The 258,644-nt window shown below is 41.9% G+C and overlaps 1 protein-coding gene and 1 long non-coding RNA gene across 3 annotated transcripts; both read right to left on the bottom strand.

Annotated features, from left to right (window-relative positions):
* Positions 1-59,321: 59,321 nt before the first annotated feature.
* RSU1 (Ras suppressor protein 1) lies at positions 59,322-258,419 on the bottom strand. 2 transcript variants are annotated; one of them, XM_055429353.2, is made up of 9 exons: positions 258,265-258,418; positions 257,912-258,023; positions 234,551-234,601; positions 212,791-212,911; positions 205,247-205,365; positions 203,175-203,257; positions 202,785-202,899; positions 157,804-157,936; positions 59,322-59,894 (listed from the first exon to the last, which is right to left on the bottom strand). In XM_055429353.2, exons 2-9 carry the CDS (start codon positions 258,018-258,020, stop codon positions 59,792-59,794), a joined length of 834 nt encoding a protein of 277 aa, XP_055285328.1. In that variant the 5' UTR covers positions 258,021-258,023; positions 258,265-258,418; the 3' UTR covers positions 59,322-59,791. The 2 variants fall into 2 exon arrangements, with proteins under 2 accessions (XP_055285328.1, XP_055285335.1); XM_055429360.2 differs by lacking the exon at positions 234,551-234,601 and having other exon boundaries at positions 258,265-258,419.
* On the bottom strand, positions 250,568-255,654 carry LOC148775443 (uncharacterized). Its single transcript, XR_016039240.1, has 3 exons — positions 255,487-255,654; positions 254,993-255,071; positions 250,568-254,190 (listed from the first exon to the last, which is right to left on the bottom strand). It is a non-coding gene; the product is annotated as an uncharacterized LOC148775443 (long non-coding RNA).
* Positions 258,420-258,644: the final 225 nt, after the last annotated feature.

Genomic DNA, 258,644 nt, shown 5'->3' with positions numbered 1-258,644 from the left:
CCCCTCGGCCTCTCTTTTTTTTTTTTCCTGCTCTGCACATGGATGAACAGTGAGATCCTGAATACTCCCTTGCTGAACTCTGGCGATGGCAGCACTCTCCCTGGACATATGGGGTGGGGAGGTGGGGGGAGGGAGACAGATGTACAGGAGGAGCGTTCAGAACTCAAGGGTCACACCTAAGTCCTCTATTTCCCCACTGCCTGCAGCCCCAGTTGGAGGGGGCAGTTGAAGGTTGAATGGAGGGTGACGGGGTTGACAGTATTTCTCTAATGGCTCACCCACAATCGGTGCTTCAGGTGTTTTGTTTTTTTTTTTCTCAAAATGCCACTTTTAACATAAGGAGGGCACTTTAGAATTTTCCAGATGGTAGATGTGATTTTTTTTTAACCTTATGATTTTCCTCACCAGCCTTCCAAAGTGAAATAAGATGTTGCCCAAAAAAACAGTAAGGTGTGTTGAAAAGTCAAAGGACCTTTCTCAAGGATTTTAAATGAACATGCCCACCACATAAAAGGGGGGAGGAGGGACTCTTTTGACAAATGCTGCAAATGGTGAGAGTACAGATAGGTACTCTGATTATAGGCTTACAATTCTAGCAACCTTTCAGGAGATTCAGCCATGGACCTAAGTTACATTTACTTAAAGGTAGTACATGCATGAGAAATAATCACTTGTCAGGATACCTTCAGAAGTCTTGAGAGAAAGCAGACAGCGTTCACAAAACTACTGGACAAGATCTTTTCCTAAGACACAGAAAGAGCCCTGCAGGCCTCAAGCACATTTCCTGCATGTGTCTTGGGGGAGGGGAAAAACGGGCAAAATATGAGAAAGAAGAGCTCTCATTTGTGATGGTGAACAGGAGAAGGAACAACCTGAATTTATAATATTAATGGAAAGCCCCTCCGCAGGAGATATTAAGCAAGTTATCCCACCAACAAATACATAAGACACACAAGAACGACTTTAAATAAACAAGTAGAATTGATTCGTAAATCATACTTCTGCATTCGGGAGCAACGGATGTCAATCAAACGCAGGTGACATTTGCTTGTCAATACAGGGATGATGGCTGGGAAGACGGTGACTTATTACATCGGGGCGAGAATTGAAATGAGAAGCAGACACAAGTAAGATTGCACAACCAGCAAACAATAGCATCCCGGGTGCCCAGCAGGGGCCTGTGATCTGGTCTGTGGGTTCCACAGCATGGATGGACATCCTCTCCTCTCTGCTTTCTGCCTACCCCCATCTCACCCCACCAGTTCAGTTCTTTCTCTCCTCCTCCTCTGTTTCAGAACAAAATAAGGTCAAATGAGGAGGCAGAAGGAAACAAAGATTCATTGATTCTTCTAAGAGAAATGTCAGTGGCTCGTCAGGTCTTTCCTGGGAGAATCAACATTGAGGCATTGGGCAGTGGGGGACATCCTAGCCCAGGTCTCCCTACTCCCCAGGATCACTCCCTCTGGCTGCTGACATGGCCCCTGCTCCTGCTGGTGGAACACAGTCCTTCTCACTTCTCAAACCTTTCACTTTTATTTGAAGGGGTTGGTTTTATAAACATCTGTGTTTACCTTGGACATAGTTACACATACATGTCACACTATTTTTGTTCACATGAGCTGCCTTATTTTTGCATGTTTAAGCAATACACACATAGTTCTCTCCAGGCAACAGTATCTATTTTCCTAACATCTCTTCTGGTTGCTTCTCAAAGTTTCCTTTCTTTGTGTGTGGGGTGGGGGGAGCAAGGGACAAAATGTGGTGTCAGCAGTAGCAGGTAATGTATTAATGAAATAAGTTCTTTCCCGACCCACCAAATTATCAGATGTCATCCGAGTTCTTTATTGTGAAGAAGAATTGAGTAGGGGAATAAAAGCAAAGTTTTTTTTTTAAAAAGGGAGAATTGTATAAATAAATTCTCATCAAAAACCTGAAGATTTTGGGTTTGGTCAAAAAGTTCGTGTGGGTTTTTCTGTAACACCTGAATGAACTTTTTGGCCAACCCAATACATGGATGAATACTCATCCCATAGAGGAACCCATCAAGGATGAAACAGTAGAGTTGAAAGTGACCCTGGAAAGCTGTTTTCCACTTGCTCACTTGGCAGATGGTGAGATGACCCATAGAAATCCATCCAGTGTTTGCTGGTACACTTTCCTCTGCACAGTAGTATGGATACATCCTGGCCCAGCCCAAGACCTGTGGTACTGTTCTTAGTAATTCAGGCTTTCCTCCTACTTTCTCGAATGCCAAGGCAGAGATTGATTTTTGCAAATGAGGACTTTAACATCTCAAAGTTCTGCTGAGATGTGGACTGGTGCTCAATTGTCATGTCATCCTTCGTAAGAAGTACACCTTCTCTGAGTTCACACAGCTGACCCTTGTCTTTCCCTTAAGTGCACACACCTGGGCAGTATGGACATTTGCTTTTTAATGAAGGAAATTTAAATGCTCCTTCTCTTTCCTTTCCTTTATAAATCATATATCAATACCTAGCGAAAAGCTTCTTTTCTCAAGATTTTCAGGGATACCTGTGTGGTAGATGAACTCATGGCTGATTTCTGCCACTTACCACTGCTTGAATTTTTCAGAAGGTTCTCTGGAAAGTTACTCATGCTTCAGCCGTTATTCTGACAGTTTGAATAAAGCATCTGATATGGCATATTACTCATCATCTTTATATGTTTATAATAATAGAAAATGTGTCAATTGAAAAAAAAATTTGCTTCTTTTCAGTCCTCGTCAGAGAATCAAACTGTATCTCTTAATCGATACTAATTTTGGAAGCAGGCCCTAGAATCTCATTTTCACAGGACTTCCCAGTGTTTTCTCAAGAAAACACTAGGCTCCATCTTCCCATTCCTGCACCTGGGCCTTTGGAGCCATTAAATAATAAAGTCAAATGCCCATGATCTGGACTGGTGATAATCCTGTGATTTTCATCTTTCCCACATCATTTCTGTCTCTTTCGCAGAACTGAGCAGATCCTCAACCCACGACTCCCACACAGATATGTGTGGCCATCCATTAATCTTTATTGAGCATTCACTGCCAGCATAGCCCTGCACCAGGCTCATCTGAGGTGGATAAATATTTAGTCATGAGAATAATTTTCAAATCCAGCAGCACTTCAGCAGAAATAGCATTTCTTGTAACAGTGGGAAAAAAATAATGAATTCACAAACCCAAGGGCTAGCTAAAGAAATAGACATTAAAAAATGTAAAATAATAATAATAATAATTGGGGCTGGATCAGCTATTGATCTTTAATTTCTGGGTCTTCATATTGTATTTCAGGACACACACTCCTCTGATTGAAGAATTAGAGGTTTCCAGCCAGATAGAGTCTGCTTCAAGTTATACAGGGAAGCTCTGAAAACAGAAGGGTCTTAACTTGACTCTTGTGCTGTGTTCAGTCACTTCAGTCATGTCCTACTCTGCAACCCTGTGGACTGTAGCCCATCAGGCTCCTTTGTCCATGGAATTTTCCAGGTAAGAATACTGGAGCAGGCTGCCATTTCTTACTCTAGGGGATCTTCCCGACCCAGGGATTGAACCCACGTCTTCTGCACTGGCAGGCAGATTCTTTACCACTGAGCCACCTGGGAAGCCCAATTTGAATCTTAGCTTCCTCATTTAGTAGCTAGGGAAGTTACTTGTAATCTTCCTGAGGCTTAATTTCCTTTTCTATGAAATACCTAAATCAGGATTGTGGTGAAGATAGAGTTAATGTATCTAATTACAATGATACTCAATGCCCAGTGAGAAGCCAGTAAATGTCAATTTTTATCTTAGTATTGGATTGGCCAGAAAGTTCATCCGGGTTTTTCTGTTTCCTCTTAGGGAAAAACTCAAATGAACATTTTGGCCAACCCAATATATTGTAGGTCTACTGAGGAGTGTGTGTATGTCTATGAATTGGATGTAGAATCCAAGGCTCTCAAGGGAGTTAAAGCTAAAGAACCAGACTTCAGAGAAATTGTATCCAACGAGCAATGAGTAATACAGACTTAGATAAAATGAGAAAGAATACAGAAGTTGTCCAGGAGAGCAGCCTTCTATAACATAAAACAAAGCAACACAAAACTCAAAACAAGCATCACTTTACTCTTCAAAGGAAGAAAAAAACCTCATAGCAGTTTGAATTCACTGCAGTTTGCCAGGCCAAGTTTTTACATTTAAAACCTAGGACTTCCCAAGGTGGCTCTAGTGGTAAATAACCTGCCTGCCAGTGCAGGAGACCTAAGAGATGCAGGTTCGATCTCTGGGTCAGGAAGATTCCCTGGAGGAGGGCATGGCAATCCATTCCAGTATTCTTGCCTGGAGAATTCCATGGACAGAGGAGCCTGGTGGGTTATGGTCTATAGAGTTTCAAAAGAGTCAGTCCTGACTGAAGGGACTTAGCCCAGCACAACACAGCAAGGAAGCATCAGAATATGCTTTTTTTGTCCCCTGGAACGTTCTCCAAATCTGAAGTAGCAAGTGTATTTAAAAATCACTGAGGTAGTTATTTAGGACCTGAGCCTCTGGATGGTGACTCTCAACAATGCAGACAAACCAGAGAGGGCAGCTCTGAACAGACAGACAGAAGAGCCATTCCTCTGCTGCAGACCTAAATCAGAACCACATGCAGGAGAGGATTTCCAACACTCACCCTCCATAGAAGATAGTGAGCTGAACAGCTAGCTTGGCAGATCTATTGTCCGAAAATGATCGAATAGCCAGATGGAGATCGTAACTAGCACATTATGTAAGACTGTTACAATACATGGTTTCAAGTTGGTCTTGAATTCTTGCTCTGTCCGTCCAGAGAAGGATGAAATCTCTAGTATGGATATGATATTTTCTACTTGCTTGCCATGGGTCAAAGTTTTGGTCCCTATGACTCTGCTGCTGCTGCTGCTGCTAAGTCACTTCAGTCGTGTCCGACCCTGTGTGACCACATAGATGGAAGCCCACCAGGTTCCCCTGTCCCTGGGATTCTCCAGGCAAGAACACTGGAGTGGGTTCCCATTTCCTTCTCCAATGTGTGAAAGTGAAAAGTGAAAGTGAAGTCGCTCAGTTGTGTCCGATCCTTAGCGACCCCACGGACTGCAGCCAACCAGGCTCCTCCATCCATGGGATTTTCTAGGCAAGAGTACCGGAGTGGCTTGCCATTGCCTTCTCCGCCCTATGACTCTACTTAATGTAGAAATGAAGAGAAATATTACAAAGACTGAGATCTAAGAAATTGGAAAGTCCTCCGAAGCTGTGCCCCAGGATAACTCAGTCATACAAGGTAGATGGATGAATTCAAGAAACTAAAGGCACTTATTTACAAAACAGAAACAGACTTACAGACATTGAAAACAAACTTATGGTTACCAAAAGGGAAACATGGTGAGGGGCAAAAATCAGGAACTTGGGATGAACATACACACAGCACTATATATATAAGATAGATAACTAACCAGGACCTACTGTGCAGCACAGAGAACTCTACTTAATATTCTGGGATAACCTATATGAGGAAAGACTCTAGGAAAGAATGAATAGATATATATGTATAACCGAATCACTCTTCTGTATACCTGAAACTAACAAAACACTGTAAATCAACTATATGCTAAAATATTTAAAATAAAGAAAGAAACTAAAAGCGGGAACCTTCTAGCAGAAGATGTATCCTAGGGACACAGTTGAGAAGCTGTGCAAGAGACAGATGAACTGACAGGCAGCAGTAAGAACTGGGGTGGTCTTGATGTTTTGTTATAAAAAATCTAAAGCATTAGGCATTCTGAGAAGCGAGGGTACAGAGAGCTCCCAAGGGAACCAGACCCAGGCAAGAGCAGCCAATATTCTAGAAACTAGCTCAGAGAGTAATTAGGCTGCAGCAGGCATAAGCATCAGGTGAGGTGAACTTGGTCCCACTCCCCACTCCCACTCCTCCCAGAGTAACTGACCTTCGAAAGGGAACAAATGTATGTGCTATGAGGAAACACTGTGTCTCTTGGGTATTTGTACATGAACAGACAGATCAGCTTTTCCCTAATGCAGGCAATCTCCTGGGAATAGTCTTAAACAGTGTAAAAATAGATTTAATTTGAAACCATAATCCCCAAAATAAATTATGAAGGTAGTTTAGATGTGTAATAAGCTCAAAGGAAGAAAATCCAAAATAAACCTATCAGGGGTAGTAGTATATTCAATACAAGTGGCAGTATCTGCCAATACTTCCCATTGAAAGAACTTGTCACGATTCATAATTCAGTGAATTACTTTATCTTTGGCTCTGGAAAGTGGAAAAGGTCAGTCAAAGTTGATCCTACATAGACCAGGGTTTTGTGATTTTCTTTTCCCTAGATAGTTCAAGACAGAAGTCATCATCCTTCCACTTGTCAGTATCCACAAAGGTTCTCGGGTTTCACTCGGGGCCCTTCTGACACACACAAGCAGGCAGGAAGATTCTGAGTGTGATGTTAATCATTCTGGGTGTTTTAGCCTTTTATTGCTGCTGCCTGGTGGGGACCATTCCAGAAAGCCGGCAACTTCACAGAGGCGGGAACAGAGACAAGACTGTTCATTTTATTACCAATGGCTGCTGTTGTGAATTTGCAGTAAATTTTCATGACAGAAAAATTTTTAATTATTGGCTAACTTAGAAGAATTAACTGAACATGTCTATTATCCACTATCTGTCATCATGTATTTGTACTTGTATATATACATATAATCTCAATTATATATATTAAATATGACACATATAGTATGTCATCATAACACATCTATGTATATTATATATGATTGCTATATTGATATGTGTATATCATATATATGATCGCTTTTACATCAGTTCAGTTCAGTCACTCAGTCATGTCCAATTCTTTGCGACCCCATGGACTGCAGCACACCAGGCCTCACTATGCATTACTAACTCCCAGAGTTTACTCAAACTCATGTCCATTGAGTCGGTGATGCCATCCAACCATCTCATCCTCTGTCATGCCCTTCTCCTCCTGCCCTCAATCTTTCCCAGCATCAGGGTCTTTTCCAATGAGTGAGTTCTTCACATCAGGTGGCCAAAGTATGGGAGTTTCAGCTTCAGCATCAGTCCTCCCAATGAATATTCAAGACTGATTTCCTTTAGGATGGACTGGTTGGATCTCTTTGCAGTCCAAGGGACTCTCAACCAACACCACAGTGCAAAAGCATCAATTCTTTGGCGCTCAGCTTTCTTTATAGTCCAACTCTCACATCTATACATGCTGCTGCTGCTAAGTCGCTTCAGTCATGTCACATGACTACTAGAAAAACCATAGCCTTGACTAGACAGACCTTTGTTGGCAAAGTAATATCTCTGCTTTTTAATATGCTGTTTAGGTTGGTTATAACTTTTCTTCTAAGGAGCAAGCATCTTTTAATTTCATGGGTGCAGTCACCATCTGCAGTGACTTTGGAGCCCCCCAAAATAAAGTCTGTCACTTTTTTCACTGTTTCCCCATCTATTTGCATGAAGTGATGGGACCAGATGCCATGATCATAGTTTTCTGAATGTTGAGTTTTAAGCCAACTTTTTCACTCTCCTCTTTCACTTTCATCAAGAGGCTCTTTAGTTCTTCTTCACTTTCTGCCATAAGGGTGGTATCATCTGCATATCTGAGGTTATTGATATTTCTCCTGGCAATCTGGATTCCAGCTTGTGCTTCATCCAGCCCAGCGTTTCTCATGATGTACTCTGCATATAAGTTTAATAAGCAGGGTGACAATATACAGGCTTGATGTACTCCTTTCCCAATTTAGAACGAGTCTTTTGTTCCATGTCCAGTTCTAACTGTTGCTTCCTGACCTGCATACAGATTTCTCAAGAGGCAGGTCAGGTGGTCTGGTATTCCCATCTCTTTCAGAATTTTTCAGTTTGTTGTTCTTTTACATGTATAGACACATAGATTATATATATATGTATGATTATTTATATTTGTATATAATTTCTTTTACATAAACTTGTAAGGATTGTTTTTGTGGGTGGGCAGAGTCTTAATGGTCAGATAGTGAAAGCCAGCTATGGACCACCCATGGTGCTTTCTCTTTCTCAAAAGCTCCAGACCATGACCTTGACACCCCACGACATGTGAGCATTGTCCTTGCATTACACAGACCACTGCTTGGTGCTCTTTGCCCATTTCCCTCAGGCTTGAGGGAGGCCTCCACATGGTCCCTTTTCTATGAAGGCCTTGGACAGAAAAGAGCAGGAAAAAAAAATAGGAGCTAATCAGAAGAAATTTTAAGAGAAGTGTGGTTTTCAGAGGAAAAATCATGCATTAGGCCTAAACTACATAATTAACTTTTTCCTCAGAAATTCAGAACAAGCTCAGAAGGCCCTAATCTAATGTTTTATCTGGTGTTTGACGGCACTAGTTAGAATGAATTCTCTGGATAAGTCGCTTCTATTATCTTCTCATTAATGTGTTCAATTTAATTCAATTTAATTTAATTGAAAACAGGCAAGAAGAGAGCTGGACTTGGCTGTCTTTTCCTCTGCCTCCAGCCTCTCCCATCTGCAAACTGTCTCTCTCACACAGCATTTGCAGGCACCTTCCTTCAGCGCCTGTGGAAACCACCTCTGTCATCCTCTTTCTCAACAGCTCCCGTCCCCTGCCTCCCACCTCACTGCCTCTTGCTTCTCTGGGCCTCCCAAGCTCTGGTGAGTTCCCTTTGTTTTACAGCACTGGAAACCCTGGTGGCTCAGATGGTAAAGAATTTGCCAGCAATGAAGGAGCCTCCGGTTCGATCCCTGGGTCTGGAAGATCCCCTGGAGAAGAGAATGACTACCCACTCCAGTATTCTTGCCTGGAGAATTCCATGGACAGAGGAGCTTGGCAGGTTACAGTCCATGGGGCTGCAGAGTCGGACATGGCTGAGCGAATAACACTTTCACTTTATAGCACTAACCTCATTCTGCTTTCCTAAAGGCTCACATCCTTTCTCCTGTGACAAAGAAAAATCCCAAGTCTTTCATCTTTAGCCCCCCACCTACTCCTTCCCCCACCCACATGCACTAGAGACACATTTACTAGGGACTAAATATGTGTTTGTGGATGTGAATCGCTGAACTGGGAATCAGCAGCAGCATTTTCAAAAGAATCTTAAAAAAAGACTGAAGAAATCCAGATGTACTGAACAAAGCTGGACTGGAATGAGATATTTCCAAGGACTGTTCATTCACTGAGCCATGTCTGACTCTTTGTGACCCCATGGACTGCAGCCCACTAGGCTTCTCTGTCCATGGAATTTTCCAGGCAAGAATACTTAAGTGGGTTGCCATTTCCTACTCCAGGGGATCTTTCCAACCCAGGGATCGAACCCGAATCTTGTGTCTCCTGCATTGGCAGGTGGATTCTTTACCACTGAGCCACCTGGGAAGCCCATTTCCAAGGGCTGAAAACTCTTTAAACTGCCCAGGGACTTCCCTGGTGGTCCAGCGGTTAAGAATCTGCCTGCAAATACAGGGGACATGGGTTACATTCCTGGTCCAGGAAGATCCCACATGTCGTGGAGCAACTAAGCCCGTGTGCCACAACTATTCAGCCTGTGCTCTAGAGCCCAAGAACCACAAATACTGAGCCCGCAGGCCCTAGAGCCCATGCTCTGCAACAAGAGAAGCCACTGCGATGAGAAGACAGTGCACCACAACTAGAGAGTAGCCTCCACTCACCGCAACTAGAGAAAGCCCACAAGCAGCCGTAGAGACCCAGCACAGCCCAAAATAAATAAAACAATAAAATTATCTCAAAAAATTGTTTCTTCAAAATAAAAATATGAGAATTTGAGCTATGTGATTGAAAGAAAGGCTGGATAAGGGAGAAAAATATTGCATCAGAAGTATTATAGCAAACGTGGTAGCTGCTCTATGGAAAATCACATACTTCTGAGCTCCCCAGGAGCCGAGGCAAAAAGGGAAACATCATGAGTGAACTTGTAGCTCATGACTCATTGAAAGAAATATATCCGTCTTTCAGGAGAAAGAGAATTTTTCCTCACACAGAATTGTAAGAAGAGTTTATCAAGTGAGGGGGTATGAACCAATATTATGGATAACAGTCAAAGATGGTTTGCAGGGAATAAAAATATATTGCCCACAGAGAAACTAAAGTAGCCAAGTCTAATTCAGCTTACTAACCCTAGAATGTCTTGAAATTCATTCGAAGAAAGCTAACATATTGAATAACGGGCAACTACAGCCCTCAGAAAATACATAATTAGCAAAAACAGAATGATGGGGGAAAAAAATAAGAGTGGAGTTCAAAGCAAAAGAGGTGATGACTTCTTTTCAAATAAAAATCAAAAGTGCAGTAAATTATATCCCTGGAGTGACAAAACTCAGTGAAAACAAATGCAAATAAATTCCGCATTTCTGTTTCCTTTTCGTGTGTAATTTGAAAAGATCAATCAAATGTGATTAGCTACAAGAAAAAAAAACAGTTAAACCTTTTGGCAGATTTGTTCCCAGGTCATGACTACCACATTTTGACCTGTGAATTACAACTGAGATAAAAACGTTACTTGTATTATAAAAACAACTTTGAGCTGATAGGAAGCTAACTGAATCCCACCTAAATCTCCAAGTTTGTAAACAGGAAACAAGGCATATACTGTTTGACAAGGATATTCATAAACACCAGGAACTACCCATATAAAAAATTAACAATTGTATGTGCCCCTATGAATTACAAGCACTGATCTACTACTGCAAAAAAAAAAAAAATCACTTTTCTCCCTTCACATTCAACTGGTCAGTTTTAAGTAAGTATATTGATTTCAACCCCAACAACTCTTTACTTTAGCCTATAGTAACTCATTGGATATTTACTCGCAATCTCTAAAATATGGACAAGTGTATGCAAACTAAAAGCATCCCAGTACTCCTGAGACAGCCAATGAATTTTCTGAAGATTTTTGAGCATGCAGCATTGTGTGAATTTTAATGATTTTTCAGCTCCTCTTAGATCCACACACAAATATAGAAATATGTATTGGCTAATGCAAATGAAATTGAAATGGGTTCAGTGGATGGTAAAGCCATCTCTGTGCTGAGTGCTTTAATACCTGGGGTTCAGAAACCACTTAGAAGGTAACACTCTCCGCATCAGCAAAAGATAAAAGGCAAACTGCTCTTACAAACCGATAAACAGCGTATAACACAAAGGGGGGAAAATAAATACTCTTTCACAACACAAAAGGGAGTGGAGCCAGGGAGATAAAAATGCAAGAATAAATACAGGTGGTTTAAACTAGTAGGGAGACTCTGAATGAGGGAGAAAAATGACTTGCTGGTTTTCTTTCTTGGAGGGCTTTACAAACCGAGCTTTCTTAGAATAACTCAAGTTTCAAATATGGCTGCACGTTAAGTTCTGCGTTTACCTCTTGTCATGGTCATGGAGAGCTTTGAAGCAGTGTGAGCATTTCTAAAGAATGGAGCCCCTTGGAAATGCAATTACATTATTTATCAGTGAAATTGGAAATAAGGAATAGGAAAGAATCAGAGGGACAGTGAAGATTTGCCACGCAAGTGCTGCCAGTTCCCTGACCAACCCCAAATCTGTTGAAGTGCTTAGCCCTCTGGTCTCATGATAAACTGTGATCCCTCATATTCATCAGGGACTTGATAGCTGGGAGTGGGCAACTCCAAATTAAAATCTCCCCTGTTTTGTTGGCCCGGAGATTCATTTTTGCTGTCACCCACTCCACATACTCCTCCCTTTGTTTGCTGATTATTAATTTTGGACTCATTAGTGATTTAATTTTTCAACTCCAAATGCAATCATTTTTAATGATTCATTCGTGGAACGTTTTTCAATTTAAAGTAGGAGAGAGTTCAATTTCTACTGAGTTCTCGGAAATGAAGTGGCCTCTTGATGGTAGAGAGCATATTTTGAAGGGGTTTGAAGTCTTTGTGTGGAATTTAGCTGCCGTGATAAAGCTCAGCGTTGCAGGATGATTGGGGGCTATATATACGCCGACTTAAATAAAACGTACAGGATTCGAGTCAGAAAACTCTTTTTGAGTGAACTATTCATGAAAATGGAAAATTACAGGATTTTTCTCACTCACATGAAATGCTGGGCTCTGGCAAGATGTCACTACAGCTGATCTTGGCAATAAGAGCTAGTGAAAGTAAACGAGGTGGTTGCTTTGGAAAGGAGGGCCTCTGGTAAGAAGGCTGTTTGTTTTGTGTAATGTTTCATACTGATGAAGCCACAAAAGCATAAAAGTACTTCTTCAGGTTGTTAAAGTAAGGGTCCAAAGAAGCCAGAGAAACCAGCCTCTTTTCAGTTCTTAGATGATTCAGTTTTGTACAGAATGAGTTGTATGAAGGAACTAGATGTATTTTTAACAAAATATATCCTATTCCCTTTTATATCTCCCAGAGCATCCATACCAGCACCTGGGCACCAAGTGAGTCTTCAATAATTGTTTGTCAAAATGGGTAAAAAGAACCATCTTTTTTTTTAAATCAGAGGATAATTGCTTCACAATATTGTGTTGGTTTCTACCAACAACAGCATACGACGTGAATCAGCTATGTGTATACATATATTCCCTCTCCCTTCAACCTCCGTCCCACCCACCCCATATCCTACCCCTCTATGTCCCCACAGAGTACTGAGCGGAGCTCCCTGTGCTATACAGCAGGTTTCTACTATTTTACATACAGTACTATATATGTATTTCAATGCTGCTGTCTCAGTTCATCCCACCCTCTCTTGCCCCAGCTGTGTCCACAAGTTCATAAAGAGAACCATTCTATTTGCTGCTTTTGACTTACAAAAAGAGCAAAACATATACAATGCTAACTAGGCAATGGATGGTTCTAGATCAGCCACTAAAGAGATCCCTTTATGCAGAGCTGCTGCTGCTGCTAAGTCGATTCAGTCGTGTCCAACTCTGTGCGACCCCATAGATGGCAGCCCACCAGGCTCCCCCGTCCCTGGGATTCTCCAGGCAAGAACACTGGAGTGGGTTGCCATTTCCTTCTCCGATGCGTGAAAGTGAAAAGTGAAAGTGAGGTCGCTCAGTCATGTCCAGCTGAGTGACCCCATGGAATGCAGCCTACCAGGCTTCTCCATCCATGGGATTGTCTAGGCAAGAGTACTGGAGTGGCGTGCCATTGCCTTCTCCGTTATGCAGAGCACTGAACCCTAATTGAGGTGGTGGCTCCACTTACAGTGACTCCTGGCTCCCTGAGATAAAGAGGAAGAAATGTGGATGGATATCACATGACCATTTTGTCCTTAAGGGGCCACCTCTTGACCACCCATGTTTGGCTGAGTAGACCCTCATCTCAGGATGGGCCATCCAGATTCTTCTCTTTCCTGATTTTTGAGATATGGAATAGAAAGACATGGACATTGACAGTTCCATGGAAGAAAGTCTCACAAATGCCAATTGCAAAACTTGTTAGGGACTTCCCCGGTGATCCAGTGGCTGAGACTCCCCTCTCCTGATGCATGGGGCTTAAGTTTGATCTCTGGTCAGGGAACTAGACCCAACATGCCACAGCTAACAGCCCGTATGCCATAACAAAGACCAGTAGCAGCCAAATAAATAAATACATAAATATTGAGAACAACGACAAGTTGTTTGAGCTGTCCCTGGCTCTTTTATCTGTTCTTCTAATCCTGTGGGGTATTTTATATCTTCCAAAGAAGCCGACCATCCTTTTTGGGCGGCAGCAAACAATAGACATTTATTGTCTCCCAGTTTTGGAGGCTGGAAGTCCAAGACTGAGGTGTCAGCAGGGTCGGTTTCTTCTGCGGCCTCTCTCCTTGGCTTGTAGATGGCTGTCTTCTCCCTCTGTTTCCATGTGGTCTTCCCTCTGTGTGTGTCTGTGCCCTGATCTCCTCTACAGGACACCAATCCCATTGGACCAGGGCCCAACCACAGCCTTATTTTATCTTTGTGACCCCTTTAAAGGCTTTATCTCCAAATACAGTCATATTCTGAGATATTGGAGGTTAGGACTTAGACATGTGGATTCTGCAGAGGGGATGCAATTCAGTCCATAACTAATGTCTAGTGTGGATATGCCTGAGAGACAAAGCAACATTGAAAATTCCAGTCATTACCATGACTGGGAAACTGGTATCCCTTGAGACTGGAGACCTATTCAGCATTTCCAGTCCAAGTGTGGCTGCATTTTCTGCATTTTAATTGTGGCAACAGATGAATTACAGACATGGGCATCGCTTGACGCTAGGTTACCATTTCCTGGGAGTTTAATGAGTGTGACTTCTTTCAGATAACTATGAGGTTTGAATGTCAATTGTGACTCAGTTGAATCTTCTTTTGAAATCATCTCCAATTTTGAATTTTTCTTCCTCCAACTGCTATCAAAAGCAGATCTTTATGACCAACACCAGGACCCTCATAATAGCTTCCTTTACCACACCTGGCCTCCAGTTTGCTCGGTTCTTGTTTGATGTACATACCAAGCTTAGATTTTTCTTCCCAAGAGACATTGTTCATTGTTCTGTCCATTTCTTCAGTAACCTTCAGAGGAGGCTCTCTCAGCTGAATCATCTCAAGATTAATCCTACATTCCTAATGTCATGCTAAGTGCATGCTTAGGAGTTTAATTTCTATTGCTACCAAAAATACTCCCAAAGCCTCTCTTCTGAATCCCTCTAGATCAAGTTCCTCAACTTTCTTCTCACACATTTCATACACATGTCCAAGTCCAAGTCCTTGCTTATACCACTCCATCTGGAATATCTCAAAAGGTCTCAGCTCTCAGGAGACTTATTCTTTAAAAGAAAACTTGTCAGAGAAAGACAAATATCATAAGATATTGTTTATATGTAATATCTAAAAAATGGTAGAAGTGAACATTTTTTACAAAACAGAAACTGAGTTACAGATATATAAAATAAACTTATGGTTGCCAGTGGGGAATGGGGGAAGGGATAAATTAAGAGATTGGGATTAACATATACACATTACTATATATAAAATAGATAACTAATATGAACCTACTGTATAGCACAGGCAACTCTATTCAATACTCTGTAATGAGCTATACAAGAAAAGAATCTGAAAAACAGAGGATATATGTGTATATAACTGGAGAAGGGCATGGCAACCCACTCCAGTATTCTTGCCTGGAGAATTCCATGGACAGAGGAGACTGGTGGGCTACAGTCCATGGGGTTACGAAGAGCTGGACACAACTAAAGCGACTCAGCACACACACACACATGCATGTGTACATATAACTGATTCACTTTGCTGTATACCTGAAGCTAACACAACACTGTAAATCAAGTACACGCCAATAAAAATTTTAAAAAAAGAAAACTTGTATTCAAATTTTACTTCCTCAGACATGTTTTCCCTGACCATTTTGTCTATGATGGTGCCCCATCCACTGACATCCTATCACCATGCTTTGTTTTTCTTTATGGTGCTATTATTGGTTGAATTATGTTTCCTTCAAAAATTCCTGTGTTGAAGTCTTAACCTCCAGTACCTCCGGATGTAGCTGTATTTGGGGATAGGGACTTTAGAGGAGTGATAAAGTTAAAATGAGGTCACTAGGGTGGGCCCTAATCCAACGTGACTGATGTCCTTGTAAGAGGGAATCAGGACCCAGACATAGAAGGAAGAGCCAATGAAGATACAAGTAGAAGATGGTCATTTATGAGCCAAGGGGAAAAGCCTGGAACAAATTCTCCCTTCGTGGCTCTCAGAAGAAACCACCCTTGCAGACACCTTCATCTCAGACTTCCAGCCTCCACAACTGCGAGAAAATTTGTTTCTACTAGAAAGTCAAGTTCAAAAACAAATTTTCTGAGGAAAACATGTCTGAGGAAGTAAAATTTGAATACAAGTTTTCTTTTTTTTAAATTTTTATTGGAGTGTACTTAAAGTCTGCAATACTTTAAAATGGTGGCACAGTACAGGTGTAAACATTACTGTCTATTGTTCTGAATCTGTTTTCCTCTATTAGGGGCTTTCCAGGTGGTGCTAGAGGTAAAGGTAAAGAACCCACCTGCCAATGCAGGAAACGTTAAGAGATGCAGGTTTGATCCCTGGATCACGAAGATCCCTTGAAGGAGGGCAAGGCAACCCACTTCAGTATTCTTGCCTGGAGAATCCCATGGACAGAGGAGCCTGGCAGGCTATGGTTCACTAGTTTGCAAAGAGTCAGACACAACTGAAGTGACTTAGCATACCCTCTACTAGAAAGTCAAGTTCAAAAGTGCAGAAACTTAATTTTGTTCACTGCTGTATCTTCATTTTCTAGACCTTAGTGCCTGGCAGATAGTAGGTTTTCAAAGAAATGATGTTTGGAGCCCTTTCTATATGCCCAGCTCCAGTCATCTCTGCCTAATTCTGGGGAAGTCCATTGGCCAGCAGATACCAACTACCCCTCCTCAAATCATAGCTTTTATTGGTAATAAAGGTAGTACTTTGGTCTCTATTTCCTTTATATTATTTCTCAATTGGTCTTAAACTTGGGCAGGGAGGACAGGGTGCTAGGTTTCAGTAGCCTTGCTCCCTAACATTCTGTAGCATCTTATAAACGCAGGTACTTCATGAATGTTTATCCCTATGTCCCCTTTACATGGTTCCTGACAACTTCAGTTCAGTTCAGTCGCTCAGTCGTGTTCGACTCTTTGCGACCCCATGAATCACAGCACGCCAGGCCTCCCTTTCCATCACCAACTCCCGGAGTTCACTCAAACTCATGTCCATTGAGTCGGTGATGCCATCCAGCCATCTCATTCTCTGTTGTCCCCGTCTCCTCCCACCCCCAATCCTTCCTAGCATCAGACTCTTTTCCAGTGAGTCAACTCGACACATGAGGTGGCCAAAGTATTGCAGTTTCAACTTTAGCATCAGTCCTTCCAATGAACACCCTGGATTGATCTACTTTAGAATGGACTGGTTGGATCTCCTTGCAGTCCAAGGGACTCTCAAGAGTCTTCTCCAGCACCACAGTTCAAAAGCATCGATTCTTCAGTGATCAGCTTTCTTCACAGTCCAACACTCACATCCATACATGACCATGGGAAAAACCATAGCCTTGACTAGATGGACCTTGGTTGGCAAAGTAATGTCTCTGCTTTTTAATATGCTATCTAGGTTGGTCATAACTTTTCTGCCAAGGAGTAAGCGTCTTTTAATTTCATGGCAGCAATCAGCATCTGCAGTGATTTTGGAGCCCCCAAAAATAAAGTCTGACACTGTTTCCACTGTTTCATCCATGAAGTGATGGGACCAGATGCCATAATCTTCGTTTTCTGAATGTTGAGCTTCAAGCCAAACTTTTCACTCGCCTCTTTCACTTTCATCAAGAGGCTTTTGAGTTCTTCTTCCCTTTCTGCCATAAGGGTGGTGTCATCTGCATATCTGAGGTTATTGATATTTCTCCCAGCAATCTTGATTCCAGCTCGTGCTTCTTCCAGCCCAGTGTTACTCATGATGTACTCTGCATAGAAGTTAAATAAGCAGGGTGACAATATACAACTTTGACGTACTCCTTTTCCTATTTGGAACCAGTCTGTTGTTCCATGTACAGTTCTGACTGTTGCTTCCTGACCTGCATACAGGTTTCTCAAGAGGCAGGTCAGGTGGTCTGGGATTCCCATCTCTTTCAGAATTTTCCACAGTTTATTGTGATCCACACAGTCAAAGGCTTTGGCATAGTCAATGAAGCAGAAATAGATGTTTTTCTGGAACTCTCTTGCTTTCTCCATGATCCAGTGGATGTTGGCAATTTGATCTCTGGTGCCTCTGCCTTTTCTAAAACCTGCTTGAACATCTGGAAGTTCACAGTTCACATATTGCTGAAGCCTGGCTTGGAGAATTTTGAGCATGACTTTACTAGTGTGTGAGATGAGTGCAATTGTGCGGTAGTTTGAGCATTCTTTGGCATTGCCTTTCTTTGGGATTGGAATGAAGACTGACCTTTTCCAGTCCTGTGGCCACTGCTGAGTTTTCCAAATTTGCTGGCATATTGAGTGCAACACTTTCACAGCATCATCTTTCAGGTTTTGAAATAGCTCAATTGGAATTCCATCACCTCCACTAGCTTTGTTCGTAGTGATGCTCTCTAAGGCCCACTTGACTTCACATTCCAAGATTTCTGGCTCTAGGTGAGTGATCACACCATCGTGATTATCTTTGTCGTGAAGATCTTTTTTGTACAGTTCTTCTGTGTATTCTTGCCACCTCTTCTTAATATCTTCTGCTTCTGTTAGGTCCATACCATTTCTGTCCTTTATTGAGCCCATCTTTGCATGAAATGTTCCCTTGATATCTCTAATTTTCTTGAAAAGATATCTTGTTTTTCCTTTTCTGTTGTTTTTCTCTATTTCTTTGCACTGATCGCTGAGGAAGGCTTTCTTATCTCTCCTTGCTATTCTTTGGAACTCTGCATTCAGATGTTTATATCTTTCCTTTTCTCCTTTGCTTTTTGCTTCTCTTCTTTTCACAGCTATTTGTAAGGCCTCCTCAGACAGCCATTTTGCTTTTTTGCATTTCTTTTCCATGGGGATGGTCTTGGTCCCTGTGTCCTGTACAATGTCACGAACCTCCATCCAGAGTTCATCAGGCACTCTATCTATCAGATCTAGTCCCTTAAATCTATTTCTTACTTCCACTGTATAATCATAAGGGATTTGATTTAGGTCATATCTAAATGGTCTAGTGGTTTTCCCTACTTTCTTCAATTTAAGTCTGAATTTGGCAATAAGGAGTTCATGATCTGAGCCACAGTCAGCTCCTGGTCTTGTTTTTGCTAACTGTATAGAGCTTCTCCATCTTTGGCTGCAAAGGATATAATCAATCTGATTTTGGTGTTGACCATCTGGTGATGTCCATGTGTAGAGTCTTCTCTTGTGTTTTTGGAAGAGGGTGTTTGCTATGACCAGTGTGTTCTCCTGGCAAAACTCTATTAGCCTTTGCCCTGCTTCATTTCGTGCTCCAAGGCCAAATTTGCCTGTTACTCCAGGTGTTTCTTGACTTCCTACTTTTGCATTCCAGTCCCCTATAATGAAAAGGACATCTTTTTTGGGTGTTAGTTCTAAAAGGTCTTGTAGGTCTTCATAGAACCGTTCAACTTTGGCTTCTTCAGCATTACTGGTTGGGGCATAGACTTGACTTACTGTAATATTGAATGGTTTGCCTTGGAAACACACAGAGATCATTCTGTCGTTTTTAAGATTGCATCCAAGTACTGCATTTCGGACTCTTTTGTTGACCATGATGGCTACTCCATTTCTTCTAAGGGATTCCTGCCCACAGTAGTAGATATAATGGTCATCTGAGTTAAATTCACCCATTCCAGGCCATTTTAGTTCACTGATTCCTAGAATGTCGACGTTCACTCTTGTCATCTCCTGTTTGACCACTTCCAATTTGCCTTGATTCATGGACCTAACATTCCAGGTTCCTATGTAATATTGCTCTTTACAGCATCGGACCTTGCTTCTATCACCAGTCCCATCCACAACTGTGTATTTGTTTCGCTTTGGCTCCATCCCTTTATTATTTCTGGAGTTATTTCTCCACTGATCTCCAGTAGCATACTGGGCACCTACCGACCTGGGGAATTCCTCATTCAGTATCCTATCATTTTGCCTTTTGATACTGTTCATGGGGTTCTCAAGGCAAGTGTACTGAAGTGGTTTGCCATTCCCTTCTCCAGTGGACCACATTCTGTCAGAGCTCTCCACCATGACCCGACCGTCCTGGGTGGCCCCACACGGCATGGCTTAGTTTCATTGAGTTAGACAGGGCTATGGTCCATATGATCAGATCAACTAGTTTTATGGGGTTATGATTTCAGTGTGTCTGCCCTCAAATGCCCCCTCGCAATACCTACCGTCTTATTTGGGTTTCTCTTACCTTGGTCGTGGAGTATCTCTTCACAGCTGCTCCAGCAAAGCGCAGCCGCTGTACCTTACATTGGACGTGGGGTAGCTCCTCTCGGCCATGCTTCTGCTTGTGGTCGGTTGCACCGAGCCGGAGTCTCTCACGTTTCCAGCTAAATTACCAGCTTCTAGAAGGCAGAGATTGTTCTCAATACCTGCATGTGCCCTCTTATTACAGGAGCAGCTCAGTAAACCGCTAATGACCAGATGATAAAGCACAGGTGTGGAACCCTGGGGGAGTTATTAGTCCAGTCCCAATGACTCTCCTTCTCAGAAGATTTTCTCACTTCTCACCTCTCATCTCTCCTCCACAATCAATGTACACGGCATAGAGATGGACAGAGGTGAGTGTGTACCATGAGTCTCTGTCATGGCCACAGACACTGGACCAGAGACGGATGCTGTCCCACCAGGGTAACTTCTTGGATTGAGACAGAGAGACTCATGCTGGCCTCTCGCAGCTGCCGGACTTATTTTTGTCCATTTAGGTGACAGAAAGAGGGCAACTGAGGCCCACCTTGTGACCCAGAAGGAAAGGTAGTCCACAGAGTAACTGAAGGTGCAGGCAGCCAGGCAGAGAGGAAGGGAGACTGGGAGCCATCTGGAGCCAACTTCCACTTCTGCCCATCATTTCCAGGAGACACCCTTGTGTCTTTGTTACCAACTTCTCCCTCTCTTGTCCCATCTTTACTTAAATTGGTTCGTTTCTGTTGTATGCAGAACAAAGCAAAACACACAAGGATAAAACAAAACCAACCAAAACCATTAACGCATTCACCCCATGATAGTTTTTTGAGGTATAGGTGTAATTCCCTTCAGAGAATGAGGAATAAAAATCCCTGAGCCCCTCCTGAACCTTTCAAATCATCCATTAAAGCCCATTTACTTCCAGGTAATTGAGAAGCCACTGCTATGCATCAGTTATTGTACAGTGTTGGGCAGTATTTCTTTGCAATTCTTTCCAAATAGAAGAAAGTACACCTGTGCTCCGAAGTCTACCAGGAACACTCAATGTTTTTAAATCTATCTTTTGCTAAATTGCCTCATAAATTCTGGCTGGTCTCAGGATCACCTTTCTTAACTCTGCCAGCTGAGATCAACTCAGGTGGTTACCTGAAGAGTTCCAAGATGTTAAATTTGAAATGCTAAACAAAGATCTTTTATGGGAAGAAGGGTGTTCATTTTTTTTCTTCGTGTTTACAGCTATACTGTTCAAGTGAGAAAGGTGGTGGGGGGAATCCTTGTATATGAAATTAAATCCAGATTGGACTGAAAGGACAAAATTGTTGGAATCACCTCCAAGGACTCCCACCCATCTCCATTTGCATCTTATTGATAACCAGTTAGGAGGTTGCTATAATAGGTCAGAGGGAGGCGTGGACCAGGAGGTCTCACTTATCCCAGGAGACGGTGATAAGTGGTCAGTGAGGGCTCAGTGAGAGTAAGAACCCAGGGGCTGAAAAGGAAGAGATCGTTCATAGACCAAGAATATAATGAACCCAGCAAGGATAAATTTTGTAAAGAAAATAAAAGCAGGGTGATGGGACAGTGCCCTGTGGGTTACCTTAGTAGTAGTCACCTAGGACGTCTCTGAGGAATTAATAGGTAAACTGAGCCCTGGAATATATGGGAAGGAAAAAAATAACCCAGGTTAAGGAACCCACTAGCAAAACACCCTCTCTTGTGAACAAGACTGACCGACTTAGAACCACAAGAAAGGTCAGTGTGGCTGCAACAGAGTAAAATGAGGGGAAGGAGAGGCGGGGGGAGAGGACAGCACCTCAAGATCTCTGGTAATTAAAAAAGTCTTTTTGTGTGTGTGTGGTCTATATAGGATTTCTTTTTTAAAAAATTGGTATTTTAAAGAGAAGTGTTAGCTGTGCAGAAAAACAGAGCAGAAAGTACAGGGTTCCTGTATCCCACAGCTGCCCTCCATGCATGGTTTTCCCTCTTGTTACTATCTTTGCATTTGTGTGGTGCATTTGTTATAATTGGTGACCCAGTACTGATACACCATTATTAACAGAAGTCTGAGGTTTATATTAGGATTCACTGTTTCATTAAAGGGGTCTTAGCATAGGCAGGAGGATGGGATTGGCATGGTCTGACTTATTATTTTGAAAGAATCTGGTTCACAAAATTGTTGATACTGGTTGTACTGTTTCTCCCCAAAATTCATATGTTGAAGTCCTAAACCCATCCATCAGAATGTGACTATACTTGGAAATTGGCTCTTCAGAGACAATAAAGGTAAAATGAGGTCACTGGAATGGGTTTCAGTGCAATATAACTAGTGTCCTCGGGCTCTCCGGTGGCTCAGTGGTAAAGAACCTGCCTGCCAGTGCAGGAGCTGCACATTCAATCCCTGTGTTGGGAAGATCCCCGGTGAAGCAAATGGCAAGCTACTCCCATATTCTTGCCAGGAGAATCCCATGGATAGAGGAGCCTGTAGGGCTGTAAGTTGGGCATGACTTAGTGACTAACCAACAACAACTAGGGTCCTTATAAGAAGAGGAGATGATGACACTGATAAAAAGGGAAAACCACGTGAAGACGGGGGAGAAGACGGCCGTCCACAACCAAGGAGAAAGACTGAAGAGCAATAATCCTGTGTAAACCGTGATCTTGGACTTCCAGCCTTCGGACCTGAGAGACCATAAATTTCTGTCATTTAAGCTTCCCAGTCTGTGGAACTTTCCCTAAAAATCAGTATGGCTGTGAGGATCTGCTATAAGAAAATCAACTTAATTTCATTCAACCAAGTATTTTCCAACATTTAAAATCAGAGGACCCCCTTTCCACTATAGACTACTGACACTCCACAGACTAGCAGTTTGTAGAGGATGCCCTGGGATGCCCTGAGCTAGAATATAAGCTCCATGAGGGAGGGGGCTTGGTTCTGGTCACTGCTATGTCCCCAACCCCTGAAATAATGTCTGGAATTCATTAAATATTGGTTGAATAAGTGAACTACGCACATGGCTTTATGCCATTCCATGTACACCAACTTCTTGTCCATCCTGTCCATCTATTCCTAGTCCCGTTACAAATCTCAGTACCGCTTTTCCTCAGGTAAAGGGAAGAATTACCTCACAGACTTCCTTTATTTTCTATGAACAATTCACAGGGAATGGGGGTCAACACCATCCAGAAACAGTCCTATCTACATGCCCGTATCTTCCACAGTTTTGAAAAATGCCACATGCTCCCTGATGTTTCCTTCTCATCGAAATTTTGTAATTTTCCTATTTTTATTTTCTCTGATGTTATTTTTAAAACACTTAGACAAAAGGAACAGCCATAAGAAAACAGATATTCACTTTTTTTCCCTCATCTTTCTAACCAGGGAAGTCTCCAGGAGCAGCTGGTTCACTAGCTAGTGTGAACCAGGAACCTATATTCTCTAGAGAATGTTTAACTGTCTACAGAGGGCTGGTATGCAGTGAGATTCTCCAAATAGTCACTGAGTCTACATGGGACTTCCTTCCCTGGTTGTCTACTGGTTAAGACTGTGATCCCATTGCAGGGGGCCCAGGTTTGACCCCTGGTCAGAGAACTAGATCCCACATGTTGCAACTGAAAGTTCTCATGAAGCACTTAAAGACCTGGTACAGCCAAATAAATAAATAATAAATATTAAAGAAGGAAATCAAGACTACATAGTACCATGTGAAAGTGAAAAGTGGTCATCTTTGTTCTACATAGGTTTAAGAGTACCTTTGTAAGATATTTGAGAATAACAGTAATATCTGTTCTACGAATTAGAACTGATGGTAGTAGACTCACTGACTCATTGGAAAAGACTCTGATGCTGGGAAAGATTGAAGGCAGGAGAAAAAGGGGATGGCAGAGGATGAGATGGTTGGATGGCATCACTGACTCGATGGACATGAGTTTGAGTAAGCTCCAGGAGTTGGTAATGGACAGGGAAGCCTGTTGTGCTGCAGTCCATGGGGTTGCAAAGACTCAGACATGACTCAGTGACTGAACAGATGGTAGCAGTAGGGCTTCTCTGGTAGCTCAACTGGTGAAGAATCCTCCTGCAACGTAGGAGATCTCAGTTTGATCCCTGGGTCGGGAAGATCCCCTGGAAAAGAGACAGGCTACCCATCCCAGTCTTCTTAGGCTTCCCTGGTGACTCGGATGAAAAAGAATCTGCCTACAATGTGGGAGACCTGGGTTTGATCCCTGGGTTGGGAAGATCCCCTGGAAAAGAGACAGGCTACCCATCCCAGTCTTCTTGGGCTTCCCTGGTGACTCAGATGAAAAAGAATCTGCCTACAATGCGGGAGACCTGGGTTTGATCCCTGGGTTGGGAAGATTCCCCTGGAGGAGGGTATGGCAACCCACTCCAGTATTCTTGTCTGGAGAATCCCCATGGACAGAGGAGCCTGATGGGTTACAGTTCATGGGGTCCCAAAGAGTTGGACACAACTGAGCGACTAAGCACACACATGGTAGTAGTACCCACAGTAGTACCTCTGGTACTAGGATTATTCTAAAGAAGGAACAGGGGTTCACTGCAGCGACTGAAGCAAAAGGGTGTGTAACATACAAACATCCATGCAGTAGAGCAAAACCCATCAGAAAATAAGATGTTGTTTATGACGGGCTTCAATTTTCTAGTGTCCACGTTCTCTCCAAGTCTCACTTCTTGTTTTCTTGATTCTGTGCGTGTGGGCTCGGTTCTCCTCTAGGTCCTAACTGATCATTCTTTTGCGTATTCTCAAATTCTGGACGGACCCAGTCTTCTTTCTTTAGTTCATTCCTACAGTAACTTTGGGCAGAGTCCTTTGTATGAAGAAATCACAGGTCATTGGACAGGCTGCCCAGGACCGTTTCACAGGACCCTACAGGTCTCTAACTCTACAGCGGCAGAGACTCTGGGGCTGCCTGCGGGCCACATCACTGGTCCAGTCAGAGTCCAGGCTTCCAGAAGGAGTAACTGGAGGGCCTGTGACCATGACATTCACTTGAATCTCAGTTGCCATCTAAGTTCTGCTTTAAGCTCACAGTCTGAAATGGTATAGTAGAGCTTGGCCCTAAAAGCTTAATATAACAACGATGATCTCTTTATTGGTTATTTTCATACCTACTAATTGTATTTCATTTATTTGCAAATTATATTTTCTTTGCCCATGAGCTAGTATATGTAAAACCCAACCTTGTTAAAAAAAAAACTTCAGATGTACCTTGCGTGCAATTATCTTGATAGCAATTTCTCAATATTTATCTTAACTTGTAAACAGAAAGCCTGATAACAAATATAAAATATGACAGCAAATAGATGGTTATAATTGTCAAGTAAATGAGATTTTAAGAAGCTGCCACTGAAAACTGATGTCTCAGGGTGGGAAGGAGGCACAAGAGGGAGGGAGATATGTATACATGCAGATGATTCACTTTGTTGTACAGCGGAAACTAACACAACACTGTAAAGCAATTATACTCCCATAAACAAACAGAAAGAATTTCGGTCTAGATGAAAATTTCCTATTTCCCTTGCTCCATGGGTGAGACCATGAAATTGGCTCATGTGATCTGAGGAAAATGGAGTTTCCAGCAACGGTAAGTGTAACTCTCTGCCCCTCCCAGCCCTTTTGATTGAAGAAGGACACATTTATTACTACACCTCAGACAAACGTCCTCCTCGCAGCTTCCTGGCTTCATCTGAAGGCAGACAAAGAGTAAAGAGTCTGTCTCCTCAAAAACAAATTTTAAAGGTTCTAATGGTCATCTCAAAGTATTTATTTTCTAGCAACTTCTTAAAAATCCAAGGGCTATGTGGACCTCAGTGGGGGAAAAAAAAAAAAAAAAGATGTACAATCCAAAGCATCGGGATAAAAAATGACAAGAACATTTAGCCATTTAAAAAACCCATACATGATAGTGCTTCTTAGATGTACAAACATCTTATATAAAATCTTCTCCCTTATTGGAAAAGAAAGAGGTGCCAAACCTGAGAAATGGCAGCTTCCCCCAAAATGCGTGAACAGGGAGGAAAGTCAGTTTATTTCTCACTGTCTTTGGGAATCCTGTTTTTACTGGGAAAAGACTACCCCGTTTTTCTTTTCACTATATACTTAGCAGCTCTGCAGCCAGATTTCCTTCTGAGGAAGGAGGAAGGCTGGTGAGAAGCACTATACGAGTTTTCCAGCCACTTGGCTGGCATGATGCATTTTAAAATGGGTCATATCACTTTGTATTTCCCAAGAACCCCAAATCATTCCAGAAGGAAGATCAAGGTAAAGCTAAAGTGTTTTTTTCCCCTCCCCAAAGGATAACAAGTAGTTGTTTTACATTTTAATCCTGATCTTTGACAGCTGAACTTTGATCTTAGATGTCCACCTTAAAATTTTTAAAAAACACATGATATAAACTAGGAGTCATATTTTTGTCTCCTTTTCTGCTGGCAAGCATTTTTCTACTTCCCTTGGCTTGGGTGACAGCATATGCCAACTACCAGGCTTCCTTCCTGTTTCCTGGTTGTCAGAAGCCTTGTTGATGGACTGCACCTTTAAGCTTCAGTTTTGTGTTAAGGGACAGGGTTGTTGACTGGCAAAAAAAAGAGAAGCGCCCTCTGCTGGCTCTGCGCTCTCTCTGCAGAAATAAATATCTCAATATCCATTTAGAGGCTGGATTGATTCTTGCATGTCCCAGCCCTGCCAGGAAAGTCTCTCTTACAATGGAGGTAAGGAGAGTCCATGAACCTGAGACCTCAGACAGCTCAACAGGCAAATGATCGAGCTGATTTCTCTCAGGATGCTCCATGAAGTTTTACATGCAAAACCTAAGATTCTGGACAGAGTTAAATTCCAACATTTATAACTCTGGAAGGGACAGATGGCAGACCTACCCTGAAATAGCTTTTCTGGAAGAGTAACACATGGTAAATTGCATTAATTGTAATAATTGCTTTTTATGCCTTGATAAAAACTGGCAAAGACCTTCAAAGATCTTTTAATCGTGGCAAATTAATACAGCTCCTCTTAGCAGTGACAGGGCTACAGTGCTCTGGCTTTGGCTTCTGCTTAGAGCCTACAGGATTAAAAAGAACATAGGAACGACTGACTCTGGAAAGAGCCACAGCTGAAGTCCTGGATACGCACAAGCTAGAGAAGTGGCTAGTCCCATTGGGAGCCAGACGGTAGCTATTTCTTACAGGTACATATTTGGTTAATTTTATAGTGACGGCACATAAGGATTTAGAAAAGCACCTCCCTCACCATATACTGTGGGTGAAGGTTATGTGTGTATCACAACTTCCTTCCTTTCAAACCCAACAGAACAGAGGAGGGCAAGCTCTCCTACAACATTTCTATATTTTTCTTCTATTAATGAACCATGTAACTCAAGAAGAGCTTCTATTATTTAACAGAAGCTTTGTATTTTTTCCTTTTCTCTTTCTTCTATGAAGGTTTTTATGTCTTTACTTCATGGTCCCTCCTTTAAGTACCCTAAGTCAAACTTTGGCTTTGTGTGTGGAATTTGTCTACAACTGTGGGTATTTTCTCCTAGTTTAAGCCTCTAGGAATATTTATGATTTTTCTCTTCATTCACTCAAATCTTTATGGAAAAAGGACCACATTTCAGACATCTAAAAATGTGGGGCATTTGAATGGCATGTGAGAGACAAAGATGAGTGATTGGTGAATGAGCCCTTTTACAATATCTCATTTAATCCGCATGGCAATCCTGTGAGATTATATTAACAATAACAATAATATAAACAGTATTCTTCCCAAGAGAAACCAGGGAATCTAGACAAATGAAGTAATTTTCTCAAGGTCACACATTTTTTAAGTGGCAGAGCTAAAATGTGAAACTAGGCAGTCAACCTCCAGAGCCCAAAGGACTAAGACAAAGATGATGTAGGAGAGCAAATTGGTTAAAAAAGCAAACAATTTCAGTTCAAGATGGTAAGAGCCCTGCTATATATATGCAGATGTTTTAGGGCAGGGGCTAGCATACTTTTCCTGCCAAGTGCCAGACAGTGAGTATTTAGGCTTTGAGGGTCATACAGTCCCTGTTGCATGCAATGACTCAATTTTACCATCGCAACAAGAAAGCGGCCGCTGACAATATGCAAACAAATGAGGTGGCTGTGTTCTAAAAAAAAACTTTATTTATAAAAAACAGGTGACAGGATGGATTTGACCCTCAAGACTATAGTTTTGCCAATGTCTGTGTTCTGTATGAGGGGATTATGAAAAATCAGGCACCAATTCTGTCTATAAGTAAGAGGTAGACATCTCAAGTAAGTCTTGGCTATTGGGCAACAAAGAATGGCATTTGAAGCAGACAAAAACATGTTTGACAATGAGGAACATCTGATAGAAAATGAATACTTGGGGAAGATATAAAACTGTGTCGAGACATATAAGATGGTGACAGAAAAGAAGCCTGGAAAGAAGGATTTGTATCTATGTTAATGAAGAGTTTATTGTGAAATAACTGCTTTCTAAGTGTGGTTTGTTTATTTCTTGGTGGGTTTTTGCTTTCCTGTGTGAAGAACTTGTTTCTCTTCCCCTGATACAACTTTGATATTTTCCACCTTAATTTGTAGCATGGAACATCTTCATTTGCAATTTTCTCAGCAAAACAGGAAAAAGAAAAATCATAAAGGGTCTACAGTCTACATGGAGATAAACATCGTCAAAGAAACGTGGTGTTCTAGAGATGCTGGGCTTAGACATTCTAGGAGAATACTCAGAAGATGAGGACAAATTTTTGTCTTTTGTAAAACCCCGTGGGTGTAATTTTGCCATTAGTAAAGATGGATGTTTCACTGTTGAGACATGAGAAATCGTTGAAACACCAACGGCATAACAAGAAAGCTGCAGGGAAACGAAGTGGATTCCGTTCCTTTTCTTGGCCTGTAAGTCAACTAAAGTTGCTTATGACAGCTTGCTGATGAAACATGATTTATAATGTTCACAGACACTTGTCCAAGTTATTAAGTTTATTAGAATTACTGCATAGGTCTGAAAGCTGTTGAGGATAAAGTTGGATTCTCAGCCCTAAAAATCAAATGATCTTCCCAGGAATGTATCTGGGATAGTTTCTTATGATAGTTGAGTCCCTCTCTGGGACAGAAAAAGGGGGCTGGAAGATAGATCAGTTTCCCTTGAAACATGGGTATGTCCTATGCAATCAGGGAATTCCCTTGATTTTAAGATTCCCCACCTGGGGGAAAAAAAGAGTTTCAGATGAATCACTGAGTTAATTAGATAATATTCCTAAGTCAGGTGCTTAGTCAAGATGCAAGTTTTCTCAAAAGAGGAAAAGAAAAAGAGTTCCATTTACCTTAAGCTCCTGCCCACATCTAAGGAATAAAAGGGTGCAAAAGAGAGTGATTAGTGTGTTTTTAGCTCCACTTCACCACACTCACCTAAGAGCAGGGTGGCAAGACTGTGCCCTGCACTTCAAGCCTAGAGGTGCTTCCCTGAAACCCCATGGTTAGAATGACATGGTGGGGCCCAGGGGACATGTATCTGGTTCCTACCCCTGAAGGGTGGAAAGCGGGATGGTTAGCTGAAGAAAGGATGGCTGAGCTGGGGATCACCCTGCCGGGAGAATCTGCAAGAGTAAAGGATCCCACCAGGGTCTCCTGGAATTGGAGAAGGATCATGTGGGAGAAAGCCAACAAGAGATGGTCTTAGTCTAGTCTAAGATGGCTACATGGCCAGTGAAGGGACTTCAGCACAGAGAGGCTGGAGGTGAATGCAGACTCACAGAGGAGGAGGACGCTGCCTTAAGGGACCAGCGGGAAGAGAGGTTCATCTTCCCTCATTATGGAAACTGTAGATGGGATTGCTCTGAAGATGTCTCCGTAGAAGCAGCCACAAGAAGGAGAAAGTTTTCGACCCTTGCCAGACCCAGAAAGCCTGAAGCCAACACTGAGAGCCCCAGACATGGAAGGACATCCATGCCCGCCTTCCACTTTCAATCTGTAGGCTTCTTTCTCCTCTGCTCTAGTGGTGGCAGTGTCAGGACCTGCATTTGGCAACGTGTGGAGGAGAAGAAGGCAGAGTAAGGAAACACATGTTTACATACGAAAGTTCTTCAGTCAAAGAATGTGCCAGTGCAGGTCCAGTGGACGACTACTGTTTCCAGAGTGCTTTCACACTGATTAATAAACTTTCAAAAAGAAATACATTTCTGGCACTTAGTAAAATGACATATTGAGAGCTTTCATAGACAGATCTTTATTACAATCGGGATTCCCCAGGCTAGCCTCGCTATCTAATCTGTTATGTCACACATCTTTGGGTGTCCTTACTCTAGGGTCTCCCAGGTGGCTCAGTGGTAAAAGAATCCACCCACCAATGCAGGAGATGCAGGTTTGATCCCTACATATGGAAGATCCCCTGGAGGAGAAAACGGCAACCCACTCTTACCTGGGAAATCCCATGGACAGAGAACCCTGGTGGGCTACAGTCCGTGGGGTCACAAAGAGTTGGACATGGCTGAGTACACACAGCCATGTCTTCTTTACTAGAAGCTAAGTCAGTTAAGAGGACTCTGAAGAAAAATTCTACCTCCTCCTCTTCCTCTATCATCTTCTCATAGCTTCAATATAAGGTTACATCACTGGCCTAAATCCACAAAGCCCAGAATTAGCAAGTGCTGGAAGCAAGGTGTGGTCCCCACGGTGTCCTAGTCATTCAACAATATATTTCATCCGTAATAAATTAAGACATTTCAGAAACCCACTCATTTTTGGTCATGCTCATTTTGGCAAATTCTGCTATAAAGTGTAGATATTCTGCCAAAGAAGTAACTTCCTAGACCGTCAAAAAATTTCAACCCTCTTACTCCTTTTATGGCACACTATTTATGGCTTAAATTCCCCCCACACATAAAAATATTAAGAGGAAGAGACACTCATGTAGAAAACAAACTTATGGTTCAGTTCAGTTCAGTTCAGTCGCTCAGTCGTGTCCGACTCTCCGCGACCCCATGAATCACAGCGCGCCAGGCCTCCCTGTCCATCACCAACTCCCGGAGTTCACTCAAACTCATGTCCATCAAGTCAGTGATGCCATCCAGCCATCTCATTCTCTGTCGTCCCCTTCTCCTCCTGCCCCCAACCTTTCCCAGCATCAGAGTCTTTTCCAGTGAGTCAACTCGTCACATGAGGTGGCCAAAGTATTGCAGTTTCAGCTTTAGCATCAGTCCTTCCAATGAACACCCAGGACTGATCTCCCAAGGGGAAAAGGAGGGGATGGATAAATTGGGAGATTGCAATTGATATATACATACTATTAATACTAGATATAAAATGGATAAATAGTAAGACCCTGCTGGGTAGCACAGGGAGCTCCATTCGATCCTCTGTAATGACCTATACGGGAAAAGAATCTAAAAAAGAGCGGATATGTGTATGTATATAACTGATTCACTTTGCTATAAAGCAGAAATGAATACAACATCATACATCAACTATACTCCAAGAAATTTTTTTTAAAAAAAGAGGAGGAGACACTCAGATGCAGGCTCAATAATCCAACAAAAGTTAAGCTGCTGTACCATCTCTTTATTTAACACCCATGTATATAATAAAGAGCCAGTCAGTGCCTGGACTGTAGATTAGGGCTCCATATGAGTTCTCGATCTTTCATAGAGATAAAGCTATCATGTAAATGCTGACTCAATCGCTGAACTTAACCAGATGCATCATCCACCAGTGGCCAACGTTAGCATTAGGCAGAGAAGGGGAGAACAATTCAATGCGATCTAATTCATAATAGAGGATCAGGACATGCACCTCCTGATATGCAAACTTTATTTGACACTGGCTGGCTACTCAGTGCCGCTATGAAGATTCACTTACCCTGGCGTGTCAGACAGTTCTGTCATTCCCCACCTTCCGCCATTATGGAGATGCCCACAGAGAAGGTGTTTGGTTACATGCCAACAGGCAATGCAGAGCATTTACCTTCCTGATTTGTGAAATTCACAATGATGCTGTGTATGGAAACAACAACAACGGATTCAAAAGTGAGTTGAATGCACCAAATGCTTCTGTTGACTTCTGATGAATTCTGTGTCTGTAGACAAGCTATGGCCACCAATGATAAATGAGCAGAGTTCTGAGGGGAACGCTGGTTGATATTTTTGTTTACGTTAATGAGTAAGAAAAAGGTGAAACAACAAAGAAGACATATATTGGAATTTCACTCATTTGTCAGTGACATGAATGACTTCCTTGCGGAGTCAGGTAATAATTTTTGAATATGAGAATACTGTCTCCACTTTTTGTGGTATTCTTGGTAAAGTAGCTACAAATATAACCAACTTTTAAATTCCATCTGCACGGTTAACATTTTCTCCTTCATTTAATCTTAAGTGTAGAAAACTAAGAGAACAATAAATCAAGCTCAGACTGGCTGTACTCATCAGTTTCTATGGTGCAAACCTTAGCATGTAATCCTCAAATGTTAATCACTAAACTGGGAACTTCCTTGGTGGTCCAGTGCCGAAGACCCTGTGCTTCCAATGAAGAGAGCTTGGGTTCAATCCCTGGTCTCAGGGAATTAGACCTCACATGCCACAACTAAGACCCGGCATAGCCAAATAAATAAACATTAAAAAAAAAATTAACTAAGCTGGAAGCTTGAGGGCAAATCGTATACGTTATGCTAAATGCTGTGCCCCCAGGACTTGTATAGCTCATGGTGCCTGGTAGATGCTCAAGAGATACTGAAAGAAAGAGGAAGTTCTCTCTACCTGATTGTGAAATAAATAGAAACTAAGTCTGTTTACCTTTGGGGAGTTACCTCATACAAATTCCTTGTTTTACAGAGTTTCTTGTTACTGTTTATTCCCAATTTATGGCTGTATATACTATAATACAGTATATTATATATATATTTATGTATGTATTATATATTATAAAATACATGATGCATATTACATATATAAACTATATATACAAATATTATATATCATATATATATTTATATCATATATAGATACATAGTCATATCAATATCATAATTATATCATATAATATAGTTATGCTATATATTATAATTATTAATTATAATATTGTGATATATTACAATTATTAAAGCTATATGTATTTGCACATACATATGTGTATATGAATTATATTTATAATAATATATATTATATACTACACATTATACATATGTACCTATAACAAATAATTTTATATTATAGCATGCCTATTATATACATGTGTGTATATATATGAATATATATAGACATATAAAATATGTATTTGTCTATATGTGTGTATACATATAAACAAGGTTTTAAATAATGTTAAAAGTGAAGGAAGTTCTTTCTTAGTGGTGGGTTTATTTTTTTAAAAATTAGATTTTGAACTTCTCTGTATTGCTTGAGTTAATTTCCATTTTATACACTTTTTTATAGAGAAACATAGTTGTTGTGAAGATGAAGGAAGGTGAGGAAAAGAGTAGGAGGAGGGTCAATTGGAAGGGAGAAAGAAAGTCTGACCCAGGATGGAGTACTCTAGGGAATAGCCTGCAGTACAATGGCAAGCCACTCCAGTACTCTCGCCCAGAAAATCCCATGGATGGAAGAGCCTGGTAGCCTGCAGTCCATGGGATCGCTAAGGGTTGGACACGACTGAGCGACTTCACTTTCACACATTGGAGAAGGAAATGGCAACCCACTCCAGTGTTCCTGCCTGGAGAATCCTAGGGACGGGGAAGCCTGGTGGGCTTCCGTCTATGGTGTCACACAGCGTCGGACACGACGGAGATGACTCAGCAGCAGCAGCAGCAGGAGGGTCTTAGCCCGAAAAGAAAGAAGAAGCAGAAAGAAGGGCACATGAGGGAGTAGCCAGAGATGAGCTGAGGACCAGAGATCCTAATTACATAGGACCAGGGACTGAGCACTTTATCCAAGTTTGAAGCAGAGAAATACAATAGAATTTCTATAATAAAAAGATCACACCTTGAAAAATAAAAAAATAAAAATAAAGGACAGAGTAAAAAGAAAAAAAAAAAAGATCACTTCTTTAAAAATTTACCCAGGTGGCTGCTGTTTTACTGACGCTTAGTGGTAGGAATATAATCACTGTGAGTAAACTTAATTTAAAACACAACAAAAACAAAAAGACTACTCCATATAAAACACATAACTAATTGGAACCTACTGTATAGCCAGGGAACTCTACTCAATACTCTGTAATGACCTCTATGGGAATAGAATCTAAAAAAGGGTAGATATATGCATTTGTATAACTGATTCCCTTTACTATCCGGCAGAAAGTAACGCAACATTATAAATCAACTATATTCCAATTAAAATTATTACTCCAATAAAAATAATAGAAGATTAAAAAAACAAAAACAACCCCTCCGCAAGAACACATCAGAGTTTTCACCTGAAACAAGGTGAATTTCTTCTCTTTTACTCAACTCACCTGTGTAGTCAGCATTTCCACCCCAGCTGGCATCTGGGGCCCCAAAGTGCATTCTGGGTTTTGCTTTTAGCTCTACTCCAATCAGGAGATTTTACAGACATAATCAATTGTACGTTTTCCTGCACAACATGAAAATCGGGCTTTGATTAGTGATAAAAGTTGAGTTTGTCTTTTAAGACAGGCAAAGAGAGAGGTGGGGAAAGAAGGAGGGAGGGAGAGCGGAGTGGAAAGAAGACAGAATTGCAAAACAAAGCAGAGCTGAATGAAGCACTTATGGAGCTGAAGGCAGAAAAAAAGAAAGAAAGGAAAAAAGAAAAGGAAAGAGGGACGGGAAGGAGGGTAGAGGAAGAAAAGAAACAAAGTAAGATTTAAAGAATCAATACCAGCCGAGAAGGGTGGATCCCTTCAGGCCCTTGCCTGCTGTAATTACTTAGCTCAGTGGGCTGGGGCACCAGGCACAGATCCCTGAAGGGCTTGGATTAGACCCAGCACTGTGACCAATTAGCTTCACCCCATTCCCTGCTCTGCCTCAGACACTTCACCACCTCAGGTCTTGTACTTCAGTTTTTCAGCTTTTCACACCTCAGATTATTTCTCCATAAAACGGGAGCAGCAATATTTTTTTGATATATTTTTTTTCTGGCTCACAGATTGCTTTTAAAAATCTACATAACTTACTTGACGGAAGCTACAGTGTCAATATTGAAGACAGAATTCTCAATTCAGAGCTCACGTTTTTGCTATTTCCAGGTTGTCAGTAAACAAAGGTTCCCTAAGGGTCAACTTTTGCTTTCAAAACTCTCTATTCAAAGTAGTGAAGGAGAACAAGCAGGTATTAAAAAGAATCCCTTTTCATCAAAATTCACAACTTCTGGTCTTCGAATGACAGTGTTAAGAAAATGAAAAGGCAAGCCACAGACTGGAGAAAATATCTATATCTAAAAATATAGGGAATAAAAATATAAAATATAAAAAAAAACTTTTACAAGATGAACAACCCCATTTTAAAAAATGAGCTAAAGATATCAACAGACACTTCACAAGCACAGATATATGCATGGCCAGTAAGCATATGAAATGATGCTCAACCTCATTAGTCATCATCCACAATGAGATTTCACTACACACCCATTAGAATGACCAAAATTAAACAGACTTGACAATACCAAGTGTTGGCAAATATACAGAATAACTGGTGGTGGGAGGATAAAACTGTCCAACCCCTTTTGAAAACAGTTTGACAGTTTCTTATAAAGTTAAATATACACCTAACAGGCATTCAATCATACTACTACTGTATATTTACCCAAGATAAATAAAAACATATGTTCACACAAAGACTTACTCATGAACGTATAAAGCAACTTCATTTATCATAGACAAAAAGTGGAAACAAACTGTCCATCATCAAGTGTATGGAGAATGAATACACACATACGCTATCTTCATAGACTAGAATAATAACAAGGCAAAGAAAAGAATGAATTACTGGTATATGCAACAATGTGGATGAATTTCAAAAGCAGTATGTTGAAAGAAGTCAGACTCAGAATACCACACTCTGTAAGATTTGATTTATATAAAATTCTAGAAAAGACAAAACCAATCTATAGTGACAGAAAATAGTTTAGCAGTTGCCTAGGGCAGAGGAGGAGAGACAGTTGTCTAGGAAGAGACAGAAGAGAATTTTTAGGATGATGAAAACGTCTCAAACCTTGAGGAGACTGTATACATTTGTCAGAACTTATTGAAATGTGTTCTTAAAATGGGTGCATCTTACTATATATAAAGTGTACTTCTAAAAATTGATTTACCTTTCTGAAAAATAAAGGAAGAATCTCTACATCAGAGGAATTGCTGTCTAAGAAGCATTGTATCCTTGGGGCACGTTATTCCAGATTATATCAATTTGAGGAGGGGGAGAATTTTATAGGAGGGGGATCTTAAAGCCTGTTCTAATATTAACATACTTTCTATATTAATGTAACCATCAATCATATCTCAATCTATAAAGTGACAAAGATGCTAAGTAAATCAAATAGCATACCAACTCCCTCTACTGACATCTTGACTATCCTTTATAATGTCATCTGCCTTCAAACAAATCAAATTTTGTCCTAAGAGGTACTATTCATAATATTTGTGTCATCAGTTTTACATTTACTGTGCTTACTGGTTAATAGCAAGGTTTTTTAAGCTTCAGAGACTTAAGTGACATTTGAAAAATATCCAAGATGAAAAATATAGTAGATGAATAATTTCCTTAATCAGTATAATCTCCAAGAAATTGATTATCACAGTTTATAACTGGTTCATGGGAATAGCTTTAAAGGCTTAGACTACTGTCAAAATAAATGTGTTACAAATGATCATTTATATTATAAAGAGAGAATTAATAATAAAAAGCTACTTTTTCATCTCCCTTCTACTCAAATTATTTCCAATTACTGTCACTCATTCTTTTGTGGAATTTCTTGCCATTACCTTTCCATGACAAGTTTGAGCTCTGGTGTATCCACAGGGAACAAGAATTGTTTCATGACTGCAGACAGCGCTGGTTACAGTGAAATAACAGACTTCAGTTAGCCAAGAATGACGGCATTCCCAGGCTGCCTTAATCCTTGTGGAATGTTCCTGGTCTGCTTCATCCTAAAGTAGTTGATTATAAATAACACTGTCAACCAACATGGAGTGTAAAGATCCCCTTCAGACCCAAGACACAACAAGCTACAGTCCTGAGACCTTCTTTTCTTTTTCATTTGTAGCTATTAGGGAAATGGATTCACTACAGCAGACACTCCACCTGATGTAGAAAATACAATTTGGGGTCTGGCATTTCTTCTTGGAACATATTCAGTAATAAGCTTCATTCTTGCTTGATCCACATCCATCTGTTCCTTAAAAAAGAACCAACAAGTATAAGGTAAATACTGAAGGCAGATACTTCAGAACACTTCAGTGACAAAAGATTTGGTCTATTAAAGAATCTGCGCAATAGCTAAACACTTCAGACCACCAAGTTAATATAGGTACATACACCTAGTACCAGGCACTGTAGAAAGAGTTTTAATTTAATCCTCTGAATATCTCTACAAAGTAGTCTTTTTTGCTACTTTTACATTTTGCAGAAAAGAAAACTGAGACAGAACAGCTATGTAATTTGCTCAAGGACACACAGTTCATAATCAGAAGAGCTAGGAGTCAAGTGTAATCTATCTGACTCCAAAGTCACCAAGGCATTCAGCTTTTCTTACTGGGAAACTCAGTGCTTACTTACTGAGACATCAAGGATAATCTCACCATATTCAACGGGAGAGAGATTCTGTAGAGAATAAGCAATAGACTCATACTAAATCTAAAAGTCAACCTGAAATATAACTTTGACCTTGCAATACACTGCAAATCTATTAAAATATTGGTATACTTTCACCTTCCCTTAACACTCTACCAATTTTCAACAAGGTCAATCCAAATAAATTCATTTAAAAAGGTAATTAGCAAATGCTTTGGAGGAAAGATTGGCATAAATAAAGTTTAGATTATGCATTGTTTGGACTAAGCATTTCCAATTCCAGGATCTGTCCTGCAGGAAATTTGCACAAGTATCCAAACACATATGTCCAAAAACATTCTTTGCAAACATTCTTACACTGGCAAAAACTGAAACAACCCAAGGAGCATCACTGGAGAATGATTTTTAAAGTTTTGCTACATTAAAAAAATAACATTACTTGTACCATTTATTAAATTAAAAAAAAGAAAAAAAAATAACATTACTATGCAGATTTTAAAGAAAGAGGTAGATTTACATGATATGGGAAGTTATCCAAAATGTATTTGGTGGAAACACAGGTTGCACAACAATATGTGTATTATTTTCGTAAAAATAAAAAGATACATGAAGAGAAAAATCTGAAAGGATATGTGTTAGTTGTTTTTTCTTTTTCTGTTTTTGATGTGGACCATTTTTAAAGTCTTTATTGAATTTGTTACAATATTGCTTCTGTGTTATTGTTTTGGCTTTTTTGGCCACAGGCATGTGGGGTCTTAACTACCCAGCCAGGGATTGAATCCGCAACTCCTGCCTTGGAAGGTGAAGTCTTAACCACGGATGGCCAGGGAAGTCCCTACATTCTGTTAATGGCAGCTATTAAAGTGGTAAAGTATTGTAGTGAAGTATTGATGAGATAAGGAGGGGAAACTTTAGTCATCTTAGGTCCTCATAGACGTCTACAATGAGAATGTGTCTGTGCGTTTAAATAAAAGCAAAGTATTTGAATTTCTATTGCTCTTTACTTTCCACAATATATTCATATATATACATACATACATTGAAATATGAAATATACATGTGAATAGATCAAAATGTAACAATGATTATCTCTGGATGGTGGGACTAAGATTTCCTCTGAATTCTGTGTTGCATAGATCTTTATAACTTTCCTTAATGAATATGCATTACTTTTATAATCATCCTAAATTATGTGAATCCCTGGAGAAACATCCTTCTCTCTGGAATTTGGCTCTCTCAGCCATCCCAAATGGGACAGACTGAAGGAATAGGATGTTCTTTTACCTCATTAGGCAAAACAACACATTCCCAACCTAAAACATTTGGCTTGACCACACACATTGGAGTGTTTGGTTTTGTGAATACACAGAGGCACATTCTTACGTCTCAGATGGCTTCGGCATATTTGTTGGGGAATGTGCTCATCCAATCAAGCAACACAGACTTCTTAGACTTTTGTTTGGCTCAAGAGGTAAGGTGCTGTGGAGGAATACAGGAATGAAACCTGGCCTTGTCCTTCAGGCCTGGGAAGGTCAGGATCTCACTGAGCGGAGGGATATACATATGTGGAATGGGAGACAACACCCAACACAACATCTGAAGAGTCAAAGTGTCTAGTACCCATGCATGAACATTACAGCAGAGTCAGAAGAAGGAAAAAGGTCGGAAAGGGTTCAGGGCATCATGGCGTACTTGCCTCATTTGACACAGGAAATGCCATCAAGCTTTAGGAAGCATTTTGAAATTATTCAGCAGTGCTGTTTCTTGTACCCATTGCTTTTTGTATTGAGTTTGCCATATCAGGTTATGGAAGAATCTGAACGAACTTTTGGGCCAACCCAGTACCTATTCTGCTAGGCTAGATTGGCTTAATCGAGGCATATTTTGTTGTGAAAGGCTGTCCTGCACATGGCAGAATGTCTACCAGCATCCCTGGCCTCTTTACATGCAGACCCAGTTGTAACTATCAAAAATGGCATGTCTGATCCTGGGTGACCACAATGATGGGGTAAAAGTACCAGGAATGGGAATGTCAAGGAAGGAAGCCAAGGGACTTCGCTGGTGGTCCAGTGGTTAAGAATCTGCCTGCCAATGCAGGGGACATGGGTTTGATCCCTAATCTGGGAAGATTCCACATGCCATTGGGCAGCTGAGCCAGTGTACAACTATTGAACTTGTACTCTAGAGCCTGCGAGCCACAACGACTTGTGCTCTAGAGCCCGTGCTCCCCAAAGAGAAGCCACCACAATGAGAAGCCCACACACCACAGTAGAGAATGCATGTGTGCAGCAAGGAAGGCCCAGTGCAGCCAAATATAAGTAAATAAATAAATGAATGAATAAAAATATTTTTAAAAAGGAAGCCGATTTTCACTCATAAATGATTATGAGTTTTTTCATCAACATGTTGAATTTGAGGTCACAATGAGATACCCAAAGAGTAATGACCACCAGGCAATTAGGGCTAAAGACCAGAGTGGTTTAAGATAATCATTCCATATTTACTAGTCCCAGGCGTGGAGATATGACCTCAAAATGGTGAGGCTGAGCTTGTGGTTGGCTGTGCAAAGAACCTGAACTCACAAACTTAAAAACAAAAGCAAAACGTCTATGTGACCCAGACTACACGGTACAAAGTGTCTCCAATCCTATTAGTTTCTTATTTAGCCATTCCCTCCTGAAGAGTATATAAGATAGAGGCTGAGAAGATTATTTCTCTGAGGAGTTCATTTTATGTTTTCAGATATCATCAACATCCAGAGGAATTTATTTATTGCCAAATTAAATTCACACTATATCAGGTACTGCACAAAGATAACAGCACAGATGTGGTCCCTGACTTCTAGACTCTTACTGATACAAATAGGTAAAACACTTACAGATAGAATAAAACATTCTAAACAGTACAGAAATTGGAAGCATGCTCATCACATGTAAGTTGAAAGTTCAGGGGAAGAAAGTCATACTGGGGAGACAATTTCAATAGTCACACAAAATGGCACTGAAGACAAAGCAATGTGAAAATGAGGTGGTCAGGGGAATCTCCCTCCCCTTCATGGAATCACTGAACAGTTTTCAGCAACTTGGTTCAATTCATGGAGTTTAAATCCCTCCAGCTGTTAAATGTCACTGACATTATCTGTTTGAGGATACATTCATCTATCTACTTATTCAACAAATATTGAATTTTACCTCCATATGCTGTTCCTGGGGTAGATCGAGAAATTTAAAACTGAAAGCAACATAACCCTCACCTTTGGATGAAGCTGATGAGAAAACAAACTTCACTGGAGGGAACTGTACCTGTCAGGATGCTCTTGACTATAGGTAACAAAAGATAAAACAGAATGTGGTTTAAATAATAAAAAATAATTTTGATATGAAATTATTATTTCACACCAAAAAGTATCTCAAGACAGAGTTCCAAAGTTGACTAGTTCAGTGTCCCTGTGTCATCACGAAAGACCCAGGTATTTTCTGTCTTTCTACAGACATCCTCAGTGTGTTGGCTTCATGAATCAAGATGGCTGCTATAATTCCAGACATCACATCCTGAAGCCACCACAGGTGAAACTGTGAGGTTTACGAGAAATAATGCATACATAAAGCATAGGTCCTAGCACATAGAAATAGCTCAAGGGATGTTAGCTTTTATTATTTTGTGATATTACGCTAGAACTGCCATAACAAAGTATCACATGCTGAGTGACTTAAACAACAGAAATGTACCGCATCACAGTTGTGATGGCCAGCAGCCCAAAACCAAGGTGTCAGCAGTCCAAAACCAAGGTGTCAGCCCTTCTGAGGGCTGTGAAGGAAGGATCTGTTCTAACTTCTCTTCCCGGCATGTAGATGGCCATCTTCTCTCCCTTTACCCTTTTCTCTTTTTATAAAGTCATCAGCCATGCTGGGTTAGGGGTTCATTCTATTGCAGTATGACCTCTTTTCAACTAATTATATCTGTAATGACCCTATTTCCAAAGAAATTCATATTCTGAGGTGTTCAACCTATGAATGTTGGGGTGGGGACAAAATTCAACCTGTTTTAACACTGGCTTAGCAATGTGCTTCGGTACAAGTATCTTTATTTTTATCAATACTTCCAAAAGGACATTTCTAGAGATATAAAATAGGTGGAAAAGGCTTTGGTCAAGTGTTCAGCACACTAGAATCTCCCTTCCAGGTGACAAGTCCCATTTATCTGACTATGGGTGGATTTGTGATGCATTTGGATGTGAAAGCCATTATGGGGAATTCTTTATACATCTTTTGGTAAAGGATGATGTCTTCTCCTGGTCTTTTTTCCTTTATTCTCTCCCCTCCCATTTCATCACACCTACTTCCTTAAGAAAAGACCAAAAAAACCCTCTTGTATTTGTTTGCATTTCTTCCATATATGGAGGAGAAAAACACTAGTGAAGAATCTGGAGTATATTCTTATTTGCTGCGCTCCTTTTCTCCTGGTAGAGACTGTGCCTGGAACTGGGCCCTGGCTTTTATGTGGCCCACAGAGTTAAACAGGAGCAGGGGGCAACAGAGGATGAGATGGTCGGATGGCATCATTAACTCAATGGACATGAGTCTGAGCAAACTCTGGGGAGATACTGAAGGACAGGGAAGCCTGGCGTGTTGCAGTCCACGGGATTGCAGAGAGTCAGACACGACTGAGTTGCTGAACAACAGAGTAAAACAAAGCATAATACTTTCTACCAAGTTGCGCTGTTCTCCTGGCTGCAGGAAGAATCTGTAAGTTATTAAAAGTGGAGTGAGTGCTCTGGGCTGCTCAAGACAAACACCAAGACCATCTGGACCGTCGGTCCATCTATTACCTGGGGCCACAGTCACACTGTCCTGGGCCTGGAGGGAAGTCGGATGGAAGAGAGGACTAGGTTTCATTTCTGGAAAGAGAGGGAAGTGCAGAGGGGGCTGACAGGGACTCTCCTTCCTGTTCCTCAGCAGGACTGCTGGCATCTTGGTTATTCAAGCTGAGAAGCAGTCTGCTCTCTGCTCCCTCACCTTACCAGCTCCGGTCTCTCCCCACCCTCTTCCCTCAGAATTTCTTTCCAAAGGATCTACAAGTGCTGGGGAACTGGAGCTTTCTAACTTTGTAAACCTGGACCTACCACCCCAGAGCCGCAGCCACTGGTGCACCCTGGCACGCTACCTGTACCCAGTCGGTGAGATGGATAACCCAGCACTGCCCTTCCATTCAATTAAGACAACCAGATTTATGCACTGTGATGACTCGCAGGTTGTATGCACAATTTTTAATTTCAAGCTAAGCTTCTGAAAAAACCAAATTAAAGACTTCTTTTCTCTTTTAATGCTTTACCATTAATATTTTTCTAAGGAGAAATGAAAAAAGTTTCAGCATCTCCAACAGTGTGTTCCATGAGTTTCCTGGTGGGAGGTGATAAAGGCATTTTTTTTAACTGACTAAAAATGGTTAGCCACAACACCATGAAAATATCTCAGAATGTTTTAAAATGAAAAAATTTTTTTCTGTGACATGGAAATAGCCATTTAGAGAGGGGGTCCAGGGGTTGCCAGCAGCTTTGAATGGTTGATTTTAGCCCTCTCTGGACCTCCCTCATGATTTCCACACCAATTTTCATCAACTTCAAAAAAGCAAGCCACCCGAAGTACAGAGAAGGGGAAAAGTATGGGACCATTTGTTATTTTGGACACAGATGATTCCAACTGAGGGAGGACATTAAAATGTTTCAAGAAACAGCCTTTGAAATACAGCAATAGACTCACATCTATAACAGACTCTTCGTAATACAACCCCCCTCCATCGAGCACAGAACCCTTTTGTGACTCTGTAGGCTTCAGATCCGACCCCTGGGAACCTTTTTAAGTAGTGGAATGTAGCCATAGCTTCTACTGATGCTTAACAACTGCTTGCACCATATACAGATCTAAGCATAAAATTATGGTAGACAACACCATCCTAAAACCTTACACCATTTTAAACTTTGCTGTCAAAAAGAGAATAGACATGCATTGCTTTGCTACATATTCCTGGAGAAGAATTAATATCATGAAATAAAGTGCTGTGTGTCCCTTAAGAGGAGGATTTCAGTTGATATGGCTGCAAAACAAAACTAATTTAATCTAATTTGCACGTCTAAGGTGGAGGTGTACTGAAGACCTAATGATTATCCACTGCTACTGCAAATAATATTGAATGAAAATATGAATCCCATCATCCCAGTTGTTAATGACCTCAATTATTTCATTGATATGCAGGCCTTTTCATGACCACCTTTCTGCTAAACTTCCCCACCTTTTCAATCTTATTCTAGTAGTTTTAAGGCTTTTGATGTCCAAGAACTAACCTACTCAAGGGCCCTCATTTAAACATTTTCTAGAAGCTTATTTATTCTGATCACTCCTTATGTTTCATTTACTCAGCCTTCCTCTTACTTAGGGTGAACTGCTTAGGAATTGTAACTCTTAAAGGAAATGGAGGATTCTGAGGTCTGGAAGAGAGAGCAGGGGAGGCAAAGTTATGGTAAGATGATTCTTTGCATTTCAGTCAGGCTTAATACTTAAGCCATCTAGAGACCATAATACTGAGTTAAGTAAGTCAGACAGAAAAAGGCAAATATCAGATGCTATCACTTATACATGGAATCTAAAAACATGGTACGAATGAACTTACAAGTCAGAGTTACAAATGTAGAAAACAACCTTATGGTTACTAGGGAGAGTGGGGGGAGGGATAAATGGGGAGGTTGCGATTGACATATACAGACTACTATGTATAAAATAGGTAACTAACAAGGACCCACTGTATAACACAGGGAAATCAACTGAATACTCTGTAATTACCTATATGGGAAAAGAATCTAAAAAAGAATATATATGCACACACACACACATATATATAGACTTCCCTCAGAGCTTAGTTGGTAAAGAATCTGCTTGCAATTCAGGAGACCCGGGTTCAATTCCTGGGTCAGGAAGATTCCCCTGGAGAAGGAAATGGCAACCCATTCCAGTATTCTTGCCTGGAGAATCCCATGACAGAGGAGCCTAGCAGGCTACAGTCCATGGGATCACAAGAGTCATACATGATTTAGTGACTAAATCACCAACACCATATATATATATATATATATATACACACATATGCATATATATATGTAAATATATTGCAAAAACCATAATGCAAAACCCTCAGTCCCACCACCAAATTTGGAGCCAAACATCCAAATCAAGTTATAGCTGGCTCAAAGACCACATGGCAAAAGCTCCCACCCACATCTGAAATGGGATATAAGAGGATATTTATGTGGATAATCCCAGAGCTTTGTGTGTGACCAGGGGAAACACAACCCCAAACAGCAAAAACAAATACCTTCCACTAGTTATTTGGAAAAAAGAGAGCAAAAATCCTTCCAAAGATGAGCATCGTTGGAAAAACCTAGAGAAAAATCAAGTACGATCAAAGGCTGGTGAAATGGAATTGGTGGTTTCATCTGCATTTTGAAGAACTACATCTGAGTAAAATAAAATCCATCTAACCCCATTTAACAGAGACATAGGTTGTCAGTGGGTCTCTCTGGGCCAATCTGTTTGTGTCAGGACTAGATTCCCCTCCCAAAGTAACAATGAAGTAAAATGTAAAGGAAAGGAACCATCTCTCATTTTAACTGGCCTCAGAAATGTGCCTGGATCTTGGTGTGTGTTTTACCTACATTTAAATAATCCTAGCATAATATGGTAATGCTAAACAATAGGTTTGCATATCTCAGTTCACTGCGCTGCTTCACTGTTCCAAAATGGCCTTTTTAAAAAAATTTTATTGGAGTATAATTGATTTACAATGCTGTGTTAGTATCTGCTGTACAAGAAAGTGAATCAGCTCTGTGTGTGTGTGTGTGTGTGTCTGTTTTGTTTCTTATCTGCTAAATACAGGGGTTGGAAGAGATGGTCTCCAAAAACCTTGCCTGAATGAAAGCTCCAAGGTTCTCTGGCATCTTGTTTTCATACCTCAGCCTTTAAGGGGAGGGGGAATGTGGATAAAATGGCAATATTTTATTTCCCGAAGCTTTGATTACACAAAATTGGCTGAGTAGGGAACTTACATCTCTCTACTCTCGTCTCCATATATAACGGCGTAAGTTGCTAACTATATGCAAGGAAGCGTTCCTTGGGAAAATGTGAAAAATGTAAATGTGGTTAGAACACTTTTATAATGCACACATATGATCGCTACTTTATAAAGTTGGTGGGGGACTTCCCTGGCAGTCCAGGGGTTAAGACTGTGCTAACACTGCAGGGGAAATGAGTTTGATCCCTGGTCAGGGAACTAAGATCCCACAGGCCACACAGTGAGGCCCGAAACAGAAAGAAGTAGGTGACCTCTGTTCTCTTGCGATCAGAAATCATACTGAAAAAAAAAATAAAGAACTGCTGGGAGAGCTGTGTTAGTGGTCTTAAAGAGTAAAACGGTAAATAAAAATTATGACAGAAATATTAATTGATTCAGTGTGACGATTTGGTGCCATCTTATTCTGATGCCCTTACGTGGCAGCCTGAGTTTATGACAATCAGCTGAACGATGGTGCAGTGGGGAGCTTCATTTGTGCTCATTGCTATTCATGTGGAAACGAAACTTATAACTTCTTAAGAAAGTTAGTGGTCAAAGTAAATAACCCAATTAAATACCACCTTCTCGGTTTTTGGTGTCCTTCAAAGACTTTTTCATGCCATTACCATGGAAGTGAATGGCTACCATTTTGCTATCAGAGGTCAGTGAACTAAATATTATTTGGCTAACCTTGGTATCCAAGCAGCCAGGCAGCCTGACAAAGGTCATCATCCAGGTGTCACTGCACCAAGGGAGTCTGACACCTGTGTTCTCCACTTTTCCAAAGTGGTCTTCACGTTAGATGACGTGAATTCTCTTCTTCAAATATTTCAGTGGATTCCCTCTGGGCTCATGAGGAAACACAAACTCCATAGATGGTTGAGAAAGCCCTGTGTTTGCTTACTGCGTGTTTCTACTGCTAGGACAGACCCAGGCCTGAAGTAGGCACTTGAACACTTGCTGAATGAATGAAAACTCTGTGTGATCTGGGTCCCCGCTCACTTTGCCTTCCTCTTCATTTCCCCCAGCCCTTCTGGCCTTTTACAAGTTCAAAAAACATGTCAAGCTTATGCTCTGCCCAATGTTATGCGGCAGCCTGGATGGGAGGGGAGTTTGGGGGAGAATGGATACATCCATGTGTATGGCTGAGTTCCTTTGCTGTTCACCTGAAACTATCACAACATTGTTAATTGGCTATATATCCCAAAACAAAATAAAAAGTTCAAAAGAAAAATAAAAACTATAAAAGAATTATATAAAGCCTGACCTCAGCAACAAAGGAAAAAATAATATAATTTAGCCATCTCAGGAAAACAAACAAACAAAAAATGTTCACATTGCTTCTGTCTCTGTATATGGCTCTGGATCAGAAAATAAGCATGAATACAGAGTGTTACACAGCATCTATAAAGAGACCAGATTTCTTGAATGAGGTCACCAAGAAGGTTTTTTTCCCTTAAGAGAGACCATTCCATTTTTTCCTGCAATGACAGAAGACACCTGATGAAACAGCAATCATTCGGGTTCTTAACTGGAGAATCTGATGCACAGCCAGGAAGGAGAAAAGGCATCTCCCTTAGCCGTTCCTGGGACTCACAGCCCAGGCTGATCCGCCGGCTCCAGCGATGCTGGCCACACAGATTTCTGGGCCCGCCAACAATGGAACAGAAACCACAGAAGGCGCTGCTCTGCCATGGCTCCTCTGTTCTGATCAGCGGGGCAGGCACTGATGGCCGTGCATTATGTTCTGTGGGCCTCGCTGGCCTGTTCCAGGAAGCTGCCGGGGTTTGTTCTGAGCTGATTCCAGAGGCTGTATTCATTTCCCAGGGCTGTTATAACACAGTCCCACCAACTTAAAACCAAGAGAAATATATTTTCTCACAGTTCTGGATGTGAGAAGTTTAAAATCAAGGGGTCAGCTGGGCTCTGCTCTCTCTGAGGGCTCCAGGGAAGGCTCCTTCCTTTACTTTTCCAGCTTTTGATGTTGCCCAGCAATGCTTGGCACCCCTTGGCTTGGAACTGCCTTACTCCAATCTCTGCTTCCATTGTCATGTGGCCTCCCCCTGTGTGTGTCCCTCTGACATCACATGGCTTTCTTATAAGGTCACCAGTCCTTGGATTTCAGTTCAGTCACTCAGTCATGTCCAACTCTTTATGACCCCATGAATCACAGCACGCCAGGCCTCCCTGTCCATCACCAGCTCCCCGAGTCCACCCAAACCCATGTCCGTCGAGTTGATGATGCCATCCAGCCATCTCATCCTCTGTCGTCCCCATCTCCTCCTGCCTTCAATCTTTCCCAGCATCAGGGTCTTTTCCAATGAGTCAGCTCTTCGCATCAGGTGGCCAAAGTATTGGAGTTTCAGCTTCAACATCAGTCCTTCCAATGAATACCCAGGACTGATCTCCTTTAGGATGGACTGGTTGGATCTCCTTGCAGTCCAAGGGACTCTCAAGAGTCTTCTCCAACACCACAGTTCAAAAGCATCAATTCTTTGGCACTCAGCTTTCTTTATAGTCCAACTTTCACATCCATACATGACCACTGGAAAAACCACAGCCTTGACTAGATGGACCTTTGTTGGCAAAGTAATGTCTCTGCTTTTTAATATGCTGTCTAGGTTGGTCATAACTTTCCTTCCAAAGAGTAAGCATCTTTTAATTTCATGGCTGCAATCACCATCTGCAGTGATTTTGGAGCCCAGAAAAATAAAGTCAGCCACTGTTTCCCCATCTATTTGCCATGAAGTGATGGGACCGGATGCCATGATCTTAGTTTTCTGAATGTTGAGCTTTAAGCCAACTTTTTCACTCTCCTCTTCTACTTTCATCAAGAGGCTTTTTAGTTCCTCTTCACTTTCTGCCATGAGGGTGGTGTCATCTGCATATCTGAGGTTATTGATATTTCTCCTGGAAATCTTGATTCCAGCTTGTGCTTCTTCCAGCCCAGCATTCCTCATGATGTACTCTGCATATAAGTTAAATAAGCAGGGTGACAATATACAGCCTTGACATACTCATTTTCCTATTTGGAACCAGTCTGTTGTTCCATGTCGAGTTCTAACATGTCCTTGGATTTAGGGCACACCAAATTGAGATCAAACCAATCAATCCTAAAGTAAATCAATCTTGAATATTCACTGGAAGAATTGATGCTAACACTGAAGCTCCAATACTCTGGCCACCTGATGCAAAGATCCGACTCACTGGAAAAGACTCTGATGCTGGGAAAGACTGAGGGCAGGAGGAGAAGGAGGTGACAGAGGATGAGATGGTTGGATGGCATCATAGACTCAATAGACATGAGTTTGAACAAACCCTGGGAGACAGTGGAGGACAGAGGAATCTGGTGAGCTACAGTCCATGGGGTTGCAGAGTCAGATACGACTTAACAATTAAACAACAACAATGAATCCAATATGACTTAATTTTTCTTTAAATAATCACATCTGCAAAGCCTCTATTTCCAAATAAGGTCACATTCTGAAGTTTCAAGGTGGCCATGAACCTTGTGAAGGACACTGTTCAACCCAGCCTGGTACCCAAGGCGGACAGATGACTGATGTCCAAGAAAGCCAAAGCCTGTGTCCATCTGCCCCTCCATCAATAAGGACAGCTCCCTCTGACTGTGGCTTCTTCCTGTTCTGCAGAACTTGGGCCTCTTCACATGTGTACTCCACGCACCTGCAATTTAGACCATCACTCTCTAGTATCATTTGTTGTTAGATCTGGGGTGATTTTTATTGCCTTCCATTCAAATCCTTTCCAGCGTGCAGATCCTGATAAACCAGCAACAACTAAGCTCCAGCTCACACTGGAGCAGCTCAATGGTGAGACAATCTCAGAGCTTGGATCTCGTGTTCAAACAGGGTCTTCCCTCATGGAGACATCAGTCTCGCAACTGTGTTAAGAAGCAATGCTTTGTTAATATCCTGGTTGCATGGTGAGAAATGCAGCAGCCCACAAGAGCAGCCAGACCGTCCGCCTGGAGCGGCAGGGATATTTTGGGCGGCACATCGGGGGAGTTATGAATGGATCCGCTTCTCTCCCTACTCTCAGCTGTCAAGCCAGCAGTCAGGGCAAGCTGCTTCCTCCTGGGGCAGGAATGAGCTGGTTTTGCTGACAACATCTGTACACAGACAATGCCAATTTCAGAGCAGGCTGGGCAGCAAAAGTATCAAGAGAATGGTGCTTCCAGAGACCAACTTGATCCTGTGAATGTGGAAACTGGAATGCTTTCCAGGGTGTGAGAGCAGGGTTTTTTTTTTTTTTTTGTGTGTGTACCTGATCTTAGTAGCAGCATGAAGGATCCTTACTTGCAGTATGTGGGGTCTTTTAGTTGCACCATGTGGAATATTTAGTTGCAGACATGTGAGATCTAGTTCCCTAATCTGGGCCCTCTGCATTGGGGGCATGGAGTCCTAGCCTCTGGACCACCAGGGAAGTCCCACTGGAACAGAATTCTTGACCTCAGGGAGCTGTGAGTGTACTGTCACCTGTGCGAGAATGGCTCTTTACTTATGTGAGAGGCTGACACATCCCAGAAGTAGCTGGAGATGGCCGATTTTTCCTAATTAGAGGAAACACTAATGTTTCTGATAACATTACCTTCTCACCCAAATTCCCTTTACTTAGTTCACACCCAATTTCCAAACCTGCAAACTTTTAGAAAGTCTCTGTTGCTGCTGCTGCTGCTAAGTCACTTCAGTCGTGTCCGACTCTGTGAGACCGTATAGACGGCAGCCCACCAGGCTCCCCTGTCCCTGGGATTCTCCAGGCAATAACACTGGAGTGGGCTGCCATATCCTTCTCCAATGCAAATACAAGTGAAAATGCAATACAAGTGAAAAGTTAAAGTGAAGTCGCTCAGTTGTATCCGACCCTCAGTGACCCTATGGACTGCAGCCTTCCAGGCTCCTCCATCCATAGGATATTCCAGGCAAGAGTACTGGGGGGGGGGGTGCCATTGCCTTCTCTACAGAAAGTCTCTAAATAACCCATTTGGAGACCTGGCCTCTTCATGAATAAAGTGAGTATAAATGCTTAGGTACAATAGCAACAAGACATTAGAAATATACAGTGGAAAGTATTTATTCATCCAACAAGATTTGAATGTCAATATATTTTAGGTACTCTGCCCAGGAGAAGGAGACCAGGGTGCCAGGGTGAATGAGATGGGCTTTCTCTTTGGTCTGTGATCTATTCAAACCAAAATCGGGTGGTCTGCTCCTGCCTGGCCAAAACTGTTAGAAAATGAAACCCAAAACCAGCTGCTGCCTATTTCACAGGGGACTGCTCTTTGTTGGGTGGGTCATGGGAAAGAATATTCTTTGGAGAAAAATATTCCTTTGATGGGACAGTCAGGAAAGGGGCTGAGTTGTTCTCAGAAGTTGGGTCCACTTGCTTCAGTCTGCCTCACTGGCCATCAGAGAGATGCTGTCACCTTATCTCGCATGGGGAACAGAGACAGTCAACACTGAGGGCCCAGCACGGACAGATGTGGGGTGATGCCTCACTAACCTGGCTGCCATCATGCACCAACCTCAATGCATTAATAAACTGACCATTTCAAGAGATCAAAAACAGAAACTCCAATTTCGGAGATGGAGGGGAGGGAAGGGAAGGCCCTTTTGGAGAGATTAAGCGAGTGATGCTTGTCAGCAAAGTGGCCATGTGGTACTGAGGAAATGGCTTTAGCTCTAGAACCAAAAGAACCTTCTTTACCATCTCTTCTCTGCCACTCAATAGCTCTGGGTCCTTAAGAAATTTCCTTAATCTGAGGTCAAGTTTCCTACAAAATGAAGATAAGCATAGAGTAAGAGTGAAAGAAAACATAACTAAAGGGTCTGAGATATGGAAGTCCCTTGATAAAAGTATTGCTGTTAGTAATATACAGTGTATTCAGGACAAAGTTAGGCAATGTTGAATGACCAAATTCTATGATGTATAAAGCAGCATGTGGTAACAGGTAATATCACAACATATTTACATGCAGTGTTAGAGAATCCTGGGTTATTTCTAAAATGCATAGGGATCTCCTCAGGTTATTGATGGAAGGATCAATTACATATATATATATATGTATATGTAAATATATGCATATAGATATGTGATTATACAATTAATAACATACAGTATATGCAGGATGAGATTACAATCATATTCCAGATGAAGACATATACACAGCAATGATTAATGCCTGATTTGAGATCACAGAGTGTCCAGGTAGAACAGAAACCAATAGTATTAATACTTCAGTTGTTGGTCCTGGTATCTTTATTTTTAAAATATTTATCTATTTGGCTTTGTCAGGTCTCAGTTGCAGCATGTGGAATCTTTGGCTGCAACACGTGAACTCTTAGCTGTGACATTCGGGATTCAGTTCCCCGACCAGGGATTGAAACCAGACTCCTGCACTGGAAGCGCAGAGTCTTAGCCATTGGACCACCAGGGAAGTCCCAGCCCTGCCATCTTTCCACGTCGGTCCTCAGAGAATTATAGTTTGGTAAAGATCCTTTTGAAACTGACTCACACTAACCAGAGCACTTTTGGATCTTTATCTTGGCAGGGGAGAGCCTTCCTATGGAACTCGCAACAGGGAAACTGAGGTGCAGGGCCCTTCAAGTTCAAGCTGCTACAGAAGAAATCCATGCCCCACTCAAAGTCCAGGAGATATAAGAGTTAATGGGAAATAAGCCTAGCCAACTATTTCTCTTAAGGGCCAGACAGTAGCTACGTTCAGCTTTGTGGGCCAAACTACGTGACAGCCTCCGTCACAACTAGCCAGCTTGGCTGTGACAGCACAAAAGCAGCCAGACACGCTCTGTAATTGAGCGGGAGTGGCTGTGTTCCAGTAAGACTTTATTTGCAAAAACAGGCACAGGCCGCGCTTGGCCTGTGGCCCATGCTTTGCTGATTCTAATCTTCATGGACCCTACATTTTGGGGGTAGGACAGAGGCAATAAACAAACTACAATTGAAAACAGATTAATCAAGGTAGGCCTGATTGTGAGAGTGATTTTTTTTTCCTTAACAAAGATTTGAAATTGGTGAGGGAGTTCTATTTGGGAGAACATTCTAGAAAGGAGACAGAAGGCACAAAAGCTCTGAAGTGGGGAGAATCTGAGGGTTGGAGTGGATCAAGTGGGAAAACCTGGAGGAGAAGGAAGGCAGGGGACTTACCTGGTGGTCCAGTGGCTGGGACTCCATGCTCCCCAGGCAGGAGCCCCGGTTCTGATCCCTGGTCAGGGAACTAGATCCCACATACTGCAACTAAGAATTTGCATAACACTGCTAAAGATCCTGCATGCCTTAACTAAGACCCAGCGCAGCCAAATAAATATTTCAAAAATTTATTAAAAAAAGAAAAAAGGCAGGCAGAGTACAGATGACTGTGCAGACCACAGTAACTGGGGCTTTTATCCTGAGCCAAAGGAAACGTCAGTGAAGATGCCAAAGGTAGGTCCTGATGTTGATGTCTGTGTTACAAAGATCATTGTTGGCCACAGATTGTAAGAAAGCTAGAGGGACCACAGGCAAACCAACTGGAAGCTGCTGCAGTACCCAGATGAGAAGCAAGGGTGACTGGAAGACGCTATGAAGTGTGGAATCCTGATTATATTTTGAAGGTAAAGCCTGGAAGATATTCTTAAGGGTCCAGGTGGGATATTATGACCAGGAAGCTTTGTTAGAACGTTAACTTTGTAATGAACACATATTTAATACACAGTGTGTGAGGGTAAATGAAAGCAAAAATGTAGGGTCAACTTTGGATGTATACTTCTGGCAACTGATACTTGACACTATGATTTTCAGTTCCTTCCAGATTCATATGATTTTCGTTCTCTATCTATTCCAGCTTAACACAGTGAGGATTCACCTATACTAAGTGGTTTCTGAGCAGTTTCTATTCTATAGAATGAATCTGATGAGACCCTAGGCTAGCTTCTTGATCCTATGGAGAATGTATCTCCGTGTGTTCTAGACTACGAGTGTGGTGCAGCGTACAGGTAACAGTGGTTAGTGAAAAAGGGATTCTGGGGTCAGATGGCCCTGCATAATATAGTACCTTTTATGAGGTTCCAAATACACATAAAAATGGTAAAGTGTCTGCAGTCTTGAAGAAAAAACAAAAACCTACAAACCCACAAAACAAAACAAAAAAAGTCCAGGGACCTCCCTAGTGGTCCAATGGTTAGGACTCTGCACTTACACTTCAGGAGGCATGAGTTCAATCCCTGATCGGGGAACTAAGATCCTGCAAGCTGCAAGGTGCAGTCACACAAAAAAGTACACAAGTCGTTTGCATTTTAAACAAAACCCAAAAGAACAACTCTTTAACCTGAATCTCTCTCCCCAACCCTAACTTTTACCACTTGCTTCCCTTGCCTGCTTGCTTCTACCTTAACTGAAAAGAAAATCAATACACTCATTAACAGAACACTGAACTTCTAGTAAAGAGAAACACGCTCCTTAGAGATTTGAGAACCATTAGACAATGTATACAATCCTGCCCTGCCAATCTCACAAGGTAGTTGCAACTACGGAATGCATTTATGGACACAAGACTAGATTGCAGCAGTCAGCACATGGGCAAGACCAGTCTCCTACAAAAGGTGAAGTCCAAGGAAACAAGGGAATAAAAGATCATGGCTTCCCACACAGGCTTAGAGCCTTGGAGTACAGGCTCTCTTGAGAGACTGCAAGGCAACCATGGCAACAACCAAACACATCATTGTGCTCAAAGGGTCAGGCTATTTTTGCCATAGAGTTGCGTTTTGGAGACAGTGATGTCACAAGATGGTGACACGGGTCTTTCACAGCTTCATTCCCCTCACAAGAACAACTGAAAGCTCTTCATGGATGAGATGCCGCTGAGAAAAATCAAGAAAACAGGGGTAAGGCTGAAGCACCCTCATCATCACAGAGGCCCTGAAAGACCACATTAGAAGAACAAGAGGGGCAGCTACACGCTGACCACGTGTCCCTCCCCCAGGTCAGCACAGCACCACATTCTGCCCTGAGTCTATGGTTCTCCAGTGGGGAAAGGAGAGCTGGGGGGATGTCCACTCTCCCTGTATTGTAGGTGGTTTCCTGGGGATTCCCACTCTGCTCTAACCTCACAGGTAACCCAGGAATCTGTGGGGCTCAACCACTGGGCATGTAAGATCTAATCAAGGAGTTCTGTAAAGCTGCAGGAAACAAAACTGACATGCAAAAATCAAAAGCATTTCTATATAATAGTAATAATGAATTATCTGAATAACAAATACTGAAGGATCTCTACAACTTAAAAAGACATTGATAAAAAAAAAAAACTGAGGAAGACAAAAATAAATGGAAAGGTATCCCATGTTAATGGACTAGAAGGATTAATATTAGTTAGTGTTGCTCACTCATGCCCGACTCTTTGCGACTCCATGGACTGCAGCCCACCAGGCTCTTCTGTCCATGGGATTTTATTAAAGTGTCCATATTAACGAAAGCCATATATAGACTGAAAGCAATCTATATCAAGATTCCAAAGGCACTTTTTTAAACAGATGTAGAAAAATAATCACAGAGTTGACACAGAACCACAAAAGACTCCAAACTGCCAAAGCAATACTGAGAAAGAAGTACACAGCAGGAGGCATCACATTTTCTGATTTCAACTTTTATTATAAAACGAGAGTAATTAAAGGGCTTCCCTGCTGGCTCAGTGGTATAGAATCTGCCTGCCAATGTAGGAGACGTGGGTTTGACCACTGGGTCAGGAAGCTCCCCTGGAGAAGGAAATGGCAACCCATTGTAATATTCTTGCCTGGGAAATCCCCTGGACAGAGAAGTCTGGTGGTCTACAGTTCATAGGGTCACAAAGAGTTGAACATGACTTAGTGACTAAACAGCAACATAGTAATTAAGAGTACGGTACTAGCATAAAAACAGACACACTGAACAATGGGACTAAATCAAGAGTTCAGAAATAAACCCATGCATACACAGTCAATTAAAGTTTGACAAGAGGGCCAAGAATACTCAGTGAAGAAAAGACAGTCTCTTCAATGAATGGTGCTGGGAAAACTGATATTCACATGTAAATGAAGCTTGATTCCTAACGTATAACACCCACAAAATTTAACTCAAAATGTATAAACTTAAATATGAGAACAGAAACTGTAAAACTTCTAGAAAAAAACCACTGAAAAATAGCTCTATGATAAAGATCGTCACAATAATTTTTAAGATAATAACAACTAAAGCACAAGCAACAAAATAAACAAGTGTCACTACCTCAAACTTAAAAGCTTCTGCACAGCAAAGGAAACCATCAACAAAGTGGAAAGGCAACCAATGGAATGGGGGAAAAATGCAACCCATTTGTATGATAAGGGATTAATATCCAAAAGATATAATCACACAACTCAATAGCAATAAATCATTCAATTAAACAACTGACAAAACACCTGAATAGACATTTTTTCAGAGAAGATAGATGAAGGACCAACAGGTATATGAAAATGTACTCAATATTTTCCTCAGGGAAATGCAAATCAAAATCAAGATCAGCTCACATTGGTGAGAAAGCCTATCATCAAAAAGACAAGGGAAAAAGTGCTGGAGAGGATATGGAGAAAAGGGAACCCTGGTGTACTGTTTGTGGGACTCTTAATTGGTGCAGCTACTATGGATAACACTAAAGAAGTTCCACAAAAATTAAACATAGAACTACCATATGATCCAGCAATTCCACTTCTGGGAATATATCCAAAAGATGAAAATACTATGTCAGAGAGATATCTGCACCCCCACGTCCATAGCTGCATTACTCATAATACCTAAGACACGGAAATGACATCAGTGTCCATCGACGGATGACTGGATAAAGAAATTGTGTGCTATAAATGGAATATGGTTTGCCATAAAAAGAAGGAAATCCTGCCATTTGCGGCAACATGGATGGACCTTGAGGATATTATGCAAAGTGAGTTAAGTCAGACAAATACTGTATGATCTCACTTGTGGATTCTAAAAATTAAAACCAAATCAAAATAAAATGATAGGAAAAGAGATCAGGTTTGCAGTTACCAGAGGTGGGGAGAGAGGGTGGAAGAATTAGATGACAATGGTCAAAAGGTATAAACTGCCAGTTGTAAATAAGTACTATGGATATCACGTAATACTGCTGGATTGTATATTTAAAAGTTGTCAAGAGAGCAGAGTTCTCAATACAAAGAAATAAACTATTTTTCTTTTTGGGGTGTATAGAATGAGATGGCTGGATGGCATCACTGACTCGATGAACATGAGTTTGATTGAACTCCGGGAGTTGGTGATGGACAGGGAGGCCTGGCGTGCTGTGATTCATAGGGTAGCAAAGAGTCAGATACGACTGAGCGACTGAACTGAACTGAATACGAGATGATAGATGTTAACTAAAATTACTGTACTCATCATTACACCATATACATAAGTCAATTCATTTATAATGTGAACCTTAAAGTTACACAGTGTTTGGCAAATGTGTCACAATAAAACTGGGAGAATGAAGTGCAACCTTTGAACTGTATTTCATTAATCCACTTACTGAGTAACCAAAAAAAACTGCAGAAGATGTAAAAATGCACTTTGATGATGAATAAAAAGAAAAAATCAGAAAGCCAACTTGAGATTTTATAGTATGCTTTGTACTTAAACATATGATCACATTTTCTGGGTTACATAATAAACCAATTCTATTTTGAAAAGATACTCATTTAATATTTTCTGATTATAAAAATACACAGGATTATTAGAGAACTTAAAGTACAGAATAAATATAAAAGATAATTTAAAACATTTTAATCTACCATAGAAATAATTTATCAGCCATAAAATTCCAGTCCATTTCCATTTAATTTTTCTGTACATACACATCATAAACACATTTCCTTTTATCCCACAATTGGAACCACACTTCTATAGTTTAAGTCTTTTTTTTTTGTTTCTTACTCAGCTGGATAATATTATTATCTCCCTTTGCCCCTCAATATTGTTCAATGATTTTTAATATCTTCATAAAAGTTCACCATGTAAATACACAATTAACTCTCCTTCCATGGGTGGGCATTTAGCTTTTTACCACATTTCCACTGTGTCTATAAACCTATAGAAGCATTTTTCAAACAGAGCTCTGTGTGTGCAACTCTGACCATTTCCTCAGGATAAGTTCCTAGAAATGAAAGTACTGGGCCAGAGGACACAATTCTTAAGTTTTGCTACTTATTTTCAGATTTCTACCACCTTCTGGAAAGAAATTTATATTCCCAAGAGCAGTGTATAAAGAATGTTTATCTCCTACTACTCCTCCAGCACTTAATATTACCTTAAAAAATATATGTACATTTCTCATTGTTACGCATGTCTTATTTTTGCTTTGGTTTGTATTTTTTGGATTACTAGTGAGTCTAGACGTTTTTCCCCCCATGTTTCTTAAAGATTATTTTCTCTTTGTGAATTTATGTGTATTGCTCATATATCCATCTAGAGTTCATCTTTTTAAAAAAATTATTGAAGACTATACTGTGACAGTTTTTACTAAGGCTTTGTTGCTAATTTTAGATGAAGTCTTTCCAATCAACAATAGTAGAGGTATTGTTTTTTTCCCTGTAATTTCAAGAGCTAAAAAAAAAAAATCAATCAGAAAATTCAGACTGAGGCAAGATGGTACCTAGCAAAATTATATCAACCACATTTCCAAACAGGTGATGGCAGCTGGGGATTCCTCTTCCCACGGCGAATGTTTTCTCAGGAAGTTATCCTGAAGCAAGAAGTATATAGCCCTTCAGCAGTGACCTCTCTGACTCAAATGCAAAGTCCATCTCAGGATTTTTGGTTGGGTTTTTCTGTGTTCCAGGGGTCCTGGTCTCAGGGTTTCAACTGTAAAAGGGAGAGAAGAGGATGCAGGGGCAGATACAGACAATCCACCCGAGAGAATGCTACATCTTCACATGCCTTTGGAGACATTTCAGGGGTGGCAGTCTTTTTAGCACAAACGTTCTCCTTGGATTTGTTTCCATTGACATACGTAGCAACTGTAGGTAAAAACAAAGCTGCCTATCACAGATGTTAAACAATGATTTGTTGAATGATTTTGCCGCTGCAGTTTCTACTCTGGGAGTGGTATTGAGTGTGCACATTTACACGACTTCTTTGGCATCATCAGTCACTTAGAAGGATGCTCTCATATGAGCAGATTTTCTGCAGTGACAAGAAACAGACAAGTATTTTTCTCTCTCCGTTTCACAGCTCTTGTCGACCAGCCACTGGCAGAAGTCACCATTCCTTCAGCTTAGAAATGCTGCTTTCCAAAATCCTTTGGCAAAATTTTCTAGAGATTTGTTTTTCTGCTTCTTCCTAATTTAGAAACAGTCTTCAAAGAGAAAGAAAAAAAAAAACCTGACATATCAATGTGAGAAGAAACCAACTCACTTAATTCTGCATTTCTTTCACAGAAAGTTTCAGAATTTATCATCGATGACCAATAAATTGGACAAGATCATTGTGGGGTAAAAGTCAACAAGAACAGGTACACCCCAAGATTCATTTTTTGTTTTTAATTCAAGAAACAACATGTGACACAAATTTAAGATTTTATTAAAATCACTTGTAACTTGACATAATATCTCAGTGGTGAAGGAAAACTTTGAACAAAGCAAAAATAATGAGTTGTGTGAACTAACAGAAGGGTGAACAGTGTTAAGTGTGACATTTAAATGATTACATGATTTTAATTATTCTTTTCATAATAAGCAGCTCTGTGAACATCTATTCAAGAAGTTGAAAGCTGTGCCTTGTATGGAACTTGCAGCTGAATTAAGGCTTGGTTTCCAGCCTTCGGCAATTTTAAGAAAACAAATGGAAATGGTTAGAAGAACTTATAAAAAATCCACCACCTACCGAAAGAATTTAAGGTAAGGTGGTAAGCATTAGAAAGAGAAAAACAAAACAGACACACACACAGAGAGTATTCATTTGTGAGACAGAAAAGAGAGAACAGAAGTAATGGTGATAGAAGTGACCAGATGTCCAGCTCAGGCCGACCCTTATTTATTCTTGGCTGCCAGGGGTTTCCGGCTGATCTTTTTCGATTTGTCATTATTTTTCTTTGGCGGTTCTGGGTTTGCCTGCATGTGTCTGCCGTAGAGGCTGAAAAGAGAGAGAAGGGAAACTGTGAGATCCACCTTGTGAACACAAGATACGCTTCTACTGGCAGAGTTTGCATCAACAGATTCATCTCCAGGCATACTGAGGGAGGCTATGAACACCACAAGGGCATTTTTGTTTCCTCTGGGTCATATGCTGGATTTACACATGTGCATACGCACACACACACTCTCTCTCTCTTACTCACTCCACCATGCCGTGAAGTCTAATTCTGGACCAGTCTCTTGGAATCATACACTCTCTGGGCTAAGGAAGAGAGACCAGAACTAGGAAAAACGTGAGGCTCAGCTTGGCCGATCCAGACTGAAGCGCCACAGTTCGTGAGTGTTGGAACCGACAGTGACCAAAACTTGGTTGAAATGAAAGGACAGAGTGTCCCCTTAGTGCAAAGTGAGCAGCATGCCGGCCCAAGAGCCCCGGGGCTGGGTGATGCGACAGAGAGCGATGGTGTCCGAGCCTGTGCTAGCTGCTCACCCGTGATGGATGGCACTGGGGTGGCGACCACCCATCAATGTCACATTAATAAGCACCACTGATTAAATGTTGACGAAGTACCCTACAATCACAGCCACGGCATCCATCGCGGAGCAGAGCTGGCTCTGTGGCTGAGGGGACTGAACCTGATAGCAGATAGTAATTAATCAGTAATTTATGAGTCATTCTGATTAAACTAAATTAAAAGCCACCTGAAAGTGAAAACAGCTCAACCTTAACTCCCCTTGTTGCTATAATTGTGTCCCCCGGAGAGGCCAGTGGGTGTATCAGTGCTTCCCTAAGAGAGGCAATACCTGACCCCACACTGAACAGGGTGGACACAAACACTGACCGTCCTGTACAAGGCACCCCATCCTCTAGGATCCATGTGGGTAATCGACACCCTCTCCTGAACTTGGCGTACACTCATGCTCCCGATGACACCGATGCTGAGGTTGATGAGCTGAGGGACAGACCTGGTGCCTGGAGTTGTCCAGTTGACGGGGCGCTTAGGGCAAGTTGGACTTTGGGTTTTGACAGGTCACACTGTAGTCTGCTTCTCCGGAGGCTTCCAAGCATCTCCTCAGAAGCAGGATCTACCAACAGTGGTCATGAACTTGGGTCTCTGTTACCAAAAGTTTAGAATGTGGAGTATGGCAGCAGACAGACTTACAAGCTGAAGAATGTTAAGTCCAGCCAGGTGCTGGGAACATTCTCCAGGTAAAGGGGAGCATCAAGGAGGAACCACATGTCCTCGACACATCACATCAGAGCCTGTAAGCTAGCATTTAACTCCTGGAGAAGTTCCCTTAGAGCAGGGGTGCCCAACCTCTTGGATCTCACATCTGATGATCTGAGATGGAGCGGATATAGTAATAATAATGTGTACCATAAACATAACATGCTTGCATCATCTACCAACCACCATTCCCCTCACCCCACTGTCCGTGCAAAAACTGTCTTCCACGAAACCAACCCCTGGTGCCAGAAAGGTCGGAGACTGCAGATAGAAGACTTCGGAATGGAGTCTAACTGGATGGAGAGGCAGGCCCAGTCCTGCCCAGCGTCCATAGCAGAAACATCCCCAAGAGAACCTTCCATCCAAGAAAATGGATCTTTAAACCTACACATGCCCCCTCCCTACACTGTTTAAGAAAACGGGAGTATCACTGCTTTACATACTGCATTAGTTTTTACTGTGCAGCAAAGTGAATCAGCTCCACATACATACGTCCCCTCTCTTGGATTTCTTTCCGATCTAGGTCGCCACAGCGCACTGAGCAGAGCTCCCTGTGTTATACAGCAGGTTCCCACTAGCCATCTATCTGACACGTGGTAGTGTATGTCAATCCCAATCTCCCAGTTCACCCCACCCTCCCTGCCCCATGTGGTCCGCACGTTTGCTCACTGCGTCTGTGTCTCTATTTCTGCTGTGCAAATAGGCTCATTTGTACTATTTTTTTAGATTCCACATACATGCATTACCCCTACACTTTAAAAGGAGAAGCTGGTTCCCCTCAAAGTCTATGCTGTAGACACCTGGTAGTTCTGGATCCAGGCAAAGAAACATTGGTTCAGGCAGAAAGGAAGGGTCAGCCAATCCGACTTTACCACTGTTACCAGTCCCACTCCCAATGCTGCTGCTGCTGCTGTTGCTGCTGCTAAGTCACTTCAGTCGTGTCCGACTCTGTGCAACCCCACAGACGGCAGCCCACCAGGCTCCCCCGTCCCTGGGATTCTCCAGGCAAGAACACTGGAGTGGGTTGCCATTTCCTTCCCCAGTGCATGAAAGCGAAAAGTGAAAATGAAGTCGCTCAATTGTGTCTGACTCTTAGCGACCCCATAAACTGCAGCCTACCAGGCTCCTCCGTCCATGGGATCTTCCAGGCAAGAGTACTGGAGTGGGTTGCCATTGCCTTCTCTGACTCCCAGTGATGTCCCTGTCCTAATTCCCCAGAACTTGCTGTTGTCACCTTACATGACCAAAGGGACTCTGCAGAGGAAATGAGGTTAAGGACCTTGAGGTGGAAAGATGGTCTTGCATTTTCTAGGGGGTTCCACCTGTGCACCCCTTCCCCCACCCTGCCAGCATCTCTCCTGGATGCACCAGAACAGGGAGAGCAAACTGAGCCATAGGAGAGCTGTGTTACCTTCTTCACCCATATCAGACAAGCTGATCCTCCCATAGTGTCTGCCCCTCTCCTCCTCCTCCCAGGATGCTGCTTTCCTAAAGATCAGCAGCTTAGTGCTACAGCGGGAAGTGCCAAGGGGGCCTGGGGGTGGGGCGGGGCTCTGGTCTCCAAGCTCCTCCCACCCGGCACAGAAGCCAAGGTCTGACTGTTCTGAGCATCCACAAAAGCATCTATGGTCTCAGCATCTTCCACTGTAATCGCTTTCTCACAGCTTCAGGGTCTCTCCTTTACTTTCCAAACTCTTATCCCTATACTCACTCTTGCTCGCAGATAACATCCAACTTTAAGGATCACAAAAATCTGTAGATACACAACTCCCTCGTTCGTGAACTTGGAAACCTGGTACGACTCAGGGGCAGGGAAAGTGGTACCAACAGAAATAAAGAGGTCAGAGGAGGGAGATGAGATCAAAGACTCAATGAGGGCTTGCTATGCACCACATCCTGAACACGCAGGCACGGAAGGCTTCCTGGAAGGAGTGGCAGTGTTGCCAGGCCCTGACAGCGGTCATGAAGCAAAGTCATTTCAGCAGGTGTGCCAAAGCTGCTTGGGGCTCAGCAAGGCTTCTCTATTTAGCAAGGAATTAGAATGTTTCAACCTTTCATCGCCTGCCTTTTTAGACTCAGACCCCACTGCGTGCCTGGCCTTCCTGGGGCTACACAGCAAGCCACTCACTACAAAGGGTCGGAAGGGAGACTGAAAAGTCTCAATTTGCCACTTATGAGCCATCAGTTCTAGGCACATGATTAACAAGCCTCATCCCCACTGTGCCTTCGTTTCTTCATCTGTTAAATAAAAAATGATGTTGTTTTCTCACAGGGTGGCCATAATGCTGAGGTAAGCTGGGCACCAGGGCGTGACATGGGGTTAGGGTGATTAAATAAAGATAATTATATGATTACTTCTCTAGGGTTTTTTTCTCTGAAAAATAACATGGTATTTTCTACCAACACCAAATCTCCAAGCATATATGGAAGAAAGGTTAGGATCCTCTTTGAAGAAAGTGACTCAGGCTAAAGGCACTGTCCCACTTCCTCCATGAGTCACCAGCGGATGACTCTGCCCTGCCCTGCAGGATCCTCTCACTCCTCCAGCTGTGTGCCAGACGACAGCCACGTTTCACTCTCATCTGTAGACTGGATCCATCAGAGCAATCATTCCCACCTGGAGATATGGCTCTGGCCAGGCAGGAAGGATGAGCATCTCGGGGTCCCAAGTCTTGCATTCCCTCAGCTATTAATATTAGCCCTGGGGCCTCCATTCAGTAAGTGTAGGGGGCCACTCCTCAAAATGTCCACATCCTGATCCCAGAGACCTTGGGGTCCTCTTAAGAGGGGAGATGGGGGTGCTGGAGGGCCAGAGTCAGAGATGCTCAGATGCTGACTATGATGATGGAGGAAGGGACTGCCATTTGAGGACTGCAGGCAGGCTCTAGACCCTAGAAAGGCAAGGAAACACATTCTTGCCTAGAGCTTCCAAAAGATGAAACCCTGCTGACACCTAAATTTCAGACTTCTGACTCCCAGAACTGTGAGAGAATATATTTGTTCTGTTTTTGGCTACTAGAGTGGTGTTGATGTTTAGTGGCTAAGTCATGTCTGACTCTTTTGCAACCCCATGTACTGCAGCCTGCCAGGCTCCTCTGTCTATGAAATTTCCCGGGCAAGAACACTGGAGTAGGTTGCCATTTCCTCCTCCAGGGGATCTTCCCGATCCAGGGATCGAACCCGCGCCTCCTGTGTTAGTAGGTGGACTCTTTACCACTGAGTCACCAGGGAAGCCCTTTTTGGCCACTGAGATCATCTTAATTTGTTATCAGCAGTAACAGGGAACCAATATAGTACCTGAATCTCTCTGGGGCTGTCTGTGAGGGATTTTACTTAGTTTTAGCAGGAGAAATTTTCTTCTGGGGTAGCAACTCACTGACAAGAAAGGAAAGTTAAAAACTAAGTTGCAGAAAGGCCACAGAAGGAGAGTCTCCAAGGGAAAATGGGTGCTGTCTCTAGAGGAGGAGGAGGTGTGCAGGCCAACTATCCGCTCTCTGCTACAGTGAGACAGGATGGGCCCGGCTCCCTCTATGCGCTGAAGCTGATAGTCAGGGTCCATGTTTGAAATGCATCCAGAATTTAATTTACAGAGGTGACAGTGACAAGATGGACAGATCTATGCCTTTGAAAGGAGTTGTATCACATGCAGTTATGTGCAGGGCCACTGGGGAAGCACAGGGTTGATTGGGAGGCAGAGGAGCCCAGGGGGGAGCAAAGCCCAGAGTCTTTATGGGTGGTTTCACAGGAAGGAATGGCTGAAACGGGGGAGGTGAATAATTTCATTAAAATCTCAGAGCCTAGAGCTAAAGAAGTGATCTCCAGTTGCCCAGTACCTGGATCACGGGGAATATTGGCTTGGTGCATCAGAGTTAGAGAAGAGAGGTGGTTAGGACTGGGGTTTGGGGTTGATTTGCTTGGATATGAAAGGCATGCTAACGGATGAACTGTTTGCTCCTCTGGGAATGAGCTCACTTGGGAGGGACAGTCTCCCTCGCAGCATCATTAAATACAGGAAGTGAAAGCAGGACCGATCTATGCAACCTGCAGCCTTCAGGACGGGTTTCCGTCCTCCCGACCATTCCACACTCTCCTCTCATCACGCAACTTCCACCTCCTTGGCCTTCGAAGATTTCAACTAACCCTTGGATCCTGGCACAAGACGCTTCCTGATGAGCACGTCCCCTCAGTGACCTGCTCAGGTGGTACCCATCCTCTGGTCCTACAAGAGCCCTGACTCACTGCATGGGGGATTCTGGAGAACAGTCCTGGGGCTTCAAGCATCTGCATTCCTGAACCCTGTTTACTCCAAAGAATGTGTGATATTGAGCAGGTGACTAACTTGCCACAGTCTGATGTCTTCATCTGCAAGATGATGAAAACTGCTACCTTGAAGGGCTTGTGGGGGGAGATTGAATCAGACGTGGACAGGGTCTTGTGTGCAGGCACAGAACAAGTGTTCCAGAGCAATAGCTGTCACCTTTAACCTCTCATGAAGGCCTAAGACCTAGGCTAAGCCGGCCAATTCCTCCTGCTTCCCAGACACTGCCTCTGAGCACAGCCAGGAGTTCAGCTTTGCCATCGTGAGCTTGGGGGGCAGATTCTACCTTGGGAAGGTTTCTGGGGGCAGTGAAATCTGGTCATGCTAGTGTGAGAGCACTGACAAGGAAGCCTGGCTCCCTGTCACAGATGGGGCTGCAGTCACCAGTGGGTGAAGTGATCAATTCAGAATATGGAGTGAACCTGTGGCAGAGTCTTGGAAACTCTGCTCTCCTCTGAAAGCTGAGGTCTACAAAGGATGACTGGGAGCTGTTCATGGAAGGAGAAAAATCAACAGAGAACCAGCTGAAGTGACAGGAAAGAATGAATTATGCTCAGGAGTCTGATGAACAGACTTCTGACAGTGAAGAGAATCCTCAAAGGCGAGATGCCTATGGATGACCTGTGCTGTGGGTGGTGAACAAGGCAGCATCACTTAGCTCACGAGGGCTCTCGTCTGGTCCCTGTGGGAGCGGACCCTGACCAGAGCAGTTGTCTTCAGAATCCCAGCCAAAGATCAGTTCTGGAGGATTCATCATGAAATGATGCCATGAACAGTAGAGGTCACCAGTCTGGTCACTTGAGAGGCATCGTGTTAAAGTTGTCTGCACACTGGCTCCAGAAACTCCACACAACTCAACACCCCTGTCTGGTGACATCTAAGACAGCACAGCAAACAATTCCACCCCACGGGAATGAAAATACATTTATTTCTCAGCAAACATTATATTGAGTAGTAGTATGATATGCATGCTCTTCTATTATTGGTGGGTACATTTATTAACATGGGCATTTCATTTTGCAGAAAAAAAAAATCATTTGAGTTTTACTGTTTCTGTTCAAACCAAGAGTCTCGTGCAGACCCTCACATCCCTTCATGATTTCAGCAATGAACAACACCGGGGACCTCATTTTTCCTTCTTGAAAAGTCTCCTCCCCTGGCTCCAATGCACTATCCTTATTCTTAATTTTCCCCCGGACAATTCTATAGTCCTTATGTTTTTGCTTTTAGCTCATTGCATTCTCTTCCCTAAACCAATCATCTGATTTTGTAGCTTCAATGAGTATCTCTGAGTATGAGCTCCAAGTCACTGGCATCTTCAACCCCTACTACACCAAAACTCCCACTTGTACCCTGAACCATTAAACCCACCAAATGCACACAACAGTTCCCTACCCCAATTCCTCAACGTCCCTGTAATGTCTCTGGACCTCCAGGATCAAAATGATGAAGTCATTCTGGCACCTGGCTCTTTTTTCAGTCACCTTATTAATCAAGTTTGATTACATCCTCCTCTATCATAGAAATTCTCAGTCTATGGCAAGGGAGGATCTGAAGCTCCAAGCAAAGCTATATGCGCCTTTTTTCAGCTGAAAAGTGAACAGAGCTTTCATCAGCTTCTCAAAAGGTTCATGACTGAATGGATTAATAAGATGCTTTATGGTACTTATTATTATTTCTATCATCCTATGATTTTATTCATTCTCTTTTTCTTCTACCCTAAAATATGGCCATTAGATTACTGTTAACAGGTTCTTTCTTGGTCTCCATTTTTTTGGCCGTGCTGTGCAACTTATGGGATCTCAGATCCCCAACCTGAGATCGAACCCAGGTCCCCGCAGTGAAAACACCAAGTCCCAATCACTGGACCACCAGAGAATTCCCCCTTCCTGATCTCCTTGATAACAATTCCTTCCTTCCTTCAATGTGTCCTACACACAACTGACAAAATTCTCTCTTCTTGGTTTATGCATAGAAAGCAGCATCCACTACCCATGGGATCAAGTACCCAACCCGGTATGTGACAGAATATCCACTGAACATGCCATGTAAAGCCTACCCAGCCAAATTTCACCTCTCTGTTCACTAACAGACCAAATACAGAAACGCTGGTCTGGAGGAAAGCAATGTAGAGTGAAGGAAAGGTAGGCTGAGTGTTAGCTCTGCCACCTATTAGCTCAGTAACCTTAGAGTCTGATATCATTCTGGAATCTCTGTTTATTGAAAACTGGGAATATGGGCATACTGCCTACACCTTGCAGGTGATTTGAAAAAAATTTTGAGTGCTAAACCCATCTAAGGCCATTGTCAGCCAGGATTCCTTCTGGTCTCAGTTTTTGGCTGATTTGTGTTACTACTGCCTGGAATGCCTGCCCCCATCCTTTCCACAACTCAGATCTCATCCACATACTCAGGCTTTTCACAGCTTTCTCTGCTCTGCTCCCTGTCCAATTTCTGCCTTCACAAAATACTGTGGTGCTTATTGAGATTTCATCACTAAGTCCTTCAGAATAGACAAAGTAATTTCTGCTCTCGGCTGCTATTTCCAAGTAGTAGTAGAGTGCCTTGATCAGGACACATGGTAAATATGGTTACCATGCAGTCAGCGTTCACTACCACAACTATCCAAGAAAGAAGGGGCTTTCATTATTTTCATTTTCCAAACGAGGAAACTTAGAATTAGAAAAAGGTTCAGATCACCCCCAGGTAATGACTCCAAAGTTCAAATTCTCCAGGCATTAAGTATATGGGCTTTCCTGGTGGCTCAGTATAAAGACTCTGTCTGCAATGCAAGAGACATGGCTTTGATCCCTGGGTCAGAAAGAGTCCCTGAAGAAGGGAATGGCAACCCACTCCAGTATTCTCGCCTGGGAAATCTCATGGACAAAGGAGCCTGGTGGACTGCAGTCAGTGGGGTTGCAAGAGTTGGACATGACTTAGCAACTAAACCACCAACCATCACCACCACCATCTTTCTGGATTTCTCAGTTTTGTCCTCTTCATCAGCCTACCAATTTCTCAAGGGTGGGGACAGCAGACTTCACTTCTTTTGTATTCTACATACGCAAGGCACTGCTGGAAGCACATTGTGTGCTGTGTAAATATTATGTTTCAGAATGCCAGGTATATGAGAGGTACAATATGCTGTGCTTAAGTCATTTGCTCCTGTCATATGCCTCCCTCCTGTTGTTTTGGGTGTTTCCATGGAAAGTCCTTATACAGACCAAGAAAAGAACCAATTTGAAAAATCTCAGGATATGGCCAGTGACAATAATGGAGAGAAATCATTTTCTGTCTAATCTGTAATCTTATGGTAGGACGCTAAATTTAAAATCTCTGCAAATAAATCTGTGGACAAAGTGTGAAGCCCAGATTATTAATAAGCATTTGCCATATCTTTATTTATCCTATCTAGCAGCTTCTGAGGGGTTGGTGACAGAATCTTAGCACTTAAATTGCTGAGTCTTAAAGAAAAAAAGGGAACAGTTACCATATTCCCATGAGAAGTCTCATTAATTCAAAAGGCAATGATTTTTTGAGATCAAACCTCCAAGAGATGGTTCCATGAAATTCACGAGCACCATTTACATTCTCCATTATAACCCTCACTGCTCTCTGCCCCCAACACACAGTGTAAAAAAAAATTATCAACATACATGTGTGCAAACAGCATCTGCATAAACAGCCAAGAAGAATCTGTAGCTGGCTTAGGACAGATATTAAACCACACAAAAAAATACAAAATGTAAGGCAGATTTTAAAAATACCCCATCCATTCTAGACTAACTATCTGCCCCACTGGAGGAGAGAAATGAGGATTCTGGCAGAACAAAACTAACAATCTCATGCACAAAAGATGCTCATTAAACTTCATCATCCTGTCTACTCTAATGATGCTTTTACTTAATAAAAATTCCCCAAGCAGTTGCCAGGATATTAGGCAAGGTCTTTGGTTATGTATCAGAGGTCTGAGCTGTCACCAGCAAGCATGCAGTTCGGGGGGTAAGGCTCCCTGGGGAAGGAGCAAATACAGCTTTCACAGAATACATGCAGAGAAAAATCAATAACTGCAACTTGCTTCCCTGCTTAAGCATTTAAGAGAATAGGTAATCCTTTTAAATTAAACTGCAAAGTGCTAAATGTTGCAATTTCCAGAATAAACTAAAAAACAAAGGAAAACAGGAGGAAGAGCATTCTTGTAAGTTTTCTTAGCAAGCTACTTCCTTAATAGACTTCAGACCTGGAGTACTGGGGAATATTTTTTATGAAAAGAATTATTTCTCAATATCGTTACGTTGAGGCTGCATAGGTGTCTATGTGTTAGTAGTACACAAACCTATTTATAGATACAAGGAAGGAAGTGACAAGCATTTCTTTATTTTGTTGTTGTTTTCTATTTTTTGACTTTGCCACGTGGCATAGCATGTAAGACCTTAGTTCCCTGACCAGTGATCGAACCTCTGACCCCTACAATAGAAATTCTTTAACAATGGACTGCCAGGGAAGTCCCAAGAAATTATTTCTATTACATGCATGTAATACCACCAAAAATTATTCCTAAGAAAACATTACTGTTAAAATTCATGATCTTGATATGCATATGTGTAACTGATTTACCTTGCGATACACCTGAAACTAAGACAGCACTATAAATCAACTACAGTCCAACACAAATTTAAAAAAAAATTCACTAACTAGAATCTGGCTCTCAAAAGCTCAACAGTAATTATCTAATAGATCCCTTAACATGGACAGCTAGATCTTAATTCTATATAATCACAAATTATTGTTTCTGTCCACATTATACAACCCATTTTAAATTTCATGTCCAGTCAATACAGAGTTGGCTGGCGAGATATGAGAGTCGGTGCAAGAATGAGGTATGACCCCAAAACTTAAAGGCAGAAAGGTTGCCCTCTATGTGTTAAATGATCACGTCAACACAAAGGAACCAAAGCAGGAACTCAGAAAGTCTCCCCAAGTAACACCAGCACAAATCAGGCCAGCAAGATTTGATTAGAAGCCAGCCAAAGGAATGAACAAAGCTGGAGAGAGACCCTGTGCATCAGAAGAGCGGTGGTATCCATCAGCAACTCCAGCAGTGGGGTAGACGCAAGTCCCCCTAAGATCGGCACTCGTACCGTCCCTATTGTACAGGCTAGGGAAAGGACACAGAGAACTTCAATAACTTAGGTGTCAATTCAGTCTCAACCCTCTCCCTTCACTCTGGGTGCAGATGCTGGTTTGGACATGAGGCTGTGGCCAACCTGTGCCAACCACAGAAAGACCCAAGATCTTAGCTCGAGCTATTGGAAAGAAGAGCCCTTTCTTTTGAGTTAAATTAGGAGCCTAGATCTGCTGCTGGCCATGGTGGCATGTGAGAAGAGAGCTTGCCTGGTAAAGAAACCAGCAGGCAAAGCAGAACTGAAAGATGGAGGGAAATGGAGTCCAGAGACATTGAGCCCTTGCTCATGCCATGCCTTAAAAAACCTACTTACCGTTCTGCTGGATTATCAGTAATATAAATTTCTTCTGACACTTTGTGTTAGTTGCATTCCAAGGAACACTGAGCCCTGAATGACACATCACTCTGATCTACTTCAAACGTGAGTTCCTAAGACTTTTTTTGCCCGCATTCTCTCTCTTTAACCACATTCGTTTCCTTCACACCACAGTCACAATATAATTATGATTATCATTAACTGATTTGTTTGCCACCTCCTTTAATGGAAGATTGCCTCCAAGAGGACAGGAATTCTGCCTTCATTAGTATCCCCTCTGATCGGTGCACCATGGACACACAATGATTGTCCGCTGATTGACTGAAAGCACACATCACTGCACTTCCTCGAATGTACTGAAATATCCAACTACCTGAGTCTCTTACCAGCCGGATCATTAGTGCCTCTGAGGCAGGAGCTGTCTTAATCCTTTTGTTTCTCCAGTGTTGGCCACACACTAGTCACCAAATAAACATCTATTGGTGGACTGAAAGAATATATTTTTTAAAAAATATTCTTAATTGTAGGATAATTACTTCATAATACTGTGATGGTTTCTGCCATACGACAATATGGAACGCCATAGATATATGTATGTCCCCTCCCTCTTAAGCCCCCCTCCCTCCCCATCCCGCTCCTCTAAGGTTGTCACAGAGCACCAGCTTTGAGGTCCCTGCATCACACAGCAGACTCCCACTGGCTATATGTTTTACATATGGCAATGTGTATGTGTCAATGCTGTTCTCTCAAATCATCCCCCCTCTCCTTCCCCTCCTGTGTCCACAAATTTGTCATTTATGTCTGTGTCTCCTTTGCTGCCATGCAGGTAGGATCATCAGTTCTGCCCCGAAAGAGTATCTTAGCTGAGGAACATTTCCAGATTCATTCCTTAATTCCATACTTATCAAGTGATGACAGACATGTTTCCCACACAGAGATGTTCACTGAGATAATATGTGCTGTGTATGCCAAGGCAAGTCTTTTAGTCTTCAGGGGCAGTTTTCCTCTGTTACAAAATTCTGGGCCCCTACATAAGTTTCTTCTGTTGTTTTCCCCGGTCTCTGTAGGGTTTCTGAGGCTTGGAGAGGTGAGTGGAGGTGCAGTAAATGCATTGTGGTGCCATCTTGTGAAGCTGCTTGGCAGCCGTCCATTCTTCTCTTGTGGAGATTCTCTTTTTTAAAAAATTTGTAAAAGCTTTTTTTTTCGCTGTGGCCCATTTTTAAAGCCTTTATTGAATTGTTGTAACACTGCTTCTGTTGTTTATGTCCTGTTTTTTTGGCCATGAGGCATATGGGATCTTAGCTACCCAACCAGGGATTGAACCTGCGCAGCCCCTGCATTGGAAGGTGAAGTCTTAACCACTGGACCACAAGGGAAGTCCTAGAGGGCCCCTCTCAAAATACTGTGTGACCAGGGGTTTTCATTCAACTCCTTTACAGCACAGTAGGTTTTATTGAATATTAACCATCATTTGATATTAGCAAGAACTAGCTGAGTACAGGAATAGCTTAACACAGAGAATTAAGTCAAAATGAACATTATAAAAACACTGGGGATTTCTTCATTTCCTTCGGACAAATTAAACATCAGAATGAATTTCTATTATCATGGAAAGATGGGACTTTTTCGAGCCACACGTGGTTCCTTCAGGAAACGCTTGGTGTTCATGACCTTTTAAGTTATTAAGCCAGTGATTGTAACAGCCAAACGCAGGCAGCACACACTATACACCAGCATTTCCACAGGAAGCTTCTGCAGCATTTTCTGTATTAACTCATTTAAACCTGAACAAAAGACATCATGGAGAGCTGCACAGCTGTCCTGTGGGTCTAGATATAAATGACGCTGCAGCTGGAACACCAGTGTCCAAACAGCGACGCTTCCGCTTTGCCTTTGTTTTTCAGACACAGACCAACGGTAAAGCGTATCTACACGTATTGTTACTCATCCTCCTCTTCCTCCCAGTGGCTATTAATGTGTGCTTCCAGGGCCTCCTCCCCTCTCAGCCCAGATGATCGGATGATGTGACATGGCAGGAGACTCAAGGCCAGGTCAACGGAGAGCGAGCCATCGCCAAGTGCTAGTCTATACAGGTTCCAGAGTGCATGGCAGATAACACTGACTCAGGAGGCAGAAGGCTTTGGAATTAAGCCATTGACTAAGGTACTCTGTGCTTTCCTAGACAGGAAATGGGGCATTTGGATTTAAACAGGGGTGGGAGCCATCTGGTACATGCACTGCCACCCTCCCGCCCCTCGCCTTGCACACCGACTGGGCATTCACTCAGAATGCATCCAGAACCTACTTAGATCAAACCCTATGGGCAATGGCTTCAACCTGGTCACAGCTGGGCATTTGAATGGAATCTGCACGTTGTATGTAAGAAACGTGTATAGGACTCTGCTTACATTAAAACTCATTTACCCTTAGGAAAAATCACATTCAATGAAACCTCCTACCTACCTCCAAGGTTCCTCTTACGTTCAGGTTAGATTATAGCATGACGCCTGAGATTTTAAGCAGCACTGTATTATCTGCCTCTCCTCCATGTCCACTAGATAGTCTGTGAGATTATGTTCCACTTACACAGCAAAGAGAGTAAAAAAAAAAAAAATAATAACCTTAGAAGTCAAAACCAGAAAGCATGTATCTACCTACAGATGGATGTAGCCATGAGGCTCTTTCCAGATGGACTTCAGGAAGCAGCGGCTACAAGTCAATTCTAGTCACTGCCTCTTGTCGCTTCTTCCCTCATCTAAGCTGGGCTCTCTCTGAAGTGCCACAACCCTGCCATCCCTGGAACATGGCAAGTCAAGTTAACTGTGCTTTCCTTCCATTCCTGATTGCAAGATTTTAACTAGTGGCCAGAGGTTGGCAGTAGAGGAGAAGCCAGGCTTTTGTGGCAAAGAAACAAAAACAAATTACATATATTCACGCATATATGTGGAATCTAGAAAAATGGTACAGGTGATCTATTTGCAAAGCAGTAGAGACAGATGTAGGGAACAAACCTATGGATACCAAGGGGAAAGGTGGGCAGGATAAATTGGTAGACTGGAATTGACATATATACACTCTGGATACACTATGTATAAAATAAGTAACTAGTGAGAACCTACTGTATAGCACAGAGAAGGCTACTCAATTCTCTGTGGGGACCTAAATGGGAAGGAAATCCAAAAAAGAAGGGATGTATGTAAAGGAACAGCTGATTCACTCTGCTGTACAGTAGAAACTAACACAACGTTGTAAAGCAACCATACTCCAATGAAAACAAATAAAAAACTAGAGTAGCCCAACAAGTGGGGAAGAGAATAACGGAGGAAAACATCTATGAGAGCTCAAGAACAGAAGAGCCGTTGGATCCCCATCTTCCTTGAGCTTTGAGTTCTACAGCAAAAACATACTCCAAAAAGGAATGGAGGATTAAAAAAAATGTAGTTTTGATATACTCAGCAAATTTAACACGTCATTCAGTTCCTCCTAGTTTTTTTTTTTTAATCAGATTTTTAAGAGTTCAGAGAAATTTATGGTCATCAGGTGCAAAAAGGTTAAAAATTAAGATGTCAGTGGCTTCTGCTGGATGTTATAAATGGTCTACTGGAGAATTCCATGCATCAGCCATGAACCTGGGTGGGGGTCCTGGGAATTTGGGGGGAGGCGAGGACTCTCCCCTGGGGCTCCAGCTTTAGTTGCCTGATGGCCCCATTGGGCCCTGAAGTCTCAGAGCAAAACTGTGGCTGTGGGTGGAGAGAGAAGAGCTTGTCACAACAGACCTTTTCATCCAAGAATCGCAAGTGTTTCATCTAGGAATCACACCCACCAAACACTCCTGGAAGGTGTTAGTGCTAAGCACAGACGGTGGAAGTGAGGCGGAAGTAGAAGCATGAGGTGGAGGTGCCAGAGGCCCGGGGTTTCTGCAAAATCCGGCCTGGTGCTGCTCTTTTGTCAGTTTCTGGTACAGGCAGACCCCGCTGTACTGGGCTTCACAGAAATTGTCTTTTTTATAAATTGAAGATTTGCAGCAACCCCACGTACAGCAAGTCTATTAGTGCCATTTTCCCAACAGCATTATTTTTTAATTTTTAGTTTTTTTGTGGCATGTGAGATCTTAGTTCCCCAACCAGGGATTGAACCTGCAACCCATGCATTGGAAGTGCAGAGACCTAACCACTGGGAAAAGTGAAAGTATTAGTTATGGACGGTAGACTACCAGGTTCCTCTGTCCATGGGATTCTCCAAGCAAGAATACGGGAGTGGGTTGCCATTCCCTTATCCAGGGGATCTTCCTGACTCAGGGATCGAACCCAGCTCTCCTGCATTACAGGTGGATTCTTTACTGTCTGAGCCACCAGGGAAGCCCAGACTGCCAGGGAAGTCCCCCCAAATTTAAATAAAGGGTTGTGTATATGTGTGTGTGTGTATTTTAAACCATAATGCTTTCACACACTTTACAATGTCAACATGACTTTTATATGCACTGGGAAACCAAATATCATGGAACTCACTTTATTTAGATATTTGCTTTACTGTGGGGTGCAGTGTGGTCCGGAGAAGGCAATGGCAAGCCACTCCAGTACTCTTTCCTAGAAAATCCCATGGATGGAGGAGCCTGGTAGGCTGTAGTCCGTGGGGTCGCTAAGGGTCGGACACGACTGAGCGACTTCACTTTCACACATTGGAGAAGGAAATGGCAAACCACTCCAGTGTTCTTGCCTGGAGAATCCCAGGGACGGGGGAGCCTGGTGGGCTTCCGTCTATGGGGTCACACAGAGTCGGACACGACTGAAGTGACTCAGCAGCAGCAGCAGTGTGGTCATGATGTGGCCACAAGATGACACTTGGGATCACAAAGGGAACACATACTCAATAGTTGCTTCAAATATTAGAAAAGAACGTTCTGTTACAAATGACTCGAACTGACGTATCTTCGCATGGAAAAATACTCCCCCCGAATAGCTGTTAATCAAGAAGATTTCTGCCAGACATATATATCCTAGAACGGTAAAAACAAGCCCCTCTTAGTCAGCCTACTGAATACCTACAGTGAGTTCATTTTTCCTCTCATAAATATTTCAGAAAGCTATTTTTAAAGTCTTATTTTTAAACACATATTAGTCCTTCCAATTTGTGGAGACATATTCTCTACTTTCACGTATGTAGAGCATAGCTCGGTCCAAAACAGGAGATTCACAAAGGTAACTTTAAATTTTCTAGGAGCCACATTAAAAAAGGAAAAAGAAATAGATGAAATCAAGTTGAGGAATATAATTTAACCCAATAGATCCAAAATATGGTCATTTCAAATGGGTAATCTGTATCAACATGGTAAATGATCTATTTTATTCCTAATCTAAGGATAAATGATTTAGTAAGTATATCATATAAATTTAATGATTTCTTTTCTGGTTCTAAGTGTCTTTGAAATCTGGTGAGTATTTGAAAACCCTGATAGCATATCCCAACCAGACAAGCTGTAGTTCAAGGGCTCAAGAGTCACATGCTATTAGCAGCTACCATGCTGCAGAACACAGATAGAGACCATTTGAAAATGGTGCAATCAAGCCATCTTTTGTACTTAGATGAAAGACATTTTGAATGCTGATGGATCCTTTCTTGACACATGGTTACTTTTAATGTTTTAAGAAAAGTTTAAGGATGGAAATATGTATGTATGTTTTATAAATATACATAAAAGTGTATATATACATATTTTTAAGAGTTATTCCATTTACCTAGAGGGTGTTCCAATATGTTTGCTTGTAGTAGTTTTGAGTATGAGCCTGGAAAGGTCATCAGGCCGACAAACAGAACTCCTAAAAGCCCGTGAACTTGATGAGAGAAAAGTACAGTCAGTCCCCTTCTTCCTCAATGCAAGAAAACATAAAAACTGTAAGGGCCAAAGAAACTCAGCAAGCAGCTGGGGACAGGGCACCAAGTAGATCTTCACTGAAAGGGGCTCAAGCAACAGCAACAGCTCTAGACCTTGTGCGTTCAGGAGTTCTGCTGCATCCCAGGCAAGCCTGACTTCCTCACTGAGCTGTGTTCCATTCACTCATTTATTTGCCACACCACACGGCATGCATGCAGGATCTTAATTCCCCAACCAGGGATCAAACCTGTTCCCTTGTAGTGGAAGCACAAAGTCCTAACCACTGGCCCACCAGGGAAGTTCAGCTGTGCTCTTTTAACATTTTTTTTTTTTTTTTTGGTATTAGGGTATAGCCAATTAACAATGTTCTGACAGGTTCAGGTGAACAGTGAAGGGATTCAGCCACACACATACAAGTATCCATTCTCCCCCAAACTCCTCTCCCATTCAGGCTGCCACTAACTTTGAGCAGAGCTCCCTATGCTATACAGTAGGCCCTTTAACCAGTTTAAAATTGGTTATTCATTTTAAATATAGCTGTGTGTACATGTCTATCCCTTCACCCCTCACCCTTGCTGCTTTCCCCTCATGGCCCCCTGTGGCGAGCTTCTGTAGACCGAGCAGCCCACTCCCGACCCCCTGGCCCACAGGTGGGGGTTGGGCGCAGGAAACAGAGCAGGGTGAAGGGCCAGAGTCTGAATGTAGTATTTGCCACTGAAAAAGAAGCGTACTGAGTGGAGTAAGTCAGAGAAGGAGAAATATTGTTTGACATCCCTTATATGTGGAATCGAAAAAGAAATGATACACATGAACTTACTTACAAAACAGAAAGAGACTCACAGACTTTGTGAAAGAACTTATGGCTGCTGGGGGGAAGCAACAGGGAGTTTGGGATGGACATGGACATGCTGCTATATTTAAAATGGATAACCAACAGCCTACTGTATATAGCACATGGAACTCTGATCAATGTTACCTGGCAGCTTGGATGGGAGGGGAGTTTGGGGGAGAATGGATACATGCATATGGATGGCTGAGTCCCACAGCTGTTCACCGGAAACTATCAGAACATTGTTAATCAGCTATACCCCAACACAAGTTAAAAAATTTAAAACAATAAAAAAAAAAGAAGGTTAAAAAAATAACTGGCAGCAGGGTAACCTTGGAGAACTTAACTTCTCTGAGCATGCTTTCTTATCTAGAAAATGGGATGGATGATAATAATAGTACATAGCTCATAGGGTCGTTAGGAGGAAGAAATAATCCAAAGTGCTTAGCAGGGACCCAACAGGTGCTTAATCAATAAGACTTTTATATACAGTGTGCTCTGAACTGGGTTTGTCCATTCTAAACTCGGCTGGAGCCACAAAGTTAGAAAATGCCTCATGGCTGCATGCCCAAGTTTTGCACAACTGCAATCTCTTTCCAAAGAGATATTTTCTTAAATGTTACAATTTGTATGCTTGAGAAAGAAAAACAAATGGCAGAGAAAATAAGCTAGGGGCCTTGGATATAAAACTACCAAAAAAGTTAGTCACTTTCTGAGCCTGGTCCTCACTGAATGTTAACACATAACCATGTAATTCAATGACAAAGATGATCATTGAGGCTCTTGCTGGAGAAAGGTGCCATCTCTTTTGCTCTGTCCAGGGTTCTGAATGGGCGGCTCCCCAGCACCAATGGGAAAAATGAATAGGGGTATTGAATACACTTTCAGTCCTCCTCTTGCATCAGCCCTACCATTCACAGGCTAAGCTGTTCTGGAATCTATTCAGAGGGGAACCACATTACATAAGACTCAATAATCTTAATGGTAACTCTGCAGTGAAAGTGTCATTTGTTGTAATGAACACTGATCATAAGTTAAGCCCTGAGCTACTCTCTCTGTTATTTTTCATTATACTGTTCCTTGCTCTGTTATATTTCAGAAGCACTGAGGGAATTCACTCAACTGTGTTTGCCAGTCAGCGTTTCGTTCCTCAGATTAGATTCTGCTAAGAGGCAATGGACCAATGTGCAGATACACTGATTCTTAAGGAAACGCATCAGACACTGGGTACAGGTTCTCTGCTGGTGCCAAGGGGCACCTCCCCTTCCTCTTGGTTAGTATCTCTTTAGTTTACCATTTTTTCTCTCTATCTTCCACTCAATCCACAGCATCAATTTCCAGGCCCTGATCTGAGAGAGGATTAACAATGTGTCTCTGGATACTTGTCCTTCAGGAATGACTGTTCAATTTGACCACCAGAATACTGTTTCCAAAATCATCATCTCTCATTGAGCTCTCACTTGAAAACACCACTCTGCTTACATGATAATCACTGCCCTATCCCCCTCCCCAGCCCCCCGATGCTTTAAAGGACACTAACTCCAAAAGACACACCAGTGAGGGGAAGCTGAGATTTGTCCAAGTTTTAAAGACCCAATGTGAAAAAATTCATCTTGTGCGTTGTATATGAAGCTTGGGCGTATGTGCTTCCATGGGCATCTGTGCTCTTGGAATTGCTTATAAGTAGGTTGTGAGTCCTTGGAGAGACCACATCACCACCATACCTCAGAGGTCAACAGCACAAACACTTGGAGACTGTGAGGGTTGGCCCCTGGTCAAGAACACTCACAGGCTTTATCACTCTTACTGAGTGCATCTCCATCTGACACTGGGCACTATTACTATTCCTTAGACCATAGGTTCCCAACCTCTGGGATCTAATGCCTGATGATCTGAGGGGAGCTGATCAATAATAATAGAAAGAAAGTGAACAATATATGTAAAGAACTTGAATGTGCTTGAGAAAAGAGGGAGCAGCCCCACTGCATGCTTTAGTACCTATTATTTTGGCTGGGTGCCCCAAGGAAGTAGCCTGTGTATTTACTTCCTCTAACATGAGGTGCCAAGCCAGCCTTCTGCCCAGTGAAAGTTGCTCAGTCATGTCCAACTCTTTGCAACTCCATGGACTATACAGTCCATGGAATTCTCCAGGCCAGAATACTGGAGTGGGTAGCCTTTCCCTTCTCCAGGGTATCTTCCCAACCCAGGGATCAAACCCAGGTCTCATGCACTGCAGGTGGATTCTTTACCAGCTGAGCCACAAGGGAAGCCCAAGAAAACTGGAGTGGGTAGCCTATCCCTTCTCCAGGGGATCTTCCCGATCCAGGAATCAAACCGGGGTCTCCTGCATTGCAGGTGGATTCTTTACCAACTGAATTATCGGGGAAGCCCTGGCCTTTTGTCCAAAGACACAGCAAATCAACTCTGAAAGACTGCTGTTCCTAGACACATGGATGCTTACATTTGGACATGTGCAGAATATGAACTGTCAACTACAAATTGACATTTGCCATCTACCTTTACAAGATTAAATCATGTGCTGCTGCAGTTGCTGATTTTCAACACCCCCGAAAGGAGTTCAGGGTGGAAAGCAAAAGTGACCCACTCGATGCTCAGGGAAAAACTGTCAGAACAGATCTTCAGACAGTTATTAATAAATATGTTCAGGAGCTGATTTTATGAGCCCAATTCTGTATCTTCTTATATCTAGAAAAGCACTAAAATCCTTCAAAGTGATGACTGCTCCCCAGAACTAACAGAAACCTTCTGTTGAAAAAAAAAACATATGTACTTGATTGCATGTACTCCCCCTCCACCAAAATCACATATATACCGACCTTCCCCTTTGTCTCTTTGGAGCAATTTCTCAGTTATCTGAAATGCTGTCTCCTGGGTTATAGTCCTCATTTGCCTCATATAAAACTTAACTCACAACTCTCACACTGTACTTTTTAAAAGTCAATTGACAATTTCTTAAAATTGTAGAGAAAAAGGAGAAACTCTGGCAGAAATCCAAACTATGTCTTCCTTCATTTTTATACTTCTACATTTCACTTTTTAAAGAAACAAATATATTACAACCCATTGAGAAATTAAAAAGAGGGCTGAAAAGAAAACTGCCAAGAGTCTCCTATTTAAACATAATTTCTACTATATTTGGGTAAATTTCTTTCAAGTTTTCATCTGGACTATTTTTAAAATATCAATAATCATAGTTTATAATATTATAATTAGGTTTAGAATTTTATTTAAAAGTTAAGGCATCAGTATTTGCAACATAGTTGCCATATATCAACAGGTTATCTGTGAATGCATATAATTGCCATATATTGACAGGTTATATAAGAATCACAATTAATGTGAACATTTCTTTGCTTGAAGACAGCAGTGTGGCTTTGGGGAAGTCACTTAACCTCTCTAAGCTTAAGTTTTTCTCACTGGGGAAAAAAAAACAAAAAAGGGATAAGTGATATTAACCAGCATCATTAGACCTTCATGAAAGTTAAAGAGATCATACACTGAACAGAAGTAGATCTTACAAAAATGAATGCCTCCATTGATGTGAACAATTGATAACACAGAAAATCATTTCCCACTGGATTATCTTAAAACAAAGCATATCTGCAAAGAAGCTGGAAACCCACAAGGAGTGTAGGGAAGATCCAGTCTTTCATTTATCAAGCAGAGTCCTTTGAGAACTGATCAACAAGTCTCAGAGTAGGGATTCAGTGTACCCTAAGCAGGGATCAGCAATGGCCACAGCCACTTCTGTTTCGGAAGTAGAGGGGTTTCAGGCATAGGCACAAAAATGCTAAAACAAGATCTCAAAAACTGCAGCACCAAGACTTCCCTGGTGGTTCAGAGGTTAGGAGTCTGCCTTCCAGTGAAGGGGACACAGCTTTGATCCCTGGCCAGGGAACTAAGATTCCGCATGCCACGGGGCAATTAAGCCTACGCACTCCAACTACTGAGCCTATGTTCTAGAGGCTGCACTCCACAGCTAGAGAAGCCCTCAACCACCACAAAGAAGACTCAGCACAGTCAAACAACCAAAACAAACTCCCCCTCAAGATAGAAAAACAAAAACTGTATTTTAAATACACACACTTACTAAACTAACCATTGAAGACAGTGACAACAATGGCGGTGAAAGCAAAACAATGACCTACATATAACACAGTGGTCCCTGACCAGGCACCATTCTGCCCTCCCCACGGGGCCCTTGGCAATATCTAGACACAATGTCTTGTCACACCTGGGGTGTGCTACTGGCCTCTAGTGGTTGGAGACCTGGATGCTGCTAAACATGCTATACAGGATGGTCTCCAACAACAGTGTCATCTGGACCCAAAGTTATCAATCGTATTGAAGCTGAAAAATCATGGTGTAAACAACTCGCAAGTAAAATTAAAACTTACTGCATATTAAAGCCAGGGAGATATGGGTCTGTTTCCCTCATTGCACCTCAGTATCCCCTGCCCCCACACCCCCCTCAACCAGTATCACATCTCCCCCAAGTGACATCTTCCAAAGCTGTGAAATGACTACAGGCGCAGACTTTACATTTCAATTATTATGCATTTTCTTTCATTGGTTATGATGCCAATCTATTGTTTAGAATATTCTAGACAGGATCTTTAAAAAGAAATTTAAGAATGTGAATTGATTTAAAGAAAAATATTAAACCTTATAGTAACTCCTATCTGGATATGGCAAAATTACTCTTCCAGAAGAGCTCTCTGTGTTTTTTGATTTTTGTAGAGATACCACTCACATGACACCACTGAACAGATTTAATTTGAGGCTAAGGATGACATTCAGTTAGTAAAATTCTCCAAGCTAACAAAATGTAAAGAAAAAACCCCAGATCCATCCATTCCAAGGCTTCTTTTTCTTGGAAGGAACTCTGCTTGTAGTAATACTCAGGGATTTCAGAACCACAGCATTCCAGAGATGGAAACTGATCAGGACTTTATCAGTAATAGGCAGGGCTCTAGAAAATAGTGAAAAAGTTTCTTAGTTGTCTAGATTTACTGAAAAAGGTTTTTTTATAAACTAAGGCTAGAGAGAGTTTACACATATACACACAGGTGCAACATGAAGAAAAACGAGCATTCCATTGGAACAGATGTGTAAAGACAGAGTTCAGTGGCTGAGTTTAAGCAAGAAAAGCACATCAAACAGCTCCCTAGGATGAGTCTATAGCTAAGAGAATAAGCTCTTATGAATGACCCTGACTCCACTCAAAGGTAAGTGTTCTTGATCCAGAGCTCTCCTGGGATCATTTGAAGGAAATACTGACTATTCAAGAAAGTCTGACAGCCAAGGCATGGAAGCAATCTAAATGTCCATCGACAGATGAATAGAAAAAGAAGATGTGCCACATATATACAATGGAATACTACTCAGTCATAAAAATAATGAAATAATGTGACTTGCAGCATCACAGATGGACCTAGAAATTATAATACTGAGTGAGGTAAGTCAGACAAGACAAATGTCATATGATATTGCCTGTATGTGGGAGCTAAAAAAAAATGGTGCAAATGAACTTCTTTATAAAGCAGAAACAGATCCACCACACAGAAAACAAATTTATGGCTACCAAAGGGGAAAGGAGGAGAGGGATAAATAAGGAGGCTGGGATTAACTTATACACAGTACCTAATATAAAACAGATACCAACACAGACCTACTGTATAGCACAGGGAACTCTACTCAGTATTTCTGTAATAACCTATACAGGAAAAGAATCTGAAGTGTGTGTGTGTGTGTGTGTGTGTGTGTGTGTCTGTGTGTGTCTGTGTGTGTGTGTCCATGAAGAAGCACAGTGGGCTTCAGATTTCTGGACTCTAGACTCCTACATGAGAAGAACCATAGCCCTCTTTTAGGTGATTTAACACAACTGTCCATCTGCAGATACAACTCAGCAATCTGAGTTTCTGAGTGTGAAATGAAGAGAAGATTGCAAACTGGACTACAATTCGAGCTTGGGTTAAAAAAAAAACAACTGGAAAAATTAACAGACTAATCAGGCAAAGTCAAAAGTACATTACAACTTTATCTTCATTTAATCCATCTGTAACTGCTAGTGATTCAAGGAACTAGAATTCAATGGTTAGTAACACCTCAATGGTGAGACTCAAGAGTGTGAAAACCTGGGCGGAGGTTTTGAGGTGCTTCACACTAAGCCCCTTGTTCTAAGCCTAACTCATGCTGGGAACATACAGCACGTTCAATTCCTTCAAGCAGCACCTCCACCTCCAGCTCAGGGAACCAGGTCCCTGAAGGATGCCGCCTTTGTGTGTCTGAGGAGATGTCAGCAGTGCCAACAGAGGGACACTATGGACACTGTATCGCGGTGCAGCTGGAACCTTTCTGACGGTACAGTGGTTAGGACTCAGTGCGTTCACTGCTGGAGCTCAGGTTCGATACCTGGTTGGGGAACTAAGATCCCGCATGTCACATAGCTCAGATAAAAAATAAATAAATAACTGTGCAGCAGCTGGTGAGAGACAGAGCACTGGATGATGCCCGTTACTTCCTTTTCCTCTGTCTCTGTGGGCTGCCCACTGCCCATCTCCCGTTGGAAAGCTGGTCCCTTCTCTTCAGAGCCTAGCTGTAGTCATCCTAACTCTTTCTGCCCACAACAGTCATTTCTTCCTCTGAACTCCTAAACTTCCCAGCCTGTGGAGTGGTCCTTGATCTCCTGCCCACCCCACCATAGCTGGGGACACAATATTCTCCCATCATTCACACTGGCTGGCTCCCGAGACCCGGCAGACAGGGGACACCTGGCTACAGTAAGTCCCCTACATATGAATTTTCAACTTGCAAACTTTCAACGTCAGGTGTGAGTGAAACAGAAGCTGGCCCTCCGCCTCCTATTGCTGACGACCCTTCAGCTCTTCCATCTCCCACCTCCTCTCCCTCCTCCAGTCAGTAACTCTTCTTGCCCGTTCTCTCGAGGTCAGCCCCTGTGTGCCAGCTGTGCTGTATGATTCTGCTGTTCAAGGTACTATACTGTAAGATTGTTGGTTTTCTGGGAGCTGTAGTTTCTGGGAAGTGAGCAGCTCTCATTCCTGTAACTCTTGTAATCCAGTCATTCGTGTGCCCCCTTCATGAAGATTCAGTACAGCTGTGGTGCCGTTATCCCTCTGATAGGAAATCTAACTCGGTGTAAAGCCCCAAAGGTCTGTTCCGTTCCGTTCCATTCAGTCGCTCAGTCGTGTCCGACTCTTTGCAACCCAGTGGACCATAGCCTACCAGGCTTCTCCGTCCATGGGATTCTCCAGGCAAGAATACTGGAGTGGGTTACCACTTCCTTTTCCAGGGAATCTTCCCGACCCAGGGATCGAACCCGGGTATCCCGCATTGGAGGCAGACACTTTAACCTCTGAGCCACCAGGGAAGCCCAAAGGTCTGTTACCTATTTTTATTTTATATTGTACTATATTTTATTTACAGTGTTGTGTTTGTTTCAGGTGTATACCAAAATGATACAGACATGTATATATATATATATATATATATATATGAATTAACAAAAGCAGTTCCTGTCTTTTGATGGGGTGCTCATGGTTTATAACATAAATGGCATTACTTTGAGAGAGGGATAACTTAGGTATGGCACTGGGTTTTTTTTTCTTTTTGCAGCTTGAGGCAGTTGTAAAATAACTTAATGTAGCTTTTTACAACTGTGTATTCTATAGTATTTTTCATTTGGTGAACTGTTAATGTTTTTGGCATTGTGTTTTGTACCATTAAATAAAAATTTTTAAAAAATGTTTCATTTTCTGTGTTTCTTTTTTATGTATCCTCTGTGTGAAAAGTATTATAAACCTTTATCAGTTCAGTTCAGTCACTCAGTCATGTCTGACTCTTTGCAACCCCATGAATCACAGCACGCCAGGCCTCCCTGTCCGTCACCAACTCCCGGAGTTCACTCAAACTCATGTCCATTGAGTCGGTGATGCCATCCAGCCATCTCATTCTCTGTCGTCCCCTTCTCCTCCCGCCCCCAATCCCTCCCAGCATCAGAGTCTTTTCCAGTGAGTCAACTCGTCGCATGAGGTGGCCAAAGTATTGCAGTTTCAGCTGTAGCATCAGTCCTTCCAATGAACATCCAGGATTGATCTCCTTTAGGATGGACTGGTTGGATCTCCTTGCAGTCCAAGGGACTCTCAAGAGTCTTCTCCAGCACCACAGTTTAAAAGCATCAATTCTTTGGCGATCAGCTTTCAGTACAATATAGCCAATTGTATTAGTTGGGTACCTAGGCTAACTTTGTTGGACTTACAAACAAACTAGACTTAACGAATGTGCTTTCAGAATGGAACTCGTTTGTATGCAGGGAACTTACTGTAGTTTCAAAAAGCTCCCTTCCCTCTGCACTGCCATCCTCCTCTTAAGCCACCAATAACTCCCCAGAGCCTGCCTTTATTTCACTGTCCTGAAATCCTGGCTCTCTGGGTCGGTGTGAACAATTAGGTGGTGGTCCTGAAGGCAAAAAAGACCACCTTATAAATCTCTGTCCATAGACATGGGTCCCGAACACACAAAGTATACTTAATACCTAATTGCTCATGGGCCTGTTGATTAAATCGGCTCAGATTTAACTCCCTTCACAGGTTCGTACGAAGAAATATTCCAGGAAACTGAAGGATACAGCTGGCTTCCTAATTAATATCAGTCACTTGGCAGTTCCTAATTAAGAATTCTAAAATAAAGACCCACCTTTCTACCGTGCCAAGTAGGTACCACCTTCATTAGTATGGAAGGGCTGTAACCACAACTTCATTTTTATGTTCTTTTCTCTGCCCTGCCAGATGGGAACACTGGCTGCATAGTATTTATTAATATAATAAACAAAGACAAATGTGGTGGCTTAGGGGAAATTCAGGCAGAATTAGTCAACTGCACTTCTTCTGGACCTGCTTTATGTAGAAGATGGAGGAAGCCTTCTCTTGTTCTGAGATAAAGTGGACCGGACTTGACGCAGGAGGTGAGCTGTCGCTCTCAGTCACCACCTACGGAGGGCTTCTTGATTTGGGACAAAGGGATAAAAACAACTACACAGCAGGGCTGTTGTGGACCTCAGATAATGTCAGCAAAGCGCCTGGACACAGAAGACAGCAAGTGATGGGTTTCCAACTCACCTCAATAAGCCCTTTTCCTTTTGACATCCTAATCCTAAGAAAGGGCCCATAAACCTCACACGTGCCCTCATGTGGAGATGCTGGCCCATATCCACGTGCTGGGGAAGATGGAGCCAGAGGGTTAAATGTAGGATTTTGGAGTTGGATAGCACAGTCTGAATCTCAACTCCACTATCTGGCCACATATGTGACTCTGGGAAAACTACTGATGCTTCCAGTTGGCACATGTGAAAGACAGGGATGAAACAGTGCCCTTGCCTTGTGCGGTGACAACAACCCTCTGTGGACTTCCTGAAAATCCATTAGGGTGTCTGTGGTTGTCTTAATGATTGAGGACGCTACTGGTATTTTTACTGGACGGAAGTTTTGGAAGACAGGTGTCTTTGGAGAAGAAGGCTAGACCTGCAACATTAACATGGTCTCCCCCGGCTTCATGACCTCCTGGTGTCCACTGGACCTTCACGTAGATGGGAAACCCTTTACATATGAACACAAAGTATACACTTTCTGCCCAGCATCAATGTACACCGGACAGTCCAGCAATGCAATTTTTGTGCAAATCAAGGTGGGAATGTATTTTTTGTATGTGTTTTGGAGCTTTACAGGAACTGTCCACCATCTTGGATAACCCTGATCCCATTTCCCACATGGAGGTGACTTACAGTATGTGAGGAAGTTAGCATGTCACATCTCTATAGGCCTGGAGATTCAGAATTTCCAGGTAGAGATGCAGACATCTTACTACTGCCTCCTCACCCCCAGTACTCAGGAGCAGGTGGTTATACGTGGAAGTACTCAGTCAGTTCAGTCGCTCAGTCGTGTCCGACTCTCTGTGACCCCATGAATCACAGCACGCCAGGCCTCCCTGTCCATCACCAACTCCCGGAGTTCACTCAAACTCATGTCCACAGAGTTGGTGATGCCATCCAGCCATCTCATTCTCTGCCGTCCCCTTCTCCTCCGGCCCCCAACCTTTCCCAGCATCAGAGTCTTTTCCAGTGAGTCAGCTCGTCGCAACAGGTGGCCAAAGTATTGCAGCTTCAGCTTTAGCAGAAGTACTCAACAGTAAGCAATAATAAGCTGTATTCCTTGTATTTATCCTGTTACAGCTGGGGAATTACAACGACTTAACTGCACTACACATGGAACAGGTTATGTTACTGACTAAATCCGGTTCAGGATTTCAGCAGCACTGACAAAGACACTGGTTACAGCAAGGTTCTGAGTGGTTGGAGAAACAGTGGCCATTCTCAGAGGGTCCCAGGGAAGATTAAATGAGGTAACTGGAAACAGTACTGGGCTCAGAACTTGGCCTATAGTAACTGCTCAAGACACATTAGTTACTATCAGTCGCATTAACAGTACCACCTCTCATGGCTTAAGTAACTGCTGCTGTACAGTGTAATTGTAATTTCTTGTCTGGTTCTCCAGGTACTTCATCCAGAGGTGAGACAGGCAACAGTGAAGGGCATTCTTCTCTGCATCAGAAGGAGACTAATCAAGTGTGGCAAGATGCCCAGAAGGGAGAGCGATTTTTCCCAATAGCTCTGACATGCACAGAGTACACTTCATTAGCCTGTCTATTACAAAGCACTTAAGACACATATTTATTGACAGCAAACTGCCAATTGATTAAACATCTCAATATATGAAGCTGACTCCACATTAATTAGCAGTTGGGAGAACATGGTCCTCGAAGTTAGTATGGATAGTTTTAGAAATCCTTGCCACACTTCCACTTGCTTTAACCTTCTGTGAAATAGCAACACAGGATCCAAGAGTGAATTGTCATCCACATCAGAGCCCAAAGATGTGCACACACATGTTAACACGCTCACATCCTAACATTTCACAGATCTGAATCTCACTGTAGTCCTTTATGTTCTGTATATATGCTAATTTTTTTTCAATAGGAAATCTCCACTGAACACACAATTTCACTTCCTCGTTGCAAGCTAAGATTTGATTTTTTACTTGTTAGAACAAACTGAGGGCAAAGAAAAGTTACATTTTTTACTCTATGTTCTACAATATTTTGTGCATTTAAGGAACAGCCGCAGGAGACAGGTAGAAAAGGCATTCATTCTGGCATACTGTGTTTTGTTCTTAACAATTCTGAGTAATTATTTTATACGACACACATGATTTTTTCACTGTGGAGCTATTTGATAAGAAATGTGAACTTCCAGGTGAAAAAACAAAGAGTCCAAGAGCCCTGCAGTTAGCTCAAAAGAAGAACCTTGAGAAGTTCGGTGTGTAACTAAGCTTTTACTTTCTCTTTTTATTAATTCTTACTCTTTACTAATTGAACTCGCTTGTTTGCACATCCAAACAATCTGGAATGATTTTTTTTTCCCAAAGGAAAAGGCCTAGGTCTTCTCAGCTATGTAAAAAGCAAGATCCATGGAAAAAGCTTTTTAACTTTTCACCTTCTTTTTGTGTTCAGGTCATTTTAGTTTCTTCCGAGTGTCACATTCTTCAGTATCTTATATGTATGTGTTTCTCAAACGCTTCACTCTTGCCCACAGCACCATGAAGGTGGCTATCATGACTCGACATGTTAGTGTTTTCTTCGCCTAGCAACCCAGGGATCAGCGGGGGGGCCCACTAACCATGCAAAGCTCCCAAATGTCAGTGCACACAGGAGTCGCCCAGTAACCTCTTCACGTGCAGGACCCGACTCAGTGGGTTTGGAGTAGAGCCCAAGATTCTGCATTTCTGACCAGCTACCAGACGATGCCAGTGCTGCTGGCCGGGAGGTGATACCTGAGTATCACACAGCCAGAGGATCATTCAATTTTTAATTATTTTTCTGGCCACACCTTGCAGCATGTGGGATCTTAGTTCCCAGACCAGGGATTGAACCTGCACCCTCTGCAGGGAAAGCATGGAGTCTTAACCACTGGACAACAAGGGAAGTCCCAGGATCATGTCATTTTAAATAATGAAGCTTTACAAGTAGACCCGTTAGCATGAAAATGATCTGGGAACACTGTAGTTCCTGTCCACAGTCAAACAAAATACTCAATAATGGGAAATAGAAAGAAGGCTCCAATAGCACATGTCTTCAAAGTGATCCCATGAATAGATGCAAACTTATCCCGCCCACTATGCACTCACTGATTATTGAACCTTCCCTGTGGGACATGCCTTGTGGCTATAAATGTAATAAGAATATTAGTCGAGTGGTTCTTCGAGCCATATAAAAGACCCAATTCAATCAAATTCCATTTTAATGTTCAGGAGGTGTGAACTTGAAGAGTTACTTAATCTCTGAGTTCTGACGCCCTGATCTGCACAACAAGGGGTACAGTGTGTACAAGGGTAACAACAGAACCTCCCTCCTAAGTTTATGGTGAAGGTCAAATGAAATCATGTCCATTAATCTGGACATGTCATTACTCAATAAATGGCAGTTCTAATTACCGAAACACTGCAACTGCACCTTAGGCAGCTCAGATGATGGTATTTTTGAATCTTATCTTGTACAAAATGGATAAAAACGTTCGGATGGGTTTTTCTCCCCTATCTTGGTAACAAACATCTACTTCTGCTTTCATTGACTACGCTAAAGCCTTTGACTGTGTGGATCACAATAAACTGTGGAAAATTCTTAAAGAGATGGGAATACCAGAGCACCTGACCTGCCTCCTGAGAAATCTGTATGCAGGTCAAGCAGCAATAGTTAGAACAGGACATGTAACAATGGACTGGTTCCAAATTGGGAACGTAGTACATCAAGGCTGTCAATTGTCACCCTGCTTATTTAACTTTATACAGAGTACTTCATGCGAAATACCAGGCTAGATGAAGCACAAGCCGGATCAAGATTGCCAGGAGAAGTATCAATAACCTCAGATATGTGGATGACACCATCCTTATGGCAGAAAGTGAAGAGGAACTAAAGACCCTCTTGATGAAAGTGAAAGAGGGGAGTGAAAAAGCTGGCTTAAAACTCATCATTCAAAAAAATAAGATCATGGCATCTGGTCCCATCACTTCATGGCAAATAGATGAGGAAACAATGGAAACAGTGACAGATTTTTTCTTGGGCTTCAAAATCGCTGCAGATGGTGACTGCAGCCATGAAATTAAAAGACGCTTGCTTCTCCGAAGAAAAGCTATGACCAGCTTAGACAACATATTAAAAAGCAGAGACACCACTTTGCTGACAAAGGTCTTAGTCAAAGCTATGATTTTTCCAGTAGTCACGTATGGATGTGAGGGTTGGACCATAAGGAAAGCTGAGCACCGAAGAATTGATGCTTTTGAACTGTGATGTTGGAGAAGACTCTTGAATGTCCCTTGGACTACAAGGAGATCAAACCAGTCAATCCTAAAGGAAACCAGTCCTGAATATTCACTGGAAGGACTGGTGCTGAAGTTGAAGCTCCAATACTTTGGCCACCTGATGCGAACTGACTCATTGGAAAAGACACTGGGAAAGATTGAAGGCAGGAGGAGAAAGGGACGACAGAGGATGAGGTGGTTGGATAGTATCACTGACTTGATGGACATGAATTTGAGCAAGCTCTGGGAGTTGGCAATGGACAAGGAAGCCTGGCATGCTGCAGTCCATGGGACTGCAAACAATTGGACATGACTGACTGAACTGACTTGGTAACAAAATCATTGGTTTAAACCTTAAAATGGCTGGGTTGTTACCCACTCAAGTAGAAAAGCATAGATTTTCAAAGTGACCTAAACTCACTTTGTTTAAGCATCCTGTTTCTTTTTTTTAATCTTAAAAAATCATATGAACACAATACATTTGCACTCAGGAAAACAGAATCATGATTCAAGAAATTTTTAATAGCCTACAGTCATCCTTATGGGGGTCCTATTTAAAATTAGTTAGAAATATTTGTTTAATACATTTAACAAACATTTATCTTTGTGCCCCAGATCTAGTTTTTATATAGAAGATCATTGGCTTTAAGAACCTCTCAGTAGAAAGGGAAATTAAAATTCTTAATAGGTCATTAAAAAACTGTATCACAGAGAAAATTCAATTCTGATGTAGTCATTAGGCAAATACTTCATGATCCACTACAGTAAAAGCAACTGATTTCACAAATGAGAAATTGGGACTTGGTTGGGGCAGATGAGTTGGCCACAGCACCCAGAGATGATCAGTGGCAGAAATGCACTCAAAATTGACTTGAAGCTCCAATCCAGGCTCTCTCCAGATTGACTGCATCACTCCCTGCAGAGTCACTCCCTGCAGAAGGTGTCAAACCTAACTGAGAGAATTCAGGGAGGACTGCTGATGTTAGGATGTGGGTTTTTTTTAATATTTGACAAACTAGGGGGTGCAAAGTCCTCATTCTTGTGTCCACTTAAAAAAAAAGACATGTCCTCCCAGCTGAAAAAAATAACAGCCCTTGGGCTGTATGAACTTGGCTCCTATATGCTTTACCTCCGTGGAAAATGCTGGTGTGAGAGGCCATAATGCCACCCAGTTGCTGGAATACACTGCTGGCAAGGGAACCCCTAAGGGTGGGGCCCGTGCTTTCTTCAGAGTGATGATGGATTGCATCTCTCTACCCTCTAATACTCAGCAAGTTTCTGTGAACCAGTTAGTGAGTGAAAGAGTGTGCGAAGAAAGTAACACAGAAACTCCTGAACAAATCCAGGTGTTTGTGCTATGGCCTTGGTACCTGCTTTCCTTACTTCTCACAACTGAGCCAAACTGAGCCAGTCTCTCCGTCTGCCAGGTTGAGTTCTGCTCTGCACAGCTTCTGGTGAGCAGAACTAGGACAGACTGGAGGCTCAGAGTCTCTTTAAACATGGGGGGCTTTCCTCCCTGGCTCATGAGAGGGAGAAGAAGATCTCTGAACTGCTGCATGGTGAGAACTAAAATTTTGAAGAAGAAATAGGAAAAGGCACAGACAAATGAGATTTATTAAGTACAATTCCTTTAAACGTCCCATTCGTCTTAGTTTGCATTTGTACCTTGGAAGCAGGAAAATGCATCAGGAAATCCAACCCAAGGTGCAACTGGAAGAAAAACGGCAGGAACTTAAAACTTGTCTTTATCACAGACCTGGGTTCTGAACCACACCCAGTTCTTCCATGGAACAAGGCAGTTTCATGCCTCTGTCTCTGCATCTGTGTCAATTTCCCCCTGAGAAATGAAGCCCTGTGAAGAGTAGCTCATGAGGAGGGGCTCGCTGCACTGCTGCAAGCTCAGGTGAAACCAAAAAAAGTTTATATTTCTGCCAGATAATCTTATCTGATGATTAAGGGCTGAGATATGACATTACCTAAAGTGTTTAAAAATTGTTACTTTATATCAGCCATCTAATTTAACAAGAAATTATGAACCATTTAACTTTCCTGGAGGGGAAATGTATTGAAACTATCTCTGCAATTTCCCAAAAGTATTTATGGGTGTCCACCCCGGTGGTGCTACTGGTAAAGTACCGTCTGCCAATACCAGAGATTTAAGAAACGCAGGTTTGATCCCCACGTCAGGAAGATCCCCTGGAGAAGGGCATGGTAACACATTTTCTTGCCTGGAGAATCCCATGGACAGAGGAGCTTGCAGTCCAAAGGGTCGCACAGAGTTGGACATGACTGAAGTGACTTAGCATGCACACATGCACTGTTTACTTATTAAAAATTATTCTAGGGATGTCCCTGGTGGCCCAGTAGTAAGAATCTACACTCCCAATGCAGGGAGCCTAGGGTTTGATCCTTGGTCAGGGAGCTAGATCCCACATGTGGTGGTTTAGTCAGTAAGTCATGTCCGACTCTTGCAACCCCATGGACTGAAGCCTGCCAGGCTCCTCTGTTCGTGGAATTCTCCAGGCAAGAATCCTAGAGTGGGTTGCAATTTCCTTCTCCAAGGGATCTTCCTGACCCAGGGATAGAAGCCAGATCTCCTGTATTGCAGGCGGATGTTTTACCAACTGAGCTACGAAGGAAGCCCCAGATCCCACATGTTGCAACTCAGAGTTTGCATTCTACAACTAAAAGATCCCGTGTGCCACAGCTAAGACTTGGCACAGGCAAATAAGTAAAAATAAATTAGTATCTTAAAAAAGATTATTCTAGAATGTATGCTGGAACACTGCTGATTATCATATCATAAGCCTTGCTAAAGAAAACCAGACCATTCACACACCTATATGAAATTAGTTCTCTATTCTCACTTCTTCTGCTTTTCTGCTTTCCCATTAATACTGGATCCCCTTCCTACTGTTTGGACAATCTTCCAGTAGATTATCACCCCTTCCAAGGATCAAGGGTCTGCTGGCCTCCTTTCTGCTTGTCCCAATGAGAGTCAGAGACAGCAACCACTTCCTTGCATCACACAGCTCCAGGAAGTGCCCACCTGCCTTCATCTTGACACCTCATTAAGGTAACCATTGATGGGACAGCAAAATGCTACCCAGAGCGAGTACGAGACAGGCTGACACCCAAGCCGTTCCTTTGTGAGCTGGGCGACTTTGTTCACAACACGACCCCACACTGCAGGGGCCTTTCATGATCTTTTCTCCAATGGTCAGATCTATTTAATTGAAAATGATTCCTCCCGGGTAGAACCTGCTAGAAAGATTTCCAAACCTGGGACACAGCGTGAGGTAAAATTGGATACTCAGATCTCGACCTTCTGGGAACACCTCACCCAATGTCCCTCAGATCTAATCAATGCCAGTTTTTGACACTGAAATATCCCAACTCAAACCCCTCTCGACCAGAAAGTAACAATTCATTTCTTCAATCTCTTTCTGCATAACCAGACTGAGTAGTTTTAGCTCAGATCACAGAGAACTCCATCAAAGTTTTCTGGCCTCATCTGCATCACATACATTTGTCTCAAAAAATAAATTCATATTTTATGGCTTTTCATTTTTACCACCACCAACAAACATCAACAAATTCAGGTCTAAGGGCTGTGAAGGTACCTATCATAATTAGCATCCAACTGTCTGCCAGCAAATGGTTTCTGATAATTAATTCGGCCATCACAGAGAAAACTGTCATGTTTCATGGGAGAAGATCAGAAGACGAGCCTTTTGCAAAGCTGCGGTGCCGTCATCGGGGGACATGGTTCAGAGCTTGGCCCCATGAGGGAGAATTCAGAGCACTGAGGTGATTTAAGCCACGAACAAGCCCAGGGTGCAGTGGTGCTGGGTCCCTCAGGCACCCAGGGAGCACCGTCACCCTTCAAAGAGCCCACTTGCCCAGTGCTCTCCACCATCAGGACCTCAGCCCTGTGTTCCCAGGAGCCTCACAATGAAAGGAAAGTAGGAAAGTGTTTTTTTTTTTTTTTTTAAATAAAAACATGAATAAATAGCACCACCAAAGGAGGATTTCTATAACACATCAAATTCCACTTGGTCCACCACGACCTAAGCAACAGCTCACTAATTTTATTTTGGCCATTTTCATTCTTTTTAAAGTCTTTACTGAGTTTTGCTACAGTATTATTTCTGCTTTATCTTTGGGTGTTTTTGGCCATGTGGCATGTGGAATCATAGCTCCCTGACCAGGGACTGAACCCATGCCTCCTGCACTGGAAACATGGAATCTTAACCACTGGACTGCCAGGGATGTCTCTAGCCATTTTCATTTAAAAAGTCATGCAGTGATGGGACTTCTTCAGAGGCCCAGTGGTTAAGACTCCAAGCTTCCAGTGCAGGGAATTCAGGGCTCAGTCCCTGGTCAGGGAACGAATATTCCACATGTCCCATGGCCAAAAAATAACTAATAACAACAGTAAAAAGTCATGTAATGATCATGCTCACATAAGCCAGAAAAGAAGAGAAAATCACCTGGTGGGGTTTTCCTGAATCCCACAGATCTCTGTTTATACAACTGGTATAAGACAGTATATTATGCCACCGAGTTACATTCATCATGGGCCTGGGGCCCTCTTTTGGTCCCCACTTTCATGCCCCTAAGGAATGAGCACTTTCTGTTTCCATTCTGATACCCCAGATCTGGCACAGACAGTCCCAGCTCTGAGTGGGCACCCCAGAAATATTTACTCCCTCCCTTTCCAAGTGTGGACCGGCTTGAGTCACAGGACTGGGGGGAGGAGGGGGAGCCTGCACTGACACCCCTGGCAGATGTGACAGGGCGTGTGCATCTGGAAGGGATCCAGGAGCACTGGAGCTCATCTAATTAGCTGCTGCCTTGATTGACAAGCATCTTCTCTCAGCATGGGGTCCATCCCACAAAGGATGGGGGAACTGATGCTTATGTCTGTAACACGACCATTACACACCCAAACCTGCGCTGATATGGCTTTCGCCTTCTCCAGACAATGTGAAAAAGAAAACTCACTTGATTTCCTCTCAAAAATATTTCCCCCTACTACACAAACCAAACCAATGAAACAAACCCCTATCAGACAATAAACAACAGGCCAGACTTAGAACTCTCTGTCAATGATGGAGGACAAATTGCATACTAAAACCGTATGAATAAACTACTGAAAAAACAAAACAAAGAGACTTTTAAAACTCTTTATCCTGACTGCTCAGTCTTCTCTCTTAATTGGAGGTAACCTATACCTCCCTGCTGCTGCTGCTGCTGCTAAGTCACTTCAGTCGTGTCCGACTCTGTGTGACCCCATAGACAGAAGCCCACCAGGCTCCCCCGTCCCTGGGATTCTCCAGGCAAGAACACTGGAGTGGGTTGACATTACCTTCTCCAATGCATGAAAGTGAAAAGTGAAAAGTGAAGTCGCTCAGTCGTGTCCGACCCTTAGAGACCCCAGGAACTGCAGCCTACCAGGCTCCTCCATCCATGGGATTTTCTAGGCAAGAGTACTGGAGTGGGGCTTGCCATTGCCTTCTCCGTATACCTCCCTACAGTATGACAAGTAAGTTGGATGTATCTTTAAAAGCCCGGGAGGCTTTTGGAAAAATAAGTCCCTACTTAGGATTCTAAGATATCTACCACTGTGTGCAGGAAGTTATAGATTAAAGCAAGCGAACTGCATCATCACCAGCATCACGTGACAACCACATGCCTGACGACTGATTCTCAATGAATTTTCTAAGGCACATTGCTTGGTTCTACTCTAACTTGCCTGAAAGAACCCTGAAGACAGAAATAAATACAGAAGCTCTTATACTTATGAAACTGAAAATCCTGAATCTTCCTAGATACAAATAAAGCTGTGTGCTAGAGCAAAACATGTCTACCGTGCTGGCCACTGCTAGATGGTGGTACCACTGGTTGGTTGAAACTATTGTTTCCTTTAAACCAGGTTCTTTTTTTAATCCCAGGGCAAAGACAGCTGGATCAGATAATGCTTTGTAGTGGGGGGCTGTCCTAAGGACTGTGGGATGTTTAGCAGCATCCCTGGCCTCGGCCCATCAGATAACATGTTAAGAAGTTAAAATGGAGACAGTCCTGTTCAGGTTTCAGAAGCAGGGGAGCAGGCTTCTGGGCAACTTCTGACCCTGCCTGGACGACATGCCTGCCTGTGAGCATACCAACGGTTACCAGCAAGTCAAGCAGCACTTTAGATAAGAAAGGGAGTAGGTCTTGGAATTTTTTAAGCCCTGGGGACCTGGCCAGTGCCCAGGCGGGGCAGAGTAGGGTGATGCCTAAGGAATCTTATGACTCAAAAGGTGAAACAAACAGCACTGTAAAAGTTCAAAGAAAATCAGAGCTGCAGTTGTGCATGTAAACTGATGATGATGTCAGCTTGTGGCCTAAGATTAAAAGTGGGAGCCCGCAAAGCTGCATCTGAAGTCTCACCCACGGGGTGGACGCACTGCACATATATATATATATATATACACACACACACACACACACTATAATATGATAGATACACTACATATATATATATACACTATAATATGATATATACATGTATATACGTATGATATATATGGTGATATAGAATTGATGCTTTTGAACTGTGGTGCTGGAGAAGACTCTTGAGAGTCCCTTGGACTGCAAGGAGATCCAACCAGTCCATTCTAAAGGAGGTCAATCCTGGGTGTTCATTGGAAGGACTGATGCTAAAGCTGAAACTGCAATACTTTGGCCACCTCATACAACGAGCTGACTCATTGGAAAAGAGTCTGATGCTGGGAGGGATTGGGGGTGGGAGGAGACGGGGACGACAGAGAATGAGATGGCTGGATGGCATCACCAACTCGATGGACATGAGTTTGTGTGAACTCCGGGAGTTGGTGATGGACAGGGAGGCCTGGCGTGCTGTGATTCATGGGGTCGCAAAGAGTCGGACACAACTGAGCGACTGAACTGAACTGAATACACTATATATGACTTCTCTCATTTATTTCTATTTCTATTCTTTCAATGATTACATGTTGAAATAAAGTTAAATAATCTATTAAAAATTGAAACTGTTCATTTCTGTACAAGACGCGGTTTCTTTTTGTTAACAAATCTTTGGAATCTAAAACAAAAGTAAAACTTTCGGCAAAACATATCAGCAGCACCCTGAACCCCGTATGTGGCAACCACAAGGTCTGTGGACACTGCCAAGTGTCCCCCTGCTGATCAAGACTGTCCTGCTAGAGAATCACCGCTTTAGCATGACAAATAATGGACTCCTGAACAGCTATGAAGACTATAAACCCAATGAGACAAAGAAATCATCTTTATTGATCAGTATCAAGATCAATCAAGGCCACTTAGGACACAACGGTCTCCAGCTAAGGAAAAAATTGCTTATCTGTGTTCCTACAGATCACCAAGAAAGGATGGAAATAAAATACATATGGTGCCTGTGATCCATCCACTCCTGGGGAGAGAAATCAAGCAGCCAGAGAGAGGCACCACCCCACGACGGCTGGGAAGTTTTTAGATTCTCTCCTTGAGTGGTGGAGGTCACTGGCTGGCTTGGTGAAGTTTCACCTGAGGGAACGGTCTGAAAAACACGTGTGTTTTACAGTGAATGTGCCGTGGAGGTGAGTCCCAGGTCACTGCAGGTGACCGAGGCAGAGAGCAAGTGACCCTCAGACCAGGGTCTGACCAGGAATGCTGCAGAAGGAACTCCACATGGGATAAGCATCTGGACTAACTGACCTCTAAAATTCAGCTCCAATGTGTCATGAGCCGATGAGCCTTTCACTGATCAGCTCCTCACAGTCCCTTCTGAGAAAACTGTGAGAAGCAAAGGCATTTGTCCTGCCCTGGGTGGGTCAGAATCTCACAACCCTGGGACCCTAAGCAGGGTCCAGGGTGATGATGGGCACCAACTGGACATCTCTCTACCTTCCCCACTGATCACACATGAGTCAAGGATCCCCACCTGGTTCCGCGCTATCTCCAACTGGTTTTCTCCTCCCCACTCCTAAATCTCATTAACCCAGAAGACAAATTACACAAATATGTGATCTCACACTGATGTTCAATCTGTCTTTTCTAGCATCATCTATTTATCAGATGGCTTCAACCCGGTGGGCCGTGACTCCTCAGTCACTGCCAAAGTCTACTCTTCCTCATGCACTGCTGAAGTATGGGGACAGGCGGCCAGGAAGTCACAGACAGAGATGAGCATCAACACACATTTCAGTTCACTGACAGATGACATCTACCGCAAGATGGCAGTGGGGTTCCTATGGTCTGAAGGAAACAAATTTTCTCTGGTCTCGGCTGGAGGAAGCTCAGGTGAACAGAACACACTCAGTAGTTTTGCCAAGTAACAGAAGCCAGTGTTTTGCTGTTCTAGTTTCAAAGCAAGCCACAGCCATCCAAACAGTGGATCTGGAAGCAGTTTTTTTGGTTTGTTTTTAAACCACCCAACTGCACCTCCCAGAATTTGTTCTGGTTCAAAGAGAATAGGTGACTTCCCTGGTGGTCCAGTGGTTGGGTCTCTGTAGTTCCAGTGCAGGGGACACGGGTTCAGTCTTTGGTTGGGGAACTAAGATCCCACAAGCCACACAGTGCAGCCACTAAATAAAATAAATTACTTTTAGAAAACAGCAATGGGAGCTATTCATAGGTATATAACTTTCTACATTAAATTCTGAGTGGAAGCCTGTATCACCTTACAATGTTTTCCCTTAAAGAGTATGTGATTTTCATACCCATCTATGTAACTCACAAAAGACTCATCCATTTGCCTCTGCACACCTTATGTTCTAGGTTTTCTTCCCATGTCCAGTACATTAAATACTGCTCAGCTCCCACAGGATAAAAATTTGCAGTGATGTGGCTTTCTATCTATTACCATGTAGTTGAATTTCACCAAAATTCACAGAATGTGGGATCTGGAAGGGGCCTTGTAGATTACCTAGTTTATTTCCGCCATGTAGCTTCTGGGGAAATTGGTTCCACAGAAGTTCAGGAATGTTCCTGAAATTAACTAATAACTAAGCTGAGACTCTGAATTCCTATCACCTTGCACTTTCCATTAATTATAGCTTCTTTTCTACCGAAAGGTGAAGCATTTGCCTGGTTACTTTAGCAGAACCACTTAGAAAACTGGCAGTTTCTTACAGAATTAAATATATATATTCTACGACCCAGTAATTCTGCTTCTAGGAATTTACCCATGGGAAATGAAAACATATGTCTCTAAAGTGACATGAAAAGAATGTTCACAGCAGTTATACTCACAATTGGAGATGACATTAATGTCCAATAGCATATTAATGAATAAATAAATGGTAGTATATTTCTACAGTGGAACAGTGGTTATTTCTGCAGATACCCTGAGCAAATTCTCCTGGTATAAAAAGAAGGAAAAAGAGAAAGTTCTGGGACTTCTTGGTGATCCAGTGGTTAGGATGCCACACTTCTGCTACAAGGGGAACAGGTTTGATCTCTGGTTGGGGAACTAAGATCCTGTATGTCAAGAGGGGACCAAAGATGTTTTTAAAATGTAAAAGAAAAAAAAAAAAAAACACCATACAGGAAAAAGCCAAATTCTCTTGGATTAGCACTAGGAGCCCTCTGTACTCCTGACTATCCTAGTTCATTTCTTCTTTTTTCTTTCTCCTAGACATCTACTTTAGACCTTTTTTCCTCTCTCAAACCTCTAATACTGTAATATTTCCTCCTCCATCCTCCCTCCCGGCTGATAACCTTGCTTCCTATTTAGCCGAGAAAACACAAACACTCTAAAGAGAAGTTCCATCCAGTCCCAGCACGGGTTTACCAACCTACCCATTGCTTGTACCACACACTCTGCCTTTCCTCTGGCCACTGTGGAGGAACTGCCCCAGACCCCTACCCAAGGCTCACCCCACCCACCCCAGATCCCTGTTCCCTGTTTGTAATAAACAAGGACATTACTGGCAGCTGATCCCTCTCCTACCTCATCTCTTCCCCTCACCCTGCTAGTCATTCCCATCATCATAAAACATGCTGCACATCTCAAAAACACTGGCTCTTTTCATAATGAATTATAGCTGATTTACAATGTTGTGCTAATTTCTGCTGTATAGCAGGGTAACTCAGTTATACACACACATTCTTTTTAATATTCTTTTCCATTACGATTTATCCCAGGAGATTGAATACAGTTCCCCATGCTCTGCGGTAGGACCTTGCTGTTTACCCGTCCTATATATAATAGTTTACATCTGCCAACCCCAAACCCCCAGTCAATCCTTCCCCCTCTTGCCCTCCGCCCTGGCAACCACCAATCTTTTCTCTACGTCTGGGAGTCTGTTTCTGTTTCACAGACAGGTTCATCTGTGTTGTATTTTAGATTCCACATATAAGTGATAAGTATGGTATATTAAGATCTCCACCATGTTAAGCAAAGTGATTCAGTTATACAAATACATATATTCATTCTTCAGATTCTTTTCTCATCTAGGTCATCCCAGAATGTTGAGTAGCGTTTTGTGCTGCATGGTAAGTACTCCTTGCTGGTTATCTATCTTATATATAGTAGAGTGTATAGGTTCATCCCAGGCTCCTGATTCATTCCTTCCTCCCAACTTTTCCCCTTTGATAACCATAAGTTTGTCGCTCCCCTCAGGTTTTTTTTTTTAAAGCTTAGACCAGGCTGGAAAAGCTGAAAGTGGAAAACAGAGGGACCATACAGATAATTATAGATCTGCATGAATATAAAGAAAAGTGATTCTAAGTGTAATTAATAAGCGACAGTGAACATTTGTAAGACAGTATAAACACAACTGGTAAAACCACTTAAATGAACACTCGGATCAGACATAGATTAATGATTGCCTTTCTCTCTTTTCCAATATTTGCTTATTTATCTGGCTGTGTTGGGTCTCATTTGCAGCTCATGCAGTCTTCGTTGCGGGGCCCAGATTCTCTAGCTGTGGCATGTGGGCTCAGTAGTTGTGGCACTTAGGCCTAGTTGCCCCAGGCATGTGGCATCTTAGTTCCTTGCCCAGGAATAGAACCTGAGTGCCCTGCATTGCAAGGTGGATTCTTAACCACTGGACCACCAGGGAAGTCCCTAATGATTCAGTTTCTATAACTTGTAATATGGGCCCTCAAACAAAGAAGAGATTTTCCCAACACAAAGGAAAGTGGAGTAGGAAGAAAAAAGGATTCAGAGAGATCACTGGAATCCAAACAACGAAAGAATCGGCCATGTCATTTCTCTGACCCTCAATTTACAGTAAGATCAAAGGAGAAAAATAATCATAATCTGTTACATGTTTCTGGTCTTTTATGGCTTGAAATGCATAGGAACGTGCATTATTTCTTCCTCTACCTTGAGAAAATTTGTGTCATGGCCAGAACAGTGTTGTACAATTTGAATAGGTTTTATGTATTTTTATTTGTCTATTTTATAGAGAAAGAACATGGAGGGAAGAGATGCTTCTAAAGAGGGTCCTCTGGTGAACAAAGTTTGAGAAATACTGCACTATGTCTGGCCTGGCAGGACCAGAGATGAACACGTGCATATCAGAGAACAGTTTTCCCAAGGTTTCTCAAGTTAGTTTGAACATAAAACACTCTTTTTTGGCTTACGGGCTATTAATGTCTCTGCATCTTAGATAGATTCCTCTAGTCTGAAGCGTCTTCAGCATCACTTCCTGGCCTCAAAGACTTTCCGGAACTGAAGCCCCAGGTGGGTTTATGCTTTGACATGAAACCTTCATGAAAATGACAAGTCTAAACTAGCCCCGTGCCTGCTGTCCAGTCAGTGAGCCTGAGCTTCCTGGCTTCTGTGAAAGGACAGGGGTCCGGGGTGTTTTCACGGGAACCCTGGGCAAGGTTAGTTTCGGATGCTGTCTCTGAAATAGCCACAGACGCCCAGAGGTGAGAATGCCCAGGAGCTTGGCAAAACCTGAGCTGAAGTGTGATGCACATGCCATTAAAATACACACAGCTCAATCAAGTCCAGATAACAGCTTGTGACATGCCCTGAGGTCTGGCGGGATAGGTGGGTGGTGCTGGGGGAGGGGGGCTGAGCAGAAAATGCTACAGCAGAGCATGAATTCAGATTTCACAACTGGAAGAATAGATGCAGACACCTTGCTGGTAGATTCATGCTTATTTCAAATACGTGTGAAGTTACTGTGATTCATAAATGACTTGGCGAAACGCAGATGTGGCCTCCACTGACACAACACGATGTGGTGTAAAATGATCTCATTATTAAAAGCATCCTTTGATGCAAAAGGATCTTGGACAGATAGTTGGATGCGACCCTGAAGGGTTCTGTTCCTCTTGATGTGTGCTAATGTACAGGTAAATTTATTTCTTTGGTGTTGGGCGAATGGACGTTCTGAACTCATTATGAATAAATTATTAAGTTATAAAACACCACTGCTAATAAAACTGGGGCTACAGTAAGAAATGTGATTAAAAATCACATGTGGCTTTGACCTATTAAACAATAATGCATTAATTCATAAAGCTGTATGCAGCTTACCTAGTTACTATAATTAAAATATGCTTCATCACCAACTGCCTCACCAATCCTTAAATTTCCCCAAAACTGCGATTGATGGCCAAACAGCAGCTCTGGCGATGCTAAGTCTTCTGATCCTGGTAACTAAGACAAAAACCTTTGTAATTAAAAAAACACTTGATCACTGTCCTAATGTAATCCTGTTGATGAGACACAGATTTTTACCTGGCAAATATTTTGGTAAAATTAATGTGTCTAAAGGCGGAAAAAAAAATCCATGTGCAGAAATTGAAGGGAATAACAATGTTTCCCATATTTCTGCCAACATATTAACAAATACGGCAAAAAAGAGCCTTGATATGTCATTTGTTGACGGATGAGAGTGGGGTGAAGACTCAAGCATGGGAATTTTATTGCTGGAGACATTTTCATCTGCAGCCAAATCACCAGGGAAACACTTTGTCAAACAACTTCATTCTGCAGGGGGACCTGGTGACAATATTGGCATCCTAAGAATTTGTTCAGGTTTTTCCGATTGCATCTACCTGTCTGTGCCCGGAAATATTTACAGCAACACCGCAATTCATGCAGACGTGCGGTTTAGTGCCTGGAAGCCACCTAGCCGGCTCGTGTTTCATCTCACCAGCGAGTTCAAAATAAATGCTCTCGAGTTGTATGCTTTTCATATAAATGAGACAATATATTTTAGGAAGGGTTCGTATCAACCCCTTGTTTCATATTAATAGGAACTGATCTAGCATCTGGTACCTACAAAGTTATGGACTGAAGTATCTTCACAAGCACCCAAGCTTTCTGCCTGAGTTCCACCAGCAAGTTAGGAAAATTACGAGAGGAGAGAGAAAGAGAGTGGGGTAGGAAGAGGGAGGGAAGCAGAGGAGTGAAAAAGAGAGGTGTCGGGGAGAGAGGAGGAAGGGTGAGGGCAGAACACATGGCCTGTTGGATTCCAGTTATTTTGAATAGTTCAGTTCAGTCACTCAGTCGTGTCCGACTCTTTGCGACCCCATGAATCACAGCACAGGCCTCCCTGTCCATCACTAACTCCCGGATTTCACTCAAACTCATGTCCATCGAGTCGGTGATGCCATCCAGCCATCTCATTCTATGTTGTCCCCTTCGCCTCCCGCCCCCAATCCCTCCCAGGGAGATCCAACCAGTCCATTCTAAAGGAGATCAATCCTGGGTGTTCACTGGAAGGACTGATGCTAAAGCTGAAACTCCAATACTGTGGCCACCTCATGTGACGAGTTGACTCACTGGAAAAGACTCTGATTTTGAATAGTATTTATTTTTGACCTAACTTTTAACTTTATATTGGAGTATATAGTTTATAAGAATGCTGTGTTTCAGGTGTACAGCAAAGTGATTCAGTTATACATATAACTACTTTCAATTTTTATTTTTTTAAGAGTTGTCTTTTTTTTTTTTTAATATGGATCAATTTTAAAGCCTTTATTGAATCTGTTACAGTATTGCTTCTGTTTTATGTTGTGGTTTTCTGGCCATGAGGCATGTGGGATCTTAGTTACTCAACCAGGAATCAAACCCACATCCCCTGCATTGGAAGACAAAGTCTTAACCACTGGACCACCATGGAAAGCCTTCAGTTTTAGATCCTGTATTTATTTTGCCTGCTGTCGAGTGTAAACCCCTCCTGTCCAACTTTCACAGAAGCGCTGCCAAGTTCTCAGCCCTGAGTCACTCTCAACCTTTCCATCACTTCCCTGGTTCTGGCTATGCACCCAGGCCCCCGAGACAGCCCAGCTATGGGTCTCTCCACTTCCACTGGCTCCTCTCCTCTGTTCTATACATGGAATCTAAAGCTATCTTTTTCCAAAGCGATTCTAATCACACCACTGGCCTTTCATACTTGGCATTTCCCTTTGCTCTGGCATAAAAATCCTCAAGGTGGGCTAGCAGGTGGCATGAGGTGGTCCCCCCGTTTAGCATTCTGACTTCACCTGGGACTCCTCTCCCTGCTCCAAGCACAGTCAACTTCTTCAATGGGCCATGCTCTCTGTGGCCAAAAGGCCTTTGCACGTGTGGCCTTCTCTGCCAGAAACATCCTTCCAGGCACCTCCTGGACACCCTTCACCCTTCTCATCCATCCCTTCACCTGGTTAGTGCTGTGGTTCAGCCATCGGGGGGCCCTGGACAAGCTCACCCAGCATGGTGTGCTCTTCCCTTCCCACACTCACTGTGGTGTATGATACATGTCTCTTGATAAGCCCATGTCATCAGGGTGTGGTTCCCCTACTGCACTGTGCAGGTCACGTGGGCAGGGGACACAGCTAATTTCAGGCACCTCTGAATCCCTTGGCTGATGGCCTGACATGAACATAAAACAGGGGCTCCAGCAATACAGGCATGGGAATGGACCTCAACAACGGGTCCTCTCACTGTGTTAATACTAGGCGAGAAGACGTGTGATATCCTTGCCCAGCTTCAGCACCACGAAGTCTAGGCTCTGCAGAGCCACGTGAGGAAGCACTTCACATGATGACCTGCTATAGCTGATGGTTTATGTTATCAGGTTTTAATCCCCTCTCAAAACAGAAAGTAGAATCTAAAAAAGAATTTTAAAAGGTCGCTCACAGATACTCCTAAACAAGGTAGTGCTTGTTCTAATCACATCTTTGTTTTTTTTTTTTTTAATGTGGATCGTTTTTAAAGTCTTGATTGATTTTGTCACAATATTGCTTCTGCTTAATGTTTTAGCTTTTTGACCCTGAGGAATGTCAGACCTTAGTTCTCTGACCAGGGCTCAAACCCATACCCTCTGCATTGGAAGGTGAAGTCTTAACCACTGGACCACCAGGAAGTCTCAGTAAACACACCTTTTATTAGAATAATCCCAGAGTGAGAACTCGGGTCTGCCTGTGAGTAGACCTGGCTTTTAGGGCAGAGACCACAAACCTGCTCCCATGGCAGAGGGCCAGATGGTCTTCAGCCCGGCAGAGATGGCTTCCTTTAAGCTGGCTGCTACCTAAGTCTCGCAAGAGTCCTAGGTAATTCCTTTCATCTCTAACAGTCTAAGACACAGCTCACTTTCGCAAACTTGGTATTCTGTGTTTATCAGAATGGAGCAATAACATCCTGCTCTGGAGTTCTCATGGACATGGAAGAGGGATGGAACTGAAAATGGACATCAGACTGACTGGAGTCTAATTTTGACTTCCTCTGTCACCTAACACATCACCTGATGATAGAGAAGAACACTAACATGTTCACTTTCTCTACTATCATTACTGGGACCCAATCAGATGGGATGGGCAAAGGCAGGGAGGAAGGAGATGTGAGGAAGAAGCAAGGGACAAGATCATAGGTGGTCTGGAAAACCCAAGCCTGAATAGCCCAGAAAAGCTGTAAAAGAACAAAGCACTGGGACTTCCCTGGTGATCCAGTGGCGAAGACTCCATGCTCCCAATGCAGGGGATCCAAGTCTGATCCCTGGTCAGGGAACTAGATCCCACGTGCCACAACTAAGGCCCGGTGCAGCCAAAATAAACAAATTAATTAAAAACAAAACAAACAAACAAAACATAAAGCACTGCTCTGGGGAGATACACAGAGGGCATCTTACAGGTAAAACTGCACCAAAGCCAGCCTTTGACTCGGCTCCAGTGAGCAACAGAAACCTACCACCAGCTGTAAAACCTGGGTTTCTAACTTTTTTCCAACAAGGATTTTTCACAGAGTGTCTGCTGCATGCTGACAGTGAGCCACTTTCCTTTGTCTTAAATTTTCTGGCCATTAATTATATCCAGGATGGCACGTTTTCATATGGAGTAAACAAAGAGACATCATTCTTGGCTTTGGAGGAATATCAGTGTTATGTAAAATCAGACCATTATTCTTGAAATCTAATCTATAACATTCTTTTCTCTTCATACAAATATTCTTTAAAAGGATCCTGAAATAATTTATTATGTAAAAGCTGTCATCTTAAACCTATTTCCAAAAGACTAATCGTTGTTTAAAACAAAATCCTTGTGGATTCTCTATTTCGAATTTATATATGATTCTTTGCTAGTCTCCAGATTTCAAATATTTATGCTTTTCTGTGCTTGTTAAAAGTCAAGTTTACCAGGATATAATTTACACACTGGAAAATTTCATGCTCGCTCTGCAAACAATAAGCCCAAATAAAAATGTATCAATGCTTTAAAATCAAAACACTAATTCTAAGAGGTAAAATCATAAAAAGAACGTTTGATCAGTGCATGTGTTCACTGCTTAATCAACTCAGGAGACAAAAACCAGTGATTAGTATTTTATTATGAACGGATTTAAAAACAGTATGGCTATTCAGAGGTACAACCATGGAGGACAGTTAAGCATCAGGATACAGCATAAGAAGTGAGTCCAGTAATGCCTGACCATGTGTCCAGATTTGTCTACACAACATCAAATGTGTAACGATGATTACAGAAAAGGGTAACAGGTGTGATCTGTTACTGAGAAGAGAAATACCATGATTGCCTTAAAAATGATGGCTACTTTTTACTTCAGAGTGGTTTTCTGGTGGACACTTGAAGGTATGAAGATTATTTTCAGTATGTGACTAAAGCTCATTCATGAAAGAATTCATTCAATAAGCTAGTTCAGCATTTTATGGACCAACGCTACATGCACGATAATAAATGAACAACTTAAAATATATAAATTTTATATCTATATAAAAACATTAGGCTTAGTCACAAGTATATGGTGAATTCTTATTACCTTCTTCCACCTCCTTCCAAGAATTATAACAAACTTCTGTATCTAAACTCATTCCCACCCAAATAATATAAAAGTATGTGTGCACGCTCAGTCACTAAGTCATGTCTGACTCTTTGCAACCCCATAGACTGTAGCCCACCAGGTTCCTCTGTCCACAGGATTTCCCAGGCAAGAAAACTAAGAGTGGGTTGCCATTTCCTACTCCAGGGGATCTTCCCTAGCCAGGGATCGAACTTGTGTCTCCTGTGCCAGCAGGTGGACTATTTACCACTGAGCCACTAGTTCAATTCAGTTGCTCAGTTGTGTCCGACTCTTTGTGACCCCATGAACCAAGCCACTAGGGAAGCCAATATAAACGTGATCAACATATTAATATAAATTGACCTATAGTTATTTTTTTTGACACATAGTTACTGATCCTTGGGCCAGATGTATTAACTATGTGACTCTGGAAAACTTCCCTAACTTCTCTGTGCCTCAGTTTCTAAGCCTAGTCACAGGGATAATAAGAGCACCTGCCTTCCATGGCTGTCCACTAGCTAAGTTAGAAAATACAAACCCAGTTCTCTCCTTCTGCCTCCATCTGGGCCTGGCACAGAACAGCCTTCAATAAACACAAGCTGCGGGGATTATTATCAATAACTTACCCACTACACACTCAAATGCAGATGATTGACAAATCACATAGGAAGTTCATGTTTCAGAGTGAGTTATCACCACAATCAAAATGTTCCCTGATAGTCTGAGGGATCTGAATTTAAACACACTTCCTTCCCACTAAGAAGATTTAACCACAAGACAGTAACTACAGGCAACATGACTGGTGTGTCCCACGTGTCAGGGGCTCTGCCCTGTGCATTTCACAGGCTCTCTTATTTATCCTCACAGCAGCCCTGGAATGTATGGAGAAGTACGGATTTTACATGCTACCAAAAAGATAAAAGAGAAGTTAAAGAACAACTCAAGGTCATACACCTAAAAAAATGGTGATGCTAGAATCAAAATCAGACTCTATGTCTCCGAGCAGAATGAGCTGCCATGCAGAGTGTAAAGTTGCAGGTTTTGCATGCTAAGTGGGTCTGCCAAAAAAAGAAAAGGAATATTTATGGTGAACTGAAGAGTAATATCCAAAGTACTAGGAATGAAAGTTTTCCCAATGTTATTAATAAAAGTGACTTTTAAAGCCAAGAACACATATTGTGATAAATTCATTTAAGAAAACATGGATGCAAATAACTAAGCTTTAATTATTTCATGGCATTCTTGCAACAGTCTTTTTTTTTTTTCATGAAAGCTTTTCAGAAAACCCTTTGTTCCTGATCTAATCTTACCTAGAGGAAAAGAAAATCAAAACAATTTTAATAGTTCTGATTTCTTAGGACCCTCTTTTGAGGGGGGAAAAAACCCAAATCAGTGATGTTGGAAAGGCTCCAGAAGTTTCAAGGTACAAATCTCTTTTTCCTTAAGCCATCAGGTGTCATAACTAATGAGCAAAATCATTTTATATGGTTTTTGAGAATATCCTGTCCAAGTTGCAAACTCACTATAGGCAGACCTCATTTCAGTGTACTTTCCTGTACTGCATGTGGCAGATATTGCATTTTTTACAAATAGAAAGTTTGTGGTAACCCTGCATTATCAGATGATGCTCAACATTTCTTAGCAATAAAGAATTTTTAAATGAAGTTATATACTTTTTTAGACAAAATGCTACTGCACATTTACTAGACTACATATAGTGTAAACATAACTTTTATTTGCACTGGGAGACCAAAAAACTCATAGGACTTGCTTTATTGTGATATTTGCTTTACTGTGGTTGTCTGGAACTGAACCTGCACTATCTCCAAGGTGTGCCTGTAAACATGAAGGATTTGAGCCAATCAAGGATTTAAGTCACTTATATTGTACAGCTTTTAAAGACAATCTCAGAAAGTCTTTAAGAGGCAGCATTTTTCTAAGTGAGGTATAGTACAGAAAGTGGTTTTACTTGCATATTTCACAGAAGCTGATCCTTTCACCGAAATCATCATAAAAGCTATCATAAAATGAAAGAATACTGAAAACAAATAAACAAACAAAACCACCTGAAAGTTCAAACACTAAATCATAGACAAAAGGTACTGTATTTCTGAAAGGTACTGTCCTTCATGTTTGTGAAGGACCAAGAGAAGTCATTTCATATGTTGTAAAGTGAAGATGACAAATCACATTCTTTTTCCAAAAGGAATTTTTTTCCCCCAGATATCAACTTGGCACTAAAAGGGATTCTCATGTGCACTCCAAAATAACAACAATAATGACAACAAAAGCACTTCTTGGACCAAATGGGCACAGCTCTTGTTCAGCTGCTTTGTAGCATCTGGCCCTGTCTTATTTGATAAGAGAAAGTCCTTTCCCCAATGAGGAGGGTGGTCATAAGGAACAAGATGCCAGGTCAGGAGTGTTGTGTTAAACCTTGGCCTAAAACACCTAAAACGTCAAGAATGAAGACCCACACTGGACAATGACTACTCTTATCATAGTCAGGAACCAAGTCTCTCCACCCTTACTCCCGCCTTTTGGTTCAATGCCTAAAACATAATTGTTCACCAGAAATCAATACCATCTCCATGACTTTTCTTTTTTTTTTTTTCTGGGATCAATAGCAGAATTGAACCCTTCCTCCCAAGTATCCCTGTTCTCTGCCCACACTTTCTTTCAACATATTTCCCCAAAGACTACACTTCATACATGCCTTCTACTCTGTTTGGCAAGGAGGCAGGTCTCAAAGCTATTTCCAGCTTCAGGGCTCAGAATAGACAAGACCCATGTTAGTACGTGCGCAGCAATCATCAGTTTGTAAGATGATGTAACCAACAATACTAAAGCCAGAGAATAAGCACATAAAAGGATGCTCAGTATCACAGCCATTAGGAAAATGCAAATTAAAGCCACAATGAGCTGATATTTCACACCCACCAGGACAGCTAAGATGGGTATCATCAGACAGATAACAACATGTGTTGACCAGGATATGGCAACACTGACATCCTCAGACATTGCTGGTGGGAATAAAAGAGGGTGTGGGAGCTTGGGGGACAGTCTGGTGGTTAAAACCAATTCCATTCCTAGGTATACACCCAAGAGAACTGAAAATACGTCTGCACAGAGACATGTACACAAGCGTTCACAGCAGTAATATTCACAGCCAAAAAAGTGAAAACAACATAAATACCTATCCACTGATGGAAGGTTAAACAAAATGAGGCTGAACCACACAATGGGATATTATTTAGCCATAAAAAGGGAATGATCTACTAATACCACAACATGGACCATGAAAACGTGTTGAAATGAAAGAAGCTAATCACAAAGGATAAATGATTCCATTTTTATCAAATGTCCAGAGTAGGGAAATGTCTAGAGATATGATTAGTGGCTGCCAAGGTTGAGGAAAGGAATGAGCGTGAGGCTAAGATGTGTCATTTTTGTTTTCCTTTTCTTTCTTAATTTTTATTGGGGTATAGTTGCTTTAAAATATTGTGTTAAGTTTCTGCTGTACAGGAACAAGTTTCTGCTGTACAGATACAAAGTGAATCAGCTATACATACACTTACATCCCCTCTTCCTTGGATTTCCTTCCCATTTAGGTCACCATAGAGCATAGAGTAGAGTTCCCTGTGCTATATATAGAAAAGTGAAGTGAAGGTTCTCATTAACTGTTTATTTTATACATAGTATCAATAGTGTATATACATCAATCCCAATCTCCCAATTCCTCCCTCTCCTTCCTCCCCCTTGGTACCCATACATTTGTTCTATACACAAGAGGTGTGAGTCTTGAGGTGATAAAAATACTTTATTACTCTTGTGATGATGGATGCAATCACAATGAATATATTACAAGTCACTGAATTATATAGTCTGAATGGGTGAACTGTATGGCGGGTGAATTTTATCTTAATTAAAACCAATTTAAAAAACCCAGTAATACGTAGCATCATTGGACTATTCTTTGACTGGCATATAAGCAGGGGCTGGACTAGTCACTAACCTATGTAGTGGTATCAAAATGAAGTCTCTCTGAATCACTTTTTTCTTTAGTCTCTCAAAGACTGATCATTTTGGGGAAACTAAAGAAAGCTGAGTGCCAAAGAATTGATGCTTTTGAACTGGTGTTGGAGAAGACTCTTGAGAGTCCCTTGGACTGCAAGGAGATCCAACCAGTCCATCCTAAAGGAAATCAGTCCTGAATATTCATTGGAAGGACTGATGCTGAAGCTGAAACTCCAATACTTTGCCACCTGATGCAAAGAACTGACTCACTGGAAAAGACCCTGATGCTGGGAAAAATTGAAGGCAGGAGGAGAAGGGGACGACAGAAGATGAGATGGTTGGATGGCATCACCGACTCAATGGACATGAATTTGAGTAAACTCCGGGAGTTGGCGATGAACAGGGAGGCCTGGCATGCTGCAGGCCATGGGGTCGCAAAGAGTCAGACATGACTGAGCAACTGAACTGAACTGAAGGCAGTTCAAAGACTATCAAGTCAATCAAGGTCAGCTACTCTGACATCTCAGAAGATCACTGATTTGATGACTTTCTGGATAGACTGCTTGTTACTCTTCTCCCTCCTGTTGCCCATGAGGATATGTCAAACCTTGTTACAAGCCTACAAATGAGAGACACTTACAGGAGTCAAAGATGACCAATTAGTCAAATTTATAATTTGTTTGAAGAAGCAAGAAAGAAACAATACCTAGGGGGAAAGTTATCCAGATGGCTAAAACAAACAAAAATTCATTTTTTTTTTTTTTTGGTGAAATGAAGTAGGAAATTCAATGATTTGCTCTCATATCACAGAGTAACGACTTACAAAGAATTAAATATACTTGGAATATATACAGAAGATTTAGAACAAGTTTCCATAATTCACACTCTACTGCTGAAAAGCAAGATACTGCTTTTTAATTGCTAACTTCACTTAACTATTTAAAAACTATTTAAATTTTTCCAAGTCACAAAGTATGAAAGCATTAGTTATGGCAGAGGATATTTAGATTTATTTACAAAGAAAGACTTTCCTGTTGTATATTCATTTTCCACTTCCCACTAAGAATCCTATAAAATGAAATTCTGTTCTGAGACTTTTCAAATAGTTAACGGAAATCCATTTAAATATTTCTCCAAAAAATACCGTGAGAACCTGATGAACTTGCTTCATCAAAGATTTAAACAATCTCATCTTTATTTATAATATGTTTTTGAGCCATCCATGTAGCTTTAACTTAAAAAGGTTTTCATCAAATTTATTCATAAGTAAGACAAATACCCTAACAAAATGCAGATTATAACCAGCTCCTGTGAATCACAAAGACAGTTTTCAGCATGTGTAAAAACTGGGAATTAAATTACTCTCCTTCTAGGAGATATACATCTTGTTTTTTCAATAGCCAAACAACCGGGATAACTGATTTATCCAAATCAATTAACAAAATTAAAAAGGATGAAAACATTCAAAGGAGAGAATCTTATCAGTATTTAAAAAGAAATATTGAACCTGAAAGAATCTCAACATAGCTCTGCAAATCTTAAGAGGGACTTAAAATTAGAGCCAATAAAAGAAGAAAAAATAAATTTAAAAAATTTAACTTTCTTATGTGGGAGAGGCACAAAAAGAAAGAAAACTGAATCAAAGGCTTTGTAACCACTATCGTGCATATCAAGACGGGGGAAAATGCCAAACAGAATGATCACCTTCTGTCTTCCTTATGAAGTTCTTTATAGGCAAGCTGGGGCAGTTGAACAAACTAAAATCTCTGCTGAATTCAGTGTGGAAATCCTCTGCAGAAAAAGAATGCAACTATCTTCAAAAATCATTAACATTTGACTAACATCTCAAGTTCATTGGAGATCACTCCTTAATCTTGATTGAGATGAAATTTTAAGACATATAAGCACTTTTACTGGAAACAAACAAACCCATTCTAATACACATAAAGTAAATTCTCAACTCCCCACTATCATCACTTTTATAGTATATAACACTATTTTTGGACTTCTGTTGAAAAAAACAAATCAAACAGACCTTTGCCATTGAAAACTTCAAATTCCACTTTCTCCAAAGGATGAATTAGGACCAGGTACCTCTCATCACGGAATAACATACTTGTAAACTGTTTTTTCAAAATTATACACATGCAATTATCTCATTAATTTTAACATTAATTAATTTTCTCCTTCCCTCAGGCTCAATCCATAAAAATGGAGTAATGCTAATACAAAACTAAATTAAAACATCCAGGCATGTCCTGTCTGCAAAAGCAGAGACTGTCTCTTTAGCTCACTGTGGTTATTTTACAAATTCTCTATATTTGCAGACACATCGCAAGACTCACAGGGAAATAAATAAGCTTCTAGCTTCATTAATCGTCTTTCTGTTACAGTAGAGGTTTAAATGAAGATGGCACAGTAGCACCACTAAGCAGGATTTTAACAGTTTTCTTCCTACACAAAATACTACTGACCTATTGTCAATGTTTACCAAATATGGCACACAGCTGGTGCTTCTGAAGTATTTATTACTGTTTGATAAAGACAATGATAAAGGTATCTTTTGAGAAGAGACTCATAAGTAGAAAGATACATAAAAGAAAGAGGCACAATGGTTAAGAACTGAGTTTAAATTATCATTAAGGAGTCCTTCTTGAGAGTCCCTTGGACTGCAAGGAGATCCAACCAGTCCATTCTAAAGGAGATCAATCCTGGGTGTTCATTGGAAGGACTGATGCTAAAGCTGAAACTGCAGTACTTTGGCCACCTCATGAGATTGAGTTGACTCACTGGAAAAGACTCTGATGCTGGTAGGGATTGGGGGTGGGAGGAGAAGGGGACAACAGAGAATGAGATGGCTGGATGGCATCACCGACTCTGTGGACATGAGTTTGAGTGAACTCCGGGAGTTGGTGATGGACAGGGAGGCCTGGTGTGCTGTGATTCATGGGGTCGCAGAGAGTCGGACACGACTGAGCGACTGAACTGAACTGAACTGAAGGAGTCCTGAAAAACTTTTTATGGTTTTATCTGAAAAGAGAACACAGTGAATTTTTCATAACATATATTTCATTCGTGTTTTTAATATTTACAACCGACACATACAATTTACTAACAAAAATGTGGACTCTGGAATTTATTTAGATTTGATTTACTCTAACCGTCTTTATTAGATAAATTAATTTTTTATTGTCATATATCCAAGATGATCTTCTCCACATGAATTTTTACTACAAAATAGTTTAAAAATTTAAATGCTATATGCATCAAAGCTTTTACTACTGAGCTATCATGTTTCTTTTTATGTATTTATAAAACTTATTTTTCAAGTTTATGTCAAACAAGGCCTATATGATTGCATCCACGATCTGAAATAATCTCTTCTTTCTAGATTAAAAGATGCTCTGTGTTTAATGATGAAATGTTCATTTATTTGGCCAACTTTTCATCCAAAATTTATTCGAGGAAAAGCCGGCTCAAATTTACATTATTTGAAGGGAGAATGCCAAATGCTCTCCCTTCAATATTATTATTTTTTTTTACCTTCCTTTAGCATAAGCACATAAATTCTCAGTGTCACTGCTGCTGAGTTTCCCTGCTATTTTTATTTTCTACTGACAGAATATTCAAAGCTGACAAATGTTGGAGAACAGACATAGTTATTGAAAGCTTCAATTTACAGCAAATAGTGACAGTTTGCTTTTGCTGTTCATAAAGTAAAATCCAAGAGGTGTAAATACATAAGGAAGGTGGAACAAACTTATTTCAGATACTTTTTTCTAAAACAGTTCCGATAAGCAATGCTCATTTGAAATACTATTCAAAAGATATTAGTTCAGGTATCAGCTCACAGAGTAAAAACAGAATGATGGCTGGCAACTTTCAACAGTACTTTAAAAACTTCACTTATGAGTATCTCTTATATCTAAGGAAGGCTTTTTAAAAAAATGACAAAGAGGTGACTTAAAATAGAAGATGGAGAGTTTCAAACTAACCAAGAACCATTTATTTGCAAGAAAAAAGGAAAAAAGAAGAAAATAAACAAAATATGTCCACTGCATAAGAATGGTTGGCATGGCAATGAGATGGATTTCCTCCCACTGACAATAACCCAGACTTTTACTACATCTGACTCAATTTTTTGAGGAGGAGAAAGCATTTATGTACACAAACATTACATAAATTCTGAGTGATGTCCGGGGTCAGATAACATAAGATAAATTTCAGAGGCAACACTAAAACGCTTCTGATGTGGAACCCTTCATAACCTTTAAATGACCTTTTTTGTGAGGCTGACTCACAGCGGTGCTAAACCATAAAATATATCGCCAGGATCCATTAGAAATGGGAAGAGAGACATTAAAAAAAATAAAAAAACCAAACACAGGAAAATTCATACAAAAAAAGTAAGTGAACTTTCTCCTGCTCAAAAAGCATGTCATCAGCAAAAAGAGATAATTCAGAAATTCTGCTCTGAAGCCATGGAAGGAGCCCTGACAACATGAAGAGGTGATTCACATACCTTCAGGCAAGAAAACCCAGTAAGAAATCTGGAGAAGTGCACCACATCCAAAAGTAAATGAGTTTTTGCCAAACTTTTCAGGGGGACGGAAATGTTCTATATCTTGACTGGGGAGCTGATTACAGGGATAGATTCATTTGTCAAAACTCAAGGAACTATGGGGACTTCCCGGGTGGTCCAGTGGTTAAGAATTTGCTTTGCAATGCAGAAGATGTGGGTTCAATACCCGGTTGGGGAACTAAGATCCCACGTGCCATGGAGCAACTAAGCCCACATGCCAGAACTAGAGAGCACACACATCACACTACTGCATCCATGTGCTACAGCGAGAGAGTCCACATGCCAAAAGATCTGAGAGACCTAACGAAGATCCCACATGCTGCAAGTAAGACCCGCTGCAGCCAAATAAATAAATAAAACACAGAACACCCAAACACAAAGCAATTAGAGAATACAAATTTCCTAATTAAAAACAAAACAAAACTCAGGGAACTATGAACACACACTTAGGGTCTGTGCAGTACATGTACATAAATTACACTAAAAAATGACTAAAAAAAAGCCACAAATATGTGTTAACATAATGCTTATTTTAATGCATTAGATACAAAACTATGTATTTCATTAATAATTTTTTAGAAAACTTTCTTAATAGAAAAAAATAAAAGGGACAGCTAAGGAAATCAAGGGAAAAAATAAGAGTCGAACAGAGAAACAAAACACTGAACTTAGTCACCAATAGGAAAAAAAAAAATCTTTTCAAAGTCTCAAGTAGTGTTCCTGGTAGAAGTGAAAAAAGGAAGGAATAAACCCTTATATTTGCATAACAATATATTATATATATTAAACAAACAAGTTATGTTATAGTAGGCTCATAACAATACCCCATTTTATTTTTTAAAACATTTTTTAACACATATCAAAATTTACTTATTTTTATTGGAAGATAATTGCTTTACAATGTTGTGTTAGTTTCTGCTGTACAGCAAAGTGAATCAGCCATACATACACATATATCCCCTCCTTCTTGAGCCTCCTCCCCTGATGCCACCCCTCTAGGTCATCACAGAGCACCCAGCTGAGCTCCCTATGCTATACAGCAGCTTCCCTCCAGCTCTGTTTTACACATGGTAGTGCACCCTCCTTTTCAAGTTGATGAAATATACAAATTAGTTCAGTGATGTGCCCAAGGATACACAATTAGAAAAGAGCCAAGATACAAATAGATCTCTCAGACTCCTACACACAAAACAATACTCTGTGTGCATATTGTGTGTGTGGTATATAAAACATAAAAAGAAAAGCCACTGTTAGCTTCATATAGTTAGTGATGAGGCTGCCCGCCTCGCCTCCACACAGCATGGATGAGTATAAATGTGCTGGAAACTAACTAAACACATGAACTAAAACAACCAAGAATTTTTCTTTCTTAAATATTCATCCATTCATAGGTTTAAAAATCTGCAACAAGGTACTCTTGGGTATGCTACATTCTTACAACCGACAGGGCTCTAGAAAGAAACATTAAGTATAATTTTAATATTTCAGTACAATTTTCATTATGATTTGAAGTTAGTTGTACTTGATATCATAAGAGCAGGAAAAAGATATTGCAACGAGGTTGAATTTTCTGTCCATTAATTACTGGAATGTGCTTTTCAAAAATCTTATAAAAAGTGAGGGAGAATGGTAGGCTCAAAGGGGTTTCAAAGAAGTTCACAGAGGCCCAAATGTGACTCCAGAGTTAACGGATGCTTTGGCTGGTCCTGGAAGCTGTATTCTCACTTACAGCCCTGGATTCCTAAACATGTTAGTAAGATTCTACATCAAAAGTGCTTCCCCACTCCCGCCCCAGAAACACTGCAGTAACTCCAGCTGTCTAGCCTAAGAGGGTCAGCATGACCTCGAAGCACAAATGGTTCACCATCTTGGGCTCACCTGACTTACTCCCAAGTTAAAACACATACCTTCCTCCATGCACAAATCAAGGAAATGAGTCAGTGTGTATGTCAAAAATCACAAATCACTGCAACAACCCAAATACACCTTTTCCCTTCCTAAACAGAAAAATGCATTTTGTATTATTTAACAAGATATGCAAAATGCAATCAAATGCTAAGTCAGTGGACATTTAGGGATATAATACAGCTGTGAACGACTTGTTTCAATTCAATTGTGATAATCCTTCCAATTTTCTCTCAATCGAAATTTGTATCTTCTTTCACAATGAGAAATAGAAGAGCAGTAACAGGGCAATAAAAGCAAAATCAGAGAGAATCTACGACCACCAAAAAAGTACAACAAAGTGTAGGGTATGGGCTCAAAAACCACAGACAATCCAACCATGTGAGGAAATTATATTCATACTTGAGGTGTAGCTTTTAAAGTTTTGTGGACCACAGGTATATAGTTTGCTTTTTAAATGTGTAACATATTACGAAAATTCTCCAAAGTCATTAATCTTCTACAACACAACTTTCAGTGGTTGCCTAGCATTCGACTGTATGGCGCCATGATTATTTACTAATCATGTATTATATACTTCTTAGTTTCAATCATTACTATTATAAATGAAGTTAAGTTTTTGTTTCCTTGTTTATTTGTTAAGAGGATTATTAGTTCATGTACAACATAAAATGAACACTAGCTCAAGAATGCCACTTTCTTTAAAGTTTTAATCAGGGGTTGTAAGGTGAGGTCTTTATGAAATCAATGATTTAAACAAGTGATTTCATGGTACCTTCAGAATTCCTTTCCATCACGAATCCATGAGCAACCAAGTATACAAAAGATACACTCAACCATACTTGAAGTAACAGAGTTTAAAACTGGAATGACTTATTTCACCTTCAAAACTGCCTTACTGTGGACTTCAGCAATAGTTTATGTAAAATACAAAAAAAAGAAAAGTAGCTTTAACCAAAGGAAGAAATTTCACTCTGGGTTTTAAATAAAAATTTTTGCAAAAACGTTGGTGAATATAAGGAAAATTTTCCTTATTTCTTGTGCTACTGAATCAACAAAATGAGCAATCAGCAGAAACATAATGAGAGACAGACATCTTAGGAGCTGTCAATAATGTTTCCCCATATCATAGAAACAGGGGAAAAAAACAACAACAGACAAATAACATTTCAGGGAAAAACACCCTTTGCTTTAAATCCTGAAAATATGCAAATACAAGAGAGCTTCATAGGCTCGGAAAACTGGTTCTTAATTCTGCAGGGATTTTTCTGTCAGTGTAACAAGATGAAAACAAAATATGAGTGACAAGTGCACATACTTAGCTGACGAGGAACAAGGAACCCAGCAGTAACCACATTAATCTCTCGTCGAGGTTATGTGACTTCCAGGCAGAAATATTGATTCAGACCTGGTCTCCTGCCACAAAGCTGGACACAGATTCACATCTGAGCTGGGAAACTTCTCCTGCAAATGTTAACTCCTAACACGTCCTTCAGCTTATCTTGCTAATCAAGGAACTGACTTAACTGATTTAATTCAAACATTAAAAATTTTTAATAAATAGGCTGCTAAAGAATAAAAGTATGGATGTATACCTCAACAGATACTGAAAAAACTACTCCAAATCATCCACATAATTATTCTAGGTTAGATTTTTGGCTTTGTGGGGTTTGTGCAGCATCTTAAAATATCACCATAAATCTTTATCATACTCAGCAGAAAGAACAATCCTAGGTTAGATTTTTATTTTTCTTAGACGTCTATGTTTGTTTGCATCAAAGTAGAGTTCATAACATTCTCTGTATTTTCCCATTCCCACAGTTTTCTTCAACTGCTCCTGAAGTTACCCCTATAGACAGCTCTTGTATCATGGTCATCATGGTTTCTGCATTTCTTCCCCATGCACTGGTCTATGACAAGGTGTGACCTGATCTTCCAAGATAATTTGGTGCTTAATAAGAACAGGGATTGGGGGTGGGAGGAGAAGGGGATGACAGAGAATGAGATGGCTGGATGGCATAACTGACTCGATGGACATGAGTTTGAGGGAATTCCGGGAGTTGGTGACGGATAGGGAGGCCTGGCGTGCTGTGATTCATGGGGTCGCAAAGAGTTGGACACAACTGAGCGACTGAACTGAACTGACTGAAGAAAAACACAAAATAACGTTTTTGTTCGTTTTTTTCCCCCTTGTGTTTGATACAATGGGAGAAAAGTTAACCCCAATTAGTCTGCCTGTGTCTTTGAATGAAATGAGATCCTATAGATCCCCCACGGTATCTAAATATGTATTTATTTATATTGCTTGGAAATCAGTGCTTTCTCTCTAGTAGATGATTCCAATTTTGCAACATTCTGGGAAAATTCTGTCTTTATACCTTAAAGTGCTTCTCTACTGTTGGGAAATAACTCCCCATAGGATGCTGACTGCTTCCACATGTTTTGTGAGCAGAGGAGCTGGTAGCTTTGGTTCTGGGATAACTTTTCCAGGATATCAGCACAGTGAACAACCTTAGAACATAAAGTTGTCCCCTAGAGCAGAAGGTACATTTGTTTATTGGCCTGGAGACTACAGATGTCTCTCTCCTGGGCAAACTGCTGGTGTGCTTCTAGTCCATTTTAAAAGAGTAGAGTGGCTAAGCTCAAGTGTCTTTGCATGAGATTCACCCAGGGTCCAGTGAGGCATCACCGCAACGGGACTTGGGGAGCAGGTTCTTGACATCTCCCAGTTTCACTAATTTAATATTCTGGATCCAGACTGACATATATGAGAGCTTTACATTCTCGGAATCACTCCTACTTCTTGACTCTCATCACTGTTTTTTCACCTCCTCTATGTTTCACGTTAGGTAATTTCTTCATGATCTTCCTGTCTGTTAATTATCAGATGTGTGTAATCCTCCTTTCACCTATCTATTGAGTTTTTAACTGCAATGATTATATATTTTTCTCTCCTGTAATGCTACTTGGTTCCTTTCCAAATCTTGCTGATCATTTTTGATGGCACCTTATTTCTTGCTCAATGTTTTTTTCTTTATATACTTCACAAGCATTTGTTTTAGATGCAGTTTTGAGCTCCCTGGTGTCATGAGATACAGGGAAATCTAAACCTGTTTGTTTACTATCTCAGACGACTCTGGTGTTTTGTTATTTCCTGTTGGGTAATGCTTGGATTGCTTTGTTGAGTGTTGGGTATGTTTTATAGTATCTTCATATAAGCTGCATCTGGAGGAATTCTGAGGGCGATGGATTGCTAGCTCTTTCCGCTAGAGACAGTTCATGCTTATTTCTACCACGGGCTGTAGGGATCCTCCGATTTGGAAATGCACTGCTTTTCTAGGTTGAGGTTTCCATGACCCTGTAAAAACTATAAATCTATACCTTAGATTCATCCAAAAATAAGCTTAAAACTAAAACTAGAAACTCCCTCCAAATAAGCTTATAGTAGCAAATTCTTAGGGGAGATGATGATTTCAATGATCACTGGTTTTCCTCCACTTAGAGTAACAGCAGAAATGGAGAGATTTCCTTACCTGTTCCCTTTCCTGGTGAGCTAATTTGTTTTTCGGCTCTGACTTTCAGTAAAGGTGTAGCCTAGCTTTGAGAGAGTGTTTCACATTTGGCCCCCCAGCTTTACTCTGACCCCAGTCCAATCACTTCTTTCCATCCATGGTCCCTAAGCTGTTGAATTCCTTACCCAGGCACTGCCATGGGGGAAGTCCTGCTCTCCTTTCCATACCCCGCTGGTTTCAAATTATTTTTTGTAATTGGAAAATCAAGACTTTTTGTTCCTTGGAGAATCTCCCTGATTCTCTTACAAGTTCAATAGTACATCTAAGAAATACGTTTCTCTGATTTATGTTGCATCCAGTTTTTCCTGGTGAGAAGGCTTTCAGGATACCTGGTTCCTCCCATAAATTACCATTTCTACATTTCCCGCCCCATATTATACCCCCCACCAAATGGGTATCTTTTCCTTTTTTGTAAGTGTCTTTTAGAGATGGTTAAAATTAGTTGACCCTACAAGTAAGCAGGAGAGATTTTTGAAATAAAGCTTTGCTGTATATTATAAAATTTAGACCAAAAGCAATCTGCAATACCGATACAGCTGGTACCATTCAACATATTTCTCAGACTGACATTCTCATTTTCACAAGTGTAAGAAAAAGCATTTCGCTGACCCCTGCATGTCACGTTCCCACGGGGTCTACAGGTAGCATTTCTCTTTGTGAAACATGGGAGAGTTCTTTGAATGCATATCTGATAAAAGAAAAGACTAGAAATCCTTGTGAACCAATATTTACTTATGAGGCCTCATACAATCACTACTACAAGTACTTCCCTTGGTGGTCCAGTGGCTAAGACTCAGTGCTCCCAATGCAGTGGTCCAGTTTCAATCCCTGATCCCATAGGAGGCAACTAAGAGTTTCCATGCTTACAACTAAAGACCCCACACGCTGAAACTAAGACCCAGCGCAGATAAACAAATAAATGCTTTTAAAAATTACTACTACATACTTCTAAGGGAAGTTTCCTTTTTTTATTTTCAATACGATCACATTTGTATCTCTTTTTTAAAGTTTTATTTTATTGGCCATGCCACACAGTATGTGGGACCCAAGCTCCCTGACTAAGGATCAAACCCACACTTCCTACAGTGGAAGTATGGAATCTTAACCACTGGAACACCAGGGAAGTCTTTCTCCTTTTATTTTTGTTAAATATATAATGTAGCTTCTTACTGATTCCAGGAAGATTTCTCTCTGCTCATTTTCCTAATAAAATCACTCCATCCTTTGTGTATTCATTCTAGCCTGTGTTAACTCTTAGTAGACTCTTATGTGTCCTAATTTTGGCAAATTTTGATCAAAGCTTTAGAAGTATATTTTTGATGACTTGAAACACATTTCAAAAATAATCTCGGAATACAGGAAAGACAAATTAGGAAATGAAAACACTGTTGAAATTCTGTGTGTCTTTAAACTAGGGGAGCTCCCAGACTTCAATCAGTTAGACATTCTCTGATAGTTCATACACTAATACAGGTTTATTTTAATTTTTAAAAAATGAGAACAATTTTTTCCTGCCATTGAAAAATAAAAGACAAAATTATCAAAGAAATCAGGCAAAAGATGACTATTCTGTGAAGATTAAATTTGACTATAATCCGTGACTATGACTTCAGCTGTGCTGATGATAATAATTTTGGGGTCGTCCCTTAGCAATCCTTAACAAAAGCCTCAAAGTTTCAAAGAATGAAAGCATACTTGTTCAAGTATAAAAACTGAGTATAAAGGAGCCAGAAATCACGATGGAGAGAAAAGTCCGTTCATGTTCCTCAGTTTGCTGCTCTCACGTCACACGGCCTGCTGCTGCTGCTGCTAAGTCGCTTCAGTCGTGTCCGACTCTGTGCGACCCCATAGAGGGCAGCCCACCAGGCTCCCCCGTCCTTGGGATTCTCCAGGCAAGAACACTGGAGTGGGTTGCCATTTCCTTCTCCAATGCATGAAAGTGAAAAGTGAAGTCTCTCAGTCGTGTCCGACTCATAGCTACCCCATGGGCTGCAGCCTACCAGGCTCCTCCGTCTATGGGATTTTCCAGGCAAGAGTACTGGAGTGGGGTGCCACTGCCTTCTACATCACACGGCCTACATGCCTTTAAATCTTCAGGCAGATTTTGTATGTGCCTGGCCAGTGTGGCAGACACATTCAATCTCAGGCTGAAAAACTTGTTCAGGATGGTCCACTCAAAGCCATCTTGTTCTAAGATTCACAGACACAGAGATCAGACTTTGTAGTTGCCAAGAGGGTAAGGGAAAGGAGAGGGATGGACTGGGAGCTTGGGGTTGGTAGAGGCAAATTATTACATATAGGATGGACAAATAACAAGGTCCTACTGTACAGCACAGGGGACCATATCAAATCTCCTGGGATAAATCACAATGAAAAAGAACATTAAAAAAAGAACGTGTACATGTATAAAACTGAGTCACTTTGCTATAAGACTGGCACAACATTATAAATCAACTATGCTTCCATAAAAACAAACAAACAAAAATAAACCCGCTTCCACAAAGTCATCCTGCTCTACATAAGGCACACTCCATGTTCATGGACACCAGAAGAAGAATCATTTCTGTAAGACTCTAGCTGGTTCTGCCCTTTTTCATACTCTGAGACAGAGGAGTCCTTATCCTGGAAAGATAAAGGGATGGAAAATCAAGACGGATTACTATTTAAGGCCGTGACTGGCTTATGTGGGTATCTTGGTTCTTTAACGGCAAGAGCAACACCCATACTCTTTGAACATTTCCTTCAGATGCTTTTGATAATGGGATAAAAATACTCTTCAATCAAGGCTCAGTGCTGCTCTGTGGAACAAGGCTGGGACCACCAGCTTCCCCAGGCGCAGGAGGCTAGCTGGTGGGAGGTGACAACCAGAAAGGTCCCCAAAGTTGCCACTCACAAAGCAGGATAAGTCCCCGCATCATGAGTGGGTCAAGGTCACCCATTAGTCTTTCTTAGTTTCACACGGGGTCTCCACAGAAACACAGAAGAAGGACTCCCCTTGGCACATGCCCTAGACTAGTGTTATGACAATCTCTTCACTTTAACCTCAAATACAAAACTGCAGCCAAGCCCGAAGGGAAAACTCCTAAGCCTATGCTATGTAACAGAGGTGAAATCACTTCCTTTTTTCCTCTTTTTTAAACAGCTCATGCATCTCAATATAAAAAACAAACAATCCAATTAAAAAATAGGCAGGAGACATAAATAGACATTCTCCAAAGAAGACAGAGGCCCAAGAGGCACAGGAAAGGATGCTCTGTTAGAGAAATGCAAATCAAAACTACACTGAGATATCACCTCACACCAGTCAGAATGGCCATCATCAAAAAATCCTACAAACGATAAATGCTGGAGGGGGTGTGAAATCACCTCTTTCCATTCTCTTCTTTGGTGAAAGGCTGGCTCCAGAACTCAGGCAGTTAGTACCTCTACAGAACAGAATGCTCAGGTGGTGGTGGTGTTGGGGTCTTTTTGGGGAGCTGATGGGTAACAGGGCACTATCCAAGGAGAGCAGCCGGATTACAATACACTCTGGGAATCACAAGGGGGCCTCGGTTTAAATACGCCTAGGAGAGCACTGTTTATGGTGCAAACACTGACCTTTCCTTTATTGAGAATTTTATGGAACTCACTAAAATCTACGTCTCAGAAGCATTTAATGCATCCCCTTTCACTCATGACTGTGTTTTGTAAGAAAGAAAGGCTTCTTTTTAATATTAGAAGCTTATGAGATCTCAGGGGCAATTCTAGACAACTCAGTGGGCAATCTCTTTTCTGTATCCCCAGCACGGTCACAGTGACCACCCCACGGAGGCTGGCACAGACAGCTGCTCGTGTTCACTGAGATTGGAGCTGCTCTGGGACAGTCGGTCATTTTCTGCATGACTCTTGGGGGTATGAAAGGATATTTACAGGCGCTACCCTGGTGGCTGTGTGGTGAAGAATACACCTGCCAATGCAGGGGGAACAGGTTCGATCCCTGATCCGGGAAGATCCCACATACTGCAGAACTAAGCCCATGCACCGCAACTACTGAGCCTGTGCTCTAGGGCCCACGAGCCACAACAACTGAAACCTGCATGCCCAAGAGCCCATGCTCTGCAATAAAAGAAGCCACTGCAATGAAAAGTCTGTGCTCTGCAACTACAGAGTAGCTTCCCCTCACTGCGACTAGAGAAAAGCCCGAGCAGCAATGAAGACCCAGCACAGCCAAAAATAAATAATTCATTTTTTAAAAGAGAAAAGATACTCTTAGAGGATTAATAACCAGGAGGATACCAAACCAAGAGGACCAGGAAGTGTCATATACTAGGTACCACACACTTCTTAGATCCTACAAGTGACCACATCTAGGAGAGATTCAGTGACTATTTCTTTTTGATAAACCAGCTGCCTCTCTGGGGCATCCTTCACCTTTTTGCGGGGTATTTTCCACCCACCCATAAAGACAGCACATTAAACTAGATTATCTGCAGTTTCTTTGAGCTATAGTATATGAACATTAGGGCTTCCTGATGGTTTAGACAGTAAAGAATCTGCCTGCAATGCAGGAGAGCTGGGTTTGATCCCTGGGTTGGAAAGATCCCCTGATATGACCAGTAACAGACAAGTTTAAAAAGTAACATCTAGGGACTTCCCTGGCAGTACAGTGGTCTGGATTTGGCCATCCAGTGCACGGGGTGTGTGTTCGATCCCCAGCTGGGGAGTTAAGATCCCACATGCCTCATGGCCAAAAATCCAAAACATAAAACTAAAGCAATACAGTAGCAAATTCAATAAAGACTTTATAAATGGTCCACATCAAGAAACCTAAAAAAAAAGTTGGATCTATGCTTCTTATTATCTAAGTTTTTATCAGTTTAGACACATGTTGTGAAAGTCGCTCAGTCATGTCCGACTCTTTGCGACCCCATGAACTATACATGAATTCTCCAGGCCAGAATACTGGAGTGGGTAGACTTTCCCTTCTTCAGGGCATCTTCCATACCCAGGGATCAAACCCAGGTCTCCAGCATTGCAGATGGATTCTTCACCAGCTGAGCCACAAGGGAAGCCCAGAGATATACTACCGGAGAGTAAAACCTCTTTGTCATACATTCTTGCCAAAACTCTAGCCCACACTTTCTGTGGCATTCTATGATGTACTATTAAGACTTACAGCACCTGATATTTATTAAGTGCTTATTATGTGCCTGATCTAGTTGTAAGTACCCTAGGTGCATTATTTCATAGAATCTTCTCTAACAACCCTATAGACATCATCACTATTCAGTTTTACACTTGAGATCACTGATGCCCAAAAACTTAAACACGATAATAAGTAATAGACTGAGGGTATAAACTGAACTCCAGAACTCAGCATACTGACCACACTGTTATCACGGCCACAGCAAGATGCTACATACCTAAACAAACCCAGCAACACCTAAACAAACATAGTTCTCCATAAACTCCAAATGACACTGGTGAACTGGGACTGTTCTATTATTCCAAAGAATTCACACTGTGTCCAAATTTTTAGGTAGCTGGAATATTTTGATACCTAAATATTAATGATATGATAGTAACTTTTCCTACTGAATAAAGATTTTTGTCTAAAATTTATTCCCCAAAGGAAAAAAAAATCCTGCAAATTTTCTACAGAGATAGATGATTTCTTCTAACCTATCTGAAAGATTATATCAGGCAAAATGGAAATGATGAAATATGTATTTAGGAGATGCTGATACTGAAAATATTCCATGGATCACTCTAAAATTTAGACAAATTCCTATTACCGTGCCATGATAAAATGGACAAGATAATATATTGGATCAAGAAACAAGAACCCAACAGTTCATCTAGGCAGCTCCACAGTTATGAATAATTTTAATAAATATGCAAAGCTGGTATTCGGCCACATAAAAAAGCTAGTCAATTGTGAACCTGAAATATATTTTTGGAATATAATGTGTCTGTCCTTGGAATTAAATAATTAATGTTCACTTTCATGAATACTACGATTTTTGATTCTATGGTACCTGCCTTTCGTTTTGTGCTTTTTTAGGATTAATTTTGATCTCTTCACTGTTTTATCTGTGACTTTTTTAAATAAATTAATTTTATAGCTCAATTTTTATTCTACGGCTAGGTTCTGCATAATATTAATGGAATACACTGCCGATCACTTGCCACATGCATTTCTATACTCCAGAGATAACACTGATGAACTGACTTCAAGGACATGATTGGAAATAATAAATCCTATCGATGAGTATGTGCTTGGTTGCTCAGTCATGTCTGACTCTTTGTGACCCTATGGACTACAGCCCGCTAGGCTCCTCTATTCTTAGGACCCCCTAGGCAAGAAGAATACTGGAGTGGTTTGCAATTTCGTTCTCCACATCTTTCCTGACGCAGGTATCAAACCTGTGTCTCCTGCATTAGCAGGCAAATTCCTTACCTCTGAGTCACCAGGGAAGCCCAATAAATCCTATCTGCAGCCCAGCTTCCCTGGTGGCTCAGAGGTTAAAGCGTCTGCCTCCAATGCGGGAGACCCGGGTTCGATCCCTGGGTCAGGAAGATCCCCTGGAGAAGGAAACCGCAACCCACTCCAGTATTCTTGCCTGGAGAATCCCATGGACGGAGAAGCCCGGTAGGCTACAGTCCACCGGGTCGCATAGAGTCGGACACGACTGAACGACGGAACGGAACGGCAGCCCAGCAAATAGAGACAGGAAGACATGGAATACAAGTAGAAATAAATGAATCTAGACCCAAGGAAAGCTAATGAAGCGACTACTCAGCTTCTGCAACTGAACAGGGACATGACAACTACCTGACTTAACTAATGGTCCTTGCTCAAGAGGCTGGTTCAGAAGTTACGTGTTAACTAGGACTGGATTCTGAAGTCTCCAGATCTGTCTCGGTCTCCAGGATGAAACCAACACTTAGCAAGAATGAAACTTAACACCCTCGCAGACTAGCTAGGTAAGAAATCAGGTCTGGAATGCAATATATTTTCCAAGACTGAATTTTCTAATTACATTCATTATAAATACAAGAAGAAGATAAAAATAAAAGTGAAGAGAAGAGCACTAAACACTCAATCTCAGATCCTGCCTGGTGGTTTTAAGGTACCTCTAAGCCTGTTTAAATTACAGCCCAACAGTTAGAGAGTACTTACCAAGTGATGTGAACTAGTCAGCACTTGATGTGTATTTACTCACTTAGTTCTCTTAACAATGCAGTCATAATATAGCACAATACGCAACTGTCCTATAGCATGGAACAATTCGACTAATACTATAAAATGAATCATTATTAACTCCATCTCACATACTAAACAATACATGTAAGGCCAGCTAGTTGTGAAGTGCTTAGGAGCTAAGCAAATGGGTGAATCAAAAGGTGCTGATCTGAGCCTTCCTATAGATTACAGTCTCATAGGAAAAATGCATTACATCATCACACAAATAAATGTAACCTTACAGGAGCAGTAAGTGCTGAGAGAGGGATGAGGTATCCTGATACCAAGTAGCTGGTAGAATAACGTGGTGAACTGGATGGAACTCAAACTTTGCAGTGAGACTATCTAGGTCTGAATTCTGGTTCGACCCCATAATCAATCATAACCCTGGGCAAGTTATTTAATCCCCCTTGGAGAGACTTCCCTGGTGGTCTAGTGGCTATGACTTGGTGCTCCCAATGCAGGGGGACTAGGTTTGATCCCTGGTTGGAAAACTAGATCCCACATGCTTCAATGAAGATGGAAGATCCCGTGTGCCACAGCTAAGACAAAGCGCAGTCAAATAAACAAATAAATATTAAAAAAAACTTCCTCTGGAGCAGTTTCTTCTTCCATAAAAATCGAGATAAACAGCACCTATATCATAGCATTGTTACAACAGTGAAGTGTTCAACAAACAGTTGTGGTTGTCTTCTGCTATTACAATGATTTGACCTTGATGGTCAAATCAGAACAGCAGGGGTTAATCAGGCAATAGATGAGGACAGGTGTGTGGTAGAAGCAATATTTTAGACAGAGGCAAAAACACATGAAAAGACTGGATGAGCAACAGACCATACTAACTAGTTAGGTTATCTTGGATCTTTTAATCACTCTGGGACTCAATTCCTCCATCTGAAAAATAAGGAGGGGCATTAGATTATCCCACTGGTTTCACAATAAATCCTCTGAAACAGACTTTCATTGAACATTTTTTTCCTTTTTTTTTTTTTTTTGTGGCATGCAAAACCTTAGTTGCAGCCTGTGGCTTCTAGCTCCCTGACCCATGCACCTACCCTGCATTGGGAGCTCAGAGTCTCAGCCACTGGAACACCAGGAAAGACCCTTTAATTGAACCCATCTGACTCCTTTCCCTGGTTCTAAATGCCAACTGGTCCTCAAGTGTAAATTTTAAGAACATCTCCATTTTATCTCCTTTCTGATCCCCTTGCTCTGACCTCTCTTATTATTAACTTTCCTATACCTCTAAATAAAAGGAATCACACTGCAGTGACCTCATTTTTTCTTTCTTTGAAGGTGGTTCCCATTTTTCCAACTGTCACGTCAATTTTCTGCTTCAGGAACATCATCCATGGACACGATTCCAGGTAGCTATGTCCTATCGAAGGGTGTGCCATGTACAAATATGGTGGGAAATGTGTTGAAATTTACCAGACGACTGATATAACATCAGACGTATTTACGGCCATAAGAGATGCTAATTCACTGCGTGGTAGTGGGCTCTTCCATCCACACTGGTTTGTACTGCTTTCTACAGGAAAGTGTCATTATGTCAATCTAGTCTGTTAGAAGTATTTGCAAATTTCAGCTGCTTAAGCTGAACATTAGTACAAACTTCAGAATATGCAATGTCAGTGCAATTAGAGGTTATTTCCAGTAACTAAATATTAGACCAGGTGACTCAAGAGTCAAACCCATAACCTGTAGCCCTTAATTCATTACCCAAGTCAAACAAGCTCAGAGCATTTAAATAATGTACTCAGGATAATACAGCTACCCAGATGTCAGAGTTGTGATTCAAACCCAGCTTTATCTCACCCTAAGAAGACCATGCAAGTTCTTCTTGAAATTAACCTTCCTTCCTCTCTTCCTTCCTTTTCAAATTACTACATTGCTTTTTATCTGTTTTTCATCAACTTACATTTTGGAATTTCCAAACGGTGCTGAATCTTTCAGTGGTTGGCACTGTTTTACTCACCCCATGGAAAGCTGATGTCTATTTCTCAGATCAGAAACAAGCCTCCCTCTAATGGTGACACTGTATTCATAAACGCAGCCATGACCTCATCTCCTCCTCCTCATTCTTGCTTGTCCACCAGGAGTCTGAACAAGGCAAAAGTGCTGGTATTTAATAGTACTGTCTGTTTTAGCACACAGACTGATTGAGAGAGGTCCTCAGAAAGTAGAGCTTGATCACAAATGGCTTCTAAGTCAAAATACTAAATTATAAAACTAGGGCCCAAATCGGAGAAGGCAATGGCAAGCCACTCCAGTACTCTTGCCTAGAAAATCCCATGGATGGAGGAGCCTGGTGGGCTGCAGTCCGTGGGGTCGCTGAGGGTCGGACAGGACTGAGCAACTTCACTTTCACTTTTCACTGTCACACATTGGAGAAGGAAATGGCAACCCACTCCAGTGTTCTTGCCTGGAGAATCCCAGGGACGGGGGAGCCAGGTGGGCTTCCGTCTATGGGGTCACACAGAGTCGGACACAACTGAAGTGACTTAGCAGCAGTAGCAGCAGCAGGGCCCAAATAAAGCAGTTCCTATTCAGGCTTATGTAATATGAGTCAAGTCAATAAACTGTTTTCTAAAGCTGACCAAGTGAACATTTGCTTCTCATTGCTTAAGTAAGGATGAAAATTTTGATGTATTTTAAATTACAGAGGAGCGCATAGGGACTAGCAGATTTGGCCTGGCACCTAAAAGGAGGGGAAATAGAGTTCATTCAACTCCCCATGTGTGCTACACAACTATACATGCCAAGGACTCCTCTTTATTCCACAACAAGATACAGCATATAGGCAGTCCACCTCTGACAAATTCCTTAAATCAGCCAGCAATGGCTACATATGGACATAAATTGATAAGCTGATCCTACCTCTTTCAAAGCAAAAAGTCCACCAATTAGAATAATCTGCTGCTGCCAAGTCTTAGACTGTGCTCCAAAGAGGTATTGACAGCTTGGTGACTGGTCAGGGCAGAGGCCCAGAAAAGACTCACTCAAAAAGAAGAACTCTTCCCTCTAGACTAAATTGGCCTTTTGAATGCTAACCCATAAAACTTCTTCCCTAGTATATATGTCTCCACTTAGGGGTATCTAGAAGTCTCACATTCAGTATTTTTGTAAGACCGAATTCATCTTTCATGCCCTCTTGCCTTGTGTCCTCCCTTTCTTTCAGCATTCCATTGGTCAGCACCATGGATAGCTCTACAGGAACCAGTGGCTCCAATCAAGACTGCAGTGAAAGGATCTTTTCGTAGTTTCTTTCACTCTAGAAAGAAACTATAGTAGGGGGTAAACCTGAGGTGGAATGAACGGAATCTGAACTATTTTTCTTTCTTTTTTAAGGTCAAGTAGTGTGATAAACACTATACCATCCTCACAATTCTATGATACTGGCATTAACAATTCTTCTATCATATTTAAAATTGTTTTAACTTTCTTTGGGAAAATACTACCCATACACCGAAGTCAAGAGAATATATCAAAGTCATTAGGGACCCACCATCAGCTTCAAAAATAATCTACTAGAAGCATGTCTTGTTTCATTCATTTGCACTTCTGTCTCTCTCCCCCGGCTCCACTATTTAGATTCTTTTGAAGCAAAATCCCAGAAGTTACACTGGTTCATCTATAAACATTAAAGTATATAACTACAAACTATTATCACATAAAAATTAATGATTTTTTAATATAATCAAATACCCAGTATATAAATTTCCTGATAAGCTCAAAAAATCTTTAATACCTGCTTGTTTGAATGAGATTTTTAAAAAGCATGTTGGAGATGATGTAGTTATTATTCTTGTTGATAGTCAAACCATCCTATTTTTGGCCAATGGGAGTCCCTATGTTGTATCCTGGGTTCTGATACAGTCTTTGACAGCTTCCTTGCTTTCTGGATAGAAAAGATATTTCAGGCTCTTAACAGAGGCCTGGAATTAGCCGTTGTTCTAAGGATCCCAGAATTCTTTTAGTGACAAATAGTATTTAAGAAAAAGATCGAGGAACTTGAGGGTGTTCATTGCTACTATGTTGGTCATTTTTTTCTAGGCTTATTCAACGGACAGAAAAAGCGGGGGAAAAAAAAAACACCTCTTTTTAAAGATAAAAAAAAAAATTCATCATGGGATCTCACTATATTTCCAAATCAAATTTATGACTCTTAAGATTTAATTAACTTTAATTTTGTATCTCCTTTCTCTTTGGGTAAAAATCCTAGTCCCCAAATATCAACATAATTAATATAATTTATATAATTATAAAAATCACAAGGGAATGAAACTAAAAGACATATTAAAATCAAACTTCAAAATCCGCGATAAAGAGAAAATCTTAAAAACAGCCAAGCTAGGGAAAAGGTTACAAAGGAACAAAGACAAAGATACAGCAGATTTCTTGTCAGAAACAATGCAACGGAGAAGAGAATAGGAAAAACTTTTAATGTACTGAAAGACATAACTAAGACTCTATACCCAGTGAAAGTATCTTTCAAAAATGAAGGTGAATTAAAGAGTATTGCAGATATATAACATCTGAAAGAATTTAGACATGGCGGATCTAAGAGATAAGAAAAGTTAAAGGAAGTCTTTAAGGTAGAAAAAAATTTATACTAAACAGAAATATGGATTTACACAAAGGAATGAAAAATGCTAAAAATACAAAATATGCAGCTAACCATATAAAATGCTTTATTTTTATTCATATCTCTATAAAAGAGAGTTATGGTTAAAGATAATGAAAATAAAATGTGAAGTTTATAACTTTCAGTTCAGTTCAGTTGCTCAGTTGTGTCCGACTCTCTGCAACCCCATGAATCACAGCACGCCAGGCCTCCCTGTCCATCACCAACTCCCGGAGTTCACTCAAACTCATGTACATCAAGTGGATGATGCCAACCAGCCATCTCATTCTCTGTCGTCCCCTTCTCCTCCTGCCCCCTACCTTTCCCAGCATCAGAGTCTTTTCCAGTGAGTCAACTTTAGTAGAAGTAAAACATATGACAACAAAAGCATAAAGCCTGGGAGATGAGAAATGAAAGTTCACTATTCTAAGGTTCCTAAAATATATGTGAAGTGGTATAATGTTGTTGTGAAATATCACAGATGTAAACTGTAAGCCCTAAAGCATATACTAAGATTAAAGAATGAAAGATTATAGTTAAAAAGCCAACAAAGGAGATAAAATAGTGTCTTAAAAAATACAACAGTCAAAAAGACACGAAAGAAGGGTGGGAGGAAGATGAAACAAAGAGGAAAAAAGATAGTAAGGGGACAGATTCAAACTCACCTGTGGAACAAATCATATTAGGTCTAACTGATCAAATTATCTGAATTAAAAGACAAAGATTGTCAGATGAGATGAAAAAGAACTATATGCTGTCTGTAAAAAATTCACTTCAAATATAGTCATAAATAGGTTAAAAGAAAAAGAATGGAGAATTATTTACCATTCCAACATGAATTAAAATAAAGATAAGGTGGCTTCACTGATAGCTGACTAAGTAGATTTCTGTCCAAAGAATATAACTAAGATTAGAGAAGTTCACTGCATAATGAAAAAAGAATCCGTTCATTAAGAGGACATAATTCAAAACATTTATAAATCTAATTACAGAGCTTCCAAATAAATGAAGTGAAAACTGACAGAACTGAAAAGAAATAAATCTGTAATTACAGTCTAAGATTTCAATACTCCTGTCTCAATAACTGCTAGAACAACTAGAAAAATCAGTAAAGATATAAAAGAATTAACACAATCAACACTGTACAAAACAACTGATATCCATATGCAAATATATGAACTTTGATCCATACCTCACACCATATACAAAGATTAACTCAAAACACACTGCAGATCTAAATACAAAACCTAAAATTATAAAGCCTGTGAACTAAAACAAAGGAGAAAATTACGCTAACTTGCATTAGGCAAAGAACACTTAGACATGACACCAAAAGTACAATCCAGAAAAGAACAAGCTAATAAACTGAAATCAACAAAATGTAAAAGTTTTACTTTTCAAAAGACACTGCTAGGAGAATGAAAAGGCAAAAACAGAAATGGAGAAAAGCTTTGCTAAGCATATACCTGATAGAGGATTTATATCTAGAACAAAGAATCTCAAAACAATAAGAAAAACTATTCCATTTCAAAAAACAGATTTGAACAAAAATTTCATGAAGTAAAAGAATCACAGAAGCTCAACACCATTATTCATCAGATAAATGTAATTCAAAACCATAATGAGAACCCACTAGAAAAAATAAAATTGAAAAAAAAAATCATATCAAGTGTGGAGAAGGATGTGGGAGAGCTGGAACACTAAGACATTGCTGGTCAGTATATAAAAAGATACCATCACTTTGAAAATGGTTTGGCAGGTACTGAAAAAATCTGTACCAGCCGTATTAAACCTAGTGAAAAGTGAAAGTCACTTAGTCATGTCCAACTCTTTGTGACTCCATAGACTATACAGTCCATAGCATTCTCCAGGCCAGAACACTGGAGTGGGTACACATTTCCCTTCTCCAGGGAATCTGCCCAATCTAGGGATCGAACCCAGGTATCCCACATTGCAGATGGATTCTTCACCAGCTGAGCCACAAGGAAAGCCTGACAGTATATTGAAACACAGAGGCATTACTTTACCGACAAAGGTCCACAGTCAAAGCTATGGTTTTTCCAGTTGTTGTGCATGGATATGAGAGTTGTACCATAAAGAAACCTGAGTGCCGAAGAACTGATGCTTTTGATTTTTTTTTATTCTTTTTTCAACCTGTAATTTTTTTTTGCATTCTTTTATTTATTCAACCAATTTTTTGTAAATTTATTTATTTTAATTGGAGACTAATTACTTTACATTATTGCAGCTTTTGAACTGTGGTGTTGGAGAAGACTCTTGAGAGTCCCTTGAACTTCAAGGAGATCAAACCAGTCAATCCTAAGGAAATCAGTCCTGAATATTCACTGGAAGAACAGATGCTGAAGCTCCAATACTTTGGTCACCTGATGTGAAGATCTGACTCACTGGAAAAGACCCTGATGCTGGGATGGATTGAAGGCAGGAGGAAAAGAGGACGACAGAGGATGAGATGGTTGGATACCATCACTGACTCGATGGACATGAGTTTGAGCAAGCTCTGGAAATTGGTGATGGACAGAAAGCCTGGCGTGTTGCAGTCCATGGGGCTGCAGAGAGTTAGACATGACTGAGCAACTGAACTGAACTGATACCTGCCATAAGGATTACCCGTTCTACTCTGAGGGATTACAGGGACAGAACTTGTTCCATCAAAGACATGTACACAAAAGCTGAAGGAAGCTTTATTTTTAATGGCCCTACACTGGAAACAACCCAAATATCCATCAACAGTCAATGTGATAAGTGATATCCACTCAATGGATTACTATTCAGAAATAAAAGAAATGAATGACTGAAACATACAACAATGATTCTCAAGATTAATTATATTGAATGCAAGGAACTTAAAAAAAAAAAAGAGTATACACCTGAAAGTTGCTCAGTAGTGTCCGATTCTTCGTGACCCCATGTACTATACAGTCCATAGGATTCCCCAGGCCAGAACACTGGAGTGGGTAGCCTTTCCCTTCTCCAGGGGATCTTCCCAACCCAGGGATTGAACCCAGGTCTCCTGCATTGCAGGTGGATTATTTACCAGGTGAGTCACAAGGAAAGCCCTTGTGTATGTATGTTACATACAGATATACACACACATATATACTGAGTTGGCCAAAAAGTTCATTCTAGTTTTTCCACACCATCTTACAGAAAAACCTGAATGAACTTTTTGGCCAACCAATAAATAAAAAACCCTCTACAAAATGCAAACCAAGGTATTGTTAGAAAGTAGGTCAGTGGTGGCCTGAGGATTGGGGGAAAGACGGGGAGGGGTAGGAGGGAGGGATCTGGAACACAAGAAAACTTGGGCTTCGCTATCTTGATTATCGTGACAATCCCTGTGCAACCTGTGCTTCTCTTTTGTAAAGGAGGCAGCTACGTTTATTTTTGAAAGCAGAGATTTTGGCATAATGTAAACAGAGCAGCAATGCTTTCTCTCTCTTTCTCTCTGCGTGTGTACGTGTGTTCAGTCACTCAGTCACGTCTGACTCTTTTGAGACCCCATGGACTATAGCCCGGCCAGGCTCCTCTGTCCATAGGATTTTCCAGGCAAGAACACTGGAGTGGGTTGCCATTTCCTCCTGCACTGACTGTACGTCGATTCTTTACCACTGAGTCACGGGAGAAACCCCTCTCTCAGCGCGCATAATCAAAACTAATTCACAGGACTTCCACATCTTAGGAAAAATACCTTAAATGTCATCTTTTGTCATTAACACTTAATTAACAATGAACATTTCACTAGGATTTTGTTAGAAATAGAGAACATTAATACAACCTGTTAGAAATTTTAATTTTGAATTTGGAATTGGTGTCCTGACAGGATCCTTCAGTGTGTAGTTGTTTAGTTCCTCAGTCGTGTCTGACACTTGTGACCTCATGGACTGTAGCCCACCAAGCTCCTCTGTCCGTGGGATTCTCCAGGCAAGAATACTGAAGTGGGTTGCCATTTCTTTCCCCAAGGATCCTTCTGACCCAGGAGTCAAATCTGCATCTCTTGCACTGGCAGGTGGATTCTTTACTGCTGAGCCACCAGCGGAAGAGGAGCCCAGTATTTCCCCAAGCACAGCCACATCTCCACATCACTCCTCCTCCCTCTGCTGGGCTTCTTCTAAATCTGACTGCACCTCAAAGGCCACAGGCAGGGGGATAAGTAATGACACACCACCTGCTGCAGGTGAGGGCTCCTTCTCAATGCAGCTGAACGGGAGTCCTCTGGTTGAGTGATGTCAGAGGGATTCTTTCTGGCCTTTCACATCTAGGTTTTTAGGTTCAGAATTGTTTTTCTGACTTGTCAACAAAACTATTTTGAAGGGCTGTCCCCTCTGTTATCCTCTTTTCTTTGATGTTTACTCCTTAGTAATGACTATGGTTCAAAGCCTGCCAAGTCACCTTCAATAGACTCTTTCACAGTATCCTGATGGAGGATAAAGCAACACCTGCATTCTAAGGTAAAGCAGCCAAAAGCGAAGTCCTCCATGCGCAAGTGTATGGTAAAGGATGGCAGGGTGGCTGATGCAAAAACAAAACCAAGCTCATGGGAAGAGTCCAGGGCAACTACCCACTTGCAGCTCTGGTGTTTTTCCCCACTATGACCTCCTCAACTTCCATGTGTGGAGCTTCTTTCAAAGTCCAGCTAAGGGCTTCCCTGGTGACTCAATGGTAGAGAATCTGCCTGCCAATGCAGGAGACATTGGTTTGATCTGTGGTCTGCAAAGATTCCACATGCTAAGGAGTAACTATGCCCGTGCACCAGGGCTACTGAGCCCCCGTGCCACAACCACTGAAGCCCATGTGCCCTAGAGCCTATGCTCCACAACAAGAGAAGCCTGTGCGTCACAGAGCAGCACCCACTCACTGCAACTAGAGAAAAGTCTGTGCAGCAATGAAGACTCAGCAAGGCCAAAATAATTAATTATATGTATATTAAAAAAAAAAAACAACCCAAAGCCCAGCTGCAAAGATATGGTAGATGGGGCGAGAAGTAGCTGGCTGGGGAAGGCAGCAGCCGTGGCAACATCACAGAAACTCTTGGGTGACGGAACCGGCTCTAATAATATCATGAAGTCGAAGCAATTCAGATGTAAGAAGAAAAGTGAAATGTGAAAAACGTGTAACGGCTGTGCAACATGCAGTTTAAAGACAATTTCCTCCAGCAGAAATGTCTACACGGCAGGCTACAATATACAGCTGAAAGAACAACTCCCATTCATCAAGAATTCTGAGCGCCGACCAGGCGCCATCAGAGGCTCCTGGGGACACAGCAGTGCTCTCAACTAAGTTCCTGCTGTTGCAGGAACCTCCAGCCCAGGAGGCGGCAGAAAAAATAAAGTTAGGGGCAGGGTGCGTAATCGGGTCTGTTTTAGGCAGAATGACACGGAAAGTGCTTTGGTGACAAGGTGCTGATTTTGAATGAGATAAAGGGGTAGCCGAAGGCCACTGAGCAAGCGAATACAAGGGTAAAGCTGTTTGTGTTAAAAGACAAATATTAGTGTCTAAGAAAATAAACAGGGAACAGACGAAACCTCAAAAGGCTGCAGAGGCAGACCTTGTTTTATTTCGCTTTGCTTTCCTGCACTTCACAAATGACATTTGTTACAAACTGAAGGTCTGTGGCAGCTCCATGTGGAGCAAGTCTATGGGCACCATTTTCCCAACAGCATTTGCTCACTTCCTGTCTCTGGGTCACATTTTGCTAATTCTCACAGTATTTCAAGCTTTTTCATTGTTATCATATTTGTTATGGTGATCTGTAATTAGCACTCTTTGGTGTTACTGCTAAAACCTTCTGAAGGCTCAGAGGATGGTTAGCATTTTTTAGCAATGAAGTACTTTTTTAACTTTTTATTTTATCTTGGGGTATAAGATGATGAACATGCTGTAACAGTTTCAGGAGGACAGCAAAGGGACTCAGTCATACATACGCAATGTACCCATTCTCCCCCAAACTCTTCTCCCATCCAGACTGCCACATAACATTGAGCAGAGTTTCCTGTACTATACAGTAGGATGGAGCCTGTTGGTCATCCATGTTAAATAAAGCAGCATGTACATGCCGATTCTATAGTCCCTAACTACTCCTTCCCTCATTCTTCCACCCTGGCAAACATAAATTTATTCTTTAAGTCTGAGAGTCTGTATCTGTTTTGTAAATAAGTTCACTTGCATCATTTCTTTTGAGGCTTCCCAGGTGGCTCGGTGGTAAAGAATACAGCTGCCAAGCAGCAGACTGAGATTAGGGATTGACCAGTAATCCGAAGGGAACTCAGTTGTGAATATTCATTTGAAGGACTGATGCTGAAGTTCCAATACTTTGGCCACCTGATGAGAAGAAATGACTTACTGGAAAAGACCCTGATGTTGTGAAAGATTGAAGGTGGGAGGAGAAGGGGACAACAGAGGATGAGATGGTTGGATGGCATCACTGACTCGACAGACATGAGTTTGAGCAAGCTCTGGGCATTGGCGATGGACAGGGAAGTCTGGTGTGCCGCAGTCCATGGGGTCGCAAAGAGTTGGACACAACTGAGCACCTGAACTGAATCAAATCAGCCACTGGTAAAACGATGTCCCCCTCCCGTATTCCCTTCAGGGGTCCTGAAGCGGTGTCTCTTTCCCCCAGCTATTCAGTTCCTGAATACAGACTATTTTCTGAATCACCTCTGATTCCCCTTATGTGGATGGTTCCAGAATGACAAATACAAATCTATGTTCCTGCCAGCTACCTGGCTGATCTGGTCAGTGTGTATTCATCCACTGAAGGCTGCACATTTATGCTGTTTTACAGTTAGACTTCAGTTTGCTTTTGAGGCTGTGACCTTTCTCTCCCATAGCTGTACATACAGAATCCAAATTGCAAAAGGAGTATGTCAAGGATATATATTGTCACCCTGGTTATTTAAGTTACATGCAGAGTACATCATGCAAAATGCTGGGCTGGAGGAAGCACAAGCTGGAATCAAGAGAGCTGGGAGAAATAGCAATAATCTCATAAAGCAGATGACATCACCCTTATGGCAGAAAGCGAAGAAGAACTAAAGAGCCTCTTAATGAAAGTGAAAGAGGAGAGTGAAAAGGTTGGCTTGAAGCTCAACACTCAGAAAACAAAGATCATGGCATCTGGTCCCATCACTTCATGGGAAATAGATGGGGAAACAGTGGAAACAGTGACAGACTTTATTTTGGGGGGCTCCAAAATCACTGCATATGGTAACTGCAGCTGAAGTTAAAACACTCTTGTTCCTTGGAAGAAAAGCTATGACCAACCTAGACAGTATATTAAAAAGCAGAGACATTACTTTGCCAACAAAGGTCCATCTAGTCAAAGCTATGGTTTTTCTAGTAGTCTTATATGGATGTAAGAGTTGGACTATAAAGAAAGCTGAGCACCAAAGAACTGATGTTTTTGAACTGTGGTGTTGGAGAAGATTCTAGAGAGTCCCTTGGTCTGCAAGGATATCAAACCAGTCAATCCTAATGAAATCAGTCCTGAATATTCATTGGAAGAACAGATGCTGAAGCTAAATTGCCAATACTTTGGCCACCTGATGCAAATAACTGACTCACTGGAAAAGACCCTGATGCTGGGAAACATTGAAGGCAGGAGGAGAAGGGGATGACAGGATGCGACAGTTGGATGGCAACACCGACTCGATGGACATGAGTTTGAGCAAGCTCCAAGAGTTGGTGATGGACAGGGAAGCCTGGTGTGCTGCTGTCCAAGGGGTCTCAAAGAGTCGGACACAACTCAGTGACTGGACTAAACTGAACATACAGAATCATCCACAGGTTTATTACATGGCTCGTGATCTCATATTGGCGGGTCTTCATCTTCTTGTCTGACTCACTCTGCCTGCAAGGAACCTACCAGGATTTGATTCAAGAACCAGAAAAGCTGAATGATTATGAATGAACCGTTAAGCCTCATACACTGACTTCTCTTTGAGAAGTTCAACATAAACTTAGCATTTCCTCCCTTTCTTCCTTGATGTTACCCAAAAAGCAACAAGGTGAGTGTATAAGACATTTGTTCTTTTTAACTTTAAAAAAATTTTTATTTTATATTGGAGTATTGTTGATTAACAACGTTAAGTTTGTTTCAGGTGTACAACAAAGTGATGCATGTACCTATACGTTTTCAAATTCTTCTTCCATATGTCATTACAGAATATTGAACAGAGTTCTCTGTGCTATAAATTAGGTCCTTGCTGGCTTTCTACTCTGAATAAAGCAGTGTGTACATGTCAATGGATTTTGATTTCTGGCTCTATGACTTGGGTAAACTATTGGCCCTTTTACCTAACCTGAGGCCTTTACTCATCTGAAAGCCGGGCAAACACCCACATCTATCTCATGGAATCAAGAGATCCTCGTAGATGAAGCCTGCAACGAACCTACCGGGGCCTGGAACACTGCAGGAAGTCAGTGAAAGTCAATTCTCTCTTAGTGTAACTGAGGCAACTTCTGTCACTACTCACTGATCCATCTGGATGTTAGCATCAGTCAGTTCAGTCGCTCAGTCGTGTCCGACTCTCTGTGACCCCATGAATCACAGCACGCCAGGCCTCCCTGTCCATCACCAACTCCCGGAGTTCACTCAAACTCATGTCCATCAAGTCGGTGATGCCATCCAGCCATTTCATTCTGTCGTCCCCTTCTCCTCCTGCTCCCAATCCTTCCCAGCATCAGAGTCTTTTCCAGTGAGTCAACTCGTCACATGAGGTGGCCAAAGTATTGGAGTTTCAGCTTTAGCATCAGTCCTTCCAATGAACACCCAGAATTGATCTCCTTTAGAATGGACTGGTTGGATCTCCTTGCAGTCCAAGGGACTTTCAAGAGTCTTCTCCAGCACCACAGTTCAAAAGCATCAATTCTTCGGATGTTAGCATGCGAATACAAAAAAAAAAAGGATACTGAAAGTTTCTATCATGCATCTGAATTTTTCTTAGTAAAAGTTGCTTAAGATTCTTAGTATTTCAGCCACAGTAAAACCAAAACTTATCTTGTATTGCAGAATGCACTCATGTATGTGTTAGTCACTCAGACATGTCCGACTCTTTGTGACCCTATGGACTGTAGCCTGCCAAGCTCCTCTGTCCATGAGATTCTCCAAGCAAGAATATTAGAGTAGGTTGCCATTCCTTTTTCCAGGGGATCTTCATGACCCAGGGATAGAACCCTGGTCTCATGCACTGCAGGCAGGTTCTTCACCATCTGAGCCACCAGGGAGGCCCTCATATAGTGGTCTCTTTAAAAAATAAAAATGTATTTATTTATTTAGCTGTGCTGGGTCTGAGTTGACACACTCAGGCTTCTCTCTAGTTGTGGCATGCAGGCTTAGGTGCCTCACAGGATGTGCAACCTTAATTCTCCGACCAGGGTCAAACTCATGTCCCCTGCAGTCAAGACCCTCACATGGTGGTCTTGAAGGAACATTTTCCCTACACACCATTATTTCTTCTTCTAACCATGTTTCAGCACAAAATTAATGAAGGATATTTTTATTCAATCAGCTTGATGACCAGTATCTTTCTTGTCGCCCTGTCTTACTAAATACACTTGCAAAAATGAAGCAGAAGCTGGCCTCAGGAAAACTTAAAATATTACAGTTTCAAGATTTTAAGTATTTCAAAATAAAAACTTTATTGACAAAATTTACATCCCATAGGAATTATCTAGAATTTAGCACTAAAAGAAATTTCCTAGTTGCAAGACACATTCTATTAAAAGATCACCACTCACGCAGTTTCTATTGAGAATGCACAAGAACAGATTAAAGATGCTCCTAATCTCACATAAACAGTCTGAAACACACACGTCATCTCTGCTTACAGCCAAAAAACTAAACATGAGAGAAGAATTAAAACAAAAAAAATCCGTGCCTCATATATGGGAATCTGAGGCTCAGTTTCTTCCTCTAATATAATCAGTTTTTCCAAGATCCAGTCTTCCTTATTTCAAATCCTCTTGTGACCTTAAAAATATCTTTTCTAAAAGCTTACCTTTCAATCCCTTAAAATCTAAGGTGGGAAAATATCCCTACATAAAGAAACTCTGTGAAGACGTCAGTCTTGTTTTTTTTTTATTTTCCTTTGTCTCTTCTGTTATGTCTTTGTGGATGACCCCCTTTGCCCATGTCACACTGGGTTCTGCAGGAAAGCTGGATTGTTACAAATTTATTCAAGGATATAGGAAAACCTGATGCCATCTGAGAGGCGTTACAAACAAAGCAAGATTTCACGATGCTTAAGCCAAGAACAGGGAGGGTGGTTGTGTGAAGTGAGAGACCACTTTTGCAGCTCTCACTTAAGAGTCTCTTTCCAAGACTCAGGATACATATTTGCAAGGTGATGTCACCTTGAAGGTTTCGACTGTCTCTCAGTTTAGAAAGACCAATCAGAATGGATGATTCCACTCAAGCTAGACAGATAAATGGAAAGGGGATATACAGGAAACACAACCAAATACACAGCTAGATTCTTTGTGGTTTCTTCCTTCTTAACTTCATGGGCTGTGTAGGTAATTTTTTTTTTTTTCTTTTTTTGCCTGAGCAGCATGCAGGATCTTAGTTTCCCAACCAGGGATTGAACTTGAGGTCCCTGCATTGGAAGCGCAGTCTTAATCACTGAACCCCAGGGAAGGAGCCCCCGCTTTTTTTCTCCTCCAAGTTAAATTTTTTTCTTTTTTAAATAACCTGTTCAATAATGAATACATGTAGAAAATGGAACATTCAATCGGCGCCAAAGGGTGAAGTATGAAAAGAATGTGACCTCCCTCCCTGACTCGGGGGCCAATCTTCCCCCACTTGGGATAACCATCTGTCCTGGTTTACTCTGTCTTCCTCAGCAACATCCCCAACACTCACAGTCACAACCACACACTCCACAGGCCCGGTAAAACACTCCCTTGATGGACAGAGAGAAGACACAGACCCACAGATACACAGAGAGGAAGGTCTCCCTTTCAGACATAACTCCTTCATTTCTGAAGTTAAGGAACTGTTTCATTTCCAACATGAGAGAAGCGTGGGCAAACAAGATTGACACAAACAATCCAAGACCACTGTAAAGACAGCATCTTCACTTAATATGTTGAGGATGCATTTTAATGTCTTGAGGCTTGTTTATTCTGCGCTGGCAAAAACCGAGAATGACTATTTGGTTTCTTCTCAATGTCAGATTGGTTTTTCCCTTTCAGACATTGGGGTGACCTGGCAGAGACTCTTCTGCATGAGACGGCGGGTCATTCATGTAAGACATGAGGGTGCCATGTGTATACCTCAGACATGAGGGAGTCTGCAATATTGCTTCCCAAACCATTAGTTGCTTTTTTTTTTTTTAATCTGATGAAGATCATTTTTTTTTTTTTTAAGTCTTTACTGAATTTGTTGCCATATTGTTTCTGATTTATGTTTTGGTGTTTGGCCAGGAGGCATCTGAGATCTTAGCTCCCTGACCAGGGATCAAACCTGCGTCTCCTTCATTGAAAGGCGAAGTCTTAATCACTGGACCATCAGGGAATTCCCCAGAATTAGTTTCTTAAAGGAGAGAAAACATGCACTTTTATCTCCTCTTTCCAAATATAGGCAGTATTCACAGAAATAAATACTGAGTTATAAACTGCTGAAAGCATGCTAAGTCACTTCAGTCATGTCCAACTCTTTGCAACCCTGTGGACTATAGCCCATGAGGCTCCTCTGTCCATGGGATTCTCCAGGCGATAAAACTGGAGTGGGGTGCCATTCCTTTCTCCAGGGGGTCTTCCCAACCCAGTGATCAAACCCACATCTCTTCTGTCATCTGCACTGGCAGGCAGGTTCTTCACCACTAATGCCACCTGGGATAATGAGCTTAGCACAATGTCTGTCACACGGTAAATAGTCACTGTTCATAATTACTACTACTATTATCAAAATTAGCAATTAAATATTAAAATTGATATTAAGCAAAAAAATATAGAAGATGATAAAAGGAACCTAGATTAAATGGACAGTAGGGAAACCCTTGGAAAGAAAGGTTTCTGAAGAAACAATATTTAACATGATTCTTAAAGAATAACTGGATATTCAGCAGGTAAATATGAGGAAGGAACATTCCAGGCAGAGAAAACAGCACTGATAGCGAATTGAGGTAGAAAGGTAGACTGTATTTTTAATGGAAAGTAACCCAGCCTTTATTCCAGCTTGTGCTTCTTCCAGCCTAGCGTTCCTCATGATGTACTCTGCATATAAGTTAAACAAACAGGGTGACAATATACAACCTTGACGTACTCCTTTTCCTATTTGGAACCAGTCTATTGTTCCATGTACAGTTCTAACTGTTGCTTCCTGACCTGCATACAGGTTTCTCAAGAGGCAGGTCAGGTGGTCTGGTATTCCCATCTCTTTCAGAATTCTCCACAGTTTATTGTGATCTACACAGTCAAAGGCTTTGGCATAGTCAATGAAGCAGAAATAGATGGTTTTCTGGAACTCTCTTGCTTTATCCATGATCCAGCGGATATTGGCAATTTGATCTCTGGTGCCTCTGCCTTTTCTAAAACCTGCTTGAACATCTGGGAGTTCATGGCTCACATATTGCTGAAGCCTGGCTTGGAGAAATTTTGAGCACGACTTTACTAGTGTGTGAGATGAGTGCAATTGTGCGGTAGTTTGAGCATTCTTTGGCATTGCCTTTCTTTGGGATTGGAATGAAGACTGACCTTTTCCAGTCCTGTGGCCTCTGCTGAGTTTTCCAAATTTGCTGGCATATTGAGTGCAGCACTTTCACAGCATCATCTTTCAGGATCTGAAATAGCTCAACTGGAATTCCATCACCTCCACTAGCTTTGTTCGTAGAAAGCTGACTGCCGAAGAATTGATGCTTTTGAACTGTGGTGCTGGAGAAGACTCTTGAGAGTCCCTTGGACTGCAAGGAGATCCAACCAGTCCATTCTAAAGGAGATCAATCCTGGGTGTTCATTGGAAGGACTGATGCTAAAGCTGAAACTCCAATACTTTGGCCACCTCATGTGACGAGCTGACTCACTGGAAAAGACTCTGATGCTGGGAAGGATTGGGGGTGGGAGGAGAAGGGGATGACAGAGAATGAGATGGCTGGATGGCATCACCGACTTGATGGACATGAGTTTGAGTGAACTCCGGAAGTTGGTGATGGACAAGGGGGCCTGGCGTGCTGTGATTCATGGGGTCGCAAACAGTCGGTCACAACTGAGTGACTGAACTGAACTGAACCCAGCCTTGTGGTTCTGGGTTCATCCCCAGTGGATCTCCATCAGTGCTCTTCTGTGCCAGCCCAGCTCCAATCTGGGTCACTCCCAAGGTCCTTCTGTCCCACAGGATACTGAGATTCTGGGACACTCTCGACAGGGTAGAGTGATAGAAAAACTCCCCTCCAAGCAGCTCATCTCACAGAACAAAGACCCAAGTCTTTGATTTTATCATCAGAATCATTCTATCTTCAAAGACAGTGCCAGGAACACGGGAGACAGAGCTTGCATCTCACATTTGCCAGGAGGTACACGTGGAGCCCCATCCGCAGCAAAGGCAATCTGTCGACTGCTATTTCCACACGCCACTTCACAGAGATCAAGTTTAGCCATTTTGTCCCAAAGGAAAGGACTGAGACTTGATGTCTTAAGGCTGGATGACAACTGTAATGAAATTCCAAAGAAAATGTAGATACTGTTTTCAAAGAAAAGCTGTAAGCTTAACCCTGGAACCTGATGTTTCCTACCTTCTGCTTATATTGTGCTTCTCAGTCTTACAGTCAGACCACACACAATATTCTACTAGAGAAAAATAAAGAGAAAAGGTTTTACCTAAGAAGATGACTTCCACCCTGCTGGGTCAGTGCATGAAATTATGAGTAAGCTCGCTGATACTGGCTGTAAATATAACACATAACCGACAAAAAAAGCACAGTCTTAAACGATCCTTTACATGCCACTTTTTCTACCCTATTAAGATGCTCGTTGTTTCTTTGATTTATCTGATAATAAATTTTTGATGACTGGTAAGTCTCATAAAATTGCTCTGGTGCTGACTACACTGATTAATAAGTCTGAAGAATCGAAAGTGTCAGGAATTCATGTGTATGAATAAGTTACTGCCAAACATATATTAGGGATTCCATAAAATATAGAATAAAAAAGGTTGATCTGGTCATTTTAGCTTGTATCTGTTTTCCTGTAACAATTTACACTCAGGGTCATCATCATCTTCCATGGCCTTTAAAAAAAAATCAATAAAGTAAAATCCACATAGGGGGCAAAATTAAGAATAAAACTAAAATAAAAAAATAATGAATTGTTACAGACAATCAAACATGTTTCCCAGAAAAACAGAAAATTGAGAATTAGAACTCATTGCTGAGGTGACTCTTAGAGATGACCCAATTTGAACCTCTTTCCTTTAAAATGGCAAAGCTGAAAATGGGTGTGATTAAGTTATCTGCCACTGACCAAAGTGGGACTGGGAGCCACTTTTAAGACCAATGCTCCAAGAACAGACTTTTTTTCCCCTCTGTCTCCTCACAGGGCCCAGCAAAGTCCATCACTGGCTCTTTATGCCACGGTGCGTTATCTGAAAACATGTTCTCCATGTTTGATATTGGCCCTGCACTGCAGAAGCTAACCAGCTTTAGTTACATGAGTAGGGAATTCACTGCCCTGCCCTTAGTAGTCTTGACCATGCCCAGTTCAGACCCCAGAAATCTGAGACAAGGTTGCAAGATAGGATAAAAGGGTTCCAAATGTGGTTACTGAAACCCCAAGATGGAGGAAGAAATCCCTGATTTCTTCACACCGTACAGGGCAAAACACCAGTAGCCACCAGGCAGGACCGCAAAGCAGAGAGAGAAGATTCCACATCTACCAGTCGGGGTCCCAGAGCAAGAAGCCACCAGGAGACAAAGGCACCCCCACCCACCTGCTGCATCTTCCAGCCACAGATTCTTGTGAAAGATAACAAGGCAAGGTCCAATGGTGGGTGCTCTATGGAACTCTCCCTTCTTCAACTGTCTAGCTGAATTCAACAAAGTAGGACATTTTGTAAGGTGCCCTTCACTCCCAAGGGATCTTCAGATTCTAACCAGCTTCTGTTTCAACATCAGTTCAGTTCAGTCGCTCAGTCGTGTCTGACTCTCCGCGACCCCATGAATCACAGCACGCCAGGCCTCCCTGTCCATCACCAACTCCCGGAGTTCACTCAAACTCATGTCCATCGAGTCGGTGATGCCATCCAGCCATCTCATTCTCTGTCGTCCCCGTCTCCTCCCGCCCCCAACCTTTCCTAGCATCAGAGTCTTTTCCAGTGAGTCAACTCGTCGCATGAGGTGGCCAAAGTATTGGAGTTTCAGCTTTAGCATCAGTCCTTCCAATGAACACCCAGGATTGATCTCCTTTAGAATGGACTGGTTGGATCTCCTTGCAGTCCAAGGGACTCTCAAGAGTCTTCTCCAACACCACAGTTCAAAAGCATCAATTTTTCGGCGATCAGCTTTCTTCACAGAGTCTGTTCTTAAAGAATGATTACAAATAAAAACAATGACCCCTCTGCCAAAACAGAACCTAATCTTGGTGTCCCTAAAATGAAACAATGGTGAATCCATGTGTTTTGAAAGAAGCTTTAAGTCTGAAAGCCAAATGCCTTAAGAAAGGCATTGTGGAGGGCCAGGGGGGAGGGGTGGATTAGACCTCCCAGAGGCATTTAAACGCATTTACTGATAAAGAGAATGTGCCTACAGCGAGGTTGTGGGGGCTACAAGAGAAGAAAGACAGGGTGGTGGAACAAACTCCATATTCAGAGAACTGAATATGGAGAAGTCACAACAGTGTTAGGGGCTGGACTGTGCTGTTACTCTGAATGTGACCATATTTGAAGATTGCAGGGTCTTTATGGGGTAATCAAATTAAACCTTAGGAAAAAACCAACCTTGTTCACATCTTGATCTTGGGACTTCTAGAGCTGTTAAGATAATAAATTTCTGCTCAGTGGTTAAAACAGCCAAAATAAGACAAAATTAGGTGGCAGCAGGGAAAAAAATAAAGAAGGCAGGGTGCTTACTCAGTAACCCTGCTAAGTAAAATAACCAAAGCCTCAATAACAATTTATGTATTTTCTAAACACACACTGTGTCACTGGATGGAGAAAAAAAAAAGTATACACATTTTAAAGGTGATAAAACTGTATGGGTTCCAAATGAGACTGTTTGAAAATTAACTATGACAGTGGAATACAACATTTTCTTGACCACAAACTTTTATATCATGAGTCTTAAAAAATACATATGAAATGATATAGTCAAACACAAGAGAACAAAATCTACAGGGTTCTTTACTTAATAGTTGATGAATAAACTGGATATCAGTAAATGTCAGTGGACATAAAACTAATATTTATACTTTCTATCTGATTCAGTTGACAAAAATACCTTTCATAAGACTACTCACTCTAAATCACAGTATCTAACATTATAGGAGAACACTTAATTGTCAAAAATTACAAAAAACAAAATCCCAACAATGCCTGAACAGAATAAGAGACCAGAGCTCAATAAAGTCAGCATGTAATAAAATAAGATACTACCATGTAGAGAATAGAAATTGGACAGTTTTGATTATAAAGTGCTACTTATTAATTTATCTCTCCAATAAAAACAGCAAAGGCAGGCAATAACTCATCTGAGCTGGACAGAAAGCATCCAGCATTGAACTTGAAGACTGCTGGGAGTTAATAAAGGTTATCAATATGTAGGGTGGACCACGTCTTTGAGTAGGTCAATATTTCATAGTTCGATATGATCATTTCAAGTGACTATCATCTAAAAATGGAACTCAAAATAGTTCTTTTGGAAGAGGAAGTAACCTGACACATTTCCTTTTTGGAGTGCAGATGGAGCCTAGACTATGTTTATTTTCCTTCTGTCAAGAGGGACAAATTATCTGCATTCTATTTACCTTAAATTGATACTGTCATACATCATATTGTACATTACAGCTGCACAAGACAGGTTGAAGGCAGGCTTGAGAGTCAATATACAAGGAAGGAGGAGATGCACAGTGAGGGGAAGAGACAGACATGATTGTTTTGCTCTTTAAAATCACGCACAAAAGTCTCTTGTGGCAAAAGGATCAGAGTAAACATCGCTCTTCTTGCCTTGATGGAGCAGTTATGTTTTTTCTCATTTGCCCCTCTAAATTTACTCGCGACTCTTTCATGGTAACTGCCCGAGTCGTGAAATTAAGTGCAAAAAGACTGACAGGACCTCAGCTCATTGGTCAAACATGATCCCACAGTGCTCACCCAGCAAAAAGTGGCTGAGAAGTGACTGCCTCACAGGACCAGAGAATGAACGTGCAGACTTGAGGGAGTCTTTTATTTTTTTTGTTTTTTGAATGTTGAGTATTTTTTTTAAATTTATTTATTTTAATTGGAGGCTAATTACTTTACATTATTGTATTGGTTTTGCCATACATCGACATGAATCTGCCCCGGGTGCACATGTGTTCCCCATCCTGAAACCCCCTCCCACCTCCCTCCCCATCCCTCGAGAGAGTCTTTTCCGAAGTCTGTATTTGCATCTAAGGTCAGAGTGAAAGACATTTCAGCACACCTATAAAATGGGGTTTCCTGGACACTTTCAGAAATTCCAACTTAGCCTCCTGAAGCTGTTTTCCAAACCTTGGCAGAGTTCACCTTTGACCTTTACAGCTTAAGGGGATGGAGATTCCCTACTGCACCCTCCCAGGCTCCATGTTCACTGCACATGTCAAATGGGCAGCACTGTCCACTTAAAAAACTGAACTGTTTCGCATCAGCTATAAAATTATAGGAAAGCTTCAAAAGGCATGTACATACTTTATACACTGAAGAAATGACATGCATGAAGAAAAAGGAAAAATATTAACGATCCCTGAAAGACATCTGAATAACACCGCTAAACAACTTAAAAAGCAGAAAAGTTAAAACTCCTTTTAAATGCAAATTACAGTAAGCAATCTATCAGAAATGGAAGAGAAAAAGAACTGTCCTGCACTCTACCTCACATAGTCTGTTTTCTTCCTTACGAGGGGAGAGATAAATTTACCAGGGCGATTAATAGCTCATGGCTACACAAAGAAAAGAGATGATGGACTGAGTCAAAGACCAAGGTTGATGTTATGTCCTGTCCTGACCAAACTCAGTGGAATTAACATACTTATACTGGTAACATACTTATACTGGTAACATACTAGCTGCAGAAAAAGGAATGATATGTAATTCTCATCGCTGAAAGTTAACATGAAATAAGGGATGTGACACGGTACCATCCAAAGCACAACGTATTTTATGGGTTTCCTTTTCTCTTTGGTATTTCATGGAGAAGGAAATGGCAACCCACTCCAGTATTCTTGCCTGGAAAATCCCATGGACCAAGGATTTTTGGTATTTCTTAGCAAGGTTTGTTAAATGAACACATTTGTATGCAAATACGTCCAGAAACGTCACAAGTTTGAACCATATTTTGTATTATGGAGGAAATGTGACAATCCATTTATTAACTTAAAGAAAGAACCATAATCACACATGTAGCATCTATAAATGAAATATAAATTACCAGGAGCATGATACACAGTCAGCTTTTAAAAACAATCTTTGCGTCTGAAGGCTTTTAGGAAAAATTGGTTCTTCTTTTTCATGTCTAATGTAAAGAAATACTGTGCTTCTCTGGCTTAGGTAGAGCTATTTTCAGAGACAGTAATAAAAGAGAAAAGTCTTTGCCTTCTTGCATATCTGTTGTCACTACATAAAAGAAGTCCACTAACTGCTAGCAAGGTCCTGGCAGATTAACCCTCTCCTCCAGCCTTCTGTGATATTTATAAAACCATCTGCTTGTTCAGTGCATCCATTTTTACACTTCACCCGAAAAATAATGTTTGGAGAGTTTTATTAGACAGGATTTGCTTCTGCAAAGGGCTGTCTTAAATAAATGGGATCACCTATTAAATTAAAAACTTTTTCTAGCCTTTTGGTAGACCAGCTGTATCTATTATGTAAGGACCTTCTAAGTCAGCAGTCATTACAGGATATAGTAGTTAAGAAAGCCCAGGTATGGCTATTCTCAGACAGTAAAGAATCTTCCTGCCAATGCACGACACACCAGTTTGCGGGTTTGATCCCTGGGTCAGGAAGATTCCCCTGGAGAAGGAAATGGCAACACACTCAAGTATTCTTGCCTGGGAAATCCAATGGACAGAGGAGCCTTGCAGGCTACAGTCCACGGAGTTGAAGAGAGTCGGACATGACTTAGAGACTAAACAATGGCAACATGGTCACTCTAGCCTCTGATAGGTTTGCCCAAGGTGCAGAACAAAAGAAGACATTACTTTGTTTTAATTGTACAAGTAAAACAGCTTGAGAAACAATATGAAGCAGAATCAAAGTCCTTATTCCTCCTTATGAGCTAAACAGGATGATTTATTTTGCTAGACTTCCAAGGGAAGAGAAATTTGTCTCATTTTCCCATCAATGCCCACCACTCCCCAAGCACTGCTTGGTTAAAATGTTTCTGTTAAGCAACCTGAATAATAGTATGAATGTCTTTCTATGGGACTGAAAAACAAAACAGAAAAGCAAGTGAGTGTGGCACCTTTTCGATGGACAGCAAAGAAAGTCACAAGATGGGAAGAATGACGGGGAAGGAGCTTTTGAGTTATGCCAGCCTGGAAATGAGGCTTTAGGACTGCCAGGCATTACAAATTGCAGCCTTCATGAGAATGCCTGTTTTCCAAATGTCGCTTTCAACCGACACTGTTTCCGCTTAACATTTGTCAAACCTCTTCTTTTGTTAAGAGTTAACGTGTCAGCTTTTAAAATGGCTTGCAGTTTCCATCCACCTTCCTTGATGGAAATGTGAAAAGTGTGAGTTACTCCCTTTCACAAAGAATCTTGTCAAGGATCCTGACTCCAATCTGACTTCTCTTCTAGGCGACCAGGAAAAAAAAAAAAGACCCTGCCTCCTGGAAGCTTAACAAGCGGTGACGATCTGATCATAACTCTGCATAGAAACAGAAGTTACTCGACAATAGCCCGAAAACACTAACACACTTGTAGGGTTTGAGCGTCGACATCCAGAAGGAGCCAATTCCTTTGACAGAGGGAATAAGTGACAACGAGCGGGCAAGGCAATGACACCAGCCAATATGTTCCCTTTGCTGAAAGTACGATAAATGAACAAAGAGGGAGCTCCATCTGAGGACTCATCAGGATGCAATGAATGCCCCAAATGTACCCCGAAAACAACCTCCTGAAGAATCTCCTCTCAGCACTCTCCCAGCCCACACCTGCCCACATTCCCTCCTGTTCCATCCTCATCCACTTAAATCCCTGCCAAGTATTTTAATTCCTCCTAAACACTGACTTCCCTGTTTTGTTTCAAACATCCATGTCACCTCTTGGAGTCTGTTAGAGTCTGGAAATCAGTTAATTCATCTTCCCTGGACTGTCGCTGCTCAAGACTCGGAAGGCCTCTTAGGATGCACTGGGAACAGGAAGGTCACCTTGAACCTCAACCAGGGACACGAAGGGAAATGAAATGAGCTGGTGAGTTCTTAATGCTCTCATTTAGGTAATGGGTCGATTGGTTAGAAAGGGGAGGAAAAAAAGAGGAGATTCATTAGTATTTTAAGTGCCAGAATAAAAAATTAAAATACGCTTTTATGACAGGCTAAAGATCAATATATTTAAAAAAGGATTTTTTAATTGGAAGGGGTGTACGTGACTTATATAAAAAGAGATGAGGAAGTGAAGATTAGAAACTATAGGTTTTAGAATAAAGGATCTAAGACTAAGGTACCAAATGAGACATTTGCCTTGTTTAAAAAAATATCGGTGTCACATATAAACTGCCTCCGTGCAAGTCATCACATGTACAGCTTTACAAAAGTAGCCAAATATCTGCTAATTAGATTTATTTTTTCAGAGAGTTGAGAAATCCTATAAGTCCTCTAATTATGAAGTGCCTGCTTAAAAAAAAAAAGAATTAAGTTTGATTTCTAGTTATATGAGGATATACAAACATACACTTATTCTTCCAAAAGAGGACTTTAAATTATAAAAAACAGTAAAATATAGTGATGGCATTTTTGCACAAGTATATTTTTTTAAAAAACAGACTGAGCGCTTGAGGCAGTGTCTTACTTGGTTCCCAGTCCATGTTTCTGGCTGGTATGTTGATCAAGGACCGAAGGTCACTGCTCCACTGGGAGAACAGGAGGGCAGAAAGCTGGGATACAGAAAGTGGTTAACATTCTTCTCTTTCCCAAGGAGGAGAGAAGGGGAGAACTCTAAGAGAATTCACTTTAGGGAGGTCCTTGCTCCCAGGAGTTTAATGTCAAGGGCATTCTCCCAGCAGAGGCACACATACCCCTCTCAAATCAGTGAACAGAGTACTGACTGGTACCCCTACAAAGGGGACAATGGCTCTCCCATGCTTCTCTAAGCTTTTTCATGTCAATTTAACTGGACAAAAGATAACAAAATTCTCCAGGAGGAAATCATGTCAAATATAAGCCAGTGGGCAAACTGCTTAGATGACTCTTATCCTCCAATATAAAATGGTATTGAAACAGACAAGAATATATACATCAAACGTGTCATGGACTAAGTGGATCACAGATTCCCTTTCAAATAAAGTATCAATAAACTCAGTCAACACCTCTCCTTTATCCAGAATCCTAACGATGTTCAAATAAACAGAAACTGCCTGTAATAGCACATAATGGTGATTAATTGCCCAATGACTCTAACGTACTCAAAATCCAAGCATTCACAATGTAATCTCTTAAAAATGAAATGAAAATTAGAAGCACTTTCCTATGCACTGCATTCTAATTCTCTGTAAATTCTAAATTAGTGTATTAGTGTAGATTCTAAATTAGGAGATTTAAAAAATCATTAACCAGAATTAACAACAGAGTATTTCCCCCAATTCTGGATTAATAGTAGCTTATTTATTTTTCTGTAGTTATTATGTACAATGTTTTTCTAATCGTACACCACCCTACAAACCAAAGCACTGCATAACCTTCCGTTCACTAACGAAACATTAGAGGCTCATCTAAAACTGACGTTAGCACCGATTAAGAATTTAAAAGAAACCAAACGAACAATAAACAGCTAATTTGCAATTATACTTTCACACATTTTCATGATGAACTAGACAAATTTCCAACCCTGAGCTATGTTCATTTAAAGAAAAAAAACTATGTATGTATAATAATAGCTCATATCTATGTGGTTCATGAAACAATAACACACACCCTACACATCTCTCATTTTACTCTTTAGTAAGTCTAATACATAAGATAAATACTAAGATGTCAAAAAAAAATGTTAAAAGAAACCTAAACCAGGCTTCAAGTTGTATTCATATACAAGGATATGTGTCAATTTGGCAATTTCAGTTTATTTTGCTTGAATATCATTGTTCTTTCACAGTTTACCTTCTCTGTGATTCTGTCTGCTGGAAATATACCAAAAGGAGTCCCAGCTGTGTAACCAGGGACATGGCAGCATGAGGACTTTTACTACCAGATCCACCAATGGCCATTCATTGGCCAGAACTCTGCCCTGTCAGTTAAATCTGACCCACTGTTTCAACACAAATTCGGAGAAACCCGTGTTGAGCTGGGGGGCAGGGGATAGCTCTGATACCCAAGAGAAAAAAAGGGAGACTCCAAACTGACTGTAGCCTTTAATGATCCCTGGGGTCTTCTCTAAGAACTGGGATGTTAAATTCTCACAAGTTGGTACTGGACACAAAAACAGATTAAACTTGACTATGAATTGTTTCAAGTCTTTTGCAGTTGCTTAAAACTAGAGGTGGCTAGATTTCAGCATTAGAGGGTCACTGAAGCCCTAAGAGAAATGATCACTTCAATTTGGGGGTGGCGAGTGGGAGGAGCAGAAAATAGTAACAGAAGACACAGTAACAACAGAGCAGGTGGAGGTGGCAGCATTCCTTCGCACCTGAACACACTGAGGAAAAGAGGGGCGGGAATACTTAGGTTTTAATGCTGGACCCCCCAGGGGTGCCCTGGACCAGAGGGAAGGACTTGAGAGATTTTGACGCTGTTGACTTAAGCCAGCTGATCCCGCCTCATTTTCTGTCTTATCTTTTCTCTTAAAAAGCAGAATAATGCTTTCTTAGTATGCTCTACTGATTTTATAAATAAACCACTTAACAATTTCGTTCACAACATTTGTTACTCTCTGCATTCAAAGGAGAAAAGAATATGTTCTGATCTTAATGTGTCTGGTGAATTTCCTTAGGGCCATGCATATTCAGCCAGTTTAATACCTTAAAAGACTTCTAAACAAAACTGGTCTAAGTTTCCTTTGACATTGTGAATGAAAAATAATCTATAAATAAAGACAAATACTATGTGTGGTTGTTAAGCCTGGCATAATTATAAATACCATAAAACCAGTCGATTTCAGAAAATCATAGTCTACTTACTATTTGTACGTCTCGGAGCGGATATATTCAAAAACATGGGACACGCCAAGCTGGAACTGGTCAGCGATAGGGGTAACCCAGGGATTGTTCTCTGCTTTGAATATCTGCTTCTGACCAGTTAAATCCAAGTTTCCTAAAAAGATGGAGAGAAAAAAAAAAAATGAAGGTCATCTAACCAACAGAAATCAAATTCAAGAAGTAATTCATGCCCAGTAACCACAGCACAACCTTAAGCATCTGCTGAGTCATTTGATTTGTTTTAAAAATACTTAGCCCAAGTCACTGCTGGTCTACAAGCCATGTCAGTGACTGCATACTGACGCAGGAAATTCGGAAGGAAGGGAAGGCGATAAGGGGAGAGGGGAGAGGGAGCAGAAGAGGTAAGAAGGAAGTAAACGTGGATGCAATTCATACAAATGCAGCATTTGCTCCATTTTTCCCAGTATTTGCTAAAGGAACAAAAACGGCCTTCCAGGATTGCGAGAACCCTTAATATTAGGATATCCCCCAATTTCACCTTGACAGTCTGCATCACCATCTGTCCAGTAAGACTGAAACCTGATCCAATCAACACCACTTTTCATCAAAGCAGGACACAAGTGAAGAAAGGTGAGAACACTGCCCATGTAAAACTCCTACTGCCTCACTCAGGTAGCATAAGCAGATCTCAGAATCAGCACCAAATGCATCTCAATAACATGGTTAAGGGTAGAAACGCACACATATGTATCCTGCCTATTCACAAATTACCTGTAAAAAGCATTTCCTCCTTTGATTCTCCAGCAATCCCTAAAGTCAGTAATTGACATCACTTTACAGGTAAGAAAAAACACAGAAACTTGGGGAAATTAAGTAATATCTCTAAGAACAGAAAATGTCAGAGTAGGGATTTGAATCTAAGCCTTCTGACTCCAAATCTCTTATATATTTCTACAGTGTCTGGTGACGCTAACAGGTTATGTGTCAATCTAGATCAACCAAACATGAGCTAATGAAGGTAGCCAGCATCTGGGTACCACATATTGCTGGATCAGTTGATTCTCTATGTTTTTCTGTTTGGTGTATTTGAAAATGGAAAAGGAAGTGTGAGAAAGAGCTTCAAAGAACATGCTTGCCTACGAGAGAGAGAGACAGAGATGTTACACAGTAGAGCTGCGTGTGGTTTCAATGGCAGTCAGCTGGCTCACCGACATCCTTGCCCTCAAAGTCCTACTGAAGATGTCCATTTTCAGACGCCTGGTCTACAGTTCTAAGGTTTTTGAACACAGACACGTGGGAATTACTCTTTTCATGACACAAGCCAAGTACCATTTCTGTCCTGTTCTGAGGCTCCAGCTGCCAATTTTGTCATAACAATAACTTCAGCATATGGAAAACATATTCTAAGGATGCAAGCATTGCACAAAGCACATCATCTCCCAGCTAATCTGAACTTCAGAAATGAGAAGAAAACGTTTACTAGGACAGTGATGCAGCATTTCTTTCTTAAAACAAATGATGATACCCTGAATCTGCCTTCTTGTTGTCATACTGACAGACCTTGTATCAACGCCTCACTTTACCGTGCTCTGCACATACTAACTACATTTTTCATAAAGTGCAGGTTGCGGCCACCTTGCATCCAGCAAGTCTGTCGGTGCCAATCTTCCAACATCATTTGCTTACTTTGCATCTCTGGGTCACGTTTTGGTAATTATTCCCATATTTTAAGCCTTTTTATATCATTATTATTTATGTTAGGGTGACCTGTGATCAGTGATTTTTATGTTACTACTACACGTCACTGAAGGCTCAGATGACGGTCAGCAGTTTTTATCAGTAAGAAATTTTTTAATGTTTATTTTTGGCTGCACTGGGTCTTGGTTGCTGTGCATGGGCTTTCTCCAGCAGCGGTGAGCGGGGTCTACTCTCTAGATGCGGTGTGCAGGCTTCTGACTGCAGTGGCTTCTCTCATTGCCAAGCACAGGCTCCAGAGCTCATGGGGTTCAGTACCTGTGGCTCACAGGCGCTAGAGCTCGGGCTTAGCAGTTGTGGTGAACGGGTTGAGTTGTGGCATGTGGGATCGTCCCAGACCAGGGATGGACCCAGAAATGGCAGGTGGATTCTTGACCAATGAACCACCAGGGAACTCCGTCAGTATAAGAAATTTTTAACTAGGTATCTACATTTTGGGGCTTCCCGGGTAGATCAGCTGGTAAAGGATCCACCTGCAATACAGAGACCCCAGTTCGATTCCTGGGTCGGGAAGATCCCCTGGAGAAGAGATAGGCTACCCACTCCAGTATTCCTGGCCATCCCTGGTGGCTCACACAGTAAAGAATCTGCCTACAATGCGGGAGACCTGGGTTTGATCCCTGGGTTGGGAAGAGCCCCTGGAGGAGGGCATGGCAACCCACTCCAGTATTCTTGCCTGGAGAATCCCATGAACAGAGGAGCCTGGCAGGCTACAGTCCATGGGGTCACAAAGAGTCAGACACAACTGAGCGACTAAGCACAGCACACAGCACATGTACATTTTTAGACGTGGCGCTATTGCACAATTAACAGACTACAGTATAGTGTAAATAAAATTTTTATATGCAGTGGGAAGCCAACAAACTTGAGTAATCTGCTTTATTGTGATATTTGCTTTATTGTGATGGTCTGAAATGCAAACCAAAGTTATCTCAGAGGGGTGCCTGAATGAACATGAAGCTATTCAGAATAACAGAGGAAAAACAGACCAATGGAAAAGTGATCCCTGTTTCATAAAATGCTTTTAAAGAAAACAGATATTATGAAATAGTAAGAGAGTAATCCATCATGATATTTCCAAAGCTATTTAAAATCTGCTGGTTAAGTACAAAAATAAGCAGATACATTTCTCTCCAAGATTATCAATATTGTCAATTTCCTCATCTTAATGGTTAAACATCATTAGTCAGATATTAAATCACTTGGGAAATTAACGGGCTTTATTCTCTACACCGTGAGTCAGAAAACTGCTTGGGATAAGTGGAAATGCAAATGTTGCATTGGGTTTAGCTAAGTATCCTATGAAGGTGTAACACTGCCGGCAGTGGACTTCTGTGCATATATTTTGCTTTTATCTTTACTTGGACAAGAGACAAGTTTTTCAGCTTCCCAAGAATCAAACTGATTGCTTGCTTAAGTCTTGCTATAATTCTCATTTCCTCGTTTGCTATACCCTATGTCCTCCTGTCCATATCACTGTCTCATTACTTCTTCTCCAATTTCCACATTTCCTAAAAATGAATAGAACAGAAGTTTCTGGGGGAAAGTCTTAAATTTACAAACAAGTCTGTATTTCTGAAGTGTCATGTTAAGTTTTTAAAATATTTTTCGGCTGTGCCACTCGGCATGTGGGATCTTAGTTCCCATTGGAAGCTCAGGGTCCTAATCACCGTACCACCAGGGAAGTTCCCGAAGTGTCGTGTTTTAAATGCAGTTTATTACGCTGTGCAGTGTCCTTTGGCACCACGGCCAATGAGGGAAGGGCCGAGTGACCGGGTGACAGTAACCACAGGGCAGAAATTCTCTAAACAGTTGGGGGGGTTGCTAGAGGTAAAAGCCTCTTTCTTAAAACATTCACCTGACAGCCTACACTTACCCAATATCCTCTTCCTGCTTCCGAGCCCTGCCCACTTACATTATCATGGAATCAACTGGAAAGAAACAATCAATGAGACCTTTGGAAAAAATATGTCTTCTAAAATGGGTAACCAAAAAAAAAAAAAAAAGCCATGAAAAGCATAAATCACATAAAGATGTGAACTAATTCCTAAGCGAAGGAGACTTCCCTGATAGAAGTGGCTCTGCTCTAAATATCTTTCTTCCTCATCCCCCCAAATTGGTTAGTCTAACGAAAAATCCAGTCTAACTTTCCCATGGGTAGAGTGTATCTGATGAAGAAGCTTCCTGGACTCTGTCATTCACACACATTACCATGAACTAACTCAACTGGACTGCTTTCCTGTTTAACCTCTGGTTCAGATGGGTATCACAGGAATATGACTTGGAAAAAAAAAACAAAACAACCTCTGGGGAAGGAGGAGGGTCGAAAGAGGAGAAGTAGCTGTGTCTGGAGCACAGAGGATTTCTTGGCTTGCTGTATTTTCAAGGCTCTGGGTCAGTGTGAGAGCAATGTGGGCCAGGGAAAGAGTTTCAAAAGGACCCCACAGACAAGCCTCAGGTTTTCCAAATTTGCCCAGGGGAGCAGGAGAGGAAGACGACTCTCTTCTTTCCCAGACTGCATCACCAGCTCCCTCCCACCCAGGTGCAGGGTTTGCCTGAGACAGACTGGCTTCTGGGGCCATTTGCTGCAAGGCATCCACCTAGACATACCTCTCCTTGAGCAACGAAATACAAAGAAACTATATGGGACTAAAAGTAAGTGTGTGCAAGCACAGCTGGGGCAAACATGGACAAAAGATACAAAAAGACCAAACAAGCCCTACCGCCACTTCAAAAGAGCCTGGAGCAAGAACTAGGTGTTCAGTTCAGTTCAGTGGCTCAGTAATGTCCAACTCTTTGCGACCCCATGAATCGCAGCACGCCAGGCCGCCCTGTATATTACCAACTCCCAGAGTTCACTCAAATTCATGTCCATTGAGGCGGAGATGCCATCCAGCTTGGCAACTGCAAAAGCAGGGTACTGTGCACCCTACCCTGCACTCAATGCCACCTAAGTGGTGGGTAAACCACCTAAGCCACCCCTCCAGCCTGATGCTTGGACACACTCCTGTCTTCACCCCATATAAGGAACCAGCTCCCTCACCCTTGGGGAGTTGAGGTCTTCTCACTCCTCCCGGCTGCAACAGGAGCCCTGATAAAGCCTTGCCTGAATCTGTCTGGCCTCTAGTCAGTTTCTATTGATTGGGGAAGGACACGAACCTTGACTGGCATCATGCCCACTAATCCAAAAGTACAGGTATGTTATGAACCGGTTTTAATGGATTATCCTTGAAATCAACATACAGGTACAGGAAAGAACAGCCTGTTACTCTCCTACCAGCAACCTGCTTTCCAATGTACTTTGTCTCATGATCACTTAGTAACAGCCTCTGACTAAGCCTGCAGTCTTTTTAAAGGTAATCCTCTAAAACTAATGTACTAAAGTTCGATGCTCCCTGGTTGCCATATATGGAAAACAGACCTGGAGGAATAACGTCAAGAAAGGAGGTCAGCTCTGTACCCTGGGCCCTCTCGTCTGAGACCTCAAACCCTCCAGTGTGCTGTCAGTCCCTAGCTATGTCTCTATTTAAGCACTATCAATGGAGACACGAGAGGCAGAGGATGACGCTAATGACGCCTGCTAACTGGAGCACGCAGGAACTGCAGGATCCAAGCTGGACGTGGTTGATTCGGGGAAGAAGAATCTTATACTGATGAAAGCTGGAGTAGACAGAATGGACCAGAGGCTGCTTGTGAGCATTTTCATTTCTATCACTTCAAACTCATCTGTGCACTCTAGCTGGGGGAGGGGGAGGCTGAAGGGATGGAGTTACCCTCCCCCACCCCCATTTATTTACCTTAATGTCAAACAATCCTCAGTCAGATTTAATACCAAACTTCAGATTCACAGGTGCCTCATGGAATACTGGAACCGGGAAGCCTAGCAGAAAAGCATGATTCATGTTCACTGACATGGGGTGTGTGGGGCGGGGGGGCAGTAAGACCACACAGTAGCTTTGTGGTGGATGCTATGCTTTTTTCTTAACAAAGAACCACGAAACCGATGCTTCAGGTCCACAGCGCACCTTAAAGCAGGCAACTATTACAGATGACAGAGATGGAAACCGCACGAGCCAGAGCCAGCACCAGCACTGACTCTATGAGCTGTAAGCGGACTCGGTGGAAGGGGACATGCCTGTTTTATTTTCTGAGTTAATGTCACTGGTGGAGGATGCAGTACCTGCTTCGGTGCAGCTGCGATCCTCCCAGCTGGCTCGGTGTCTTTCGCTTTCTCACCTCCCTCTGAACGAACACGGCAATTTCAGAAGAGGGTTAAGATAATTAGAAGAAAGCTCGGCCATCATCCCATGTGAAAAGCTGACACCTGGCTCCTGAGGGCCCGGCAACAAGTTCCTCCGACCTCAGCCGAGCTCATCCATCAGCTGTCTGAGGTGGGTTCCCTCTGCAGTAATAACATGCAGGGAGCATCTCAGCGTCCCGTCAGTCAGGCTGCAGGAGCCCTAACTTGCCGCACGCTTGGCTGGCTCCAGTTAGGAGTCCTCGCCCATCTCCTTTATTAGAAGCCTGAGCAGCGCTCGGGTGCTGTTCTAACAAGGATCAGGCGGCAGGATTAAGCACTGTGACAAAAAGGATCTAATAAGCTAGAAAGAGGTGCACCCGCGGACACGCTGGCTGCCTCCCAGACACACATTCCCTCCGCTCGTTCTCCAGTGGGGAGGCCTGGGCCACATGGGGAGACAGCCCGCGCCGTGATGAGTGGTGACCCTCTGACCGGCACTGCCCTTAAGATCATCTGTCACTCACAGGCTGCTTCTGCAATTGCAAATTGGATTTTCCATTTTATTACCTGCAAAGACACCACATGTACTTCATTCCAGAGCCTCGAGTACAGGAGCTCTGCCATGCGACTGTATTTTGTAAGGGCTAAAGCATGGAAAACAAGCATTCCCCTTGCTAGTGATACAGGTGATCAGACAGAGCAGGCCTTGTGGCCTCACTGATAAGCAGACTTGTTTGCACGTATAGAAATGGGTTGTTTTCATAATCCTACTGATAAGAATTCTTCCTGAGTACTCCAAATCCTGAAACACGTGGCCAGAAACATCATTTATTGTATATTAAGCAATCAAGGCAACCTGGGCAAATTTTTCATGTCATTGAAGTATCATTCCCTCCCTCCCTAATTCCAAAATCCTGCAGAACACTTTTTAAATGAGTGCATCCTAATAGCCAGCTCCCTCGCTCACGAAACTCTAAGGCCATCGTCTAACAAGGTAAAACTAGCAAACCGTGGCTGATGGGGTACTCTATCATCAGTATACTGGATTTGCCCAGACTCAGGAAACTGATTCGCTGCTGAAGGGGTCTAGATGGGACATTATGACAGCTGAGAGATCACCTCTGCTCTGCAGTGAATCCACACACAGGAGCTAACCACAAACAACTCCGGCACAAAATAAAAGCCACATTTAGGGCTGCTCCAAATATAAACAGATACCCTACATGTAAATCCCTAAGCTTATTACTATGTAAGAGGCTTCTAATTACAGAAATGCATGATGACAGCTGGAGGTGGAAAGCTTCTATCTTTTTCACTTCTTCAGCAACAAACTTTATTGAATGGAAAACGAGCATGAGGCTTATAAAATCATGCTCACATTGGAATAATAAATGTTTGCTCTAATAAAACACTGGAGACAACCAGAATGCTCAATAGGTGGGAAGCAGAATAACATGGCTACTCAATGAAGTGTTATCTGGTTATTAAAACAAATGACAAAGACCTGTACGTTTTGACTGAGGAAGAGATCTACACCCTAATTTTAAAAAATTCAGGGTATATTAAGTTTGTTATGATTTCATTTTTGAAAAAAAAAGTATAGAAGAAAGAAATCTCATGTTAGGTATATGAGGAAATGTGTAAGTGAGAAAGAGAAGAGAAGGACACATATCAAATTGTCAATATGGGTTTCCTCAAAGAGGGGAAATGAAGGTGGGGAAGGGATTTGAACTCATAGAATAGAGGGTAAATTATTTCTTTCTCAAGAACTCCATGTGATTACAAGTATGAATTACTTTTACAATTAAATAAGAATAAGGTGAATGAAAAGGATATCATCAAAAATAATTCAAAATACAAGACGGATGCTAATTAGTACAAAGGCAGCGCCTTTTATTTAAAATGGCATCATCCCACTGCAGGAACAGCCTGATGGTCTGCTAAGCCCTAACTGGATTGAGAAGCAGAGTCTGAGGCTGCTGCTTTTTCTGGGCATCATTGATGCAGTCCAAGTAGGCTGGAATGTCTCATGACAGCTCTCAAATTTATTCTGCAGGGAATTCGAGGCCACACTGTCATTCTGGCAATTGTCTGCTTAGCCTTCTGGGAACACATTTTTAAAACAGGCATTTAGCTCTTTTAATACATACGATGCACTGCTGCTTTGTGAAACATACTAAAATGTGACTCTTCCAATCTAGTCAAGGGAAGCATACAATTTAAATGAAAGAGACTTTTTAAAAAGCCCTACACCCTGCCAAATGGCTTCAACAACAGTGGCCTCTGATTTATGTGTGTATTGTGTGCAGGAGTCCAGAAGCCCTTTTAAAGAACGAAAAAAAATATTACTTTACAGTTTTCTCCAGGGCCCTTCTTGGCCATGTGACATCTGTGTTCCAGGTTAAGATGGACTAGAAAAGGGTCTCTCAGTCGCTGGTAAATACAATTCCCCATCAACAGAGCCATGGGCATTCTGACGGCTCACCACCATCACTGCTTTATTCAGCAAGTCCCTGTCCATGGACGTTCAATGAATAACTCATGTTGTAAACCTGGCCTTTGTGTAGGATTTCCCCATTATTCTTCTAAAGGTGGGAGGAAAAACCTTACTTTTGCTTAACAGATTTCCCTTTTCTTGTTTATGTAACATCAGGAAGCATATTCTTTTTTTAAAAAAAATATTTAACTAGGTTTTAAGTTGCATCATGTGGGATCTAGAGTTCCCTGACCAGGGACTCAACTTGGGCCCCGGCATTGGGAGCACTGGATCTTAGCTACTGGACCACCAGGGAAGTCCCCAGGAAGTATATTCTAAAGCCCAGTGGGTCTGGCTATGGATGCCACATACCATTCACTGGCTTTCTGACCAAATGACCTTGGGTAAATCCCTGTGTTTTCTGAGCTTCAGTTTCCTCATCTGCCAAGTGGGGATAATGGTACCAATTGACAGGATGGTGGACAGGAGCCCCAAGGTGTACAAAGTCATTCTCTACCCTGGAAAGCCCTACATCAATATAAAATACTCTTCATTATTATGTTAAGCGAAATCTGCAAAGGAGAGAAAAATGTATACTGGAAAACAATTTGCTTAAAACAGATTTTCACTCAGGGAATTCATCTCCTAAAAGTTAAAGTAGCTCAGTCATGTCTGACTCTTTGCAACCCCATGGACTATAAAGTCCATGGAACTCTCTAGGCCAGAATACTGGAGTGGTAGCCTTTCCCTTCTCCAAGGGATCTTTCCAACCCAGGGATTGAACCCAGGTCTCCCACATTGCAGGTGGATTCTTAAGCCCAAGAATACTGGAGTGGGTAGCCTATCCCTTCTCCAGCAGATCTTCCCAACCCAGGAATCGAACTGGGGTCTCCTGCATTGTATCTCCTGAAATAGAATGCAAAATAAACATACATTTGCCTGGTAGTACTCTTTTAAGGAAAGGGTCCCCAAGTTCATAAACTTCTCAAAGGTCTGTGATCAACAGTAGGGCCATGGGGCTTCCCTGGTGGCTCAGTGCTAAAGAACTGCCTGCCAACGCAGGAGACATGGGTTCGATCCCTGATCCAGGAAGATCCCACATGCCGTGAAGCAACTAACCCCGCACGTCGCAGTCCTGCAAGCTGCAACTACTGACCCCACATGCCGCAACTACTGAAGTGTCTGTACCCTAGAGCCTGTGCTCTGAAACAAGAGAAGCCACCACAATGAGAAGCCTGTGCACCAAAACTAGAGAATAGCCCCTGCTTGCTGCAACTAGAGAAAAGCCCATGCAGCAAAGACGACCCAGGACAGCTAAAAATAAAGTGAAATTAAAAACAAAAAGTAGGGCCAAGAAAAAATTTAGGAATGCCGATTTCATTCCCTAGAAGACTGAAGGGCGGCAGTCTGCAGCAACCCATGAGGTTGGGTCCCAGAGCACATTAGGTTGTTCAGCGTCCTCCCAGCCCTCAATGTCCTTCCACTGAAGTCCCCCCGTTCAAGGACAATGTTCTGACTGCCTGGGAAGTTGGAAATGTAAGCACCAATGAGAAAGCCCCAGTTACCCCAGAGATCCCAAGTAGATATCCCTGAATATCAGCAACATAAACTAAATAAATGGATGTTCAAGGAGTAAGTTCCAGCAATCACAACTTCTTACAAGATCAATAAAGGTATCACACCCTTCGGCAATCTATTCCAAGTACAGATGTGTAAGAATTCTGAAACTGAAACCAACCATCTTATGAAGAGCAACATGATGTGAGTGGAGGAAAGAACTGATCGCAAAAGAAGTCAGTCAGCACATATGTGGAATCTAGAAAAATGGTACAGATGAACGCCAAACAGAAACAGACACAGGGTGTGGAGAACAAATTTATGGACACCAAGGATGGAAGGGAAGGTGGGATGAATTGGGAGACTGGGATCGACACATATACACTACTGTGTATGAAACAGATAAAACTAATGACAACCTCCCGGATAGCACAGGGAACTCAGTACTGTGGTGACAAATGGGAAGGAAATCCAAAAAAGAGGTAATATATGTATCGTACAGCTGATTCGCTTTGCTGTAGAGCAGAAACCAACACAATGTTGTAAAGCAACTATATTCCAATCAAAATTAATAAAAAATATTAAAAGAAGTCAGCACATTTGGGTTCAACTCTTATGTCTCTCATTAACTAGTCATATATCCTTGAATGTCATTTAAGCACTCAACTTTGGTTTCCTCATCTGTGAGAGAATGATATCAAGACTGATAAGTTCTAAGATTCCTTCCCAGTGTAAAATGCAACTAAATTTTTTTAAAGGAATTCTCAAGATTCAAAAAAGCATTTGTATTTATATCAAAGGATGGATGTTAACTAAACATATCATTGTAATCATTTATAACATATGTAAGTCACATCAGTATGCTGTACATTTTACACGGTGCTGTATGTCTATTATATTTCAAAGTTAGAAAAAAAAGAAAAAATTATGCTAAGGATACATAGATATTCACAGTGATTTATGAATACAAAATTTCATTTATGCTGCGTGGTGCTCCTCTAGAACATCTGGAAACAACTCAAATAACTAAAGGGTTGGTTAATATATTACGAGACACTTAGGATGGCAGAGTATGTCGTCATATGGTTAGAAACAATTTCAAACAAAATTTAATTACCTGGGGTAATGGTCACGACACAACATTGAAGGTTGAAATCTAGGCTATAAAACCCACATGAGATGATCGTATGTTTAAAAAAGTTTATATACATATGTGTAGGAAAAAGACCAGAAGAACATACACACATGTGCATACACGTAAAGAGAAAAGACTTCTTTCTTCTTAACAGTGGTTATTTCTGAAGGGGAGGATCACTCTTTACTCTGCTTCCCAGTTATTCTAAAGCAGTGATTCTCAGACTTGAATGGGCATCAAAATTTCCTGGAGGCCTTGGGAAAACCTCCAGAGTTTTTGACTTAGGAGGACCTGGATAAAACCCAAAGCTTACGTTTCTAACAAATCCTTAGGCTTCTCTGGTAGCTCAAACTGTAAAGAATCTGCCTGCAATGCAGAGGACTCAGGTTCAATCCCTGGATCAGGAAGACCTCCTGGAGAAGGGAATGGCAACCCAACTTTAGTATTCTTGTCTGGAGAATGCCATGGACAGAGGAGCCTGGCAGGCTACAATCCATAGGGTCCCAAAGAATTGGACAAGACTGAGTGACTAACACTTTCACTTTAGGGGATGATGAAGTCTGCTCAAGGGACCATACTTAGAGAAAGTTTCTGTTTATTTATAATAAAAAAATTTAAGCAATCAAATGTTTTTAAAAGCTTAAATAAAGCAGCCCCCAAATATTAAATCTATTTAGAGTACTAAAAAAAAAAATCTGAATTTTCAGATACTGCTGCTGCTGCTGCTAAGTCACTTCAGTCGTGTCGGACTCTGTGTGACCCCATAGATGGACTACCAGTTCTATTAAGATGTTAAAAAACACAAAAGCTTCCATAAAGTAGTGAATGCTAACATTAGTATCATTTGCATTGTAATTATAATAGCAATTAACTGCAGAGCATATATTATGCACCAGATGTTGCTTCAGGAGCTCCACAGTATTGCAAGGAATAACAACTGTGCACAGAAAAGTATCGCTATTATCTCATTTAAAGAAGAGACAACTAACATTCAGGGAGGCTGAGCCCCATATTCAAGGTGGGAATCAAAGGCCAGGTTATCTGACTCTTTAAAAACCTTTGGTGTTCCCCGTACAGGACACTTAAAACATTTTCCTCTTCCTGCAAAAAGGTACTGAGGTGTTGCTGGAAAAGTCAACATTATGACATGGTTTAAAGAACACTGAGAGACAGAAACAGAACCTCTCTCACAGGGTCCAGAATCCTATCATCAGAACCACAATCTAGAATCATCACTGTTACCTCCAGGAATTTTGTGTCTTTAGACACAAGATACCCGGGCAGAGGAATGTGTTTGGCTGATACGCTTTCATTAGTATGACAGTGAATATTTCAACAGACCCTGTTAATATAGAGCATACATTTCCCTATTTAAGAGTCAGAAAACAAGGCCAAGGGTTTCTGTTTTTTGGTGTTTTTTTTTTTTTTTTTGCTTAAATTGATCATGTATTTTTTAAATTCATTTTTGATGGATACAATTGGTTTACAATGTTGTGTTAGTTTCAAGCGTACAGCAAAGTGAATGAGTTATACACATACTTGTACCTACTCTGTTTTAGATTCTTTTCCTGTATAGGTCATTACCAAGTATCGAGCAGAATTCTCTGTGCTATAAAGTAGGTCCTTATTAGTTATCTATTTTATATTTAGTGCTGTTTATACATCAACCTCACTCTCCCAATTCATTCCTCCCCTATTCTCCCTTGGTAACCATAAGTTTGTTTTCTACATCAGTGACTATTTCTATTTTGTAAATAGGCTCATTTGTACCATTTTTTTTTTAAGATTCCACATATAAGTAATACAAATACAGTATTTGTCTTTTTAAAAAAGAATAAAATCTTGTGTAATTATACACTGAACAAATCACTATTTTAAAAATAATAACATTTCATCAGAATGGTTGAGGAAAATCACTACGTGCTTCAGAGAACTGAAATTATCCAGGGAAATTCTTATCAGAGAAAAAGGGTGAACAGGTTTGAATCTGGGTGAGGAATCCCAGATAAGGCAACCGGGGCAGATCACAGGTGGTGTGCACCAGGGCCAGGGAGTGGATATTGGTGTATTTCAATCGCTTTTTTTTTTTCCCCTGGCAAGACTTTCTTGGGGCCCCTGCTGCAACTGGGGACAGTGAGAACAATCAACAGAATCCCTTGCTTGCTGGCTCCCCAAGGGGTGGGGCAAGCTTGTTCCTTACATGGGCTGAGGGTAAGGGTGTGCCCAGGGCTAGAGGCATGACTTAGATGTTCTGCCCACCTCTTAGGTGGTTTTGAGTGCAGGGAGCATGCATAGTACCCTGCTTTTGCTCCAGGCTCCTCAAAAGTGGTAGTTGGGTTTTTGGTCTCCTCAGATCTTTTTCATTTAAAAGGAAATATCTATACTACTACAAAGAAACAGCCATGAGTCATATTTCACAATCGTCAGGGCTGAGTCAAAGCACTTCTGAGGGTCTCAGGTGTCTCTAACAGTTTCAAAAGGCTGCCCTCTAGGGAAGGAAGCAGGTGGGAGGCAAGGAAATTATACCCCTATCTCTCCCATCTCTCACAGCTTCCTGAACACCATGCTATCTGCACCAAATGACAACACTGGACCTGGGTGGCCCCCAGATCTGAGGCTCCTCCCTTTTCACCCAACATCTGTAACTGCACTTGGGAGATTCCATGTGTACAGATATGCTCACTAACTGACATAAAGAATCTGACCATACTCTGGTGATCAGTGGCTCAGACTCCATGCTCCCAGTGCAGGGGGCCTGGTTTGATCCCTGGTCAGGAAACTAGATCCCACATGCTGCACAGTAATAAATAGTAAATAATTAAGTAACAAATACTAAAAAAGAATCTGACCACAATCGAGATGCACAAACAACTGGAGAACTCATTAATGGAAGTTTGCAGGGTATGAGGGGTTGGTGGAGATGGAGTCTTAAACACAGCCAGATGTGTATCAAATTTTCATTTCCAAATTATGTAAGAAGTGGAAATGATTTTAGTTCACAGGCTGATTCAATCAGTACAAATATGATCACCTAATCTTAATAACTATCATCTTAATCACCTTCCCAAATGGCAACAATTTAGAGTTTTAATGTTTAAACTTAAAAACAGTTATTTAAAAAGCAGACCGATTTTTCAGCTGATAGGACTGATGCTGAAGTTTAAATGTCACTGAAATACATGCCTAGGCATTTGCTCCTATGGAAGTATGAAATGAAATTAACTTTATTTTTTATTTATATATAAATACCCTTGAATCCAATTTTATTAAAGGTTAAGTAAGGGATCAGCCTACTACACAGAACCTAAACTTAAGTTATATGTAAAAATGGCTTGTTTCAGCTTTGCTTCTCACTCTGGAGCTTATATTTTTATTACTTTGGTGCCATGTGTTACACTCTCTGCAGAGGCTGTAGATGGTAAGAGTGCAGATATTATGCCACATAAAATATGTACTAAGATAATTAAGAACTGTGAGTGACACAAATGCTAAATCTACACGAATAAAACTGCAACAACTGTAACTCAATTTCCAGTGAATTCAAAATTATTCATGCTAAAGAAAAGGCAAATGTGTTTCAGGTTATACATAAACAATCCATTTTAATCTGTTTTGATGAAACTTATTTTCCCATAAGTTTAGCAACTGTAGCTCAGAAGAAAGATGCAATGGGGGGAAAAAATCCACAACTATGCAAAAGCAGTATTTCCATGTATGCAAATACATATGTACACATGCATGCACATATACACACATTTACCTACTTGAGGACTTCAGAAATACGATAAAAGCAAAAACTACATATTACAGTAGAAAAGACATAGTAGAATATAAAGTAGAAAAGAACCTGATGATTCTACTGTGCTTTTAGTGTTATTCTTTTTATTTTTTTGAATTGGGGTATAGTTGCTTTATAATATTGTATAAGTTTTGCTGTTTCTAACTTTTATAACTATTTACTTTCTTTCAGTATAAGTGATAAAAGGCAAGTAAGTATCCCAAACTACTATCAACAAGAGTACTTTCTAGTCTAGTGGTAATCCAGAGTCAAGCCCAGGCCACAGACATAAACTAATATAATTAAAAACTTTAACGTTAATGTTTAAGAAAAATCAAAGCAAAATAACTATATAACTCAAGAGATAAAAGTACCAGCCTCCTAAGGATCTTAAACAATTTACCAGACTTGGTACATTTCACGTGTGAAAAAGCATTAACTATAAATAACAGAGAGAAAACGGAGTTTTGCCACAATTTGGGATTTGGGTGAGCATGATGACATCATGAATTGGTTTCCAGTATTTTTGGAAAGCCAACTGTCTTGGGTTAAAAATATGAAATACTGTCACAGTTAAATAATAAAAAAAGAACGAACGTACTATAATACTCTAACTCAAGGGAAAAAACAATCCACAAATACAAAATCGTTTTTTAACATGTGAAGCTGTTACAGTGACTCAATTTGTTTACAAGAAAATAGAGCTCAAATGAGCCAATCCAGGCATTGGCACTTCTAAACAACTTCTCTCATTGCTACTGGTTTACACAGTACTGTTAATCCCAAGATCCCAGCTTGCTGTCAGATTTCAGAGTATCCTGACATTCCTCATCATTATCATCATAAAAAATTGTGAGAAAAAGGAGAAATAGAATTAATATATTTTCAAATGCAAAAGTTGTTTTAAAGATTAATGGCATCCTTATGGAGTAAATAAATTTATATGTGCCTTTTTATACATTACTAATTTTTTAAAAAGATTTTGTTGTTATTGATGTGGACCATTTTTAGAGTCTTTATTGCATTTGTTACATTATCGCTTCTGTTGTAGGTTTTGGCCTCTTGGCCATGAGGCATGTCGGATCTCAGCTCTCCAACTAGGGTTTGCACCCACACCTCCTGCACTCGAAGGCAAAGCCTTAACCACTGGATGACCAGGGAAGTCCCCACACTTATCATTTCACTTAATCTTCATGATCTGGAGACCTAAAGAGTTGTTCAAACAGGAAAAAGGTTTTGTTTGGCCATAATTTGACATCAGCATATAAGAACAAATGGTGACTTACTCCTTAATCAACAGCCAGGTCTCCCTAGCTGATGATGTAAACGTGAAACAGCAAATGGTGATGTCCAGCATAAATACACTAGGCTTGCACAGTGCTCAGAACTATGGCCTTAAATTTTTAAACAACTGAACTTTAAAAATGGTATCACAAAAAAACACTTACAGGACATCTAGAGGTACTTTCCATCAAACAATGTGTGACTTACTTGCAACGATGCAAACACACTCTATGTTCCTGCTTCTGCACCTACATAAACGCCTTCTCCCTGTGCTTCCTGGTAAAATGCAATGTGTTCAGTATCGCCTCTTCAGAGAAGCCTGCCTGGATTTCTCCACTGAAAAGTTGCTGCGACTGCTAAGTCACTTCAGTCGTGTCCGACTCTGTGCAACCCCATAAACGGTAGCCCACCAGGCTCCCCCGACCCTGGGATTCTCCAGGCAGGAACACTGGAGTGGGTTGCCACTTCCTTCTCCAATGCATGAAAGTGAAAAGTGAAAGTGAAGTTGCTCAGTCGTGTCCGACTCTTCGTGACCCCACGGACTGCAGCCTACCAGGCTCCTCTGCCCTTGGGATTTTCCAGGCAAGGGTACTGGAGTGGGTTGCCATTGCCTTCTCTGACTGAAAAGTTGATCCCTATGATTTTTCACTGTCACAGCACCTGTTTGCTTGTTCTGCAGTGCTTATTACAGTTTATAATTATCTCTTTGGCCAAACTGTTTCCATTTCAGCATCCCCCATTAAACAGGATGGGAACTTTGTCTTACTCATTTTGCTTTCTCAGGCATCTTATTCAGGATAGGGGTGTCCTTCTCAAACAGGATGAGGCTCCATATCCCTCTAAGGGTGTCTATCATATGACCAAAAGGGAAAGGGCTTTAAAAACAACTGCACACTTGTTGATCTACATCTCACCCAGCTCCCACCACAGATACTGATAATCCACCCACCCCTCCGCCTCCTGGTAAGGCAGTAATGACACACATTAGAGATGTGACTGAGCTAGACACAGAACTGATGCTTGGGAGGGGTAGAGAGCAAAGACTGAAAGCACTGTAGCCGGCACACAAAGGCAGGTCAACCTGGAAGACTGCAGTGTTTATTTTCAGAAAGCACAACTCAATTTCACCCTCTCAGAAAAATAAAAGGAAAAGGATTGGGAACTTCCCTGGTCTTCCAGTGGTTAAGAATTCGTCTTGCAATGCAGGGGACGTGGGTTCCATCCCTGGTTGGGGAACTAAGATCCTGCAAGCCACTGAGCAGCTAAGCCTGCATGCCACAACTAGACAGTCTGTATGCTATAACAAAAGATCCCACGTGACACAACTAACACCTGATGTAGCCAAATAAAGAAATAAATAAATTTTAAAAAAGAAAAATGTTCAGCTTAAGTAATAAACTATTAACTCAGAAATGGGGGAAATGCTGTTTTTGCATGTATGGACCACAGACTAGATGCTCTTATGCGTGTGCTCATAAAGGAACATGTAAACTGAGAAGGTGCCTGACAGTTAAGGAAACTGAGGTTCAGAGACTATGCCACTCTTTCCTGAAGGCCACAGAGCCAGAAAATGGTAGTGCTAAGATTTAAACCAAGCTCTGTTCCTTCCTACGTGCTATGGGCAACAGTAAGAAAGGACCTATTTGTTTGCTCATTTCTTTCCTCTCAATTCCTCCTCATTCTTTATCTTTCCTGTCTCTTCCCTTTTAAAGAAAAAAGACAGTGATGATGATAAATGTAGTCTGGTGTGCACTGGCATCAGGGCCACTGGCTGGTTATGCCTAAAAGAGCACATACCCATGATAATAATATAAAACATACAGTTTATCATACAAAATTTTCTACACGCACACAACCTGCCGATAGCACACTGGGCTTTAGTAGTCATTTCACTTGCTACTGTGTTAGTCTGCTAGGGCTGCCATACTCCTTCATCACAGACTGGGCAGCTTAACAGAAGCTGGTATTCTCCCAGTTCTAGAAGCTGGAAGTCTAAGATCCAGGTGTCAGCAGATGTGGTTTTTCCTGAGGCTCCTCTCCTTGGCTTGCAGACGAATGCCTTCTCGCTGTGTCCTCACACAGCCTTTCCTCTTGGGAGCACAACCCTGTGTCCAAACTTGCACTTCTGATGAGGACACATCCGTCAAATTAGATTAGGGCCCTCCTAAGGCCCTGAAGCGAAGTGAAGTGAAAGTCATTCAGTCGTGTCTGACTCTTTGCGATCTCATGGACTATAGAGTTCATAGAAATCTCTAGGCCAGAATACTGGAGTGGGTAGCCTTTCCCTCTCCAGGGAATCTTCCCAATCCAAGGATCAAACCCAGGTCTCCTGCACTTCAGATGGATTCTTTACCAGTTGAGCCACAAAGGAAGCCCAAGAACACTGGAGTGGGTAGCCTATCCCTTCTACAGCAGATCTTCCCGACCCAGGAATCAAACCGGGGTCTCCTGCGTTGCAGGTGGATTCTTTACCAACTGAGGTATCAGGGATATCTCTAAATTATATTATCTCTAAGGCCCCATCTCTAACCAAAAGTCATGCTCTAAGGTACTGGGTTTAGGGCTTTAAAAAATGAATTTTTAGTTAAGACACAATTCAGCCCAAAGCAGCCACTACCTTCACTTTCTTAACAGCTGAGTAATTGGAGCAGCACAAAGTTTGCCCTACATATCTGTTTTTGATTAATCATAAATTCCCTGGTGGTTCAGATGTTAAAGAATCTGCCTGCAGGAGACCTGGGTTCGATCCCTGGGTTGGGAAGATTCCCGTGGAGAAAGGAATGGCTACACACTCCAGTATTTCTGCCTGGAGAATTCCATGGACAGAGGAGGCCACAAAGAGTCACAAAGAGTTGGACATGACTGAGTGACTAACACTTTCACTTTCAAACGTTTACAGAAGAGCCAAATGGACAAAATTACAGACAACAGAAGTTAGAGGAAATTAAGGTCTCAAGCAAGAGCACATGACTTACACATAACTCAAAGTACTGTATCTGTTCTGTTCTGTTCAGTCGCTCAGTCGTGTCCGACTCTTTGCGACTCCGTGGACTGTAGCCTACCAGGCTTCTCCATCCATGGGGTTCTCCAGGCAAGAATACTGGAGTGGGTTACCATTTCCTTCTCCAGGGGATCTTCCCGACCCAGGGATCGAACCCGGGTCTCCCACATTGGAGGCAGACGTGTTAACCTCTGAGCCACCAGGGAAGTCCAAAGTACTGTATACTTATATACATAACTTACTATAGTAGTTGACATAATTTGAGTTAGGGGAGTAAAGTGCATGGCAATCCGACTCTGCCATTCTTTGCATTTTCAACTACAGGTACCATATTGATAGATCAGAAAGAGGAGGAGATAATCAGAGAGAAAAGTAAGTTTCTCTTTAATTATATAATATCCAGTATTCTTTCATCCTTTTATATAAAATAGTTTGTCAAGAATGCTGGTGTCATTTTAAATCTTCAAACTGTGTAAACTCTTTTTTTTTATGAGAACACTAGGAATATTAGAGGATAATTTAGGAAGAAAACATTTTATTTTTTATTATTTTTTAAAGTTTTTTTTTAATTAATTTATTTGGCTGCATTGGGTCTTAGTTGTGGCATGTGAACTCTTAGATGCAGCATGCATAATCTAGTTCCCTGACCAGGGATGGGACCTGGGCCCCCTCCACTGAAAACCTGAAGTCTTAGCAGGGAAGTCCCTGTGTATACTCTTTAAGGAAGAATCTTTTCTTTGTTAAGGCTCAGTCTTCAGGTGTCATGCTGGCACCAAATCAGACACCACAGAACAAAGGGCACCTTCCTCAAGCTCAGGGAAGTAGAGAAGCAGAGGTTCTGATGGCAGATTTCAGATGATTTTTGATGATCAATGATAATATTAAGTTCCTGCCTGAAGGCAGCATCCAATAATTCTCCATTCCCTGGTATTAAAAACCTACAAGAGAACATTAAGCTAGCCTCCTACCACCATGGACTCCCCTGGTTAAAGCACTCTTCTGAGATTACAGCTTCAAAGAAGCAAGGGTGGCAATCATCAGGGCTAAAGCAGGACAGAGGAGAGACTAACCTGCAAAATGATGGACACAGTAGGGTGAAGACATAGTGCTGGAGGGCGGGGGCGGATGGGGCAAAATGAAATGAAATGGCACCAAAAGGAAGCTGAAAGCCGACCCACTGTACTCCCATTGCAGCGAATCTCTCCTATCGGCCTTAGATTTTAAAAGTACTTACTCCTAAGGTCACTGTTGAGACATTCAGCTAAGCAGGATGGAGTCGAAGCATTTCCGTGTGTTCCCCTTCCTTAAAATCCACTGGGATATTTAAAATAGATGACTAATGAGAACCTACTGTATAGCTCAGGGAACGCTGCTCAAGGCTCTGTGGTGACCTAAACGGGAAGAAAATCCAAAAAAGAGGGGATACGTGTATACATATAGCTGATTCACTTTGCTGTACCGCAGAAACTAACACAATATTGTAAAGCAACTATATTCCAATAAAAATTACCTTTAAAAAATCCACTGGGAGAAGGGAAAGAATAATTTCTTAAATGAAACAAGTGAAACATCACAATCTCATATCATGAACTCTGATGAACAATAGCTGGTTTCAGGGAAATTTAGTAGCAAAAGAGGAAGAACACTGGTAGCTGACACACAGCTTCTCAGAATTCCAATGTGATACAGGTGTTTCTAACCATCCTAAAAGTCCCAAGTAAGCCGATGCTGAAGTGCTCATATCTAAACATAAGTGTTTGCTGGGAGCAAAGGACACCAGTGAATATGCCAAGAGAAACTCGATTTCATCGCAAACAACAAGAGGAGCTGAAGGGCGAGCACCTTTACTGCTTGCGCAGGGATGCGAGGAGAGGGAGAGGAGGCACTGGGGCCACATCAGCACCCAGAGAGCCTCTAATTCCACCACTGGCCCCAAATGGGGAGGGAGTGAAAAGGGAGAGGGGTTTTGTCTTAGCAAATACATAACTCAAATGAGAAATGGGGCCGAAGCTAGGTAATTCATAAAACAGGAGGAATAAAAATGAATGAAATATAGCTATATGCAACAATATGGATCACTCTCAAGACATAGTGTCAAGGGAAAGAAACGAGAATACATACTGAATAACTCCATTTATCCAAAATTCAAACCCAGCAAAATGAAGTGTTAACACCAGCAGTGAATACACCGCTTACCTTCCAGGCAGAAAGGAAAGCTAAGGGTTGACTGGAAGGAGGTCTGGCAGGGGGAACTCGTAGACTCTGGTGGTCTTCTATTCCCTGACCTGTGAGTTTCTGCAGGATGATAATTCACTGAGCCAGAGGCCTATGTTGTATGAACTTTTATCTTTGTGTGTTATGCTTTGATAAATATATTGGGGAGGGAGAGAGAAAAAAAATAAGTAATCTGATAGGCATCCTAATAGAAAAAGAAGTCACCAAATAAGTGGAAAGACCAGGCTGGCCTCTGATGTCTCTCTAGCAACGTTCAATGTCAACAGACAAGTTCTACAAAGTTCTAGAAAAGAAAAGGTTATTCATGATTTTTATACCCAAACTATCTATTAAACAAGAAAAGGCAGACATTCTCAAGTAGAAAAGAACTCAGAATCCAAAAAAAGCCTCTTAGAAAAAGAACTACTTGACAATGAAATCCAGGAAAAATTAAGCAAAAATAAAAAAGCCATCAACCTATTGTGAAAAATACAGTTTTGAATATACCAGGAGTTTCCTGATGGCCAAGTGGTTAGGATTCTGGGTTTTCACTGATGTGGCCTGTGTTCAATCCCTGATTGGTGAACCAAGATCCCACAAGTCTCATGGTACAGTCAACAAAAAAATAAAAATATAGTTATATGTATTCATATATAAAACATATGTATATCTATAAAATGCTTCAATGTTGCCCATAATTTTAATTTTTACATAGGGAGATCTTTTAGGAATTATTACCTTAAGTTTCTTTGTCTCAAATAGTAAAACTTCTGTGATTTCTTCATTTGATTTCCCTTTCTCAGACTCAAATAAAATTTAACATTAAAAAAATACTATGTTCTTTACTTATCAATATGGTTGCCTTTCCATCTCCTGACCCACGCTTTTGTCTGTATCAGAATCATATCTCGAATGATAGTCATTAAAACTTAGTAATTGTTATTTCAAGTTGGTGAAATTTAGAGTGAATGTTTTGAGGTTTCTGAATGTTTTAGTTCTTTAAGACAATGAACATAAAGAACATAAATTACTGTATAAAAGCAACACAGTATTTTTTTTTTCAAAGTGAATTAGTTGGGGCCAAAAAATGGAACCCCTGACTTTTGTCCACCACATTCACTATCACATCAAGAGAAAAAAAAAAGTGCAAATTTTAATGTACCTAAAGCATAGACCTTGTTCTCTATGATCTGTACTCATTGGGTTAAGTGAGCCACAAGGTTCAGCGGAGATTAGCTGTCTTATGGACAAAACAAACAAAAACAGGATCCCCTGAGAGGAAATAAACTACACATGATGTGACTGTTTTATAAACAGGATGACATACTCTGACGATTCAACTTGTTTTCCTATTATCAAAACCAACACTCTGAACTACAGATCATTTTCTCTAACAACGTGCCTGGAGTTAATGAGGGTAGAGTTTCAAGCAACTAATTAATGCACATCCCTTCCAGCACAAGCTGCCAGTTGGTGATTTCTGCCAAGATGCCCACCAGTGAAGGAGCAGGTTGCCACCCTCACACCTGCAGGGACAGAGGCCACCGCCTTCAGAGTCGACTCACCTGGGTGGGCAGAGTCAAGATGTTCCACCTGGCTGCATCTTTTGTAACAATTACATGGAGTGGATAACCGGAACGGAGACAAATGATACAAACCTTCCCAGAGCACCCAATTCAATTTCCATATTAAACAAAACAAACTCGCCCTCTTCTGAGATAAATGTTTCTGGCAAATTCACGATCACAACGAAGACCAATTAAAATTCAAACAGAATCCAGTAAGAATCTGGAAGCTCATTTTCCTAAGATACAGCAGAAGGCTGTTCAATGGTGGATCACAGCTACAGATTAAGTATTACTGATCAGGCTGGGTCATTGTGGAGCTGAGATTTCAAAGTTTTCCTCTTTCAAAATACACAAAGTTAATGAGAACTAACCATATAGTTCAGGCAGCTCTACTCAGGGCTCTGTGGTGACCAAAATGGGAAGGGAATCCAAAAAAGAGGGGCTATATGTATACGCATAGCTGACTCACTTTGCTGTACAGCAGACACTAACACAAATGTAAAGCAACTATATGCCAATAAAATTAATTTTAAAAAACAACAGCAAAATACAGGGTGCCTAACTCAGGCCACTGTCTTAAGCACCAGTTTCAGGAGACTCTCAAGAAGAACTTTCTGCCTTTTTCATTCCAGATCCATACTGTGCGCGAGGCCCTAAAATTTCCAGTGATGAAACGAGTAAACATTAACAGTAAAGTGATAAAAATAAGAAAGAAGTTAAAACAGTATTCAAGACACCACTAGCCAAACGGCGTCGTGCTAATGACTTCTACTTTTAGATGACAAGTTGTGCTATTTAAACAACCAAATTTCACTGCAGACATCCTTCAGAAACAGGTACCAAGGCAACCACACTGATGCCAGGCTGTGGGGAGCCGTGGGGAACTGGAGGAGGAAAAACACACTTGATATACTGATAAGGATCCAGAACACCACCACAAACTTAAAAAATTATCTGAAGAGGAGCTGAAAACTGGACTTAATTCAACATCCATCTGGCATCTCGGAAAAAGAAAGAACTCAGGACTCCGTGTCTTTACAAAAGTTGGTATTTCATAACTGCAACTAAGGAAGATTCGAATCCTCTGAATGGGATTATTTTAAAGAGATTTTGTGGCTGACATTTTAGTGATATTTCTGGACACGCCATCTTGGGTTGATTACTCAGGTATGGAATATTAAACTAGTTGTGCCCGTAACTTACTCCGGTTACAGCAGCTAAAAGCATGCCATCACTGCTGTCAAAGTACGTCACCAAAGACTCCTATTTCAAAATAGTTTTGTGTCAAAAACTATTAATCATAATATCAATATATAGAATGAGGGAGGAGAGCAATACGAACTTCATGTCTCCCCGAAATGAATAATGAAAATGAAATCATACACACACCTACACCCTTCATCAAATGCAGACCCAAAGCCCGGTAGAATTAGGATCCTGAAGTCAAGAGGGACCACGCAGACCAACCAGCTGGCACGACTCTGGGGGATGAGAGGTGAAAGAAGTGATTCTCATGAATGTTACTGCACTATGAAGCTCATGTGTCCGGTCCTATGCGTGACAGGATGAGTAATGGCTCCCAAATATATTCCATGTCTCAATCCCCGGAACTTGTGAATGTCAGCTTATATCTGTTAAAGAGGACTTTACAGATGTGATTAAGTTAGGGATCCTGAGGTGGGGGAGTGTCTGGGTGGGCCTGATGTCATCACATAGGTCCTTCTGTGAAGGATGGAGGAGCAGCAGCGGGACAGAAGGCAGTGACGAGGGAAGCAGAGATGGATGGATGCCTCTTGGGAGATGGAGGACCACAGACAAGCACTAGAAACTGAAAAAAGGCGAGGAAACTGGATTCTCCCACAAAACCTCCTTCAGAAACCAACTCTGCCTTCCCCTTGATTTTAACTCAGTGGAAATGACTTTAGACATCCGACTTCCAGATAGTATGAGAATAAACTGTTGTGTGAAGGCACCGAGTTTGTGGCAATCTGCTACAGCACTAACAGGAAATGAACACACTACGCGAAGATATTCTGGTGCTGAATGAAATACATGGGCCCTCTGAGCTGGTGACAGCATCACCTTCTTCCACTTAGTAAACTTTTCAAGGCCTCAACGTACTGTTCATAAAATGTGTAAAGTTTTAGTTGTTCAGTCATGTCTGACTGTTTGCAACCCCATGAACTGTAGCCTGCCAGACTCCTCTGTCGATGGAATTCTCTAGGCAAGAATACTGGAGTAGTCCTTTCTTCAGGGGATCTTCCCCACCCAACCCATATCCCCTGCATTGAAGGCAGATTCTTTACCATCTGAGCTACCAGGGAAGCCCTCAAAATGTCTAAGGAAGTTGTTACCTCCTGTTACAAAGTACAACGTAACTAACATGTTTTGACCCTGGCACAGAAAGTCTGCAAATTAAGTATATTGTTACAGAAACTATAAAACATCAAAATCACTGCAGATGCTGACTGCAGCCATGAAATTAAAAGAGGCTTGCTCCTTGGAAGGAAAGTTATGACCAACCTTGATAGTATATTAAAAAGCAGAGACATTACTTTGCCAACCAAGGTCCGTCTAGTCAAGGCAATGGTTTTTCCCGTGGTCATGTATGGATGTGAGAGTTGGACTGTGAAGAAGGCTGATCGCCGAAGAATCGATGCTTTTGAACTGTGGTGTTGGAGAAGACTCTTGAGAGTCCCTTATACTGCAAGGAGATCCAACCAGTCCATTCTAAAGGAGATCAATCCTGGATGTTCATTGGAGGGACTGATGCTAAAGCTGAAACTGCAATACTTTGGCCACCTCATGCGACGAGTTGACTCACTGGAAAAGACTCTGATGCTGGGAAAGGTTGGGGGCGGGAGGAGAAGGGGACGACCAAGAATGAGATGGCTGGATGGCATCACCGACTCTGTGGACATGAGTTTGAGTGTACTCCGGGAGTTGGTGATGGACAGGGAGGCCTGGCGTGCTGTGATTCATGGGGTAGCGGAGAGTCGGACACGACTGAGCGACTGAACTGAACTGAACTGAACTGAGGGATAGTACAAAAACATATTTATACTTCCGTATCAGACCTGTAAAATGGGTATTCTTCTGTGAAACTTGTATTGGGTTGGCCAAAAAGTTCCTTGGGCTTTTTCATAACACCTTATAAATGAACTTTTTGACCAATATTAATCTCTATGACATTCCCTTCTCCTGCTGTCTTCTGTGCGTGGTTTCAAAGAGGAAGAAAAATGAATGGATAACGTCAAGCTCCTGGTAACTCAGACTGGGAGTGGGGGTGGGGGTGGGATGGGGTGGGGTGATGAAAGCCAGAAAACCAGAGGAAAATTAACTGTTATCTGCTCTGGACATCACTGTCACAAAAGAATGAAAAGATAAGGAGGCCATTAAAGTGATTAAAACAGACAGACTATGACTTCTCCCAGGCTGTAAAGTCAGAGGTTAGGCATGGGGTTTCTCCTAACTTTTTAAATGGCATTTATTTCACTGTTCATGTCTAAGACTATCTGCAAAAATGGCTCTAATAATCCCCCTCCCTGTAACCATGCCCTTTGATCCTTTGCAGACTGTCTCTGGGCTTAGTCATGGAGCTTGCTTTGACCAAAGGGACATTAACAAGTGTGAACCAAGAAGAAACTTGTAAACTGCTTGTGCATCCAGGCACTGCAGAGCTTTGACTGCCAGTCTGCCAGTCCCAGGCAGGTGAGAGAGACCAGCCCAGATCACCAGTCATCAACCAAGCCCGGGTGATCCCAGAGACCTAAGAGAGCAGAGTTAAAAGTGTCAGTTAACACAATTCTGACCAAGAGAAAAGTGAACAAATCAGGACTTCCCTGGAGGTCCAGTGGTTAAGGCTCCATACTTCCACTGCAGGGGCTCAAGTTCTATTCCTGGTTGGGGAACTAGATCCTGCATGCCTCGAGGAATGGCCAAAAAAGACTTTTTTTGAGCAAATAAAAAGGCTGTTTTAATCCACCAGGTTTTAGGGTAGTTTATCATTATGTTATTCAGTAAAAACTAACATGTTACAGTTTATAAAGCTAACACAAATGCACTGTAGAAATTTTGAAAAATTAAAGACAAAATAAAGACAGAAAAATAAAAAATACCTAGAATTCCAAAGGCATTAGTCAATAACTTTTGATTAACTCATTTCTGTGTTCAGTTCAGTTCAGTTCAGTTGCTCAGTCGTGTCTGACTCTCCGCGACCCCATGAATCACAGCACGCCAGGCCTCCCTGTCCATCACCAACTCCCGGAGTACACTCAAACTCATGTCCATTGGAAGGACTGATGCTAAAGCTGAAACTGCAATACTTTGGCCACCTCATTTCTGTGTAGCTATGTAAAAATCTTCTGTAATTAGACTTACACTGTAAATTCAACTGCCTACTGGGCTGCAAGCATTTCTCATAATCTACCACAGTTTATTTACAGGTTCTTACTCAATGGATTTTAAAGTGGCTTTAAATACCTTATTTAGGAATAAATATCTTATTTAGGAGAGATAAGCACTCATCAGTTCAGTTCAGTTCAGTTCAGTTCAGTCGCTCAGTCGTGTCCGACTCTCCGCGACCCCATGAATCACAGGACGCCAGGCCTCCCTGTCCATCACCAACTCCCGGAGTTCACTCAAACTCATGTCCATCGAGTCGGTGATGCCATCCAGCCATCTCATTCTCTGTCATCCCCTTCTCCTCCTGCCCCCAACCTTTCAGGTAGCTATTCATATCATTATCTCACCGACACATTTTCAACCTTACTCTTATAAAAACTGATCAAGATGATCAAAGGAAAAGTTACAAAAATCCGATTAACATAGAAAATTCAACATTATTCAAAGTGGTACTGGCTGCTGTTCAAGTAGTCATCCTGGGGTTATCATTTGATTGTGCAAAATACGGTAGTCCACAGAAAAAGAAAGGTGTGATAAACTGAGCCCCAAAGTTCTGTTATGAAGGATTCAAACACAAGATTTTTATTAAAGAAGTCAGTGAAGAGCTAAAACTTAAAAATTATACTAAGCGAGCAAAAGTTCTGGAATATTAATTAAAAGAATGAATGAAAAGAACAGGCTTGTATATATGTATATATACATATAGTTGATTCACTTTGCTGTACAGCAGGAACTAACACTAACACTGGAAAGCAATTACACTCCAATTAAAAAAAAAAGAGAACAGGCTTCATCTTTTGGTCACTGCCCTAGGAACATAGTAAGCTAAGAAATAACACACTCCAAAGATACTGTAAAAAGTTGGACAACTAACTTTTCTGCATTCTTGTACGGCAAATTATAGCTAGCAAAGACTTTTGGATAGCAATTGCTTTTACTTGGGTCAACTGAAATGACCAAACAATGAACCCTGAACACCAACCATTGATCTTGCTAATTGCATCTGCCACTATATTTGCTTCTTTCGTTTCCAGGCAGCCCTCTCTTCCAACACTATTCCAATTGTTAAATGGTCAGACACACAAAGTGACAGATTTAGTGTTTCACCAGCAATTTATACGACTGACTGCAATGCTGCTGTTGTAGTGAATCATGATTTGTCTCACACTGTAGCATATAACCCTTTAAATGCAACGGGTAAAAAGCCAAGACCTCTTTCAAGTTTATGTAGACCCATCTCCCATTATATCCTATGAACTAGATTTGAAGGAGAACCAATCAAATGAGTGATGGATTTCTTTTCTGTCTGTAGCTATCACTTCATGCACAAGCCACTCATGCATCTTGGATTCAGTCACTGTTCTTTATTTGCATGTGATTCAGAAGGAAATCTGGGAGATATACATAAATGACATCTGTACCTGCCAGCTAAAAGAACTTAGATTACAGGGTTAGAAGGAGTATTGGGGTGAGAATCCAACACTGAAGGGTCCATGGACGTATCTCGGAGCATCTTAAAATTCCCTGAATTACAGGTAAAAGTTCTTATGTGAAAAATACATTTTGAATAGAGTAACTGTACAGGTTTCACTGGTTTCAAAAAGGAGTCAGGGAATCTTGAAAAGATTAAATACAAAGGCCTATGGGAACAGGACTTTATGTTGCAAAGTAAAAGAAGTGAAGGCAGAAATAAGCATGTAAACAATGAGACAATATCAAGAGACATCATGTTTTACACCAAGGCTTACAAACAAAGAGATGAGAGAAACTGGTGGTGAAAGGGCTGAATTGTGTCCAATCCCCCAACTTCATGTTGCAGTCCTAACTCCCAGTACCTCAGAATGTGACTATTAGGAGATTGGGTCTTTACAGAGGCTATTTAATTAAAATAAGGAAGGGGCTCTAATGGGTTTCCCCAGTGACTCAGAGGTAAAGAATCTGCCTGCAATGCAGGAGACACACAAGAAACGGGTGTTTGGTCCCGAGGTCAGGAAGACCTCCTGGAGAAGGAAATGATAACGCACTCCAGTATTCTTGCCTGGAGAATCCCATGCAGAGAGGAGCCCGTGGGGTCACAAAGTGTTGGACACAACTGGGCGACTGAGCACACATGGGCTCTAATCCAACATGACCTGTGTACTTCTGCAGTAGGAAAGGAAATTTTAGACACACAGAAAGATACCCAATGTCTATGCATACACAAAGGGACAGCCATAAAGACAAGGGGAGAGCAACCTCTCTGGTGCTCCAGTGGCTGAGTCTTCATGCTCCCAATGCAGGGGGCCCAGGTTCGATCCCCAGTCAGGGAACTAGGTCCCACATGCCACAACTAAGAGTTCACAAGCTGCAAGCAAGACTCAGTGCAGCCAAATAAATACATTAAAAAAAAAAAAAAGATATGGGAAGAAGGCAGCAATCAACAATCCAAGGAGAAAGACCAGGAATAGACCTTTCCCTATGGTCCTCAGAAGAAATCACTTCTACTGATACAAAGATCTGGGACTTTCAGTCTTCCCAACTGTGAGAAAATAAATTTCTGTTGTTCAAGCCATCCACTTTGTTATGGAAGGCAAAGCAAACATACAGTTGGTCTCAGCTACAACAGTGGATTAAGAAGATAACTCAGAAGGCAATGAAGACCAAGAGATTATTCTAGGGGTTAGTGCAGTGAAAGTCACTCAGTTGTGTCCAGCTCTTTGTGACCCCATGGACTTCCATATAGTCCATGGAATTCTCCACGCCAGAATACTGGAACGGGTAGCCTTTTCCTTCTCCAGGGGATATTCCCAACCCAGGTATCAAACTAAGTTCTCCCACATTGCAGACGGATTCTTTACCAACTGAGCCACAAGGGGTTAAAAACTTGGTAAATACCAGAAACGAAGGAGAAATTGGGCTAAGTGAGTATCTGTAGTCATGTGGAAGATTATACGCGTGGTATTCTCTGACACATTTATAGACACTGCAGGGTACAGTCTTTCCCAAGTAAAAAAGTGGAAAAAAAAAAAAAAAAGCTGGCAAAGGTCACACACAAAAAACTCAGAAAACCTAATATTTATTAGGGAAAGACTGAATACTTTCTCCCTAGGATCAGGAATAAGACCAGGATGTTTTGCTCTTACCACTTTTATACCAGAGACTGTAGCCAAAGTAATTACACAAGAAAATTAAATGCACTTAAATTGGAAAGCAGGAAGTAAAACTGTCTCAAGTTGTAAATGACATGATCGTGTATGGAAAAAATTCTAAGGAATTGCCTAAAAAGAACAATGAGAATAAATGAGTTCAGCAACACTACAGGATACAAGATCAAAACAAAAATCTACTGTATTTTTATATACTAGCAATAAACAAATCAAAAATAAGTTCACTAAACAATTTCATTTATAATAGTATCAAAAAGGACAAAATGCTTAGGAATACATATAATAAAGGAATTGTGGGTATTAGCTGTAATTTCCATTTTGTCACTTTCAAGTCTTTGTGTACTTGTTTTTCCAAAGATTCCCTTGAAGAGGGCAAGGATTATGCCTATTTCATTTACTGCTGTTCTCCAAGCCCAACAGATTACTGCCTATGGGACCAGAAGGTAGGTAGAGGCTGTCTTAAGTAGAAGAGCCATTCTTCTAAAAACAGCAAACATAAAAGATAACAGGGAGAGTACTGTGGTCTGTAAATACACTAAGAAAGAGCATGGGTTTGTTTACCAATATGAACATGCAGGCTATTGCCCAAAACTTTACAGAAGCATCAGCAGCACTGTCAGATACCTTGCTTAGCAGGTAGTCAACTTACAAAAGTATGAGCTGAAAACATGAACAATTCTAAAGAGGTCTAAATAAATATAGATAAGAAAGGCCAACCTTCGCACTGGTCACAATGGCCATTATCAAAAAACCTACAAACAGTAAGTGCTCGAGAAGGTGTAGAGAAAAGGGAACTTTACACTGTTGGTGGGAACGTAAATTGGTGCAGCCACCACAGAGAAAAGAATGGAAGTTCCTAAAAAACTAAAAAGAGAATTACCATATGATCCTGTAATCCCATTCCTGGGCATATATCCAAAGAAAGCCATAGTTTGAAATAATACATGCACCCCGATATTCATTGCAGCACTATTTACAATAGTCAGGACATGGAAGCAATGTAGCATCCATTGACAGAGGAATGAATAAAGAAGATGCACATATATACACTGGACTATTAGCCATAAAAAATATATATATAATGCCATTTGCAGCAAATTGGATGGTCCTAAATGGCAAGCCACTCCAGTACTCTTGCCTAGAAAATCCCATGGATGGAGGAGTCTGGTAGGCTGCAGTCCGTGGAGTCGCTAAGGGTCGGACACGACTGAGCGACTTCACTTTCACTTTTCACTTTCACACATTGGAGAAGGAAATGGCAACCCACTCCAGTGTTCTTGCCTGGAGAATCCCAGGGACGGGGGAGCCTGGTGGGCTTCCATCCATGGGGTCACACAGAGTCGGACACGACTGAAGTGACTTAGCAGCAGCAGCAGCAGAAATAGTCATACTATGTAAGGTAAAGTCAGACAAAGACAAATATCATATGGTATCACCTATTTGTGGAACCTAAAAAAATGGTAAAAATGAACTTACTGACAAAGCAGAAACAGAGCCACAGATGTAGAAAACAAACTTATGGTTACAGGGGTGAAGGAAGCAGTATGGGGGATAAATTGGGAGACTGGGATTAATTTATACACACTACCATGTATAAAATTAGTAAGGACCTACTATATAGCACAGGGATCTCTACTCAATACTCAGTAATGACTTACATGGGAAAAGACTCTTTAAAAAAACGGATATATGTATAGGTATAGCTGATTCACTTTGTTGTACAGCAGAAACTAACACAAAATTTTAAATCAATCATACTCCAATAAAAATTTTTAAAGAAAAGAAAGGCTAACTCATGATGAGTCGGGATAAGGTAGTTTTAGGTTTATCACTACACTGCTGGTGCCGACAACATGCGAGACATCCTCCTCCACTTCACTGCATCCCTAACTCCCCACCACTATGCTGAGAAACTCACATTCCTACATATAATACCATTCAGGTCTAGTTCAGCAGAACATGACTTATTTTTTTTTTATGTGGGCTAATATATAGGAGATGCTTGTAGGGAGATGCTACATAAACGTGAGATATTATATATGTATTTGGGTGATAGGAACTGTATTTACAGATAAGCTTCTGGAATTAAAAAAAAAAATTAAATCTGGAAGCTCAGCACTGCCAGCATTTCTCCCAGGGCAGGAATACATTTAGTATCCTATTAAATCAAAGGCTGGTCCACTGGAAACACTGGCTTGCTTCACCAGCTGGTGTTAACACAGATTGATGCCCATGTTCAATCATACCCAACCTGACACTGGGCTTCCTGAAATTTATAATATGGATTGGAAACGTTTTATGTGTTGCAACTTCCCACCCCCTTTAAAGCAGTAACTCACCAGGCAGAAATATAATTCACTTAGCATTTTTAAAATCCACACTTAAAGCATTTTCTGGGCTAAAGATGCACTGGAACAGAACATATAAAACAGAACTTGTTAAAAAATATCATGTAGGAAGACCTCGTGGGAGTCATTTTTGATGATCAACTAAGACCATGGGAATCAAAGAATAGGCTATCTTACTTTCTGTGAAGTATGACAAAAGGAATATTAACACAGAAATAAAATGTAAGCGCGTGTAACGTAATTCAAGGCAAAACTTCAAAGTCGCATTTTCTTTATTTTCCAAAGAATAAAATTCTTGGAAATTTATTTGGAACCATAGGTTTGGAACCAATGCTGTCATCTAATGATAAATGATACCTTTCTCCAGACTCAGTATTGATACATTTATGGATACACTATTGGGAAGAATATTTATTGTTGAAGTCAAGAGATCGAAACTGAAAATCTGATGCTGTCAATAACAAGCTATGTCCACAATACAAGCTTTAGGCAAATCACAACTTCCCTATACATGTTAGTTTTGCCAACTTTAAAGCAACCAAAACGCTCTTCTTGTCTACAATACAGAAGTGAGATAAAAGTCCATGAAACTATTTTGTAAATACGGCATTGTTTAAAAATAAAAAAGTATTTCTGTAAACCTATCTGGCATAAAAGTAACTTCAAAAATGTTCACAGTCGACTGACAAAGTCAATTTTGTACAAGTGACAGTTACTAGTTCTGCAGTAAAGTACTTGCCACTCACTGCTTTATTAAGCAAACAGATCATGACCTGTGGCAACCACTTCACAGGCTAACAGTTTGTCTTCTGATGTATGTATTATTATTATTATCTAATCTATAGTGACTTTTTTCCATAAAAATGCTGTTTCTTTTTCCTATGATTTTTTTGATGTGGACAATTTTAAAGTCTTTAAATGGATTTGTTAGAATATTGCTTCTGTTAAATGTTTTGGTTTTTTGGCCACAAGGCAAGTGGGATCTTAGTTACCTGACCAGGGATCTCTGCCCTCTGCATTGGAAGGTGAAGTCTTAACCACTGGACTGCCAGGGAAGTCCCAAAATGCTATTTCTTTATATAGGCTATATTTCTCTTTGTCCTAGAATGGGCACAAAACAAAAGCAGCCAATGGTTCTACCCCTGGTGGACGCGGAAGAGTTATTCCAGATCATGGCAGTTCTAAGTCTGGCTCCTATCCGATCAGGCCACGTGACCCGCAGCAAGTTACTACAGCTTCATGTCTCCATCTGCAAAAAGGGGAGAAAGCCTCCAATCTCTCAAGCTTTTGCGAGATTTATGTGACAAACTATATACAAAATGCCTAACGGAAAAGTTTACATGCTCAGTAAATTTTAGCCTTCTTCTTTTTATATCCTTTTCTGCTTCTGTGGATCAACACAGAAATGCCACAATATTAAAAACAAAATAATTAACTATGTAACCCTCGGGGTGCTAAACATACAAAGAGATGCTTCTGCATCTCTGAGCTTCCTCCCCCTCCCTGGCTCCTCTCAGCAGACCTGCAGCATCCCCTTGGTCCCTGCTGAACACAACCTGCGCCAGGTTCCTTGTTACCACCCAGGGCTTTAGGGCAACTTCCCCGAAGGTTCCCAAAGGAGAGTCTCAGAGCCACAATCAGTCACCTCTTCTAAAGGACAGAGAGACAAAAGTCTAGAGCTTTACTGACCAGGAAGATGAGGTGAGTTACACCAAAGGCAGATGCTTATGGAGCCAGCCAGGCAAATGCACCCCGCAGGCATTCACTGACTCCTGTGCATGATCAGCATTTGTCACACGGAAAGACTGGGTCCAGGGACTTCCCTGGTGGTCCAGTGGCTAAGACTTGACCCTGGATCCATCCCTGGTCAGGGATCTGAATCTCACAGACCTGCGTGCCGCAACTAAGACCCAGTGCACACAAATAAATAAAAACAACTTTTTTGGGGTGTTTAAAAAAAAAAAAGTTAAGGGGCACAATAAAAGATAGGAATATTAAAAAAAAAAAAAGAGTCTGAGTCCAGAAGTAACTCCAGTATCTACAGGGGCCAGTGAAATCAATGAAGGAAGAAAAGCAGAAGAAACAATAGCCTAAGTGAAGGGACTAGCACTTCCAAAAAAAGTCTCAAATTTTGGACATTTTTCCACCCAGCTGAGTCTGAAATGAGACTCTTTATCATGTAATTTAAAAATGTGCACACTCTCCAGACCACACCACCTGCAGCATTCTGAACTAAATTTTATAAATCCTAAGTGATATTGTATTATATTTTGTAACTTGTGAATTTGAAAAGGAAAAAATATGTATACAAATCATTGTATAACCCTGTTTTGTAATTTCCTCATTTCTATTTAGTGAGGGATCTTCAGAGGCTCAGGTGAGGGTCCTAGTGAACTAGAAAGTGTACCCCAGTTGGAAAAAAGCCAGGTGCTATGAGTTATGACCAGTGAGTAATATGCAGGTAAGGGATTTGTTCCAGGTCATCTGTCTTGGGAGACTGGGCGGTGGGTGATCCAGGCCAGTGGATACCTCTAACGCACTCTCAACTATGCTGTCCCATGTCTTGATTTTGTTCATAAGTCTTAAAATGGACACATCAAACAAAACCAAGAATAGAAGTAGAAAAGAGGGTCAATTCAAAGGACTGCTTCTCAGCCTAATCAGACAGACCATAACCCATTCCCACCATTCACAATTAACAGGATTTAGGCAGAAAAAAGCAGCTCTGATAACAATAAAAGTTGCTTTGGGTCAGGGCATATAATTCTCCAGAACAGAGAATCTAGACTAAAAGAAAAAATCTTTAATGTAGTATGCCTTTGGTCTGTAGTATGTCTGCTTATTCTGGAGATGGCTAATAACTGGCATTACATCTTTTCTCAAGAAAAGAGTTAAAAGATTTCACACGATAGTTAAGCTATTAATAGCCTGCCTAGCTTGAAAACAGTCCAACTTTATGCTCTAGGATCTTTAATCCTTTTAATTTATAACAAAATAATAGAAGACTTAGAAAACATATTTCAAACATGAATTACTAACATGAAGACAAGTGACAAAAGGATTATACTGTATGCACATATCAGTAATATTAAAAAGTGAAGACAATTAGAACAGTGGTTATCAAGAGTTGTGGGAGAAGAAAAAAATCATCAATGAAATGCAGAGTGTCACAAAAGGCAACCTAAGACAATAAGAAATTAAACAAGTGAAAAAACAAGGTATCTCTTGCAGGGAGGTAGTTTAAGATCTTACCATGGGATGAAGAAATGAGTTAGATCAAGTGCTATTGAGAATTCAGTACTTCCGGACAAGTTCACAGTCTTACATAGGACGTGACAAAGTCAGGAAGTGAGTGAGTGAATGAGTGAGTGAGTGAAGCAACCAAGCAATGAACCAACCACAAAGAAGAACCAGGTGACCTGCCCCCAGTCTCAGTTACACAATGCACAGAAAGGGCTGAGCTTGAGAATCACTTATGAAATCAAACACGTATCAGGAAAACAGTGACGGGCTTGAAAAGATGGCAATGACACCCTTCCTGCCAGACCGTCTGTCCACTGTGCGCGTTTGCCACATGGGGCCCTCACCTTATCCTCCCCACTGCTCTTCCCCTGAAAGTCCCTCTGGACAGCCCCTTGCACTTCCTCACCTTCCTCACCGGAGGCTAAGTCTCCCTTTCTTTCATCCAGCCAATCACAATGTGTTAGACTCCTGCTCACCGGGCACTCAGTCTCTAAACAGTGAACGTTTAATAGTATAAAAATCTACTGTGTGTATATGATTATTTTAATCTTCACAACAGTACTACTACCCTCATTCTGCAGGAGACATAGAAAATAACCTGCCTATTATCAGAGAACAAGGAATTGGGAAACTAAGATAGGAACAGAAGTATAGTGCAAAGAGATAAGCCTCTATAACCTAATATATACATTAAAACGTATTTTAACCTTCAGGATAAGATCACTGGCAACAATAACATGAAGTGGCAAGACATTTTTAATCAGGGACTTAACTGACCAACAAGAGAATACCATATCTCCTCTTCTGTGTTAGGAGAGAAAATTTTTTCTTTAGCATCTCAACACTATTAAGAAAAGGATTAAGAGGTGTAACTGGAAGGATTTGAGATATATATACTCCACTCTATTAAAAAAAAAAATTTGGCTGTGCTGGGTCTTGGTTACAATACATAAGATTTTTCATCTTGAGTTGCAGCATGCGAACTTCTTGTTGCAGCGTGTGAAATCCAGTTCCCTGACCAGGGATTGAACCCAGGCCTCCTGCACTGGAATCGCAGTATTAGTCACTGGACCACCAGGGAAGTCTTCCACTCTCTTCTTAAACCTGTTTATCCTGGAGAATACAATTGGAGGAAAGCTCACAATTCATGACACCACTTAACTCTCTGAAGGGGGTTAATGTTTGTTTCCACTCTTCACAAATATGCTAGAAATAGTACAAAAGCATCTCATATTTCTGCAATAAAAACTGTGATTGGTGGCGTGCAGAGCAGTATACAAAGCCAGCGAGGCCTAGTTATACGTAGCAATGCAAGCATCCTCCCCATAGGCTGTGTAAATGGGTGTAGATAACGTTCTGACATCTAAAAACACTGCTTTGTTGCATGCCTGGCTGACCAATGCAACTTCCTTCTCCAGAAGTAATTACTGGGGTGACAAATGCAGAAGGGTTCCCATGACCATCCAGAAGCCAAGAAAACAGAAACGATTCCACCAAGTGCAAATACCTGAACCCTGGGAAACTTAGGAAGGAGGCCATGTAAAACCACACAGTTCATATCTTTAGCTCTTATGGCTCTTAAATCTCACGTGTGAGGCAGAAAATGCAAAATCAGAACAGAATCTACTGGTCACAGGGCCACCAGCTCTGAAACCACTGTTAGGCTGTTGACTCAGGGGCTTCTTCTGTTCTGAGGATTGGTCTGGATGTCCGTTTCCCCCTCATCCCCCACTAACACAGGTCTTATCTCCACTGCATTAATTAATTCTTCTGCTAATTAAAAAGGGGGTGAAACCTTAGTTAGTCGCGTTGCTGCTTTTTTTTAAGGAGAGATAGGCTGGTAGCTGAATTGTTCAGTCGCTGAGTTGTGTCTGACTCTTTGCCACCCCATGGACTACAGCACACCAGCCTCCTCTATCCTCCACATCTCTTGGAGTTGGCTCAAATTCATGTCCATTCAATCAGTGATGCTATCTAACCATCTCATCCTCTGCTGCCCCCTTCTCCTTTTGCCTTCAATTTCTCCTAGCATCAGGGTCTTTTCCAATGAGTCGGCTCTTTGCAACAGGTGGCCTAAGTATTAGAGCTTCAGCATTCATCCTTCCAATGAATATTCAGGGTTGATTTCCTTTAGGACTGATTGGTTTGATCTCTTTGCAGTACAAGGGACTCTCAACAGCCTGCTCCAGCTAGATAGCTCGATATACTGTTCCAAAAGATACTCTTGGATTCTGGCAGGCTCAAGAGAACATGTCAACCATGTCTATTTCATCCCTTCGCTGGCAGAGTTAGCTTCACATGTCAGGAAAAACAGTTTCCCTACAAAGACAAAGCATTCTCACTGCAGTAACACTGGGGGCTAATCATGAGGCCACAGACAGGAGGCCACAGTCCCTGACTTGGGCGCAGAGAGCTGCCCAAGAGCCAGCCCAACCCTTAAAGGTCCCTGATCCTTCTGGCTTCAGGGTTTAGGAACTACGGTGTTTCATGGCTCTATACCTCTGTGGTCACATCCGAGGGAACTCATCCAATCTATGGCCTTAAACGTTTATGTTGATGATGCTCACAACTGTATGTGCACTCCAGACCTGTCTTCTAAACTCCAGATTCTAGTATCAGCTGCCTTCTCGACTTGACATCTGAAAAGCATTTCAAACTTAAAATACTCCAAAGTCAGCTCGTAACCAGCTCCTCTCCTTCTCCCTGACCTGCCCTTCCCACTACCTTCCCCATCCTTTTCATTCCCTAACACCTCAGTCACTCTTCGCTCTCTACCCCTCATCTAATCACCACCAATTCCTGTTAATTCTACCTCTGAAACCGACCCAGACTCTAACCATTATGACCACCTGGAAAAGCACAGAATGCCTGCATTCCTGCTGGAGGCTGCAGGGGAAATCCTCGGCCTTGCTTTCGCGTCCTCTGGAAGCACCCACATTCCTCGACTCGTGGTCCCTTCCATGCCCAACCCCAGCCTCTTGATTCCGTCATCACTTCTTCTACTGCTGTCCCTGTCTCCCCTGCCTCCCTCTTTGTAGGAACCTCACAGTTACACTGGGCTCAGTGTGCTAATCCAGGATAATCTCCCATCTCAAGCTGTGACACTGCATCAGTGAAGTCCCTTCATCATGCAAAGTAGTCTATTCCTAGATTTCAGTGATTAGGAGGGGGCAACATTGCTGGGGGGAGGGCATTATTCAGCATCTCATTCAGAGTAAAATCCGTGCAATGTCCTCAGGGCATAAATTCCCAGATGATTCAGTCCCTACTTTCTACCTAAGTCCATCTCTTCCAGCCCTCCCCTCCCCTCATGTGGCTCCAGCCACACTAGTCTTCCGGCTGTTCCAGCATACACAAGCCCATCTCAGGCCTTCTGGACCTGCCTTTCCCTCTGCCAGGAAAGTTCCCTCCCTCCCTTAGGTCTCTGGCTAAATGACACCAGCCTCTGATGAGGCTTTCTTTTTTCAGTTCAGTTGCTCAGTCGTGTCCGATTCTTTGCAACCCCATGGACCACAGCACACCAGGCCTCCCTGTCCATCACCAACTCCTGGAGTTTACTCAAACTCATGTCCATTGAGTCAGTGATGCTATCCAACCATCTCATCTTCTGTCATCCCCTTCTCCTCCTGCCTTTAATCTTTCCCAGCATCAGGGTCTTTTCAAATGAGTCAGCTCTTTGCATCAGGTGGCCAAAGTACTGGAGTTTCAGCTTCAGCATCCGTCCTTCCAATGAATATTCAGGACTGATTTCCTTTAGGATGGACTGGTTGGATCTCTTTGCAGTTCAAGGGACTCTCAAGAGTCTTCTCCAACACCATAGTTCAAAAGCATCAATCCTTCTGCGCTCAGCTTTCTTTATAGTCCAACTCTCACATCCATACATGACTAGTGGAAAAACCACAGCCGTGACTAGATGGACCTTTGTTGGCAAAGTAATGTCTTTGCTTTTTAATATGCTGTCTAGGTTGGTCATAACTTTTCTTCCAAGGAGCAAGCGTCTTTTAATTTCATGGCTGCAGTCACTATCTGCAGTGATTCTGGAGCCCCAGAAAATAAAGTCTGTCACTGTTTCCACATTTATTTGTCATGAAGTGATGGGACCAGATGCCAGGATCTTAGTTTCTTTGTTAACACCGTAGAACAGAGTAACACCACCCCTTCATTTAAACACTCTTTTCCATTTTCATTTTTTCCCCAGGGCAGTTAGCATGATCTATTATGCTTTCTATCCATCCACCCATTCAGCTATCCTCTCTCCCCAACTAAAATGTCATAAAGGGTGTTTCTGTCTCTTTTTCTTGTATCTTCCAGAAATAAAACACGGAGCAAAGACTCAATAAGCAGTTGTTGAATATGTGAATTCTACATTACTAGAAAAGTCAGTTCCTTAAAAACAAAACCTGGTCTAAAGTAGGAACTCGATGTTTGACGGATGAGGAAACGGAAGTGTAAATGACAGACCCAGGGAGCAGAGGTGAACTGGGAGACTGGAACTAATAGATCTACACTACTGATTGCTGTTGTTTTCTATTCACTGTGTTGTGTCCAACTCTTCTGCGACCCCATGGACTGTAGCCCAACAGACTCCTCCGTCCGTGAGGATTCTCCAGGCAAAAATATTGGTGTGGGTTGCCATTTCCTTCTCCAGGGGATCTTCCTGACCCAGGAGTCAAACCCATGTCTCCTGCATTGGCAAGTGGATTCTTTACCACCGAGGCATCAGGAAAGCCCACACTATTGATCCTACGTATGAGACAGATAACTGATGAGAGCCTACCATATAGCACAGGGAACTCTACTCAGTGCTCTGTGGTGACCTAAATGGGAAGGAAATCCAAAAGAGAGGGGAGATATATATCTATATATAGCTGACTGACTTTGCTGTACAGTAGAAATTAACACAACATTGTAAAGCAATTATACTCCATTAAAAAATCTTTTTAAAGACAGGCCTGCCTTACATCTAATTTTACACAAATAAACTGATTAACATAAAAGCAAGTGCTTTACTATTTGGGAACCAGACATAACAGTTAAAGTAACTTATTCAGGTGTGCACAAAAGGAAAGTAATACATTTACGTATTAAAACTTCAGTCCAGTCCTTGACTTTATGTGGCCGTGTCCCTGCATGTTCTTAGGTCTGACAAGTCAGAATTCATCCGCATTCCCTTGCTTCCTTCAAATGCTCTTACCGATGAGGCTTCAAGTTAATAAACTCCAAATTTATTTTTAAAAGAAAGTCCACGGAAATCTTGAAAGCCTTTACATTGTTTATTCAGATGTGTAGAAAGTAAATACACAGGGGAAGAGAGATCATTATCTGCCCTTTAAAATACACGCTGAAGCAGTCCTGCAGCTAGAGGATGCTGGAGGGATGGACCGAGAGAAGCTTCGAGTCCACAGTCCCCAGCGCTGCTCAGCCACCAGCCAGGACAGCTGCAGACAACCGCCTTGGGTACCAGGTACACAGACGGAAGATATCTCTACTGTGGCTGGGTGGCTACCCCATGAGGGGTGGAGGGATTGGCTGGGGGAGAACCAGAACAACTATGCAAACGGCTTGGCATGGAACAGCAGAACGGCAACTCCTTCATTTTGCCAAGTGTGACTCCAGTCCTGCTGCTCACACACCCGCACGGCCGGCCAGGCCACTCGCTGCAGCGAATCTCCCCCACTTCTGCTGCCATTTGGGGAAGTAAGCAGGTGCTGTGTTTTGTTCTCACCTGGAATCGGCTTTCTAGGAATCCTCTCAGTGGCACATGGATGGGCAGGAGTGCACCCCAGTGCTTAGGAACACGGACCTGCACAACGAGCTGCCAGGGTTTAAACCTTGCCTCAGTGACTCTCTGTGTCCCTACGGATATGGCACCAACCCTTTCTAAGACTCCGTTTCCTCATCACTAAAAAGTCCGCTTACTATTTTTAGATAATGCAGGAAAAGCATCTAATGTAGTGCCTTGGCACGTAAGACCTAAATACATATTATAGTAACTATTATTATAATACTAGCTATTATCGTATTCTTGACTTTAAAAAAATCACTGGGATTTCTCAGTGGTGTAGCGGTTAGGACTCCAGTCTCCCAATGCAGGGAGCACAGGTTTGATCCCTGGTCAAAGAACCAAATTTTCACAGGCTGCATGGCATAGCCAAAAAAATAATAATAATCATGTTCAAAACTAATCAAAACTAATCACCTGTCTTCCTCTTGATTTTAGACAGAGGTTTACCATTTATTTCCAGCTTAGTGTCTGCCTGCAGTTTGGGAAAACTGCCACTAGGCAGATGCTGAGACCAAGTTTTTCCAGGTATGGCTAGCAAATATAAACTCATTTAAAGACTTTCTCCTTAACCCTAGCCCTGAATAAAAAATACATATTATTTGGTATTGGAGAGCATAACAGAAATGTTAGGCAAATGTGACTATGTGCAGTATTTAAATAGGAAGATCATGTGACATTTTAAAATACACAGGTAGGCAGGTATGTTTGGGTTTAACTAGGTATTTTTCTACTAAATTTTTAGCTGATAGAAATCACTGATTAATCCAATACCCTATATTGCCTCAGTGCTTGAAAAATGAAATAAAACAAACCTTTTTTTTTTTTAATTTCTCCTTACACTAATCAAGGACAGACTTTAGAATCACTAAGTGAATTTTATCAAATTATACAAGAGTTAGTCTCACAGGTGGAGATTTGGATCAGTACTTTGCGGAGGGGGCAGGTATTTGTATTCTGCAAAAGCTCCCCGTGAATCCTTAATGCCAATATCTATGGTTGGCAAATACCTGTCCAAAATCTTCCTTATGGCAAGAAGATTTTTTTGCTTTAAAAACACTGTTAACATCTCTTGATCTTGTAGTCTGCTCCTTAAACAGGACTTGGCAACTCAAAATCCAGCAAAGAGGCAGTGCCAAGTTACTCCACAGCCCTTAAAATCACTACAAATTGGACGTCCCTGGTGGTCCAGTGGTTAAGAATCTGCCTGCCTTGCAGGGGACACAGGCTCGATCCCTGGTCTGGGAAGATCACATGTGCTGTGGAGCAACTAAGCCTGTGTGCCACAACTACTGAGCTCAAGCTCTAGAGCCCGTGCTCCGCAATAAGACAAGTCAACTCTATGAGACCCAAGTCCTACAACCAGAGTAGCCCCCGCTCGCCACAACTAGAGCCAGCAGCAACACGTGCAGCAATGAAGACCCAGCACAGCCAAAAATGAAGTAAATGAAATCAGTACAAATTCCTCAAGACCTTGTACAGCAACAAAGGAGCTGCAGAAGCTGGGGAAGCTGGGGTGAAACTGTGTATTTGTTTAGTGGAACCAAGTGAATGCTTTTCCTTTAGACTAATGCTGCCCGACAGAGCTTTGCCCATGGTAACGTTCTGTATCTGCATCTTCCCATAAGCGAGTCACATGAACATCTAAGTGCGGCTCACGGCTCCTCCGGGACAGCACAGCTCTGGACAGAAGCTGGACTCAGCCCACCTGTAGCCTTCCCAACACCTTGCTATCTGAGGTCTTCGTATCGTCACCTCATTCAGTACTTACCTCTCGAGAAGTTACCTTGTTCCCACCACGTGGGAGGTGCTGGGGACAGAGCAGGGAACACATATATACCCTCTTTCTCATGGAGCTCACTTTCTCATTAATAACAACTGGCCTCATAACTACCACTCATTGGAGATACTTTCTCAAAGAAATGCCGGGTCAAATGTGTTTTTTAAAGTTGTGTTATTCTGCAGACATACAGAACATAATTGTGGTTGCCAAGAGAGGCAGGTAGGAGAGGCATGGAGTGGGAGTTTGGGGTTAGCAGATGCAAACTATTATATATAGGATGGATGAACAACAAGGTCCTACTGTATAGCACAGAGGACTATAGTCAATACCCTGTGATAAACCATAATGGAAAAGAATATGAAAAAGAATATATATATATATACATATATATATATATATGCATAACTGAATCACTTTGCTATTCAGGAGAAATTAACACAACATTGCAAATCAATTATATTTCAATAAAATGCAATAAATAAACAAGCAAATAAAATCGTGCTATTTTGGAGCAAAAAAGCAAACAGTCATAGTTTGAGAAACAATACAGTTCAACGTATTGAAGAAATGAGAGGACATCCAGAGTCTCCACAAGCAAGACAGGAGAACTCATGAAACTTTTCTAGAAGAGCAACAAAACCTCAATAATAGAGGAACCTGTGTGGACGTTATTTCCGAGGAAAGTTGTAAGGTCACCTAGGGCCATCTGAATGACCAGAAACCCTATTAAGACGCAGGGGCCACGGCAGGAGGACCGAGGAATTCCCAATGAGAACACATGGAACCATTCCCACTGAAGATGGCATCAGGAGAGAACCAAATTCCTGTTTGGAAATGGTAGTTTTAAGCAACTATCATAAATACTCTATTTGATGATAAAATGTTGTCAAGGGATTAAGACAGAAAACTAAATGATCAAAAAAATGAGTGATTGATTCCTTTCAAAAAAGCCATCATCACTACCAGTAAAGGAGGGGCCCTGGGTAAGACCATTATTCCTCATGCCAGGCTCTTCCCACGGCTCCAAGCAGGCAGCCAGGCTTGGTCATCTGCCATCAGCAGTGTTGAGATGCCCGGAGTTGCAGGTGCTCAGTGGAGCCTCAGGGCAGGTCAAACCCAGAGCAGCTCAACTCTGGTCAATGACAAATGCTACTAGAAAGGATGAGAACTGGGTGCCCCGGCGGAGGGTTCTCGCCGAGAAGAGGAAAGAGGGGTTTTCAGAGTTGCTGCACTGGGATCATTATTAATAATTAAAGCCAGAACTCAGCTCATTCATCAGCCACCTTACCTAGTTCTGGGGGCAGTACGGTCAGGCGGTTCCCTTGAATGTGGAGCTCCTTAAGCTGAGTAAGCTCCCCGATTTCCTTAGGCAGCGAGATCAGGTCATTATCCCTAAGGCTGAGCTAAACAGAAGAGAAACAAGGGGGTGTCAAAACAATTTTCACATAAAGAGGCTCTCGGCAGAGGCCCTCGTCCTCGCCCTTGCCCTCTCTTCCTCGAAGGCTCAATCCTTCCAATTTATTTACAAGAATCTGCAGACAAGCAGCGAATGGTCTCGGGGAGCAGTGGCTTTTATTCCTGCAAAACAAACCGTACTCTGGCTCAAATTGCCTTGATTCCACTCCTACAGGGCTGTAGGAGTGAATTGATTTTCTAAGAATTTAGATAAATTACTTACTATCTGCAACTTTGTGAGTTTCCCGATATCTGGCGGCAGGATTTCAAAATCGTTGTCACTTAGATAGAGTGCACGCAGGGTGGCTGCAAATTAAACAGCAATATATAAACAGGGTGGCATGGAACCCAACCATTTGAGGTCTGATCAATACGTGGGAGTCAGCTTTGATTAATAACCCTGGCATGGTGAAAAGCCCGTGACACACCTAGGGCTCGCGATAATAACCAGCAGGTCAAGCTTAGATTTACTGGCTTATTGTGTAGCTGGTGTGTTCAGGAAAATATCTATATCCAAGAGGACTGATATAATTAACAACTCGTGGGCACTGGCAGCTTCTGGCACAGAGTTTCAATACACTTTCAGAAAAGATAGCTATTTTTCTTCAATTACTTCTGATTCACCTGTATGGCTCAATTTGCATCCAGAGTGAAACCAAGAAAACCACTGTGTCATTTATTTCAACGCTCAGGGCAAAAGGGCTCGGTTAAGTAAAGAGAACTAGGTCAAAAAATAAAGAACCAAAAGGCTTTCTCGTGATGGAAGTCAGAATCATATTTCATTGCTTCCATCATCAGACTAAGTATTATTACTTGTTTCTATAGCCTTAACCACAAAAATAAATGAAGATGAAGGAATTAAAATAATGCAGTGGAATTTAAAAACAGAGAAAACCCTAACTTAGGCAGAAATTTGTTCACAATATTATACAAAGATATCATCCCTAAACCACTGAATGGTTAAGGTATCATTTTATCCTTAACCAAAAGGAGGGAGTATAATTAGATGTAATTTTATTTGTTTACATGTATTCAACTACAGTCTAATGTCTTAAAATTCAAGAGTTGTATGTTAATAGACGTAAGAAAAGCAATTTCTCCCATGGCCCAAGAAAACATGTTAAAGTTGGTTTCACAGGCCTGACAAAGTCTGGGATAAAGAATACACGCTGTGCTTAGTCTCTCAGTCGTGTTCGACTCTTTGCGACCCCACAGACTATTGCCCACCAGGCTCCTTTGTCCATGGGGATTCTCCACACAAGAAAACTGGAGTGGGTTGCCATGTCCTGCTCCAGGGGATCTTCCCAACCCAGGGATCGAACCCAGGTCTCCCATATTGCAGGTGATTCTTTACTGTCTGAGCCACCAGGGAAGCCCAAGAATACTGGAGTGGGTAGCCTAACCCTTCTCTGGGGGATCTTCCAGACCCAGGAGTCGAACTGGGGTCTCCTGCATTGCAGGCAGATTCTTCAGCAGCTGAGCTACCAGGGAATCTCTGATAAAGTATGGAAGGTTAAAAAAAAAAAAAAATGAAATTTTATAGAGACTAACTCAGAAAAATCAGAATCTCTGGATACCAGCTATGTCACTATTTTGAAAAACAGAACATTCACCTAAAGACAACAACTCTCTCCTAAATATTTTATGAGTTCTCAGGAAAATCACTTTTTCCTATTTTCCACAAGCATCTGCAGCAAGAAATGTGTTTGCATATAAGAGGATGAAGTGTATTCCTCTATGACTGGTGATTTCTTAGTGTCTGATGACATGCTATAGACGAAACAGATTATATCAATAAGAATACTTTTTAAAAGTCTTATAACAAGAATCCTGGCTAGATATGTTTAAAATTCTGTTAGCAGTTTATTAATATGTATTTTTATAAGTAACTCATTGGAATATCTTTGGGCAATAAGCCTACAAAGCATTAATAGCAACACATGAGAAAGTCACATACTATACATATATATAATATAAAATTTTTTTTTGCATGTTCTTTAAAAAGACAGTCAAGCTCTCTAGCTAAATGTGAGATGATCTCATTTAGGCAAAAATTTCTATCATAAAGTTAATATGACATTACCAAGTCCACTTGAGTGCAATGGCGTTAGATCACAATTTATCAAATATACATACTGCTGAGCTATGAGGGAACATTCAAAGGAATCTGAAGTAAAAAAAAAATATATATATGTCCAATAATTTCTCTTGGAGTTTGGGACCTGGCAAATAAATTTCCCTTTTAGAATGCAGAGGACCATTTTAAGGAGATTTATAGGAGTAAAAGTTTCTTACTCAGGTAGAAGAAGTTTCCAGGAAGAGAATTTTCATTCAAGTTGTTGTAAGTCAAATCAAGGACCTCCAGAGCCGGAAGTGATCCAAATCCTCGAGGCAGAGTGTTTAGTCTATTCATGCTGTTGTTGGGGGTAAAAATATAAGATGTCACACACAAAACATGTACGTATATGGACTACTCAGATCACCTCTGTGTGCCAAGTCTCAGAGTCACCTGTGAGGGGCTCAAAGCTGAAAACCCAGCCATAATCCCATTCACTTTATGTTATTTTTACCAGCCTAGTAATTCTAGGCAGGTGATTTCCAAGTCCATGAAACATTTGAAAAATGCCTTAGCTATCACTTTCTCCAATGGTGGTGCTCCAACACTGTTTGACACAGAAAATAAACACATCACAAAATATCTGTCCTTCTAGAGAAAAACTTCTTTATAAGTATAGCAGTGATAAGACTTCAGAAGATATATGTGAAGTCTCATAGTTTTCAGACTTCTGCTTTATTTGATTTTGCTTATTTCTCCCAATGGGAGACAAAAAAAAAAAAAATCACTTTGTTTTGTTTTGCAACTATTGATAGTCATTCAGTACCATCTTCAATTTAAATCAAGTTTGCCAGGGACCGGGGATGGAGGAGGGAGGAGGGGAATGGGGAATTGTTTAATGGGTATAGAGTTTTAGCATGGCAAGATGACAAACTTCTACAGATAGGCTGCAAAACAAGGAGAATACACTTAATACTTCTGAATCACAGAAACATAAATACTGTATACTTGACATCATGCGTACTTTATATGACAATTGAAAATTTTTTAATATACATGTAAAAAGTGAAAGTGTTAGTTGCTCAGTCATGTCCGACTCTTCGTGACTCCATGGCTGAGGCTCCTCTGTCCCTGGGATTCTCCAAGCAAGAATACTGGAGTGGGTTGCCATTCCCTTCTCCAGGGGATCGTCCCAACCGAGAGATGGAACCTGGGTCTCTCTCATCACAGGTGGATTCCTTACCATCTGAGCCACCAGGGAAGTCCTTAAATACATACACACACACATATCTCCAATGAAAGCTAAGGAAAACTAAGAAAAATACTTTTCTATTATGTTCCATTTGTAAGACTCTTATTTTTCTTAATGCTATTCCCTTTGAATACACTTAAAATATGATTTCAAAAAAAGTTTAATAATATAGTCTGACAAATACTGAAAGGTGGGGGAAGGACTGTGACACCAAACATAATTCTAGACACCAATCCTTCTCACATGACACACAATCCTATTCAAACCCACCAACCAGGCCTCTTAAACAGCTCAGAGCAGAGAGAAACCTAGAAAAAAAGTGATGCCCACCTCTTGATGGGTATGAAGTTTCAGGTTAACTTTACAGTTAGCAAATTAACCTCCAGTACAACATGCTGAATTGCTGCTGCTGCTGTGCTGTGCTCAGTTGTGTCCAGCTCTTTGCAATCCCATGGACTGGAGCCCACCAGGCTCCTCTGTCTATGGGATTTTACAGAGAAGATTACTGGACTGGGTTGCCATTTCCTTCTCCAGGGGATCTTCCCAACCCAGGGATTGAATCTGCATCTCTTACATCTCCTGCATTGGCAGGTAGGTTTTTTGTTTGTTTTAAACTACTGTGCCACCTGGGAAGCCCTAACTGATATTTTCTGTGAATTCACAATTTGTGAAGCACACCTGTATCAAGTGTTTCATGGGGTCTCCAAAACTGAAAAATGCAGGCAGGACTTATAATGATCTCTGGAACATGGCAATGGAGTGTCAGGTTAACACAGGTTTAGCACCAAGGACCTCTGACTCTCCTGATGAGAATGACAGGTATCTAAGAGCCCCCAGCACTCCTGGAGGCCAAGGTACCCCTGATTCCTGGACCCCTACGTGAGGATGCTGAGTAAACTGACGGAAAGAAATAAGAGACAGTGAGAAAGGCACAGAAGCATACAGCAAGCGCCTCCTTCCTTAAATCTTGCTCTGAGTTACCAATTTTTGAAAATGACCAATAAAAGTTTTTCTTTCCAAACCCAGAAGTACACTTTTGAAACATAAGATACAAGAAATCCACTTTCAGACTTTCTTAGTGGGAAGAGGTGTCTCACCAAAAAGACAGATCTTGTCCACTCTCCAGCCTAGAGCAAGCCCGAGCCTGTCCACCTGTGCATGTCAAGAATCTACTAAACTGAAGGTTCTTTTTATTCCCTGAGCAAGAAACCAATACCGCCCCCGTCCCAAGGTGTCAGGGACTCAGTAGAGGCCCCTGAAGTCGGCAGCGGCGACAGCACTGGGCCTGCTAATCCAGAGGACAGAAAGAAAGCCCTAACTTAATGCGTCGGGAAGGTCTGAAAGCAGGGTCGACTCAGCGACCACAGGACGTGTTCCTCTGGACACGAGCCCACAAAAGGTGATTCCCTGGCTCCGTGGTACTGACGGGTGGCATGTCTGCCTTCCCCTGCAGGGGTCATCTACATCCATCTCCATCTACACGTGGGAGCTGCAGCCTCAAGGATGCCCAGATAGGACAGAACAGAGCTAGGGTGAAGATCTAGCTCCAGCGCTCGCTGACTGGGTGGCCTCGAGTAACTCAGGTTCTCTGAGACCTGATTTCCTCAACTGTAAGATGAATGCTGTAACTGATGCTGAACCTGAAGCTTCAATACTGTGGCCACCAGATGCAAAGAACTGACTCATTGGAAAAGACCCTGATCCTGGGAAAGACTGAAGGCAGGAGGAGAAGGGGACGATAGAGGATAAGATGGTTGGATGGCATCACCGACTCGATGGAATGAGTTTGAGTGAACTCCGGGAGCTGGTGATGGACAGGGAGGCCTGCCGTGCTGCAATTCATGGGGTCGCAAAGAGTCGGACGCAACCGAGCGACTGAACGGAAGATGAGGATAGCAACACCTTCCCAGAAGGACCACTAGAAAGTGGAGGGAGAAGACATGGGCAGCCCCTGAAACAATTTCTGGCTCCCAGGTAGGTTCTCAAGAAGTGATGGCTATAACTGCTTTCCAGGAAGCTGGAAAGAGATTCTGAGTCAGCCTCAAAGAGACGAGCTTGCCTAAGGAGACCGTTGTGGAGTCTGAACTATCAAGGATGGCTTCCCCATCTGCTTACTCTCCAATCAATTCAGGCATTAGAAGACAAAGCTACTGATGAGTCAACCACGCCCAATGGTTTAAGTTCTGTTTGCAGGTGAATGTTTTTCAAATGCATATGGAAATGGGAAGATGCCCGCAAACGCAAACGATGAAGAACTTGATAAAACCAGAGTCAAAGGATGTCTGGCATTTTCCCCCTTTTCCTCTTCAAAAGCAAGAGGAAGGCCCATTTGAAGGCTTCTTTTGGAACACTGATCTCCAGAGGTCCTCTGGGGCGATTCCTGATTCAATAAAACCTTCTTGCCTGAAAGGCAGATTTTTTTCTCACCTCCGCAGTGACCTGCTCACACACTTAGCAAACAAAACAAAACCAAAACCATGAACACTCAACGCTGTGCTCAGTGAAAACTTCTACATCTTCAAAAGATAAGCTCCTTCATCTAACTAGGTCAAAAGGTCAAAAGTTATTCCAGGGACTTCCCTGGTGGTCCAGTGGTTAAGATTCCATGCTTCCAAAGAAGGGGGCTGGGGCTTGATTTCTGGTCAGGGAACTAAGATCCCACATGCCAAGCAACATAGCAAAAAAAAGTTATCCCAGAATAGTTGGCATGATGCTCTTGCCATGAGGTTATACCCAAAATAATTACCAACATGTAACCTATGTGACTTTATACTTTTTTAATAAAATAAAAATAATTCTGCACAATGAATGACATAATGGAAGAATGAAGAGCATCATTCAGCTTCCTTCTATTTACTCAAATGGCCTAAAATCCTCTCTGGTTTTGGGATCATCAGAATAAATAGAAAATTGGATATAAAACGTCAAAATCAACTTCCAGCTGAACATGAAGCTTGGATTACATGTGGCCTAATTGCTCAGCTGTGTGTTTTTGTTTTTAAATTGTCTGTTTATTCTGAGTCCTCCTCCATGCCTTGCCTTAACCAGGGCTGCACAGATACAATTCTTTATGCCATTTGAGGAAAAAAGTACCATTTACAGAAATCTATCTTAATCCCCCTCCCAGAGAACTAGGAATTGGGTTCAAACTCTGACAACCCCATCCATACAGCTAGGTAATTAAATCCAGAGAGTGTTACACAATCAATAAATCAGCAAGAGCCAAAAATGCAAACAGCTCCAAAGTCAACAAGGAGGCAACTCATAAGTGCTTGATTAAAAAGGAAAGTTTACAACTCTGTCCTGAAGCACCTTGTACTCAACCGAACAAACCCTAGGCTCCTTCCCTCCTCCCCAAAGCTGTCTCTATACATCTATTTCAGCTCCATCGTCCCATCCGTACCACCGCAAGAATTTTACCACTTGTATCTGCTTTTCATATAAAATCCCTCCCCACCTTCACTGTTCCTACCCTGGTTCACCAGGAACGCTAACCTGGTGGGTTTCGTCCAACTTCTCCTCCCCATGATCCTTCATACGAATATCATCTTACCCACCACTTCCCAGTGACAACTCCCCAGTGGTCAGCGGGTTAAGACCAGAGCTCCTTTATCTGACACACAAGGCCCTCCATTAGACTCAACTCCCTGCCACAATGGACATTTACTTATTTACAGGCTGTTTCCCCAACTATGATATAGGCTCCCTGAGGGCTGGATGGCCAGCACCTGAACAGAGAGCTCAAGAAACACTCGTCGAATGCACTGCAGACTCCGTGCTTCTCTGCCTGGCCTCATCTCCTGCCTCACCCCCTCCCGCCTTACACTTTACACTCAGTACACCACGAACCTTGCAACGCCTGGAAAAGGTGGTGCTCTGAGCTCTTTATCTTTTCTTAGTTTATTTTAATTGGAGGATAATTGCTTTACAATGTTGTGCTGGTTTCTGCCATACATCAACACAAATCAGTCATAACTATAAATATATCCCCTCACTCTTGAGCCTCCCTTCCACCCCAACCCCTATTTCACCCCTCTAGATCATCACAGGGCATGGAGCTGAGTTCCCTGTGTCATACAGCAGCTTTCCGCTAGCTACCTACTTCACATGTGGTAGTGTTTATATGTCAAAGCTACTTTCTCAATTCGTCCCACCCTCTCCTTCCCCTGTTGCGTCCACAAGTCCATTCTCTATGTTGGTGTCTCTATTCTTGCTCTGCAAATAGGTTCATCAGTACCATTTTTCTAGATTCCATATATACGCTAATACATATTTTTCTCTTTCTGACTTATCACAAACAGGCTCTAGGTTCATCCACCTCAGTACAACTGATTCACATTTGTTCCTTTTTATGGCTGAGTAATATTCCATTGTATGTACATACTGAGCTTCTAAATAAGTCCTTCTCACAATCAGAGATGTTGTCCATCTACCTGTCAGTCATCTCAGTATCGGAGTCTCAGCTCTAATGCTATCCCTTGTAGGAATCCTCCCATGAATCTCACCTATATGCTAACATGCTCCCGGCCCCCTTCTCCCACCATCACCTGACAGCCTCCCACTGGTCAGCAATCCAGCTGCACACTTCCCTGCTCACTGACAGCTGCTCTTCCCCATCCTTAAGGCTGCAACCTTCATCACTGATCTTCAAACAAGCAAGGCTCTCATGTAGAAAAGGCACTTACATTGTCCCAAGATAAATGAATCCATAAATAAAACAATGATGATGATAAATGTGCCAGGTCCTATTCCTAGCACCATTTTTTAGGTGAAAGAATGTTTATTCAGAAAGATATATACTCCACAGACAAGAGTGTGGGCCATCCATCTCAGAAGTCAAGAGGCACCAGGGTATGGGGTTATCAGTTTTTATTGGGGTGGTTAATTTCACACACCAATGAATGGGAGGATTATCCCAACTATTTTGGGTGGGTAAGGGGCATGGATTTCCAGAAATTGGGCCACCACCCACTTTTTGACCTTTTATGGTCCACCTAGGAATGACCATGGCACCCATGGGTGTGTCATTTATACGATGTCTTACAATGAGTGCTTACTGAGGCTCGAGGTCTAATGAAAGTCAACTTGTCCACCATCTTGGACCTGGGTGGTTCTCTTGTACCTTATACATATCAACTCACTTAGCAAATGATGAATTTAACAGTAAGAATACATGTCTAGTATTGGGTTGGCAAAAAAGTTCATTTGAGCCAACCCATTACATATGTCTTGTTTTAGCTTCCTTCTTAAACGCAAATGAAATATTAGGACTTAATCTTTCAAAACAGAGATAGAAACAGAGGAGCCTTTCTTTTGCGGTTTGCCAGATGGGTACAGTCTCCGTACATGTGAGAGAAAGCTGTCTGATATCAGGTGACGTTTCCCCTCTTCTAAACCCTACTTCCTCTCAGACATTATGAGAAAAGAATGCTCACAGGTCTTAGAAAGACTGTCTCTCAACTGGAGTGAACAGCAAATGAAGAGCGTCTAACCAGACTCCTGGTGGAAAAACATGAACTAAAATCAATCCATGAATGACTTTTTTTTTCCCACAATTGCTTCCTAGTAAATTGACAAATACCTGGCCAGCTCCTGTAGCTACTGCATGTAAATTGCTAACTGAATCACAGTGTTTATGACTAAAATTTAATGATATATTACTTTACATGGTGGATGAGGCTTGGAGCAGGCAGTTTCCTTTAACAGCTCAACCATGAAACTGGAATTCAGAAGTCCAAGTTCTGGGGGGAGCATATGGTGTCTGATGGACAGTGAGGTTCTCTGTCTGCTCAGCCACTAACCTGAGGACCAATCAGGAGCAAGCCACTTAACCTCTTGAAAAATGCTAGGCTTCCTTCCACACAATGAAATCTGTAATGCCTGCCCTTCCCCATTCCCAATTATTAAGAGGGTCAAACACTGGTGTGAGGACTCTGAAAACTGTAAAGGAAAATAAGAACACAAAGTATTACTATTATTCACTGCAGCCTGGTTCTGAAACCTCAGCTGAACCAAAACTCCTCTCTTCACCTTTGAATAAAGACAGATACAGGATTGATAACTTCTCAAATATAAAAAGGAAAAATTGTTAAGACTCAATGAAGTAGTGTTAGGAAACATATCCTCCCCTCCACAGAAGGAAGGTGCTTTAGAAACTATTTCTACTCAATACAGAGAGGAAAAAACCAACCATATTACAACTGGCCTGTACAGTTCAAGCTAGCTATGCAAATAGGTTCCTTATCAAGCAACATAAAGGAAATAAAATTTTATTGGAAACAAAATACAGTAAAAATAAACTCCCTTATTACACCAACAATTAGCTTCTCAATTAGCACACAGATAGATGTGCGCTAATGTAGGCCATTGAAAGGATGTATTAAAACAATAAAACTTTTTTAAAAACCTAAAACGTGGGGAAAAATTGAGAGATCTGCTGCCCCTGTAAATGCAAACCCCTCCCTCGCTCCCGCCTGCATCCGGCTTCCAGCTCCTCCTCCTCTTGTTTCCTTCTCCCTCCAGGAGACTCACCCCAGGTTCAGGTGTTTGAGTTTCTGAAGACTGCTGATCTGTGTGGGCAGCTCCTCAATCTGGTTATTAAAAAAGTTAAGCACTTCCAGATTCTTCAGTTCTGCTATGTTTGGTGGCACAGCTGTGGAAACAGAAACGCTGAGTGTGAATGCAGGAACCTCACCCCGGCAGTGAATGCCAGCGACACATTTTGATATCCTTTCGGATGAGAGAAAGATGAAACTCCAGCGCAATCACCCTATTCACATATACAGCTCTTACTTAATTTCTGTAGGTAGTTTCTTAGGTAGTAGCTCACCACCGGGTTCACATGGAAGTGTTTCCTCAAGGGGCAGAAAAGAAAGTCTGTACCATGAACAGTCTCTGAGTGAACATTACAGAGCATTCTATACTTTAAAAAAAACTTTTTTCCTTCCAGTTTTATTGAGATATAATCAACATACAGCTCTATATAAGTTTCAGGTGTACATCCTAAGTATTTGACTTACATCATGATTATCACTATAAGATTGGTGAACATCTATCGTCTCATAAAAATGCAAAAGAAATGTTTTTCCTTGTGATGAGAACTCTTAGGATTTACTCTCCAAGATGTACAATTATATTTTTTTAAATCATGTAATGTCTACTGAGTCCAGTTGTTTTCTTCCTTCTACTTCCCTCACATCTCCAAAAGAAAGTCAGCAAACTCCAAAATCCCTTCCTGAGTAGTGTATCATCAAGCTGTTTAAATAATCTGCTACCTGAAGAGCTGTTCTCCTAACACTTGACTAAATCACGATGATGTTTAAATTCAATCTTAGGTGATAAACAGTCAGCCTACCAAGTTTCTGATTTTTGCCTTTGCATCTCAATCAACACACACACACACACACACATCCCTTGTATCAGATTAGAAACTGATCACCGCATTGTTATTATTCAGGCATATGAAAAACCAGTTCAGTAGCAAGAAGGGGACATGAGTATGCATATCAAAGGTTAAAGAAAGCGACTGGGGAGCTGAAAGCATTCCCCTTCCCTACAGTATATACTTGCAAATACAAAGTTAAAAGCCAAAGGCATCTTTACCTCAAAAATACTAAGTCTCACTTGGCAGCAGCAGGACATTTCAATATATTGCACTTCATGTATCCCATCTGCTGATTCAGTCTCTCCACAAACATGTTACTGGCCGCCAGCTCATTCACGGTTCATGTAAGCTCTTAATACCAAAATATTCAGGTAACTGAAACTATGGGCAAGGGTCTTGGGTACCAGAGAAGAAACTGTTAGGTCTTGGGTTAGTACATTTTCTTCCCATCTCAACATCCTTCTCCAGGGGTGCCCGAGAAAACTGGAGAAACCTGGGGACAATGTTGCTGAAAACCAAGGCCAAGGTGTGTGTAACATTCCAGACAGACACCTCAGGTGTTTTGTTTGTTTGATTTCCTAATTTGTCTACGCCAGGTCTTAGCTGCAACATGCATGATCTTTAGTTGTAGCTTGTGGGATCTAGTCCCTCAACCAGGGATCAAACCGGAAGTCACCAGACACCTGAGATATACAAGAGGCAGCCATACCAAGAACCCCAGTGGATAACTCCCAAGGGAACAGAAGTAAGGTGGCAGGCACAGAGCTCATTCCAGCTGAGTCAGCATTTCCAGCTTTATAAAATATCTACGGTATCAATGACTTGATTACTTTTAGAGGCTTGGTACAAGTTCAGAGACACACGGTGGCTAGAGGAAGGGATTGTGGAGAAGAGGAATTAGTCTGAACAAAGACAGCTGGGAAGAGGTAGTGGTCCAGATGGAAAAATGAGCAAGGTGTGGATGAGTTGGTTACTGAAGAGGCTGGTTGTAGAGCTGGAGATGAAAAGGTAGGCTTTAATGGGATCATTGAGGCAACTTGGAATTCCTCCAGCAGTTCAACTCCCCAGTACCAAGAGGAATGCAGACAAGCCCTACTTGTAGGACCTGGCTACAAAAGCACGTGTTCAGGTGTGTCCTCCATAACATACTTTCTCAGGAATGGATCATATTCACTTTGCATAAATGACCACAAGGAAATTCATCAGACTGTGTCTGCTGGATTGAGAGGTGTTCATTTACTTGTTCTCTCTACTTGGACCCTGGAGTATGTCAAGTGCAAATCGACAGAGGACTACTGCCCTGCTCAGAGACCTCACTCTTTCCCCGTTCACCCTCCAGCAACCACTAAGCTTCTCTCCCCACATTCATCTGATTAGGTTGAAGAGCAATAAAGAAAGTTAGGGCAACCAGGAGAAAATGATGATCTCAATTTAACCACAAACCAAGAATAATGCAGCCAGAATTACTGCCGCTTCCCCGAAGTTACTTTGCCGATGCAATTAAATGCTGGTCCGAAGGTATTGCCTTTTTTGACAGGATGAGAGATTATTTCACTCTCCTTGCTAAATCAGTCCAATTTAAAACCACACGTTATGCTAAATGTGATTTAGGGCTTTGTTCTGTGGACACAAACAATAACCCCACATTCAATTTACCCAGCCTCTCCCAGATTTTTGGTGCGCGTGTGAATCGTTTGCTAAAGACTCCATTCAAACGAGAAGGGAAAAAAAATTTTACAGCTAATATTCTTCCTAAAACTATAGAATTCTCCCTCCAGTCATCCCCACCATAGTTAAAAGCAAAGGAAATTAATCTTCAGACCTGTCTGGATGGGATGACGTTCACGCTTTCAACTAGCATTTAGAAAATGCTTATTCTGTGCACAGAAGCATAAACTTACAGCACTGAACATTTCAATACTTTTGGGATAAAGTAAGAGAGGCAGACTATTTAAAGAAAGTATGTCATGGGACCTCTCTGGTGGTCCAATGGTTAAGAATCTGCCTTGGGATGCAGGTTTGATCCCTGGACAGGTAACTAAGATCTCACATGCTCCCCACATGCTGCAACTAGAGAGTCCATGAGCTGCAACCAAAAAAGATATCACATGGTGCAACAAAGATCCTAGGCAGATAAATAAATACTTTTAAAAAAAGAGAGAGAAAAAAAATTTTTTAATTTAAAAAACAAAAAAGTTACAAAAAGGTAGGTTATCAGAGTCAATCACCAGAGACAGGTCTGGTGGCTGGAAAGCAAACTGACCCCAACAAAATTGCCCATAAAAAAAAAAAAAAAAAAACCAGCTAACAACATGAGTAACAGTTGTGCAGTAGCTAAATCATATACACAGATCCATGAACAATTTATGAAAATCTACTATGAAAAGGGAGCAGCAACGTGTCACTGGTCAGAAGAGTCTTTTGGAATTTTCAAAACAGCTACATGACACACCAGCAAGAAGCAGCATTTAAAAATATAAGCAGTGAACATCAATATATTTATTATGCATCTGAAATGTTCCTTCTTCATCCATCTGTCCAGTTTCTGACCCCTCTCCACCCCCACCAGTGGCACACACCGAGTCTACAGACAACAAGGAGCCGAGTCCACAGAAGAAACAGAGGCTGTGTGATGCAAGAACCCAGGAGGCCTGGCTCACTCATCTTGGCTAGCTCTGCACTTTCCTGACCAGCTCTGAACTCGCTGTGTGTCCTTAATTCAAAACCTCTCGGAGCCTCCATTCCCTTCAGTTTAAATTAAGGAAGCTGGATTATGACCATTTCTCCATTCCCTTCCACCCAGCTTTAGTATTCTGTGATTCTGAGAAGAGCTGATTGCAAAAATCAATGATATGGATTTAAATAATGCAAGAAATGGGGCCCTCAATTAGGAAGCTCAGTCATGTAGAACTTTGCCTGTGACAGAGAATTTAGTATCGTTTGCTGTCTAACTAGTATCGTTGGCTGCCTCAATTCTGAGGCTTCAGTTGCTAGAGAAACTCACAGGGGTGCCCAGGCTCCTGCATGCCACGATTAGCCCTGGTTGCAGGAACGGAGATTGCTGGGGGTGCTCTCAGCCCAGAGCTTCTGCTGTGTTTTGGAAAGGGGACAAAGATGGGGTCATGTCATCCCAGGAACTCTGCTCAGAGACTGATCTCGGAGCACCTTCTGGCATTTCTAATTATTCAAGCTAACAAGCTCAGGAAGACCCTCTTTTCCTTCAAATCCTCTTCAATCTAATGAACTAAAAATTGTTCCAGAGGTTTTTAAGCCACCAGCCCCTGGATGGGTCTAGGATAAGAAACCAAAAGTGCCTGGGGACACTCAAGAGGGGAGTAAGACCAAAAGGGTCTCGCCTGATTTCCACACATACCTCTTTACAAAGCTCTGGACAGTGGCAGGAAGCACTGGATGGACAGCTCCAACTCTAAGAACCCACTGGCCAGCTTCAGTCCTGAATGACAGCCTGGCTCCTAACAGGACATGCATCTGTCCACGTAAGTTACACGTACAGCAGGCATAGCCACCAGCACTGCACAGATGATGAAGCGTGTTGGAAAAATCAGCGTTACTCTCAGGAGCATGCTCTCCCCACTAGCTAACAACAGCTGACCCTCTCTCCAACGTCAGACCCTGAATCAACTACTGTTGCAGCAACTGGAACTTCACTCTAAGAGCAATCTTCTTCCAGGACAAAAATTAACCATTGCACAATCAATAACATTTTCTTGAAGGCTTTCAGGAGTTTATTCACACAATAATAAATGGCAGGAGATGCTGTGGGGCTAGGCGGGTGAGTATGCAGTCACTGGTTACGTGTGGCTCCTTAAGTCTAGAGTGGGAATGTAAGATGGTGCAGCCTCTATGGAAAAGTGTGAAATTACAAACAGAACTATCATATGACCCAGCAGTTCTACTTCTAGGCATTTAATCTAAGGAAACAAAGTCATTATGTCAAAGCGGTACCTAAATCCTCAAGTTCACAGCAGCATTATTCACAACAGCCAAGATATGGAAACAACCTAGGTGTCTGTTGACAGATGAATAAAGAAAATGTGATACATACATACTCATTCTCTCTCTCTCTCACACACACACAGAGACACACAAATACAATTTGGCCATAAAAAAGAAGGAAATTCTGCCATTTGCAACAACACAGATGGACCTCGAGGGAATCATGCTAAGTGAAGAAAGTCACACAGAGATAAATACTGTATGATCTCATTTATAGTGAAATCTGTTTATATATTAAAAAAAAACACCAAACAGAACAACACAACACACCAAAAAAAAACTTATTGAAGAAGAGATCATATATGCTGTCACCAGCGGAGAAGGCAATGGAAACCCACTCCAGTACTCTTGCCTGGAAAATCCCATGGATGGAGGAGCCTGGTGGGCTGCAGTCCATGAGGTCACTAAGAGTCGGACACGACTAAGCGACTTCATTTTCACTTTTCACTTTCATGCATTGGAGAAGGAAACGGCAACCCACTCCAGTGTTCTTGCCTGGAGAATCCCAGGGACGGGGGAGCCTGGCGGGCTGCCGTCTATGGGGTTGCACAGAGTCGGACACAATTGATGCGACTTAGCAGCAACAGCATGTTGTCACCGGAGGTCTGGAGGTGGTGGGGTAGGAAGTGAGGGAACAGGATGAGGGTATTACAGAGGAGCCTGGTGGACTACAGTCCATAGGGTCGCAAAGAGTTGGAAAGACTGAAGCAACTTAGCACGCGTGCACACTAAAAAAGAAAGAAAAACAGTAAGTAATAAATTTAAGTAGAGAATCAGTTCAGTTCAGTCGCTCAGTCGTGTCCGACTCTTTGCGACCCCATGAATCACAGCACGCCAGGCCTCCCTGTCTATCACCAACTCCTGGAGTTCACTCAAACTCATGTCCATCGAGTCGGTGATGCCATCCAGCCATCTCATTCTCTGTCGTCCCCGCCTCCTCCTGCCCCCAATCCCTCCCAGCATCAGAGTCTTTTCCAGTGAATCAACTCTTCGCATGAGGTGGCCAAAGTATTGGAATTTCAGCTTTCGCATCAGTTCTTCCAGTGAACACGAGGGGTTAACATGAAATACAATTAGTAATTCAGTTGCCTGATCACAGTAGCCACATTTAGAGACCTCGACAGTCACTTGCAGCTGCCATGCTGGAGAGCAAGAATACAGAATATTCCAATCTCTGCACCAAGGTCTATGCTAAAGCATTTGGCCTCTGATACCTAATTTAAAAAAGAAAGAAAGAAATGAATTTATTTACAAAACAAAAACACAGATATCAAAAACAAGCTTATGATCACCAAAGTGGAAATGTGGGGAAGGAGGGATAAATCAGGAACTTGGGATGAAAACACACACATACACATAACTATATATAAGACAGGCAACCAACAAGGACCTACTGTATAGCACAGGGAACTTTACTCAAGATTATGTAATGACCTATATGAGAAAGGAATCTGAAACAAAGAGCGCATATATGTACATGTGTAACTGAATCACTTTGCTGGACACTTGAAACTAACACATTGTAAATCAACTACAATCCAATAAAAGTTTGAAAACAAACAAATCAGTGAGCCTCAAAGCCTCAAGTACATCAGAATTCCAGGAGGGCTTACCATCTGAGCCACCAGGGAAGCCCAAAACAAAAGGGATTTTCGATGGAGAAAGCACAGAAACTGGGGGCTGCAATCAGTTTCCAATCAGCATCTGTTTCCCCACTTGGATCACTCCCGGGAGATCAGCGCAGGGGAGGACGATGACAACCAGGGGAAAAGAGCACCAAACCCCCTTGTCCACAGAACCTTGTTACGTGGCAGCAACTTCATGCTGCCCCAAGGTGGTCACGTGACGAGGTATCACTCACTGTCCTTCTGGCCTGAGGGTCACTGTAGGATGCCAGGCGACAGCGATGGCAAAGCAGCCCAACCAGGGCACAGCCGATCCAGGGGCTTTTCAAGCAAGAGCATCTTGTAGCCCCCGAGACAAAGAAACAAAACTGGGAAGGGCGACAGGCTCTGGGTGCAGCAGGCACCATGCAAAACATAAGGATGGGTGCTCGCCTGTGCACAGCCCACGGAAGGGCCGGGGTGGGGGGGTCACCCATTGGTCTTTAGAACCATCTGGGTGGCGCTGAAAACAGAGTCCCCTTCAGCTACAAAAGGGGAGGAAGAGACCAGGCATCAGTGGCTGCCAGGAGCCGGAAGCAGCTGGACCACATGGAGTTTCTTTGTCAGCACGGGCGGGGAGTCTATCCACCAAACTCCCCCTCCTGGCTCCTTCTGCAGCATCATCCACACTGCTTTCGGCTCTGCTGATTCCTGCAAAGGAGAAGCACAAGGGCCAGGGCTTGAAAACCAGGGGTCCCTGCCCCACATGCCTCTTTGAAACCCCAAGTTAGGGGCTGAGCTGTTGCCGCCTTTATGGGGGACCACTGATGGGCTGCCGGCTACCCCAAGTGCAAGAAGAGGGAGCCTCAGAGCGAGGACTCAATGGGAGCCAACAGTGAGGCTGAGACGGGGACATGACCCAGAGGCGGGCACACACCCTGCGATGTGAAGGATGAAACACTACTGCACTGCTTCCCTAAACCTGACACGTTTATACTAAAAATGGGAGATTTGTGTCTGTTGTCATAACAAATAGAAATGCCTGGTCAAATTTTTTAGACGCATCTGCTGCTGTATAAAATTTCTTTAACAGAGAAGCTTAAGGGATAGTAGATGATACTCGAAGCCACGTATGCTGATTTTTTTTAATATGCTTTTTTTACAAGTTTTATTTATGTTTAAAAAGTTTTTGGTAGGTGGGGTCTTAGTTCCCTGACCAGGGACTGAACCTGAGACCCTACAGTGGAAGGCAGAGTCTGAACCACTGGACCATCAAGGAAGTCTCTGCTGATTCTTAAGTTACACTCTTGCAATGAAGTTATCAGAAAAAATGACCAAAAACATCCAAATACATGAAAATGAGTGAGATTATTTGTTATACAGTCACTGGGGGGAGAAAGACCAATTGAGAAGAAATTAGGAAAGCAAACACTGCTTTGTCCCAATATTTGATGACTATAATATTGAACAAACACCATCCGTGGGAAGATGCCAAAGTAACAGAAGCCATATGAAATACCAAACTATAGGAAATATGAATCAGTACATTCTTGGTCAGAGTGAAAGGAATGTCCTTTTAATCCTTAGCTACAATAGCTAGAAGACATTAGTCTATTCACAGCACAGAGGTGATGTCTAGACTAATTATATAGATGTCAATTCTATCAGCAAATTAGGAATCTTTGTTCTGAAAGCCATTCTAATGATCACATGTAAAGAAGAATCTCCTCACTCTGGCAAATAATTATGCTCTTCAGAATTTTATATTGAGGGGGAAAAAAAGATCATTTGTACCTATAGTGATTAATGACTTTTGTTTTCTGCTCAAAAACAGGAGGTGGATAATGAACTAATTATCCAAGCATAAGAACTTGAAGTTCAAAAGTATACTGATGATAACCAGTTTTCCAGATTTTATGAGATTTCCCCCAAAGTAGCAATTAATACAGTGAATTACAGTAGTTACGGGTTATTTTAAAACATAAAGTTTATGGAACAGTAGAGCAAATTCTCATTTAACAGGATCTACAAGTTCCTCAAGGTAAAAATGAAAGCGCAAAAGAGCTAAGCACCACCTGACAAAGGCCAAGGTCCCCCAAACATCATTAGCATTATAAGTGAGGAAAGCGATGCAGATTTCAGTTAACCAGCAGTACTTACTGAGCACCCACACCGAGAAGGATAGACTGAGTGTATCCTATCACGGGCTTCCTAAAGATTCTGCAGCTCACAGTGGTAAAGAATCTGCCTGCCAATGCAGGAGACACGAGTTCCATTCCGGGGCCGTGAAGACACCACGTGCCGTGGAGCAACTGAGACGTGTGCTACGAACTACTGGGCCCGGAAGCAGCAACTACTGAAACTAGAGAGCCCAGGGCCTGTGCTCCACGAGAATCAACTGCAGAGAGGAGCCCACACACCACAGCTAGAGCAGCCCCCGCTCACTTCAACTAGAGAAAAGCCCTGGCAGCAACAAAGACCCAGCACAGCCATAGAAATAAAAGAATAGCAGAAGTTCTCATCACAAGAAAACAATGTTTTTAAAAAAAATCTGCAGCTTAAGTCGTTTTACTAACCAAAGACATTCCTCACGTAATTTACTGCAAAGAAAAAAAAAAAAGGTTCAACTCTTTCAGCAGCAATGAGAATAATCAATTACCCCAAAATTAGGCGAAGTTACAAGCAAGCTGTAAGGCAGCTTTTATAGTGTAAAGTCTAACATGCAAAAACATCTGTCCTTGGGGTATGAAAAGTGTGTACGCACAGTCAAACAAATCTTCTAAAAAGCTGACAAGTGTGGATTTCTGCTCCTCTGAGGACGCAAAACTTAGTTATGTCTGAATCTCCAATCAACTTCCCAGAAGGAACCAAGCAGTGGTCCACTCCGCCTTGGTCCTCCCAGACCCAGAGCCGTTTTAGTGACACACCCTGGAAATCACAGTCCAGTGAGCAGAGAATTCAGCATCCACCAGCAGGACATCCACCAATAGCTTTTGTCTGAGAGCTGCGTCAGGGCAGAGACACTAGACACTAAGGGGAAAGGCAGTGACCTTCCATCACCGGGGAGGAAGTGTCACCCAGTGAAGGACAAGAAAAGGATGGCAAGTCCTTCCTCCAGGAAAGATGCCCAGGAAGCCTGGAAACACGGCCAAGAGCAAGAAAGAAAAGAACACTGAATACACTTCAATCAATCAACGCAGAAAGCATGCTCAGCTCAGTGAAAAAGAGCTATTTACGCTCTGAAATTTTTAAAAAGTATCATTATAATGTGTACTACACACACACACTCAATCCAAGATTATTAAGAAGGAGACAATGGACAAAGACAATTCACACACACACACATCACGCTTCGCCGACAGCTCACGTCTTTTATAACGATACACATACACTGCCATGTGTAAAACAGATAGCCAATGGGGAGCTGCTGTGTAAGCACAGGGAGCTCAGCTTGGTGCTCTGGGATGACTCAAAGGGGTGGGAGGCCGGCGGTGGGGCGTGGTGGCAGGATGCTCAAGCAAGACGGAGGGGACATGTGTATACATTAAGGCTCATTCTCATCGCTGTCCAGCAGAAACCAACACAACATCGTAAAGCAACTGTCCTCCAATAAATAAATAAATAATAAAGGAACGTCTGGGGGAAAAAAAAAAGAATTACTCCAGCAAATGGATAAACAACAAGGTCCTACTGTATAGCCCTGGGAACTAGGTTCAATATCCTGTGATAAACCACAATGGGAAGAAAAGAAAATGAAAAAAGAATTTTACATACGTATGTGTAACTTTGTTGTACAGCAGAAATTAACACAACATTGTAAATCAACCGTACTTCAATTAAAAGGAAAAAGAATGACTTCAGCAAGACAGCATCCGCACGAAGATGTTTTTCTTCCTTCCCTATCTCGTGTCTTGGTGCTGATGATGGAGTACACGAAGCAGGGGGAAGCGGGTGGAGGAAAACGCCCAGTGCTGGAAAAATCCACCCTGGGCCTTGTTAACTCCTCTTCTAGTGATAACAACCATGCCTTCAACCTTAGGGATGCTCCCTGCTCATCCATTTGAGCAAGTGAAGATGCGGGGCCAATGTCTGGTCCACCAAGCGCCGGGACTCCCTGGAGCAGGGCGTTACCTGTACACGGACATCGACAGAGGAGGCAGCAGGGGAAAGGGGAATACAGAGGCTCAAAGCCACGTGAACCCCCAGCTCCAGCGCCACGTCCTCAGCTACGTGAAGCCTGCTACTTGCCCCAGACACAGAGCAGGGCATCCAAAACTACCCTTTCCTTTTGCACTCAGGTCATGGTTTCCGGGAGGTCTGGTCCTTCAAGTTTAAAAAGCTGTCAATAACCTCACCCTTTATTTTCTACATAGTTGGCTGCAAAGCAGGGCTTTGAGGAGAAAGGTAAGAATTCATCTCCCCTTTTGGAAGGATGAGCTAGATACAGAGAGAAGGGCAGGCATTTCCACTAGGCATCAGGTGCCTGGAGTGGACGCTACCTAGGCAGGAAAAAACTGCTAAAGGAACAGCAAGAGATTAGACAAGATGGGGACTTTACTGGTGGTCCAGTGGTTAAGACTTCGCCTTCCAATGCAGGGTATACAGGTTCGATCCCTGGTCAGGGAGCTAAGACCCTACACGTCTTGGGGCCAAACACCAAAACATAAAACAGAAGCAATATTGTAACAAGTTCAATGAAGACTTTAAAAATGGTCCACATCAAAAAAGCATTTAAAAATAATAGCTATCATAAAAAGAATGAGCTTCACGTTAACTTGAAAAAGAAAAAAAAAACCTTATCAAAGTTTTGTACATATTTCCAGGAAACATTATCATCCACACTGCAAATATACTGTTATCTTTCCCAAACTCCAAGCTTTCTAAATGCATGTGCCCCTAAAAAATTTATGAATGGTTTTAACAGGATCTACAAACCTGTTGAAATTTTAAGGATTATGTGTAGTTTTCTAGGAATCATGGACACAGCTTTCACTCTGTTCTTAAAAAAGGTCAATGAGTAATGAAATGTTAAGAACTGCTCTAAAAGAGTGTCTATTCCCAAGTGTCACACCCTTTAGAATATCTCCTCCTCCCCTGCATGACTATCTAGGAGTATCAACAGATGATTTACATAGAAATTTTTGCTAGTAGATCAATTCCATTTGAGGGTTCTGTTGTAAATAGTAAATGACAGCCAGGACATAGAAGCAACCTAAATATCCATCAGCAGAGAAATGGATAGAAAAGATGTGGTACATACATACAATGCAATATTACTCAGCCATTGAAAACAATAATGAAATAATGCCATTTGCAGTAACACAGATGAACCTAGTGGCTTCCCTGGTATTTCAGCTGATAAAGAATTCACCTGCAATGTAGGAGACCCCAGTTCAATTCCTGGATTGGGAAGATTCCCTGGAGAAGGGATGGGCTACCCACTCCAGTCTTCTTGGGCTTCCCTAGTGGCTCACATGGTAAAGAATTCACCTGCAATGTGAGTGGCCTGGGTTCAATCGTTGGTTGCATGGCAACCCACTCCAGTATTCTTCCCTGGAGAATCCCATGGACAGAGGAGTCGGGCAGATTACCGTCCATGGGGTTACAAAGAGTCGGATACAACTGAGCGATTAAGCACAGCACAGATGAACCTAGAGACTGTCACACTTAGTGAAGTAAGTCAGACAGAGAAGGACAAAGGTATATCACTTACATGTGGAATCTTAAAAAAAAAAAATCATATAAATGAATTATTTACAAAACAAAAATAGAGTCACAGATGTAGAAAACAAACTGGTTACCAGGGAGAATGGGGGTGGGGATAAATTGGGAGATTTGAACTGACACATACACACTACTATATATAAAACAGATAAAATAGATAACTAATAACCTACAGCACAGGGAACTCTAATCAGCGCTCTGTAATGACGTACATGGGAAAAGAATGTAGAAAAAGAATGGACATATCAGTTCAGTTGCTCAGTCGTGTCCAACTCTTTGCGACCCCATGAATCACAGCACACCAGGCCTCCCTGTCCATCACCAACTCCCGGAGTTCATGACATATACATACGCATAACTGGCTCACTTTGCTGTACACCTGAAACTAACAGAACACTGCTAATCAACCATACTCCAATAAAATTTGAAAAAATAAAAAAGTTTTAAAAAATGGTAAAAGAAACCCTATCCAAGATGAACTCCCCACAGTGGGCGAGCTATGGTGTAGAAAGTGACAGGTTCAACCTGCCCGCACATGAGGATCGCCACAGCCTGCCATCTTTCTGAAATCCCCATAGGTGAAGTCACTCCTTTTAAAAACATACCGTGGAAGAATTAACACCTACCCTTAGTTCGCTTCCACTGAACACAGGACAAGACTTCAAGAAGAGAGATTCTAGAGGAGGTGCATTCAGGATGGAAGGGCTGACATGAAAGGGATCAAGGATGACAAGTGTCTGCGCAGAGGACACAAGTGTATTGAAACCACTTCTCCAGCTTCACATGTTGGCCTTGGGTTGTGCTGTATCTGGACTATGGGATCAACAGATGTTTCCATGTGGCGATCCCGCATGCTTCCTTAACTAAAACTGCCAAAAAACAAACTCCCAACTATAGGCAATTTTGTAAATTTGCCTATAGTTGTACCTAACCAGTGGAACCATTGGAAAGACACTGTTCAATTAATAGCTGTCTGACTCACTACTATGTATACATTTTTTCATACCCAATCTTTCAAATGATGGCAAAGGAATAAATTGATGAATGTGCACTAATTAGAAAAATAAGCTATTGATCAAAGCCTCTGGTTTATAAATACATTCATACTGTTAAAATGCAAACAGCAAGTTGTTTTGATATTGTCACAAGATAAATTCATGACACAGAGACAATTTATTTTGCATATTCTCCCCTCATAGTTTAATTTCATACAAGCCATGCACTAGAACTTTTGCATAAGGCATGACAAGTAATCTATGAAAGAGGAAATAACTAGAGACTTGGCAACAGAAAGGTGCTGGAAGACTGGTGAAGGTCATTCTTATAAGTTGGGACAGTTAATTTTTCTCATTCATCTCAACAATCAATTATGTCTGTAGAAAAGGGTTTCTATTTATTATGCTTTTTAAAAAACTGCTGAATTTTCTTCATTATAATTGGGCCTGCATATTGAGATTGCAATATTTTCATGCAAAACATCCTCCTTAATTCCTTTACAATAACACTTCAGCAGAGAGCCTATCAATATATACATCTGCATAAAATCTTAAAATATTACATTCATTTCAATGTGTTAACAAAAGAAATTATTGAAATCACTAAAGAAAATATCCTGGCATTTACTTGTTCACCATAATTTTGAATTCATATATAACTAGTAAGAAATAGTTTGCTTAAAAAAAGAAACAAGTTTTGCCATAACACTTAGGTTTACTGCCTGTCCAGCCATTTCCGACACATCAGATGACAAGAAATGGTCCCAGTTAAGGCTTGAAGTGGCCAGCAAAGCTGCTAATATCTCAAGAAAACGTTTTACATGACAGTTAAAAGTTTCCAGTGTAAAACTAAGCAATGACATACCGAGACTCACACTTATGAAAGGTTTATATAGAACCCGCTGATCAATGTTTGCACACAGCAAAAAGACATTTCTTGCAGAAAATGATCAGGGTTTAGTCCTTATCATGCATAGGTCACAAAATGGAAAATACTGTTCTCATATTTGAAGTACTGGGTTTTGCTATTTCTTTTTAAAATTAAGAAAAGCATCATGTTAAAAAAATTAATACTGATTGCTTTATCATTTATGCAAAATGTGAGTCATTTCCTAATGCACAGTATTCCTCCTTACATGATGGCATTCAGTAAAAGAACCAATATAAATGGGCACAAAATGTATATTTTCCTACGCATTACACAGTTTTTAATTAAAATCTGGTTCCATACATATATATTTTAAACTTTCTTCCAAGGGAGAAAAAAATTTTATGTGTATTCCATACAAAAAAATACATAAAAGGCAACAGAATTCTCTCACTTTAAAGAGATTGGAAGAAAAGTTTCTAACATGAGAAAGAAACCATAATAAATACTAAACATGACACGTGAAACTGAACATGTTCTTTAAATTTGGGAGTCAAAGAAAAATAACATACCTTCTTATGGAAGGATCAGCATTAATTGTGGCAAAACTGCCCTACGTAAATGGCAGTAACAACTTACCCTGAGAGAAGCTTGCAAAAAAATTTCATCGTCTGACAACACCAATTTGGTTTTTAATCTTTTAGCAAGAGAGGAGGGAGGAAAAAAAAAGTATCCCAACAGTGACCTCTAGTGGACATGTCTTAAAACGATTGTCTCAGAAATTCCTCTTTAGGACTGAAAAGTAGAAAAACACGTACAAAGCTAATACTCCCAAAGACCATAAGAACCAGGGATTAGATAAGATGCAGATTGCAAAAGACTCGGCTAACACTGGCTTACAAGGGAGGGTCACCCCAAACGCAGGCAGGCAGAGACACGGGAAGACCATCTTTGAAATAAATGCTGCGTCCCCTTCTTAGAGACATTGAGAGCAAGCAACCGCTGAGTCTATCATCTCAGACAGCTGGGGCTCACCACCACTCACACCCTCAGTTCAGTTCAGTTCAGTTCAGTCACTCAGTCGTGTCCGACTCTCCGCGACCCCATGAATCACAGCACGCCAGGCCTCCCTGTCCATCACCAACTCCCGGAGTACACTCAAACTCATGTCCATAGAGTCGGTGATGCCATCCAGCCATCTCATTCTCCGTCGTCCCCTTCTCCTCCCTCCCCCAACCTTTCCCAGCATCAGAGTCTTTTCCAGTGAGTCAACTCTTCGCATGAGGTGGCCAAAGTATTGCAGTTTCAGCTTTAGCATCAGTCCCTCCAATGAACATCCAGGATTGATCTCCTTTAGAATGGACTGGTTGGATCTCCTTGCAGTATAAGGGACTCTCAAGAGTCTTCTCCAACACCACAGTTCAAAAGCATCGATTCTTCGGCGATCAGCCTTCTTCACAGTCCAGCTCTCACATCCATACATGACCACGGGAAAAACCATTGCCTTGACTAGACGGACCTTGGTTGGCAAAGTAATGTCTCTGCTTTTTAATATACTATCAAGGTTGGTCATAACTTTCCTTCCAAGGAGCAAGCGTCTTTTAATTTCATGGCTGCAATCAGCATCTGCAGTGATTTTGGAGCCCAAAAAAATAAAGTCTGACACTGTTTCCACTGTTTTTCCATCTATTCCCCATGAAGTGATGGGACCAGATGCCATGATCTTTGTTTTCTGAATGTTGAGCTTCAAACCAACCTTTTCACTCTCCTCTTTCACTTTCATCAAGAGGCTTTTGAGTTCCTCTTCACTTTCTGCCATAAGGGTAGTGTCATCTGCATATCTGAGGTTATTGATATTTCTCCCAGCAATCTTGATTCCAGCTTGTGCTTCTTCCAGCCCAGCGTTCCTCATGATGTACTCTGCATATAAGTTAAATAAGCAAGGTGACAATATACAACCTTGACGTACACCTTTTCCTATTTGGAACCAGTCTGTCGTTCCATGTCCAGTTCTAACAGTTGCTTCCTGACCTGCATACAGGTTTCTCAAGAGGCAGGTCAGGTGGTCTGGGATTCCCATCTCTTTCAGAATGTTCCACAGTTTATTGTGATCCACACAGTCAAAGGCTTTGGCATAGTCAATGAAGCAGAAATAGATGTTTTTCTGAAACTCTCTTGCTTTCTCCATGATCCAGCGGATGTTGGCAATTTGATCTCTGGTGCCTCTGCCTTTTCTAAAACCTGCTTGAACATCTGGGAGTTCACGGTTTACATATTGCTGAAGCCTGGCTTGGAGAATTTTGAGCATGACTTTGCTAGCGTGTGAGATGAGGGCAATTGTCCGGTAGTTTGAGCATTCTTTGGCATTGCCTTTCTTTGGGATTGGAATGAAGACTGACCTCTTCCAGTCCTGTGGCCACTGCTGAGTTTTCCAAATCTGCTGGCATACTGAGTGCAGCACTTTCACAGCATCATCTTTCAAGACTTGAAATAGCTCAACTGGAATTCCATCACCTCCACTAGCTTTGTTAGTAGTGATGCTTTCTAAGGCCCACTTGACTTCACATTCCAAGATGTCTGGCTCTAGGTCAGTGATCACGTTATCGTGACTATCTTGGTCGTGAAGATCTTTTTTGTACAGTTCTTCTGTGTATTCTTGCCACCTCTTCTTAATATCTTCTGCTTCTGTTAGGTCCATACCATTTCTGTCCTTTATCGAGCCCATCTTTGCATGAAATGTTCCCTTGGAATCTCTAATTTTCTTGAAGAGATCTCTTGTTTTTCCTATTCTGTTGTTTTCCTCTATTTCTTTGCATTGATCACTGAGGAAGCCTTTCTTATCTCTCCTTGCTATTCTTTGGAACTCTGCATTCAGATACTTATATCTTTCCTTTTCTCCTTTGCTTTTCGCCTCTCTTCTTTTCACAGCTATTTGTAAGGCCTCCTCAGACAGCCATTTCGCTCTTTTGCATTTCTTTTCCATGGGGATGGTCTTGGTCCCTGTCTCCTGTACAATGTCACGAACCTCCGTCCAGAGTTCATCAGGCACTCTATCAATCAGATCTAGTCCCTTAAATCTATTTCTCACTTCCACTGTATAATCATAAGGGATTTGATTGAGGTCATATCTGAATGGTCTACTCACACCCTACCAACCCATTTATCAGCTGGCGTTAACTCAAGGGTCTACTTCACATTCTGCCTGCTTTTGGCACGTTTGTGGGCTGGTATGTACAATACCTAAGCATACGACAGCATTCCTAATTTCAAGAAACGTATCCTACAATTAATTGTTTAAAAATACTAGTAAATCATTTGGGATCTTAAATACATAAAACAGAGCTTTCCAGGTGCCACTAGTGGTAAAGAACCAACCTGTCAATGCAGGAGACATAAGAGACTCGGATTTGACCCCTGGGTGGGGAAGAGCCACCGGAGGAGGGCATGGGAACCCACTCCAGTATTCTTGCCTGGAGAATCCTAAGGACAGAGGAGCCTGGTGGGCGACAGTCTGAAAGGCTGCAAAGAGCTGGACACAACTGAAGTGACTTAGCACGCACACTTGCATACGTAAAACTAAGTGAAAGAGTAACAGAGGACCAAACCAGGAGACTGAGAAGCGTAGGAGGTCTTCACTGCCTTTTGGAGAAGTCAACTCAGCTGAGCCCACCAGGTGTGCCAGGTGGAGAAAAGCACCCACGGCTGGTCACGACCCCAGCTTTCCAACTGTGCATCCGGGGGTGTCCCTGAAGTGCCAGACACACCGCGGAGACAACGCAGGTTTGGTTTCAGACCACCCACCACAACAAAGCAACTACTGCAATAAACTGAGTCACACAAACTTTCTGGCTTCTCAGTGCCTCTAGGAGTTGTGTTTACACTGTACAGTTGTCTATTAAGTGTGCAAAGTATTATGTCCAAAAAAATGTACATATCTTAATTAAAAAGCACACAGCTTAAAAAAAAAAACTAACCATCATCCGAGCCTTCAACTAGTTGTCACCTTTTTGCTGGTGGAGGGTTTGAAATATTGCGAGAATTACCAAAGTGACACAGAGACAAGAGGTGAGCAAATGCTGTTGGAAAAAAATGGTCCAGTAGCTTTGCTCAACTCAGCGTTGTCACAGACCTTCAATTTCCCCCAATTCAATTCAATTTCCGCCAAGTTCAATAAAGTGAGGTCTGCCTGTACCATGTTAGTACATCATTCCTTCCCTGTGAAAGGCCCGGCGTAAAGGGGAAAGACAGCAATTCCTAGGATATAAGGCTCTGTTTCTCACTGCTCAGCACATTTGAAAGGCGCCTACAAGCAGTTAAGGAACAGAAACGTGCAGTGGTTACATTCACTCAGATCCATACACTGACTGATCCTGAAGAAACTGTCAGGTTCCTCCACTGAACAACTTCACCCAAATCCGCTGCTTCCCACCCTGGTCCTGCCATTACTGCCTCTACATGAGGGCTTCCTGAGAAGCCATCCTGTGCTCAGCAACGGGCAGTAAAGAGGAATAAAAGATGGTCTCAGCCTTCAACAAAGCTTACGACATCGTTGGAGAGGACGGAACAGGAAGTGAGGACAAGGAAGAGCCATGCTGGTGCCAAGATTCTCTGCCGATGAGACTTCCCTGGCGGTCCAGCGGTTAAGACTCCACCCTCCAATGCAGGGAGTGCAGGTTCGATTCCTATTTAGGTAACTAAGATCCCACATGTCTTGTGGCCAGAAAACCAAACATAAAACAGAAGCAATATTGTCACAAATTCAATAAAGACTTTTAAAAATGGTCCACATCAAAAAAAAAAGAGTCTCTGGACAATAGGATTCGGGGGAGAGATATCTCCAGTTTGCAGGTGGGCCAAGAGGAAGATGGGCGGGGGGTGGGGCAGGCAGGGGAGGAAGGGAGGAGCAGGAGAGCCTGGCAGAGCCTCTTTACTCTGCAAACATTCCCGTTGGGCAAGCAAGCACCTCCATCCGGGCCCAGAGAGTCACCTGTCCAATCACAGCAAAAAGAAAAAGTTTCCCTCGCTACTGCACCTCCCACCTCCTTTAATCCACTGCAGACATTGTATGGACTGAAAGAGTTGTTCCTGGCAGAGTCACCACCCCCCAGTGACTGAACCAAAACCCACCAGCTAGACCCCATTCCCCCAGATTCACACGTCAATCACGTCACTGTAACAGTGAAGACTCTCTGACAGTGATTAGACGGACAATTTTGAAAGACCCTGACAAATTCTCATGTTGAAAACTTTAAGAATTTCTGCTCACAAAATCTTGGGAATTTGAGGGTCATCAGCTCGCTTTCCCCTTTTTCACAGCCTCACTCGTACTGTGCTGAGGGGACCTGCTGATCTGTCAAAACCACCAGCAGGAAGCGGGGCCAGCTCAGTGCCATGCTCTTCCAACAGCCCCAAGATACTGACTCCAGTCCTCAGAGTTGAGAGCTGTCCCCAGACCAAGTCCCAGTGTGAGTAAGCTGGTGATTCGTCCCCCAGGTATACAAAAGGACACATCAGAAGTGTAACTGGCACACAAGGATGCAAGATAAAAGCAGTGCTGAGGGGTTTATCTTTTGAGTCCCATCAGTCTGAATGTGATGCTGTCAGCTAGTCCCCATTAAAAAGCACGGAAAGTGAAAGACACTGATTACAACGAAAAGTGACAGGAGGCTGGACTCACCCACCTCCACGTAATGCATATTTATCTTTCCATCAAATGGACATATTTACTATAAACACTGGAAAAACCATAGCAAAGCCATTCATTTAAATGCCAGAAAAATAGTAAAAGATGCTAATTTGACCTTAGTGAAACAGATCGGGCGTCACTGACACCACTCACAATGGCTTGAAACAGAATTTACCAAAACGATTAATTAGAGCTTACTGGATTAGGTCAAGAGTGTCTCAAATGGGAAAAAAGGGGGAAAAGGCGGGGGAGCGGGGGGAAGAGGAGAAAAAGTTTGGATCCACAGCAAACCTCTTTAATAGCAGATACAACTCAACTCTGTTTATGCCTCCCTAAATTAATCTCACCCTGCATGTCTGGAAAGAGAAACTATCACCCTGATCCCAGAGATTTCTTTATGGACATATAAAAAGAAAAACGATGACCGTCTGAAAGACTTTTTAAGGAACCTATTAATGGTATAATGGGAACAAAACAGGTTTGGCTTCCTTTTTCAATAGAAACTCTTTTTCCCTCTGATGACGATGCAAGATTGAACACCAGTGGTAAACTTGGCAATTAGGAAATACTTTCATGAACTAAATGACAGAAAGAACATCAGAAATTTCTGCTCACCAAATCTGGGGGAATTCAGGGATCACGCAGTCCACCCTTCAAAACAAATTTCAAATCCCCTCAGAACTGGGATTAGGGTCTCAGCGGAGAGAGAGCAGGACCATTCGCTATAAAAACAATCAAAGCGGCAGCATATACCTGTTACAGTAATGATCACACGTGACTTGTCACCCTCACTATCAGCAGCTGGGGCTCCCAATACTTAAACATGACAACGGCGCCACTCTGCCCTCGCTTTTTGCTAAAAACGAACTGATCTGCCTGTCTCCTGCTCACAAGAGGCCCTCACTGCCACTCTTAATTCTCCATAATCAACAGCTCTGTGACATTGCTTCAAGCTGTATATTATGCAACACACACATAAATTCACGACACAAATCCCTCAACATCACATTCTGCTCTGTTTCACCGAACTCAGAAAGCTCCCTCACAAATTCTTGCCACATGATCAGAAAAGCATTCAAGTCTGCAGGAAATACAGCAAGCACAAAGACACAGCCATCAGTTAGACATGAGATGGGACAGCAGGCCCCTGTCATTAACACCTTTTAAGCCACAGCTCTAAGAATAAAACGGCCCACGTTAGTCACACAAGATTACGCTTTACCAAGAGGTATGAAACCTACTGTACATTAACTGTACCACTCCCAATGCCTGGGACAATTTTCCCTGGAAATCAGACTCAAGAACTTGAAAAATGCAGATGCAAATTTCTATCACTTCTACAATTTTATGCTCCCCACCAGCCCCCATCAAACAGGGAAAGAAAGTACATCAATAATTACATTTTCCCCTTTTGAGGAGAAAGTACAAATGAAAGCTAACAATGTTTTGCTCTGAAAAAATTCAACTTTTTTAAAAAAAAGCTTTTCTTTTGTGGATCATTTTTTAAAAAGTCTTTACTGAAATTTTTACAATATTATTTATTTTGTTTTGGTTTTTTGGCCATGAGACAAGTAGGATCTGGCTCCCGACCAGGGGTCGATCCCACACCCCCTGCGATGGAAGATAAAGTGTTAGCCACTGAACCACCAGGGAAGTCCTCCAACTCTTTTTTGGTAAGTTTCTCTTTTCCCATGAAATAATAACGGAGTCTCAGCATCCCGGTCACTGCAGCAGTCTGCGTGCCCAAAGGGGGCCATTATCAGAGGGACAATGTCACCGTCTTCCTTCAGTTTATACGCATGAAAAATTGAGGAAGAACTCCTCAAAACAGAGAAAACTACAAAATACAGGAAGACCCTACGCTCAGGTATCTTAATGCCATCTCAGTACACTTTGGCTTTGCCCAAATAATCATTTGTCATTACTGTCCAGGAAAACAGAAGAATTAGCAGTTCCACCACGTTACCTACAAGTCAGAAACTGTGTAACAGAGGAGAGCAGTGGTTGACTCACTTGTTAGCTTGTTGTGGCTGAGGACCAGCTGTGTGATGTGGGACAGGGTGACTGGAAAAGAAAAGAAAAACACACAGTCAGTTAATGTACCCAAATCACACTCACGCTCCTGCAAGGTAACATGCTATGTTCTTTTCACAGGCTAGAGTGTTACCACTCACAAAAATAGATGCAGGGACTCACAGAAGGCTGTCTGTTCAATGTTGAAGCACATGAGGACAAGCCACGCAATAAACGGTGCAATTAGAACAGCGAGTTAGCACTAATGGGATTTTAGCACTAATGGCATTAACGTCGCAGGAACGAACAGGACAAGGGCCAGTGAGCTCTGCTCAACGACCTGGAGGGCTGGTCCAGCCTCAACAATCCATCTCACTAAGGGTCAGGAGATCTGGGAGGAACAACCTTCCCCAGCCCATGCTTAGAAAACCATCCCATCAACACGGACAGACCACTGCTTCCTGAGTTAGTCAACCCCGAAATGCTCCTACATGCTCTCAATGACCAGAGTAAAAGCCCTCCACGTGTTCCTCTCAACCAGTTTGGCTGACATTTCAAAGAACTGGCAGATGGCTCACCAGTTTCAAATGTGATCATGGAAGCTTAAACTGCTGGAAAAGACGAGATTTGCCTTTAAAAAAGAAAAGAAAAAGGTTTTCCCAAGTACCAAGAAAGAAAATATGTATACAAATTCACCAAAAAAAAAAAGAAAAGAAAAAAGCCAGTGGGGGTTAAAAAGTGACCTCAACTTTGGGTTCGAAAACTTCACTTTGTGGTCAGCAAGCTCTCTCTCTCTGTATATATATATATATGTGTGTGTGTGTGTATAAATATACTTACGGACATAATATATATACACCCATATATTTATTATTTGTTAAATTTACATTTATATATAAATTATATATATTTACCTTTTATTATTTATTTATATATATTAAATTGTATATTTATATGTATAAAACAAACCTAAATGATCATATACTATTTATACTAAGTAAATATTTTGTACTTAATATATATTAAAGTTTGAAATGTGAAATAGATATATATTTGTGAAGAAACATATTAGAAAATTTTCCAATATTCTTTCTATAACAACCTTATTTTAATGCGACAGTTTTTTTCCCTTCAAGAAACACTAAGACAAATATTTTCTCTCAAGAAGAGTCTCAGGATTGGAAACCAGCAACCTTGAAAAAAATATGCATCACCCCAACTGCAACTTTTAAGTGATTTTCTTTTGTTCAAACTATCACAAAGTTACAGAAAAGTTCAAAATACAATACAAAGACCCATTTCTCTGTCCTGACTCATAAACTTTATGTTCCATACAATTTAGGGTATTCCAACAAAGACAGTCCCCTGCACAGTACATCATTATCATCTGATCCTCAGCCCTCACCCACCCGAGTTTCACCAAATGTTCCAAACAGTTCTTTAATAGAGATGGATCCAGTTTAGAATCCATGGTGCATGTAGCTGCCAGGCCTCTTCAAGTCACCCCTTAGCCTGGGTCACTGTTTCCTTGACTATCGAGACCATGGAGATTGTGAAGCACACAGGCCAAGGTATTTTGTATTATGTTTTCCGTGTGGTTTTGTCCTTTAATTTTTACTGGAGTATAGGTGCTTTACAGTGTTGTGTTAGTTTCTGCTGTACAACGAAGTGAATCAGCCGCACATATATATGTATCTCCTCTTTTTCAGATTTACTTTCATCTGAGTCACCACAGAGCACTGAGACCTTTGTTGATTCTTGATGAGCTCAGGTTAGCACCACTAGCAGGAATCCTGAGGAAATGCAGGCTTCTCACTGCATCCTACCAGCTGGCACAGATTTCAATCCGTCCCTTGATCACTTGAGTCTGCCAGGCTTCCTGACTGTAAAGTTACCCTTTGCCCTTATAATTAGCATTTTCTAAGGGGAGTAGGAGCAAGGATACCTAAACTACGTAACAATCCTGTTCCATGTGTGTTCTGTGGTCCTCAGCTGGGGCAATTTTGATCCTCAGGGGACATTAGGCCATGTCTGGAGGCTCTTTTGATTCTACCAACTATGACCAACTACCAAACCCGGGTCTCCTGCATTGCAGGCGAGTTCTTTACCATCTGAGGCACCACTGGTGCCGAAAACTGGTCTAAGCAGAGGCGTCTAGGGTCCAGGGATGCTGCTAAACATCCTACAAATACACCAGGCAGCCCACCCAAGAAAGAATCATCCAATCCAAAACATCCATGAGGCTGCTGTGGAGAAATCATGAATTCATTTTACTTCCATCTGTATGGCTTTGAGGTTTCCTATCTCAGTCAACGGGTTACCATCATCTGTTCAGATTATGATGATGATTTGTTCAGATTATGGTCGCTGATGTGGCTGGTGCAAATCCCCCATCCAAGCTGGCTGCCTGGTCCTTCTGACACGTCCCTCTCACTTGCTGAGTACTTCTACTCTTTGGCACAAGACAGTCAAACTTATCTTGCACTTTCACTGCCACAGGCCTGGAATCCATCAGCCATTTCTCCAGTGAGCTTTGCTTCTTTTTTGTGTGCAGAAAATGGTACTTAGAAGCCAAAATCTGGGCACTAGATGTGCTCATTGTTATTTGAGGTCTCAGTATTCTCAGGTGATGGAATTAAAGTATACACACACATCTGTGCAGATTTCATTATATTATTAAAAGTCCCAAGTTCACACCAACAGATCAATTTTAATACAATCCTGCATGGTTCATTCTAGTGCTCTCCTTGTCCCATTTGTAGTTCCCTTTCTAACAGTGAGAACTCCGGCTTCCATTATCTTTAAGCTACTTACGTATGCAGTCAGTACCTCTACATGTAACTGCACAAAGCACAGTTACCTCACATCTGGGTGTGAACAGCTCTATGCTGACCTGCAGGGACACAGAGTCAAGGTCAAGATGAGTAGGCAAGCTCGAGATGTGTCATGTTCTGTTCAAAGTGGCAGAGACCTTGGAGGCTCTAGGACCAGCTTGTTCACACATCCAGGGATATGCAGGTCATTGGCTTACACTTGGCTGCAGATGGCTGACCAGTCGCACACAGAAGACGGTGCTGGAGACTTCAGTCCAAGCATTCCCAACACCCGGACTTCTCAGATATGTCTTGAAAGTTCACATCTGGAGACAAAGTATGTCCTAAGCAACTAAGAAATGACTCTGGGGCAAGGAAGGATGGTGGACTGTGCCAGTAAGCCTCTGGGGCCCCTGATATTCACCTGCTTTCTTATCCCTGCTAAGCTATGGCCTGTGCCTTTATAAACTCCCTGGGTGAGTGGGCTCTGTGGAACCTTCTGGGTTCTTTCAACTATGCAACCTATGTATTAATGTAGTAATCCATCAACCCACGCCCTTTCTTCCTACCTCGACACATGTCCAACTCAACCTCCTCACCTGCTCGCCTACCTTCCTCAACCTGATCCCGCTCAGGCTCAGACCTCCCAAGCCAGGCTCCCTACCCTGCACAGATGTTCTCCTCACCCCACGTACAGTTCCATACCCGGCTCTGGATCACCATGCCCACCCCCACCTTACTGACTTTAGGATTGAATCTTTAGGGAATGAAGAAGAGAAAGGCAAAGCAAAGGAGTAATTTTACAATTTTAAAAGCATTACCATGATTGTTTCTAACATGAGAAGCTAGATTTTAGACTGCACAGCATCTTGCACACATCTATATTTATAAGAGTTAAGAGTGTTCCTGTCCACTAGATACAGCATTCCTTTAACTCTAAGGCATATAGTCTGATATGAAAACAAAAAATCTCCAAGAGCAGCCTTCACATAAAACCAGAAGAAAGAGATTAATAGACATGTAAGTTGAGACAGTAGCCAGTCATATGAGAACAAACTGGAAATAACAGGAGTTACACAAGAGTTTCTCTCACTTATACATGGAGAGTACAGAGTTTCTGGTTTCTGGCTGCCCAACCATTCCCAATGTGTGAATCCCACCTCACAGACCAAAAGGGCTGCCTGAGTTTAGCCATCATGTCTATATTCCCCTTAGGAAGATGGAAAGGGGAAAAAATTCTTCTAAGAAATTGCACTTCCACTTATAATACAGTGATGCATAAATGAAAAAGAGGTGGATTACAAGTGACCACATGCGAGATAAAAATAGGGGTTTTAAAACCAACAAAAATGGGGCAAACCAAAACTGGCAGACACTCACATTAAGCAAATACTTCGAGTGTCACAGAAATAATTCTGCTTACCAAAAAAAAAACCCTGATAATCCAATATCCTGCCTTAATTTTTCCTAAAATATCACAACTACCTTAATTAAGAAGAAAAAAACTTTTCTCTTCTCCCAGCTAATATTCATAATGAAAGATTTAATAAGAGAAAGTTGGGTTTTTCCAACCCTTTCATTGTCTTTTTTATTATACAAGCATTTAGCAGGAGAGAAAATGAAGTTTGAAAGTTCTTTCTTTTTTTTAATAGAGAAATATATGTGTTGCTTCACCTGATCACATTACTATTAATAGATGTATTTTTCTTTCTCATTATTGCTACAGGGCTACATATTAAATAAGGAGGAAAAAATTAGAACAGAAAAGGCAAAGTTAATAAAAGACCTTTGAGGAAATATTTAGGGCAACAAAAGACTCTGGGCTGGGTCCGCTGGGAGGGCAGTTAAGTTGGACAGAATTGAAATCTCAGAATCAATCACAAAGCCTGTGACAGGCAAAGACCAAAGAGCTAGACATGTATTCAAGCAGCTGTCACTCCTCTCCACTTGGCCAAGCAGAGTCCACTGTGGGTCTTACACTGACACTGCACTGTTTAAAAAGAAGGGAGAAAAGGTCTACCAAAATAGAATGGGTTATTTAAAAGTACAAAAGCCACCCTAGTCAATCATGTGGGCAAAATGGAATCAGGTCTCCCCACTGACCTGCCCTGCTACGTACTCACACACTGGGAAATCTCCCAGCGCAGGAATATCCTAGCTTTGGGTCCTGCTAGCCATACACTGGCCGGAAGCAGTGGCACCAGAACAGTGACGACAAACTGTTATTAAAGGTCCTCAAGCAATATTGAACCGTGTTTTGTCCAGGCATTTTCAAAGGAGAACAGACTTCCAAAAGTCAACTAAATAACTGAGAAAATGTGCTGGCATTCAGTTAACGCTGCCGTGCCCTGGCTCTCATTCTGTCTCTAGCCTTTAGAAATAGTATGTGGGAAGGAAAGGAATAAATTGGGAGATTGGGACTGATTATATACATACTACTACTATAAAATAACTAATAAGGACCTACTGTATAGCACAGGGAACTCTATTCAATACTCTGTAATGACCTATATGGGAAAAGGATCCAAATAAGAGTGGATATATATTTATATATATGTAAAACTGAATCACTTTGCTGTACATCTGAAACTAACACCTTTGAAATCAACTATACTCCAATATAAAATAAAAACAAACAAGAGCAAATTAAAACACCAAAAAAAGAAATGGTATGTGGGTGAACACTCTATCAGGCCAAAATGAACATGTGGGGAAGAAAATTGTGGGGAGAGGGTTGTTTGAAGGTGAAGGGGGTGGAGAAGGGAGAGATGGCTGGTGCTGTGTGTGATTGATGATGGGTTATTCTCCGGTCAAGGATGGAATCTGCCAGAAAGTCCTAAGTGATCAAAGAGAAACTGGCTGTTTCAGTAACTTCCATCAGAGACCCATTCAGGCACTCACAGACTGGACATTTACCAGGCATGCTCAGCACGGCAATGGAGATCTCTGAGAAGTAATGTCAGATGTAGAGAACACACGTATGGACACCAAGGGGGAGCGGCTGGATGGGATGAATGGGAGATTAGGACTGACAGGCATACACTACTATGTACAGAACAGACAACTATTTTATATATAGCATACCGTTTTATACACAGTATACCATTTTATACGTGGTAGATGGCTCAGGGAACTACTCAGTGCTCTGTGTTGATCTAAATGGAAAGGAAATTAAAATTTAAAAAAGGGGATATATGTATACATATGGCGTGCTGTGATTCATGGGGTCGCGAAAAGTCGGACACGACTGAGAGACTGAACTGAACTGATAGCTGATTCACTCTGCTGTACAGTAGAAACTAATACTATAAAGCAACTATACTACAATAAAAAATGTTTAAAAATAAGCAAAAGAAAAAATAAAAAGCAGCAGCAATGTCAAGCATGCTGCTGCTGCTGCTAAGTCACTTCAGTCGTGTCCGACTCTGTATGACCCCATAGATGGAAGCCCACCAGGCTCCCCCGTCCCTGGGATTCTCCAGGCAAGAACACTGGAGTGGGTTGCCATTTCCTTCTCCAATGTGTGAAAGTAAAAAGTGAAAGTGAAGTCGATCAGTCGTGTCCGACCCATAGCGACCCCACAGACTGCAGCCTACCAGGCTCCTCCAACCATGGGATTTTCTAGGCAAGAGTACTGGAGTGACTTGCCATTGGGACAGGCCTGGATTATGCCCAGTGTCCCTCTCAAAACTGTCCTGGTTTGAATGATAAGCCACAGAGTCCCTCAATTTAGGCAACAGTGAATATAAAACTGGACTTGGAAGACATCCAGAAGTTGGAGCCTATGGAAGTAGTCCTAGCCTTATCTGAGCGAAGAAATGGAAAACAGGGAAGGTACAGGACTGGGTGGACCAGCCAGAATTACAATGGGCTACACTCAGAACAATCAAAGGACTAGCCAACACTCCTAGAAAAAGAATCATCATGTCTGGATAATGCACGGAAGCAGATATTATCTCAAATAGGTTCAGCTTTTTTTCCTTCATCATCTAGCAGACAGCGTAAGAAAAAAATAAGCAAGATGAAATCTACAGCACCAGATGATGACATGGCAGACCTGCTTTCAAAACAATCCAACAAATCACAAAGATGTGCCACACTGGAAACTGTCTCTCCAGCTTTCAGTCTGGCAAATCAGAAGGAAATTATTCCTCTGGTGGCACTTTAGAAAGGTTTAAAAAGTTCCAGCTTCACCGAATGACATTTATATCCAGAGGAAAAAACACAGCCTAACGGGAATGATACTTGGAAACGCACGCAGCGACAGGGGACTTGAAAGTTTCCGCCGTCCTGTCGAAGGCCAGAACTGGGCCTCTCGGTAGCTGAGCTGGTAACGAATCCGCCTGCAATGCAGAAGACCCCGGTTCGATTCCTGGGTTGGGAAGATCTGCTGGAAAAGGGATAGGCTACCCACTCCAGTATTCTTAGAGGGCTTCCCTGGTGGCTCAGTTGGTAAAGAATTCGCCCCCAACACGGGAGATCTGGGTTCACTCCCCGGGTTGGGAAGATCCCCTAGTGAAGGGGAATGGCTACCCACTCCAGTATTCTGGCCTGGAGAATTCCATGAACTGTATAGTTCATGGGGTTTCAAAGAGTAGGACACAACAAAGAGGCTTTCACTGGCTGGTTCCCAATGAACAATTCTGGAAACCGGTCACCAAAAACTTGACTGTAACCATCAGCTCATTTCACTGGCTACATTCTCCAAGGAAGCAATTAGAAAAATACAGCTACCATCAGTCTAGCCCTCTTCGACGATTCTTGCGGGATCAAATACTGCATTGGGAGAACAGCTGTACCCTCCCTGAGATGCTCAGAGAGGGTCACTTTTGACTTGCTTTACAATTCCAGGGGGACACACTTCAAATTCAGCGCAACTCTGTAGATTACACTGCAGACAGGACGCTCTGCTCATTCAATTCCTCCCAAAGTAGTTGACGGAAAAGAAGAATTCATTTGAACTGAAAATACAGGATGGTCCAAATGGCTGTTCTGACCCCTTTGGGTCCCAAGTCTCCACAATGTGTGATTAAAATGCCTGCCCTTGTCACATGCTAAAGTTATTTCACCCCTGGAAGAAGGATGCAGATTCAGATCTTCTTAAATATGCAGCTCCTGATGATATATTTAAGTGAAGACAGACAATAAAATATTTGAAACCAAGATATAGTACAAATATCATATTCATCCACACACCCAGAATCCTAAGAAGTATTCCTTTGAATTTTGTTCATAATTTAAAACTTCAGAAAAAAAAAATCCATGGTATAAAAGCTTTCCTTGACTTCACAACTAAATACTGGGGCGAGGGAGAAGTGTTTTTGTAGCAAGTTTTCAAAACTGGTTACATGACTGAGTCCTATTTACAGATAAAGGGTTCCTCAACCACAATGACTTGCTTTTTCACTCAACAGAAAGCAATTTATCTGATGATTTTTAAAATGTGACATCTCATTCTATACATAATAAGAGCAGAGAATTCACGATACTGAGAATCCCCATAAGATGGCCACGGGACTGAGGCTTCTGTGTCTATAGGGACATTAAGTCAAAAGATGCCAGACCCAGAGCACTGTGTTACTGACAAGGCAGAGCCAACATCCTTCCCGTCCAAACACATCACCTTAGAGTCTCTCCTTCAGGAACAAAGACAAAGAAAAACTTTAAATTCAAAAATGCCTGGGAGAATTAAAGAGAAAAATACAAGTACACAGTTATTTATTGCTCTCTGGAGATGTGTAGGGTGATATGAATAAATGCTCTGTGAATTACAAACTGTTTGCAAGGCACTGTATTTGGCTGGTGTTGACAGAGATAGAAAACGCGTGAAGACACAGTTACTGCCCTCAAGGAGTTTATAATAAGAAAAGTGAAAGTGAAGTTGCTCAGTCATGTCTGACTCTTTGCAACCCCATGGACTGTAGCCCATCAGGCTCCTCCGTCCATGGGATTTTCCAGGCAAGAGTACTGCAGTGGGTTGCCATTTCCTTCTCCAGAGGATCTTCCCGACCCATGGATCAAACCCAGGTCTCCTGCATTGCAGGCAGACGCTTTACCCTCTGGGCCACCAGGGAAGTCTATAAGAGGAGGTAACAAAAACCTATGACACATTGTACATATAAGCCACATCCTTATCCATTCTTTCACTGATGGGCATTTAGGTTGTTCAGCAGTGTATCAGCCACAGAAAGGAACGAAACTGGCTCATCTGCAGAGATGTGAACGGACCCAGAGATTGTCATACAGAGTGAGGTAAGTCAGAAAGAGAAAAACAAATGTATGGATACAAGGGGGAAGCCGGGGTGGGATGAACTGGGCGAGTGGGGCTGACACATCGACACTATTGACACTGTGTGAAAACCAGAAACTACCGAGAACCTACTGTAGCCCTGGGAGCCCTACTCAGTGCTCTGTGGTGACTGGAACGGGAAGGGGGTCCGAAAGGGAGGGGATGTATGTACACACACGGCTGATTCATTTGGCTATACGGTAGAAACTAATACAACACGGCAAAGCAACTATACTCCAACAAACATTTAAAAATTAAAAAAATAAATGAAACAAATTTCCTTTGTTCATCTCAAAAAAACAAAAACCTGAGATACAGGCAGATTAGCAGCACCAAAAGGGGGTAAGCTGATTACAAACTCCCATTAAAAAGGAAATGTTGGAAGGTTTTTTTCAGGCTTCTTAGTCCATGGGATTTCCCAGGCAAGAATACTGGAGTGGGTTGCCATTTCCTTCTCCAGGGGCTCTTCCCAACCCAGGGATCAAATCTGATTCTCCTGCATTACAGGCAGATCCTTTCTCTGACTGAACTACCATACCTCCTGTATCAATATGTTATGCTGGGCACTGAATCACCACTTATAAGAATAAAAAATGTTAAAATAGTCATGACAATAATGTTTACCAAACACTTAACATGTTCTGCCATGGTTCTAAGAATTTTATTACCTCATTTATTCATCACAGTAGGAATAGGGCTTCCACGGTGGCTTAGAGGGTAAAGCGTCTGCCCACAATGTGGGAGACCCAGGTTTGATCCCTGAATTGGGAAGATCCCCTGGAGAAGGCAATGGCAACCCACTCCAGTACTCTTGCCTGGAAAACCCCATGGACGGAGGAACCTGGTAGGCTGCAGTCCATGGGGTCGCAAAGAGTCAGACAGGACTGAGCGCCTTCACTTTCACTTTTCCCTTTCACTCCTCACAGTAACCCGAACAGATACAGCACTATCATTCTCTGCCTCCCTCCCAACTTTTTGGGTGAGGGAAATGAGGTCAAGAGAGGTTAGGCAGCCTCTCAGAGTTTCAGCTCTAGGAAATAGAGAAGACTCTTTACAAGCTGTCTCCAAACAAGAATCTGATTAATTCTGACTGTACTTTTCTATAAGCCAAACAAATCCAGCAAATACCCAGAAACAGAAGACTATATATCATTTTAAGATGTCCAAAGATAACGCCTGGACTTGAAGTAAAAAAAAAAAAATCTTTCCAGCATCTAGGAAAAAAAGACATAAGAAAATAAAATCAGATCATTAGACTTCTGGACAGCAAGGCTTTACACCAAAGAAAACAGGATAACACACTAACGATACGCCAAGAAATAAATTATGAGTCTTCAGTTAAGGCTGACTTCCAAGTAAAAAGGCCCAAACTTTAATCTACTGTCAATAAGCACAACTCTGGTGATTAGGCTTCCCTGGTGGCTCAAATGGTAAAGATCTCGCCTGCAATGCAGGAGACCCTGGTTCAATCCCTGGGTTGGGAAGATCCCCTGGAGAAGGAAATGGCTACCCACTCCAGTATTCTTGCCTGGAGAATCCCATGGACAGAAGAACCCGGTGGGCTACAGTCCATGGGGTTGCAAAGAGTCGGACACAATTGGATGACTAACACTTTCACTGATGATCTGATCCTCTTGAGTGCTCCTGAGCAATCTACTAGAGTACATGTTTCAGACATTCATAATGATTGGAGATACTGACCTAAGGGCTGTGATGAGCATGAAAGACACAAGTTCCCGGGTGGTGGGTTCTTACCAAGGGGGCCTGAGTGAAAGCGACAGACCGAGACCCCCAGGGCAGCGGGTTTGCTAAGACCTCTGAGTGCTGGCTGCCCAGCTCTGAGCCAGCAGATGCGGACAACGCCCTGCGTGGCACGGAGAAAGGAATAGAAGGAAGCAGAGATCCTTGAAGGCTACCAGGAGCAGAGATGCTCGCTGACCTACAACACTCATCCCAGGCTGTGCTGTGAAGGAGAAAACACTTTTTAAATTCTTTAAGCCAGGGGTCCCCAATCCTCAGGCCATGAACCAGTACAGGAACCAGGTACTTGGCCTGTGGAATTTCCTAAGTGACAGAGCAAGGAAGCTTTGTTATGTTAATGAGACGACTTCTAGAGGCTGGCAGCCAGGGCAGCCTGACCTGTGACTACAGGACTGGAACGACCCTAGCCAATCAATTCTTTCTAATTTGATCTAAAAAGTCAGTGCAACCAATCCCAAGGAAAATCACAGCACATTTATTTTATGAATGTCAGCAAACTAATCCTAAAAGTGATATGGAAAGGCAAAAGGCTCCAAGTAGCCAATAAAATACTGAAAAAGAAAAACTCAGAAAATTGTCACGTCCCAACACAAAACTTACTGTATACAGCCACAGCCAACAATGGGTGAGAAAACAAACAGACCAATGAAACATTAGAGAACCAAGAAGTAGACTCACACAGATACAATCAACTGGTCTCTGACAAGGGAGCAAAGGCAATTCAATGGGAAAAGGACAATGTTTTCAACCAATGGTGCTGGAACTTGACATCTACATAAGGAGAAAAAAGGAAGAAAGAACCTAGACACAGAATTTGTAACTTCGAGATATATTAACTCAAAGTGGTTCACTCTCTTAAATGTAAAATGTAAAAGCATAAAGTCCTAGAGGGAAAATCTAGGCAGTCCTTGACCTGATAATGATGTCTTAGATACAACACTAAAAGCATTATCAGGGGGAAAAAAAAAGAAAAAAGGCATGTTAACTGGCTGGGAATTCATTAAAATGAAGAACACTTCTCCTCTGTAAAAGACAATGTTAGTAAAATAGAATGGAGAGCCACAGACTGAGACAAAAGTTTTTGCAAAACACGCATCTGATATAGGACATCTTTGTAAAATACACCAAGAAATTTTAAATTCAACAATAAGAAAGCAAACAACCCAATTAAAAAATGGGCCAAAATTCATACTATGTGCAAGTATCAAGTCACGAAGCACTACACCTGCAACAACAATTGTACATCAACTACATTTCAATAAAAAATAATAATTTTATTTAAAGTATAACAGAAAAGAAAACCTACACAAAACAGACTTTACTTAAAAAAAAAAAAAAAAAGCCAAAGACCTTAATAGACACCACAAAGAAGATAAACAGATGGCAAACAAATATATGAAAAGATTTTTCACATCACCTGCCATGAGAGAATTACACATTAAAACGAGATACTGCTACAAGCCTATCAGGACGGCCAAAATCAAGAACACTGACAACACGAAATATTGAGAGGGATACGGAGCAACAGGAACTCTTATTCATGGCTGGGGGATGTATGTGTGAAATGGTTCAGCTACTTGGAAGTCCAGGTGTTGGTTTCTTAGGACACCAAACGTACTCTTAGCACATGATCCAGCATTTGAGCCCCTTTGCATTTACCCAGAGGAGTGAAAGAACTACGTTCACACCAAAATCTGCATATGGATGTTTATAGCAGCTCTACCCATAGCTGACAAAATCGGAAAGCAACCAAGATGTCCTTCAATAGGTGAAAGGATAAATGAAGTGGTGGTGCATCCAGACAATGGGATTCTAGTCAATAATAAAAACATACAAGCTAGCAAGCCAAGAAAAGACACAGAAGAACCTGAGGCGAATATGGCTAAGTCAAAGAAGTCTTTCTTTAAAGGTTACGTACTGTACGGTTTCAACTATGTCATACTCGAGGAAATGAAAACTACAGAGGCATAGAATTTCAGTGGTTGCCTGGGGTTCAGTGTTAGGTAAGTAAGAAGAGAGGGGGAAAAAACCCACAAAGGGTATTCAGGGCAGTGAAATTACTCTGCAGGACACTGTGCATCTGTTTAAAAGCCACTGAGTGTCTATATTTCTGCTTTGCAAATAAGTTCATTTGTTCAGTTTTTCTAGATTCCACATGTATGTGGTAACACACGACGTTTGTTTCTCTGTTTCTGACTTATTTCACTCTGTCTCTAGGTCCAGCCACATCGCTGCAAATGGCACAATTTCATTCTTTTCATGGCTGAGTAATATTCCATTGCATATATGTACCACATCTTCTTCATCTAGTCCTCTGCTGATGGAGACTTACCAGTTACTTCCATGTCCTGAGTATTGTGAGCAGTGCTGCAATGAACACTGGGGTGCATGTATCTTTTGGATTAGGTTTTCTCCAAGTATATACCCAGGAATGCGACTGCTGGGTCATACAGCTGATTCACTTTGCTGTACAGCAGAAACACCACACTGTAAAGCAACTATACTCTAATAAATATTTTAAAGCCATTGCATGTTACAACACAGAGAGCATACAACAATGCAAACTGCGGATTTTAGTTAATAATAATATATCAATGCTGCTTCATCAACTGTAACAAAAGTACTATTCCAATGCCAGATTTTAACAGGGGAAACTGGTGATTTAATAACAGGGAAAACTGTTGTAAAAAATGAATAATATTTTTTTTTAAAAAAAGAGGAGGAGAATGAGGAGACAACCGTTTTCAGCAATATCTTGGTGGCAACATCAGCATTGTTAATTGTGTGTAATTGACCCAATTGTGTGTAAGGTACCAAAAAGTAACTGTGAGATAGTCTAACGTCATTAGCATCCTTAAGAATCAGGATTCTCCAAGTGGAAGAAAAGTAGAGACACAGCACTGAAGAAGTTCAGTAAAAGTCTCGCAGTGTCATATTTGAATTGGACCCACCAGTACGAAGTCTTTAGATATTTTATCTTTACACAGTGGACACAGGGGTGGGGAAGGAGATGGTGGGACGAACTGAGAGAGTGGCCTTGACATACATACACTACCATGTGTAAAACAGATAGCTGGTGGGAAGCTGCTGTATAGCACAGGGGACTCAGCTTGGTGCTCTGTGGGTGAGCTAGAGGGGTGCGATGGGAAATATATACATATATATATACATGTACAAATATGGCTGATTCATTTCTGAGAAACCAATGCATTATAAAACAATTATACTCCAATAAAAAAAGAATGTTAAAAAAAGCCTTTGCCAGTCATTTGTTTCAAATATTTCCCCCATATTTGGGACTCTTGCTTACATTTTAAAGAGTGTCCAAGGGCACACCCATGACCCAGTAACTCCACCCCTAACCTGTAACCAACAGAAAGGAACGTGTGTGCTGACATGGCCACAGCAGCAGTGCTGGTTACAGCCCTAGCCTGGGAGCCACCCAAACATCCATCCACAGCAGAACAGATGTGGGGACTTAGGCTGTCACACCCTGGATCTGTCAACCAGCATCATGACACAAATGAACCTCACGAATAAGATGCCAGGCAAGAGAACCAAACAGCGGAGAGCGTACTGTAAGCCCTCCATCCTTTGAATGATACCAATCAACTGGCAAAGGAAATCTACGCTGTCAAGAGTCGGGACCCTGTCTTGAGGGGCGAGTGGCTAGGAGGTGCCGATCGCCTTCAGTTTTTTGGTTTGAAGATCTGTCACGCTGTACTGTCAGGTGTGCAATTACCTACAGAACACTCAGATAAAGGCATTTTGAAATGGAGCTTTTTAAAAAAGAATGTGTAAGTGTCTGGGGAGGAAGAAGATTGCTGTTTCCTGAGCGAAGTCCGCCGGAGCGTGGGAAGGTCAGATCCCTGAATACATTCCTCGATGGATACGGAATCAGCAGCCCATACAGGTCAGGGAGGCGGCTTCCGGAGCCAGCCAGCACTCAGAGGACGCTTGCGGAATTAGTGGTTTCATCTTTGTATGTGCACCTGACTCTCGAAAATGTTAGTGACATCAGAGAGGCAAGAAAGTACGAGCTACAGCATAGCTTCGGGAGTCTGACTGCCTGGCTTCAAGTCTACTGCTTATTAGTGTACTAATATTAAATACTTATTAGTGTACTGAAGTTCTGGAAATCTCTGGGACCTCAGCTGCAAACTGGATAGTGAGAACAATGATGATGATGACAACAATCCTAATGGAGCCGTGGGGTTTAAGAGAAATAATCCAGGGACTTTCCTGGTGATCCAGTGACTAATAAGACTCTTCTCTCCCAGTGCAGGCAGCCTGGGTATGATCCCTAGTCAGGGAATGAGATCCCACATGCTGCAACTAAGACCAAAGATCCTGTGTGTCCAACAAAGACTCGGCATAGCCAAATAATATTAAAAAAAAAAAGAAAAGAAATAATCTATATGCAGAGCTGCTCACAATGTCCAGCATGTGGTAATCAGTATGTGCATGTATGGATTAATACACTCATGTAGCTTCAGTTACCTATTATTTTTATCCTTCTAGCAAAGAGTGTACAACTTGAAGAATATGTAATAGGCTGCGTAGGCATCTTTTACAAAGCCTGAAGATGGAAATATTCACAGCTCTAAAAAATCAACTGTCTTGTCTATGCAAACATTTGCACAACAACCATTTGGATACTGAGGTTGCAAACCGTGTCACCAATTTCTGCCTATTTCTGCACTATGCTCTGAAAAACCCAGTGTCCAAGGCCCCCTCCAATTCGCTACCTGGTCTGAGGTGTGCCTCTCATTAACCCACTTTAAGCTTAAGAACTATTCTGAGTCTGGAGGCACCGCTAACGCATACGCACAGAGACATATTAAGTGAAAAGGCTCTTGATGAATAACAGGTAAACTGCAACTACAGTTACCATTTCATGCAACTCAGGTTTATTCTACTGTGATATATGGAGATAGAAAAGATGAATTAGCACAGAGTAAAAAAAAAAAAAAAAAAACACTCATATGTGACTGTTAAATCCCATTAAGAATAATAGTTTTTCAGAAAAGCCTTAAGAAACTAGGAGGTTCAGAATTAACTCTGACTAGACAGAGACGAAGTTGCTTCTACTGTTTTCTTCGACAGTTCAAGTCCTGCAGCAATGTGATAAACCTCAGTTTCCAAGCTGGCGGGTTGCAGGAATGATGCCTTTTCTTGGCCTACCACAGCGTTTGTTTGTTTTTTTTAACTGGAGGATAACTGCCTTACAATGTTGTGTTTCTGCTATACAACAAAGTGAATCAGCTCTGAGTACACATATATCCCCCTCTCTTGATGCTTTTTGTTTCTCAATGCCACAGTCTATTTCTGGACTCTCTATTCTATTCCGTTGGTCTACATGTCTGTTCTTATACCAATACTACCATCTCTTTTTTTTGGCCGTGCCACCTGGCATGTGGGATCCCAGTTCCCCAGCCAGGGACTGAACCGTATCCCCTGCAGTGGAAGCTTGGAATCCTAACCACTGGATTGCCGGGGAGGTCCCTAGGACAGTGTTTTTAAAGATTTCTGAAACTGACTGGCGTGAGGTTAGCCCTGCCAGTCCAGCTTAACCCTGGAAGCCATCACTCCTGAAGGCCTGGGCCACATAGCACAAGATTACAGAACGAACCCAGGTGTGTCTAACCTGTGAGGCTGGGATTTTCTCAACCGATGTGCTCATGTGTGACACACTGACGGTCACCATCTGCACCAGAGGATGATGTGAGCAGCACTCATGTGTGCACCCCTCGGAACCTCTGATGCAGACGTGATGGGCTGATGGTGGCCCTTCAAAGCCCTGACCCCAGGTATCTCACAGTGAGACCGTATTTGGAGTCAGAACTCTCAAAGCGTGAGGAAGTAATGAAGCCACTAAGGTAGGCCATAATCCAAGCTGAATGGCATCGTCTTGGGCACGGGAAGTGGACACAGAGAGGGTCCAGGGATCCGTGTCAGCAGAGGCCAAGTGAGGCGCAGAATGAAGGTGGCTGTCTGCAAAGGAGAAAGGCCTCAGGAGAGACCGACGCTGCAGACACTACCATCTGAGACTTCAGCACTATGAACAATCTGTCTGCTGCTGAAGCACCTTGGTCTGCAGTGTGCTATGTGGTAGCCCTGTTGTTGCTGTTCAGTTGTGTTCAGCTCTTTGTGACCCCACGGACTGCAGCACACCGGGCTTCCCTGTCCTTCACTAGCTCCCAGAGTTTGCTCAAACTCATGTCCATTGAGTCAGTGATGCCATCCGACCATCTCATCCTCTGTCATCCCCTCCTCCTCCTGCCTTCAATCTTTCCCAGCATCAGGGTCTTTTCCAATGAGTTGGCTCTTTGCATCAGGTGGCCAAAGTATCCCTATGGTAGCCCCAACAGACTAATAAAGCAGACGATGTTATACTATTATTTATCTTTTGGGTTTTATCGATGCCTCAAATCCAAAACACTGTTTTAAACTGTTTAGCATTACACACTGATGAAATCTGCCCGAAGGGGACTCAGCAAATTCCATTTTGCCCCCATGTTTCACTGGGAAGCATGCTGACTGATCAGCAGCTCTCTGTCCAGAAGACTGTGCTGTCGGAGGAGACTCCAGGTCCACAAGGCAGTTCACAAGCCAGCATTAACGATGCTCTGGGCCTGACAGTTCATAAGAAACGGGAGGTTTCTCAGACTGTGAGCTTCACAGATCAAGTGACATAAACGAAGGGATCTCCTGACCTGAAGAGAGACGTGATGAGGGAGGAAGGAAGCGAGTGCCCAGGCGGCAGTGGACACTGGGGCAGGAAATGCTGTATTTAATCTTCTGAGGGACCTGGAGCAAAATGTAGAGGCTCGGCACTGCCCCCTACTGGCCAGGCACGCGCACTACATGGACTGCTCTTCCAACATTTTTATGCTCTTTGGCTGAAACAAATAAACCAACCTGTGCAGACTTGCTATTCAAAGAAGCAACGGACCTTTACACAATGTAAAAATATCATCTCTAGCTTATGCTCTATGACAGTGGATCTTTTTATATTTAGACTGGGTTTTCTCTAAATCAGGCTCATGTACACTTAGGGAAGGGAGAGATGGGGTCTGTTTTTCAAGTACTATTCTTATCAATTCTAGCACTGGTTTTCACAATTAAGAGCTGGCTAGAAAGGCAAAGCAGTGGACGTTATGATTTCTTATGGTGACAATCTAACTACTTCAGATCTATTAAATAGCCTACTGTGGACGTGAGTTTGAGTGTACTCCGGGAGTTGGTGATGGACAGGGAGGCCTGGCGTGCTGTGATTCATGGGGTCGCGGAGAGTCGGACACGACTGAGCGACTGAACTGAACTGAACTGCTTTCTTAGAAGAGCCTGTATTAATTCATCACTGGATAATTTAAAGCATCAGTAAGGAAGAAAATCCCAGAGAGACTCGATTTACATACTGTCCATCATGAAAAAAATACACCCAATACTGGATAGCAAATAATATTTTAATTATTAACTGAAAAACTGCCAATGGTTTTGATATCCACCTCTTATGCTCAACAGACCCAAGCCCATCACAATCAAAATTCCGCCAAACGCTCTGCTGTCCCCTCAGTGACTCCTTCAGCGTCTGTGGCCCTGCACTTGCCATGTGTGGTCACTTATTTCGCTGCTGACTTGTCACGCTCTGTGGGCCCACCTCACCTTTCCCGGGATTTGTGACAGTGAGACAGGCTGGGCGAGGCCACCACCGAGAATCTCAGAAACTAAAGAGATATTGTTTTGCAGTTTTTATACCACCATAGATAAAACACATTTTTAAATACTAACAGTAGAATTCCCTGGTAGTGCAGTGGTTAGGACTCCATGCTTCCACGGCCGGGCGCAGAGGTTCAATCCCAAGTCAGGGAACTAAGATCCTGTATGCCAATGTCTCAGACAAAATGTAAAAGTAAAAAATAAATAAAATATTTAAAGTTCTATCATGATGAAAATCCGCAACAGGCACCACATTCCTGGGTTAACAACTCCTCCAGATAACCAAGCCAAGATTACATCTGTTGATTCTTTTGCAGACTCCTTTAGAAAAACAATTCCCTCACAGGTGGTTGAATTTTTTCTTTTAAAATTTATCTGAGAGATATTTAAGTCCTAGCTGGGGTGGGGGAAAAAAAAAAAACCTGATAAAAGTTTGACACCCAGAACACAATAAATGTGAAGAGATTAAAAAGTCACAAAAGTCTTAAAAGAAATAAAAAACAGTCTGGCTCCTGAGACTTCCAGGAAGCTGATTGCAGAGCCCTTCAAGAGTAACTTTATCATCCGGGTGAAGAGCTGCTGCATGGGAGAGAGTTTCCTCATGAAATCTCTTTAATAAAAAGTACAAAATTGTACCATTCCTCCTGGAAGCTTTAAGGAGAACGTGTGTGATTACATGCCATGCAAAAAAAAAAAAAAAAAGGAAAAGAAATAAAATGAGGGACTCCCCTGCTAGTTAAGACTCTGTACTTCCACTGCAGGGGTTGAAGGTTCAATCCCTGGTCAGGCAACTAAGATCCCACATGCTGCGTGGTGTGGCCATAAAAATAAAAGGTTAAAAAAAAAAGAAAATGAGGGATCATTTCAGAGAAACAGTATATGGAAATCCCTGAAAACCCCACCCAACGGGCTAAAACACACTTGATTCCATTAAGCTGCACAGAAAACATCAACACATAAATACACACATATGTCTTACCTCGTCTACCTAACCCGGCTATTCTTGGTTCAGACCATCAACTGTGTTGGGACTGGTTATATCTGAGGCTTCCACACTCCCTCTGGACATTCGTATGAGCAGTTAACAGTCACTGCGTACTCATTACTGGGCTCGGTGCTAAGTACTTGACATGAAGCCATGTACTCAGGTCTAAACCAGTGCCAAGTGGGCACTTGTGCTATACTGTGCTAAGTCCATTCAGTTGTGTCTGACTCTTTGTGACCCTATGAACTGTAGCGCCCCAGGCTCCTCTGTCCATGGGGATTCCCCAGGCAAGAATACTGGAGTGGGTTACCATGCCCTCCTCCAGGGGGTCTTCTGACCTAGGGATCGAACCCTCATCTCTTACATCTGCTCTGGCAGGTAGGTTCTTTACCACTAGCGCCACCTGTACTTATGTTTCCATCTAGTGATGAGGCAGGCACTCGAGGCTCAGAAAGGTTAGGTCGTTTCTCTAAACTAACACAGCGATAAGATGGACAGTCTGAACCCAATCTATTCGGCTCCAAGGCCCCACTTGTAAGCACTGAACCATGTCTGCCTCTCAGGGTCAGATCCAACCATCCCCGGAACCTGGATGGACTGACAGAAAACTCTAAAACCTGGCTGATGTTTTCTCCAGCCTAGGAAGTTTTCTTATCAGAAAGCTTTTGGTACTCAACTCCAAAGTTGCATCTTTGAAAGGCAACTTACTGCCCTGGAGCAAGGAAAGTGCTGCGTTTATAAGATACAACTTTCCAAGCAGAAACAAAGCCTATTTCCTATGCTTAGAATACGTACACAACAGCCACTCTTAGATTCAAAGCTTAATTCCTGCTCTGAGAGAAAATGAAAGTAAAGATAACAAAGAGAGGGACTTCCCTGGTGGTCCAGTGGCTAAGATTCTGCACTTCCACTGCAGGGAGCATGGATGCCATCCATCAGGAAACTAAGATCCTGTATGCCACACAGTACGGCAAAAACAAATAAATAAAAATAATTACTAAAAAAAGATAATGAAGGGAGAGCTTGAGATACAAGAACCATTCTCTGTCCGTGGAAATAAGCTGTTGCCTGGGTTCAGTCTTGATACTAGCACATAAAACCTTGGGGACCTCCCCAGCAGTCCAGCAGTTAGGACTTGGCACTTTCATAGCTGTGCCTGGGTTCAATCCCTGGTCGGGGAAGTAAGATCCCACAAGCTGAACAGACAAATTCAAAAAAATAATAAGCAAAACCTCATGATTACAGTCAAAATTTTATAAGCAAAAGACTATGGGAATCCTTATAGTACAGCTAATATGACCATGCCAAATATTTTAATATCTAAGGTATTAAAGAACATGGAGTAAGCATTCTGTACACTACTGACCCCTGAGCCCCAGTGGAGTGTGGGGTCCTGAAGGCATCCTGGGACCCTCCAGACTCCAGAAGTCAGGGAGTTTTTTGCAGAAAGCGGTCACTTCTTAGGCCTAGCCCACTCCAGAGGATGGAAGCGAAGTGTCCAAATTCATTGTCACTAATATTATACCGGAAGAAGCTTTTTCAGGAAGCAAGTGGCTATCTTTTCTTCTTCAATACAAGCCAAGGCTTCAAAGAGATAAAAAAACTGAACTGGAATAGCTCTGCCACTCTAATTTATAAATATAACATAGATAACCCTCTTCAAAGCTGAGGAGTACAAAGTTCCTCTAGTGAGAGCAACCTTTTTTCAAGCCCACGAGAGACATCCTGAGGAGCAGAGAGCTGTGGGGCCAAGGGCATAGCTGTGCCAGGCCTCCTGCTCGCTCCTCAGCATCTTTTTCTGACGCAGCTGCGTGCCCAATGACCATTGTGACCTCACAGGGCAGGGGCAGTGAGGGGAAACATCGATGTTCCCAACTATCAGTTCAGCACCTGAGACCCCTGCTCTGTTGTGGCCACCAAGAAGCCACCACCATTGAGAAGTCAACACATTACAGGAGGTTGAGATGCTAACCTTCATGGCAGGTGTCTTCCGAAGGACTATCAAATGCAAATCACCTACAGTTTTCCATTCCCTGGCCTTCTATAGCGATATATCAATGACAGCAACCCTGATCTCTGTGCAAGGCACAAACCTGAAGGCACCTGAGATTGCAATCCCTGGTTTAAAGGAGAGAGTTTCAATAAGATGCCTGTTACAGGAAAATAACACTGAAAGCAATTCAGTGTTTAAAGTACAGGGGCAGTTAGGGAGAAGGATGGGAAAAAAGATAGTTAGGGAGTCTGAGATTGGCCTGTATACTCTGCTATATTTAAAATGGGTAACCAAAAAGGACCTACTGTATAGCACAGGGAACTCTGCTCAATGTTATATGGCAGCCTGGATGGGAGAGGAGTTTGGGGGAGAATGGATACATGTATGGTTGAGTTCCTTTGCTGTCCACCTGAAACTATCACAACATTATTAATCGGCTATAGTCCAATATAAAATAAAAACTTAAGGGCAGTAAAAGTGGAGGTGAGAGAGAACATTAGGAAGACAGCACAATAGCACAGGAAGAAGAAACAAAAGCCTGAACTAAGTCAGAAGAAAAAAAAAATGGAAAAAGACAATGAGTCAAGAAATGCTTAACTTATTTATGTAACTTTCACATGGAAAAAGAACAGAAAATGATTCAGAAATAATTTCCCATTAAAAAAAAAAAAAATGACACATGAAAAGATGCTCAATATCACTAATTATTAGAGAAATGCTACCAAAACTACAATGAGGTATCACCTCACACTGATCAGAATGGCCATCATAAAAGTGTCTACAAACAAACAATAAATGCTGGAGAGGCTGTAGAGAAAAGGGAACCTTCCTACACTGCTAGTGGGAATGTAAACTGACAGAGGTGCTACAGGGAACAGTTTGGAGGGTCCCTGAAAAGCTAAAAATTGAGCTACCATATGATCCAGCAATCCCACTCCTGGGTTTATAACTGGAGAAAAACATGTTTCAAAAGGATACAATGTTCAGCACTGTGTATAACAGCCAGGACATGGAAGCAACCTAAATGTCCATTGACAGATGAATGGATAAAGATATGATACATATATTCAATGGAATACTACTCTGCCATGAAAGAGAAGGAAATAATGTGATTTGTGGTGACATGGATAGACACTGAGTGAAGTCAGAGAAAGACAAATATCAAATCAATTTTATGCGGAATCTAAAAAAAAATGATACAAATGAACCTATTTACAAAACAGAGTCAAAAGAGGTAGAAAACGTCCCCAAGGGGGAAGGGGAGGAAAACTAGGAGATTGGGTTTGACATATACTCACTACTATATATAAGACAACTAATAAGAACCTACTGTACAGCACAGAGAACTCTATTTAGTACTCTATAATGACTTATATGGGAACAGAATCTCAAAAAGGGTGGATGTATGTATCTGTATAACTGAATCACTTTGCTGTACAGCAGAAACCAGCACATTATAAATCAGCTATGCTCCAATAAAAATTATTAAAAAACAAAACTCCAAGTGGCTATTTAGTAAACTGCGGAAAATCCACCCAAAAACCATCAATCAGCATGGACAAATGATGAGATCCAGCAGCCACAAGTCCGTGTGATTCTTAACCTGGCTCTCGTGCCCGTTTTCCAGTTGAGAGAACAAATCTGATTGCAAGCTTTCTGAGCTAAGCCCTAGACAAGTGCCCTTTATAAGCACCAGGTGGGGTGGCAACCATCAGAATGTCTCGCACTGCCACCAGCAGTTACTTGTTAAACTGACAAACCCACCCTCTCCGAGAGGAAGGCCCTCCGGAGAACTTACACAGGCCGTTGACGTCCAGCATGTTAGAGATGCCCCGGTCACTCATGTCCACTTCCGGCTGGTTCTTCTCCCGGCTCTCTTCCACCAACTTTTTCAGAGACTTGGACATGACCTGTACCAAACAACAACAAAGCACGTGGGCGACGGCCAGAAGGGTGCAGGGAGAGAAATGAGGGAGCCCCCGGCTGGCACTCTCCAGTTTTCCCCAGGTCTTGGGAAGTGGGCAGCGGCGGGCAGGGTCTGGGAACAAGGATGGGGGGCGGGGAGCGAGGGACAGAGAAGTGGGGAGGGTCCAGCACGATTCCCGCCGGGGAGAGAGAAGCAAACACGACTGCAAGCACACACACACTCACTGCGGAGGGCTGCACCTAACAGGCAGAAACTACAGACTTCTGCAGGGCTCACTCCGGTGGCCGGCCAGAGATGCGCTCGGTCGGCGCAAAAGGAGCACCCAAACGAGGAACACGCCCTGTCCCGGCACTCCGCGCAGGCGCACATCGGACCGCTAGCAACTCCAGGCCCCGCCCGCGCCCGGCCCTTCCCTAATTAGGAGAACTGCTTACTAGACGTGGCTCAGGGCGAGGCTCCGCCCATAAAAGAATGCGTGCCCTGCGGCTAGCCAATCCTGTATGCTGTTCGGCCTGGAGACTCCGCCCCACCCGTTAGTGCCCCGCCCCCCAGGCTAGCCTTCTGATTGGAAAGAAGCCGACGCCTGCGCAGGCTCAATTTGTAG

Source organism: Moschus berezovskii, chromosome 15 (assembly GCF_049115385.1).
Source record: "Moschus berezovskii isolate FMDL1 chromosome 15, NW_MosBer_1.0, whole genome shotgun sequence".
In the NCBI taxonomy this organism is placed as follows: domain Eukaryota; kingdom Metazoa; phylum Chordata; class Mammalia; order Artiodactyla; family Moschidae; genus Moschus; species Moschus berezovskii.
This window is presented reverse-complemented; position numbering and strand designations above follow the sequence as displayed.

Coding starts and splice junctions, on each gene's coding strand:
- RSU1 (XM_055429353.2), bottom strand. CDS start 258,020: ATGTCCAAGTCTCTGAAAAAGTTGGTGGAAGAGAGCCGGGAGAAGAAC. Junction 205,366..212,790: donor CTCAAACACCTGAACCTGGG/GTGAGTCTCCTG, acceptor CCCCAACAACAG/CATGAATAGACTAAACACTC. Junction 157,937..202,784: donor CGTACTGCCCCCAGAACTAG/GTAAGGTGGCTG, acceptor CCATCTTTTTAG/GAAACTTGGATTTAACTGGT.